Raw genomic sequence first — 252140 nt, forward strand, 5'->3', positions numbered from 1 at the left:
AGGCCTCGACTACGCGGAAACCACTCTCGAGCACGAAGGAGAGTTACGAAGACCTCCTACGACCTCGTGTCTGCGAGTATGAGCCGAAGGCAAACTCGCCAGAACTCGCGGATTAGGTCGCCCAAGTGGGACAACCCCTTTGGTTTAACTTGGCATCATGTTGGGCGGGGACATTGTGGGCCGAAGGGCCTGTTCCTGTGCTATACTGTTCTATGTTCTATGAGATAGGAAGAGGATTGATGAAGTGATGGGAGTGGGAAATATCTGAGGGCTGGACAAAATCTATTCATGCAGGGCTAGCATGAAGTGTGATTGATCCATGTTTGAGAACCATGAGTTAAATTACATTTTCTGAACTAACTGTGAGAAACACAGTGCAAGATCCCACAGCGTCAAATAAGTCACTGTGGTATTACAGAATTATCATTTGCACCACGCAAGTTGTCACAGATAGTGATGTATCACAGAGAGGCCATTCCTGATGCTTAGATGGGCAGCACAGTGGCGCACGGTGGCGCAGCGGTAAAATTGTTGCCTCACAGCTCCAGGGACCCAGGTTCAATCCCGACTGCGGGTGCTGTCGGTACGGGGTTTGTACGTTCTCCTGGTGACCACGTTGGTTTTCTCCAGGTGCTCTGGTTTCCTCCCACACTCCAAAGACATGAAGGTTTGTAGGTCAATTGGCTTCCTTCCGTAAATTGTAAATTGTCCCCAGTGTGTAGTAGGATAGTGCTAGTGTACGGGGTGATTGCTGGCCGGCGTGGACTCGGTGGCCCGCTCTATCTCTGAAGTCTAAAGATGGGGCATCTTGGTTGGAATGGATGAGTTGGGCTGAAGGGCCTGTTTCCGTGCTGTATAACTACACTATCTTCTCTCCCTCTTCCTTCCACAATGGGTTTCTGCGGGCTAATCCGGTCTCTAACGTCACCGTGACTTGTCCCTGAGTTGAGGGCGAGTGGTAGAACCAGCGAGACGGTGGGGGGAGATGATGGGGGAAATAAAGGTCTAGTGTAAAAATGGGCAGCTGATCATCAGAGTGGTCTCAGTAGAACAATGGGTCGGTTTCCATGCTGTATCCTTCCATGACACTGTGAACGTAACCCTTCCCATTTCCGCCAACTATCTGCCTGTTCCACCAGCTCTTAACTCTAGCTAATGTTCAGATCAAATATTGATTGGGAAATATAAATGAGCTGGATTGATGGAGTTCACTCCCCTTTACATCTTTAAAATAGTGTCAAAATATCACATAGGATTATCACCTTTTTGTAATATTACATAGAAGACCGTAGTATTTCTAACAGTACAGTAACAGCACTGCACTGTAAAGGGCCTGTCCCACTTGGCTGTCATTTACGTGACAGGCCGGTAGTGACTGACACGTGATGGTCGCTCGCCTCATCATGTGTCCGCACAGCCGTCTGGAGCGCGTGACGTCATTTGAAGATAGACACAAAATGCAGGAGTAACTCAGCGGGACCGGCAGCATCTCTGGACAGAAGCAATGGGTGATGTTTCGGGTCAAGACTCTTCTTCAGTCTGAAACAAGGGTCTCAACCCGAAACGTCACCCATTGCTTCTCTCCAGAGATGCTGCCGGTCCCGCTGAGTTACTCCAGCATTTTGTGTCTTATCTCCAATCGTCTTGGCCCCGCTCTGGGAGTAGGAGTGGGGGTGGATCTGGATCCACAACAGCCGTGAGCCCCAGGCCGAGCTGGGCGATCGTTTGTCTGCTTCTGCTGCTGTTGGAGGTGCGACGTTGTGTCGCGCCAGGGTCTTGAGCCTGTCCCACTTTGGCCGTCAGTTACGCAACAGGCTGGTGGTGCGCGAAGATTTTGTGCAGGACGAAGTCCACACTCCTCCACACCACTCCATGCGCAGCGCTACCCACATGCTACCCACACGCTAGCAGGTCGTGTAAATGATACGCGAATGACGGCCAAGTGGGACAGGCCCTTTGATTCAATTGTAATCATGTATTGTCTTTCCAGTGACTGGAGAGCACGCAACAAAAAGTTTTTCACTGTACCTATATACCTGTGACAATAAACTATACTAAACTAATCTGGATTAAAACTAAACTGAGCAATGTTTATGTTGAACAAGAGCTTGGATAAGCTACAGACTTTTACCAGACTGCTACCTTGGACAGACTTGGATTGTTTTCTCTGGAATTCCAGATGTTGAGGGGAGACCTGATAGAGTTACATAAACTTATGTGAGGCATAGATGGGGTAGACAGTCAGGACCTTTTTTCCCAGGGTGGAGTTGTCAAATACTAGAGGGCATGGCTTTAAGGTGAGAGGGGCAAAGTTTAAAGGAGACGTGCGGGACAAGTTCTTTACACAGAGGGTGGTGGGTGCCCAGAACGTGCTGCCAGGAGTGGTGGTGGAGGCAGATGTAATTGTAGCATTTGAGAGGCCTTTGGATAGGTATGGAAGTACAGGGAATAGAGGGATATCAGATTCAGATTCAATTTTAATTGTCATTGTCAGTGTACAGTACAGAGACAACGAAATGCATATGGATCAGATGGGATCGGTTTGACTTGAAGACAATTATATAGAAACATATCAAAAACTAAAGGGCATAGCTTTAATGTCAGCGGGTCAAGTTTAAAGGAGATGTGCGTGGTAGGTTATTTACACAGAGGGTGGTGTGTGCCTGGAACGCGCTGCCAGGGGTGGTGGTGGAGGCAGATGGCAGAGAGTGTAGGCCTCAGGACATGCAAGGAGTGGTGGTGGATGGAGTCTAGGACCTGAGCTCCAGTTTGGGCCCCCACTGATTCAAATGAATGGGTTTTATTTGAATACAATCGCTCGCACTCCAAGACTCCCCAGGGAACCCGTGCCACAAGCAAACAACAAAATCAGGAAACGCGGACTCGTATTGTGAATTGTCTGATGAACGCTGGAACATTCAGGGTCAGTTCCTGTCTGTCTTGCCAGCCATGTGAACGCTGTGAATGCAGGGCTGCGGGCTCTGGAAGCAACACCTCACACCATAAACACACCCTCGCCCGCGGACCACCACGGTCCGGGAATGAGCTTCGCTGAGGTAACCTGACCTGCTGCTACTGGAGCAGCCTTCGCATGCCTGAAGGCCTGGCCACAGGGCTATTATAGGAAAGGCATTGGACTTACCTCATTTCTCGGAATGCGTCAGGATCACTTTCAGCACGGGTTCTTTTCCTAGAAAGCATGTGTTTAGAATATGTGTGTGACACTGTGTACTAAAGCCATGCAGACAGACACAACAATTATTAACAAGTTGGTGGGAACATTTTGTCTAGCGTTTCGCTCTGATGCACTGTAACACCGCGAATCTAAGCCTGTATTAATTGACTCCTAGTCTCATGATCATTTGTTTTGAATTCTTCGTAGTTTGGTGCAGATGGTAAAGCTATTTCACAGACAGCGCCGTAGAGTCATTAAGCTGTACAGCACGGAAACAGGCCATTCGGCCCACCTTGTCCATTCCGACCACGTTGGTATACTGGGCTAGTCCCATTTGCCTGTACTTGGCCCATATCCCTCTAAACCCTTCCTACATATCTATCTTTGAAAGTCATAATTGCATCCACTACCATCCGAGTGGAAAAGTTGCCCCTGAGGTCCCTCAAATTTCTCCCCTCTCACCTTATGCCTGCGCCCTCTAGTTTTAGGATCCTCTACCCTGGGGGAAAAGACTGTGAGTGTTCACTTTATCCGTGCCCCTCACGATCTTGTACACCTCAATAAGGTCACCCCTCAGCCTCCGACACTCTAAGGAAAAAAGTCCCAGCCTATCCAACCACCCCCTGTAACTCAAGCCCACAGGACCAGGTAACAAATGGGTCTAGGCCAGTGTGGACAAGGTGGACCGAAGGATCTCCCTTGATGCTGTACAGCTCCATGACTCTATAACAAGCTTGTCGTTAGTTTTAGTACATAAATGGGTTTAATGTTGAAGTTGGCTATGGCCACTGTTCTATAATGGCCACTGTCACTGTCACCTGAAGTAGCTGCAATATCCTGTGTACCACATCACCAGAGAGCTTTACTTTTGTTTTCATTCTGGTAGCTCCAACCGCATAGCAACATTTAATCTCTAAACCCCCCCCCCCCCCCCCCCCCCCCCCCCCCCCCCCCCCCCCCCCCTTGTTGCCCCTTGGGTTAATGTTAAATCTTTCCCCTTTCACCTTAATCATGTGTCCTCTGGTTCTCGATTCCCCTACTCTGGGTAAAAGACTGTGCATTCACCCTATCTATTCATTGGCTATATTTAAGAGGGAGTTAGATGTGGCCCTTGCGGCTAAGGGGATCAGGGGGTATGGAGAGAAGGCAGGTACAGGATACTCAGTTGGATGATCAGCCATGATCATATTGAATGGCGGTGCAGGCTCGAAGGGCCGAATGGCCTACTCCTGCACCTATTTTCTATGTTTCTATGTTTCTATGCCTCTCATGATTTTATACACCTCTATAAAATCACCCCACAGCCACCTGCGCTCCAGGGAATAAAGTCCCAGCCCTGCCCAACCTCTCCCTTATGCCTGCGCCCTCTAGTTTTAGGATCCTCTACCCTGGGGAAAAAGACTGTGAGTGTTCACTTTATCCGTGCCCCTCATGATCTTGTACACCTCAATAAGGTCACCCCTCAGCCTCCGACACTCTAAGGAAAATAGTCCCAGCCTATCCAACCACCCCCTGTAACTCAAGTCGGGCCCTTGAGTCCTGGCGACATCCTCGTAAATCTTCTCTGCACCCTCTCCAGCTTAATCACATCTTTCAGAACACAAATTTGAAATAGACATCATTGTCAGTGTTAATCAGGCTGACACGTGGTTCATTTGATGAATAGAAAGTTGTTGAATTGTGGAGCAAAGACAGGTTTAGTTTCAAAACAGCATGGAAACAGGCCCTTCGACCCACAGAGTCCAGGCCGACCATCGATCACCCGTCCACACTAGTTCTATGTTATCTCACTTTCTCATCCACTCCCTACACACTAGGTGTTTATGAAGGAGCTGCAGATGCTGGAAAATCGAAGGTAGACAAAATTGCTGGAGAAACTCAAAGCTAGTTTCCCCTACACACTAGGAGCAAGTTATGGAGGGATGATAAAAACATAGAAACATAGAAATTAGGTGCAGGAGTAGGCCATTCGGCCCTTCGAGCCTGCACCGCCATTCAATATGATCATGGCTGATCATCCAACTCAGTATCCCGTACCTGCCTTCTCTCCATACCCCCTGATCCCCTTAGCCACAAGGGCCACATCTAACTCCCTCTTAAATAAACTGGCTGCCTGATCCGTTGAATTACTCCAGCACTTTGTTTTTTTTAAATTATCCCTGTTTGTTAACAGTCAGCATGGACAAGGTGGGCTGAAGGGGCTTTTTCCACATCATATGACACACAATATCTGTTATAGAGAGTCATAGTAGTCTACAGCATGGGGGATAGGCCCTTTGGCCCACCTTGTTCATGCTGCCACATTAAAAGATATCTTTGACAGATATTAAGCAATTGCAATGATCCCATAATCTCTGGGTGTGGTTGAAGGAACACATCAAGTTGATGAAGCACCAAACAAGGCAGTGGTTGGAGGTAGATGTGATCAATGTGACCGGGCTAGGGACAGCACCATTCAGATCAACTCTCATGGTAAAAGTACGATTTAGTCATAGCTGAAACAGTGCTGCCACTCAGGCCCTCAATGCTCTTCCTACACAAACCTCCTCAAATGACTCATGTCAGTTGCTTTTGTCTTTGATTGTTAACTCTGAACGACGGAGAATGGAGAGAGTGTGGAGGAAGAGGGGGAGGATTATGCTGTGAGACTCTGAGCTGGGTATGGAGTTCAGAGCTGCTCTCTGTACCTGCTAGAGACAAGAAACTGCAGATGCTGCCTTACAAATAAAGACATACATACCTGCTGGAGTAACTCAGCGGGTCAGGAGCATCTCTGGAGAACACGGATGGGTGACGTTTCAGGTCGGAATCCTTCTTCAGACTGATAGTAGCGTAGAAGTGTGCGTTGTGGTGGCGCAGCGGTAAAGCTGCTGCCGTCCAGCGCCAGAGACCCGGGTTCCATCCTCATCTTGGCTGCTGTCTGTGCGGAGTTTCTACGTTCTCCCTGAGACCGCATGGGTTTCCTCTGGGTGCTCCGGTTTCCTCCCACATTCCAAAGGCGTGCAGGCTTGTAGGTCAATTGGCATCAGTAAGTTGTAAATTGCCCCTAGTGAGTAAGGCATTGCTAGTGTACGGGATGATCGCTGGTCGGCACGGACTCGGTGGGCCGAAGGGCCTGCTTCCATGCTGTATCTCTAAAGTAAATGAATTACGGGCATGAATGACGAATGTCAAAGGTCAAATATATCTCCACAATCTTTGCTGAACGAAAAATGTAACACTCCCAAGTTGCAGAAATGTTATCTGTTGTTGTACATCAGGAGATCTTGCAGTTGATTGTTCTGCCTTTAGTCAAAACACCCCCTTAATGTCATCTTTGATCACAATGATTAAATATTTTTTTGTCATGGTTACGGAAACTTGGTTCAAAGTGCGTGTTCGCCAGCTTCAAAAACAGACCAAGGCCACCATCATACAGCTGAACAGTCGGAAACAGGCCATTCGGCCCACCTAGCCCATGCTGGTTTAGAATCCTCTACCCTGTGGGAGAAAGACTGTGAGCGTTCACTTTATACACTTTTTCCACCAGTGGGTGAGTCTAGGACGCGAGGTCATAGCCTCAGAATTAAAGGACTTTCCTTTAGAAAGGAGATAAGAAGGGATTTATTCGTCAGATGGTGGGGAATCTGTGGAATTCACTGTCACAAAAGGCTGTTGATGCCAAGTCAATGGATCTCTTTAAAGCAGAGATAGATAGATTCTTGATTAGTATGGGTGTCAGAGGCTATGGGGAGAAGGCAGGAGAATGGGGTTAGGAGGGAGAGATAGATCAGCCATGTTTGAATGACAGAGTTGACTTGATAGGCCGAATGACCTAATTCTGCTCCTATCACTTATGACCTATGCCCCTTATGATCTTGTACACCTCATCCTCCTATGCTCCAAAGAAAAAAATTCCCAGCCAATCTAATCCCTCCCTGTAACTCAAGCCCCCCGCACCCACTAACATCCTGGTGACAGACACAAAATGTTGGAGAACTCAGCAGGACAGGCAGCATCCGTGCAGAAAAGGATGGGTGATGCTTGGGGTCCAGACTCTTCCTCAGACATCTCACATCCTCGTGAATCTCTTCTGCACCCTTTCCAACTTAATGTCATCCTTCCTGTAGCTGGGTGGCTGGAACTGCACACAGTGCTCCAAGTGTGGTCTCACTACCGTCTTGTACAGCTTGATGTCCTAACTTTCCTTAACTCTCAGTGGGGTTATTGGTTGTGGCCTTATTACTCATTCTCCTGTGCTTTCAAGTTAGACAGGAGAATAAGCGAGTTCGGTATTCCGACTGCGCATGCCCAGGTCATTGGTAACTCGCGATAAATGTTCTCGGTGGCAGTGGTCAGGTACGGGCTAGGGTCTCCGGCGCTGCAGGCGCTGTTGAGTTGCTGCTGGGCCATCCCCGTCCCTGTTCCCTCCCGGGTGTCCCGTCACTGTCCGGGAGCGGCTGGGGATGTCCGTATTAGCCCTGGACCGGCGGGGCGTCGGCACGTTGCGGTGGCGTCCCGGGCTTGCAGCCGGCGTGGAGAAGAAGCACTAGCTCCACTGCTCCGGGCCGGTGTCCCGATAGTCCAGGGCTGTCGGTTAACCCGTCGGTGCAGGCAGAGTTGAGCTGGAGTTGGCACTTCTTCTCCGCGCTGGCTGTGGGCCTGGGCTGCTGCTGCGGCGAGCCGCTGTCCCGTTGGTCCGGTGTTGCCCCGGGCGTCTCCAGTCGCCCCCGGTTGGGGATGGGGAGCTCGGGGGGGTGGGGACAGTCCAGTGGCGGTTCACTGGCACCAGAGGCCCACGTTTGATCCTGGATGTGGATGGAGCGGGTCTGTGAGCATGCAGCAGCACGGTTGCCGGGGGTGTTTATCGCGAGTGACCTTTGAGAAATCCCATGATACCTTGTGTTTTTCAGAATACCGAACTCGCTTATTGCTCCTCACCGATGTGGGCCGTTCCTCTTCGATACAAACAGTAAACTCCAGCTGGCCAAGCCAGACCCACAACAACAGTCATAGACCATTAGTGAGGTTTGCGAGAGAAGTTTTACATTCGTTTTGAAGATCAGGAAGGCCATCATTTGGGGGAGAAGGCATGAGAATGGGGTTGAGAGAGAGAGATAGATCAGCCATGATTGAATGGCGGACTCGATGGGCTGAATGGCCTCATTCTGCTCCTATGACTTACGAACATTTGTTGCCTATTCCTAATTCCTCTTGAGAAGGCCGTGTTTGAGTTGTTAACTTGAACTACGTTAGACCTTGGACTTTAGCAGGGCAAGTTTTTTATTCCAGAGATGGTGGCGGGTGCCTGAAACTCGCTGCCAGGGGTGGTGGTGGAGGCAGATACGATAGTGGTGTTTAAGAGATTTGTGGATAGGCACATGGATATGCAGGGAAACAGGCCACGTGCAGGCAGATGAGATCAGTTTAACTAGGCATCATATTCAGCACGCACATTGTGGACTGATGGGTCTGTTCCAATGCTGTACTGCTCCATGTTCTATGTTATCGGCATTGGGGAATGTCCGGGCTTTCTCTGTGTATATTTATAACCACTCACAGCTTTGAGCTAACCCATGACATGAAATAGTTCCATTAGGCGCAGTGCTATTTCATTTGATCTCTCAAGTAAGGGCAATGAAATTGATTTCTGTAAAATCCCTTCCCTTTGGAAGTCTAACGTTGGGGAAGGAGGGAGATTGCAATGAGTCACCAAGAATCATGTTCTCTCTACTGGTGATTCTGTTTTGCTCCTGCTACAGGAAAACCTCAAACCCCCGTGTGTGTGGTTCAATGGTGCTTTATTGTCACATGTGCAAAGTGTAGTAGAGTATTACCATATCATTCTCAATTAGCAATTGTACACAGATAGTCTACGGAACCCACATGCAAGAGGCGTCATATTTTGCCACCATTTTCAAAGTCCACTCTCCAGTTCCTATGAGCTCCAGGCAAGTCCCAGGCTTCCCCACGGCCTCCAGCCATCTCCTTCCTTGGACACCACATTAACTCTGCCTTACGGCGCCAGAGACCCAGGTACAATCCTGACTATGGGCCCTGTCTGTACAGAGTTTGCACGTTCTTTGTTAGGGAAGTCCAGGACAAGGGGTCACAGCTTAAGGATAAGAGGGAAATCCTTTAAAACCGGAGATGAGAAGAACTTTTTTCACACAGAGAGTGGTGAATCTCTGGAACTCTCTGCCACAGAGGGTAGGGTTCATTGGCTATATTTAAGAGGGAGTTAGATGGCCCTTGTGGCTAAGGGGATCAGGGGGTATGGAGAGAAGGCAGGTACGGGATACTGAGTTGGATGATCAGCCATGATCATATTGAATGGCGGTGCAGGCTCGAAGGGCCGAATGGCCTACTCCTGCACCTAATTTCTATGTTTCTATGTTACTATGTTCTCCTGGTGACCGCGTGGGTTTCATCCGGGTGCTCCGGTTTCCACCCACAGGTTTGAATTATGTGAGTTGTAAGTTGTTCCCACTGTGTAGGAAGGATAGTGCGAGTGTACAGGGTGGACGCTGGTCGGCGCGGACTCTATGTGTCGAAAGGTTTGTTTCCATGCTGTATCTCTAAAGCCTAAAGATTCTAAAACTAGAGGGCACTGGCTTAAGGTGAGAGGGGAGAGATTTAAGGGCCTGTCCCACTGTATGAGGTAATTCAAGAGTTCTCCCGTGTTTTCCCCTGATTCGAACTCGGAGAATGTCTATAGCGGGCCCGTAGGAGTTCGTGGATGTCTCGGAGCGGCTCGTACGAGTAAAAAGTAACAATTTAATTCATCACGAATATTTTGTTACGCGTGGACATTTTTCACAGTGTTGAAAAAAACGTCACGAGTTTCCGGATTTCGCGAGTACCTACCGTTACTTGTACGAGCCGCTAAGGGACATCCACAAACTCCTACGGACCCGCTACGGACATTCTCCGAGTTCGAATCAGGGGAAAACTCGGGAGAAATCTTGAATTACCTCGTACAGTGGGAGAGCCCCTTAAAGAGGGACCTCAGGAGCAACTTTTTCACTGAGGGTAGTACGTATCTAGAATGAGCTTCTATAATGACAACCTTCAAATGATATTTTGAGAGATTTTTTCCTAATTTGCAATGTTATCTTTAATGATACTACTTTTAACAAAGTCAGATTATCATTCCAAATTTTCTTTATATTCCAAGAGAATATAATGGTACCTCTCAGCGATATGAGGCTGCCCCAAAGCATATTTCCATTCCAACTGTTATGGTGATGTAACTGGCAGCCAATGTCTACACAGTAGGCACCCACTGATGAATATATGCTCACATTCAAACCATCTCACTTGACAACATTGGCCAGCAAATATTTTGGATCAGGATAATACGTAGAACTCCCCTAACTTTTGACATGAGCCCAGAACCTCAAGGCCTGGTTTGGTGATTCAAACGCCCAGGAACGAAGGAGATTGTAGAGAGTGGCCATGGTCCATCACATGTACTGACCTCCCCACCATCGAAGGTCCATCACAGGTACTGACCTCCGCACCATCGAACGAATCTACAGGAATCGCTGCCTCAAAGGCAGCCAGCATCATCAAAGGCCCACACCACCCTGGCCACGCTCTCATCTCGCTGCTACCATCGGGAAGAAGGTACAGGAGCTTGAAAACCGTGACCTCCAGGTTTAAGAACAACAGCTTCTTCCCAGCAACCATCAGGCTCTTAAACACAACACTAACCTCAGCAACTATGATCTTCCATGAACAGTGTCTGCGGTTGCACTATGGACCGCGATTTCCGCACTAGACTTTAGACTTTAGAGATACAGAATGGAAACAGGGCCTTCAGCCCACCGAGTCCGTGCCGACCAACGATCACCTCTTACACTAGCACCAACCCACACACTAGGGACAATTTACCATTTTTACAGAAGCCAATTAACCTACAAACCTGCCTTTGGAGAGTGGGAGGAAACCGGAGCACTCCGAGAAAACCCACTCAGGTCACGGGGAGAAGGTACAAACTCCGTACATAGTCAGCAACAAATGCGGGTCTCTGGTGCTGTAAGGCAGCAACTCTACCACTGCACCATAGTGACGCCCTTTTGTATTGGGGTTCTTAATTATTTATTTTTGTTGTTTATTATATATTTTCTATGAGTATTCCATTACAGGTTTGTTCTACTGCTGCAAATAAGACTGCTAGTGTTCCTTTGTCAGTACATCTGACAATTAAACATTCTTCACTCTCTGGTGAGTCTTGAGAACCTTTCAAATCCTGCCAAAGATCACGCAGTCTCACAACACTAATGCTGTGGGGATTGAATGTAGGATGACTAGATAATATGACATTAGACATCATTACACGACTGGATATTATTGAAAGAGCAGACTCGATGGGCCGAATGTCCTAATTCTGCTCCTTAAGTCTTATGATCTTATTGTGACATCTTGGGTCAGGTCCCTTCTTCAGATGGTCTGAAGAAGGGCCACAATCCAAAACATCACCCGCCCATCCCTCCACTGATGCTGCCTGACCTGCTGAGTTCCTCCAGCACTTTGTGTTTTGCTCAAGATTCCAATAGCTGCAATTCCTGCTGTCTCTTTGTGTCGTTATCTTGAGCTTTTACTGCTATTACATTGACTTTACATCCAAACAATTACTAATATTGCAAATTTATAATCTACTTAATTACACTTATTTATTTTTAGATAACATTCAGTAAGGTGAGAAGTGGTCTCTTGTACTTGCTATTTGCTTTGCTGTCACCCAGCAGATGTTAAACCAACAGCTGAAAGAATGCAGTTTCATAAATAGATTGTAGACACAAAATGCTGGAGTAACTCAGCGGGACAGGCAGCGTCTCTGGAGAGAAGGAATGGGTGACGTTTCGGGTCGAGACCCTTTTTCAGACTGATGCCAGGGTTGGGGGCAGGACAAAGATAGAATGTAGTCGGAGACAGTAAGACTGGTGGGAGAACTGGGAAGGGGAGGGGATGGAGAGACTATAGATTCTTCAGAAATAGATTGATCAGTTAAAATTGTTACATAGTGGTTAAGAAGGAACTGCAGATGCTGGAGAATTGAAGGTTACACAAAAAAGCTGGAGAAACTCAGCGGGTGCAGCAGCATCTATGGAGCGAAGGAAATAGGCAACGTTTCGGGCCGAAACTCTTCTTCAGAACCTGAAATTGTTACATGTTGAGTGGAACGGAGATATGGCAAAGTCAGAAGTCAAATATTTCATTGAAAAAGAAAACTGGCCGATGTAAGCGTTGAGAGCGTTTAACTGTCGTATGAACTGATATCGCAAAAATGATGATGTTCTTTATTTGCAACAGCGCAACAGGCCTATGGAATGTAATAATAAATATACAAATGCACAGAAAGAAGTCAAAAGCACTCTACATGCAGATGATCTATGTGTGAATGGTCATTTTAGGACTAGGTCTACAGGTCTAGCTCTATGGGTCCATGGGTCTATGGGTCTATGGGTTTAGGTATAGGACAACAGTCTGATGGATGGGTCTATGGGTCTATGGGTCTATGGGTCTATGGGTCTATGGGTCTATGGGTCTATGGGTCTATGGTCTATGGGTCTATGGGTCTATGGGTCTATGGGTCTATGGGGGTCTATGGGTCTATGGGTCTATGGGTCTATGGGTCTATGGGTCTATGGGTCTATGGGTCTATGGGTCTATGGGTCTATGGGTCTATGGGTCTATGGGTCTATGGGTCTATGGTCTATGGGTCTATGGTCTATGGGTCTATGGGTCTATGGGTTTATGGGTCTATGGGTCTATGGGTCTATGGTCTATGGGTCTATGGGTCTAGGTCTATGGGTCTATGGGTCTATGGGTCTATGGGTCTATGGGTCTATGGGTCTATGGGGTCTATGGTCTATGGTCTATGGGGTCTATGGGTCTATGGGTCTATGGGTCTATGTCTATGGGTCTATGGGTCTATGGGTCTATGGGTCTATGGGGGTCTATGGGTCTATGGGTCTATGGGTCTGGGTCTATGGTCTATGGTCTATGGGTCTATGGGTCTATGGGTCTATGGGTCTATGGTCTCTATGGTCTATGGGTCTATGGGTCTATGGGTCTATGGGGGTCTATGGGTCTATGGGTCTATGGGTCTATGGGTCTATGGGTCTATGGGTCTATGGGTCTATGGGGGTCTATGGGTCTATGGTCTATGGGTCTATGGGTCTATGGGTCTATGGGTGGGTCTATGGGTCTATGGGTCTATGGTCTATGGGTCTATGGGTCTATGGGGGTCTATGGGTCTATGGGTCTATGGGTCTATGGGTCTATGGGTCTATGGGGTCTATGGGTCTATGGGGTCTATATGGGTCTATGGGTCTATGGTCTATGGGTCTATGGTCTATGGGTCTATGGGTCTATGGGTCTATGGGTCTATGGGTCTATGGGTCTATGGGTCTGGGTCTATGGGTCTATGGGGGTCTATGGGGGTCTATGGGTCTATGGGGGTCTATGGGTCTATGGGTCTATGGGTCTATGGGGTCTATGGGTCTATGGGGGTCTATGGGTCTATGGGTCTATGGGTCTATGGGTCTATGGGTCTATGGGTCTATGGGTCTATGGTATGGGTCTATGGTCTGGGTCTATGGGTCTATGGGTCTATGGGTCTATGGGTCTATCTATGGTCTATGGGGTCTATGGGTCTATGGGTCTATGGGTCTATGGGTCTATGGGTCTATGGGTCTATGGGTCTATGGGTCTATGGGGGTCTATGGGTCTATGGGTCTATGGGTCTATGGGGTCTATGGGTCTATGGGTCTATGGGTCTATGGGTCTATGGGTCTATGGGTCTATGGGTCTATGGTCTATGGGTCTATGGGTCTATGGTCTATGGGTCTATGGGTCTATGGGTCTATGGGTCTATGGGTCTATGGGTCTATGGGTCTATGGGGGTCTATGGGTCTATGGGTCTATATGGGGGTCTATGGGTCTATGGGGGTCTATGGGTCTATGGGTCTATGGGTCTATGGGTCTATGGGTCTATGGGTCTATGGGGTCTATGGGTCTATGGGTCTATGGTCTATGGGGGTCTATGGGGTCTATGGGGGTCTATGGGGTCTATGGGTCTATGGGTCTATGGGTCTATGGGTCTATGGGTCTATGGGTCTATGGGTCTATGGGTCTATATGGGGTCTATGGGTCTATAGGGGTCTATGGGGGTCTATGGGTCTATGGGTCTATGGGTCTATGGGTCTATGGGTCTATGGGTCTATGGTCTATGGGTCTATGGGTCTATGGGTCTATGGGTCTATGGGTCTATGGGTCTATGGTCTATGGGGGTCTATGGGGTCTATGGTCTATGGTCTATGGGGTCTATGGGTCTATGGGGGTCTATGGGTCTATGGGTCTATGGGTCTATGGGTCTATGGGTCTATGGGGGTCTATGGGTCTCTGGGTCTATGGGTCTATGGGTCTATGGGTCTATGGGTCTATGGGGTCTATGGTCTATGGGTCTATGGGTCTATGGGGGTCTATGGGTCTATGGGTCTATGGGGTCTATGGGTCTATGGGTCTATGGGGTCTATGGGTCTATGGGTCTATGGGTCTATGGTCTATGGGTCTATGGGGGTCTATGGGTCTATGGGTCTATGGGTCTATGGGTCTATGGGTCTATGGGTCTATGGGTCTATGGGTCTATGGGGGTCTATGGGTCTATGGGGTCTATGGGTCTATGGGTCTATGGGTATGGTCTATGGGTCTATGGGTCTATGGGTCTATGGGTCTATGGGTCTATGGGTCTATGGGTCTATGGGTCTATGGGTCTATGGGTCTATGGGTCTATGGGTCTATGGGTCTATGGGGTCTATGGGTCTATGGGGTCTATGGGTCTATGGGTCTATGGGTCTATGGGTCTATGGGTATGGGTCTATGGGTCTATGGGTCTATGGGTCTATGGGGGTCTATGGGGGTCTATGGGTCTATGGGGGTCTATGGTCTATGGGTCTATGGGTCTATGGGTCTATGGGTCTATGGGTCTATGGTCTATGGGTCTATGGGTCTATGGGTCTATGGGTCTATGGGTCTATGGGTCTATGGGTCTATGGGTCTATGGGTCTATGGGTCTATGGGTCTATGGGGGTCTATGGGTCTATGGGTCTATGGGTCTATGGGTCTATGGGTCTATGGGTCTATGGGTCTATGGGTCTATGGGTCTATGGGTCTATGGGTCTATGGGTCTATGGGTCTATGGGTCTATGGGTCTATGGGTCTATGGGTCTATGGGGGTCTATGGGTCTATGGGTCTGGGTCTATGGGTCTAGGGGTCTATATGGGGGTCTATATGGTCTATGGTCTATGGGTCTATGGGTCTAGGTCTGTGGGTCTATGGGTCTATGGGTCTATGGATGGGTCTATGGGTCTATGGGTCTATGGGTCTATGGGTCTATGGGTCTATGAGTCTATGGGTCTATGGGTCTATGGGGGTCTATGGGTCTCTGGGTCTATGGGTCTATGGGTGGGTCTATGGGTCTATGGGTCTATAGGTCTATGGGTCTATGGGGTCTATGGGGGTCTATGGGGGTCTATGGGTCTATGGGTCTATGGGTCTATGGGGGTCTATGGGTCTATGGGGTCTATGGGTCTATGGGTCTATGGGTCTATGGGTCTATGGGTCTATGGGTCTATGGGTCTATGGTCTATGGGTCTATGGGTCTATGGGTCTATGGGTCTATGGGTCTATGGGTCTATGGGTCTATGGGTCTAGGTCTATGGGTCTATGGGTCTATGTGTCCAGATCTATAGGTCCAGGGGTCCATCTGTGATCTATGGGTCTAGGTGTATTGGTCCGTAGGTCTCTGTCTAAAAGTCTCACTATGTCTAGAGGCTTGGGTCTAATCGATAAGTCTATGGGTCTATAGGTATATCATTCTGTCTATATGTCATCTGTAGGTCTAGGTCTATAGGTCTATGGGTCTACAGGTATATAAGCATACCATACACCTCCTTTACCACTCTATCTGTTTTCCGAGAGCTATGGATTGGGACCCCAAGATCCCTCTGTACATCAATGTGTTAAGAATTCTGCCATTAATTGTATAATTTCCCCTTACATTTGACATTCCAAGGTGCAACACCTCACACTGGCTCGGATTAAACTCCATCGAGCATTTCTCCGCCTGTTTCCGTAGCTGGATGGTGGAGTTGGGTGTGGAGGGAGATGTAGATGATTTTTCTGGGCAACACTGGGGTGTTACATGGTTCTACAACTCCTTGGGTATTAACAGTACTTCAGCCCTGTTAGTAGAAATTGTAGAAACAGCCACTGCTTTGGATGGGTGTTGATGTAAGTGTGTTCAATACCGATTAGAACGGGTGTCAGGGGTTATGGGGAGAAGGCAGGAAAATGGGGTTGAGAGGGAGAGATGGATCAGACATGATTGAATGGCGGAGTTGACTTGATGGGCCGAATGGCCTAATTCTGCTCCTATCACATTAACTTATGAGCTTAAAATTTTAGGAAAACCATGCGTGGGGCCAATCCCATTCAATCAATGAGCTCCCTCAGACTCGAGCGGAGGGGAACAGTGAGGGAAGATAAACTCTGGAGCGACATCTAATCTCAGGCTGATTTTTAAGATCAGTGTTGAGGAGCGTTCGGTGTCGATTACAAGGTGTTCTCTCTCTCAAGTGGCTGACATTGGTCAGTGATACAGGGAGACTGTTCGGGCTCGTGTTTTTATAGATGACGTTCTGCAAAGCTGTGTTTTCAACAACAAAGCAGATGTGTACAAAAGGTCATGTACGCACTGTTTGTGACTGAGCCCAGCATCTATGATTCACTGCAAATCAGACATCAATGAGCGGCAGAGGAAAAACAGTGCATTCAATCCATTTAGAATAAATAAGAGCACCTTCACACTAAATGTTTGGATCTTTTATCCTGCAATTGGAATTACTGACGCAGCTTGGACCAATAACACCGAGCCTGTGCAGTAAAGAGGGACCCAGAGGAATGGGCAATGGAACCAAGCTCAGGGATTCTGGTGACTCTGGACTGAGCCATTTCCCCACTGATCTGACCCTGGGGCCGGAAGACCAGGAGGTGCTGGCAGTGTGCAGCAAAGAGGGAGGATTCACAGTGAATGGCAGGGCCCTGGGGAGTGTTGTAGAGCAGAGGGATTGAGGAGTGCGGGTATATAGTTCCCTGAAAGTGGCATCACAGGTAGATAGGGATTGTTGTTGGAAGAGCTGGGAGATCTAGGATAGACACAAAATGGTGCAGTAACTCAGCGGGTCAGGCAGCATCTCTGGAGAGAAGGAATAGGTGACGTTTCTGGTTGATAGCCTTCTTTAGACTGAGAGTCAGGGGAAAGGGAAACTGGACCTATACGAAGAGTACAAAGAGAATGTAAGGTGTGAAAAGGACAGATCAAAGCAGACGATGCTCAACAAAATGTAGAATGGTTTATGTAGAATGCTGGCTGGGGGGGAGGTGAGAACGAGGCATAAACGGTAAAATTAATCTGGAGGACTGTGAGACTAGTCGGAGAACTAGGGTGGGGAGGGACGGAGACAGAGGGAAAGCAAGGGTTACTTGAAGTCAGAGACGGAAACCGCTGTTAAAACATGGAGGGGTCGGTGGACACAATTTCTTGGCGGCAGCGCACGCATGCACACACTTACACACACACACACGCGCGAGGCATCGGAAGCTTTAGCCGTGCGCCCTGTGAATGGAAATTAGCTCGGGATTCTTCCAGTTTCCACTCCCGCGACGTAGATGCCTCTACTACGGAACCCGTTACCGTTAGAATGCGTCAATTACTGCAGATTTGTACCACAGATGTAAAAAACACTGGACAACATAATATAGGACTGGACACTTTCCAAGCAGCTTGTCCTGTCCTATATTATGTTATCCACTGTCCAGTGTTTTTATAAATCTGTGGTAGCTGTAGAATGGAAACTGCTACAAGTGGGATAGGGGCTTTAGCAACACTAGTCGGGAGAACAGAAGTCTCCAAGGCAACGTTTGAGGAATAGTGTGTCACCCAAGGTCATTATTAAACGGCTGAGAACCAACAAAGTGGTTAAATGCTGACCACTGGAAAAGGCAGCAACCAGCTTTTCACTGCTATTAATTCTCAAGTCCATTTGTCCCAACGCGAGCTAAGAAAACGGGGCCAAACTGCTTTCCTCAACCCGATCGTTTCTGGTTCAGTTAGTTTTTGTCCAGTTTTGTTTAATTCTGTCACTTGTTGCCTGTTAACATCTCGATTCCCCCACTTCGCTGCATCAATTTAACCCGGTTTTGCTCCACACTTTATTACGCAGCCCATCAAAGACGACCACACATCATCGCCCGAGTAAAGGAGAGCGATACAAAAATCAGCGACCCCTGCTCTGCCATATGTTGTTGGCTCCACAATAATAGGGAGAGCTGATAGTCAACAAATCACCTCAGTGCGATTTATATTTTAAGACGGGGAAGAGGAATTGTGGGAACCGATATCCGTGAGTTGTTTCAAAACGGGCTGCACAAATAAGCCTTATTATAAAGATATTTAGTAAAACCATACTTAGACTTTCCTTTGTGTCACTTTGTTCACCATTGGAAATTTCCGCCCACAAGTTCTGTCCTCGCATTTACATCAATATTTACAAGTGTGAATTGTTAGTTTACGATTGTGTCTGTGTTTAAATTGTCATGTCAACTTTTTTATTTCCCCCAAATTATTACAGAGGCGAATAAAAATACATTGGAAAACCTGAACATAATAGTTGCGCTTTCTTGCCAATTTTAAATTTAGTCAGCTATAGCTCAACTTCTTTACAACATCGATATTTCAGTTAGAAGTTAAAACTGGAAAGTTTGTGGTTTAAAGGTGGCTACATTACAAAGTTCAAATTGTGATCAGCACTTAAAACATACCTTTTGGAAAGTGGTACCCGCATGAAAAATGAATGTTTTTTGTCATTGAAAATTTGCCAGAAATTAAGTTTCAATTAGTAAATATGATTTCTGTTATTTTTTTGACAAGTTTATCTAATGCACTTAAAACGCCAAAGGGAACTTTGACCCTAAAATGTACATTGGAGTGAAGTTTGGTTCCTATCATTAATTGCAAACTGTAGAGCCGATGAATGTAGCAAACCTCTGTAATGATATAAGTGCAAGTCCCGGGTAAAGTGTATGATTAAGTAGCATTCTTTCATGGAGGGTATCACTGAATAAGAACGGGCTGCTCGCACATAATATGGCAGATTTTCTGCACTTTCTTCCACGCAATAATATTCATACAAAATATTAAAAAGTGAAATGAGAAAAGATAGGTAGTTGATCAGCACTTAAAATATACCTTTTGGAAAGTGGTACCCGCATGAAAAATGAATGTTTTTTGTCTCTCCTTTTGAGATGAAGTATGGCTGGATGCCTTCTCTTCAAACATCTCCAGATTTGACCGTGAGACATTTCGATGTTCACAAGGGGTCTGACGAAGGGTCTCGACCCGAAACGTCGCCTATTCCTTCTCTACGTAAATCAGCCTCCAAAATTCAAATAATAACTGTGCCGCGCCTGACAGTTTTAAATGCATCTCCCGTTAATTTTATTCAAAGGAACGCATCATACTTGGAGCAACGTCAGTTACACAATTATATTATTAGGATTAATGAATGGATTTCGATGCAGCAATTAATAGTGACAGTTAACACATCGTTTTCGTGAACTGACCTTATTTCAAGTATTTTGCGTTCCTTTGAATAAATTTAACGGGAGATAGACAATAGACAATGTAATTAAAACTCAGATGCGTCGAGGCATTTAACACTCCATTCCATTCCTCGGACTCACGAAAACAATGTCACAATTATAATTACTAAGGATGCACGAATGGGATATCGATAGCAGTTAACAGTCACATAGACACATCGTTTTTGTGAGTCAGAGGAATGCAGTGGTGAACGAACGACTCGAATCGAACGTCTCGATTCGAAACGAACGACTACTTATTAAACCCGGCATACCTTACAAAGCTTGTAACGTGAGGGGGACCATCCCCGACCTCTGAAAACATGGAAGGGACACGTCCCCCCTGGCCCCCCGGGTTTTCCGCCAATGCTTGAAGTTAGAGAAATCAATATTCATAAGCTGCCCAAGTGAAATATGAGGTGCTGTTCCTCCAATTTGCGTTGGGCCTCACTCTGACAGTGGAGGAGGCCCAGGACAGAAAGGTCAATGTGGGAATGGGAGGATGAGTTAGTGTTTAGCAACCGGGAGATCACGTTGGCCTAGGAGGACTGAGAGAAGGTGTTCAGCAAAACGATCGCCAAGCCTGCGCTTGGTCTGGTCAATATACAGGTGTCCACAGCAGATGCAGTAGATGAGGTTGGAGGAGGTGCAAGTGAACCTCTGCCTCACCTGAAAGGACTGTCAGGGTCCTTGGACAGAGTTAGGGGAGGATGTATAGGGACAGGTGTTGCATCTTTTACGATTGCAGGAGTACATAGTTCCCAGAAAGTGGTGTCGCAGGTAGATAGGGTGGTCAAATAGTGTTTTTCTACAGATTCACCACCCTCTGGCTAAAGAAATTCTTCCTCATCTCCTTTCTCAAGGTACGTCCTTTTATTCTGAGGCTGTGCCCTCTGGTCCTAGACTCCCCCACTAGTGGAAACATCCTCTCCACATCCACTCTATCCAGGCATTTTGGTATTCGGTATGTTTCAATGAGGTCCCCCCTCATTCTTCTAAACTCCAGCAAGTACAAGCCAAGTGCTGTCAAATGCTCATCCCCTGGATCATTCTTGGTAACTTCAATAGGGATGTAGCCACAATCGAGCCATTTACAGTGTATTTACATGGTAAGGCGTCATTGCTTTATCATGATTTCTATACATTGTAAATGGCTTGATTCTAGCATGCAACAAAAGCTTTTCACTGCACTTCGGTACACCTGACAATATACTAAACTGAACTCCTCCGAACCTCAGCATTACATCCCTGCTTTGATATTCGACTAGTCCTAAATTCATAAGACACAGGAGCAAAATTAGGTTGTTGGGGGCCTATCGAGTCCACTCTGCCATTCAATCTTATCGATCTTTCCCTCTCAACCCCATTCTCCTGCCTTATCCCCATAACCTTTGACACCCGAACTAATCAAGAATCCTCTCGAAATGGATGCTGCACGTTTAACTATATCATTAAACTAAAATGTTTAAACTGATCTCTGAATTAGGAATATTATTCGCACAACCAACATCGATTTTTTTTTCTTGAAAAGACAGATGTTAATGCAGCCTTGATGAAGAGCTGCTGACATTTTGAACGGTGACATGCAATATGTTCACGCAGGGATGTGGAGCTGCAGGTTTGAAGGTTGACAACATCCCGACATTGTTCGTCAATTGAGCAATCTCCATCAATTGAATAACAAGGCTTTAAAACTAAAGCGAGCGCAGTGCTCAGTACAGCCACTCCATTAGCCATTAAACATGTCACATTAGCAAGATGTAGCCGTGACACAGAAAAAACAATTTACCATGAGAGTGCATGCTTGATTTGATGCCATTTTGCAAAACCAAATGTACTACTCACATTCACAGTGGTGAGGAAGAGAAGGCTATTTGCCAAAAACAAGATGCAAAACTCATTTTACCTGCAGCTTTGTCTAAATGAATAGAGATTAGTGTTTTTATTGCTTCATTCAGAGGGTGATGGGTCGATGGAATGAGCAGCCAGAGGAAGTTATAAAGGTGGCTACAATTATAATGGTTACAAGTCATTTAGCAGTCTAAATGGCTGTTCATCTCTAGCCTTTGTCCATCCATCTGCCTTTCAAAATCCCGTCGCCTTATCCACTTTGTTCTGCTTCTCCTCTCTTCCAGTTTCTTCACCCCCCCTCCTCCCACGTCACAATCAAAGATCTTATAGCAGAGCTATAAAATCTTTGGTCACAATCAGTCTGAAGAAGGGCCCCATCCCAGAACATCACCTATCCATGTTCTCCAGGGGTGTTGCCTGACCTGCCGAGTTACTCCAGCACTTTGTGGGTTTTTTTTTGTAAACCAGCAACTGTTGTCCCTTGTGTCTTCCTTTCAACAAAGCTTCTGCATTAGTTTCAGTTTAGTTTAGAGATACAGCATGGAAACAGGCCCTATGGTCCACCAAGTCCAAGCCGACCATCGATCACCCGTTCACGCATGTTCTATGCTATCCCCCTTTCTGAAGAAAGGTCTCGACCCGAAACGTCGCCTATTTCCTTCAATCCATAGATGCTGCCTCACCCGTTGAGTTTCCCCAGCATTTTTGCCCCACTTTCTCATCCACTCTCTGCAGACTAGGGGGCAATTTACAGAAGCCAATTAACCTACAAACCCGCACGTCTTTGAAATATTGGAGGAAATCCTTTACTGGGACAAGCTTAGGGAGCTATCTTAAATATCATGGACGTGTTGGGCAGAAGGGCCTGTTTCCATGCTGTACAACCTGATGATTTGATTAATATACGCAATTATATTCTTCATCTAAAAGAGAACAACCCATATAAAGATGGTTGATTTTAATATTATTTCAAAATTGCCATACCTTTTGCATTTTCATGTTAATGAAAAATAAAATGAAAAATATTCACAAAATATGATTATTGAAACCTCCCTCAGAAACTAAAGCTGAATTTTCATCCTTTCTATGGTTGCCCATAAAAATATTGCTAGTTCATTTAGTCTACTTTGTGTTAATGGTGGTCTTGCCATGACATTGCATGTAGAGTTACAGGGTATTGGATCAACACAGATAGAGACAAGGAACAGTAAAGCACAAAAAGAGGCCCTTTGGCCGAACTTGTCCATGCTGACCAAGTTGGTATACTGGGCTATTCCCAGCCCGCACCACCATCAGACGCAGGAACAGCTTCTACCCCTCTGTTATCAGGCTTCTGAACGGTCCTTCCATAAGCTAGAGTACTGTCCGATTCACCTCTACCCCATTGCGAACATTGGACGTTGTCTGTGGAACTGATGCGCTACAATGCTGAGAACTATATTCTGCACTCTGTATCTTCTCCTTTGCTCTACCTGTTGTACTGGAGTTTGACTTGATTGTATTTATGTGTAGTGTTGTCTGATCTAATTGGATAACTGCAAAACAAAGCTTTTCACTCTACCTTGGTATACGTGGCCAAAGATCCTATAGCAAGCAAGATAGTGCACTCCTGCTAAAACCCTGCTAATGGGCTGACGTGTAGTACACTACGGAGCGGAACGTCAGCCTTTTCGTCGGCCATTTTAGTAAACCCGACCCGACCCGACTTTGTATATCCCTCTCGCAGTGTAATCAGCTTTGCGGGGGAACAGTTTGTGTGTGTGATATCGTGTTAGACCCATTATTCATAATTCTGTTCATTCATAATTCTGCTATTTTTTGTTAATGATTAATATGTCAATAAATTATAATTCTGTTAATTTTCTATTTCTAATGTATAACCATATAACCATATAACAATTACAGCACGGAAACAGGCCATCTCGGCCCTACAAGTCCATGCCGAACAAATTTTTTTTTCCCCTTAGTCCCACCTGCCTGCACTCGTACCATAACCCTCCATTCCCTTCTCATCCATATGCCTATCCAATTTATTTTTAAATGATACCAATGAACCTGCCTCCACCACTTCCACTGGGAGCTCATTCCACACCGCCACCACTCTCTGCGTAAAGAAGTTCCCCCTCATATTACCCCTAAACTTCTGTCCCTTAATTCTGAAGTCATGTCCTCTTGTTTGAATCTTCCCTATTCTCAAAGGGAAAAGCTTGTCCACATCAACTCTGTCTATCCCTCTCATCATTTTAAAGACCTCTATCAGGTCCCCCCTTAACCTTCTGCGCTCCAGAGAATAAAGACCTAACTTATTCAACCTATCTCTGTAACTTAGTTGTTGAAACCCAGGCAACATTCTAGTAAATCTCCTCTGTACTCTCTCTATTTTGTTGACATCCTTCCTATAATTTGGCGACCAAAATTGTACACCATACTCCAGATAAATGTTTTATTTTATTTTATTTTTTTTAAATGGCTCATGTGCTGTGTTTGAGTTGACGTGTGTATTAAACTTGCACTCTGTAATTCATTTGATGACACTGTGCACAAGTGCGGTATTTTGTAAAATAATAGCAATATGGAGATTCCAGTTGCTATAGGATCTTTGGATACACGTGCGGAGACGGAAGCCGGTTACGGATATGGGGCCGAAGATTACCCATGAATCTGCCCATGACCCTACTACGTCGAGTGGACTATCTTGCTTGCTATAGGATCTTTGCACGTGACAATAATAAACCGGGATATAAATAACAAACAGAGTAACTTTATTGAAGCATTTGAAAGAAAATGCATCCAAATCTGAAGAGGAGTCCAGACACGAAACGTCACCCATCCATGCTCTCCAGAGATGCTTCCTGACCCGCTGAGTTACTCCAGCACTTGGTGTATTACATTACATTACAAATATTACATTTGCTTCAACTCCTGCATCTCCATACCTCTCATGCCAGCATTGAAACATTCTTTATATACACTTACGGACACAGTGTGCTGGAGTAACTCAGCGGGTCAGGCAGCCTCTATGGAGAACATGGATAGATGATGTTTCGGGTCGGGACCCTTCTTCAGATTGATGGTCAGGGGGGAGAAAAAATCTGGACAAGGGGAGCGGCAGGACAAAAGTGTGGCAGGCAATAGGTTGACATTGGTGGGGGGGGGGGGGGGGGGGTTGATAGGCTGACGATTGGGAAAAAAGGCCAGAGGTCAGAGCAATAGGTGTGAGAGGTTTGAGGAGTTGTGGATTATGAAACTAGAGGGAGAAAAGTAGTGATGGGGAGGGGAGGGGGAGGGGGGGAATTGCTGGGAGTTCAGGTGAGGGAAGGGGAGGGGAAGAGAGAACAGGCAAGTTAGAATTCAATGTTCACACCGTTGGATTGTAAGCTACCTAGACAGAGTATGAGGTGCTGTTCCTCCGGCTTGCATGTGGCCTCACTCTGGCAATGGAGGAGGCCCAGGACAGAAAGGTCAGTGTAGGATGGGGAAGAGGAGATAATAAAATGGTTAGCAACTGGGAGATCCTTTTGAGCTCAGGCAGCATCTGTGGAGAACACGTATAGGTGATGTTTTGGACACTTGGAAAGGTACATACTGTATATTCACAAATGTTCAATTAATGTAAGACATAATCTAATTCAATTTAAAATTGTACATAGATTATATTATTCAAAAACAAGATTGAACAAATTTTATCCAAATATATCCGCCACTTGTGATAAATGTCTAGCCCAAAAAGCAACTATAACACACTCCTTAGTTTCCTGCATAAAACTTTATAAATTTTGGAATGATATTTTTGAAATACTCACAAAATTATTCAAGACAAGAATGGAACCTAATACTGAAATGATTATATTTGGTGTAATGGAAGTTGGGAATAAATTGAACACATCTCAAAATCTATTCCTTAACTATGGTTTAATAATATCAAAAAAATTAATACTTAAATTTTGGAAGGGTACATCAATACCAACGCTTCAAAATGTGGATTGCAAGTATGTTGGACACCGCTCATCTGAGGAAATGCGATTCCTCCTAATGGATAAATCAGACCAATTCATAACGAGTTGGTCTCCATTCGTACTTTTTTTTTGGAATCATATGAAGCAACACAATTGTAAAAAATAACTGTTTCAGGACTGGACGAGGGTTGGTCAAGATTATAAATAATGATCTTTTCTTTTCACTATTTTCTCTCTCAACTTTCTTCATTTACTCGTTCTCTTTCTTCACACACTATATATTTCACATCTTTCTATCCTTTACTATCTAACTTCTTATTCTTATTCTCATCTTTTTTCAATGTAACAAAAAAAAAAAGAAGTTGTACATAAAATGTATTATGAAAATATATATTAGGCACTTTGGTGCCATATGACTGTACTTCTAATAAAATAAAATATTTTAAAAAAAAGGAAAGGTACATACTGTAGATAGGAAAGGTTCAGAGGGAAATGGGCCAAACAAAAGCAGGTGGGACTAGCTTAGATGGGGCATTTGGTCGGCATGGGCGAGTTGGGTTGAAAGGCCTGTTTCCATGCTCATTAGTTCATACGTTCTACCATTCGGCCTGTCTAGTCTCATCTACCATTCACTCAAGGCTGATCTATCTTTCCCTCTCAACCCCATCTCCTGCCTTCTCCCCATAAACCTTGGTACTCTTACGAAACTTGAATGTCAATCTCTGCCTAAAAAAATACCCATTGACTTGGCCTCCACAGCCGCGTGTGATGGTGAATTCCACAGATTCAATCTTCCAAAGTGCGAGCGGGTTTCAGGTTGCTACTTCTGACCACAGCCCTGGCCGTTGGCGCGGGGCATAGGTTTGCCGTTTTGTTAAAGGGCTCAGAGCATTTGCATTCACCTAACTACCTGGGCTGATGGAGCAGGAGCGTCACTCTTAGCCCGCTCAATTGTTCACTGAGGCATCCATGACAATAAAACTCTCTTGGCTCCCCTTGTAGCTGTGACATGTTGGCCGGTGTGGGCAAGTTGGGTCGAAGGGCCTGTTTCCACACTGCATCACTCTATGACTCTATGTGGCCTGTCCAAACACATGCATGGTCACACCACTGTGAATCAGGCTGGAGTCTTTACTACGCTCGCGATTGTTACATAAGCACACGGTGTTATTTACTGATGATCCCTCTGCCCTGAGGGAACAACGTCACCACTGGCTGAATTCTCTCCCCGACACCTCTAGCTCCCTTTGTAAAGACATCATGGATGCCTCAGTGAACAATTGAGCGGGCTAAGAATGACACTCCTGCGTCATCACCCCAGGTAGTTAGGTGAATGCAAATGCTCTGAGCCCTTTAACAAAACAGCAAACCTTTGCCCTGTGGGAACGGACAGGGCTGTGGTCAGAAGTAGAAATCTGAAACACGCTCGCACTTTGGAAGATTGAATCACAACTCAGAGTGACAATGTCATACAGCATGGAAACAGGCCCTTCAGCCCAACTCGTCCATGCTGACCAACATGCCCCACTGCGCTAGTCCCACCTGCCTGTGTTCGGCCCATATCCCTCTAAATCTTTCCTCACCCATTTTCCTGTCTAAATGTCTTTTAAATGTTGTTATAGTGCCTGCCTCAACTACCTCCTCAATGTCAATCATAAACAAAACCTTGGCTTGCCACTCCACCCCCAATAACTCTTTTCAACTTTCCTTCCCCGCTCCTGCGATCAGTCTGAAGAAGGGTCCCGACTCAAAACATCACCTATCCATGTTCTCTACAGATGCTGCCTGACCCGCTGAGTCACTCCAGCACTTTGTGTCTTTCCATGGTAAACCAGCATCTGCAGTTCTTGTTTCTACCTTTCCTATCCATGCAGCTTAAGTACTGTTACAATGCGTGTCAACTACGGCCACTGGCAGCTCAGCTCGCTCCATGTACTTCCACCCTCTGTGTGAACAAGTTGCCCCTCAGATTCCTATTAAATCTTTCCCCTCTCACCTTGAACCTCTTACACCACGAGTCTTACACAACTGCGTCTATTTATACAAAATATATTCCACAATAGCTGAGGAACCCGGTCTCTGGTGTAGATAGGTACTGGTGTTGCTTTGTTAATGGCATGTGTACCGAGGTACATAGAAACATAGAAATTAGGTGCAGGAGTAGGCCATTCGGCCCTTCGAGCCTGCACCGCCATTTAATATGATCATGGCTGATCATCCAACTCAGTATCCCGTACCTGCCTTCTCTCCATACCCTCTGATCCCCTTAGCCACAAGGGCCACATCTAACTCCCTCTTAAATATAGCCAATGAACTGGCCTCGACTACCCTCTGTGGCAGAGAGTTCCAGAGATTCACCACTCTCTGTGTGAAAAAAGTTCTTCTCATCTCAGTTTTAAAGGATTTCCCCCTTATCCTTAAGCTGTGACCCCCTTGTCCTGGACTTCCCCAACATCGGGAGCAATCTTCCTGCATCTAGCCTGTCCAACCCCTTAAGAATTTTGTAAGTTTCTGTAAGATCCCCTCTCAGTCTCCTAGATTCTAGAGAGTATAAACCAAGTCTATCCAGTCTTTCTTCATAAGACAGTCCTGACATCCCAGGAATCAGTCTGGTGAACCTTCTCTGCACTCCCTCTATGGCAAGAATGTCCTTCCTCAGATTTGGAGACCAAAACTGTACGCAATACTCCAGGTGTGGTCTCACCAAGACCCTGTACAACTGCAGTAGAACCTCCCTGCTCCTATACTCAAATTATTTTGCTATGAAAGCTAACATACCATTCGCGTGATAAGCTTTTGTTTTGTGTGCTATCCAGTCAAATCAGAACTAAGGGTCTCGGCCCGAAACGGCACCCATTCCTTCTCTCCAGAGATGCTGAGTTACTTCAGCTTTTATCTATCTATCTTCGTTCTATAAATAAATAAATACATACAAGCCAAACGCAAGTATATCAGGTAGTGCAAAGAGAAAAATATCAACATTGTTTCTCAGCATTTGTAGCATTACAGTTCCAGAGCCCACTTCCGCCTGGCGCCTTGTCTCGCGGATGGCCAGCTTGGCCAGGCCCAGGAGCAACCCCACCAGGACATATTGGGCCCTACCCTCTCCCCTACGCACAGGGCGTCCAATGATGAGGATGGTGGGTGTGAAGTTCAACCAGAAAGCAAGGAGCAGCCCCATTAGATATTGGAATAGGGGCTGCAACCTCACACACTCCATATACATGTGGAACACAGACTCTTCCAGCCATGTGGATCCCTTAGATGGTGGGGAGGTCAGTACCTGTGATGGACCTTCGATGGTGGGGAGGTCAGTACCTGTGATGACTTTGTATTCCCCTTCGTTGAGTATCTGCATGTTCAGCATGACATACATTATTGTTGTATGGAAGCTATGACCTAATTAAGGGTAGTCCGTGATGACGTGACTTCTGATTTGCCTTCCTCCCTGGATGAGTCATGTTGTGGCAGCTCCTCACCTCCTTCCCTCCAGCATTTACTGACCTCTAGACAAACATCCATCGGAGTTGTTGGGAACACCCTGCCTCATGACCTCACTCCGGGAGTTGCCACTGCTAACATGTCAAGCCTTAAAGAGAATGACTCTCAACAAGGCAAACTCTTGCAAAATGCATCACGCTGTTTGGACAGCTTCTTCCCAGCAACCATCAGGCTCTTGAACACTGCACAACACTAACCTCAGCAACTATGATCTTCTATGGACTGTGTCTTTGGTTACACTATGGACTTCAGTTTTGCACTTTTATGCTTACCTAGTATTACTGATTATTAATTTATTGTATTATTCATTATTATAAAGTTATTTTGATTTATTATTGCATTTATGGGCCTGTTAAGCTGCCTTGACTATCCTGACTGCTGGACTTAACTCTCTTATTTTTAGTGTGTTTTAAAATAAAAAGTTTGTGTTAACATTCTCTGTTTTGTTTTATGTGGGGGGCGGGCGGGGGAAACTTTTTTTCAATCTCTTACCTTGCCGGAGATGCGATTGTTTTCCGGATTGTATCTCCGGTTGTTCTGCGGCCTAACATCATGGAGCTGGCGGCCTTCTTCGAGACTGACTTTGAGCACCGCAGGGCCGTGGACTTACCATTGGAGCCCATCTCAGTGAGGAATGTGGAGGAGTCACTGTGGTGGATGTTCATGGTAAAATGTATTTTGTGTGTTCTGTTGCTTTTTATTGGTATGACTGGATGGCAAATCAAATTCCTCGTATGTTGCAAAACATACTTGGCTATTAAAGTATTATGATTATGATTGACTCCCATCTCTAGACTCCCATCTCTAGACTCCCATCTCTAGACTCCCATCTCTAGACTGCCATCTCTAGACTCCCATCTCTAGACTCCCATCTCTAGACTCCCATCTCTAGACTCCCATCTCTAGACTCCCATCTCTAGACTCCCATCTCCTCCCATCTCTAGACTCCCATCTCTAGACTCCTATCTCTAGACTCCCATCTCTAGAGGTCCCCCGATTTCTAGACTCCCATCTCAAAGACTCCCATCTCTTGACTCCCACTCTAGACTTCCCATCTCTAGACTTCCATCTCAGTGACTCCTATCTGGAGACTCCCATCTCTGGACTCCCATCTCTAGACTCCCATTCTTGACTCCCATCTCTAGACTCCTATCTCTAGACTCCCATCTCTAGACTCCCATCTCTAGACTCCTATCTCTAGACTCCCATTTCTGGGCTCCCATCTCTAGACTCCTATCTCTAGACTCCCATGATTGACTCCCATCTCTAGACTCCCATCTCTAGACTCCCATCTCTAGACTGCCATCTCTAGACTCTAGACTCCCATCTCTAGACTCCCATCTCTAGACTCCCATCTCTTGACTCCCATCTCTAGATCTCTAGACTCCCATCTCTAGACTCCCATCTCTAGACTCCCATCTCTTGACTCCCATCTCTTGATTCTTGGCTCCTTGACTCTTGCCCCCATGACCCCTCCACTCCCCTGCCTCCTGGCCTGTGAAGATCCAAGCGCACCTGCTCATATTGGAGCAAGTATGCTGTCTGCCTGGAATGACTTCCAATGGAAAATCCCACAAGTGGTGGCAATGAGCGGGGAGCAGGTGGAGTGGTAATGAATAAATTCCCCGCTCCTCTCCGCTCTGCTCCACTGGAGGTATGCCGTCAAGCCAAGCAGAAAACCCGGGCCTTAATTCATAACACAATAAACAGGCAAATAACGATTCTCAGGAGAATTGCTATACATAGTCAGTATCGAATTCCCTGTCACTCTCTCTGCATTGACCAGCCAACTCCATGGTCTCTGGTGCTGCCAATCCCTTTTCATTTCATACTTTCTGGGTAACTGGTCAGTTTAACAGGCTCCACCTGTTTCTGCCGTTGAAGGCAAGTTAGCAGACTGCCATTTATTACCCCATGGCAATATTTTTTTTACCTTAGCCGAGCAAACCACAGTATTTGCATCGAGCCAAGATCAGGATTAGAGGTTGAGTTTATTTAAATCAGCATTCCGCATCAAGCTGTTTTAATAAATAAAGTACCAAGTGCATTAGCTGTTGGTGTTTAATCGACCAAGGTTGTTTAACTTAACCAACCCAGACCCTAGCAAGGAAGCCTTATAGTAGAATTGGTCGGCATGGGCAATTTGGGCCGAAGGGCCTGTTTCCGTGCTGTGTCTAATTCCAAGGAGTACATTAAAATGAAGATCATTTACTATTGGGTCTATCTATGACTATGCACTGGTTTTCAAGGACAAGGGGTCACAGCTTAAGGATAAGGGGGAAATCCTTTAAAACCTAGATGAGAAGAACTTTTTTCACACAGAGAGTGGTGAATCTCTGGAACTCTCTGCCACAGAGGGTAGTTGAGGCCAGTGCATTGGCTATATTTAAGAGGGAGTTAGATGTGGCCCTTGTGGCTAAGGGGATCAGGGGGTATGGAGAGAAGGCAGGTACGGGATACTGAGTTGGATGATCAGCCATGATCATATTGAATGGCGGTGCAGGCTCGAAGGGCCGAATGGCCTACTCCTGCACCTAATTTCTATGTTTCTATGTTTCAAGAAAGTGCGGGATGATTATATATGACTTATACAAATGCGAGTATAAGATCATGAGGGGTATAGATAGGGTGAATTCACAGTCATTTACCCTGAGTAGGGGGAATCAAGAACCAGAGAACATGGGTTTAAGGGGAGAGGGGAAAGATTTAATAGCATCCTGGGGGGCAACTTTTCCACAGAGGACCGAGGGTGTATGGAACGAGTTGCTGGACGAGGTAGTTGAAACATGTACTATAACAACATTCATAAAACATTTGGACAGGTACATGGATAGGCCACGTTGAGAGGGATATGGGCAAATGGGACTCATATAGAGGGGCATCTCAGTCAGCATTGACTAGTTGTGCCAAAGGGCCTGTTGTATCTCTATGAATTAATTAAATGAAGGTTATTTCTAACTGTGACTATGCAGTGCTACCAGTCTTATTGTCTCCGACTCCATTTTATCTCCGTTCCGCCCACTCCAGTGACATCAGGGTCTTGACCCGAAACGTCACCCATTCCTTCTGTCCCGCTGAGTTACTCAAGCATATTGTGTCTATCTTCTGACAGTCTACCCCATCTATGCCCCTCATAATTTTATATACTAATATCAGGTCTCCCCACGACCTCTGACGTTCCAGAGAAAACAATCCAAGTCTGTCCAACCTCTCCCTGTAGCTAATATCCTTGAATCCAGAGAGCATTCGGGTAAAGGGAGCATTGATTCTGAAGTAGGGTCCCGACCTGAAACGTCACCGATCCATGTTCTGCAGGGATGTTGCCTGACCCGCTGAGTTACTCCAGCAGATTGCATCTTTCCCTTGCATCCTGGTTAACCTCCTCTGTACCTCTCCAAAGCCTCCAGACCCATCCTGTACTGGGGTGACTAGATACAAGATGCATAATCTTTCCTTCCTTATCCTTCGACCTAAATCCTGGAACCCTCCACCCACAGCTCTGCTGGATTCTTTTCTTAAACCTCCCTGGTCAAATCCCTCCCTACCTATGTCCAAGACATCTCACACTTCGTCTCCTCCAGGACGTCCGTTTTCCAGACCCCATTCTGTCATCTTCGCCATGGATGACCAGTCCCTCGACACCTCCATCCCCCACCAGGAGGGTCTTAAAGCCCTCTGTTTCTTCCTCGACCGCAGAACCAACCAATCCCCATTTACTGAAACTCTCCTCCGCCTAGCGGAGCTGGTCCTTACCCTCAACAACTTTTCGTTTGACTCCTCCCATTTCCTCCAAAGCCAAGGCGTAGCTATGGGCACACGCATTGGCCCCAGCTATGCCTGCCTCTTTGTAGGGTATGTCGAAGAATCCTTGTTCGAGGCGTACCGTGACCCTATCCCCGAACTCTACCTCCACTACATCAATGACTGCATTGGTGCTACCTCCTGCACCCATGCAGAACTCACTGACTTCATCCATTTCACCACTAACTTCCATCCGGCACTCAAATTCACCTGAACTATTTCTGACATCTCCCTACCGTTTCTAGACCTCACTATCTCCATCGCAGGTAACAGACTTCTGACCGACATCTACTACCAACCCACTGACTCCCATGGCTATCTGAACTACACTTCTTCCCATCCTGCTTCCTGTAAGTATCAATGTTACAAAATTTTGAGATTTAAAAAATCAAGTCTGCAATTTATCCCATCAGATAAAGCATAAAAATAAGTTTAATTTGACACCTAATTCACTTTCATATCTCAAGTAATAAAAATGTTATGGCCATTTTCATACTCGGAAATTATCATCTTGTTCCCTATTGATTTTCTATGGACATAACAAAAAAGCTGTGATCATGGACAGTCAAAAGCCCATAACCTTCTTAAAAATTAAGAGAACTGAATGAAATTTTCAGTTATCATAGATTGAACCATTCTGAAACAAATATAAAATAATCTTACTTGGATGACCTGAAATTAAAGCATATAATTAGTTAGTTACCCAATTGTAGCTAATTTCAAACTTCAATTACTAGATCTAAACATCTATCCATTTCTTAATAAATGATTAACATTTTTAAATAGCCTAAGTGTCCAAATAATATTCACAAATAATTCACAATAAAACATGATTTTTAAATCTCATTTACATCAATTGATAGGCCAAATGGAAGGAATTTAGTGTTCAATTGCTGTAAATTAAAGTCCATTTTAAATCGGCTTTCTAGTGGGATCCTGTGAACGCGCTGGTTTAGAACGTTCACATTGCGCTGGATTTGTGCCCTCAAATGCCCAGAAAAATACTGCGGGATATAAAGAGCCCAAAATGAGCTACTCGCTATAGAAAACTTTATTTACAGGGTTCTTAAGAAGCCCCTTTTAATGTAAAAATAAGGTACATACCTTTAATTGTTTGCTTTATAAAACCCTGGGGCTGCGAGAGGTCGCGGGTTTAGAGAGTGATTTTTAAACTACTATAACTATTATACAAGGCCATAAAAACTAATAATACCTTTTGCGACGGGGTTTTTCAGCGATTTTTCGTTAATGATTTACTAGGCTGAACATTTTCGATTGCAACAGCCTAGTAAAAATCGCGTTTTAAACCCGCCCCCTCTAAACAGCGCCAAAATCGCGCACACGGCCTGGGGCAGATTCTCAACGACAATTCAGGTAGGTTTTGCAACATACCTACTGTAAGGACTCTATCCCCTACTCCCAATTCCTCCGTCTATGCCGCATCTGCACCCAGGATGAGGTGTTCCAAACCAGGGCATCAGAGATGTCCTCATTATTTAGGGAATATCAGTTCCCCTCTTCGACTATAGATGAGGCTCTCACCAGGGTCCCTTCTATATCCCGTAGCTCTGCTCTCACTCCCCATCTCCCCACTCGTAACAAGGGCAGAGTCCCTCTTGTCCTCACCTTCCACCCTACCAGCCTTCACGTTCAACACATAATCCTCCGACATTTTCGCCACCTCCACTGGATCCCACCACTGGCCACATCTTCCCATCTCCTCCCCTTTTGGCTTTCTGCAGAGACCACTCCCTCCATAACTCCCTGGTCAATTCGTCCCTTCCCACCCAAACCACCCCATCCCCTGGTACTTTCCCTTGAAACCGCAGGAAATGCTACACTTGTCGCTTTACCTCTCCCCTTGACTCCATCCAAGGACCTAAGCAGTCTTTCCAGGTGCGGCAGTCTTTCCACCTGCACCTCCTTCTATTAGTTCACCTGCACCTCCTTCTATTATCTTCTGCACATGAGTACAATCATGCCATGCACAAGTACAACAGGTAGTGCAAAGAGGAAATAGGCCAGAGTGCAGAAGATGGTGTTACAGCATTGTATGGTTACAGTTACGCCGAAAAACTACAAGAACTGCAACGAGGAAGTTTGGAAGATCGGGACTACACCCTGCCGTATGGAAGGACCATTCAGTATTTTCAGTGACCGTAGGTTCACGAGATTGATCCCTGGGAAGGCGGGACTGCCATATGAAGAAAGATTGAAAATACTAGGCTTGCATTCACTGGAGTTAAGAAGGATGAGGGGGATCTTATAGAAACATATAAAATTATAAAAGGACTGGACAAGCTAGATGCAGGAAAAATGTTCCCAATGTTGGGCGAGCCCAGAACCAGGGACCACTGTCTTAGAATAAAGGGGAGGCCATTTAAGACTGAGGTGAGAAAAAACTTTTTCACCCAGAGAGTTGTGAATTTGTGGAATTTCCTGCCACAGAGGGCAGTGGAGGCCAAATCACTGGATGGATTTAAGAGAGAATTAGATAGAGCTCTAGGGGCTAGTGGAATCAAGGGATATGGGGAGAAGGCAGGCACGGGTTATTGATTGGGGACGATCAGCCATGATCACAATGAATGACGGTGCTGGCTCAAAGGGCCGAATGGCCTCCTCCTGCACCTATTTTCTATGTTTCTATATTCTGATTAAGATGGGGGAAGAAGCTGTTCCTGAACCTGGTGGTAGGTGGCTTCAAACCTTTATATCTTCTGACTGACAGGAAAGGGAAGAAGAAGGAATGCCTGGGAATTACTTGTGTTGGCTGCTTCTCTGCAGCAGCGTGAAGTGTAGATGGAGTAGATGGTGGGGAGTCTGCACTGTGTGATGGACTGGGCTACACCTACAACTCTCTGCAATTTTTGGGGGTCTGGCAGAGCTGTTGCCAAATCAAATATTTAGACAAATCTCCAGAACTTGATACGTTACACCCAAGAAAATTAAAATAAATAGATGCATTACTCATCATCATCCCAAACTTTTTTTTCTATTCTTTAATCAAGCTTTATGGTTGGCCTATGTCAAATTTTGCCTATTAATTATGGAGACATAGTCATACAGCACGGAAACAGGCCCTTCGGCCCAACTCCTCCATGCCGGCCAACATTCTCCATCTAAGCTACTCGCCCCCATTTTCCCCATATTCCTTTAAACCGATCTTATCCATGTACCTGTCCAAATGTGTTTTAAATATACAGTAGTTGTGACAGTGCCTGCCTCAAGTACCTCCTCTGGCAGCTCGTTCCATATACCCACTCTCACTGTAAACGTATGCCCTCTAGTTCTTGAATCCCCCTACTCTGCGTAAAGAATTCTGTGCATTCACCCTATCCAATCCCCTCATGATTTAATACACCTCCATAAAACCACCCCTGATCCTCCTGCACTCCCAGGAATAAAGTCCTAACCTGCTCAATCTCTACCTGTTGCTCAGGCCCTTAAGTCCTTGTGAATCTTCTTTGTACACTTTCGAGCTTAGTTGCCTCACCAACGTCTTGTACAACTCAGATTCAGATTCAGATTCAATTTTAATTGTCATTATCAGTGTACAGTACAGAGACAACGAAATGCATTGTGCGAGATACAACTGTGCGTATTATCCCAACTTCTCTACTCAATACCCTGACATGTAAAGGCCAATGTACCAAAGGCCTACTTGACCACCCTATCTACCTGCGACGCCAATTTCAAGGAACTACGTACCTGCACTCCTAGATCCCTCTGCTCTACAACACTCGTCAGGACACTACCATTCACTATGGAGGTCCTGCCCATGATAAGACTTCCCAAAATGCAAGACGTTGTACATATCTGCATTAAACTCCAGGCAACATCCTCGCAAATCTTCTCCGCGGTCTTTCCAGTTAAGTGGCGTCTTTCAAAATTTGAGCGCCGTTGGATTTCTAGAGTAAAGGGGTGTTGTTAGATCAGTAGACAGTCTTTTAACACAGTGAATAACGAGAATATTTGAGTATGTTCTCTGGCTGCAGTGAATATCTCTCAGTATTGTTCAGGGTGCAACCCAGGAATGAATGAGTGAGATGATTTGTGTTGGTCCCAGGACAATGCTGCTCATTCGAGAACAGCAACAGGGATTGTGCTGAGTGTGCAGAACTATTACCGGTGGTTCAACTGCAGAGAGGGTGTATTCAGAATGATTCTGAAATAGCATTTGTTGTGGTGGTGACATCTATTTTGTTAAATGCAGAGAGCTGAGAGACAAGATGTAGAAACGAGGAACTGCAGATGCTGGCTTACAAAAAAAAAGACACAAAGTGCTGGAGTAAGTCAGCGAGTCTGGCAGCATCTCTGGAGAACATGGAGAGGTGACGTTTCAGGTCACCTATCCATGTAAACTTATTTAAGGTTGCTTTCATGTCTTTCCAGTAATGCAACAATGCAGAGAACTATATTCTGCACGCTGTGCCTTCCCCTTTGCTCTACCTATTGTACTTGACCAACTTGATTGATATTTCTCCGTGGATTGTCACCTTGTTATATGGAGAACTATTGGACAGATATGGAAACAGGCCATCTATGCCCTAGAGCCAAGGCCGAGGCCGAGGGGGAACAAATTGTTTTCCAACCAAGACCTAGTCCCACCTGCCTGCACTCACAACGGCTGGGAAGGCCATAACCCTGCGGCATTCCCTTCTCATCCATATGCCCTATCCATTTATCTTTTAAAGATACCGTGGGGTGGCTGCCTCCACCACTTCCCCACGGGAAGCATCATTCCACACCCGCATGGTACCACAAACTCTGATGTAAAGATTAGTTCCCCCTCAATTATTACCCTTTAAACTTCTGTCCCTTAAATGAAGTTGAACGATGTATGATTATTTAAACTGAGAGTAAAAGGCTGTAGTTAATTTTAACAATTCTGAATTGAAATAGCTGGTAGAGCTGCTCTCATCACCTCTAGCCTCTATCAAGTCCCCCCGGGTTTAATTCCTTCTGGGCGCTGTCAGAGAATGCACGTTCTCCCTGTAACTTATTCTCAACCTATCTCTGTCAAAACTTAGGTTGTTGAAACCCAGGCAACATGTGAATGGGTGAAATCTCCTCTGTGACTTGGTCTCCTCTATTTTGTTGACAGTATCTCTCTCAATCAATCATCAATTTCAATCAGTGGAGAAGCTTGTGTGGACACTGAGATGAAATGGACACCGATAGCCATCCGGAGCTACCACCCTGGTATCTCGCACCCATGGGAAGAAGGTACAGGAGCCTGAAAACTGTGACCCCCTAAGAACAGCTTCTTCCCAGCACCCATCAGGCTCAAGACCACAACACAGTGGAACATGCGGAAGTCGATGGCACTACCTTAGTTTTGAGCATTGCAACGGCTGGGAAGGCGGATGAAGTCTGCAGCAGGAAAGGGTCTCTGGTCGTCTTGGACTCCATGCCACTGGATCCTGACCCAGATCTGTCAAGGACCGTGGGGTGGCTGTCTGTGCACCAGTCTCCCCACGGACAAAGTCACGCACAGGCATCCTCCATATAGGGAATAGTACCCTGGAGACACCCATGGTCAGCCATGACCAAAGGAGGCCTAGGATTTATGTATAGTATTATCTGTACCTCTGTACACGTGACAATTATAAACCTAATCTTTAATCCAATTCTATGTTTAAATGTTGAACGATTATGATTATTTAACTGAGAGTAAAGGCGGTAGTTAATTTTAACAAATCTGAATTGAAATAGCTGGTAGAGCTGCTGCCTCAAGGCGCCAGAGACCCGGGTTTGATTCTAATCGTGGGCGCTGTCTGTGTGGAGTTTGCACGTTCTCCCTGTGACCACGTGGGTTTTCTCCGGGTGCTCTGGTTTTCTACTACACTCAAAGACATGCAGGTTGTTCGAGAGTTAACTGACTGTAAGTTGCCGCCTAGTGTGAATGGGTGATCGCTGGTCGGCGTTGACTTGGTCAGTTTCCATGCTGCATCTTTCTATCAATCAATCAATCAATCAATCAATCAATCAATCAATCAATCAATCAATCAATTCAATTCAATGCCACGATCATTTCACACTCAGAGACTGAGATGGTTTTCAAAATCAGCTGCAGCGCAGGATAGCTAAAGCCTGGATTGAATCACCATCCTGGCCACACTCTCATCTCGCTGCTACCATCGGGAAGAAGGTACAGGAGCCTGAAAACTGTGACCCCCTGGTTCAAGAACAGCTTCATCCCAGCAACCATCAGGCGCTTGAACACTGCACAACACTAACCTCAGCAACTATGATCTTCTGTGGACTGTGTCTTTGGTTGCACTACAGACTTCAGTTTTGCACTATTATGGTTACCTAGTATTAGGGTTATTAAGATTGCTCTATGATTAATATATCTTTATTGGTGTGTATTTTATTTGTGGGCCTGTAAAGCCCAGCTGTTCTTCCCACCTGTTATCAAGCAACTGAACCATCCTATCACCAACTATAGAGCGGTCCTGAGCTACTATCTACCTCATTGGAGACCATCTGACTATCTTTAATCAGACTTTACTGGACTTTATTTTGCAGTAAACGTTATTCTCTTTCTCCTGTATCTGTACACTGTGGACTGCTTGATTGTAATTATGTATAGTCTTTCCGCTGACTGGATAGCATGCAACAAAAAAAAACTTTTTGCTGTACCTCGGTACACGTGACAATAAACTAAACTTCCAACTTCATATATTCGGCAAATTATGCTTTCATCTCATTAATGAGAAAATAAGGTTCCATATAAATTTAAATCTGCCACAGACATTTTCTTCCAAATGTCTCAATAATGTATCTCCGTGACAGGGTAGACACAAAATGCTGGAGTAACTCAGCGGGTCAGGCTGCGTCTCTGGAGAGAAGGAATGGGTGACGTTTCGGGTCGAGACCCTTCTTCAGACTGATGTCAGGGGAGGGGGCGGGACAAAGATAGAATGTAGTCGGAGACAGTAAGACTGGTGGGAGAACTGGGAAGGGGGAGGGGATGGAGAGAGAAAGCAAGGGTTATCTGAAGTTAGAAAAGTCTATGGGGTGCAAAGCGAATATGAGGTCCTGTTCCTCCAATGTGTGCTGGGCCTCACTCTGTCAATGGGGGAGGTCCAGGACAGAAAGGTCAGATTGGGAATGGGAGGGGGAGTTGAAGTGCTGAGTCACTGGGAGATCAGGATGGTTAAGACGGACTGATCGGAGGTGTTCAGTGAAACGATCTCCGAGTCTGCGTTTGGTTTGAGTTTGGCAGCTGGTATGAAGTTGATACCTGGAACAGCGGATACATTAGATGGGGTTGGAGGAGGTGCAAGTGAACCTCTGCCTCACCTGGAAAGGCAGTTTGGGTCCTTGGAGTCGAGGGGGGAGGTAAAGGGACAGGTGTTGCATCTCCTGCGGTTGCAGGGGAAAGTACCTGGGGAGGGGGTGGTTTGGGTGGGAAGGGACGAGTTGACCAGGGAGTTTCGGAGGGAACGGTCTCTGCGGAAAGCAGAAAGGGATGGCGAGGGAAGATGTGGCCAGTAGTGGGATCCCGTTGGAGGTGGCAAAAATGTTGGAGGATTATATGTTGTATGCGACGGCTGATGGGGTGGAAGGTGAGGGCAAGGGGGACTCTGTCCTTGTTACAAATGGAGGGAGGGGAAGCAGAGTGGAGCATGGGATATCGAGGAGACCCTAGTGAGAGCCTCATCTATAATAGAGCCTAATCTATAAGAGGGGAACCTCCATTTCCTAAAGAATGAGGACATCTCCGATGCCCTGGTATGGAATCTCCCCTCTTCCATTCTAGATGAGGCTCTCACTAGGGTCTCCCCGATATCCCGCAGCTCCACTCTTGCTCCCCCTCCCCCCATTCGTAACAAGGACAGAGTCCCCCTTCCCAGTTCTCCCACTAGTCTTACTGTCTCCGACTACATCCTATCCTTGTCCTGCCCCCTCCCCTGGCATCAGTCTGAAGAAGGGTCTCGACCCAAAACGTCACCCGTTCCTTCTTTCCAAAAGGATAGTGAGAGAAAGGAAAGAATAGTTGCTGAACGTTTCTGTAACTGTCAACAGCCAACAACAGTATCGCCCACACAGATACAAATCAATATCATGTCTATTGCTTGTAATATATTTTAATGGTTAGAATTAAACACACAAAATTAAAATGCTTCCAGACGATACAAAGTTGGCGGTAGACAAAAATGCCGGAGAAAAACAGCGCGTCAGGCAGTCTCACCCGCTGAGTTTCTCCGGCATTTTTGTAGTTTAGTTTAAAGCGGCTGCCCCACTGTACGAGGTAATTCAAGAGCTCTCCTGAGAGTTAAAAAAAAAACCTAACTCATGAGAAGCACGTATAATGTACGTAGCGGGTACGACGGAGCTCGGACGTCTCTTAGCGGCTCGTAACGCTAACGGCAGGTACTCGGGAAATGCGGTAAGCCCGTGAAGACTCGTGAAGATTTTTCAACACGTTGAAAAATGTCCACGAGAGCCCCGAGTACTTGCGAGCGGCCATTACGGTAATTCTCCGAGTTCGAATCAGGGGAAACTCGGGAGAAACTCTTGAATTAGCTCGTACAGTTGGACAGCCGCTTAAAGATACAGCTCGAAAACAGGCTATTCGATCCCACCAAGTGATCACCCCGTCCACTAGCACTATCATATAACCATATAACAATTACAGCACAGAAACAGGCCATCTCGGCCCTACAAGTCCGTGCCGAACTATCCTACACACTTGGGACAATTTACAATTCTGACCGTTGCCAATTAACCTACAAACCTTTCATATGTGGGAGGAAGCCAGAGCACCACCAGAGAAAACCCTCACGGTCACAGGGAGAGTGTACAAACTCCACACAGACAGTAACCATGGTCAAGATCGAGCCCGGGTCTCTGGCACTGCAAGGCAGAAACCATAGCGATGTGCCACGGTGACGTCCTAAAGTAATAAAAAATCAGAAATGGGCTGGTCTGTGGGCAGATGACTGACAGGAGGAATATAAGCCCAGAGAGGTGTGAGGTATCTGCAGAGAGGCAACATCAAGAAAGTGGACAATAAATGGGGATACAGAGCTGTGGGTGGACTGAGGGACCTTGCAGTGTGTGACCACAAACACTGAAGAAAGGACAGTCAACAAGGAGTTAAACAAACCTTCAGGGTGTTTTCCTGAGGCTGCAATGTTGTGGAATTCAACAAGAAGATTATGCTAGAAGTGTATCTATCCATCCGCCACCCTCCCCCTCATCTGTATTTACTCAATACTCATCTCCCCCTCTCACCTGTATCCACCTCTCTGTTCCAGCTTTCTCCCCCCTACTCCATCAGTCTGAAGAAAGGCCTCGACTCAAAACATGTCTCAGTACACGTGACATTAATAAACCAAAACCAATTTCTTGCATCAGACCAGTTGCAGTGACAAGGGGAAGCTGAGGGAGATTTAATTGTGTTGTGTGCCCATATCAATAAGAAAAGCTCATTCCCCTTAGCAAAGGAGTGAAGAAACATGGGGCAGAGGTTTAATGTCACTGTTGAAGAAGGGTCCTGACCCGAAGTATCGCCTATCCATATTTTCCAGAGGAGCTACCCGACTCCCTTGAGTTACTCCAGCACTTTGTGTCTTTTTTTACATCAGAAAGGATGGCACATTTAAAGCTATACATAGAACGAACACCACGTTCTGAATTATGTTGTACAAAACAAGTTGTGTAAGAGTCAGAATGCATCTACCCAGTGCCCTCTAGTGACATACAGCCAGAAAAAGTGGTTGCAAAAGTCATCAAATGGCATCTATTTCATTTAAAGTACCGATAGTCGTATGGTACATTAAACATTACTTCAAGCACAGCTTATTAATCTATGATCCGTGATTATTAAGTCAGATGAATCTTTAGATTGTGCAGTACAATTAATGTATATTTATATATATATATATATATTCAGATCAGTATTTGTGTGTTTGTGTTCTTAAGTGCTACAGTTAACTAATGAATCAAGAGTGTTTAATTGACTTTCATATGAAGAAAGACTGGATAGACTCGGCTTGTGCTCACTATAATTTAGGAGATTGAGGGGGGATCTTATAGAAACTTACAAAATTCTTAAGGGGTTGGACAGGCTAGATGCAGGAAGATTGTTCCCGACGTTGGGGAAGTCCAGGACAAGAGGTCACAGCTTAAGGATAGAGGGGAAATCCTTTAGGACTGAGATGAGAAAAACATTTTTCACACAGAGAGTGGTGAATCTCTGGAACTCTCTGCCACAGAGGGTAGTTGAGGCCAGTTAATTTAAGAGGGAGTTAGATGTGGCCCTTGTGGCTAGGGGGATCAGGGGGTATGGAGAGAAGGCAGGTTATTGGATACTGAGTTGGATGATCAGCCATGATCATATTGAATGGCGGTGCAGGCTTGAGGGGCCGAATGGCCTACTCCTGCACCTATTTTCTATGTTTCTAAGTCATATGTATCAGTGTTGGAATCTTCCTGAGGTAGCGTCTCCTATAGATCCCATCAATGGTGGGGAGATCTACTTGTGTTAGACCAGGCAGTGTCCACCACGTCCCATCATTTCTGAAGCTCCATCTTGCCAGAGGTTCATCAACGATGAAGCTCACCACTGCCTTCAAGATGCCAGCACAGCCCCTGGGCACTGGTGGAAAAGGATGTTGGTAGATCAAAGCCTGAGAGCTGGGCCGATGGGCAACCAGTGAGTGACCCCTCTCTCCTATCGGCTCCTGAGACCAAAAACATCGCAGGCAATGGAAAGCTATCACCAACTCTGCCTTCCCTCAAATCGAATGGAGCAACACGCAAAGCGATGCCAGAACTCCCTCCCGGGCCAAAGTCCCCAAAGTTGAGGCGTCGTTACTGAGGCTGTTGTACTGACCATCCCCGACACTCACCTACCAATCAAGACATCCACTTTGATCTCTGATGCGGGAAGGGACTGCACAATGGACGGAGGAAAGGATTCATGGCGGCCACGGTGGCACGGCGGTAGAGTTGCTGCCTCACAGCGCCAGAGACCCGGGTTCCATCCTGACTACAGGTGCTGCCTGTACGAAGTTTGTACATTCTCCCCGTGACTGCTTGGTTTTCTGCAGGACCTCCGGTATCCTCCCACATGCCAAAAACATAGTTTTGCAGGTTAAGTGGCTTTGGTTACAATTGTAAATTGTCGCTCGTGTGCAGCATAGTGCTAGGTGCGGGATGATCGCTGGTCGGTGCAGACTCAGTGGCCCTGTCTCCATGCTGTATCATCTCCAAAATCTAAAGACTAAAGGCATGTACTCAAAGTATCTGTGAAGAAATGTCAACAACCCCATTGACATCCCCACCTAGTGGGCTTGAGTTATAGGGAGAGGTTTGATAGGCTGGGACTTTTTTGGTTAGTCAACAATACTTTAGTGTCACCTCGAAATGCAGTGAGATGCGTTTTCTTTGCCTACAATCCCGTAAGATCACACGGTACATAAGCACAATCATACATAACAAGAGTGCAACAACTGTAGGTAAAAAGAGTACACCTCACCGAGGCTGTACACAAGAGAAAATTTACAGAAGCCAATTAACCTACCAACCGCCCCGTCTTTAGAATGTGGGAGGAAACCAGTGCGTCATGAAAACCCACGTGGTCACAGGGAGAATGTACTAACTCCGTACAGACAGCACCCGTAGTCAGGATCGAACCCGGTTCTCTGGCGCTGTAAGGCAGCAACTCTACCACTGCATCACTGTGCTGCCCACTTGTATCCTTAATTTGAAATTCTTAAAAGAATATAATTTCCCCATTTCATTGTTGTTGGTCCCACTTTCAGCAGGCAGTGTTTATTGGGACACCTTCCTCTTTGCATCTTTCTTACCTTAATATAGGCAGCTTTGTGAGACATGTTGGAAGCTGAGGGTGAACAAGTCTGGAAGAAAATGCTGACATCAATTACTTCCTATCCTCCTCGCACCCTTGCAATCTAGATTTGCATGGAATAATTATATCAGCACCAACTTTACAAAATGATTGCAGAGATTAGCTGAATAAGATTGTTTTGGGCATGTAGAAAGGTTACCACACTCCTGAATGTCTCAGTACCTGCTTAGGGTTGGATTCCGATGAAACAAGTTCTATTGGGCAAACACCAAGTGCTGGAGGAACTCGGCAGGTCAGGCAGCATCTGTGGAGAGAATGGACAGATGATATTTCGGGTCGGGTTAGGATCCTTCTTCAGATTGTGGAGGGAATGAACAGAGGATAGACTGCCTGACCCGGTGAGTTCCTCCAGCACGTTGTGTCTTTCACCTGCAGTTTCTTCTGTCTCTGCTGCCATTAGGTGAATTTCTCCTGAATTTAAATTCCATCTTTAAATGATGATTATCACCTGATTCCAAAGAAGTGTGACCTGGCTGGTCAGGCGTGAAGCTGAAAATGAAGATACTGGTTGATGAATATCAAAGCTGCTGCTTCATAGATCCAGAGCCCAGGTTCGACATTGACCTTGGCCGCTGTCTGTGTGTGGGGTTTGCATGTTCTCCATGTGACCACGTGGGTTTCCTCCGGGTGCTCTGGTTCTGACCCACATCCCAAAGACGTGCGGGTTTGTTGGTTAATCGGCCCTCTGAAAATTGCCCCTCGTGTGTAGGGAGTGGATGAGAAGGTGGGATAACATAGAACTAGTGTGAATGGGTGATTGATGGTTGGTGTGGACTTGGTGGGCCGAAGGGCCTGTTTCCACTCTGAGTCTCTAAACTAACTTCTGCCAACCAAACTGTTGAATCCTACCGGTACTGGAGGATCCTAATGACAGTCCAGATTGATCTGTCCAGTTCTCTGCTCTTGTGCTGTGAAGCAGGGAAGTTGTACGTTGGATGTTTGCGGGAGGAGGGAGAGTGGAGAAGGGGTTCCGTTTCAGTTCAGTTTAGTTTATTGTCACGTGTACTGAGGTACAGTGAAAAGCTTTCGTTGCGTGCTGACCAGTCAGCAGAAAGACAACACATGAGTACAATTGTGGCATTCGCAGCGTATAGTTACAAGATAAGGAAATAACGTTTAGTGTAAAGCCAGTAAAGTCCGATTAAAGATAGTCCGAGGGTCAACCATGAGGTAGATAGTAGTTCTGGACTGGTCTCTAGTTATGGTAGGATGATTTAGTTGCCTAATAACAGCTGGGAAGAAACTTTCCTTGAATCTGGAGATGTGCGTTTTCACACTTCTATACCTTTTGCCGATGGGAGAGGAGAGATGAGGGAGTGGTCACGATGCGACTCGTCCTTGATTATGTTGCTAGCCTTGCCGAGGCAGTGCGAGGTATAAATGGAGTCAATGGAAGGGAGGTTGGTTTGTGTGATGGTCTGGGCTGCATCCACAATTCACTGCAATTTCTTGCGGTCTTGGATGGAGCTGTTCCCAAACCAAGCTGTGATGCATCCTGATAAAAGGCTTTCTATGGCGCATCAGTAGAAGTTGGTGAGAGTTGTGGGTGACATGTCGAAACATCAAGGAAGATTCATCAGTCCAGTGATACACAGTGCTACATGTTTTGCAAGCTCGGTAACCAATGAAAAGAAATGTCTACGACAAGACTATTATGGATCGCATTGGATATTATTTGCAATTTATTTTTTACAAACAGATTCTCTTACAATTTTCGACAGCAGACTTGGCGTAAGTGACAGAGGGGAAACAAAGGGCCCACTTCTTCCACCAGCATTACCAGGGCTGGCACTGCTTTTGGAAGGGAGGTTGCCCTGAACATTGGCTTTTGCCACAGCAGCAAACCTTCACGCGTTCGACAGCAATATACAACGTTCACTGCACAGATAAATAACTGCTAACTGTTAGCCTAGAGCTGATTTAACCCTCACCTGGTAGAACAATTATAGAAAATCAGCAGCAACATCACAAACCTTGTCTTTCAGATAATTATATCTCCATCTCCCTCTGAAGAGATGCAATATGATAATCACATCATGAAATGTTAAATCCTTTCCGCTGGCAGAGATACGGGCAAGGTGACAAGAGAGTGCTGGAGGAACTCAGTGGGTCAGACAGTATTTGTGGAGGGAACGGACAGACGAAGTTTCGTGTCTGGAAAAGAGAGGTTGGGGCGGGACAGAGTGATAGGTGGTTGCAGATGAGGAGGGGCCACAAGATTCTGCAGATGCTGGAATGCTGAGGAAAACACATAGTGCTGGAGGAACTCTGCTGGTCAGGCAGCAAGTGTAGAGGAAATGGACAGATGATGTTTTGGGTCGAGATCCTTGGTTCTGAAAAATATTTGATTCATTAATTATCTTTCCCTTTATTCTGTAAATAAATGGCATACAAAATAACTGCCTGATTGAAAATTGTGGAGTTAGTTTTTGATCAGAGCTAACATAGTTTAAGGCACAGATCGAATGAAAACAAAAATTCATAATCAAAGCAATAAACCAAAACCAAATGCAATGTTAATTTGAAAGGGAGAACTAAATAGCAAATGTATAGTGACGAGGAAAGGCAGGAGCAGCCTGGATTTGTTAGGACAGAAGTGTCTGCACTTGTTGTGGGGATCGTTGTAAAATTGCTGTTGGTTCTTTGTAATCGTTGGTGGGATTCAGAACTGCGGTGTGGATGTCACTGTAGGCTCCACAGACCAGCTCCGTGGACCGCTTGAATATCTTCTCCCTGGAGGACAAGAAAACTGGAATAAGAGGAGAAGTCCCACAGCCGAACACTGTATCACTGCCTGCACCGACTCAACAACAACAGGCTGATTTTACTAATCCAGGATGTTACCTGGGCTTGCGGGCTTGAGTTATGAGGAGAGGTCACCCGAGTGCTTAGGCAGTTTACAACCCAGTGGTGTGAATATTAAGTTATTTAACTTCAAGTGACCCTTGCACCCTCGCTCTCCGTCCCTTCCCCACCCAAGTCGTACCAGCTTCAAAGTCGTCTTGTTAAGTCTCATTGTTTGTAACACGTTTTCACCAAGGCCACAGCTACCAATGGTTTATTTCCTTTATCATTGTAACTTTTTTTTGCATGTCTTTCATTCATTTGTTCTATATCTCTCTGCAACCATCTATATCTCTTGTTTCCCTTTCCCGACTCTCAGGCTGAAGAAGGGTCTCGACCTGAAACGTCACCTATTCCTTTTCTCCAGAGATGCTGTCTGATCCGCGGAGTTACTCCAGCTTTTTGTGTCCATTTACCATTTTCACCTCAGTCATCTCCCCTCTCCCACTGGGCTGCAGGTACAAAATCTTGACAGCATATTCCACCAGATTCAGGAACAGCATCTCCCTGCTGATATCAGATCCTTCACATGCTAAAAAAGACACAAAGTGCTGGAGTAACTCAGCAGGTCAAGCAGCATCTCTGGAGAACATTGATATGCTTGACCCAAGACGTCACCTATCCATGTTCTCCAGAGATGCTGCCTGACCTGCTTAGTTTCTCCAGCACTTTGTGCCTTTTTTTGTAAACCAGCATCACCGGTTCACATTAGTTCTATGTTATCCCACTTTCTCATATACTCTATACATACTAGGGGTGAATTACAGAGGTCAATTAGCCTACAAACCTGCATGCCTTTGGGATGTGGGTATAGATGTTGGGAGGTCATGTTGCAGTTGTATAAGACGTTGGGTGAGGATGATAGCTTGACCCAAAACGTCACCTATCCATGTTCTCCAGAGATGCTGCCTGACCTGCTTAGTTTCTCCAGCACTTTGTGCCTTTTTTTGTAAACCAGCATAGAAACATAGAAATTAGGTGCAGGAGTAGGCCATTCGGCCCTTCGAGCCTGCACCGCCATTCAATATGATCAGATCATCAAATCTCAGTATCCCGTACCTGCCTTCTCTCCATACCCCTGACCCCCTGATCCATTAGCCACAAGTAACTCCCCACATATAAGACGTTGGTGAGGCCCGCATTTAGTGTATTGTGTTCAGTTCTGGGCACCATGTTATAGGAGAGATATTGTCAAGCTTGAAAGCTTTCAGAGAAGATTTACAAGGATATTGCCAGGACTAGGTCTGAGCTATAGGGAGAGGTTGAGTAGCCTGGGTTTCTTTTCCTTGCAGCGCAAGAGGGTGACGGGGTGATCTTCTAGAGGTGTATTAAATCATGGGAAGAATAGGTCGATCAGGTAGATGCACAGTATCTCTTGCGCTGAGTAGGGGAATCGGGGACCAGAGGACATACGCTCAAGGTGAAGGGGAAAAGATTTAATAGGAATCTGAGGGGTAACTTTTTCACACAAAGGGTGGTGGGTTATATGGAACAAGCTGCCAGAGGAGGTAGTTGAGACTGGGACTATCCCAACGTTTAAGAAACAGTTAGACAGGTACATTGATATGACAAGTTTGGAGGGATGTGGACCAAGCGCAGGCAGGTGGGACTAGTGTAGCTGGGACATGGTGACCAGTATGGGCAAGTTGGGCCGAAGGGCCTGTTTCACACACTGTATCACTCTATGACTCTGTAAAACTGTAGCATCAGGAGAAAACGCACTTTGTCCCAGGGAGAGCTTGTAAACTCCACACAGACAGCAACCAAGGTCAGGATTGAACCCGGAGGATTGATCTGTGAGGCAGTGGCTCTACCCGCTGTGCCACTGTGGTGCCTCAAACACATGCTGTACTAATGTATGGTGTGACCTGCATACAAGTTGAAGTTTCCTCCGCATCTCGGTACACGTGGCAATAACAAACCAATACTATCTACTTAAATCTGTCTCCACTTGGCCAATGCGTTTGCCAACAGCACTAAAAGTTTTCGGGTCATGAGCAGAATCACATTACAATTTTACTGCATCTTTCCACGTACACTTACTTTAGTGTTCCACTCAAAATGAAATTCAGTTGCGGCATTAATAGACTATCTGGTGAAGATAGGTACCTATCAAACTGCACCTACAAAACACAAGCGTGCAATTGTTAGTCATCACAGGATAAGACTCCACAAGTGTATAATCATTGCAACGAGGCACTAACATTTCTTCATTTAAGAGCAAGAGAGTGAACGAGGGATCTCACCTTCCGCGACCTCAAGGTCGGCTGCGGGAGGTGCCCCCCGGGGCATTAAGACTGAAGGTGGTCGGGCGAGGGGAGGGATGATGGCCCACTGGATGATCTGGATGGAGGTGACGGCTGGAGGCCCCGAAGCAGCCTGGGGCTCGCCTAGATCGGGCGACCGCTCCAGGAGACCAAGCGCATGGACCAGACTAGACTTTGGAAATGGCGCCAAACTCTTGCATGCGGTCTCAGGGCAATATTTGTATACACTTTGTACTAATCGAAGATTGTGCTTAGATGTGGCAACACTTTACTGATCTGTATGCCGAAAAAATTATTTCACTGTACGGCCTGCACATGTGATTAATAAAGAACCATTGACCATTAGAGTGCTGGCAATTACATTTTTATATCAGCACCAATATCAATACATTAGAGGCAAGATCCATATTCAGTGAGTGCTGCTGCCTTGTAGCTCCAGGTACCTCAGTTCAAACCTGACCTTGGGTGCCATCATTGGAAAGGGGGCAGAGATTTACAAGGATGTTGCCAGGACTCGAGGGCCTGAGCTCGAGGGAGTGGTTGCATAGGCTAAGGCATTATTTCGTGGAGCGCAGGAGGATGAGGGGTAATCTTATGGAGACGTATAAAATCATGAGGGGAATACATTGCATTTATTTTGTTTTTAGCTCGTATTTCTTGACCCTTGCGTAGAAACAGAGAAACATAGAAAATAGGTGCAGGAGGAGGCCATTCGGCCCTTCGAGCCAGCACCACCATTCATTGTGATCATGGCTGATCATCCCCTATCAATAACCCGTGCCTGCCTTCACCCCATATCCCTTGACTCCACTAGCCCCTGGAGCTCTATCTAACTCTCTCTTAAATCCATCCAGTGACTTGGCCTCCACTGCCCTCTGTGGCAGGGACTTCCATAAATTCACAACTCTCTGAGTGAAAAAGTTTTATCTCACCTCACTATTAAATGACCTTGCCTTTATTCTAAGACTGTGGCTCCTGGTTCTGGACTCGCCCAACATTGGGAACATTTTTCCTGCATCGAGCTTGTCCAGTCCTTTTATAATTTTATATGTTTCTATAAGATCCCTCCTCATCCTTCTAAACTCCAGTGAATACAAGCCTAGACTTTTCAATCTCTCCTCATATGATAGTCCCGCCATCCCAGGGATCAATCTCGTAGGGGTGAATGCAGAGCCTTTTACCCAGAGTAGAAGAATCAAGAACTAGAGGACATGGGTTTAAGGTGAGTCATGCACCATTGAACCCGCCGTCCCAACTCGTCAATGCTGACCAAGATGCCCCATCAACACGTCACATTTGTCCCCATTTGGCCTATATCCCTCTGTCTAAACCTTTCCTAACCACGTACTGTACCTGTCCACGGACCTGGACAATGGGCAAGTTGGGCCGATGGGCCTGTTTGCATGCCGTGTGACTCTATTTGTGGTAAGGTTTTATACATTTCATTCCAGTACTAATAAGCTAAGAATATGGGGTAGGCCATTTAGAACGGAGTTGAGGAAAAGCTTTTTCACACAGAGAGTTGTGAGTCTTTGGAATTCTCTGCCTCACAGACGGCGGTGGAGGTTCTCTGGATGCTTTCAAGAGAGAGCTGGACAGAGCTCTTAAAGATAGCGGAGTGAAGGGATATGGGGAGAAGGCAGGAACGGGGTACTGATTGGTGATGATCAGCCATGATCGAGGGGCTGAATGGCCTACTCCTGCACCTATTGTCTATTGACCCAAAACTTCCCATTCCCACGCTGACTCTCCTGGTCTGGGCCTCCTCCAATGCCAGACTGAGGTCCCGTGCAAGTTGGAGGAACAGCACCTCATATTCCACCTGGCTAGCTGATATCCCAAGGTATGAACATTGAATTCTCCAACTAGGTAAATTATCTACAAAAAAGCACCCCCTTCCCCTTTTCTCCCCCCTTCTTCCCCGTGTCCCATTTCTCTATGCCCTTAGGATCCACCCATTTCTCTGGGTGCCCTATTTCACCGATATTCCTCCTCGGGCTTCACGTTTCACGCTTCTTCTATCCTTACCTCACACTTATTGTCTTTTCATCTCTTTGTCCAGACATCTGACAATCAACCCCCCCCCCCACATCTGTATCCACCTATCACTTGCCAAGCTTTGTCCCACCTCCTCTGCCTCTTTCCCAGCTTTCTCCCCCCTACAAGAGTCAAGAGTCAAGAGTCAATTTAATTGTCATTTGGACCCCTTGAGGTCCAAACGAAATGCCGTTTCTGCAGCCATACATTACAAACAAATAGACCCCAGACACAACATAATTTACATTTTACATAAACATCCATCACATTGCTGTGATGGAAGGCCAAAAAAAAACTCAGTCTGAAGAAGGATCCTGACCCGAAATGTCATCTGTCCATTCTTTCCACATATGCTAACTGACCCGAAACTGAGTTACTCCAGCACATTGTGTTCTACGCAAGATCCCAGCATCTGCAGTTCCCTGTGACAACATCTTATGTTGCCCTTGACGGCATCCTTTGGCGGGCCGGCCAAATACTAGATTTAGTCTGATCTCAAAGTCAGGCTCTTGCAAGATATCAGAGTTTCTGACTCTTGCTTCACTTTAGCTCAAGAAGCCAGCTGACTGATGGGAAAAAACCTGAACCCTGCAAGAAAATGCCTGTGTGTTTCCAAACGGCAGAGAAAGATGAAAGAGACAATGTAGTCTATTTCGGGGCTCAGGGTTCACAAGTGTAACTCTGCCGTAGAAACACAGCAGAGACATGACCCGAGTTAACTCAGATTTCCCCTCAATGTTTTCATGTCGACGCTCTCAAATGGCAGGGCGTCAGGAAGGAAGCGGCCTCACATGGCATAACACAGTTGTTGAGGCCATTTCCTCCCCACAATGACTGGACAAGCGCTTTCTGTACACGCAGTGAGGCCAGGCTAGATTTATGATAGAAGTGAGAAGAGAAACATACTTTACACGCATCGTGCCAACATTCCCCTTTTAAACGTCAGTCGTGATTGCCAAAGAAAATGATTCATTGATTCTGTTTTCCCCGTGTTGCTCAAGAGTGGAAGAGATGGAAGATTGTCGCAACACAAAGGAAGCACATTCTCGTCACCTCACTGATACACGGACCCGGCTCACACAGGAAGGAATGTGCTTTGCTTCTTGTTTTTGGTCAGATTTCCTGCCGGGTTTTGTTTTCCAGGTGGAAATCGCTTTGTGTCTGAACTCCTTTCAGGAAATGGCAGAGAGTGGAAAAGATTGGAAGTCAAATCTACTGCAGTTGATGCACGATGAAGTGGCTCATCGAGAGAATTGGAAGCCGGCCATTTTGTGAACAGACTTGGAGTTGTGTTTTTAAATAGTAGTCACACAAGACTTCCAGTACTGACTGGAAACGTGCAAATAAAGCGGCTGACACATAATGATGTCAGATATGTTTCACAAGATATATCATGTTGGAGTATTAGAGATGGCAAGTGCATTTTTGTGCAGAAAAGGTGCGTGTACACATATCGATCTTTGTCTAGGGCGGATTGTCGTCCTATAAGCTGTTTCAGGGCTAGACCATCTAATATACTCAGTACTATATTTTAACTTTAGGGATCTTTTTGTTGTATTAAAAATTCTAAAGATTTAGTTTTTACATTTTCAGAGGTGCTAGTACACCGTACCCAACACGGACCCTTGCAAACAAGTGCTGGCAATGGGTAATAAATACGAACTCTTTTCATATCACGCAATCCCAGCTGTTCTCGGGCAACCAAACTGTCTTCTCACCAGCTGGCTCGCTTCATCCCTCCATCCCTCCCTCCCTCCATCCCTCCCTCCATCCCTCCCTCCCTCCATCTACCCCTTCCTCCATCCCTCCCAACCGCCATCCCTCCCAACCTCCATCCCTCCCTCCATCCCTCCCTCCATCCAACCCTCCATCCATCCTTCCCTCCATCCAACCCTCCATCTATCCCTCCCTCCCTCCATCCATCGCCACAACCATCTCACACTTCAGATTGAAACAGTTTACAAGAATCAACCAAGCTTGACTTAAATCAGTCCCATGACTCTCAACTCGTAACTACCATCGGTATGAAGGTACGCGAGCCTGAAAACCATGTTGTATCTTTCAATGAAAAATCCTCAGCTGCTGGAAATACAAAATCAAAGTTCTGGCCCCCACACGTCCCTCAATCAAGTGCACCAAACGATGGCTGGAGGATCTTAGCAGATAGAGCAGTCTTTGTGCGGGGAAAGGAATTGCCCCGTAGATGCTGCTCGGCACACTGAGTTCCTCCGCAGCCGCCCTCAATCACCTCATCAGTTTTGAGGAGACACAGGAAACTGCAGATGCTGGAACCTGAAGCAAAGGGAGGAACTCAGAGGGACAAGTGGCATCTGAGGAGGGAATGGACAGGCAATGCTCCATGCAACATCACCATGCAACCGATTTACAGCACAACACAAAAAATGCACTTCAGTCAATGGAGAATCAGGTAACTAAACCATCCTATCACAACTAGGACTATCTTTAATCGAACTGCACTGCATTTTATCGTGCACTAAACGTTATTCCCCTTTATCCTGTATCTGTACACTGTGGGTGGCTTGATTGTAATCATGTATAGCCTTTTCACTGACTGGATAGCACGCAACAAAAAGCTTTTCACTGTACCTCGATACACGTGACAATAAACTAAACTAAAATAATTAAATGAACTATAACACGAAGTCCCTACTTTGGAGACAAAAATCCCTAACTAAACTAAACTAAACTAAACTAAACTAAATCAAAATAGGTTGAGTATCAGAGTTGGTTACAATTATAGGCGCAAAGGAGACAACAGATTCTGGAATCTGGAGCAAACAAACAAAGTGCTGGAAGAACTCAACGGGTCAGGCAGTATCTGTGGAGGGAATGGACAGATGACGTATGAACCACGGAGTTCTTAAGCAGTTTGATTTTTTTGGTTGACACTATTATTTTGCAAAATGCAACATCATACTATTCATGAATGTTTAGAAGAGGTTTAGACACTTACCATGGCAGCTTTCAAGGATCCACCATCCATGTTGGCAAGGATGGACAACGGGCCCTACACATTGAACAAAAGAGGGGTGAGAGATATGACATACTTGGACCCCCTGACTAATACTCAACCCTGCGGTTAAATGTTTACCTGCTCGGGCTTGTGTTGCTGGACGTTGTTGTAAATGTAACTTAGCCCTGCCCTGGTTAGTACAAAGGAGGCCTGTTCATTTATTAGTGTATCTAGGTGGGCTTCAATCTGCAGAAGGAAACATAGAACACAGTAAAAATTTGTTTTATAGCATCCATAACACTGTGTAGAGTTTACTTCAGTTTAGTTAGTATAGTTGATAATTATTATTGGCGACATGTACAGAGGGGTACAGTGAAAAGCTATTTTGTTGTGTGGTATCCAGTCAGCATTAAGACTGTACATGATTACAATCGAGTCGTCCGCAGCGTACAATACAGGATAAAGGAAATAATGTAAAGTGCAAGATAAAGTCTAGTAAAGTCCGATTAAAAGAGCCCGAGGGTCTCCAATGAGGTCGATGGGAGGTCAGGGCCGCTCTCTAGTTGGTGAGAGGATGGTTCGGTTGCCTGATAACAGCTGGGAAGAAACTGTCCCTGAATCTGGAGGTGTGCGTTTTCACGCTTCTGTACCACTTGCCTGATGGGAGAGGTTGCTGACATTGGAATAGTCACCTTTTCTAACCGATCATGTAAAGAGCAGTGTAAAATTATCCCAAATAACACTTTGCAGCACAGTGATGTGGAACTAGACCATTTGGTAGACACAAGGAACTGCAGATGGTGGTGTAGCAAGGAAAGGCACACAGTGCTGGATTAACTCTGCATGTCAGGCAGCATCTCTGCAGAACATGGATAGGTAGGTGATGTTTCGGGTTGGGATCCTTCTTCAGACTGAACCATTCAGCTTTTGCACACAGGCATCCCTGGTGATGCACCACGTAGAGTTGCAACAGATTCTGTTTGTAATGTTGCTGATTGCACCCACAGCATCTCATGGTTTAGTACAGGAAGCCCAGCCAGCGGAGCATGTGCCAGATTCCCACAACCTGCACACCAGAGTCCACTGACTTCCTCGTTTTTATCCCAGCCATGGCTTGGTCCCTTTCACTTCAATGAAGTGGTTGACTTTCACTAGAGACTGGTGAAGTAACAGCGAAGGAGTCCGTGGACTCTGGTGTACAGGTTGTGGGAATCTGGGAATCGCTGCTACATTCTCCTGCTGGATGGGTTTTCTGTACCAAACCACGAGATGCTGTCAGTGCAATAACACTGACATTACAAACGGAGCCCGTTGTAACCCTACGCGGTGCATCGGCACAGAGGCCTGCTTGCAAAAACGGAATGGTTTTGTCTGAAGAAGGGTCCCGACCAAAAATGTCAACAATCCATGTTCTCCAACGATGCTGCCTGATCCGCTGAGTTACTACAGCACTTTGTGTCTTTCCTTGATATGCCAGAAAAACAAAGCTTTTCACAGGCAACAATAATAAACCTAAACCTAATCTTTTGTAAAATAGATATATTGTGAAGTAGACAGCAGGAAATGCTAATGGGAATAGGGGAACATTCCCTACACTTTTCAAAGTCGTCAGGCGTTTAGTTTAGAAAACGAATCGCAGAATAAGATCAAAACAGCAATCGCTTGAGACATAAATCACGTCAATCAATATTCACCAAAGAAAAAGGAAAAGCTGATGTTCAAAGCTTTGGATGTCCTTCTATATTACATTGACAGCATATTCTACAGGGCTGGTTCATTATATTACATTTAATAAAATAATATTATAAAAATATAATATAAATATCACATGCAATTAAATGTAATATTATGTAAATATAATATAATCAAATATAATGTAATATATCTAAATGTAACCTAAATATCATAATGTAACCATATAATATAATCTAAATAGAATATGTATGACTGAATGAATGAATGAATGAATTAATAAATACATGCATGGTTTATTTTGGTCATACATATTAAAAAGAACAAACCGTTACAATTTGTGTGAATATGAACCAACACTGTATCCATTTCACATAATCAATGACCAAAAAAGGAAGAGGCTGAAACCACAAAGCTTATTTTTGCCTATCCTATACAATCCATAAAATAACCCAGAATATCTGCATTACAAAGATATAATCTAAGAGGAACATAATACAACAATATAATAAAATATAACATAATGCAATTAATATAATATAATTTAATATAATATCTATATCTATCTATACATAACTAAAACTCTGATCTTGTGCTCTTCTGGTTTGTGCAGTTTTTCTATTTGCGCAAAAATGGTACGATAGTGTTACGATTTTTCGTCAGCTCATTCAGATTCAGATTCAGATTCAGATTCAATTTAATTGTCATTGTCAGTGTACAGTACAGAGACAACGAAATGCATTCACCGTTCTCCTGTGCTGCGAGTCCAACAGTTTTGTTCCGATCAGTAGTATATTGTAAAAGTTAGCGAGGTTTAAAAATCGTAAAAAACGCGAGTGCACAGATCGATCTACTCTCCTGCCAGTCAGCGCCACGTTGATTGGTCTCTTCTCCTGTCATTCCTGGACGGTCCGCCCCTTCCTGCGCCATCGCATCTTTACTGGAGCTGAGGGACGCTGCGGGTGGCTGGTGGTGTTCTCCAACCAAAACAATTTTCGGAGGGACCGGAAGGGGCCCGGAGTCGGAGATGTCGCCAAACGGAAGTCTGATCCTGGCGAAACGTCCAGCGTCCCAAACGCACCGCCATGGCAACGCCGCACAGATCCAGCCCCTTCCCCTTTGGTTCCCCTCCACTTGCTCCTGCCCCCTCCCCCGTGATACCCCTCTCTTCCCCATGGCTCTTCCCCCGTCTTTTCTCCAAGCTCTCCCCCCCACCCCCACACTCCCTCCGCCGGCACGGTTGTAGCGGCTGGTGCTTCCGAGCCGAGGATCCGAGGTCTGGCTCTAAGGGCGCCGACGGCTGATGCCCCTCTAGGGCACACAAGAAGTTAGAGGAGCGGCAACCTCGAGATCCTGGCGAGGTGAGGAGGGAATGTGGGGGAGGAGAGGGGATAGGAGAGGAGGGGAGTAGGGAAGGGAGAGGAGTTATGGAGGGAGGGAGGCAGTGACTGAGGGTAGGGGAAAGGAGATGGAGAGAGAGGTGAGGGAGGGATGAGGGGAGGCGGAGAGGGGAAAGAAGAGGGAGGGTGATGAGGAGGCGTGAGGGGAAAAGAGCTGCGCCTGTGCAGTTGGGGGCTATGGGTGAGTGGTGGAATATTGCGTTGGGGGACCAAGCACCCAATGGGTCCCACTCAGTCTACTACATAATGAAAATAATATAAATATAATATAAACATAATATAATACCATATATTTTGCAGCTACTATAGAGCAAGCATAGTTGTGAGCACTGAGTACCTGAAACTGCAGCATCTCCAGACGTTTATCAGTAAACTCAAAGAGAGCTAAAGTTGTCTTCATCAAGTGCAGCGAGTTCACCATGTAGGTCGCCATGTCTGCTGTGTCAAGGTTGCTGGCAGAGACAGTGCACAACTGCAACAGTGGGTCCATTATGCACGACAGCACCTGGTAGTGGAGAGTAAAGTATTTCACTATGGCTTGAATCAACAGCCACGGTCTTTGTTTCACAGTTTGAGCAATACTTGCAGCATCCCCAGCGTTCAATGTGTTCAAAGTCCTTTGGACATTGTCACCAACCCAGCCCCCATGCAATGTAACATTCGCCTAAGCTTAGACACACAGCATGGAAACAGGCCCTTCGGCCCACCGAGTCACGCTGGCCATCGATAGCCCGTTCACACTAGTTCTATGTTATCCTACTTTCACATCAGCTCCCTACACACTAAGGACAATTTACAAAAGTCAATTAAACTACAAACCCGCATGTCTTTGGGGTGTGGGAGGAAACCCGAGGACCTGGTGAAAACCCACGCGGTCACAGGGTGACATGCAATCTCCACACAGACAGCACCCGAGGTCCAGATCTCCATTTCTCACATTGTGGGGCAGCAGCTCAGGTAGCTCTGACACTGTACCATCCAGCTTTAGAAACATTGTGAATAGTTTGTTTTATAAATTCATCCACTGCAGATAACAGACATTCCACTTGGAATGGTCCTGAGTTGTTCCAAGAGGAAGGATTTGAGGAAGGACATCCTTGTGATTGAGGCAGTGCATCGTAGGTTCACGAGATTGATCCCTGGGATGGCGGGACTGTCATATGAGGAAAGGTTGAAAAGACTAGTCTTGTATTCACTGGAGTATAGAAGGATGAGGGGGATCTTAGAGAAACATATAACATTATAAAAGGACTGGACAAGCTAGATGCAGGAAAAATGTTCCCAATGTTGGATAAGTCCAGAATGTAAGTCCAGTACCAGGGGCCACAGTCTTAGAATAAAGGGGAGGTCATTTAAAACTGAGGTGAGGAAAAACATTTTCACCCAGAGAGTTGTGAATTTATGAAATTCCCTGCCACAGAGGGCAGTGGAGGCCAAGTCACTGGATGGATTTAAGAGAGAGTTAGAAATAGCTCTAGGGGCTAGTGGAATCAAGGTATATGGGGAGAAGGCAGGCACGGGTTATTGATTGGGGAGGGTCAGCCATGATCACAATGAATGGCGGTGCTGGCTCGAAGGGCAGAATATCCTCCTCCTGCGCCTATTTTCTATGTTTCTATGTTCTAGGAATGTCCTTGCTTTCCGTGGAAGGAAGCAAGTGAGGAAAGCACAATCATTACCATTCAGTTTGATACCTTCAAACTAAGTTAAGCCAGCAAGCAGATTGCACATGAAATCACCCTATGAAATGATTGGTGTCCGCAATATAATCTGCATATTTGGGAATTATTACAGTCAGTGTCCTTGTGATGGTTTACCAGAATGATCCCAGGTATGATTGGGTTAACACATGATGTGCGTTTGTCGGCACTGGGTCTGTACTCGTTGAAGTTTAGCAAGATGAGGAGGGACCTTAATGTAACTTACCGAATCGTGAAAGGCCCGGGTAAGGTGAATATGGAGAGGATGTTTCCACTTGTGGGAGAGTCTAGGGCCAGACACCATAGCCACAGGAATTTCTTTAGTCTGAGGGTGGTGAATCGGTGGAATTCATTGCCACAGACAGCTGTGGAGGCCAAGTCAATGGATATTTTTAAGGCAGAGATTGACAGATTCTTGATTAGTTAAAGCCTTGTCCCACTGTACGAGTTCATTCAAAGAGCTCTCCCAAGTTTACCCTGATTCGAACTCGGAGATTTACGGTAATGGTTGCTCGTCGGTCCTCGGGGCTCTCGTGGACATTTTTCAACGTTGAAAAATCTTCACGAGTCTTCCCGAGCTTACCTGCCATTAGCGAGTCTTCCCGATTACCTGCCGTTAGCGTTACGAGCCGCTAAGAGACATCCCCGAACTCCGACGTACCCGCTACATTTATTCTCCGTGCTTACCACGAGTTTGATTTTTTTTAAAACTCGGGAGTGCTCTTGAATTAGCTCGTACAGTGGGACAGGGCCATAAGAGTGTCAGGAGTTATGAGGTGAAGGCAGGAGAATGGGGTTGAGAGGGAAAGATGGATCAGCCACATTGAATGCCGGAATAGACTTGATGGGCTGAATGGCCTAATTCTACTCCTACAACTTATGAACATGATGGTGACCATTCTCAGTTTTGTTCGGGTGCTACCGTACCATCATAAATATTCAGGATAGACTGCAGATACCGATAAATTGTTGAAAGTTAAAAAAGTAAAAAGTTAAAAACTAATTTCACATTCTTTCAATTATTTTAGTGAATAATTGTATATTATTTTAATAACTTTTCAATTTTTGATGTTAGTTTTAAACCTTTATACAGGGGGCACAATGATGGAAAAAGATTGTAGATAAATGTAGTTTTTTAATTTATATGCATGCCTGCAGTTTTATATCTATAAAATAAATACTGATGGAAAAGATCGTAGAATTGTAAATTGTCTGTGCGTTGAATTGAATTTAAATGACTTTAATACTTCCTTTTGCAATTTTGATTTTAATTCTCCTGAGCAAAGTTAATTGTACGCTAACTTGAAATATAAGATTTTATATTTAAAGTCTTGAAGTTTCAAACAGTTTGGAACTGACAAACAGAAGCAGTGAATCAGAACAAAAAATGAATACCAACTTGTTTCTCTAGGTTTACAGATTTAAATGAAATACCGAGATGTAATGTCAGCTACACCATCAATCATGTAGTGGACCAAAGGTTTAAAGCATGAGAATGGTTTAACGAAGATAGGTCTCGACCCGAAACGTCGCCAATTCCTTCTCTCCATTGATGTTGCCTTACCCGCTGAGTTTCTCCAGCATTTTGTGTCTACCTTCGATTTTACCAGCATCTGCAGTTCTTTCTTAAACAGAGTAAAGGGCCTGTCCTACTTTCACGACCTAATTCACAACTTTTTTTACTCGTGGACATATTTCATCATGCTAGAAAAACGCCCTGACCTACTTGATGCCATAAGTACCTACGACTAGCATCATGGCCTGCTACGACCTACCTATGACTTCCTACGACCTCGTGACGACCATGCTGCGAGTATGTCCAGGGCAAACTTGGCGAATTAGATCGTGAAAGTGGGACTGGCCCTTAAAGCTTTTGATCTAATACAGTGATAGAGCTGTACAGCATAGAAACAGGCCCTTTGGCCCATCTTGTCCAAGTTGGCACACTGGGCTAGCCCAGGGTTTAGCAGACACAGATCCCTCTGAACCCTTCCTATCCATATACCTGTCCTAATCTATATAACTAAAAATCTCATCTTGACCACTTCCTGTCTGCGCTGTATATTGATTTTAGAAAAAAATACTACCATATATCGCTATAATTTTGCCCATCTTATCCACGGTCCTCCTCTGCTGAGGCAGCCCCTAGGATTTTTCCGATCGATGAACAATAAAAAAGTTATGAGTGATTAAAAAATCGTGAGATCCACTGATTGGTCCTCTCGCCTCTGTCAATCACCACGATGAAGGTGACGCCCCTTCCGGGGGGGGGGGGGGGGGGGGGGCAGGACTATAAAACCCCGGATGCCAGGACGTGAGTCAGTCACTCAGAAGGATCGTGCGGGAGAGTCCACAACTGTGATTCTAAGTTGTGAATCAACTGAACTGTGAGTCTGCAATGTACTTGCAAAAAATGATTTGTTAGCCCTTAATAACAATGTAATGAGTTGTTTGGCAATTTGGTGGCCTGCACTCTGCTTGAAGTGCTATGAAATTGAATTTGATGGCCTGCACTCTGACTGAAATGGAATTTCAAGGAATCACCGTGAGTGAATCTGCCAGTCCACCACACCTGAGTGACTGAGCTGCCAGCACAATAATCCATTCGGCCCACAATGTCCATACTAGCCATCTGGAATCCAGTCCCTTTGATCCACAACACCCATACTGGCGCTCCAGAACCCCCCCCACTGGCCACCAATATTGGAACTGGTGGAGAGGTAGAATATTGCGTTGGGGGACCAGCCCTCCCAGTTGTTCAAACTAATGAAAGAGCTTTGATATTTTTCAAACCAAGGACTTGGCATTCAGCCAAGCAGGAAAACAGACCACAAATATGACTGGCATATGACCAAGAGCCAACGGCCAAAGGAATTAAACTTCAGAGTAAGTTTCAGATTACCTGGACAAAATCTGCTTGCCTTGCATCCATGGGCACGACAGATGAGTCGTGAGAGGAAAGCACTTCACGCAAGAGGGACAGTGTGTGGGTCAGGGCCGAGGTAGGTCCCAGGTCCGGAGGAGGCAGTTCAACCTAAGGGATTAAAACCCAACCATTAGTTCTTACCTTCACCATCATCAATGACCCACACCTTTCCTTCCCCCTGAATGGCCTCCACTTCTACTCTGACTGGATCTGAATCTAGGATGTTCCAACATAGACATTTTGGACTGTGGGCAAGGGGGGAATACCCAGAAGCAAAGTAAATAACAAATGGAACTGATAAAGCACCACAAACCCTGCTATGCCACCTAGAGTCAGTGTCTGGGACCGTGTAGACTTATGAGCGTCCATTAAAATATTTGTATTAGCACAACCAGCCGACAATAAATTGTGTTATGTATTGAACATATTATAATATAGAACAAGGTCCATCACATTGTACTGACCTCCCCACCATCGAAGGTCCATCACAGGTACTGACCTCCCCACCATCGAAGGGATCTACAGGAGGCGGTACCTCAAAAATGCAGCCAACATCATCAAAGACCCACACCACCCTGGCCACGCTCTCATCTCGCTGCTACCATCAGGAGCCTGAAAACCGTGACCTCCGGGCTCAAGAACAGCTTCGTCCCAGCAACCAGCAGGCTCTTGAACACTGCACAACACTAAACACAACCCTCACCCCAGCAGCTGTAATTTAGTATGGACGGTTTTAGTTGCACTACGGACTTCGGTTTTAGACTATTACGGTCTGGTTACCTAGTATTACTGATTATTAATTTATTGTAACTCTAACATCAACTGCAATCATCCATGGATCATGTCTTTATGATTATTAATAAATTGTATTACTAATTATTATTTATTTAGCAGTATGTTATTGTGCTAATGAACCTTTTAAGCAGCAGTGCATAATAATTTAATTGTTCTGTAGCCAGTATGTATGACAATTAAACACTCTTGACGTGCTGTAACTGATTAATATTCTATCCGTTTGAGTTCACAAAAAAAAGTGGCTCATCCAGATTTATCTTTACATTCATATTGTAAATATGATAAATGTAAACATTAAATAAAAACATTTAGCATTTCAGAATCACATCTTTAATAATACAGAAGTGTGAAAACGCACACCTCCAGATTCAGGGACAGTTTCTTCCCAGCTGTTATCAGGCAACTGAACCGTCCTGCTAAGGTTCTGAGCTACTATCTACGTCATTGAAGACCCTTGGACTACCTTCACTGGACTTTATCTTGCACTAAATGTTATTCCCTTTATCCAGTATCTGTACGCTGTGGATGGCTTGATTGTAATCCTGTGTGGCCTGATTGGATAGCACTCAACAAGAAACTTTTCACTTTACCTTGGTACACGTGACAATAAACTCAACTGAACTTTTGTACAATTCAGCTCATTAGTTGGAGCCAATGACTTGGATTCCAAGCAGCGGTTCAGAATGTCAGCGTGTGTTGGCTCAAACGTGTGTGGCCCATTATTATTGGTGCGGTGTGTTCAAGAATATGGCATGAATACATTGGAGTCATTTCAAAATGAAAAAAAGAGAAATGAAAACTAGTCATTGTCCAAAACACACTTCAGACCTCTCGGTGAATCATGATTATGTCTACTGTGCGTGCAGCTGAGATTGCTGCAGGTTGTTTTTAAAGCACCGCTTGCAGCTTCTTCTCTTTGACTGGATAGCAAGCAAACAAATGCTTTTCACTGTACCTCGGTACAAGTGACAATAATAAACTAAACTCAACTAAACCAGTCTTCCAGCAGCTCCATTTACAAAAAAATGTGTGTTTTGGCAACAGGAGTAAAAAGAATGGTTTAAAAAAAAAATCAGAAAATATTCCAAGGTGCAATACGGTTAGTTATTTTCGTTCACCGTCAGTTAATTTATACTGGACGAAGATCTACAAAGGTAGCAGCAAGGATTGATGTTAGGTCAACAAATCACCTTATCCATTAATTTACTGGCGTGAATCCCCAGGCTGTTGAAGAACATTTTCTTGCTTAGAACATGCATTTCTTCGATCGTGGTCAGCAGAGTGGCGGCACAGTTTCCTACAATTCCACTGTGGGAAGAGGAAAGGAAAAGATTACCAGCATGGCAAGTGTAACGTGCCTCACTGTGGACTTTGGACATATTCTCTGTGACTGTAACGCCACAACACTGTAACACTATACTATGCACTCTGGGATGTTCTCTTTGTTCTACCTGCTGTACTCGCATCTGGCTTGATTGTACCCATGTGTCGTATGATCCGATTTAATAGGATAGCACGCAAGCAAAAGGCTTTTCACTGTTAGAAGACATTTGGGCAGGTACATGGATACAGACGGTTTCGAGGGACATGAGCTAAACTCAGGCAAACGGTACCGGCAGAGACACAAGAAGCTCCAGTAACTCAGCGGGTCAGGCAGCACCTCTGGAGAAAAGGAACAGGTAAGGTTTTGGATCGAGATCCTTCTTCAGACTGAGAGTCAGGGGAATGGGAAATTAGAGATATATAAACGGTGATTATAGAGAGATATAGAACTGTTTCCATGCTCAAATGTTCGAGGAGTAGCAGTAGGCCATTCGGCCCAACAAGTCTACTCCACCATTCCATCATGGATGATCCATCTATCCCTCTCAACCTGGCTTCACCCCATTGGTTTATACTCTCTAGAATTTAGAAGATTGAGAGGGGATCTTATAGAAACTTACAAAATTCTTAAGGGGTTGGACAGGCTAAATGCAGGAAGATTGTTCCCGATGTTAGGGAAGTCCAGGATAAGGGGTCACAGCTTAAGGAGAAGGGGAAATCCTTTAAAACCGAGATGAGAAGAACTTTTTTCACACAGAGAGTGGTGAATCTCTGGAACTCTCTGCCACAGAGGGTAGTTGAGGCCACTTCATTGGCTATATTTAAGAGGGAGTTAGATGTGGCCCTTGTGGCTAAGGGGATCAGGGGGTATGGAGAGAAGGCAGGTACGGGATACTGAGTTGGATGATCAGCCATGATCATATTGAATGGCGGTGCAGGCTCGAAGGGCCGAATGGCCTACTCCTGCACCTAATTTCTATGTTTCTATGTTTCTATAACCCGACAGCCTAACTAATAAAGCGTCTGACTCTTGAGATATCAATAAAACGATGGTGTATTAATAACTGAATAACTTTTGCCTTACCAGATGGTGTGGTGATAAAACTTGAGCAGATTGGAGAGCTTGTATAACAACACGGCACCCGGCTCTGCCACTATCACCTGTTCAATGCGGACCTGAAACAACACCAACGCTCAACACAGTCACTTCCCAGCACATCAGTAAGCTTTCTGTAACTTCAACCATTCAGTCATACTTTATTGTCACATGTACCTAGGTACAGTCAAAAATCTTTGTACAGTGTAAAGGTGTACCTAACGATGATTATGAACTCATTTCCAAACATGGCACATTATTTATCTTTGCTCCATAAACAAAAGATTTGAAATTAAAATAAATGGGAGGACTGAGAATGGGTTACTGATTTTTTTATGCCTCATCTTTTATGCCTCAGTGTAACATAATGATTTAGTAGACAAATATTGATTCAATGCACTACCACAAAATGTAAGTAAAATTACAAAAATCAAGTAGCCCTTGCTCTCCCTCTCTCTCAATTCCCTCCCCCTTCCTAGTTCTCCGACCAGACTTACTATCTCCGACTACATTTTATCTCTGTTTTGTTGTTACCTTCCACCAACTGACAACGATCTATACTACATTTTCATTGATCTCCATTCCCTTTGTCCTGTTTTCACACCTTACACATCCTTCTCTATACACTTCCTTATCTATGTACTGCCCACTCCCCTGACATCAGCCTGTATAAGGGTCTCTACCCGATAAGTCATCCATTCCTTCTCTCCACAGATGCCGCCTGTCCCGCTGAGTTACTCCAGCATTTTGTATCTAACCACGGAATGTAAGACGCCCAAACCACACTCCACAAGATTTTGCAGATGGGGTAAATTCAGATGGGATAAGATCCTAGTCAGCATGGACAAGTTGGGTTGATTGGCCTGTTCCCATGCTTTATGACTCTATGAGGTCTTTGTAAGTACGTAAAATGCACGGGCAAACAGTGGCACAGCTGGTAGAGCCACTGCCTCGCAGCACCAGAGACCAGGGTTTGATCCTGACCTCGGGTGCTGTCGGTGTGGAGTTGCCCGAAACGTTATTCCATTTATCCTGTATCTGGGCACTGTGGACGGCTCAATTGTAATCATACAATTAGGAGCAATTAGGAGGGAAATAGGAGCAACAGAGGGAATTAGGAGCAGCACTAGCAAGTTTGCGGATGACACAAAGTTGGGTGGCAGTATGAGCAGTGAAGAGGATGTTAGGAGGTTGCAGGGTGGCCTGGACAGGTTGAGTGAGTGGACAGATGTGTGGCAGATGCAGTATAATATAGATAAATGTGAGGTTATCTACTTTGGTGGCAAAAACAAGGGGGCAGATTATTATCTCAATGGGGTTAGGTTAGGTAAGGGGGAGGTGCAGCGAGACCTGGGCGTCCTTGTACACCGGTCACTGAAAGTTGGCTTACAGGTACAGCAGGCTGTGAAGAAAGCTCATGGAATGTTGGCCTTCATAACAAGATGATTTCAGTATAGGAGTAAAGAGGTTCTTCTGCAGTTGTATAGGGCTCTGGTGAGACCACATCTGGAGTATTGTGTACAGTTTTGGTCTCCTAATTTGAGGAAGGACATCCTTGTGATTGAAGCAGTGCAGCGTAGGTTCACGAGATTGATCCCTGGGATGGTGGGACTGTCATATGAGGAAAGATTGAAAAGACTAGGCTTGTATTCACTGGAGTTTAGAAGGTTGAGGGGGGATCTTATAGAAACATATAAAATTATAAAAGAACTGGACAAGCTAGATGCAGGAAAAATGTTCCCAATGTTGGGCGAGTCAAGAACCAGGGGCCACAGTCTTAGAATAAAGGGGAGGCCATTTAAAACTGAGGTGAGAAAAAAAACGTTTTCACCCAGAGAGTTGTGAATTTATGGAATTCCCTGCCACAGAGGGCAGTGGAGGCCAAGTCACTGGATGGATTTAAGAGAGAGTTAGATAGAGCTCTAGGAGCTAGTGGAGTCAAGGGATATGGGGACGATCAGCCATGATCACAATGAATGGCGGTGCTGGCTCGAAGGGCCGAATGGCCTCCTCCTGCACCTTTTTTCTATGTTTCATACATTGTCTATCCGCTGACTGGTTAGCAAACAACAAAAGTTTTTCACTGCACCTCGGTACACGTGACAATAAACTAAACTAAACTAAGACATTCTCTCTGTGACTTCCATGGCTTTCCTCCTGTTTTTATAATATTAAAAAAATCTAAAAATGTGAAAATATAGTCAGAAAGCACTGCCTTTAATATCTCTAGTCTCCCTCTCCCTGACACACAGTCTGAAGAAGGGTCTCAACCCGAAACACCACTGATTCCTTCGCTCCAGAGATGCTGCCTGTCTCGCTGAGTTACTCCAGCATTGTGTGTCTATCTTTGGTGTAAACCCGCATCGGCAGTTCCTTCCTTCCACAAATATTCTAATCATAAAGAAAACTAAACTAACCAGCTGGGCAGTCAGCAAGAGCAAAACAAAACTATTAAACAATCACATTAAAAATGTGGAACCAAATTGAATGCAACTATTTTTAGCTCTGCCAACCACTGACAATTCACAAAAGGATTCCAGTGGGAACAGCAAGTAGTTAGGAAGGCTGTATTTTTGATGGTCTTGATTGCAACTGAGCCAAAGTAATTCAATTTTTGCTGCAATTCAATAGAAGTTTCCCCTCTCACCTTAAACCTATGCCCTCTGGTTCTTGATTCACTTACCCTGGGTAAATGACCTATCTTTACCCCATGATTATATATGCCTCGATAAGATCACCCCTCATCTGCGTGCGCACCAAGGAATAAAGTCCTTGCCTGCCAAACCTCCCCTTGTAGCTCAAGTCCTCGAGTCCTGGCAACATCCTCATAAATCCCTGTACTCGTGTCAGGGAATTCTGCAGATTTCCCACACTTTGACTATAGCTGACCCACACATAGACAATTTCTCCTCAGCTCATCCATAACTAGCTGACAAATTAGCCTGAAATTATGCTCAGGTTCCTAGCTAGAGTCAAAGTCATATGTTATGGAAATGGGCCCTTTGGCCCAACTCATCCATACCGACCAAGATGCTCCATCTACACTAGTCTTATTTGCCTGCCCATCTATATTACTAAAACTCTTCTCTTGTTTTGTGTGTGTGTGTGTGTGTGTGTGTGTGTGTGTGTGTGTGTGTGTGTGTGTGTGTGTGTGTGTGTGTGTGTGTGTGTGTGTGTGTGTGTGTGTGTGTGTGTGTGTGTGTGTGTGTGTGTGTGTGTGTGTGTGTGTGTGTGTGTGTGTCAGAGTTGTGTGTCATCTGGGCACAATCTGGTTAATTTCTATTTTCTTCCAAACGCTAGGCCAAAGCCTTCCCATTTTCACACATTCGACTCACATTTTTCCTGTCGATGCGATAAACATCTTCCCGTCGCATTCTCACCTATATTTCCGAACTTTTTAATCGTTTAAAGTTTTAAAAACAGCCCAAAAACTCACCCATTTCGGGAAAAACAACCCAAGTGACGTCACAATGGACTCGCAAGGGAGGATGGAACACTCCGGGAGGGAGGGGCACCCCAGCGCTCGCTCACGGTGGCGGCCACTGCCGATGCCCGACGGGGAGGGTGGTGCTGGATCTGGAGTGAGGGCCGGGCCCGGGGCTTGGGATGGGCCGTGACCAGGGCCAAAAAAGTAGCTGCCGCTGGAACCAAGGACGAGCCTGAGACTGTGGTCGAGCCTGAGACTGTGGTCAGGGACGAGCCCAGAGTCTACAGCCAGGGCCCGGCCGGGCCTGCACTATAGCCCAGGTGGAGGCCCAGCTGACGGCTGGAGTCTACAGCCAGGGCCCGGCCGGGCCGAGTACAAGAACCAGGCCGAGTTCCAGGCGCTGGTGCTGCTCCACGACCCTCTCTACCCCCTCCCCTCTCTACCCCCTCCCTTGGGTAGGTCCTGGGTCCCTCTCGATCCCCCCACCCTCTCTATCCCCCTCCCTCTCTACCACCCCCCCCCCTCCCTTCCTAGGGGAAATGAAGAGGAGGGGAGGGATTTATGAGGATAAGTGACCGGGCCTGACAATTACCCTACATGAATCAATGTATGTCTTTGGGGGAGTGTGGGAGTGGAATCGTACCAGAGCTGCCTGTCCAAGTATCTTTTAAATGTTGTTAACCTGCCCACTACAGGTCACTGGGACAACGTACAAACTCTGTGAAAGGGTTGCCCCTCAGGTTCCAGCAGCCAGAGTACTGCGGGTCAGGCCCATCGGCCCAACTCCGCGCCGACCAGTCTCTTAGCTAGGGCTGTACCAAGCAATTACAAATCTGTATGTCTTTAGAGTGCTGGGAGTAAACCAGAGCTCCCGGAGAAAACCCACACAGGTCACGGGGACAACGTACAAACTCTGTACAGATAGCAGCCGTAGTCAGGATCGAACTCGGGTCTCTAGCGCTGTAAGGCAACAACTCTACCGCTATGTCACCGTGCTGCCCTTCTAACCTTAAACATATGTCCTCTTCTTTTGATTCCTCTGCCTTCTGTAAAAGCCTATCTATTCCATTCATGATTTTATACACCTCTGTAAGATCACCCCTCAGCCTCTTGCGCTCCAAGGAATAAGGTCCCAGCCTGCTCAGCCTCCCCCTTTAGCTCAAGCCCTTGAGTCCTGGTAACATCCTCGTAAATCTCCTTTATTGAAGCATAACTTTGTCTACACGGACAGAGTGACAAATGGAAAATAAGTGAAATCTTTCCTATCCAATTGTCACGGTCGGCGTGCATGTGCGCACACTGGATGGCCACTGGTTGCTGGACGTTTGGCCTCAGTCCCATTGTCCCAAACACCGTCATGATACCAACACGTGTGGAGACAGCATGACCATATCAACATGTGAGTCTGTGGAATTCTCTGCCTATGCTTTCAAGAGAGAGCTAGATAGGGCTCTTAAAAAATAGCGGAGTCAGGGGACATGGGGAGAAGGCAGGAATGGGGTACTGATTGGGGATGATCAGCCATGATCACATTGAATGGCGGTGCTGGCTCGAAGGGCCGAATGGCCTACTCCTGCGCCTATTGTCTATTGAGACACCGTGAAGATACCAACATGTGTTTCAACCATAAACGTAGCAGGATCTGTGTGGATAAACTGAAAGTCGTCACAAAGCCAATAGCCTCACTAAATGTTATGTCCGCGGGCGTAGTTCTACTTAATGTCAGATCAAACTCTTCTACCTCTGGCCGTTACCTTTAAAGGTCTGCACACTCCTTCAGTGACGTGTCCCACTATTTGCTGGATATTCTCTTCCACACCTGCAATCATAACATTGTGCTTTACATAAAAGTACAGCTTAACAAAGCTGTTGCAATACTTTCACAACAATGCACGTTTTAGTTTAGTTTAGAGACACAGCATGGAAACGGGGCCCTTGGCCTGCCAAGTCCACGTCGACCATCGATCACCCGTTCACACTGTTATCCCACTTTCTCATCCACTCCCGACAATTTGCAGAGGGCCAATTTATGATTTTTTCATAATGTCTTTGGGAAGTGCAGTTAACATTGTAATTGGAAAGAGTACTGGACCGAGTGTATGCTGATGTGAATGGTTGAATTTAGTTCATTTAGTTGCAGCTCTGGTTAAAACTAACAGTATTACTTAAAATTAAAACAAGAGTTAGTGATGTCACAGAGTGTCTTGCGGGGAGATTAACCATTTCATAAATGTTATAAAAATACATTTCTGAGCCAAACATTTTTAGATACCTGCAGCAGAATTATATAAAAAGCTGTAAGAAAAAACTGTTCCAGTCTGATGAAGGGCCCGGCATGAAACGTCACCTATTCCTTTTCTCCTGAGATGCTGCCTGACCCTCTGAGTTACTCCAGCACTGTGTGTCTATATTATATTAAAAGCTGTTCTGAGCTTTTATCACTTTTAAAAGTGGATTTGCTAATGCTTCCGTACTTAAGAAAAGTACATACATGTACTACTGAGGGTCTTAACATGTTTAAATCCAGTTTCCATTGGTGTAATTCTCTAGTTCCGGACATTCCAGACAAAATTTACCCGTCCTTACTCGGTTATAGCGGACAACAGCAATAACGGACACCACCCCCCCCCCCCCCCCCCCCGCCCCCCCCCCCCCCCCCCCCCCCCCCCCATGGTCTATTACAGCAAGGGTTGATTCCGAGATAATGCCTGAATATAGAGCAGTGACTTGGACTTCACGGCCAGGCTTGTTGTAATGGACATTTCTATTCACACCCGGAGAGACTACGTATAGACTGCCACCTGGTGTACTGAGTTTGACTGTTCCATCATCAAAAGGGAGCAGGATGAACCAGATTCAGACGAGGAATTGGAGCATGTAATTGTAATTCTGCGTAATTATAGAATTACGAAATAATGTTCTGAAGCCAATTAACCTGCAAAACCCACAAGTCCTTGGAGTGTGGGAGGAGACCAGATCACCCGGGGAAAACCCACACAGTCTCAGGGAGAACATACAAACTCCATCCTGACAGAACACGATGGCAGGCTCGAGCCCGGGCCTCTGGAGCTGTAAAGGGAGCAGCACAAGCGCCACTGCGCCGCCACAAACTGTAACATTGTAGAGATTCCAATCGTATGACGTTGCTGCCAAACCCCAAGAGGGGGCCGTCCACTGCAATGTGTGAACAATTACCTTGCAAAGTTACGAGCTTCAGCAGAGCCTCAAGATGTTCTTTCTCGGAAGCAGCTGCCTGGTGCAACCACGCCAACATGTCTCCAACATATCTGTTAGCACAAGGTTTCGCAGAGTTAGGATTAACAAACACAATGAAATATGTTCAATACAATTGACAATACAAGTGGCATACAAATTTCATAAGTTATAGGAGCAGAATTAGATCATTCGGCCCATCAAGTCTACTCCGCCATTCAATCATGGCTGATCTATCTCTCCCTCTAATAAGGAGTAAGCCATTTAGAATGGAGATGCGGAAATACATTTCCACACAGATGGTTGTGAATCTGTGGAATTTTCTGCCTCAGAGGGCGGTGGAGGCTGGTTCTCTGGATGCTTTCAAGAGAGAGTTAGATAGAGCTCTTAAAGATAGCGGACTCAAGGAATATGGGGAAAAGGCAGGAACGGGGTACTGATTGGGGATGATCAGCCATGATCACATTGAATGGCGGTGCTGATTACTCCTGCACCTATTGTCTATTGTCCTAATCCCATTCACCTTTTCCCCATAACCCCTGACCCCCCGTACTAACCACAAATCTGTCAATCTCTGCTTTAAAAATGTCCATTGACGTCCTCAACAGCCGGCTGTGACAATGAATTCCACTAATTCACCACCCTCAGACTAAAGAAATTCCTCCATACAATTTGAATTGTTTTCTCTGGAATGTTGGAAAATGAGCAGGAAGACAGGAGCGAAATTTATAAAATGATGAGGGATCCAGGTCTCCCGGTTGGAAATGTCAAAGACTAGAGTGCTAAACTTTAAGGTGAAAGAGGCAAAGTTTAAAGGAAATGTACGGAGCAAGGTTTTTATTTTACACACAGAATGGTGGGCGCCTGGAACGGGCAGCCAGGGGTGGTGGAGGAGGCAAATACGATAAGAAACTTTTAGACAGGCATATGGATATGCAGGGGAGCGGTGAGATATGGATCACGTGCATGTGAATGAGATTAGTTTCACTGGGCTTCACATTGGGCTTGGACATTGTGAGCCGAAGGGCCTGCTCCTGTGCTGTACTGCGCTGAGTTCCGTACCGTAGAGGGTCGTGGGAGTGCATTTCAATGGGCCGTGGGGTCCCGCCAGGCCCACCTCTGGTGAGAGCGTCTATGAAACCCCGCACCACTGCGCTTCTCCTCGCCGTTCCAAACTCATCCAGTGTGTAGCTGGAGCAGGAAACACACACAAAATGGGAAAATGGAAAAGGCAGAAATGAATTTGCATTAACGTTAAATGAGTAGTTATTTCACAACAGATTAGCTTCCTGAATTATCCCATTTACAGAGTTACTTTGTGGTATCATATATTTTTCAAAATGTTAACGTCTGGAATAATTGTTTTCACTTTAAACACAAAGTTTATCTGTGAGACCCTCTCTCACGGCTCCCCATTGGCCATTGCTTGTGCTCTTCTGCTCTCCCACCATGTTCTGACCCAGACACTACCACGGGCACGTGTGTTTATATGTGTTCTGCACTGAGGATGCCTAACCCGCTGAGTTACTGCAGCAGTTTGTGCCTTTCTCTGTAAGCCGGCATCTGTTGTGTCTCTATTTTACTGCTTCACTGCTAAATCTCCCTGAGGTAAGCCTACTTTGAAAAGTTCTCCTCCTCTCTCTGACGGGAGTTCTTAGTTTAGAGACGCAGCACGGAAACGGGCCTTTCAGCCCACCGAGTCTCTGACCAGCGATACCGGAGCACCCGGAGAAAACCCGTGCGAGTACAAACTCTGTACAGGCAGCAGGATCGAACCAAGGTCTCTGGCGCTGTAAGGCAGCAGCTCCTCCGTTGCGCCACCGTGCTGCCCCTCTGTGAGACCCTCGCTCACAGCTCCCCCTCTTGAGATTCCTGCTGCTGTCCTGCTCTATGACCATGTTCTGACCTTGACTCGCTACCACAGCCATGTGTGTTTCCTCAACACTTGCCTGCGCCTCCTTCAAGCCCCGTGTGGCTTCCATCCCCAGTCCCAGGCCTCCCAGTTCACCCCCAACCACCACCTACGGTACTTCCTCTCTATCCAACACAAAAATACTCTGCAGAAGGGTAGTCCCCTCCATTCCATTCCCTCCACAGATACTGCCTGACCTGCTGAGTCTTTTTCCCCAATTGCTACTCTTCACATCTTTTATTGCACAAGTACTGTTATAAACTTAGTCACTCATGGTCAGCTGAAGTCAAAGGTGAAACGTCACCCATTCCTTTTCTCCAGAGATGCTGCCTGGCCCGCTAAGTTACTCTAGCATTTTGTGTGGAGCTTGCTCGCTGGTCAGTGCGTAAACACTGGGACCGGCCGTGAGGTAATGATGCTCGCTAACAATTTGAAGAAAGCTGCACTCAAACTTCAGTAAATCCCATAGCATGGACGTCCTCTTCCCACTGTAACTCCCCACTAGTTAGTAAGATCCCTGGTGTCAGGCAAACTAGATCAGCACTTAATCACCTTGAGGGATTCTGACAGAGAGCAAATTTAAGAAAAAAACATTACTGATATTTAAAATATCTTATGATTATACACATCATATTCTAACAACAGTTTAAACATTCATGAATCATTTTGAAATCCACAGTACTTTGAAATATATTTGAATTATAAGTCACATTCATAAAGTATAGGAAAGGTGCCATTGAGTTGCAAAGAGCGCAGAGAAGATTTACAAGGATGTTGCCAGGACTGAGCTCCTGAACTACAAGGAGAGGTTGGTCAGGTTAGGACTTTAATCCTTGGAGTGCAGGAAGTTGAGGGTTGAGCTTATAGAGGTGTATAATATCTCGATGGGAAAAGATAGGGTGAATGCACAGTCTTTTACACAGGGGAGGGGAATCAAGAACCAGAGAGCATAGGTTTAAGGTAATCGGAACCTGAGGGGCAACCTTTTCACACAGAGGGTGGTGGGTGTATGGAACGAGCTGCCAGGGGAGGTATAGAGGCAGGTACTATAACAACAGTTAGAAGACATTACCCAGGTACATGGATAAGATAGGATTTGCAGATAATGGGCCAAATGCAAAGCATCTAGCCAAGATGGGACATCTAGGTCTAGATGAGTTGGGCCAAAGAGCCTATTACAATTACTCTATCATTCTAGACTCTCTAAGAAGCTAACAGTATATTGTCAAAATGTTACCACTCGTTGCATTGAACAGGTGGCACAGCGGCAGAGTTGCTGCCTTACAACACCAGAGACCCAGATGTGATCCTGACCTCAGGTGCTATCTGTACAGAGTTTGTACGTTCGCCTGAGTGGGTTTTCCCCGGGTGCTCTGGTTTCCTCCCGCACTCCAAAGACGTGCATGTTTGTAGGTTAATTGGATTCGGTAAAGAAAACATTTAAATTGTCCCTAGTGTGTGTGTAGGATGGTGTTAGTGTACGGGAATCGCTGGTCAGCGCGGACTCGGTGGGCCAAAGGGCCTGTGTCCGCACTGTATCTCTGTAATTAAACTAAACGATAAATGCTATTCTTATCTCAGAAGGACCCAAGAATCTGACTTGAATTAGAATCAGAAGTCATTACGCTACTGGTGTGGTATAATTAGTGGTTAAGATTTAGACTACCCAATATGCCAACTTGGTCAGCATGGAGAAGGTGGGCCGAAGGGCCTGTTTCCATGCTGTACAGCTCTATGACTTTATCCAGAAGGAAATAGTGAATTGGAGAGTGAAATTGAGAGATTGATAAAGATAAAAGAAGAGACAATATAATTCTAGGTTCATGCCTAGACCAATGGATGAAAACCTAAAATGTTATTAAACACGGTGCAATTATATAATGAGCGTTCTTGTTTAGAAAGCCTCGATGCTGAGTCATGTGCTGAAGATAACATTGACTTAGATAGACACAAAATGCTGGAGTAACTTAGCGTGACAGGCAGCGTCTCTGGAGAGAAGACATGGGTGACGTTTCGGGTCGAGACCCTTCTTCTGACTGCCTGTCCTGCTGAGTTACTAAAGCAATTTGCATCTATCTTCGGTGTAAGCCAGCATCTGGGGTTTCCTTCCTGCACACTGACTTGTAGAGTATAGGTCTGTCCTGGAGAGCCTCCATTGCTCGTGTTTGTGCTGGAGAAATATCACAGGTCTCCTGTGTCAGAGTTCTGCATTCAGCTGGAACAAAAAAACAAAAGGAATATTCCCAGTGTTATTACCCAGGCTTATGTTTTCAGCATTTATGGATACATTTTGAATGCACAAAGATTTTCTCTCTCGGGATAAGAGAATCAAGAATTAGAGAGCAGTGATTTAGGGATTTATAGGGAGAGGTTGGGCAGGGTACGACTTTACTCTTGGAATGCAGGAGGCTGAAGGGTGATCTTAGGGAGGTGCATAATACCACAAGGGGAATAGATAGGGTGAATGCACCTAGAGGAGGGGAATCAGAACCAGAGAACAAAGGTTTAAGGTGAGAGGAACCTGAGGAGCAGTTTTCACACAGAGGGTGCGGGGTTTTTGGAACGAGTTGCCAAAGGCGGTCGTTGAGGCATGCACATACAGAACAACATGTAAAATACATTTAGACAGACGCACTAAAGATAGACACAAAGTGCAGGAGTACGGGTCAGGTAGCATATCTGGAGAAAAAGGATGGGTGAAGTTTCGGGTCAGGAGTCAGAAGAAGGATCCCGACCCAAAGCTTCATTATCCTTTGTCTTTAGAGATGCTACCTGGCCTGCTGAGTTAGGCAGCACTTTGTGTCAATCTTTGGTATAAACCCAGCATCTGCAGTTCTTTGTTTCTACATTTTGAACAGGTATTGGGGGTAGGGTGTTGACATGGATAGAAAATTGGTTGGCAGACCAGAAGCAAAGAGTAGAAGAATGGCAGGCAGTGGCGAGTGGAGTGCCGCAAGGCTCGGTCGGTGTTGGGGACGCAACTGTTTACCATATATATTAATGATTTGGAAGAGGGAATTAGGAGCAACACTAGCAAGTTTGCGGATGACACAAAGCTGGGTGGCAGTGTGAACTGTGAAGAGGATGTTAGGAGGTTGCAGGGTGACCTGGGCAGGTTGAGTGAGTGGGCAGATGTGTGGCAGATGCAGTATAATATAGATAAATGTGAGGTTATCCACTTTGGCGGCAAAAACAAGAGGGCAGATTATTATCTCAATGGAGTTAGGTTAGGTAAGAGTGAGGTACAGCGAGACCTGGGTGTCCTTGTACACCAGTCACTGAAAGTTGGCGTGCAGGTACAGCAGGCAGTGAAGAAAGCTAATGGAATGTTGGCCTTCATAACAAGAGGCTTTCAGTATAGGAGTAAAGAGATTCTTCTGCAGTTGTATAGGGCTCTGGTGAGACCACATCTGGAGTATTGTGTTCCGTTTTGGTCTCCTAATTTGAGGAAGGACATCCTTGTGATTGAAGCAGTGCTAAGTAGGTTCACGAGATTGATCCCTGGGAGGCGGGACTGTCATATGAGGAAAGATTGAAAAGACTAGGCTTGTATTCACTGGAGCTTAGAAGGATAAGGGGGGGATCTTATAGAAACATATAAAATTATAAAAGGACTGGATAAGCTAGATGCAGGAAAAATGTTCCCAATGTTGGGCGAGTCCAGAACCAGGGGCCACAGTCTAGAATAAAGGGGAGGTCATTTAAGACTGAGGTGAGAAAAAACGTTTTCTCCCAGATAGTTGTGAATTTGTGGAATTCCCTGCCACAGAGGGCAATGGAGGCCAAATCACTGGATGGGTTTAAGAGAGAGTTAGATAGAGCTCTAGGGGCTAGTGGAGTCAAAGGATATGGGGGAGAAGGCAGGCACGGGTTATTGATAGGGGACGATCAGCCATGATCACAATGAATGGCGGTGCTGGCTTGAAGGGCCGAATGGCCTCCTCCTGCACCTATTTTCTATGTTTCTATGTGTAGTGATAGGAAAGGTTCAGAGGGATAGGGTCAAAGTGTCTAGCCTAGATGGGGTACCTTGGTCAGCATGGACGGGTTGGGCTAAAAGTCTCGTTTCCATGCTGTCTTGCTCTATATCTGTATGCTTTCCAAGGGCCCCTCCCACTTACGCGACTTTTTTGGCGACTGCCGGCACCCGTCATAGGTCACCGAAAATGTTCAACATGTTGAAAATTCAGCGGCGACCACAAAGATGCTATGTGGGTGACTAGGAGACTTCTCACGACCATAGAGGCGACTCCCTGGCGACATGTCGTGGGTTTCGCGGTGTAACACCCGCGGCATGTCGCCAGTAGGTCGCCTGTATGGCTGCTGAGTGCCACATAAACAATTATCCCAAACTTAATCCAAAAAAAGGCCAGCTGGAATAAAACAATTTAATTAAAGCAGTACCAGAAATGGAAAAAAAAGCCTTTAATACAAAAATATTTTTTATATGTTCCAGTTCATATTTATGTCAAAGCACTAAATAGCAATCACTTTACAAATCTCTGACAACAATGTTCTTGATGAATTGTGTTTACTTCAATCAAAAGCCATCCTTCACTTCAGAAATACCTTCTAACAGCAGACATACCTTGTGCCCATCTGTAGAGTTTTTCATATGATGTCTCTTGGAGAAGGGCCATCTGTTCCATAATTTCCAAACTTTAAAACACAGAAAGGAATTCACAATCATTGATATTGTGTTTTTAACTTTGTCTATTCTGCAGACACAGTACTGCCGGAGAAGCACGACATTGTCATGCAAAAACATTCACTGCATGATAACTCAAACGCCCAGGGGCAAAGGAGACTACAGAGAGTGGTGGACACTGCCCGGTCCATCACAGGTACTGACCTCCCGAAGGTCCATCACAGGTACTGACCTCCCCACCATCGAAGGTCCAACACAGGTACTGACCTCCCCACCATCGAAGGTCCAACACGGGTACTGACCTCCCCACCATCGAAGGTCCATCACAGGTACTGACCTCCCCGCCATCAAAGGGATCCACATGGCTGGAAGTGTCTGTGTTCCACATGTATATGGATTGTGTGAGGTTGCAGCCCCTATTCCAATATCTAATGGGGCTGCTCCTGGTTGAACTCCACAGCCCCCATCCTCATCTTTGGACACCCTGTGTGTAGGAGAGGGTAGGGCCGAACATGTCCTGGTTGGGTTGCTCCTGGGCCTGGCCAATCTGGACATCCGCGGGTCACGGCACCAGGCGGAAGAGGGCTTTATCCAAGCCGACTGCCGGCCCCTTTTCCAGGGTTACGTTCGTGCCCGGGTGGTACTTGAGAGGTACAACGCACTGTCCACGGGCGCCTCTGGGGATTTCAGGGACCACTGGGCACCGTGTGGGGTGGAAGTCATCCTCAATAAGGATTGTAATATGGTTGTATAGTAGTTTATTTAATATATTTGTTTGTATTATATTATGGTGGTGTTGATTTTGTTTTGAGTTATTTTGTACTGTAAATATTATTATTAATAATTGATTAAATTATATTTGAGCCAGCACCGCCATTCAATATGATCATGGCTGGTCATCCAAAATCACTACCCCATTCCTGCTTTTTCCCCATATCCCTTGATTCCGTTAGCCCTAAGAGCTAAATCTAACAGCTATATTACAATCCTAAGAGCTATATCTAACTCTTTCTTGAAAACATCCAATGAATTGACCTTCACTGCCTTCTGAGGCAAAGAATTCCACAGATTCACAACTCGCTGTGTGATAACGTTTTTCCTCATCTCAGTCCTAAATGGCCGACCCCTAAACTGTGACTCCCAACATCCGGAACATTTTTCCTGCATCTAGTCTGTCCAATCACTTAAGAATTTTATATGAATGATGGGCAATCTGTATCTCCCCCTACGCACTACCTATCGTACTTGAATTTAGTTCATATATGATAATATCTGTTCTGATTGGATAGCATGCTAAACAAAACTTTTCACTACTTTGGTACACGTAAAGCACTCGACAATTTTCACGATGACTAAAATGGACAAATTGTGAAATTCAAAGAATAAAACTTCAATATTGTCAGATATTTCTCATATTGCATTATTCAGAGGTGAAATACCTTGAATATCCTTTTTGAAAATTCATCTGTGGTGTTTGATTGTTTAGTGGGAAAGTGGTTAATATTATTAAAACTTTCTGTTCATGAACCAGAGATTGTATTCTGCCCACCCTCCCCCCCCGTTATCTTCCACCCACATCCCTCCCTCCAGCTTTACATTCCACTCCTCCTCTTCTCGCCTTATCTGACACCCCTTTGTCACTTCAAGGGCTGTCCCACTGCGGCGACCTAATTGGCGAGTTTAGAAGAGTTTAGGAGAGTTTGAAAAAGTGTCATGTTGAAGACCTCCTTCGACTATGTAGAAGACCTCCTTCGACTACGTTGAAGACTATCTACGGTTACCTTTGATTACCTTCAACTACCCTCGATTACCTACAAATAACATGCCGACCTACTTCGACTAAACCTACGAGTAAAAAAATCATCGATTTTTTCCATACCGACCTTTTTTTACTCGCGGGCATTTTTCATTGCGACCTAGCTGAGGCTTCGAGTACGCGGGGACTACTCTCGAGCATGAAGGAGAGTTACAAAGACCTCCTAGGACCTCGTGTCGACCATGTTGCGAGTATGGGTCGAGGGCAAACTCTTCTAAACTCGCCAATTAGGTCGCCGCAGTGGGACAGCCCCTTTACTTCACCCTTCTGCTAATCATGCCTTCACCTGTATCCACCAATCACTTGCCAGACTCTGTCCCGCCCCCCCTCCTGTTTTCCATCTTTCATTTCCCCACCCCATCAGTCTGAAGAATGGTCCTAACCCCAAATATTATCTGTCCCTCCACAGATGATGCCTGACCCGCTGAGTTTCTCCAGCATTTTATGTTTTGCCCTCTGGCCATTTTGTCTCTTGTCTCCTCCATCCACGTATCCTTTATTTCTCTCACTTCGCTCCACAGTTTGTAAGCGGGATTTACATCTCTCAAAGGTTCCCAGTTCAGATGCAATGTCGTGCAACTGCACCAAGTCATTTGGCAATTCAAGATTCCCGTGGGGGAATGGTGAAGAATACTCCTTACCCTGCAGTTTGTTGGTTTGTTCGTAACAGAACCTTCACATCGTTGTGTATTAGCTTCACTTTTCCCAGTGCTTTGAAGAAGTTCTAAAATATAAAAATAAACGGAGCACAATTTTGTACGTGTCGTCATTCATTCATTCACTCATCATCGTTGAAAACATTAGCGACGCAGTGGTGCTGGTTTCCGACTGGAACGGTGACGGACGCACCACACATCTCTGCCCTCCAGTTCCTGCAGACTTCCGCCGTTGGAGGTACAGGATTTTGGTGTGTGTGCTTTATCATCATTCCTTACAATGCTATGTACGACAGTGATCGCAAATACTACTGAAGTGTGAATGGCCGTTGGCTCGCTAGAAGCTTGTCCGCCCTTTGACAGGTCTTGTTTTTGGTCCTGCTGGGGGTCCACAGCCCCCTCCTCACCTGGCAAACCAGGTGGGGGAGACGGTTTAGTCACCGACTATCCGACCATGGAGCAGGTAGCACGGGATTACATGGTACCCGTGGCGGTGGGAACTCCCCCCGACCTGTAGGTGTTGTGTAGTGTACATGTAGTGCTTCTGCTAAATATCAGGATGCTTATGGCATCTAGGTTACCTCTGTTAAGGGACCCTCTCTTGGGCCTCGAAGAATGTTCAGCTCATCTGCATTTAGTTGAAACTTGGACAAGAAAGCATCCACCACCTCAGACCGGATCTCCAAACGCTGACTGCAAATTAAAATTAAAAGCCCGATCAGACGACACGACCTCTGATTTCCTAGAGATTAGGCATACTATGTAGGGGGGCGGCACGGTGGCGCAGCAGTAGAGCCTCTGCTTCACAGCGCCAGAAACCCGGGTTCGATCCTGACAACGGGTGCCGCATGTAGAGTTTGCTCATTCTCCCTGTGACGGAGCAGTTTTCTCCAGGGTGTTCTGGTTTGCTCCCCCACTCCAAATGCGTGGAGGTTTGTAGGTTAATTGGCTCCTGAAAATTATCTCAAATATGTGCCTGTGATTGTTGGTCGGTGCAGACTCGGTGGGCCAAAGGGCCTGTTTCCACACTGTATCTCTAAACAAAGCTGAACTAAACTTTAGATAGAGCTCTTGGGACTAGCGGAATCAAGGATTATGGGGAGAAGGCAGGCACGGTTTACTGATTGTGGATGATCAGCCATGATCACAATGAATGGCAGTGCTGGCCCGAAGGGCCGAATGACCTCCTCCTGCATCTATTTTCTGTTTCTGTTTCTATATAATATCAAGCCTTCAGCACAATTGCCATACAAATAAACACCAGTTTACCTAGACTCGAGGGCCTGAGCAACTTGAAGGGAATAGAAAGGGTAAATGCAGATTTCTTAGCCCAGGGTTGTGGCATCAACAACTATAGGGCATAGGTATAAGGTGAGAGGAGAAAGACATATGGCTCTTGTGAGAAGATCTAAATATATTTTGAAGGATTAATTAAAACAAAGAACAATAACGTGGAAATTATGGCAGCAAACGGTAAATACGATGGATAGTTTATCTATTTTTAATATTGACAGAATATGAATACTGAAGGACAGAATATGAATACTGAAGGCAGCCATTACCGAGTCATAGAGTGACACAGTGTGGAAACAGGCCCTTCAGCCCAACTCACCCACACCGGCCAAAAATGTCCCAGCTACACTAGTCCCACCTGCCTGCGCTTGGTCCATATCCCTCCAAACCTGTCCTATCCATGTACCTGTCCAACTGTTTCTTAAACGATGGGATAGTCCCAGCCTCAACTACCTCCTCTGGCAGTTTGTTCCATACCCCAGCACCCTCTGTGTGAAAAAGTTACCCCTCGGATTCCTATTAAATCTTTTCCCCTTCACCTTGAACCTATGTCCTCTGGTCCTCGATTCCCCTACTATGGGTAAAAGAGTGCATCTACCCGATCTATTCCTCTCATGATTTTGTACACCTCTACAAGATCTCCCCTCATCCTCCTACGCTCCATGGAATAGAGACCCAGCCTACTCAACCTCTCCCTTTAGCTCACACCCTCAAGTACTGGCAACATCCTCGTAAATCGTTTCTGAACCCTTTCAAGCTTGACAATATATTTCCTATAACATGGTGCCCAGAACTGAACACAATATTCTAATTGTGGTCTCACCAACGTCTTATACTGTCTGACTGTAAACGACTGTAGAGCACTGGGAATAGCCAGCATTGTGTACAGCAGAATATCAGTCTGCTTTGGCTTGAGTGTTGATTTATAACATGTATGGGCATAAAGATTCCAAAAGGTGGCAGCAACAATCAGCGCATCACCATTAATTCTCCTATACAAAACATCGATTGAGCAGATTCGGCATGTCGACAAATACTCGATTGAACTTCTCCAAGTGTACGGTAGAGAGCACACTGACTGGTTGCATCACGGCCTGGTTCAGTAACTCAAACGCCCAGGAACAAAGGAGACTATAGAGAGTGGTGGACACTGCCCGGTCCATCACAGGTACTGACCTCCCCACCATCGAAGGTCCATCACAGGTACTGACCTCCCCACCATCGAAGGGATCTACAGGAGGCGCTGCCTCAAAAAGGCAGCCAGCATCATCAAAGACCCACACCACCCTGGCCACGCTCTCATCTCGCTGCCACCATCAGGAAGAAGCGAATCTTCCATCAGGAGCCTGAAAACCGTGCCCTCCAGGTTCAAGAACAGCTTCTTCAGATTCAGATTCAGATTCAATTTTAATTGTCATTGTCAGTGTACAGTACAGAGACAACGAAATGCATTTAGCATCTCCCTGGAAGAGCGACATAGCAAACGATTTGAATAAAAATAATAAGTGTCCGGGGGGGGGGGGGGGGGGGGGGGGGTGGTGGTGATTGGCAGTCACCGAGGTACGTTGTTGAGTAGAGTGACAGCCGCTGGAAAGAAGCTGTTCCTCGACTGCTGGTTCGGCAATGGAGAGACCTGTAGAGCCTCCCGGATGGTAGGAGGGTAAACAGTAAAAGGGCGATGCTGAGCGCCCTCCGCAGACAGCGCTTGCTTTGGACAGACTCAATGGAGGGGAGCGAGGAACCGGTGATGCGTTCTTCCCAACAACCTTCAGGTTCTTGAACACTGCACAACACTCAGCAAATATGATCTTCTGTGTCGTTGGTTGCACTACGGGCTTCAGTTTGCACTATTATGTTTACCTAGTATATCATGATTATTTATTTATTCTGCTATTGTTACTTATATATTTATCTGTATGTTATTTTGTTGACGGGCCTGTTTGGCTACAGCAAGTAGGAATTTAATTGTTTTAGTGGCAGTACATACTAAACACTCTTAATAATTTGTCCAAAATATCACATACAAAATTGAATTTTCACCGAGAGAAGCCTTCAATTCTTAAATCTCTATTTTCTTCATATCCTCCTCTCTTCTTCTAATGGCAATTGTGTAGATGTATATCAAACACTAGAGGGCAGAGCTTTAAGATGAAAGGGACAAAGTTTAAAGGAGATGAGTGGGGCAAGTTTTTTTGTTACAGAGAGGGTCGTGTGTACCTGGAACCTGATGCAGGGGATTGATGTGGATACTTCAGTGGCATTTAAGAAACATTTGGACAAGCACATGGATATACAGGGAACGGAGGGATATGGATTAATCTGCAGGTAGATAAGTCGGTCTTGGCACCATGATCGGTGCGGACATTGTGGGCCTGAGAGGCCTGTACTGTTCTATGGACACAAAATGCTAGAGTAATTCAGCATAAAGTCTGAAGAAGGGTCTCAACCCGAAATGTCGCCTATGTCTTCGCTCCATAGATGCTGCCTCACCCGCCGAGTTACTCCAGCATTTTTATCTACCTTTTCCAGCATCTGCAGTTCCTTCCTAAACAGAGTAATTCAGCAGGTCAGGCAACATCTTTGGAGAAAATAGGTGATATTTCGGGTCAGAACCCATCTTCAGACCTAAAGATAGAGATGGTCAGAACAAATGAGTCCCGGAACAAAACACATAACCTCAGGAAGGGTGGAGCCCACAATGGTCCATTGTTGGTTGGGAAAGATGCGATAACGACAGCGATACAAGGATGCAAACAGTGGAACTAGGGCTGATCTTTTGAGGTGCATCACATCTGAGTGGGAGAGATGGGTGAATGCACAGAGTATTTTACCCAGGGTCGGAGAATCATGAACCAGAGGACATAGGTTTGAGGTGAGAGAGGGGAACCAGAGGATGATGGGATATGGGCCATACGTGGGACTGGTGTAGACGGGGCATCTTGGTCAGCATGGGCAAGTGGGACCGGACGGCCTATTTCTGTGCTGTATTATTCTATGACTCTGTAGTAAGGACATATTAGTCGGGCCACTACACCTTTCCGAACGTTACACATGATGTTCTTACACAATTGCTTGCACCTTTAAGCATGGGTACCATGTAATCCCGTGCTACCTGCTCCTTGGTCGGATAGTCGGCAACTAAACCGTCTCCTCCACCTGGTTTGCCAGGTGAGGAAGGGGCTATGGACCAAAAACAAGACCTGTCAAAGGGAGGATGAGCTCCTCACACTTCAGTAGGAGTCTCAATCACTGTCGTACAAATCATTGTAAGGAGTGAAGAAAAACATGAAATGTAATTCTCCCTCTCCTTGCTTCTCAAAAGAGAAGTTACTTCTTTAAGCAGGATTAACACATTGAATATGCTGGTAATTTAAAAAAAAGATCACCAAAATATTCCCACAATTCTCCAATGCTCTTTCAATAAATTCAAAGCTGAGACAGAAGTTTTCAGTGAGAGAATATTAGCGGCAATGGGGAATGGACAGGGAGGAGTAGTTGAGGCCGACGATCAGATTTAGTATTATCTCAACTAGGTTTAGGTTTATTATTGTCAAGTGTACCAAAGTACAGTGAAAAGCTTTGTGTTGCATGCTGTCAATATAGAACAGTACAGAAAAGGAACAGGCCCTCCAGCCCGCTATGACTGCAGGTTATGTGTTGGCTGAACGAGATGTCAAGTTAAATTAATCTCCACTATGTTCTGACGTATGTTTAGGTTTACTATTGTCACGTGTACTGAGGTACAGTGAAAATCATTGTTTTGAATGCTATCCAAACAGATCAGATACTATACATAAATACATTGAAGTTAAACTCAAGTACTATAGGTAGAGCAAAGGGGAAGATACAGAGTGCAGAATATAGTTTTCAGCATTGTAGCGCATCAGTTCCAGAGACAAAGTCCAATGTCCACAATGGGGTAGAGGTGAATCGGACAGGTTTGAAGTGCTGTGTCGGAAGGAACTGCAGATGTTGATTTACACTAAAGATAGATACAAAATGCTGGAGTAACTTGGTGGGTCAGGCACCATCTCTGGATAGAGATGTCCTCAGTCCTTCGTCACCCATTCCTTCTCTCCAGAGATGCTGCCTGTCCTGCTGAGTATCTCCAGGTTTGAAGAGCCTTTTGTCCCTATTTATTATGTTACAGCATGTTCATCCAACTGAATTCAATTAAACATCAGTTCTCAGAAATATGACATTCTCATACTCATTTTGTGCTCATAAAAGTGTGAGGACCTTTGATTTATACACAGATGATGCAACAGACAAGTACATACTTCTTGAGAGTTGAGTCTTTGATTTCATCAGCTGGGATTGAACTCTTAACCCAAAGCTATGGCGGAATGGACTGAAGTATAGTGACCTATTAAACCATCATCTCCTCGCTTCTGCTTGTTTGTAACCAAATGATATAGTGATAATGTCAAATCTAATGGGTTGGATTCCAATATTGCATGGCTTCCAATCATAAACACACTGATTGGATTTCATGAACATGACTGCCCTTGCATATATTGTGTCACTAACTCACATTCCCGTCTTTTGTGATGCACTCAGATCAGCAGGAGACAAAAGCCTGACGGACTGCTCTTTAATTCACACCGTGCTGTTTGCACAGAGCATCGGCACTGGCAATCCCTCACAGCTGTCAGTGATAATGAAGGGCTATTAAACCAACACTTGTTATCTGACAGGACTATGGTTCACCCTGACAACTACGCATACTGCAATTAATTTGGCCTCAAACAGCCTTCTGCACTTTTGCTAATACAGTACTCAACAACTCTCACTAATGCACTATCAGAAGGTATCGAAGATATGCCATGGAAATATAAACCTTTTCATTTAGATTTTAGTTGTAAATTCTATTTCTTCCGCTAAATACCAATTGCGTCATTACATTGCTGAATTTATTTACAGTGATAGGATTTGTGACACGTCTCTATCGGTCAAGAGAACTATGCATTCAATGCACAGAAGGTTGTTGACCGGGCTTGAGTTACAGGGAGAGATTGGATAGGCTGGGACATTTGGGGGGGAATCCAGGGGGCTGAGGTGACCTTATTGAGGTGTACAAGATCACGAGGGCAATGGATAAAGTGAACACTCAGTCTTTTTCAAAGGGTGGAATATTCTAAAACTAGAGGGCACAGGCTAGAGGTGAGAGGGGATAGATTTAAGAGGGGCCTCAGGGGCAACGTTTTCACTCCGAGGGTAGTCCGTATCTGGAGTGAGCTGCGAGGAAGCTATAGAAGCGGATACAATACTGACTTACCAAAGATATATGGATAGGCAGGCATACGAACTTTAATACAAATTATTCCTCCCATCATTATCTCTTCCTGAATCTTATTCAACGTCACCCATACCGGATTTTAGCAAGACCTTGCAGTGGGTAGATATGTTTCCTAGTTTGCCATAAATGCCATGTGCCTTTTTTGATGATTTCACCAGGATAATGCCTTTTTCACAATTGAGTGCCTAAATCAGCCTCTTTTTGCCATTTTGTTAAAAGGTTGTGCTATTTTCTCTAGTTGTACCGTGATTACAATGACATTTTCAATGTTAACACGTTAATATTAATGTTATTATTAACGTGTTAACATAGTACAACTTACAAGAAAACTTCCATCACCGGGGCAAAACCGGGGGTGCCACCGTCGATTGTTCATTCGTTCGTGCCGCTGCCCGTTGGTTCAGCTTTCTCCAAGATCTAATTAAGAAAGAACTGCAGATGCTCGAAAAATCGAAGGTCGACAAAAAATGCTGGAGTAACTCAGCGGATGAGGCAGCATCTACAGAGGGAAGGAATAGGCGACGTTTCGGGTCGAGATCCTTCTTCAGACTGATATGGAGGGGCGGGAAAAATAATGGAAGAGGTGGAAACAGTAGGTCTAGAAGGAGAGCTGGGGAGGGAATGGGGAGGAGGGAGACGACAAGGGCTATCTAAAATTAGAGAAGTCAATGTTGATATCGCTGGGGTGTAGACTACCAAAGCAAATCACTCAAGCTTGTCTCATCACTACATTTACTGCTGGCTCTAAGTTTTCGAGTGATCTGTGCAAGGCATTCATTGATGCTGGAATTCCACTGTGGAAATTGGAAAACAAATCTCTCAGAGGTCTTTTAGAGAAATACACAGAGGAACATATACCAAGCGAGTCATCATTATGGAAAAATTATGTTGACAGCAACTTCAACGTTGTTGTGCAGAAAATTAGAGAAGAAGTTGCATGCAACAAAATATGGATCTCAATAGACGAGACAACCGATGCTGTGGGGAGATATGTTGCCAATGTGGTCATCAGTACGCTGGAGCAGGTCAACCATCAAAGGAGTATTTGTTGAAATGCTGTACTTTGGTCAGAAGGTATAAAACACGAGAATGTTCTTCTGTTTGTGACAAAGTTTTATTCCCCAAAATGTTGCATTTGACATGCTTAGCTCAAGGATTTCATAGAATTGCCAAGCACATAGGTAGCTCGTTTCCAAATGTTGATCGTCTAGTTTCCAATGTCAAGAAAATCTTTCTCAAAGCACTGTCACGTGTGCAGTTGTTCAAGGAAATGGCACCCGAGATTCCGCTACCTCCTCAGCCCATTTTGACCAGGTGAGGTACATGGCTCGCTGCTGTACTCGACTATGCTGCAAATTTTGAAAAGATAAATGAAATCGTCAACTGTTTTGAAGAAGAATCTGCTGCAGTCAGGATCGTCAGTGAAGTCATGCAAAAAAAGTCCCTCCACCACGATCTTGTGTTTATTGCTTCCAATTTTGCAAACTTCCCACAAGCTATCACTTCCCTTGAGAAACGTGGCAAAACATTAGTGAATAGCTTGCAGGTTTTAAACAAAGTAACTGAAGATATTCGTAAAGTTCCTGGTGAAGTCGGTAAAGACATACAAGCAAAATGTGAGTGATTTTAGCTAACAAAGATCTTGAAGAAATACAAAACATAGCTAAAGTTCTCGAAGGTAGTTGTAATATAACAAAATATTGACATGAATATAGAGTCTGTAGCTTGTTTCGGGTATGCACCAGTGACCTCAGCTGAGGTAGAAATAAGTTTTTCACAACTGAAGCATATTCTGTCTGACAGACGGCATAGTTTAACACCAGATAATTTGAAAATAATGCTGGTAATTATGTGCAACCAGGCAACTTTGGTCATTTAATGTCGTATACCCGTATATTATCATTTTTACCCATATTTTGGTGGTGAAAATACATGCCTTTTTATGGTATTTTCGGTCAATAAATGCCTGTTCCGTGCCTTTTTTGTAATTTTATTTTGCCTTTCTTGTGTTCGACAAAAAATTCTTCAAGAACTCTCTGCAACTTCTTGCGTTCTTGGGCAGAGCTGTTCCCAAAGCAAGGTGTGATGCAACCCAACAGTATGCTTTCTGTGGTGCATCCATAGACGTTTGTAAGCGGCATTGGAGACATGCTGAATTTCCTCAGTTCCGAAGGAATTAGAGGTGATCTGCCTTCTTGGCTAATGTTTCTATATGGTTGGTCTACGACAGATCATTGGTAACATTAATGTCAAGGAATCCCAGCTATTTCAACTTCTGCACCATTGCTGTGCCTCCTGAATTGTCGACTTCAGGAGGCACAGCACCGACTTAGTTCCCCTACATATCAACGGCGAGTGTGTGGAGAGGGTCAACACCTTCCGGTTTCTCGGCGTCCTTATCTCTGCTGATATCTCCTGGAAAGACAACACGACAGCGGTCATCAAGAAGGCTCAGCAGCGGCTGCACTTCCTGAGGGTTCTCAGGAAGCACAACCTGGACTCTAACCTGCTGCTGACCTTCTACCGCTCGTCCATCGAGAGCCTGCTGACATACTGCATTACAGCATGGTACGGCAGCTGCACCATGGCAGACAGGGAGAGGCTTCAGAGGGTAACTAGGACAGCACAGAAGATCATTGGTTGCCCTCTCCCCTCCCTGATGGATATTTACACCTCCCGCTGCCTTAGCAGGGCAAAGAATATCATCAAAGACAGCTCCCATCCTGCGTTTGGACTGTTCGACCTGCTGCCCTCTGGAAGGCGCTATAGGTGCATCAAATCCAGGACAAATAGACTCAGGAATAGTTGTTTTCCGAAAGTCATAACTACTCTTAATTCACACATGCACTGACTTCACAGCCCAACACCCGGACTTCCATCTATTCTATCCACGTACTGAAATTTGGAACTGTAATGTGTATTGTAACTGTAATTTTTAATATTTTTTAAAAACATTTTTAATATTTAATATAATCTTTAAACATCTGCCTAAGAATACTACCTATTCATCCTTCACCATTTTGCCTTTATAGATATGTATATAGCGCCGCAGAATTGTGCACCTATCCCCCCCCCCTCTCCCTTTTGTTTTTGTTTTCTGTTTCTTGTTTTTTGTACTAAATTATATGTATGCACTGAGTACGAGCTGCTTTTAATCTCATTGTACATGTATAGTGACAATAAATGGCATATCTATATCTATATATCTATTGATGCTGACTTGCGCATGTACTCCACCACGCTTCATGAAGTCAGTAACTGGCTCCTTCATTATGCTGACATAGTGAGAGAGAGGTTGTTGTCCTCTCCCTTCCTCAACATTGATAACATTGCCACAAACGTTGATTGTGGGACGGTTTCAGCAATGGTACTGCAACTGGCTAACTTGACATTAGGTCTCCTGCGTTGAAGTTGACCATAGTCCAACGCTGGGGTAGCAGGGATGTCACTACCTTATAACCACAAGCTCTGACATTAGATAGCTGTGGCGGCTGTAAGTGCTGCGTTAAATGAGATGCATTGAATGTCATACGACACTGATGATGAGATTGCCAAACAAACTCATGGTGGAGGAAGTCTGAAGAACCCCAGTGAAGTCTGCAGCTACAGTGTTTAGTTTAGTTTATAGATACAGCGCGGAAACAGGCCCTTCAGCCCACCGAATCCGCACCAACCAGCGATCCCCACACACTAACACTACCCTACACACACTAGGGGAAAAGTATAATTTTACCAAGCCAATTGACCTACAAATCTGTACGTCTTTAGAGTGTGGGTGGAAACCGGAGCTCCCGGAGAAAACCCACACAGGTCACGGGGAGAACATACAGATTCCGTACAGACAGCACCCGAGGTCAGGATCGAGCCCAGGTCTCTGACATTGTAAGGCGGCAACTCTACAGCTGCGCCACCATGCTGCCCAAGTTCTGCAGAGAAATTAAAAATTGCAAAAATATTCTGCCCTGGGATCCAGTCACAGCAAACTGCAGACGTAGGGAAACATTCAGGTGGGTGGATTAGTATTCAGTGTATCCAAGGGTATACTGGAAAAGGTTGTAGGAATGAACTGGGACACTGGTTTATAACGAAAATCGACACAAAATGCTGGTGTAACTCAGCTGGTCCAGCAGCATCTCTGGAGAAAAGGTATAGGTGATGTTTCAGGTCGGGACCCTTCTTCAGACGGCTATATTGGAAAAGATTAGATTTAATCTGAAGATGGGTCCTGACCAGAAACAGCACCTATTCCTTTTCTCCAGAGATGCTGCCTGACCGGTGAGTTACTTCAGCACTTTGTGTCTTTTTGTGTAAACCAGCAACTGCAGTTCCTGTATCTCCATCACCAATGGTTCAACGGTGCTTTTTATTGTCACATGTGCAATGTGCATACGTACAATGAAATTATTTTCTTACAAACAGTCCAGTGCAGGGGTGGGGAACCTGAGGCCTTAAGGCCACATGCGGCCTTCTAAGGCATTAAGTGCAGCCTTTTGAATGAATCCAAATTTTGTAGAACAAATCATACATGTTTTTGTTCGACTTATTATTTTAATTTTAATCTTAAAATGAACGTACTTAAAATACCAAAGAGTAAAAGAAGATTCAACTAAATAATCCTCCCCGACTGACGGCCACAGTTAAAACATTAGTAAGTCATAAGGGCTATTTTAACAAAATAATGTACATTTTGAAGTATAACTAATTGAAGTTTCTTGGATGTGGCCTTATTAGATTACAAGTAACGATGCGGCATTCCAACATGAAAAGGTTCCCCACTCCTGGTCCAGTATATTATTATACCCAAGCACACCCCCAATTAGCAAAGTATACAGAAATAATCTACTGATCCTGCATGCAAGATGCGCCATGTTTTGCCACTATTTTCAAAGTCCATCCGTGCTCTAGGTATTATAGAAACATAGAAATTAGGTGCAGGAGTAGGCCATTCGGCCCTTCGAGCCTGCACCGCCATTCAATATGATCATGGCTGATCATCCAACTCAGTATCCCGTACCTGCCTTCTCTCCATATGAGCAGTTAATAATTTCACAGATTGCAGATTTCCGGGAGTCAAGGGATCACCGGAGGCAGGAGAAATGGGGAGAAGGCAGGAACGGGGTACTGATTGTAGATGATCAGCCATGATCACAGTGAATGGCTCGAAGGGCCTAATGCTGCACCTATTGTCTATTGTCTATTGTACAACTCGCAAGAAAATGGGACAGCCAAACCGCAACAAATATGGCTTTGTGAAGTTCGATCATGTCACGGTGAGTTCAAGTAGCAGGTTGAAGTATTGTACCTTACTGCTTGCAAATTTACATGACAAAATCCAGCCTGAAGAAATGATTGGAAAGTCCCTGATAACCTCCAAAGGAGGGGAATTATTATAGGAATTCAGACAATGAAGGAAAGGAAATTTGTTTTACATTCTGATGATAATTTGAGCTGGAATAAAATATCTGTCTGGATCTGATAACATTGTGACAAAGGTATATCATATGTTGAATACTCATGGTTCCGAATATCACCTGGACCACCACAAAAACTGAATATGACGTGTTATTTCTAAGCCGTGCCTTTTTGTGGGCAGAAAGGTTCCAGTGTGCATGTTGATCTTGTGTTGATGTCTATGGCATTGATGTCCTATAAGCTGTTTAGGTTTAGGTTTATAATTGTCACGTGTACCGAGATACAGTGAAAAGATTTGCTTTGCATGCTTCCAATCAGGTCAGATAATACTGAATACAATCAAGTCAAACTCAAGTACAATAGGTAGAGCAAAGGGGAAGATACAGAGTGCAGAATATAGTTCTCAGCATTGTAGCGCATCAGCTCCAGAGACAACGTCCAATGTCCGCAATGGGATAGAGGTGAAATCGGACAGTACCCCAGCTTATGGAGGGACCGTTCAGAAGCCTGATAACAGAGGGGTTGGACAGGCTAGATGCAGGAAGATTGTTCCCGATGTTAGGGAAGTCCAGGACAAGGGGTCACAGCTTAAGGATAAAGGGGAAATCCTTTAAAACCGAGATGAGAAGAACTTTTTTCACGCAGAGAGTGGTGAATCTCTGGAACTCTCTGCCACAGAGGGTAGTTGAGGCCAGTTCATTGGCTATATTTAAGAGGGAGTTAGATGTGGCCCTTGTGGCTAAGGGGATCAGGGGGTATGGAGAGAAGGCAGGTACGGGATTCTGAGTTGGATGATCAGCCATGATCATATTGAATGGCGGTGCAGGCTCGAAGGGCCGAATGGCCTACTCCTGCACCTAATTTCTATGTTTCTATAAGTTGTTTAAGCAGTGCATGGTTCAGTGGTGCTTAATTATCGCATGCACCACAGTGCAGTGAAATTCTTTTTTTGCATACAGATCCGTAAGAGTATTTCCATACATAAGCACATTCCCAGATTAAGAGCATATTTCGTGGGAACCGCCCACTGAGTCCGTATGCAAGTTACCAAGTATTGGTGACATTTCCACAGCCATGTAGTTGGCCACAAATGTCCATGGCAGCCGTCGCCTGCGTCTGGATCGTCCTGAGAACCATCGTTCCTCTCCTCGCCCACCCACCTTCAGCCTATGTCCCCCAGGCGGCTCCTCCCTCAGCTAACCTTGGGTCGCGGGAGGTAAGGCCCCTGGTTCCTTCTAACCGGCCCCTTGTCTTGTATCTGGCCGCTATAGTTGACTCCCTCCACCCTCCTCTCTGTATCTCCGGTCCTCGGGGAAAAGCAGGAGACGAGCCTCAGACAAGGATCCCACTCCAGGCCAGTCCCCAGTCCTGCAGCCGCCCGACCGGCCTGAAATGTCGCCTGTCTGTTCCCTCCACACACGCTGCCTGATCTCCAGTGTGTCCCTTTCACACTTTTGAATTATCTGCAACTCTCCAGCCTGCCTCATTAATACACACAGGATTGGTGTTCGACCACTCAACTTTCAGCTATTCAACCAAGAAGGCAAATGAGCTTTCCAATGCTTGGTGATTCAATACCACTCTTCCAATTAGTTACTGACTGCAAGATTCTTTGAAGCCAAGTGGAAAAATATATCAAATAAATTCCTTTAAATCCACACGCTAACCGAGTAATCACAGTGATGCAAGCCTGCTGGCAAATCTGCCAGAATCTTATGGAAACAAAAAATTGACTCCCCTCCCCCCCTTCTCCCCCCACCATCTTCTCACATCCCCAATCCTTTCCACTCGTCACTTTAATTTAATATATCATGTATTTTGTGTTTTATCATTGTTGGCAGATCAATTTCCCTCCTGGGATAAATAAAGTTCTATCGTATCGTAAAAGGTTTCGTAGGATGTAATCCAAATATGGGCAAATGGGGCTTGCTTTAGATGGGGCATTTTGGTCATCATGGATGGGTTAGACTGAAGGGGATTGTTTCCTACACATTCCTGCATGTTAAACATTGTCAGTTAAGCAAAGTATCAGAGAGTATCATCCGAGGAACATGGCACACAAGGAAGCAACTTAAAGTCGGAATAAATTTTCCAAAATTACAAAGATATTCATCCCGTGTACAGAAAAAGACAGCAAGTTTGTATGTTCTCTGCGTCATCTCTAGTGTGAAATATCACGCCACCCAGTCCTTGCAATATGAACAAGCGGTTTGCTCTATTTTATTGGCAGAACTGGAAGGAAATGGTTTTAGGAAAACTGTTCTTTAATTATAACCATACTCAGCTAAAATACTTGAAACTAGCCTCCACGTTATGAGAAATACGCCCTGATTCTTAGAATATAGAACAGTGTACAGCTCAGGAACAGGCCCTTCAGCCGACAATGTCTATGCTGAATATGATGCCAAGACCATCTCATATCTACCTGCGAGTGATCCGTATCCTACCATTCCCTGCGCCTATCCCAAAAACTCTTCAATGCCTCCACAACCACCTCTGGCAGAGTATCCCAGGCACCCACCACCTACTGTATAAACATATACTCACTCAAGCTCCTTTAACCGTTACCCCTCTCGCCTTAAAGCAACACCCTCTGGACTTTAGCATTACCAAGCTGCCAAAAATCCTTCTGTCTGTCTATCTTCTAACTTTCTGAATGCCTCTCATAATTTTACATACGTCTATCAGGTCTCCCACGACCTCTGACGTTCCAGAGAAAGAAATCCACGTCTGTCCAACCTCTCCCTGTGGCTAATACACCCTAATCCAGGCATCATTCTGTTAAACTTCCTATGCACCCTCTCCAAAGCCTCCACATCCTTACATTAATGGGTCGCCCAGAACTGCACGCAATACTGCAAATGCAGCCTGGCCAAAGTCCTATAAAGTTGCATCATGACCTCCTGACTTTTATACTCAATGCCCCGACTAATGAAGGCAAGCATACCATCTTGTGTGTTGCCACTTTCTGGAAGTTGTGGACTTGGACCCCAAGATTCCTCTTTATATCAATGCTGTTGAGAGACTTGCCATTAATTGTATATTTTCCCCTTGCATTCGACCTTCCAAAGTGCAACACCTCCCGGTTGCTTGGATTAAACTCCATCTGCCATTTCTCCACCCATTTCGGCAGCTGATCTCTCTCCCTGCGTATGCTCTGACAGCCTTCCTCAGTCTGTGGCCCCAATAATCTTGGTGCCATCTGCACACCTATTCACCAGCCCATCGATGTTTATATAAAAGTGATTTCTACATATCACAACCAGCAGAGGTCCCAGCACTGATCACTGCTGGTCACCTCCAGCCTGACTATCGTTCTTCCAGCACAACCCACATAGGCCAGTTATGAATCCACACAACCAAGTCACTGTTAATCCTGTGCATCTTAATCTTCTGGATCAGCCTACCATGGGAGACTTACCAAACGCCTTTCTAAAATCCATGTAGATTCCAAAATGAAAAGTAATAAGGTCATGAGGAACATGAGCAGAATTAGGCCATTCGGCCCATCAAGTCTACTCCGCCATTCAATCATGGCAAATCTATCTCCCTCTCCTAACCACATTCTCCTGCCTTCTCCCCATAACGTCTGACACCTGTACTAATCACGAATCTATCTATCTCTGCCTTAAATATATCCACTGACTTTTCCTCCACAGCCTTCTGTGGCAAAGAATTCCACAGATTCACCACCCTCTGATTAAATACATTTCTCTTCATCTCCTGCCTAAAAGAACGTCCTTTAATTCTGAGGCTATGATCTCTAGTTCTAGACTCTCCCAGTAATGAAAAGTCACTATTGGATGCAATAACAATTAGTGTGAAGCCGGAATGCATTGGGTTTTGTCAGCCAGAATGCAAATTGAAGCACATAACTACTTACGACATTTTCTAGGCAATCAGAAAAAAAAATTAGTTCTGTTGAGTTTCATTGTCATAATTTGAGATCATAATACTTTTAATTTTACTCCATATTTAGACTTTGGAGATACAGTGTGGAAACAGGCCCTTTGGCCCACCAAGCCTATGCTGACCATCGACTCCCCCCCCCCATACACTAGCACCATCCTACACACAAAGGACCATTTACAGAAGCCAATTAAACTAGAAACTTTAATGATTAAATGATACTTCACTGTCACATGTACCAAGGTGCAATGAAATGCTTTGTTTTGCATCCAACTCAGTAAAATCATGTAGCAGACCTCACCTACATGTTTTGGTACTGACAAAACTACAAAAGTCAGCCGAACATTCCTATCTCCTGCCTGTCGCCACACGCAGGCAGGAAAATCCGCACCCTCGTTGGAGTGTGGGAGGAAACTGGAGCACCCGGAGAAAACCCACGCAGTCACAGGGAGAAGGTACAAACTCCACACAGACAGCACCCGAAGTCAGGATTGAACCCCGGTCTCTGGCAGTGTAAGGCAACAATTCTACCGCTGCACCACTATGCTGCAATCTACAGTGCTGACAATTTGTTTTCACATTTTTCAAATGGAAATAATACCACGTCTCCTTCATCTGCCAGCTGCTGTCTAAATACAACTGGTGGAGGGAGGCCTTTTTAGTTCTTCACAATCCAATCACAGCCCAGGCCATCCACTTTGTTCTCCTGTGTTTAAATGCATTGCCCATTAATCTGCTGATTGCAGGCACCATGCTAATTAAACCCCTTGGATCCTAACATTCACTTAACCAAAGCCATTACACCAAAAGCTAATGCACCCTTAAGGAAAATTAAAGCATAATCACAATATATTTCAAAGCGTGGGTAGGCTGATTGTTTACTCCCAATTATTGGTTTTTGTGATTTGATCTTATGTGCCTTTATGCAGAGATATGACTGCGTTCTCAGTCCCCTGCTATACTCTCTTTCCACTCACGACTGTGCATGTAAATTTAACTCCATCTAGAAGTTTTTAGATGACGTGGGCCAGATCATGACCAATGACATTAAGGAAATAGAGAACTTGGTGACAGAACGACAACTTCTCCCCCAAGGTCAACAAGATGAAGGAGCTTGTTGTCGACTTATTTTGTGTTCAGTTCCGGGCACCATGTTATAGGAAAGATGTTGTCAAGCTGGGAAGGGTACAGAGAAGATTTATGAGGATGTTGCCAGGACTAGAGGGTGTGAGCTATAGGAAGAGGTTGAGCAGGCTGGGACTCTATTCCTTGGAGTGCAGGAGGATGAGGGGTGATTTTATAGAGGTGGACAAAATCATGAGAGGAATAGATCGGGTAGATGCACAGAATCTCTTGCCCAGAGTAGGGGAATTGAGGACCAGAGGACATGGGTTGAAGGTGAAGGGGAAAAGATTTAATAGGAATCCGAGGGGTAACTTTTTCACACAAAGGGTGGTGGGTGCATGGAACAAGCTGCCAGAGGAGGTAGTTGAGGCTGGGACTATCCCAACGTTTAAGAAACAGTTTGACAGGTACATGGATAGGACAGGTTTGGGGATATGGACTAAATGCAGGCAGGTGAGACTAGTGTAGCTGGGACATGTTGGCCGATGTGGGCAAGTTGGGCCGAAGGGCCTGTTTCCACACTGTATCACTATGACTTCAGACAGCGTTGTGGAGTACATGTCTCAATCAGCATCTATGGTGCGGAAGTGGAGATGGACGAGTTTCAAGTTCCTTGTCGCTAATATTACCAGCAATCTGCTATGGACCAACCAACATTGATACCACAGCCAAGACTCACCAACGCCTCTACTTCCTCAGGAGACTGAGGATATTCGGCATGTCTCCAGTAACTCTTATGCGCCTGTCCCACTTAGGTGCTTTATCAGGCGACTGCCAAGTTGCTGGCAGTCCTTCACCAGCCCGTTATGTAGGCGGGGGACAGGGCAAGTTGGGGAGCTCTGTCTGAGTGCAAAGCCAAGGTGATACAGACACACACCGCGATGAACAGGAAGGTTGGTGCTGTAATTAAGACGGCTAAAGCACAGTGCAAGTCCTTTAAAAGGGGGCGGGAGAAGGAGTAGAGACAACTTTTAAGAAGCCAGATATACACAAACCTTCGACCTCCTGGCAACACGCTGGGATCTCCTGGCGACCCACCTACGGCACGAGAATTCTCGCTACTCTCCATGGAGGCTTCATTCTAATCGCCACTAATTTTTCAACATGTTGAACAATTTGCTGCGGCCATAATGAGGCCGCGACTAGTTCCCAGAACGCAGGAACTCCTCACGATCATGGAGGCAACTCCCCGGCAACCACCCGCGAACATGTGGCGAACATGTGGCGACTGCATAGTCTCTTGGAGAAATTGGAGAATTCAGTGATCATACCGTGAGGTTGTACACAAGGTGGAATATGAAATGCTGTTCCTCCAGTTTGCGTGTGGCCTCACTCTGGCAGTAGAGACAGGACAGGACAGTGCGGGAATGGGAAGGGGATGTAAATGGTTAGCAACCAGGATATCCAGCAGGCCTTGGCAGATCGAGTCTTTGGAGGAACCAAATTACATAGTTGGGCAGTCACGGTGGTGCAGTGGTAGAGTTGCTGCCTTACAGCGAACGCAGTGCCGGAAATCCGGGTTCGATCCCGACTACGGGTGCTGTCTGTACGGAGTTTGTATGTTCTCCCCGTTACCTGCGTGGGTTTTCTCCGAGATCTTCGGTTTCCTCCCACATTCCAAAGACGTACAGGTTTTGTAGGTTAATTGGCTTGGTAAATGTAAAAATTGTCCCTAGTGGGTGTAGGATAGTGTTAACGTGCGGGGATCGCTGGTTGGCGCGGACCCGGCGGGTCAAAGGGCCTATTTCCGTGCTGTATCTCTAAACTAAACTAAACGTTAATGAACATGGTGACCTCTGGGATTCAGCTGACGGATCTTTCATAATCAATTTAAAATATCATATTTTAAATTTTGAACTTATTGTATGCAATACAAATTCCAAAAGAACTACCATACTGATTAGCAAGTTAAATGTCAATTATTCAGATACGGTTGGTAAAATAGTGCTAATCATAGTCATGTATCACAGAAACAAACTCTTCAGCCCACAATGTCCATGCCATAGATAATGCCAAGTTAAACTAATCTCTGCCTGCACGTGATCCTTATCCCTCCATTCCGTGCATATCCATGTGCCTGTCCAAAAGCCTCTTAAATACAACTATTGTATCTGCCTCCACCACCACTCCGGCAGCAGGTTCAAGGCACCATCAGTCCCAGTGTGAAAACCTTGCCCCGCTCATCGCCATTAAACTTTGCCCCTCCCACCCTAAGGCTATGCCTTCTCGTCTTTGACATTTCCATCTGGGGGGAAAAGGTTCTGACTGTCTACCCTATCTATGCCTCTCAAAATTTTATATACTTTTTTTTTTGCAGCAGCAGCAGCAGCAGAGAACATACTTTATTAATAGTAGCAATGTTATGGATGTAAGTTCTGATAGGATAAGCAGGAATGACTGATATTTTTAGCCTTAGCATTAAATTTGAATGCAAATGGTTTTAAGAAGTCCATTTTGAATGTGCAACCAGCATCGACAATACTAATCTTCAGAGACTGGAGGTGGTGACAGTCGCAATTGAAAGTTCTCATTTTGGAATACGCTATTTGCCATTGAACAAGGATGGAGCAAACCATGCTTGTCACTGCTTCCATTACGAGAGAGTTCCGTGAGAATTGCAAGCCCGGATGGTCCTCTGTAGAGCCGCCGGAGCTGGTCAAAAGCCTGGATCTGTTGTGGCTCCAATGTTGCTTCAGCTGGCTTTCTGTTGTCAGAATCCCTGTTGGCTGAGTAACTGGCTGACATTACTTTAATCTGTGCCAAGGAAGTGCTACGACCCCTGGTGACATCTGATCCCAAATCTCGGCGTCTTCCTGCTTTATTACCAGAGTTGCATTTGCAGCAAGTCCATCTTGTCTATCCTTCAATGTGAACCCCGCAGTCTTTACTTTGGAGACAATGTGCGTGGTAGATGTGGCCACAACTGAACACGATTACTTCTTCTGTGCCTTCTTGTCTCCTCTTGTATTGCTGCAAGCAGATACTACAAAACTCCTGCTTTGGGTTCAGTCCCCTACTTACAGCTCCACGAAGGTTGCAGAGTGACCAGTGGAGATCATGGTTCAGGAGGTTTGTTGTAGTTTCCAGCAATGTCAGCTCGTAATTGAATGTGTCTATCATTCCCAGTATAAGGGTTTGAATTTCTCCAAGTTTTCCTTTCCCATACATTGGATCCTGCAAAATTTGTTGTAAAACAGATGGAAGTGCTATGAATCCTGTCATACTGTTCAATACTTGTTTTGTCAAGTGCTTCAGAGAATCTAAGGCTTGGCTGGATGATCCATCTTTTAATTGTTTCTGGGTTGACATTACAGCTTCAAGTAATGGAAACCATAATGCCTCCCGTTGCTGTTGGTTCAGGCTGTGCGAATTACGCTGACATAATGCAACCGTCTCCTCTAATATGGTTTCTGCGGCCCGCACTGTCTCTTCATTTTCCTCCCTTGCACCATCTGTGAACAAGGACAGCTTGAGCTTTAAAATCTCGAGCAGGACTAGAAAGGCACCATGTATGTCACCCTCCTTCTCCAGCAAGTAGGCTGAGGCTTCATGGAGCTTGTGCTTCTTAGTAATCTGAATAGCTTCTTCAAGCCTATAATGTTCCGACACCCTCAGAAAATCAGTTACATGCCTTGGATCATGCTGGCAAAGCAAGTTGAGGTACTGCTCATGAATGTCAGGATTCAACTGTAGCAACTCCGAATTCACCTGCACGCCATCAGAAGAATCCAATAGACTTTGTAATAACTGAAATAGTAAGTATTCATCCGGTAGGTCTGCCTAGGTTCTCTTTACTCAGAGAGTGGTAGCGGTGTGGAATGAGCTTCCAGTGGAAGTGGTGGAGGCAGGCTCGTTGGTATCATTTAAAAATAAATTGGATAGGAGGGTTATGGTATGAGTGCAGGCAGGTGGAACTAAGGGAAAAAAAGTTGTTCGGCACGAACTTGTAGGGCCGAGATGGCCTGTTTCCGTGCTGTGATTGTTATATGGTTAGGTCGTGAATTTCCATTTTATATACTTTTAACAGGCCTCCCCTCAACCTCCGACGTTCCAGAAAAAACACAATCCAAGTCTGTCCAACCTCTCCTTATAGCTAATAGCCTCTAATCTAGGCAGTATTCTGGTAAACCAGTAATATTGTACAATAGTGAAAGAAAGGAATAGCACCGACCATTTGCCTTTCTCAATAAACCCTACATTCAGTTGCTACAGCAGGCGATACCAGCTGCTCTTCACACATGTCCCATGCTTGCATTGCAGGACCATGCTGTGTTTGACATTGACACTAGCAAATCAGCTGAAGCAGAACCTTTCCTTAAATACAAATAATCTCAGCACACTGTGGTCAGCTTCACCAACTATGTTTGCTGAGAGGAAAAATGAAGGATCTTTATTTAACGCAGAAATGTCACAGGGCGGACTATTTCTGGAGAGGAAGATTGCGGAGAATCTACGCATTTCAATAAGGCAATTCTAAAATTGGAACTTTACTTAATCCAAAACAGTAAACAAATTATTTAGTTATCCGGTGGTAGAAGTGATTTTAGAAAAAACACAAATAATCGGGGTCAACTATTATTAGGATATACATGGAACTACAGATGTTGGTTTACAAAAGAAGAGCCGAAACGTCACCTATTCCTTCGCTCCATAGATGCTGCCTCACCCACTGAGTTTCTCCAGCATTTTTGTCTACCTTCGATTTTTCCAGCATCTGCAGTTCTTTCTTAAACACTGGAGTGTGGAGTGCTGGAGTAACTCAGCGGGTCAGGCAGCATCTCTGGGGAACATGGATATGTGATGTTCCGGGCCAGGACTCTTTTTAGTTTCGTTTAGTTTAGAGATACAGCGCGGAAACAGGCCCTTCGGCCTACCGGGTCCGCACCGACCAGCGATCCCCACACATTAACACTATCCTACACCCACTAGATACAATGTTTACATTTACCAAGCCAATTAACCTACAAACCTGTACGTCTTTGGAGTGTGGGAGGAAACCGAAGATCTCGGAGAAAACCCACGCAGGTCACGGGGAGAACTTACAAACTCCGTACAGACAGCACCCGTAGTCGGGATTGAATCTGGGTCTCCAGTGCTGCATTCGCTATAAGGCAGCAACTCTACCGCTGCACCACCATGACTCTTCTTCAGACTGATTGGGGGGGGGGGGGGGGGGGGATGAGCAGGACAAAGCATGGTATGTAAAACGAGGATGCAGGTGAGAGTGGGTAGGCAGATTGTTGGACAAAGGCCAGAGATAAAAGGCTGAAAGTTTGAGATAAAAATATTGAAGAGTTGTGAAGCTGTGACATCATGTTACGGTTGCACAGTTGTCATTGGTGAGGCCACACTTTGGAGTATTGTGTTCAGTTTTGGACGCCCTGCTATAGGAAGGATGTCATGAGTGCTGGTGTAACTCAGCGGGTCAGGCAGAGTATCTGTGGACGACATGGATAGGCGACATATCGGGTTGGGACCCTTCTACCGACTGACAACTAACATTAGGTTTTCACTCTGCATCGCACCCAATACATTTCAGGGGTGGAGATGTGAAATTCACCATGGCCAGGTTTGGCAGCCGATAGATACACTTGTGAGAGTGATTGCTGAGGAGCAACGTTTGTTGGATAAGCATAGGAAGTCGAAGCTACCTAATCAGCACTCAAATCAATCTAGTCTGTCAACAGCAAGTTTAAGTTCAAGAGAGTTCATTGTCATGTGTCCCTGATTGGACAATGAAATTCTTACTTTGCTTTAGCACACCAGAACATAGCAGGCATGAATACAGAACAGATCAGTGTGTCTATATACCATTGTATAAATATATACACACATGAATAAATAAACTGTTAAAGTGCAAATAAACAGATTATGGGCTATTAATGTTCAGAGTTTTGTCCGAGCCGAGTTTAATAGCCTGTGGCTGTGGGGAAGTAGCTATTCCTGAACCTGGTCATTGCAGTCTTCAGGCTCCTGTACCTTCTACCTGAAGGTAGTGGGGAGATGATTGTATGGCCCAGATGGTGCGAGTCCTTGATGATGCTGCCAGCCTTTTTGAGGCAGCGCCTGTGATAGATCCTCTCGACGGACGGGAGGTCAGAAAAGCAATCCAAAATCACACTAGGACCATTTCTTCTTTACAATTACACATAACCAACTCAGTGGTGCTGAGTTAAGGTTCTGCAGGCCACTCTCTTCCTGGTCTCATGGCAAATTTGATCAAAATGTTGGCTAATGAGTTGAGTTCCCGAGGTCAAGTGGCAGTGGAAGGCCAAAACAATGCTCAGAAAATGGCTACGATAGACATAAAGTGCTGCAGTAACTCAGCGGGTTAGGCAGCATCTCTGGAGAAAATCTCTGGAGACCGGTGATATTTCAGGTCGGGATCCTTCTTCAGACTAGAAGAAATCTTGTCCAGAGTAAAGAAGGGTCCACACCCAAAATGTCACCTGTCCATTTTCTCCAGAGATGCTGCCTGACCCATTAAGTTACTCCAGCATTTTGTGTCTATCTTTGGTATAAACTAGCACCTGCAGTTCCTTTTTATTACATCTCAGATACTGGCCGATAAGTAGTGGTAAGATTTGTTCCCTTTGAGTGAAAAAGTTGCCTCTGAGGTCCCTCTTAAATCTCTCCCACCTTAAGCCTGTGCCCTCTAGTTTTAGAATCCTCTACCCTGGGAAAAAGACTGCGAGCGTTCACTTTATCTGTGCCCCTCATGGTCTTGTACACCTCAATAAGACAGCCTCCTACGCTCCAAAGAAAAAAAGTCCCAGCCTATCCAAGCTCACCCTGTAACTCAAGCCCGCAAGCCCAGGTGACATCCTGGTGAACCTCTCTCCTTTCCAACCTGGTGCCATCCATTTAAAAGCATGATGACGCTAGTTCCTAACATTATAATTTTCTAAACGCCTGTTCGCTCATCCTCCATGGTGTATTCCTACATTTTGTTAACACCACGTGAAATTAACTGGTGTATAACTCCCTCCATTTTAAACCCCTTCCTTCATTTCATAAACAGCATTGCTACATTAGCTACGTACAAACCTGCCAGAACTGTTGGTTCTTGATCATAGTCATGGAACCAATGAGCAATCTGCAAGGCAGTCTAAACAAAACATCGATATCTTCTTGCCCAAAATAGACCAGTACAGCACAGGAACAGGTCCTTCGACCCACGATGTCCGTGCTGAACATGAAGCCAGGTTAAACTATTCTCCTCTGCCTGCGTATCATCTGTAGTCCTCCATTCCCTGCATGTTACCAAAGTATTAATCATAATCTTACTTTAATAGCCAAGTATGTTTTGCAACATACGAGGAATTTTATTTGCCATACAGTCATACCAATAAAAAGCAACAGAACACACAAAATATATTTTACCATGAACATCCACCACAGTGACTCCTCCACATTCCGCACTGTGATGGAAGGCAAAAAAATAGTTCAATCTCTCCCTTCTTCGTCCTCCAGCAGCCGGGGGCCTCTAACCTTCCGTTGACGGGACAATCTTACTCCTGTAGCCAGCGGCGGGCCTCCTCGTCGGGGTGATCAAGCTCCTGCATCGGGAGGGAACCTCAGCTCCCCGCGCCGGGTCGATCTACCCCGGTTCAGGGCTAGTCGAACGTGGTGCAGCTTTTGGAACTTCCTGACGTCGGTCTCAACCCAAGACTGCGAGCTCCTTGATGTTTAAGTCCGCAGGCGCAGTCCGTTGGTGCGTCGATCCCAAGAAAGGAATCGGCTCCGATGGTAGGTCCACGCCCCGCGATGGGGCTCAAAGTCAGTCCCAAGCAAGGCCTCCGGCTCCACGATGTTAGGCCGCAGAGCGACAGGAGATACGATCCGGAAAACAATCGCATCTCTGGCAAAGTAAGAGATGTAACATTCTATTTTCCGTCTCATTGTACAACTGTTTCAGATACAAGCTCAAAGAATATGGACCAAAAGCATATACCAACGGTGGGACTAGTGTAGCTGGGACATGTTGGCCATGTGGGCAAGTTGGGCCAAAGGGCCTGTTTCCACACTTTATCACTCTATGACTATAAGAAGTGAAGATGCTCGTTCACAGAAAGACACAAAATGCTGGAGTAACTCAGCCGGTCAGACAGGATCTCTGGAGGACATGGATAGGTGACGTTTCAGGTTGGGGCCTTTCTTTAGACTGTAGAGTCTGAAGAAGGCTTTGTATCAAGTTTCCGATACAAGTTTTACTGTTTATCTGGGTCATTCATATTTCATGAACTAAAGAGCAGAGCCAGGAACACAATTGCAGCAGATGGTAGTTTATGGTGATACTGCTGTGCTACTGCTCATACTTCCAGAGACATGAATCATTTCTACCCAAAGTTAGGACAATTGCCAGCATGTCATTTAATCTGCAGAACTACCGCCCTTCAAGACTGCCATCTCCAATAGCACTGATGTGACCACAATTAATCATCTCTAACATGTTCATTGCTGAAGGTGACCAACATCCAAGATTCAGAGATTGAAAGAAATTAAGATGGACTTAGGTATTTACTGGATGCTCAGATCAATCCAGTCAGGCAATGCAGACCATATAAAATTATGAGAGGCATAACAGTCATGGGGCAGACAGTCAGAACCTTTTTCCCAGGGTGATTAAAGACACAACATGGAAACAGGCCCTTCAGCCCACCGCACCGACCATCCATTATCTGTTCACCTAGATCGATGTTATCCCACTTTCTCATCCACTCCAGACACACTATTTAAAAAGGGCCAATTAATATACAAAAACGCACGTTTGGGATGTGGGAAGAAACCAGAGCACCCGGAGGAAACCCACGCGGTCACGGAGAACGTGCAAATTCTACACACGGACAGCACCTGAGGCCAGGATCAAACCCGGATCGAACACACATTGTGTGTTTAAGAGTTTGTTCCTGTGCACTATTTTACATCTTTAAAGTGGCTAGACCAAATACAAGAGGTTCAATAGCCTGCATGATATGAAATAAGGCACAACAGACCATATAAAAAATAAGGCACAACACTTACTTTTCAGATTGAAGTTTAGTAGTTTTGGTAATCAGGTCCTGTGTCTGATCCTTTGCGAGCTGGAAAGAGAGAAAGATCAAAACGATCACGCTGTGGAATTTACAGATCCCACAGCTTTAAAGCCCATCTCCCTCTGAGTCCATCCCTGGAATCATTCTATCCAGAGTCACTTGCAATAAACTCCACATTACCCATCGCTGGCCTTTAGGCTGCAAAAGGACACAAAATGCTGGAGAAACTCAGCGGGTCAGGCAGCATCTCTGGAGAACATGGATAGATGACGTCTCGGGTCGGGACTATTCTTCAGACCAATCAGGTTGAAGAATGGTCCGAGCCTGAAACATCACCTAGCCATGTTCTTCGATTTAAACCTTTGATTTAAACCAGCATCTGCAGCTCTTTCTCACACATCCCATATCCATGTGTAGGAAAGAACTGCAGATGCTGGTTTAAATCGAAGATAGACACAAAATGCTGGAGTCACTCAGCGGGACAGGCAGCATCTCTGGAGAGAATGGATGGGCCGAGACCCTTCCTCAGACTATCAGACATCACCTATCCATGTTCTCGAGAGATGCTGCCTGACCTGCTGAGTTACTTCAGCACTCTGTGTCATTGGTGTATTAACAAACATTTGCAGTGCTTCTACCCTCCATTTCTGATATGTTTATCGCAAGCTCATCTCAATCTTTGGTATTTCTGTCTTGATAAATATTACCCTCTTTCATACTCTTTATTCCTCTGGTATATCCCTCAGCCCTTCTCCTGTAAGTCGAAGACGGTCTTGAATGTCAAATAGCTTAGCCATTTACTGCCCACTCAGTATGAGTAACAGTCACGTCAAGGCATTAACAGGTCTTGCTCTCGTCAACAAGGCAACTTTGCTCCTATTTCTACCTGAAAGCACAGTCTTTTACCCAGAGTAGGGGAAGCAAGAATCAGAGGGTGTCGGATTAAGGTAAGGGAGGAAAGGGATAGGATCCACACAGAGGGTATAATGAACAGGCTGCCAGAGGAGATAGTTGAGGCAGAATCAGAATCACACTTTATTCGGCAAGTATGTTTTGCAAAATACGAGGAATACGAGCATGTACAATAACAAGATTTCAAAGACACTTGAGCAGAATTAGGCCATTCGGCCTATCAAGTCTTCACCACCACGGCTGATCAATCTTTCCCTCTCAACCCCATTCCCCTGCCTTCACCCCATAACCCTTGACACCTGTACTAATAAACAATCAAGTATAGGAAAGGTTTAGAGGGATATGGGCCAGACGTGGGCAAATGGGACAAGATAAGTTGGGCTGAAGGGCCTGTTTCCGTGCTGAATTTTTCCATGAGATTTTATGCATCTCAGTTCCTTCATCCTGTACTGACAATTCTGCCTTTGGACATTAAAGGCACCAAGCTCTGGAATATTCTCTCCAAATGTTTCTTCCCATCACTTCCTTTATGATGCGAATTCCCAGTTTTCTTCTTCAAATTGACATTTACCAACACTTCTACTAAGAAACCGAACACTTTAAAAGCGCTGTTTAAAATCAAGTGGGAATGAATCTTAAGTCAATGTGAACTCACTAAGCCCAATAATGCTCTGAATCTGTTTGCTTCTGAAGTTGAGATTAGTTTTCAGATGTAAAAAGCTGCAGAGAGGGTCTTTATTATTCTTTAGGTCTTATTATTAATGTATCTGTCATGTTCATGGGATAAGGTCTAGCATCTTCCAGTCCCATTTGGCTGCATTTGGCCCATAACCCACTAAACCCTTCTTATCCACAAATCTGCCGAATGTCTTTTGAAAGTCGTAATTGTATCCACTTGTAGCTTCCTCTGGCAGCTCATTCCAGATACGGACGATCCTCTGAGTGGAAAAAAAATGCCGCTGAAGCCGTTCAAATCTGCCCCCTCTGACCTTAAGCCCGTGCCCTCTAATTTTAGAATCCTCTATCCTGGGCAAAAAAGACTGTGAGCGTTCATTTCATCCATTCCCCTCATGATCTTGTACACCTCAATATGGTCACCTCAGCCTCCTACGCTCCAAAGAAAAAAAGTCCCAGCCTATCCATCCTCTCACTATAACACAAGCCCACACGACCAGGTAACATTCTTCTACACCCTTTCCAACTTAATGGCATATTTCCTGTAGCTGGGCGACCAGAACTGGCCACGGTGCTCGTGTGGCTGCACAACATGACAGCACAGTCAAACATCTCCACATCTATCCACTCTAATCTTCCGTGGAAGGTACAGTTTCTTGCTCTTTACCTTTAAACGGCTGGTCATATCCTGACAGCACGCACTCATTGCTTGGACATCTTCATGAACACTCTCCAGATCCTGCGAGAGAGAAAAATCAACGCGCCATTTTATATCGTTGTTGCAAAGCAAAATGCAATGTGCAATTTTACAATTAGTTGTTGCATTACGAAAAGGACAAATCCAGGTTTTTCAACATAACATTTACAGCACAGAAGGAGGCCATTCTGCCCAACCAGCTCATGCTGTCGTTAATGCCCCACTCAAGTCTCCTCCAATCCTGCCTCCAGGCACAAGGAATTGCAGATGCTGGAATCTTGAGCAAAACACAAAGTGCTGGAGGAACTCAAGCGGGGCAGGCAGTATCTGTGGAGGAAATGGACAGACAATGTTTCAGATTGCGACCCTTTTTCACACTGATTTACACCCCTGCAGATCTACAGACTGAATCAGTCTGAAGAAGGGTCCCGACCCGAAATGGCACCTATCCATGTTCTCCGGAAGTGCTGCCTGACCCACTGAGTTACTCCAGCACTCTGTGCCTTTTTTTTGTAAGTTCTTCATTATAATCATCAGGCTGAAAACTGAAAGATCAGACCTGGTCAACTCCCTCCATCAATTCATCAATCGATCAATCAATCAGTTTTTATTAATCACATACACAATAAAGTGCAGTGAAATGAACTTTTATAGGTGAACTCCAACACCAGCACAGGCTCCGTTAGTCAGCCTTGCTAAAAATGAGTGCAATTTCCTAACATTGGTAAATCCAATTTCTGCTGATAAAATGTAACCTTGTATTCACCATCAGCTTGTTGTATTTTTGTTGCTTAACAAAATCTTAATTCACAATTACCCAACAATCTGACAACATCCACATTTCAGATCATAGCTTAGTTCTAACAATATTAAAACAACAGACGATATAATGATAGGGTACGTACCTCTTTGACTTCTTTGAACACACGTACAAATTCCTCATTAATGAACAGGCTACGTCTCTCTATATCACCTCGCAAGTTTCTTCGGGTACGAAGGCTATTTTCGGTGAAGAACACGGACAAGGCTTTAAGAGCCTCCAGCATGTCCTGTTGGTGATAGAGGTGTGTTTTGAATCTTCAGGTTTCATAGCAAATTGATTGTTTTATTCATAGAACATGCAACAGTACAACAGCACAAGAACAGGCCCTTCGGCCCACAATTTCTATGCCAAACATGATGCTAAGTTCAACTGATCTCCTCTGCCTGCTCGTGACCTACATCCCTTCATTCCCTGTATATCCTTGTGTCTTTCCAAATTGCACTCAAATGCCACCACTGTATCTGCCTCCACCACTGTCAGTGTCAAAAAACATGCCCCGCCACATCTACTTTCAACTTTGCCCCTCTCACCTTAAAAGCACGCCCTTTAGTCTTGGATATCTCCACTGGGAAAAAAGTTCTTATTGTCTACCCTATTTATGTCCCCCGTAAATTCTAGAAATGTTAAATAATAAGCTGATGAGCTAAATTTCTTGATTAATGTTTGATGAGCCTAAGGACGAGTTGACTGTGTAATAAAGACAAGAGATTGTTAAGAAACTACCGCAAATCAATGAGATAATGCAATCTGATGTTCCAAATTTGCACTGAAAAGCAAGGAACATAATAAATCATAAATATATTGCAGAGCGGCATCCCATTCATATTTGAACGGTCTGAAATTCCTAAAGACCCAATACTGTAAATGTTTAAGAAGGAACTGCAGATGCTGGAAAATCAAAGGTAGACAAAAATTCTGGAGAAACTCAGTGGGTGAGGCAGCATCTATGGAGCAAAGATTTTTGGTTTGGTTAGATATTAAGGTTCAATACGAGAGGCGTTAAATGAAGAACTTGAATCTTCAGTCTCCAAGATTTGAGCACCTTTATGTGAATCAAGAGCAATATGATTTAGTTCAGAGATACAGCATGGAATCTGGCCCTTTGGCCGACCAAGCTCGCACACACCAATGATCACCCATTTTCTCACCCACTCCCGACGCGCTAGGGACAATTTACGAGGCCAATTAACCTACAAACCTGCGCCTCTTTGGGATGGAGGAGAAAAGCAGAACACCCGGAACAAATCTCCGCAGTCACAGGCAGAACGTGCAAACTCCACGCTGACAGCACCCGAGGTCAGGTTCGAACCCGGGTCTCTGGTGCTGTGAGGCGGTGGATCTACCCGCTGTGCTACAGTGCTGCCCATTCCTGAGACTCTACAGCAGCTTAGTCGCAATCAACTGCGCCACATCGCTAAGAACCTGACGTGAGTAGCTATGGTCAAAATTTAGGCCGTTTGGGAAAAGAGAGTGGGAAAATCTAATCAGAAAATCCATCAAGGATTATGACAATGTGTTATTTTTTGGGAAATGCCGACCAGAAATGGAATTGCTGTGAATCAATCTAATAAACGAAAGCGTGACAGATTCCACTTATTTAGTTGGAAACAAGCAATAGGGATTCCACTGGCTGCACTTCAGTGTTTATTTTTTTCTAGATAACTTTATATCTGAATTTGATAACTGGAGCATCCTCGTGGTTGAATCAAGAACTTAACTCCATAGTGTAAGGTGGCTTTGAAACAGGCCTCTGGACTGGTTTGAGTTGACAAACGCTGTAGATGAGCTATATACGCCAAAAGATGGACTTCTAAGCTAAACATGAGCTGGGGGAAGGTACTAGTCATAGAAATCATCTTCTACAACTATTCATTCAAGTTAGAGCAACATTTCTTGGAAGAATTTCCCAAAAAATAATAATAACTAGTGACTGTCATCAACTATGCAGTGTGTCTGTGGCTTATTTTTGGACTCTACTGGTCACTAATTCATTGTATTATCGGCTATTCCAGGGATGGGGAACCAGCAGCCTTAAGGCCACATGCGGCCTTCCAGGCCATTAAGTGCGGCCTTTTGAATGAATCCAAATTTTGTAGAACAAATCCTTTTATCTTTATTAGTATGTTTTCGTTTGTCTTTTATTATTTTCCTTTTAATCTTAAAATTAACATATTTAAAATACTAAAGAGTAAACGAAGATTCAAGAAAATAATCCTCCCCGACTGACGGCCACAATTAAAACATTAGTAAGTCATGAGGGCTATTTTAACAAAATAATGTACATTTTGAAGTATATCTAATTGAAGTTTCTTGGATGCGGCCTTATTAGATTACAGTCGCCCCTTACTCCCGTTGGAATCTTTCTGCCACTTCCTTAAGCACCCTGGGATGCAGACCATCAGGCCCTGGGGATTTATTAGCCTTCAGTCCCATCAGTCTACCCAATACCATTTCCTGCCTAATGTGGATTTCCTTCAGTTCCTCCGTCACCCCAGATCCTCTGGCCACTAGTACATCAGGAAGATTGTTTGTATCCTCCTTAGTGAAGATGGTGAAACTAGTCAGAGAATTAGGAAGGGGGAGGACGGAGAGAGAGGGAAAGCAGGGTCACTTGAAGTAAGATAAAACAATATTTTTGGCCGAAGGGCCGAATGGCCTCCTCCTGCACCTATTTTCTATGTTTAATATTCATACCACTGGGTTGTAAGCTGCCCAAGCAAAATATGAGGTGGTGTTCCTCCAATATGTATTAGGTCTTACTCTGACAGTGGAGGAGGCCCAGTACAGAAAGGTCAATATGAGAATGGGAGGGGGAGTTAAAGTGATTAGCAAAATGGAAATTAGGTAGGCCTCGGCGGACTGAGCGGAGGTGTTCAGCAAAACAATCGCTGAGCCTGCGCTTGGGCTTGCTGATATGTAGGATGTTTGATTTTGTTTGAATAATGTTTTGATTGAATTAAAACTGCTGAGAACGTGAAAAAAATTGCCAATCTGGCCTAGAGGTGCACAAATTTTTTCGAAGACAACAAACAGCTTTAAAAAAGTACAAATTGAATTTGATTGACTGATTTGGAACTACCAATGCGCAACCAATTAACACAGAATGTTCTCTGGGTTGTAGCGTGTGGAGGGGGCACACCCTACTCTCAGTGCCCCCTTCCATTAGTGTGTGTCACACTCTCCTCTCAGTGTATCCTTCCACTAGCGTGTCACACTCTCCTCTCAGTGTATCCTTCCACTAGCGTGTCACACACCCTCCTCTAAGTGTATCCTTCCACTAGCATCACACACTCTCCTCTCAGTGTCCCCTCCACTAGCGTTCACACACTCTGCTCTCAGTGCCACCTTCCATCTGTCGTGTCTCTCCATGAGCTGTCACTTCCCATATCTCCGCTCCACCCATCACATCCTTCCATCTGGTCTTCTATCCGCACACCACGCAGCTCCTCACTTTAAGCACGGCTGTTCTCAATGTCATCCAAGTTTCACGTCAAGTGTCTACTTATTTGGCAATAGCAACATTTCATAGGCATTTGGACAGGTGCATGGATGGGAAAGGTTTAAAGGGATATTGGCCAAATGCAGGCAGGTAGGACTAGTGTAGATGGGGCATCTTGATCGGCATGGGCAAGTTGGGCTGAAGGGCCTGTTTCCACGCTGTATGGCTCCAAGTTTAGGTTTATTAATGTCACGTGCACAATGAAAAACTTTTGATTTGGATGCTATCCAATTAAATATTATACATAAATATAAATATAATCAAGCCAAACCCAAGTACAATAGGCAGAGCAAAGGGAAAGTTACAGAGTGCAGAACATAGTTCTCTGTACAGTAGCGCACTAGTTCCAAACTCCAATATCTGCAATGGGGTCGTTGACCAACGTGAAAATGCCTTGCATTCCCGCTGAAACCAACATATTTTCAATTTTTTGTAAAATACCAAACATCTGTTATCCAACTATTTGGCAATCCTAACAATCTGATTATCCAGTTCACTCGGTGATGTTTCATAAGTGATAGGAGTAGAATTAGGCCATACGGCCCATCAAGGCTACTCCGCCATTAAATCATGGCTGATCTATCTCTCCCTCCTAACCCCATTCTCCTGCCTTCTCCCCATAATCCCTGCATCCGTACTAATCAACATTACATCACTTTCCATGCTCTTTTTAATCACCAGGAACCAACTGGGACCCCATTTCATGCTCACCGAAAAACCACCAGGATCCCATTTCCCTGCATGTCTTTACATTCCGTGTGTACTGGTAAATTTATTATACAGGTACTACGCAAACGTGAGAATAAGTGAAATAAATGTATTTTCAGCTATTAATCAGAATAGTATTCAACATTCCAGAATATCAGACAGTCCAGCATGACCACATCGCAAGCATTAACAAAAACACACCTAAAAAAAACAAACTGAGCATTGAACCCAATGGATATAGAAAGACTTCTTAATGACCCTGTTCCTGCTGCCAATTTCGGATATAGTTTGCCACTTAATCTTCAACTTTATGTATCCTTGCTGTTTTGACCGGCTTGTAATGCAGAAACGTCCGTCTTGCAAAAATCCAAGTCAAGTCAAGTCAAGAGAGTTTATTGTCATGTGTCCCAGATAGGACAATTAAATTCTTACTTGCTGCAGCACAACAGAATATTGTAAACAAAAATACAGAACAGTTCAGTTCATATACAAATAAATAAGCAGATAAAGTGCAATAGGCTGTTACAGTTCAATCTGTTTGTTGAATAGTTTAATAGCCTGATGGCTGTGGGGAAGTGGCTGTTCATGAACCTGGATGTAACAGATTTCAGGCTCCTGTACCTCTGCCCGATGGTAGCGGAGAGATGAGTGTGTCAGGATGGTGTAGGTCCTTGATGATGTTGGCTGCCTTTTTGAGGCAGCAACTGCGATAGATCCCTTCAATGGTGGGGAGGTCAGAGCCGATGATGGACTGGGCAATGGTTACAACTTTCTGCATCCTTTTCCGCTCCTGGACGCTCAGATTGCCGAACCAAGCCACGATGCAACCGGTCACATGCTCTCTACTGTGCACCTGTAGAAGTTCGAGAGAGTCCTCTTTGACATACCGACTCTCCGCAGTCTTCTCAGGAAGTAGAGGCACTGATGTGCTTTCTTTATAATTGCATCAGTGTGCTGGGACCAGGAATTATCTTCAGAATTGTGCACGCCCAGGAATTTGAAGTTATTGACCCTTTCCACCATCGTAAACGGGATCCATGTAGACTATGTCATCATTTACAGGTGAGAGTAACTGCAATGGTCACCACAACTTTCAAACATGCACTCAATGGCCTTGTTTTATACCTACGCAAAAAAAAACCAATCAGCTAACCAAAGTTGTTACCTATATCGTGCTGGAGGTACTCAGCAGATCTGTCAGTCTGACCCGCCGTGAGGAGTGGGGGATGGGAAGACCAATTGAGGACCCGGCATGGGGGAACCGCTGGGGGGAGGAGGAAAGAGAACAAAAGGGGACCTGGTGTGAGATAGTTTGTAACTTTGTCCGCACCATTTATGTGGTGAGTTGTGAGTTTGTGGAATTCTCTGCCTCACAGGGCGGTGGAGGCCGGTTCTCTGGATGCTTTCAAGAGAGAGCTAGATAGGGCTCTTAAAGATAGCGGAGTCAGGGGATATGGGGAGAAGGCAGGAACGGGGGTGGGGGGTACTGATTGGGGATGATCAGCCATGATTACATCGAATGGCGGTGCTGGCTCGAAGCGCTGAATGGCCTACTCCTGCACCTATTGTCTATTGACTATTTTCATACTTTGGGTATGCAAAATAAAGAACTTTACACGTGACAATTAAGTATCACTCGTGAGTTACTTCAGCATTTTTGGCATAAACCAGCATTTACCATTCCTTTTCACACAAACAGTTACCCAGTTACTGTCTCAGAGGCTGTACGACAGAGAGGGGTAGGGCAGGCTTAAAGTATCCTTCTGTGCTCCAATGAATAACGTCCTTGCCTGCCCAGCCCTCAAGTCTTGGCAACATCCTCATAAATCCTCTCTGCACTTTTCCAGCTTAATGCCTACTCTCCTATAGCAGGGTGACCAAAACTGAACACAATACTCCAAAAGCGGCCTCATCCTTGCCTTAACGTCCAACTTCTCTGGCGACACTAGGGACTGCAAGTGCTGGAATCCTCAGTAAAACACAAAGTGCTGGAAGAACTCAATGGGCCAGGCAGCATGTAAGGACTAAAAATTCTGAAGAAGGTTCTTGAACCAAAATGTTCCCCGACTGATTAAAGCCAGTGAGCCAAAAGCCTTTGTTACCATCTTGATAAAACCTTGGCTCAGTGAGTTATTGCTGTTTGTCCGCGATAACCGAGTAAGGGATTGTCATTGTATAAGTAAGACAGAGTGCTGGAGTAACTCAGCGGGTCAGACAGTATCTCTGGTACACCTGGATCGGTGACTTTTTTGGTCGAGACTCTCGGTTCAGAACTGGGCCTGGAATGCAGGTGAGCTGGCGGCCCTGGTCTGCTGAGTTTGAGGCGAGGATCGGCAGAGTCGATGGTCAAAGGTGGCCAGAAGGGTTAGCGGTGTGGGCGACAGGAACAGCCTGGAAGCGGCCAGGGAGGCGATGCCGGCCTGGTGTTATGTCGGCTGCCTGGCCTGGCGATTAAGGGCAAGGCTGCTTTATCAAAGGGAGCTGAGGGAATGCTCCGAGTTCTGTTTCACAGAGACATGGCTCACCCCCAGCTCCCCAGACTCAGCGGTCCAGCCTGAAGGGTTCTCCATCCACCGTATCGACCGTACACTGGCATCTCGGAAAGGGAGAGGAGGGGGCGTCTGCCTCATGGTCAACTCTGCGTGGTGCTCAGACGTGGCAGTCCTGTCCAACTCCTGCTCTCCACACCTCGAACATCTGGCGGTGAAGTGCCGTCCCTTCTACCTTCCGAGGGAATTCACCTCCATCATCCTGACCACGGTCTACATCCCACCCCAGGCAGATGTCCGCCTGGCACTGGAGGAGCTGCACTCCGTGGTCAACAAACACCAGACGTCCTACTCCGAGGCATTTACCACCATTGCTGGGGACTTCAATAAGACAAACCTAAAGAAATTCCGCCCTAACTTCCACCAAAATATCTTCTGCTGCACCAGAGGACCAAACACCCTCGACCACTGCTACACCACCATCAAGAATGCCTATCGCTCTATCCATTTCGATAAATCCGACTATACCGCGGTGCTGCTTCTTCCTGCCAACAGGCAATTGAAGAGCGCACCCCCAGAGGTGAGGATAGTACAGAGCTGGTCGGGGGGAGGAACAACTCCAGGACTGTTTGGAGTCTGTAGACTGGGCAATGTTCAAGGACTCGGCAACGGACTTGAACGAATACGCCAGTCGTTACAGACTTCATTAAGAAATGTGTGGAGGACTGCATCCCTACAAAAACCTTCCGAGTGTTTCCCAATCAGAAACCTTGGATGAACTTTGAGATCCGCACTCTTCTGAAGACCAGACACCGGGCATTCATGTCTGATGATACAGTGGTCTACAAGAAGTTCAGATACAACCTTGGTAAGGCCATCAAAAAGGCCAAGGGACCTGCTCCAAACTGGAGGATGAGACAGATGTTTGGCAACTGTGGCGGGGCCTGAATGATATCACCTCCTACAAGGCGAAACCAGGAGGCAGCTCGAATGACAGCAAAACATCACTCCCTGATGAGCTCAATGCATTTTACGCACGCTTTGATAGGGAGAACCTTCCCGAGCCCCCATTCGCTGTGATGGTATTTCAGTCTCAGTCACAGAGGCCGACGTCAGGAAATCCTTCAGAGGGGTGAACCCTTGAAAAGCGCCTGGACCTGATGGTATACCTGGTCGTGTTCTAAAAACCTGTGTGGACCAACTGGCTGGAGTTTTACGGACATTTTCAACCTCTCACTTCTGAGGTCTGAGGTCCCCACCTGCTTTAAAAGGGCATCAATTATACCAGTGCCCAAGAAGTGTAAGGTGACGTGCCTTAATGACTATCGACCAGTGGCACTAACGCCTGTGGTGATGAAGTGCTTTGAGAGGTTGATCATGGAGTAAATCAACTCCTACCTCAACAAAAACCTGGACGCACTGCAGTTCGCTTACCGCCACAACAGATCAATGGTGGATGCGATCTCGCTGGTCCTCCACTCCACTCTGGACCACTTGGACAACAAAAACTCATATGTCAGGCTGTTAATCATCGATTACAGCTCGGCATTTAATGCAATCATCCCCTCCAAGCTGGTTATCAAACTCGCAGAACTGGGTCTCTGCGCATCCCTCTGCAATTGGATCCTCGACTTCCACAGTCTGTTCGTATTGGTGGAAATGTGTCAGACTCGATAACAATCAACCCCTCAAGGCTGCATGCTCAGCCCCCTGCTGTACTCACTCTATACTCATAGAAACATAGAAAATAGGTGCAGGAGTAGGCCATTCGGCCCTTCGAGCCTGCACCGCCATTCAATATGATCATTGCTGATCATCCAACTCAGTATCCTGTACCTGCCTTCTCTCCATACCCCCTGATCCCTTTAGCCACATGGGCCACATCTAACTCCCTCTTAAATATAGCCAATGAACTGGCCTCAGCTACCTTCTGTGGCAGAGAATTCCAGAGATTCACCACTCTCTGTGTGAAAAATGTTTTCCTCATCTCGGTCCTAAAAGATTTCCCCCTTATCCTTAAACTGTGACCCCTTGTTCTGGACTTCGGGACAACATCGGGAACAATCTTCCTGCATCTAGCCTGTCCAACCCCTTAAGAATTTTGTAAGTTTCTATAAGATCCCCCTCAATCTTCTAAATTCTAGCGAGTACAACCCGAGTCTATCCAGTCTTTCTTCATATGAAAGTCATGACATTCCAGGAATCAGTCTGGTGAACCTTCTCTGCACTCCCTCTATGACAAGAATGTCTTTCCTCAGATTAGGAGACCAAAACTGTACGCAATACTCCAGGTGTGGTCTCACCAAAACCCTGTACAACTGCAGTAGAACCTCCCTGCTCCTATACTCAAATCCTTTTGCTATGAATGCTAACATGCCATTCGCCTTCTTCACTGCCTGCTGCACCTGCATGCCTACTTTTAATGACTGGTGTACCATGACACCCAGGTCTCGTTGCATCTCCCCCTTTCCTAATCGGCCACCATTCAAATAATAGTCTACTTTCCTGTTTTTGCCACCAAAGTGGATAACCTCACATAACCTCATGACTGCGTAGCTGGTCATAGTGCGAACTCCATTATCAAGTTCGCTGACGACACCACTGTTGTGGGACTTAACACTGATGTGGATGAGTCAGAGTATAGAAGAAAGATCGAGCGACTGTCCATATGGTGCCAGCACAATAACCTGGCCCTCAACACCAGCAAAACCAAGGAACTGATTGTGGACTTTGGAAGGAGTAGGATGGGGATCCACAGTCACGTTTATATCAATGGGTCGATGGTTGAAAGGGTCAAGAGCTTCAAATTCCTGGACGTGCACATCTCTGAAGATCTTTCCTGGTCCGAGAACAGTGATGTAATTATAAAGAAAGCACATCAGTGCCTCTACTTCCTGAGAAGATTACGGAGAGTCGGTTTGTCAAGGAGGCCTCTCTCTAACTTCTACAGGTGCACAGTAGAGAGCATGCTGACCGGTTGCATCGTGGCTTGGTTCGGCAACTTGAGCGCCCTGGAGAGGAAAAGACTACAAAAAGTAGTAAACACTGCCCAGTCCATCATCAGCTCTGACCTCCCTTCCATCAAGGGGATCTATCGCAGTCGCTGCCTCAAAAAGGCTGGCAGTATCATCAAGGACCCACACCATCTCCCTGCCACCTTCAGGTAGAAGGTACAGGAGCCTGAAGATTGCAACAACCAGGTTCAGGAATAGCTACTTCCCCACAGCCATCAGGCTATTAAACTTGGCTCGGAAAAAACTCTGAACATTAATAGCCCATTATCAGTTATTTGCACTTTATCAGTTTATTTATTCAAGTGTGTATTTACGTATATAATGGTATATGGACACACTGATCTGTTTTGTAGTCAATGCCTACTACGTTCTGTTGTGCTGAAGCAAAGCAAGAATTTCATTGTCCTGTCAGGGACACATGACAATAAACTCTCTTGACTTGACTAGGTCTGTTCGCTATAACCAAAATCCATTATAAAGAGGTCCATAATAACAAGGGTTTACTCGACTTTGTCAGTTTTCCCTTAACCTCCGACGTTACAGGGAAAGTGTCTACTCAAATAAGGGAATATTAATGCTAATTAATGCGTTGAAAGAGGTGATGAAAGGAGGCATCTGTGGAGGGGAGAGATGAGGAAGGGGAGTGTGGATGGGAGGGAGGGGGGGCAGAGATGGGACTGGGCCAGTATAGGGGGGGGGGGGGATGGGGCCCAATGGAGGGGATGGGCTGGTGTGGAGAGGACGGGTCGAATAGATGGGATGGGGGGGGATGGGGCCGAATGGTTGGGACAGGTCAGTATGGGGGGGATGGGCCGAATGGGGGGTGGGCCAGTATGGGCCGAACGGAGGGGATCCGAAGGGCTAGTGTGGAGAGGATGGGTACTTCCGAGAAGATTACGGAGATAGGAGGGATGGGGGGATGGGCCGAATGGATGGGCCAGTATGGAGGGGGGGGATGGGCCGAATGGACGGGACAGGTCAGTATGGGGGGGATGGGCCGAATGGATGGGCCAGTATGGAGGGGGGGGATGAAGATTGCAACAACCGAATGGACGGGACAGGTCAGTATGGGGGGATGGGCCGAATGGATGCACTTCACAGGTCAGTATACGGGGGGGAATGGGCCAGTATGGAGTGGACGGGCCGAATGGATGGGACAGGTCAGTATGGGGGGATGCTATAACCGAATGGATGGGACAGGTCAGTATGGGGGGGGACGGGCCGAATGGTTGGGACAGGTCAGTAAAGTGGGGGGGACGGGGCCGAATGGTTGGGACAGGTCAGTATGGGGGGATGGGCCAGTATGGAGTGGACGGGCCGAATGTGGCATGGGCCAGTATGGGGGGGGGGGGACGGGCCGAATGGTTGGCACAGGTCAGTATGGGGGGACGGGCCGAATGTCCGGCCTCGCACCTTGTCGCTGTCCAGCCGCGTCTCCAGGATCTTGTGCAGTTTCCTGGCCAGTGGGTTGTGGGTGTGGGGACCGCCTCCCCCCGTCTCCGTGCCGCCCGCCGCCACTGCCACCGCCGCCGTCGCCGCCATCGCCGCCATCGCCCAAGATACTAGATGATCTCTGCTCGATAATCTTCCGCCGTCACCGCCGCCATCGGCCGGAACCCACGCCCCGCACAATACGTCACGTCCGCCCCGCACAACACGTCACGTCACGTCCGGGAGCAGAGCGGACACGCGAACACTCACACTCTCTCTCTCACAGACACACTCCACACCAAAGATCCTAGAGCCGAGCAAGATGGGCCACTCCTGCGCCTGCGCAATACAATAGGCTGACGTGTAGTAGCTACGGAGGGGATCCTGGGCATTTTTCACCGCCCATTTTAGTAACCGGAGCCAACCTGACCCGACTCGCAGTGTAATCCTTTAAAACCGAGATGATAAGAACTTTTTTCACACAGAGAGTGGTGAATCTCTGGAACTCTCTGCCACAGAGGGTAGTCGAGGCCAGTTCATTGGTTATATTTAAGAGGGAGTTAGATGTGGCCCTTGTGGCTAAAGGGATCAGGGGGTATGGAGAGAAGGCAGGTACAGGATACTGAGTTGGATGATCAGCCATGATCATATTGAATGGCGGTGCAGGCTCGAAGGGCCGAATGGCCTACTCCTGCACCTAATTTCTATGTTTCTATGTTAATCAGCGTTGCGGGGTAACAGTTTGTGTGTGTGATATAGGGTTAGATTCATAATTCTGCCAGTTCATACTTCTTGTCAAGAATACGATTTGACTCTGGTAATTGTCTTTTTTAATGTTTTTTTTAAATCATTTCTTTTTAAATGTCTCACAAGCAGTGTTTGAGTTGATTTTGTAGTAACCGGAACCTACCGGACCCGACCCGATTCGCAGGGTGATTAACATTGCGGGGGAAGTTTATGTGTGTGATATAGGGTTAGATTCATAATTCTGTTAGTTCATAATTCTGTTAATTCTTGTTATAGAATAAAATGTTTATAAACACACATACATGAATGTGATATAAATGTATATAAGATCTTTGCTCCACACGCAACCCCCACACACACCCCCTCCCACATTCACACAAAGACATTCACTCACAGTCACACACACACACACTCGCACACCCACACAAACACCCCACACACAGACACACTCACACACACACTCACACACACACACATACACTCACACACATACACTCACACACATTCGCACAGACACTCACTCACAGCCACTCAAAGAGACACATAGATATAACACACACACACACAGACACATTCACACAGACATACACACATTAACACATACACAGAGACACACTCACATAGATATAAAACTCAGAGACACACATCGATATAACACACATACACATGCTCACACACTCACACACACAAATTCAGAGACACACTTTCGGTGACACACACAGAGACACACACACACACACATAGTCACATTCACATAAAGACACTCACTCACACAGATACACTCACACATATATAACACACATACACAGACATTCGTATGTAGATATAACACACACACTCAGAGACACACACATAGATATAACACTCAGACACACATAGATTTAACACTGAGACACACTCGCATAGATATAACACACTCAGAGAGAGACACACACACATAGATATAACACTCACACATAGATACATGCACATCCACATAGATACACACACATAGATATAACACTCACACATAGATACACACTAGACTAAGTGGGACCCGTTGGGTCTTAGCTTCACACAAGAGGGCTGGTCTCCCAACGCAATATTCCACCTCTCCACCAATTCCAATATTGCTGGCAAGTGAGGGGTGGGGGGCTTTCTGGAGCACTAGCATGGGTGTTGTGGGCTGAAGGGACTGGTTTCCAGAGGGCTAGTATGGACATTGTGGGCCGAATGGATTATTGGGCTGGCAGTTCAGTCTCTGGGCCTCGCAGCTCAGTCACTTAGGCCAGGCAGCTCAGTCACTCAGGCCAGGCAGCTCAGTCACTCAGCCCAGGCAGCTCAGACATGGCAGGCTGGCAGCTCAGTAACTCAGGCGTCGCGGAATGGCAGTTGAGAAACTGCCAGAAATTCTGCCGAAAACAGGTGACAGACTCTGTGAGAGAGAAGGGGGAGAGGGTGGACAATCAATTTGAGACATTTTCATCCTTTTTTACAGATCACAGCAATGAAGGAGGAAAGTCTATCCTTGTGTGGTTCTCTGTAGCGCTAGTATGGGTGTTGTGCGCTGAAGGGCCTGGTTTCCAGAGGGCTAGTATGGACATTGTGGATTGAATGGATTCTTGGGCTTGCAGTTCAGTGAGTCATGGATGGTGGGCTGGCAGTTCACTAAGTCATGGCTGGTGGGCTGGCACTTAAGTCACTTACAGCTGGTGGGCTGGCAGTTCACTTACTCATGGCTGGTGGGCTGGCAATCCAGTCACTCACGGCTGGTGTGGTGGCAGTTCACTCAGTCACCCCTCCTCCCTTCACCCCCACCCCCCCACTATGCTCCTTGCCATTCCCCTCCCTCAAACGGATTCAGTCCATCTCCCCTCAATGCATTCAGTGGCTCTCCGACAGCATAGCCATTCCTGCCTATTAGGTTCCCATTGTGATGAAGAACACACAGGCATGGCAAGTGGAAAAAGGATTTATTAAAGTTTAAAATGTGAATGACTTAAAATATAACAACAATTTAAATGTTAAAGATGAGATTTATTAAGTTCTTTCTTGTTGTGTCTCTTGTTGTGTTCTGCTGCTCACTGCCTCTTGATGTCTCTTTGCTGTTGATTAAAAAAAAGATAATTTTAATATAGAGAGATTGAGCGGTCAAATTTTAACAAAGAAAATCTGAGAATTTACCTCAAAAGTCATCATTCAGTGCAGGCCTGCAAATCCAATCTCACAGCACTCGAAGCGGAGTGCAGGCCACAAATCCAACCTCACAGCACCACGCAGAGTGCAGGCAGCAAATCCAACCTCACGGCACTCCAAGCAGAGTGCAGGCAGCAAAGATTCATCCTCACAGCACACCAATCAGCGGAGGAGGACTGTGAGTAAGATGGCCAAAAATCACAGCCATACGTGGTAGCGTTTTTTCTAAAAATCAAAAAACAACACAAACAGGAAGTGGTCAAGTTGACGCTTTTCATTATATAGATACACACAAATTCACATAGATACACAGACACATACACACATAGATATAACACTCACACTTACAGATACACAGAGACACATATACATTCAGAGACAAGCGCACATTGATATAGAGAGACACACACACATATAACATCACACATACAGATATATAGATACACAGAGACACACACATTCAGAGACACAGACACATAGATACACAGAGACACGCATATTCAGAGACACACACACACATATAACACTCATATATACAGATACATAGATACACAGGGACCCACGCACACATAAATACACAAACACACATTCAGATACAAACACATAGATACACAGACACCAAATACGCACTCACACTGAGATGCACTCACACATAAAATCACACACAGAGCATTCACCAAACACACACAAACACAGTCACATAGATGCACAGACATATACATAGATACATAGAGAAACAAATGAATTCACACTCACAGACACAAACATACACACTCATAGATACTCTGCCACACACTTACAGTCACATAAATACACAAACACATACACACTCACATAGATACACAGACACGCTCACACAATGTAGTATATGGATTATACTTTTGTAAACCAGCATCTGCTGTTCCTTGCATCTCCTGCCTCAGCAACACTGACTTGGACTTTGTTTTGGCTGCACTGTGTATTTTGGATTTGTATTGTTATAGTCTGATAACCTAGTATTACTGATGACTAATTGATTGTATTATTGCCCATTGTATATTTATCAGTGTGTTATTGTGTTTATGGGCCTGTTAAGCTGCAGCAAGTAAGAATACCACTGTTCTGTTGCCGGTACATCTAACAATTGAACACTCTTGACTCAATTTCACACTTTCACCGACCCTCCAAGACATAATTGGCCTGGTTATTTTGTAAAAAAAGACACAAAGTGATGGAGCAACAGGGCAGCACAGCAGGTAGAGTTGCTGCCTCACAGCACTAGAGACCCAGGTTCCATCCTGACCTCGGGTACTGTCTGTGTGGAGTTTGCACGTTTGCCCTGTGACCATGAGGTTTCTTGCAGGTGCTCCAGTTTCATCCCACATCTCAAATCCGTGCAGGTTTTGTAAGTTAATTGGGTTCTGTAAATTGTCCCTGGTCCTCATAAGCTGTATAAGGAAAGAGGAGGAGTGAAATGTAAAACTGAAGGGAGGAATGTGGATTGACTAATCGGTGTGTGGTGGAGTCCTCTTATCACCTCCAGCCTTTGTCACTTACTCCACTCATCTGACAATCACCCCCCTCACCTGTATCCACCTATCACTCCCCAGGCTTTGTCCGTCTCTTTCCCAGCTTTCCTCCCCTCTACTCCATCAGTCTGAAGAAGGGTCCCGACCCGAAACATCGTCTGTCCATTCCCTCCACAGATGCTGCATGACCTGCTGAGTTCTTCCAGCACTTTGTATTTTGCTCAGGATTCCAGCGTCTGCAGTTTGTTTGTGTCGCCAAGTGAAACCACAGACTCAGCCTCACAGCTTGTAACTGTACAATTTACCACCCAAAGCACTGGTAGATGTTAGAATGCAGAAACAAGGAACTGCAGGCAGGTTTGCAACTAAAGACACAAAGTGCTGGAGTAACTCAGCGGGTTGGGCATCACGTGTGGAGGAAATGGCCAGGCGATGTTTCGGGTCGGGCCCCTTAAGAGTCATAGAGCCATAGAGTGATACAGTGTGGAAACAGGCCCTTCGGACCAACTCGCCCACACTGGCCAACAATGTCCCAGCTACACGTGTCCCACCTGCCTGCGCTTGGTCCATATCGCTCCAAACCTGTCCTATCCACGTACCTGTCCAACTGTTTCTTAAATGATGGAATAGTCCCAGCCTCAACTACCTTCTCTGGCAGCTTGTTCCATACACCCACCACTCTCTTGTATGAAAAAGTTGCCCCTCAAATTCCTATTAAATAATTTCCCCTTCAATTTGAACCTCTTCTGGTCCTCTATTCCCCTACTCTAGGCAAAATACTCTGCATCTACCCGATCTATTCCTTTCATGATTTTGTACACCTCTATAAGATCTCCCCTCATCCTCCTATGCTCCATCGAATAGAGACCCAGCCTACTCAACCTCTCCCTATAGCTCACACCCGCTAGTCCTGGCAACATCCTCGTAAATATTTTCTGAACCCTTTCAAGCTTGACAATATCTTTCCTATAACATGGTGCCCAGAACTGAACACAATATTCTAAATGCGGCCTCACCAACGTCTTATACAACTGCAACATGACCCAACTTCTATACAATACTCTTAACTGATGAAGGCCAAAGTGCCAAAAGCCTTTTTGACCACCTTATCTACCTGCGACTTGACCTTCAAGGAAACATGCACCTGTTCTCCTAGATCCCTCTGCTCTATAACACTCCCCAGAGGCCTACCATTTACTGTGTAGGTCCTGCCCTTGTTCGATGTCCCAAAATGCAACACCTCATACTTCTCTGTATTAAATTCCATCAACCATTCCTCCGCCCACCTGGCCAATCTATGCAGATCCTGCTGCAATCGTTCACAACCATCTTCACTGTCTGCAAAACCACTGACTTTTGTATCATCAGCAAACTTGCTAATCTTGCTCTGTATGTTCTCATCCAAATCATTGATGTAGATGACAAACAGTAACGGGCCCAACACTGAACCCTGAGGCACACCACTAGTCACAGGCATCCAGTCTGAGAAGCAACCTTCCACCATCACCCTCTGCTTCCTTCCATGAAGCCAATTTGCTATCCATTCAGCTATCTCTCCTTGGATCCCATGCAAAACAACCTTCCAGAGCAGCCTACCACGTGGAACCTTGTCGAACACCTTATGTTGTGTCCATGTACACAACATCTACAGCTCTGCCCTCATCAACCTTTTTGGTCATGTCTTCAAAAAATTCAATCAGATTTGTGACACACGACCTCCTACGTACAAAACCATGCTGGCCATCCCTAATCGGCCCTTAAAAGTAAAAAAGTAAAGTAAAAGTAAACTTTATTGTCAATTCAAATAATGCAACAAGTAGTTACACAGAGGATTGAAATTGCGTTTCCCCATACTCCAAATGTGCAAGTAATGCCCATCCAAATGCCTGTATAACCTATCCCTGAATGAATACGTCACCGTCGTTACAGACTTCATAAGGAAATGTGTGGAGGACTACCTCCCAACAAAAACCTACCGAGTGTTTCCTAACCAGAAGCCTAGGATGAACCATGAGATCCGCATTCTTCTGAAGACCAGATCCCGGGCATTCTGATCTGGCAGAGGTCTACAAGAAGTCCAGATACGACCTTGGTAAGGCCATCAAAAAGGCCTAAAGGGATTTCTGCTCCAAGCTGGCGGATGAGACGGATGTTCGGCAACTGTGGCGGGGCTTGAATGCCATCATACAAGGCGAAATCAGGAGGCAGCTCAATTGATAGCGAAGCATCACTCCCTGACGAGCTCAACGCGTTTTACGCACGATTTGATAGGGAGAATACAGATGTGCCTTCTCGATCACCCATTCGCCGTGATGGTATTTCAGTCACAGTTACAGAGGCCGATGTCAGAAGATCCTTCAGAGGGGTTAACCCTCGGAAAACCCCTGGACCTGATGGTATACCAGGTCGCGTTCTCAAAACCTGTGCAGACCAACTGGCGGGTGTTTTTGCGGACATATTCAACCTCTCACTTCTGAGGTCCCCACCTGCTTTAAAAGGGCATCAATAATACCGGTGCCCAAGAAGAGCAAGGTGATGTGCCTCAATGACTATCGACCAGTGGCACTAACGCCTGTGGTGATGAGGTGCTTTGAGAGGTTGATTATGGCGCATATCAACTCATACCTCGACAACAACCTCGACCCACTACAGTTCGCTTACCGCCACAACTGGTCAACAGTGGATGCGATCTCACTGGCTCTCCACTCTACTCTGGACCACTTGGACAACAAAAACTCATATGTCAGGCTGTGGTTCATAGACTACAGCTCGGCGTTTAATACCATCATCCCCTCCAAGCTGGTTACCAAGCTCTCAGATCTGGATCTCTGCGCATCCCTCTGCAATTGGAACCTCGACTTCCTCATCCACAGGCCACAGTCTGTCCGTATTGGTGGAAATGTCATCCTCGATAACAATCAGCATGGGAGCACCTCAAGGCTGCGTGCTCAGCCCCCTGCTGTACTCACTCTATACTCATGACTGTATAGCCGGTCATAGTGCGAACTCTATCATCATGTTTGCCGACGACACCACTGTTGTGGGACGTATCACTGATGGGGACGAGTCAGAGTATAGAAGTGAGATCGACCGATTGACCAAAAAGTGCCAGCACAACAACCTGGCTCTCAACACCAAAAAAACTAAGGAACTGATTGTGGACTTTAGAAGGGGTAGGATAGGGACCCACAGTCCTGTTTATATCAACGTGGTGGAAAGGGTAAAAAACTTCAAATTCCTGGGCGTGCATATTTCCGAAGCTCTTTCCTGGTCCCAGCATACAGATGCAATTATAAAGAATCTGCATCTACATCAGCGCCTGTACTTCCTGAGAAGATTACGGAGAGTCGGAATGTCAAGGAGGACTCTCTCAGACTCCACAGGTGCACAGTAGAGAGGATGCTGATTGGTTGCCCCAGGCCCACCACCAGCGCGGAGAAGCACCAACCCCAGCTCACCTCTCCCTCTCCCGCCGGGCCAACCGACAGCCCTGGACCGACAGCGGCCCCAAGCCCACAGTCAGCGCGGGAACCCACACTCCCATAGCCAACAACTAACTCCAGCCCAATCCGGCTCCAACTCCAGAGGAACCCGCTCCCCGATGGGCCGCTACGGCAACATGCCAGTTCACCCACGGCCTGACGAGCTGCGCTCCCTCAGCCGCCCCCCCAAGTACAAGACTGGGCCATGCCGCACCTTCCCCACCACTGGCTTCTGCCCCTACAGTACCCGCTGCCACTTCATGCACAACCACGAGGAGGAGCGAGGGCCCCGGCCTCGCCAGCGCCAGCCTGGGCTCAGCCTCCTCCAGCCCAGTGCTCGACTGGGTCACAGTGCGGGCGGCCTTCAGGCCCGACCTGGAGTTGGAGGTGGCCCGGACTCTGGGTTTGGGGTTGAGCAAAGGGGGAGGAGATTGCTGCTGCCGCCAGCACCACCATCACCAACAGCATCAGCGGGCGAGCGGCCTGCCCATGGCCGCCAGGACAGGACGACTCCAGCAGCAGTGGCTCCGAGTCATCCGTCTTCGAGCAGGGCCGGCAGCTGCCCATCTCGGTGTCGGACTGAGGGGACGGGGGAGGAGTGGAGGGCTGCCGGCCAACCCGGCGGGACAGGAAGAGCCAAGCTGGAGTCAGCGGCTGCAGTGCCGGCTGCAATTCGGGGGCCACCTCACCAGCCCAGGGCCACCCCGGACACATCCGGACAGGGACAGGATGGGGATGGCCCAGCAGCAACGCCACAGCAGCCGCAGCAACAGAGTGCCGACCCCGACCATGGACGAAACGCAAGCCTACACACAACGCAGCACCACCATTGCCGTTTATAGCTGTGACCTATGACCTGGGCATGTGCAGTCTGAATACTGAACTCGCTTATTTCAACCAGGGCTCCCCAATTTGCTCTAGTTTCCCACAATGTCCTCGGATATATCTGATACTAGACTAAGTGGGACCCGTTGGGTCCCAGTCACACGGGAGGCCTGGTCCCCCCCAAGCAACCCGTTCCCCTATGCAACCCGTTCGCCCAAAGCAATGTTCCGCCACTCTGGGGATGGGGTGTGGGGGAGGGGTTTGTGTGGGGGAGGGGGGGGTGTGGGGGAGGGGAAACCTTCAAAACCTTCATAACTTTTGTACTATTTGATCAAACAAACTTATTTGCCTTGCAGCAGAGTGGAGAATGGTGAGTAAGGTGGCGAAAAATCATAGCGCTATAGGGGATCGTTATTGCGCAAATTTAATTACAACACAGACAGGAAGTGGTGAAGATGAGAGTTTTAGTTTTATATATATAATCTATATTACTAAAAGTCTGTTCTTGACCGGTTTTGGCCATCTGTGCTGCGATTTCCGAGAGAACGCCGCCACCTATGGCCGTCATTTTTGGCCACCTTGCTCAGACCCCCCCCCCCCCCCCCGTCGTATGTGTGCCAAGGATTTTTCCCGTTGATGAAAAATGACGGAGATATTAATGATTTTGCAAAATTCACCATTCTCTCTGCTGCCCCTGCTGGTGGCAGGGGGGAGGGACTATAAAACCAGGAAGTGGTGTGCCTTAATCAGCAAAGATCTTATAGCGAAGCTATAAGATCTTTGTTAATCAGTGTCTGCAAGCTGGAGGAAGGCAGAGGGTCACGTTTCTCTGAGCTGTGAATAACACTGAACACATGTCTACTCAAATGTAAGTGTCCTTAGTGGTTCTAAAACGCTTGCAGATGTGTCTATTGGTTCTAAAATGTTTGCAAAAAGTGTTTATTGGTTCTAAAATGTTTGCAAAAAGTGTCTCTCTTGGTTTTACAAGGCTTGCAGAATGTGTCTTTTTTAGTTCTAAAATGTTTTTTAGGTTCTTTCCCCCCCCCCTTCTTCTCTCTCCCTCTCCCCCCCCCCCCCCCCTCCTCTCCTCTCTCGCCTCTCCACCCCTCCCCCCCCCGTCTCACCCTCCCCTTCTCTCTCCCCTCTCTCCCCTGTCTCCCCTAACTCTCTCTCCCCCCTCTCTCTCCTCTCCCCCCCCCTCTCCTCTCCCCCCTCTCCTCTCCCATCCCCTCTTCCCCCTCTCCCTCGCTCGCTTCTCCCCCCCTCTCCTCTCCCTTCTCCCCCTCTCCTCTCCCCTCTCCTGAAGAAGGGTCTCGATCCGAAACGTCCATGCTCCCCAGAGATGCTGCCCGACCCGCTGAGTTAGTCCAGCACTCTGCGATTTTTTCTGTAAACCAGCATGTGCAGTTCCTTCTTTCCAGAAGAGAGGTTATGGGCGGGACAAAACTCGGCAAGGTTTGTATCTCTAAATGCATGTTGCAGATGCGTTCACTGCAAGGGCGGGGAGCTTGTCTGGTAGTTTCAGTGGGTAGGAAGGGTGGGCAATCTCTCTGGCAGCTGCCCGACCTGCGGTGTAGTTAGACGGCTAGCACAGACAGTCTAACTACACATCAGCCGTCTATCTGTCTGTCCGGAGCTGCACACTGCATATTGGATGCGCTCTCTCCCTCCTGATTTCAGGCACACGTGAGTAAACATCTCTGAAGTCGATTTAACGTTTGGAACCGGATTTAACCTCAGTGCAAACCCCGGCTAAAAGTCTGACAGAACTGTTGCAGATGGGTAAATATGTAGGAAGGAATGTTTAAACCGAAGATAGACACAAAGAGCTGGAGTAAGTCAGCGGGTTAGGCAGCATCTCTGGAGAGAATGAATGGGTGACGTTTCGGGTCGAGACCCTACTTCAGACCAAAATAATTAGTCTGGAAAATAATTGCAGATTAACTTTTTTTTTTTAATCGAGACGTGCCCCAGAATGAGATGATGACAAAGAGCAGCGTGAAACAAAGCAGCGGATCGCTGCATCTGAACCAGGGGAGCCAGGCGGGGGGAGAGATGGCTCTATAAGCGAGAGAAGGGGTTCTGTTGTCAAAAAACGTAATTATGCCAGCGCCCGGGTTAAACCGTCTCCCCGCCAATGGTGGGAGGAGAGGGGAGAAGGGGGGAGAGGAGAGAAGATGATGGAATAGAGGGGAGAGGAGAAGAGGGGAAGGGAGAACCGGGGAGGGGAGAAGCATTTCTCGCCTCGCTGTCCACGCAACGGGGCAGTGGCCCGCCCGAGGAGTGTGTCGGACCTAACCCCCTAATCCTGCCCCCTCTCCTCCCCCCTCTGCAGGCATTCACAGACAGGCGCCGCGCCAGCGAGGAGTCGGCTCGAATTAATCCCGGAATAACATCCACCCAGGAATCATTACAGACCAGAGGGAGTGAGGATTTGTACAAGGGAAGCGGGGGGAGGGAGTGGGAGAGAGGGCGGGGGGTGGAAGGAGGGACCAGGAGTGACAAGAAGGGACCAGGGCTGAGCGAGGGGGACTACGAGTGTTCAGCAGCGGCGAGGGAGGACTGTGAGAGACGGGGAGTGAGTGGGGAGGCAGAGTGTGGGCCGGGGGCGCTGGGAGGGTCAGGAGTAGCGGGGAGTGTTGGAAGCAGAGGGGTGTGAGGTGGAAGTCCGGGGAGGGAGAGGGTAAGGTCCCTGTTGGGATCGGAGCGGGGGGATAGAGGGTACTGGGATCGGAGGAGAGCGGGGAGAGAGGGAGAGGAGAGGGGCGGGTAGTGAAAGTCCGAGGAGGGGAGTGGAAAGAGCACCCGAGGAGAGGGGAAGAGTGTGAGAGTCCGGGGAAAGAGAGGGGAGGGGGTGTGTGAGTCGGGGGAAAGAAAGGAGCAGTGGGGGAGTGAGAGAGGAGAGGGGAGTGTGAGAGTGTGAGAGAGAGGGAATAGAGAGAGGGGAGTGAGGAAGGGAGGGGGGGAGAGAGGAGAGGGGGTGTGCGAGAGTCCGAGGATAGAGAGAGGGGGAGTGAGTGAGGAGGAGGAGGAGAGTGAGAGTCCGGGGAGGAGAGAGAGGGAGTGTGAGAGTCCATAGAAAGAAAGGAGAGAGAGAGGAGAGGGGGAGTGTGAAAGTCCGGGGAAAGAGAGGGGAAGGGAGTGAGTGGGGAATAGGCGGGCAGGCAGGTAGAGGGGAAGGGAGTGAGTGGGGAATAGGCGGGCAGGCAGGTAGAGGGGAAGGGAGTGAGTGGTGGGCAGGCAGGGAGGGAGGGATGGCGTCGAGCCTGGGCTGGGTGGGCAAGCTGTGGGCTGCCGCGTCGCTGGTGTCGGCGCTGGCGTGCTGTGCCGGCTTCTTCCTGCCATACTGGCTGCTCGGCCGCCAGCTGGACACGCCGGTGAGTTTCGGTGTGTTCCGCCGCTGCTCCTACCCCGCTCCGCTCGCCCCCCGCGGGCTGCGCATGGTGCAACAGTGTGGTCGCTATGCCTCCTTCTTCGGCATCCCCAGCCTCGCCTGGCGTCTCTGCTGCCTCCTCACCGGCATCGGCTGTGCCCTGCTCCTCCTCGTCGCCCTCACCGCCCTCATGGGTTGCTGCATTTCACACCTCCTCTCCCGCACCCTGGCCAGGGTCGCCGGCGCCATCCAGTTCATCGGAGGTAGGAACACTCTCTGTCCCCCACCCCTCCCCCCTTAATCTCTCCCCTCTCCCCCCCCCTCCCTCCCCCCAACCTCCCCCCCTTCCCCCTCCCTTCCCCCCTCTCTCCCCCTCTCTCCCCCCCCCCCCCCCCCTCCCCTCCCCCCCCCTCCTCCTCCCCCCCCCCCCCCTCCTCTCTCCCCCCCCCTCTCCCCCCCCCTCTCTCCCCCCCCCCTCTCTCCCCCCCTCTCCCCCCTCTCTCCCCCTCCTCCCCCCCTCTCCCCCCCCCTCTCTCCCCCCCCCCCCCCCCCCCCCCCCCCCCCCCCTCCCCCCCCCTCTCCCCCCCCCCTCTCTCCCCCCCCCCCCCCCTCCCCCCCCCCTCTCCCCCCCCCTCTCTCCCCCTCCCCCCTCTCCTCTCCCCCCCCCTCCCCCCCCCCTCCCCCCCCCCCCCTCTCTCTCCCCCCCCCCTCCCTCCCCCCCCCCCCCCCCCCCCCCCCCCCCCCCCCCTCGCCCCCCTCTCTCTCTCCCCTCCCTCTCTCCCCCCCTCTCTCCCCCCCCCCCTCTCTCCCCCCCCTCCCCCTCTCCCCCCCCCCACCCCTCTCTCTCTCCTCCCTCTCTCCCCCCCTCCCCCCCCCTCTCTCCCTCTCCCCCCCTCTCTCCCCCCCTCTCTCCCCCCCTCTCTCTCTCCCTCTCCCCCCCTCTCTCTCTCTCTCTCTCTCTCTCCCTCTCTCTTCCCCTCTCTCTCTCCCCCCCCCTCTCTCCCCCCCCCCCCCCCCTCCCCCCCCCCACCCCCTCCCCCTCCCCCCCTCCCCCCCCCCCCCCCCTCCCCCCCTCCTCTCCCCCCCCCCCCCCTCTCCCCCCCTAATGTCCGGTCATGGTTGTGTGTGTCCGAGTCCTAGAGTCAACCTCTCCATGCTGGCCAGCAGAGCTAGTCCTGTTTGCCCCATCAAAGATTGTTACATTTCCCCCATATTCTCCGCCCCATTCAATCTAGTTCTATTTCCATCACAGTCCCGTTGCCCAAAATCCAATAGCCGTCGCCATCAAAGATGGCTATTGAGGGAGTGCAGAGTAGGTTCAGGAGGGTAATTTCCGGGATGGCGGAACTGTCGTATGTTGATAGAATGGAGCGGCTGGGCTTGAATGTACTGGAATGTAGAAGGATGTGAGGGGATCTTATTGAAACATGTAAGATTATTAAGGGTTTGGACACGCTAGAGGCTGGAAACATGTTCCCGATGTTGGGGGAGTCGAGAACCAGGGGCCGCAGTTTAAAAATAAGGGGTAAGCCATTTAGAACGGAGATGAGGAGTCGGGAGAGTCAGCCCATGAAGGAACTGCATGCCACACTGAACTTCAAAGTTAGTTCCGTTTGGCTCGTATCCAACGCCCTATCTAAGCCTGTGCAGGAAGGAACTGCAAATGCTGCTTTACACCGACGATAGACACAAAATACTGGAGTAACTCAGCAGATCAGGCAGCAGAAAGGATGGGTGACGTTTCAGGTCGAGACTCTTCTTCACCCTATCTAAACTAGTCTGATTTTTCCCAGCGTGGATAATTCAAAGACAAGGGAGCATAACTTTAAGGTGAGTGGGTCAATTTCTAAAGGAGATGTGCAGGGCAAGTTTTTTCACACACAGTGGAGACAGATATGATAGCAGTACCCAGAACCTCACCGACGTCTTGTGCAACTGCAACATGACATCCCAACATCTATGCTTGGTCAGGTGGAATCAGGAAGGAGTTAGTTCCAGGCAGTGAGAGTTTCCCATGCAGAGTGCAGCCCCGGACAGATAGGCAGCTGATGTGCCGGCATCACCGAGCTGTCAGCCTGCCGATCTAACTACGCCACGGGTCGGGCAGCTGCCAGAGAGAGTGCCCACCCTCCTTGCCCACTGAAACTCCCAGAGAACTGCCCTGCCCACCCAGAGCCTGCAGTGAATGCATTTGTTACGTGCATTTATTACATGGGGGATGATCACATTGAATGGTGGTGCTGGCTCGAAGGGCCGAATGGCTGGTGCTGGCTCGAAGGGCCGAATGGCCAACTCCTGCACCTATTGTCTATTTAGAGGTACAAAGGCTTTGTCCCGCCCACAACCTCTCTTCTGGAAGCAAGGAACTGCACATGCTGCCCTACAGAAAAGGGCCCAAAGTCCTGGAATAACTCGACGGGTCGGGCAGCATCTCTGGAGAACATGGATAGGTGACGGGCCCCTTCTTCAGACTCGGTCCCGACCTGAAACGTCACCTATCCATGTTTGCCAGCTGGGCTGCCTGGGCTGCTGACTTACTCCAGCACTCTGTCTTTTTATTAATCTCTTGCCAGGTTTACATGAAAGACGCTATCACAGAAATGTACAGTGTCTTGGCCAACAGTTAGCCTTGCCCACACTATTAAAACAAGCTTTCCCTGATTAGCTATCGCCCTAATGTTTAACTTCACTATGTACACATTTTCTCTCCCGCCTTTTGGCCACAGTCTACAAGTCATTATATTCCACAATTAATTCAACAGCTATTGGAGCAGTCCATGGCAGCCTGAAAGGGTGGTGCATTTTATAAATATGTTTTCCTTAATTTGAGAGGGGAGAGACTTCAGAAGGACCCTGTTTAACAAACTACTAGAGGAAGTTTTGAAGCAGATACAATTTATGACTATTAAATGGACAGATATTTAAATAGGAAGAGTTTAAAGGGATATGGGCCAAATGCAGGCAAGTAGGACTATATGTAGGTTATTGTCATGTGTAATAAGGTACAGTGAAAATCTTTTGTCAGCTGCTATCCAGTCAGCAGAAAGACTTTTACAATGAAGCCGTCCACAGTGTGCAGATACAGGATAACATTTAGTGCAAAATAAAGTCTGATTGGAGATAGTCTGAGGGTCTTCAAGGAGTTAGTTGGCAGCTCTGGATTGCTATCTAGTTGGTGATAGGATGGTTCAGTTGCCTGATAACAGCTGTGAAGACTAGCCCAGAATGCCAAATTGGTCAGCATGGACAAGGTGGGCTGAAGGGTCTGTTTCCCGGCTCTGCACCTCTATGGCTCTAACTTAATTGAGAATGATTTTGGAAGATACAAGCAGCAACTTTCTATTGTGTTAAGCATGCCTGCTTTGGCAGCTGGAAATAATGGCATGAAAGGTTACGAGGCATGACCTGATGTGGTCAGACTGAGTATTAGATTGTTAACTGGTTCTGAGAGTTGCTACTGGGCAACTGAGTCGCAATTGGGAAAACATGCGCGTTGACCTTTGGGCATTGGGTGATGTTGGATGTTGGAAAGCATTCTCATTCTGTAATCAATGGAGCACGCGACTGTTTTGTTTTTGTCGTAACATTTGAAAGCAACTTTCATTATGTTGGATTTCATCGGCATTTTAAGGGAAGACAAGTGTGTGATTAATGATGACATTGTACAACCTATTGAAGTTTATGCACCAGTCACAACAAACTGTGGCAGAGTTTGTTTATGGGCATATCTATCGCTATCTGCGGCCAAGATAGGCTAAACAGTGGCATAGATAGGGTAAACAGTCAGAGCTTTTATCCCAGGGTGGAAATGTCAAATGACTAGAGGGCATATAACTTTAAGGTGAGAGGGGCAAAGTTTAAAAGCAATGTGCTGGGCAAGTTTTTTTTACACAGCTGCCTGGAACGCGCTGCCAGGGGTGGTGGTGGAGGCAGATACGATAGTGGTGTTTAAGAGGCTTTTGGATAGGCACGGAATGGAGAGGGGTATGGATCTTGTACAGGTGGAGATTAGTTTCAGCATTATGTTCAGCACAGATATTTAAGGCCTGTTCCTGTGCTGTACTCTACCACGTTTTGTGTATTTTTTTCTGTTGGGCAGACTGTCAAATATTTGGAAAGATCAGGATTAATATTAATGTAAGTGTTGAATATTTTTCCATTCTTTCTTCACACACTATATATTTCACATCTTTCTATCCTTTACTATCTAACTTTTTCTTATTCTCATCTTTTTTCAATGTAACAAAAAAAAACGAAGTTGTACATAAAATGTATTATGAAAATATATATTAGGCACTTTGGTGCCATATGACTGTACTTACTTCTAATAAAATAAAATATTAAAAAAAAAAGAATATTTTTCCAAAACAATAGTGACAGCTTCTCCTTGGGTGTTGAATGAAGGATTTGATAGGCATTACCACACGGCAAGCTGACTACAAAGCACAGAAGTGACAAAGGCGTGGGATAATTACAAATAATCTAATATAATTAAAGCATTGATAAGATTAGCCTTAACTTTTTCACACCGAGGGTGGTGGGTGCCAGAGGAAGTTGATGAGGAGGTACTAGTATTTAAAAGACATTTGGACAGGTACAATGTTTAGGCAAGGTTTAGAGGGATGTCGGTAGTAGGTTTGATTGCTCTTTCGTTGTTGGTACGGTGGTCTGAAGATGGTCTCAACTCGATACATCACCTATCCATGTTCTCCAGAGATGCTGCCTGACCCGCTGAGATACTCCAGCATTTTTGTGAACTTCCGTTGTAGTGATATGAGCCAAACGCAGGCAGATGGCACCAGTGTAGATGATGCATCTTGGTCGTCATGGGCTAGTTGGGCCGAAGGGCCTGTTTCTGTGCTGTGTGACGCTATGAGACTGTTGTCGATATGATTGTCAGTAAATGTTTAACTGGGTTTAATGAACTTGCCAGGAATGACCACACAAGCAGTTGTACGGTTCAGTAAGGGAGACAAAAATGCTGGAGAAACTCAGCGGGTGAGGCAGCATCTACGGAGCAAAGGAAATAGGCGACGTTTCGCGTTGAGACCCTTCTTCAGACCTGTACGATTACCTCCCTGTATGATTCAGTAATATCATTTTCCGATCCTGTTATTGTTATTTTCTGGTGATTTCACACAAAATTTAGCGTACAATGCAGAATAAAGAGAAATAATTGTGATTTATAGCGGAATTAAGATTTGGGAACATTACATGAAATCTAAAGAAGGTGTACATTAAAATAATATCAAGTGATGTTCCTTAACCTTTCAATAACGTTGGGCTACAAATAAATGTTAAATCTTTTTGAACCAATGTTTGAGTTTGTTATGATTTAGTGCTAATTATTTTCAATAATTTAGTTAGTTTTGACAGCTAATATGTATTATTGTAGATTGTGTTCATGCAATAACAGTAATCCTCTGTTTATTGTGAAAATGTACTTACTAAATGTAGTGTGTGAAATATAACATTACTTATTGCTATTACTGGGCAGCTCAGTCACAGTGACAGAGACCCAGGTTCGATCATGACCTTGGCTGCTCTCTGTGTGGAGTTTGTACGTTCTCCCTGTGACTGTGTAGGTTTTTTCTGGGTGCTCCGGTTTGCTCCCATATTCGAAAGACGTGTGGGCTTTGGCTTCTGTAAATTGTCCCCAGTGTGTGGGATAGAACTCGTGTAAAGAAGATCGATGGTGGGCACGGACTCGGTGGGCCAAAGGGCCTGTTTCCACGCAGTATCTCTAAACAAACCTTCCACATAAACCATGTGGGGAATGTCACATTCAGTTTGCACAATGCTATGGGGCTGGAAGTCTGAGCGGGATTTGACCAAAGATCCTATAGCGGAGCAAGATAGACCACTCCTGCTAAATAGAAACAGAAACATGGAAATTAGGTGCAGGAGTAGGCCATTCGGCCCTTCGAGCCTGCACCGCCATTCAATATGATCATGGCTGATCATCCAAACTCAGTAGCCTGTACCTGCCTTCTCTCCATACCCTCTGATCCCCTTAGCCACAAGGGCCACATCTAACTCCCTCTTAAATATAGCCAATCAACTGGCCTCGACTACCCTCTGCGGCAGAGAGTTCCAGAGATTCACCACTCTCTGTGTGAAAAAAGTCCTATTCTTCTCATCTCGGTTTTAAAGGATTTCCCCCTTATCCTTAAGCTGTGACCCCTTGTCTTGGACTTCCCCAACATCGGGAACAATCTTCCTGCATCTAGCCTGTCCAACCCCTTAAGAATTTTGTAAGTTTCTATAAGATCCCCTCTCAATCTCCTAAATTCTAGAGAGTATGAACCAAGTCTATCCAGCCTTTCTTCATAAGACAGTCCTGACATCCCAGGAATCAGTCTGGTGAACCGTCTCTGCACTCCCTCTATGGCAATGGGCTGCCGTGTAGTACACAGCGGAGCGGAACTAGAGCATTTTTTTCATCCATTTCAGCAACCCAACCCGACTCACAACGTTGTGGGGGAACAGTTTGTGTTCATAAATTATAATTCTGAAAATGAGGAGAAGATTTTTACCAAAGAACTTTGATTTTTACGAGGATGTTTCCGTAACCGGCTTCCGTCTCCGCACTAGTTATCTTTGCTCCGCTATGGGATCTTTGGCGCGGGGCCGGTTACGGAAATGGGGCCGAAAATTACCCATGATTCTGCCCATGACCGTACCACGTCTTTTTCGTCGAGTGATCTATCTTGCTTGCTATAGGGTCTTTGGATTTGACTGCAGTAGGCAGTACAATAGGATGAATCGGCAGCAATGCACGTTTGTTCCCATGTATTTATAGCCAGTGTTAGGGACAGCTGCAGCCTGGAGACATCTACCCCAGATTAAAGAAGCTCAGGAACTCTGCTGCTAAACGAGCAAAATACCAACCACATGTGAGTTATTTATAAATGACTTGCACATGTCTTTGCTCAGACCCTCCCTGTCTTAATTACACATGCTTTGCAAGTATTAGGCATGCATTTGTTTTACCCCACAGCCCATTGTACCACATTGTCGGTGGCAACAGAGTCAAAGAGTCGCCCTGCACGGAAACACTGACCAAGATGCCCCATCTACACTAGTCCCACTGCCTGCGTTTGGCTTGTACCCTTCTAAACCTTTCCTATCCATGTACCTGCCATAGTGTCTTGCAGTATCTGCCTCAACTACCTCCTCTGGCTGCTCGTTCCATACACCCATTGTGCAGAAAAAGTTTATTCTCGAGTTCCTATTCAATCTTTCCCCTGTCACCTTAAAGCCATGTGCTCCGGTTCTAGCCTGGGAAAAAAAACTCTGAGCGTTGACCTTGTTTATTCCCTTCATCGTTTTATACACCTTCTGTAAGATCACCCCTCATCCTTCGATGAATAGAGCCCTAGCCTGCCCAACCTCTCCCGATAGCTCGGGTCCTGGCAACATTCTTTGTTAATCTTCCCTGCACTCTTTCCAGCTTAATGGCATCCTTCCTATAGTAGTGAGACAACTCTCCAGACCACCTGGACTCTCATCTATTCTTTCACCTCCATCTGCTACTTTCCACCCGCTGGCTTCACAATCCACAACCTGTCTCACGCCTTCCTTTCTTGTCTCTGGCCTTTGTTCCAGCCATCTGCCTACCCAAACCACCCCCCCTCGCCTGTGTCGACCTATTACCTGCCCGGTTTTGTACTGTCTCTCTCTTTTTTCCAGTTTCCTCCCCCTACCCCCCAAATCGGCCTTAAGAAGGGTCCTGGTCAGAAATGTCACCTATCCATGCTGCCTGACCTGCTGAGTTACTCCAGCACCCTGAGTCCTTTGTGTAGGAAGGAAACACAGATGTTGATTTAAACCAAAGATAGACACAAAGTGCTGGACTAACTCAGTAGGTCAGACATCTCTGGTTTTGTGTCGAGACCCTTCCTCAGACGTTCTTCTAGTCTGAAGAAGGTCCTCGACGTGAAACGTCACCTATTCCTTTTCTCCAGAGATACTCGATTGTAATCACGTATAGTCTTTCCGCTGACTGGTGAGCATGCAACAAAAGCTTTTCACGATACCTGAGAATAAACTAAACTCAAACGAAACTTAAAATGTTGCTGCGTACTGTGGCTCTTGATCTGTGATGGAGGATATCAGGAGGTTTTCATTTGGACAACTTGCACCTGCTCTGTGTGAAGTCTGACTTCAAAGAAGGGAAGGTATTACACAGATATATTCGCAACAGTGAGTGATTTGTTGCCGGGTGCACTGCTGAGTTTCAGTCTGTTTCCATTCCTGCTTCCTGCATGTTTACCTCGGCCAGCAGTTTAACAGCTGTTGTTAGCTTTGAACGTATATCTGCATGAATCATCTCGGCTGGGTCGGTGTGATTCCTGGTTGTTTGTGCTTTTGATTTCTCCCACACTACAGCAATATCTGTCTTGCTCATATTAGGAAAATTGCAACCTCATGCACTGCAGTGGTAGATTGAGTCGAGTGTGTTTAATTGTCATGTGTGCCAACAGAACAACCATGTTCTTCCAGGCAGCGGGGTGGCGCAGCGGGTAGATCTGCTGCCTTACAGCGCCAGAGACCCGGGTTTAATCTTGACTACGGGCGCTGTCTGTGAAGTTTACACGTTCTCCCTGTGGGTTTTCTCCGGCTGCTCCGGTTTCCTCCCAGAGACGTACAGGTTTGTAGGTTAATTGGCTTCTGTAAATTGCCGCTAGTGTGTAGGATAGTGCCAGTGTGGGGTGATCACTGGTCGGCGCTGACTCGGTGGCCAAAGGGCCTGTTTCCGTGCTGTATCTCTAAACTAAACAAAAATAACAGGCCCATTAACCTAATAATGCACAGATAAATATATAATACGCAAAAAAGTAAATAAATGAATGAATAACCACAACACGAGTGCAAACTACAACCTCAAATTCCTTAGTGCAATCTCTGCAATAGAAATTCACAAAATGCTGGAGTAACTCAGCGGGCCAGGCAGCATCTCTGGAGAACATGGATAGGTGACGTTTTGGGTTTTGACCATTCTTTAGACCATCCTACCAGCAACTTGTGAGCAGTCTGATCTACTACCTACCTCATTGAAGACCCTCGGACAAACCTTGATTGGACTTTACTGGCTTTGTTTCGTACTAAATGCTATTCACGTTATTCCTTTTACCATGTATCTGTACACAGTGAATGGCTCGATTGTAATCATGTTTAGTCTTTCCGCTGACTGGTTAGCGCGCAGCTAGAGATTTTCACTGTATCTCTGTACACATGACAATAAACTAATGACTAAATAACCTTAAACAAAACCTATCCATGTTCTCCAGAGATGCTGCCTGACCCGCTGAGTTACTCCAGCACTTTTTTTCTTGTAAACTAGCATCTGCAGTTCCTTGTGTCTACATAGTTCGGAGTCATGGTCAGTGTTGTGCAGTGTTCAAGAGCCTGATGGTTGCTGGGAAGAAGTTGTTCTTGAACCTGGAGGTCACGGTTTTCAGGCTCCTGTACCTTCTTCCCGATGGTAGCAGTGAGATGAGAGCGTGGCCAGGGTGGTGTGGGTCTTTGATGATGCTGGCTGCCCTTTTGAGGCAGAGTCTCCTGTAGTTCCTTCGATGGTGGGGAGGTCAGTACCTGTGATGGACCTTCGATGGTGGGGAGGTTGATCCATTCAAACTCTGTACTGTGAAGATATAGAGCAAGGTCAATAGTGCTCACCAGTCCACTTCTGCTCCTGTGGTTTTTATTATTCGTTCTCTATGCCATCGGGGCAAAAGATGAATGCAGTGTGCTTAAGGAGGTTTTTGCCACCTTGATATTTTGCCAGATGATCTATTTTGATAATGGTGCTTTTAATCTAATTAAATAATGGTGTGTGGTTTTGTGGGCTTACTGTGTCTGTGTGTGTGTGTGGTAATATCCAGTGTTTTTCGTGTGTGTGTGTGTTGATATGAGCAGTAATATCCAGCTTTTTTCGTGTGTGTGTGTGTGTTGATATGAGCAGTAATATCCAGCTGTTTTTCGTGTGTGTGTGAGTTTTTCTATAAGCAGTAATATTCAGTGTTCTCCCTGCTGCATCCCTCAAGTTGTTCCATTGCAAACGCTGGTGAATGCTGGCCGCCTCATTTATTTTCAGCTAAGCTGCGTTCAGGAATGTTTGAAAGAACTGAGAGCGCGGGGACGGGACAGATCTTGTGTTGCGAAGGGAGATTCTTGTCAGCGCTCGGTAACAAAGGTCACATATCAGCAGGGGATTTACTGGAGAAACAGGATATGTGCAGATTGGAGGCCTGATCTCTGGCATGAAAGTCTGGGGCTGAGCTGGAAGCCGCAGCATGTGCCCTTGACTTCACTCTCTTATTGTTCATCCACAAAGTGATGTCCTGCTAACTTAACAGCCCCCTCCTGCGCTGTTGCCTTGTCTTTAATTCAAGTTGGCAGACCGTGATCTCGGAGCTTGGCAGGACTCATTAGATTTGATTGGAGTTAGCTCTCACTTCTCAGCGCCCTGATGCTACTTCAGCCTTTGTGACCCGTGTGTTTGTATTCCTTCAGGGAATCTCATTTGGTAAAGCACTCGGGCAAATCTGACAATAGACGCAAAGTCTCTGGAGAAAAGGAATAGTTGATGTTTCAGGTCGAGACCCTTCACAATCTTCTGAAGAAGGGTCTCGACTCGAAAGTCACCTATTCATAGTTTAGGTGCAGGAGTAGGATTCGGCCCTTCGAGCCTGCACCGCCATTCTTATGATCATGGCTGGTCATCCAACTCAGTATCCCGTACCTGCCTTCTCTCCATACCCCCTGAACCCCTTAGCCACAAGGGCCACATCTAACTCCCTCTTAAATATAGCCAATGAAGTGGCCTCAACTACCCTCTGTGGCAGAGAGTTCCAGAGATTCACCACTCTCTGCGTGAAAAAAGTTCTTCTCATCTCGGTTTTAAAGGAATTCCCCTTTATCCTTAAGCTGTGTCCCCTTGTCCTTGACTTCCCTAACATCGGGAACCATCTTCCTGCATCTAGCCTGTCCAACCCCTTAAGAATTTTGTAAGTTTCTATATAAGATCCCCTCTCTCTTATTCCTTTTCTCCAGAGATGCTGCCTGATCCGCTGAATTACTCCAGCTTTTTGTGTCTATCTTCAGCTTAAACCAGCATCTGCAGTTCCTTCCTGTATGATCGACACAAAGGGCTGGAGTAACGCAGCAGGTCAGGCAGCATCCCTGGAGAACATGTACAGGCGACATTTCAGTTCAGGGCCCTTTTGAAGAATGTGTTCAACATTTAACAGAAAGTCCCCCAAGATTACAACTTTTGCCGCACGGATTTATCTTTCCCCTGTCATTAAAAGCAACTTTCAATATATTTAGGCTTTTCCAGATAATTATGAAGCTTCTTTTTTTGGACTACATTGTCTGCTGCAGCAGACAAAATGTGCAGGAAGGAACTACAGATGCTGGTTTACACCGAAGGTATACAGAATTCAGGATCAACTCAGCCGTTCAGGCAGCATCTCTGGACCGCCTTCTCCAGAGATACAGAGGTGACCCAAAACTTCACCTGTTCCTTCTCTCCAGCGATGCTGCCTGACCCGCTGAATTACTCCAGCATTTTGTGTCTAGCCTGCTCCAGCAGACAGTTGGGCAGTGGGGTTTTTTCTGATTACACAAAGTCAAGTCAAGTCACTTTTATTTCTATAGCACATTTAAAAAAACAACTCTCGTTGGCCAAAGTGTTTTACATTGGTGGAGGTACTAACGTTATACAACAGTGGTTCATAGATTAATTACATAAATACATATATATATCCCTCACTCAGAGGACATCAAGAAAGGCTTGGGAGTAGAGATGAGTTTTTAGTCTCGACTTAAAGGAGTCGATGGAGGGGGCAGTTCTGATGGGAAAGGGGATGCTGTTCCCCAGTCTAGGAGCTGCAACCGCAAAGGCGCGGTTGCCTCTGGGCTTATTCCTAGACCGCGGGATGTTCAGTAACCCCAGGTCGTCCGATCTGAGGGACCTGGAGGTGGTGTGGTGGGTAAGCAGACTTTTGATGTAGGTGGGGGCAACCCCGTTAAGGGCTTTGTAAACATAAATGAGGATCTGGAAATTTATTCGGAACCACACAGGGAGCCAGTGGAGAGAGGCCAGGATCGCGGTGATGTGGTCCCTTTTTCAGGTGCCCGTCAGGAGTCCTGCTGCGGCGTTTTGGACCAGTTGCAGGCGAGACAGGGAAGATTGGCTGATGCCAGTGTAGACTGAGTGCTGGAGTGACTCAGCGGGTCAGGCAGCATCTCTGGTGAAAAGGTGATGCTTCGGGTCGGGACCCTTCTTCAGACATGTTTGTGTGATAGTGTAGATGTTCAGGATGCCGTGCCCAGGGATTTCTTCGTTCTACAGTGAATGTGGAGGGACTAGATTGGCTAAGTGTTTTAGAGTGACTACCGTCAGGCAGCGGTGGTGAAAAGGGTAGAGTTCGGGTCGGGACCTTCTTCAGTACAGTGTAGATAAGGAGACCGGCGGGTTCGTAGATGCCCGACGGAGACCCAGGTTCGATCCCGACTGCGGACACTGTCTGTACGGAGTTTGCACGTTCTCCCCGTGACCTGCGTGGGTTTTATCCGAGATCTTCTGTTTCCTCCCACACTCTAAAGACGTACAGGTATGCAGGTTAATTGGCTTGGTAAATGTAAAAATTGTTCCTAGTTGGTGAAGGATAGTGTTAATGTGCGGGGATCGCTGGTCGGCGCGGACCCGGTGTGCTGAGTGGGCCTGTTTTCCACGCTGTATCTCTAAACTAAAACTAAATTAAAAAAATTTTAGTATCTTTTATTATTGTTAAAAGATAACTAAAGATACAACACAAAAATTCTTAATTAAATTGAGCGATGAAACCATAACAGCGTTAACAGCTTATTGGATAATGATCCACCATGGACACCAACATCAAGGGACTGCCGCTTGTTTGTCTATAGGGTAAGTCCTGGAATTTGTCTCTGAAGTTTATTATAAAGTAACTTCAGAGACAGATTCTTTGCCTCTGACTTTCCTCATTGGCAACATTCAGAATAAAGCACAGCCTCCAAATGAAAGGACGTACCTTTAGAAAGGAGATGAGGAGGAATTCATTTCCACTGACTGCGATGGCGACCAAGGCTTTATTTAGGTTAGACAGACACAAAAGGCTGCAGTACCTCAGCTGGTCAGGCAGGATCTTTGGAAAAAAGGAATGGGGGACGTTTCGGAACGAGAGCTTAGTTTAGTTCATTGTCATGTGTACCGAGGTACAGTGGAAAAGTTTGGGTGTTTTTAAAGCCGATACGATTAGTACGGGTGTCAGGGTTTGTGGGGAGAAGGCAGGAGAATGGGGTTGAGAGGGAAAGATAGATCAACCATGATTGAATGGCACGTGGGCCGAATGGCCTAATTCTGCTCCTAGACGTATGAGGTGAAGTCCAAACCTACCTCACTTGTACAACCACAGGAGCACCCAAATGCTGCCTCACAGAGGTTGTGCTCGGGTGATCATTTGGCCCAGTGAAGTGTACAAACCACAAATGTGTCCTCTGTAAATTGTCCACTAGTGTGTAGGGAGTGGATGAGAAAGTGGAATAACACAGAACTAGTGTGAACGGGTGATCGATGGTCGGCATGGACACGGTGGGCCGAAAGGCCTGTTCCACGGTGTATTTTTAAACTTAATCGAACTACTTTATATCCCCAGTTGCTGGTTTAAAGAGATTTGTTGTATATAATTGTAATTGGTGCCAATGGATTTAGTTTTAGCACGAATCACAGATACTCATTTAAAAGCACCGGTCCAGAAACCATCACCTGTTTTATTAACGTTTTGGACTCATTATGTTTGGATGAGGTTTTTTAATGGGATGTTTTAATGGGATGAAGTACACCGCTTAAAGTAAATGGTGCATAATTCTACTTAAAGTATAGGTAAAGGCTTATCATCACATAAGCAGTTTCAGCGTTCAGAGGCTAACTGAGTGAAAATAATTATTTCTAGGCTTGGTGGTTGTAAAAATAAAAGATAATTGGTTTTCAATGAGGGTGTTACCTGACTGGGAGTGGAGTATCTCAAGGGAGATGGGAAGCAGAGTGCAGCTGTGATCTGGACAACCTCTCGCATAATGCATGGCAGGGAGACGAGATGTGAGACTTCATTATCACATCTGTTGCAACAGCTGAACAGGGTAAAAAAGCTGGAACAGTGTAGTGCCAAATTATCTGAAGTGCCAGCTGAATGCTGACTTGTGTTCAATCAGCCAGGGTATAAGACATAGGAACTGAATGTCAAGTCCAAAGATCCTATAGCAAGCAAGATAGTCCACTTGACGAAAAAGACGTGGTACGGTCATGGGTAGATTCATGCGTAATTTTTGGCCCCATTTCCGTCTCCCTGCACCAAAGATCCCATAGCGGAGCAAAGATAACTAGTGCGGAGACGGAAGCCAGTTTCGGAAACATCCTCGTAAAAATCAAATTTCCTTGGTAAAAATCTTCTCCTCATTTTCAGAATTATAATTTATTAACACAAACTGTCCCCCCCGCAACGTTGATTACACTGCGAGAGGGATACCCAAAGTCGGGTCGGGTTACTGAAATGGATGGAAAAAAAGGCCCACGTTCCGCTCCGTTGCGTACTACACGTCAGCCCATTGCATTTAGCAGCTATAGGATCTTTGGACAAAAGTGCTGGAGAAACTCAGCGGGAGCGGCAGCATCTATGGAGCGAAGGAAATAGGCAACATTTCAGGCCGAAACCCTTCTTCGGACTTCAAGACATAGGAGCTGAACATCGAGTCTGAGCCATGATCACAATGAATGGCGGTGCAGGGCCAAATGGCCTCCTCCTGAACCTATTTTCTATGTTTCTATGGCTGATCTATTTACGTATCCCTCTCCAGTTTAGTTTTGCTGATTGTCACGTGCCCCGAGGTACAATGACAATATTTTGTTGTGTGCTAACCAGTCAGCGGAAAAACTATACATGATTGCAATTGAGCCGTCCACAGTGTACAGATACAGGATAAATGGGATACCATTTAGTGCAAGGTAATGTTCGATTAATGGTAATCCTAAGGTAGATGGTACCTCAAGACCACTCTCTAGTTGGTGATAGGATGGTTCAGTTGCCTGATAACAGCTGGGAAGACACAGTCCCTGAATCTGGTAGTGTGTTTTCATGCTTCTGTACCTCTTGCCTGATGGGAGAGGGGAGGAGAGGGAGTGACCGGGGTGAGACTGGTCCTTGATTATGCTGGTGGCCTTTCTGAGGCAGCGTGAGGTGTAGAAGGAGTCGATGGGAAGAAGGTTGGCTTGCCCCATTCTCCTGCCTACTCTCCATAACCTTTTGGCGCCCTTACTAATCAAGACCTTGTCAATCACTGCTTTAAAACTATTCAATGACCTGGCCTCCATTGTGTCTGTGGCAATGAATTCCACAGATTCACCACCCTCTGGCTAAAGACATTCCTCCTCGTCTCCTTTCTAAAGGTACGTTCTTTTACCCTGAGGCTGTACCCTCTGGTCCTAAACTCTCCCACTAGTGGAAACGTACGCTCTGAGACCAAGCGCCAGAGACCCCGGGTTCGATCCCGACTATAACGGGTGCGTATCTAAATGTGTCTGTACAGTGAAGAAAGCGAATGGTACTATTCATCTCCCCATGACCTGCGAGACCTGGGTGTCATGAAGTAGTCATGGGATGAAAGTACTGATGATGTGGATAAATGTGAGGTTATCCATTTTGGTGGCAAAAACAGGAAAGCAGACTATTATCTAAATGGTGGCCGACTAGGAAAAGGGGAGATGCAGCGAGACCTGGGTGTGTCATGGTACACCAGTCATTGAAAGTAGGCATGCAGGTGCAGCAGGCAGTGAAGAAAGCGAAATGGTATGTTCTCCAGTTGTACAGGGTCTTGGTGAGACCACACCTGGAGTATTGCGTACAGTTTTGGTCTCCAAATCTGAGGAAGGACATTATTGCCATAGAGGGAGTGCAGAGAAGGTTCACCAGACTGATTCCTGGGATGTCTGCGGGGATCTTATAGAAACTCAAAATTCTTAAGGGGTTCTTGCGAAGTTTGCTCCCGACAGTCCAGGACAAGGGGTCACAGCTTAAGATAAGGGGGAAATCCTTTACGAGATGAGAAGAACTTTTTTGCAGAGTTGAATTGGAACTCTTGCCACAGAGGGTAGTTGTATTGGCTATATTTAAAAGTTAGATGTGGCTCCTAAGGGATCAGGGGGTATGTATGGGATACTAGTGTGATTGATCAAAATGCAGGCTGAGAACTACTTGCACCATTTCTATGTTTCTACCTAAATGTAAAAAATTGTCCCCAACTTTGCACATGACCTTGCCAATGTATGCGACAACCAGTGATGGTGATTGTATGTCAAGAGACAGATACAGAGTTGGGAAGTCGTGATGCAGCTTTATAGCGCGTTGGACAGGCGGCATTTGGTGTATTGTGTGCAGTCATGGTTGCCCCCATTACAGGAAGGATGTGAAGGATTTGACGAGTTTTTTCCAGCATATTGCAAAGTGCTGCAGTAACTCAGCGGGTCAGGCAGCATCTCTGGAGAACACGGATAGGTGATATTTTCGGGTCGGGACCTTTCTTCGGACTCGCCAATGCCTGGAATAGGGGCATTAGCTACAGGGAGAGGTTGCTTGGACTTGGATTGTTTTCCCTGGAATGATGGATGTTGCGTGGAGACATGATAAAACCATGTAAAATTATGAGAGGCATAGATAGGGTAGAGAGTCAGAACCTTTATCTCAGATGGAAAAATCAAAGACGGGAGGGTAGATATGCCATTTATTGTCACTATACATGTACAGTGAAACTGAAAGGAGGTGTGCGGGGCAAATTCCTATTTGCAGAGGGTGGTGGGGGCCTGGGGACTGTGCTGTCGGGGGCATGGTGGTGGTAGATACAATAGTGAGGTTTAGGAGGCTTTCAGATAGGCAATGGATATACAAGGAATGGAGGGATATGGATCATGTCTAGGCAGACGGGAGTTGATAATGGCATCGTGTTCAGCACAGACATTGTGGGCTGAAGGGCCTGTTCCTGTGCTGTTCTACTCTGTGTGCTAATGAACATGGAGGGAATTGCATTAGGCGGATATATTCCCAGGGCCTGTTGTGCTGTTCTACTCTGTGTGCTAGATGAAACCTGATTGCATTACAATATTTTGGGCGAAACCCAATGCACAGACAATGGGCTGAAGGGCCTGTTCCTGTGCTGTTCTACTCTGTGTGCTGAACAGAATTGCATTACAATATTCCCAATAGGCAAAAACCAATGTGGTGTGTGCCCCACTCTCAGTCATTTTGCATTGGGTATACAAGGGGTTAATTAGGTTTTTTTTTTAACTTAAAGAGCAGACACTGCTTTGTGGTTAATTGATTTTTTTTCAATGGGCCCTAATGTTGTGTAGAGCTTGGAAAGGGAGGGCATGCATTGTATCTGGGCATTCAATGCCTCTCTAGCTGTATATTCATCACCTACACACATACATGCTCTGGCTGAGAAATCTTTAAAGTGTTTTTTTGGATGAAATAAATATTAAATGAGAACAATCCCTGATCAGTTGCTAATTCATTCAACATTAGAAGTAGAATTGAAACTATGATGATTTATCTGAAGATTGTAGAATATGTTAGGTTGACTGGATTTTTCTTGTGGTCCGTGGCTGTAAAACTGCAGCTTCTTTATTGACAATTCACAACACTTCAATCCCTTTGAAGGGTCTTTTCATCTCTGGCCAACCATCTGCCTATCAAACCCCCCCTCTCCCCCCCCCCCCCCCCCCCCCCCCCCACCCACCCACCAAAATAAGACTTGAAGAAAACGTCACCTATCCATGTTCTCCAGAGAGACACTCCCAGATGCAGGTAGACAAAAATGCTGGAGAAACTCTGCGGGTCAGGCAGCATCTATGGAACGAAGGAATAGGCGACGTTTTGGGTCGAGACCCTTCTTCAGACTGATGTCGGGCGGGGGGGCGGGATAAATGGGAAGAGGAGGAGAGAGGGGGCTGTTAAACTGTCTTTGGAGAGAGGAGGAGCACCTCTTCAATGTAGACATACCTTGAGGAGATTTTGCAATGGAGTAGACGAAATGTTTAAGAAGGAACTGCAGATGCTGGAAAAATCGGAGGTAGACAAAAAAGCTGGAGAAACTCAGCGGGTGAGGCAGCATCAATGGAGCGAAGGAATAGGCAACGTTTCGGATCGACACCCTTCTTCAGACTGATGTCGTGGGGGGGGCGGAAAAAAGGAAGAGAGTGGTTGCTAAACTGTCTTCGGAGAGAGGAGTAACTCATCGGGACAAGCAGCTTCTCTGGAGAGAAGGAATGGGTGACGTTTTGGGTCGAGACCCTTCTTCAGACTGTCAGTGGAGAGGGTGACATAGACATATGGAAGGGTAAAGTGTTAAAATGCAGATTAAAGGGGAAGATGATCAAGGAATAATGTAGAGCGGTTCATTCTCCAGAGATGCTGCCTGATTCGCTGAGTTACTCTGGCAATTTGTGTCATTTTGTAAACCAGCAGCTGCAGTTCCTTGTGTCTGTGGTTTCTTTAATGTCTGGCGTGCATGCACCTGGCCAATGGCATCATACAGCTGAATCACTCGATGCAGTTAAACAAAGGGTTTAACATAATGATTCGCATCATCATTTGAGATACTTTCTGCAAGGGATGGGCAAATTAAGCAGGTCAGTCATATTTATCCCGACAAAGGAGACTACAGAGAGGATATGTTCTCTCAGAAAGACAGCTCATTGACACCTTTACTTTAGTTATAGTTTAGAGATACAATGCGGAAACAGGCCCTTCGACCCACCCGATCGAAGTGCGCCGCCCAGCAATCCCCACACATTAACACTATCCTACGCCCAATTTTTACATTTACCAAGCCAATTAACCTACAAACTTGTACGTCTTTGGAGTGTGGGAGGAAACCGAAGATCTCGGAGAAAACCCATGCAGGTCACGGGGAGAATGTACAAGCTCCGTACAGACAGCACCCGTAGTCGGGATCGAACCCGGGTCTCCGGAGCTGCATTCCCGGTAGGGCAGCAACTCTACCGCTGCGCCACCGTGACCGCCCTGACTGTTCCTGATGGTGGATAATTAAATTGCTTACAAATTAGATCCATCTTGTGCTCCCATAAATGGGTGATGGCCATTGTGAGAGTTCACAGCCACAAATTTATAAAAGAGGCCTCTTGTTTTGTTTGTTCTAAAATCACTGTGAATTACAGAAACACATGGTGTTGATTATAGTTCTTTGTCTGTACCGAGTCCCTCGGTCACCACGGGATGATTAGTGAAGGGGAGGAGGGCCAGGATGTGTGGGCTTTGATGTCTGACTGATCACAGAGTGGAGCTGAGATTGCAGTTTAGTTTATTATGGTCAAGTGTACTGAGGTACAGCGAGAAGCTTTCATGCGGCCTGCTATCCAGTCACTGGAAAGACTATACATGATTATGATTACAATACAGCTATCCACAGTGTACAGATAGAGGATAAAGGAACATACACAAAAAGCTGGAGTAACTCAGCGGGACAGGCAGCATCTCTGGAGAGAAGGAATGGGTGACGTTTCGGGTCGAGACCCTTCTTCATACTGTTCCACTCCTCTTATCTACTCTAACCTCTCCCCCTCTGAACGTACAGCCATTCACTCACTCTGCAGCAATGCTGCCTGTCCCGCTGAGTTACTCCAGCATTTTGTGGTTTAAACCAGCATCTGCAGTTCCTTCCTACACAGGATAAAGGGAGCTGTCTGATCTAACTTTTTACCTAGTGTGAAGTAGGGTTCCAACCCAAAACGTCACCTATCCATGTTCTCAAGAGATGCTGCCTGACCCACTGAGTTACTCCAGCACTCTGTGTCCATCTTCGGTATAAACTAGCACCTGCAGTTCCTCCCTGCCTGGGATAAAGGGAGCTTAGTTAAAGTAAGAAAAGCTGCTGTTGGAGTAGAGGTATAAAAGGGTGGAGCGATAGTAATGAGTGATTGCAGAACCAACTGGGACCAGCACACAGAGAGTCATCTTGTTTGGGTGCCATCTTGCTTTGTGCTGGCTTACAAAATAAAAGTGTCGAATGCTGGAGTAACTCAGTGCATCAGGCAGCATCTCTGGAGAACATGAATTGGTGACGTTTTGGGTTAGGGCCTTTGCGCAGACTATTTGCTAAGACAATACAGGAAAGAGAGAAGAGAGAAAGCTGGAAGAGAGGCAATGACAATTCCGTCGTCTTGCTCCTCCCTTTCCATAACCCTCCCCCTAGCTTCACATTATGGATCTCTTAGCTCCCGTATCCCACCCTTTTTGTCTTTTTATCTCTGGCCTTTGTCCAACCATCTGTCTATCAGCCCCCCCCCCCCTACCTGTATCCACCTATCACTTACCAGATTTTGTTCCTCCCCCTCAACTCCCTTTTCCAGCTTTGTCTCCCTCCCGCCCTACTCCATCAGTCTGACGACCCTTCCCTTGCCCGTCCATTCCCTCCACAGATGCTGCCTGACCCGCTGAGTTTGTGTTTTAAAACATTGGCACGGACTCGTAGGGCCGAGATGGCCTGTTTCCGTGCTGTAATTGTTATATGGTTATATGTTATATGGTTATTGTGTTATTGCTCAAGATTACAGCATCCTTGTGTCCCCATTGTCAGTCAGAAATTGATTTTGTCGACAGCCAACATTTGACATTTTACTAAAATACTGAATCGCCAATTTATCAGGAGAAGGGAGGAAAAAGGGGAATCCCGCCCTTGAGATTTTTAAATTGGTTTGTTTGTCAAAAGCAAAAATGCTCTTGTCCAAAGCACTTATTCAATTCTTTTCCCCCTAAAAAGAAACTTTATTCAGAATAAAAAAATGTATACAAAAGAACTGTGCTAAAACTTCTGACATTCTCAGTGTCTATACATTTGTGTCGTATTCGTTAGTGTTTGCAGCTTTCAACAGACAATAGACAGTATGTGCTGGTTGGCCATGCGGCCCTTTGAGCCAGCACCGCCATACACTGTGATTGTGGCTGATCATCCACAATCAATACCCCGTTCCTGCCTTCTCCCTATATCCTGAAACCAAGTATCCTTGCCACCCATGTGGCTGCTTGAGGTGATATCCCTTCCCTTGTTTGAGGTGTGAGCCCACAATGTCCCTCAATATCCAGCAGTGGAAGGTCCAGAGACTGTGGTTCTCCCCCACAGAGCCTTGGCATTAGCTTTGTCTGCACCGAGTTTCAGCGAGTCATTGAGGATGATCCAGCATCGCCACTTATCTCCTGGCCAGTGACTCGCAGAGACCAGTATGTATAGCAAGGAACTGCAGATGCCGCTGGTTTGACGAAGGGTCTCCACCCGAAATATCACCCTTTCCTTCTCTCCAAGGAAGTGCAAATGCTGGTTTCAACTGAACATAGACACAAAAAGCTGGAGTAACTAAGCTAGTCCGGCAGCATCTCTGGAGAGAAGGAATGGGTGACGTTTCGGCTCGAGACCCTTCAGACTGAGAGTCCAGGGAAAGGGAAACGAGGGATGTAGACAGTGAAAGATATGCAAAAAAGTAACGATGATCTAGGAATAGGTCCATCGTTGGCTGTGGGCTCGGTGTTATACAGAGAACTAGGACAGACTCGCCTTTGATCAGTGATCCTTGAGGGTCTGTGTGTGGGTGTGTGGTGAAGGAGACTGGGAAGAGATTCTTCCACTGCACCAGGGTGAGGGAGGGAAAGGCCAGTCCTGTTCATTGCGATTGTGGATGGCTGCTTGCCTGGTGAATCATTGTGAAAATATGCATGGGAATCCGGCAAGGACAGAGCTGGCTTAACTGACGTCATGAATAACGAGAGCGTTTAATTGTCATATGTCCTGCAATGGAACAATTAAATTATTACTTGCTGCAGCTTATCACGTCCGTAAACACAATAACGCACGGGTAAATGTACAGTACAAAATAGAACTTTTAATTATTAATCCGTAATACCTGGTAAACGTAATAGTACAAAACTGCAGTCCGTAGTGCAACCAAAGACACTGTCCGTAGAAGATCATAGTTGCTGAGGTTAGTGTTGTGTTCAAGAGCCTGATGGTTGTTGGGAAGAAGCTGTTCTTGAACCTGGATGTCATGGTTTTCAGGCTCCTGTACCTTCTTCCCGATGGTAGCAGCGAGATGAGAGCGTGGCCAGGGTGGTGTGGGTCTTTGATGATAGAAACATAGAAATTGGGTGCAGGAGTAGGCCATTCGGCCCTTAGAGCCTGCACCGCCATTCAATATGATCATGGCTGATCATTCCAACTCAGTATCCCGTACCTGCCTTCTCTCCATACCCCCTGATCCCCTTAGCCACAAGGGCTACATCTAACTCCCTCTTAAATATAGCCAATGAACTGGCCTCAACAACCCTCTGTGGCAGAGAGTTCCAGAGATTCACCACTCTCTGTGTGAAAAAAGTTCTTCTCATCTCGGTTTTAAAGGATTTCCCCCTTATCCTTAAGCTGTGACCCCTTGTCCTGGACTTCCCTAACATCGGGAACAATCTTCCTGCATCTAGCCTGTCCAACCCCTTAAGAATTTTGTAAGTTTCTATAGGATCCCCTCTCAATCTCCTAAATTCTAGAGAGTATAAACCAAGTCTATCCAGTCTTTTTTCATAAGACAGTCCTGACATCCCATGATACTGGCTGCCCTCCTGTAGATCCCTGCGATGGTGGGGAGGTCAGTACCTGTGACAAACACCTTCTCTGTTTATATACATACCTGTCGCTGCGCACTGTCTGATCGCATGCACACGCTGGGCTCTTGGACAATTTGGTGAGAATTTATTAAAATGGGAGCAAATTGAACCAAGGTTCTCATGATCTCCAGCTGTCAAATTCCAATACAGTCTGTAAACAGCAAAAGTGATTTGTGTAGAATAATGTGAACCCATATGACTTGGAATGTCCTGAGTTTCAAGCACAGAGATATCTACTCTGTCACATTGTCGGTTTTGGGAATGCTCTCTGCAACTTCAGAAGTCACGGTGGCGCAGTGGTAGAGTTGCTGTCTTACAGCGGATGCAGCGCCGGAGACCCGGGTTCGATCCCGACTGCAGATTCTGTCTGTACGGAGTTTGTACGTTCACCCTGTGACCTGCTTGGGTTTTCTCCCAGATCTTCGGTTTCCTCCCACACTCCAAAGACGTACAGGTTTGTAGGTTAATTGGCTTGGTAAAATGTAAAAATTGTCCCTAGTGGGTGTAGGATAGTGTTAATGTGCGGGGATCGCTGGTCGGCACGTACCCGTTGGGCCGAAGGGCCTGTTTCTGCACTGTATCTCTAAACCAAATGCCCTTCCCAAACAAAGTTATTTTAAAAAACTCTCCTTCAGTAACACGTTACAAAATAGTTGCTCACGTTGATAAATTTCTCAAGTTTGCAAATGACACCTGCATTTTTTGGAGTTCATTGTAACATTATTATGGGTCGAGATCCCTGTTAGCCAGCTCGATCCCTCTTCCATTGGCAGGAGGTGTCTGGTGGAGGCAGATATGATAGTGACTTTAAGCTTTAGAGATACAATGTTGAAACAGGCCCGGTGAGCCTGCACCGATCAGCCATCACCCCGTACACTAGCACTATCCCACACACTAGGGACAATTTACAATTTTACCAAAGCCAATTAACTTCAAAACCTGTACGTCTTTGTTGTGTGGGAGGAAACCGGAGCGCCTGGAGATAACCCACGTGGTCACAGGGAGAACATACAAACTCTGTGCAGACAGCGCCCGTGGTCAGGATCAAACCCGGGTCTCTGGCCTTGGGAGGCAGCAAATGGCGTTTAAGAGTTTTTTGGAAAGGCACATGGAAACACAGGGAATGGAGGTACTGTATATGGATCACGTGCAGGCAGAGGACATTAGTTTATCTTGGCAATGTGTTGGGCACAGACATTGTGAGCTGAAGGGCCCGTTCCTGTGCTGCCCTGCTCTTTGTTCCAACATTCTAACATACTCGTCTGAAGGAGCACTATTTATTCTGCAGCTCTGACAAACAGGACAGACAAACCATTATTTGTTGTGTTCTTTGCTTCTCGTGCTAACAGATTATTCTCACCCCATGCCAGTGTCTGACCCGCTGAGCTCGATTTGTTACTAACACCTATGTGAGAGAGAGAAGCGAGTGTCACCAAACTTCTGAATTCTCTGGTCGGGGTGGAACCCTCTCCAAGACAGACGTGAAGCTCACCGTTTGACCTGTTTTTACAAAATGCTAAATGGTCAGCTCGACATAGATTACAAGACCTACACCAAACCCAAACCAATTAGGAGCAGACGAGGGCATTCTATGCAATTTGTGATCCCAGCTACAAAGACAGATGTATACAGCAATTCGTTCTTCCCCCGCACAATTAAAGCATGGAATAATCTCCACCCAACTATAGTTACCCGACCAGATGCAACTAAATTTAAAGTCGCTCTTTCTTCCCAATAACCCTTTCTGGCTTAAGTTCTCCCTTCACCACCTCCAGTGTAAATTCCATTTGGAATATTTTGGAGGACCAAGAACCAAGAACCAAGTTCCTCCAGCACTTTTAATTTTGTCCAATATTCCAATATTTTAGGCAGCACAGTGACACAGAGACCCGGATTTTGTCATTTTTTGTTGCGTGCTATCCAGCCAGCCGAAAGACTACACATGATTACATTCGAGCCGTCCACTATGTACAGATTTGGTGTAGACATTTGGAAGAGACGAGCGATTGTAATGAGTGATTTCTGTTCCGTTTCTGGGATCAGCACGCAGACAGTCACCTTGCTTGAATAGTGTGAACGATAGTACTAGAGTATGCTGTGATTGCAGGTCGGTACGGACTTGGTGGGCCGAAGGGCCTGTTTCCGCACTGTATCTCCACAGCCTAAAGTCCAATATCTGCAGTTTCTATAGCCTCCATCTAAGTTATCAATGTGGTGAGATCTCAGAGCTTAACATGCACCCAGGCGAGGTGTTCCTGGGATGGCGGGACTGTCATATGAGGAAAGATTCAAAAGTCTAGGCTTGTATTCACTGGAGTTTAGAAGGATGAGGGGGACTCTTATGGAAACATATAAAATTGTAAAAGGACTGGACAAGCTAGATGTAGGAAAAATGTTCCCAATGTTGGGCGAGTCCAGAACCAGGGGCCACAGTCTTAGAATAAAGGGGAGGCTATTTAAGACTGAGGTGAGAAAAAATGTTTTCACCCAGAGAGTTGTGAATTTGTGGAATTCCCTGCCACAGAGGGCAGTGGAGGCCAAATCACTAGATGGATTTAAGAGAGAGTTAGACAGAGCTTTATGGGCTAGTGGAATCAAGGGACACGGGGAGAAGGCAGGCATGGGTTATTGATTGGGGACGATCAGCCATGATCACAATGAATGGCGGTGCTGGCTCGAAGGGCTGAATGGCCTCCTCCTGCACCTATTTTCTATGTTTCCCTTACAGAAGGAAGTACATGTGAGTTAATTGACAACATGCTGTACTAGCATCATTGATTTCTTGTCCAAAACTATTTCCTGCAAGATCTATGTCTTATTCAGGGAGAGAAATCAATGGCATTAATATGGCCCACGACCTCATTTGCAGCGTGCCAGTACATAAAACAAGCCGTTTCATGTTCTACTGGAGCCCTACACTGGCAATTCATCTTCTTTTGTTTTTCATGACTGGACTTGGCTCGGTGAGATGTGAAACTGAGACTTGTATATACAGAGCACCTTTCATGACCAATTGCAGGACATTCCAAAAAGCTGTCCCGCTAATGAAGTTAGTTGGAAGTGTATTCACTGTTGACGGGGTGGCACGGTGCTGCTACAGCACCAGAAACCCAGGTTCGATCCTGACTACCGGTGCTGTTTGTGTGGAGTTTGCACGTACTACCCGCGACCGTGAGGGTTTCCTCTGGGTGCTCTGGGATACAAGATACAAGATACAATTTAATTGTCATTTGGACCCCTTGAGGTCCAAACGAAATGACGTTTCTGCAGCCATACATTACAAACAAATAGACCCAAGACGCAACATAATTTACATAAACATCCATCACATTGCTGTGATGGAAGGCCAAAAAAAATTATCTCTCCACTGCACTCTGTCCCCCCCCCCCCCCCCGTCAGAGTCAAATCAAAGCCCCACGCTGGCGATTATTGTCCCGCGGCCATTAAAGCCACGCCGGGTGGTGCGAGGGTCTTGGTGTGAGCCCCCGGCGTGAGCTCGCAGAGTCCCGCGGCCATTCCAAGCCGCGCGGGGCGGTGATGTCGGGCCCCGCTCCTGGAGCTCTTCGACCCCGCAACTCGGGCGGGAGAAGTCGCCATTGCGAGAGCCCTGAAAAGCGGTCTCCCTCCAGGGACCCGCGGGCTCCCGGGGCCGCCGTCCCCCAGACCTGCAGTTGAAGCCTCCGAATTTCCGGAGGTCGGGCCGCAGCAGCAGCAGCGCTCCTCCCCGCTCCACCCGCTCTGGACTCGGCCAGCCCGGTGACGGTGAGTCATCAGCACCAGAGTCCCCGGCTTCATCCTGTTGGAGGCCGCTCCTCGTTGCAGCCCCAACGATAACGGAGACCCGACAAGAAAAGGTTGTCTCCCGTGCAGGGAGAGATTTAAAAGTTTCCCCCTCCCTCCCACCCCCCCCCCCCCCCCCCCCACACACTTCCCAACAAAAAATAACAAAAACTACATAAAAACATAGACAGAAAATAATAAAAAATGCGGACGGGCTGCAGAGGCCGCTGCTGACGAGAGTCGCGCCGCCTACTGGGGGATCCACCCACATTCCAAAGACATGCAGGCTTGTTGGTTAATTGGCTTCTGCAACATTGTAAATTGTCCCCAGTGTGTAGGATAGCGCTAGTGTGTGGGATAATGGCCAGTCAACATGGACTCGGTGGGCCGAACGGCCCGTTCTCGCGCTGTATCTCAAAAGTCTAAAGTAAATGTAGCGTGCGACTTGCGAGTTCCCACTAAGTGGCGTCTTGGAGTTCCAGTCATAGCGGAGGCACACATGTCCTTCAGCCCACTGGTTCTCTGTTCTCCTTCCTGTACTCCGTCTCGTCACCCGCTGAGTCGCACACTGGTGTCATCGGCAAACTTGTCGATGGAGTTGGAGCTGAATTTGACCGCACAGGCATGAGTGTGGGGGGGAGTGTAGCAAGGGGGTTGAGAACGCATCCCTGCGGGGGATGGGTGTAGAGAGTTACGGGTCTGTCCCACTTGGCTGTCCTACGCACGCCATTTACGCGACCTGCTAGCGTGTGGGTAACACGTGGGTAATGCGGGACGGGCGCATGGAGTGGCGCGGAGCAGTGTGGACTTCGTCCTGCGCGAAAGCTTCGCCCGCCACCGGCCTGTCGCGTAACTGACGGCCAAAGTGGGACAGGCCCAAGACCCTGGCACGGCGCAACGTCTCACCTCCAACAGCAACAGAAGCAGGCAAACGATCGCCGAGCTCGGCCTGGGGCTCACGGCCGTGGCGGAACCGGATCTGCCCCCTTGGTTCTTGGTTCTTGGTTTCTTGGTCCTCCAAAATATTTCAAATGGAATTTAAACTGGAGGTGGTGGAGGGAGGGCTTAAGCCAGAAAGGGTTATTGGGAAGAAAGAGCTACTTTAAATTTAGTTGCATCTGGTTGGGTAACTATAGTTGGGTGGAGATTATTCCATGCTTTAATTGTGCGGGGGAGGAACGAATTGCTGTACACATCTCTTTGTAGCTGGGATCACAAATTGCATCGAATGCCCTCGTCTGCTCCTAATTGGTTTGGGTTTGGTGTAGGTCTTGTAGTCTATGTCGAGCTGACCATTTAACATTTTGTAAAAACAGGTCAAACGGTGAGCTTCACGTCTGTCTTGGAGAGGGTTCCACCCCAGAGAATTCAGAAGTTTGGTGACACTCGCTTCTCTCTCCCCCACTCCTACTCCCAGAGCGGACCCAAGATGATTGGAGATAAGACACAAAATGCTGGAGTAACTCAGTGGGACCGGCAGCATCTCTGGAGAGAAGCAATGGGTGACGTTTCAGGTCAAGACCCTTCTTTCAGACTGAAGAAGAGTCTCGACCCGAAACATCACCCATCCATTAATTTTGTGTCTATCTGCAAATGATGTCACGCTGCAGACAGCTGTGCCGACTCATGATGACGAGCGTGACTCTCGCGGGACCATCACACGTCAGTCACTACCGGCCTGTCACGTAAGTGATGGCCCAAGTGGGACAGGCCCTTTATTGTGGAGGAGGTGTTGTCACCTGTCCTCACTGATTGAGATCTGTGGGTCAGAGGTCACGATCCAGCGGCAGAGTAGGGAGCTGATCCCCAGCTCTAGGATTTTGTCGATAGACACAAAAAGCTGGAGTAACTCAGCGGGACAGGCAGCATCTCTGGATAATGCCCAGTCCTTCTCTCCACAGATGCTGCCTGACCCACTGAGTTACTCCAGCTTTTTGTGTCTACCTTTGATGTAAACCAGCATCTGCTGTTCCTTCCTAAACATGTTATCTAGGATTTTGACATTGGATTATGATGGTGAAGGCTGAGCTATAGTCAATGAATAGGAATCTAATGTAGAAGTTCTTGTTGTCTAAGTGTTCCAGAAAGTTTGAGGCCGGGGAGATGGTGTCTACTAAAGATGGCAGGGTGGCACAGTGGCAGAGTTGCTGCCTTGCAGCGCCAGGGACCCGGGTTCGATCCCGACTATGGGTGCTGTCTGCACAGAGTCTGTACGTTTTTCCCCTTGACCTCCCACACTCCAAAGATGTACAGTTTTGTAAGTTAAATGGCTTGGTATAAATGTAAAATTGTCCCTCGCGAGTAAAGGGTAGTGTTAATGTGCGGGGATCGCTGGTCGGTGCAGACTCGGTAAGCCGAAGGGCCTGTTTCCATGCGGTATCTCTAAACTGAACTATCACAGTCCACGTCACATCTCCCATTGTTGAAGGGTGCCTGGATAGTCCACAGACAAACGTTCCCTGCATCACGGAACATGTGACAATGCTATAAAAACCAATAATAAAAAAGGTGACACGAGTGTTTAATTGTCATATATAATTGTCACCTGGCCCTTAACTCCAAGAAGACCAAGGAGCTCTTTGTAGACTTCAGGAAGTCCAGGGGCGGCACGCACACCCCCATCCACATTAACGGGACGGAGGTGGAACGTGTTTCCAGCTTCAGGTTCCTGGGGGTCAACATCTCCGATGACCTCTCTTGGACCCACAATACCTCAACTCTGGTCAAGAAGGCTCACCAGCGTCTCTTCTTCCTGAGGAGACTGAAGAAGGTCCATCTGTCTCCTCAGATCCTGGTGAACTTCTACCGCTGCACCTTCGAGAGCATCCTTACCAACTGCATCACAGTATGGTATGGCAAATGCTCTGTCTCCGACCGGAAGGCCTTGCAGAGGGTGGTGAAAATTGCCCAACGCATCACTGGTTCCTCGCTCCCCTCCATTGAGTCTGTCCAAAGCAAGCGTTGTCTGCGGAGGGCGTTCAGCATCGCCAAGGACTGTTCTCACCCCAACCATGGACTGTTTACCCTCCTACCATCCGGGAGGCGCTACAGGTCTCTCCGTTGCCGGACCAGCAGGTCGAGGAACAGCTTCTTCCCGGCGGCTGTCACTCTACTCAACAACGTACCTCGGTGATGTCGCTCTTCCAGGAAGATGCTAACTGCATCTCGTTGTCTCTGTACTGTTTACACTGACAATGACAATTAAAGTTGAAACGGAATCTGAATCTGATATACTGGCAAAGGAACAATGAAATTCTTACTTGTTACAGCTTAACAGGCCCATAAACACACGATAATACATAACAATCGATAATATAATAAATTAATAATCATAATATTAGGAAACCATAATAGTTCAAACCCATAGTGTAACCAAAGACACAGACCACAGAAGATAATAGTTGCTGAGGTTAGTGTTGTGCAGTGTTCAAGAGCCTGATGGCTGCTGGGAAGAAGCTGTTCTTGAACCTGGAGGTCACGGTTTTCAGGCTCCTGTACCTTCTCCCCGATGGTAGCAGCGAGATGAGAGTGTGGCCAGGATGGTGTCAAGTCAAGTCAAGTTTATTTGTCACATACACATACGAGATGTGCAGTGAAATGAAAGTGGCAATGCTCGCGGACTTTTGTGCAAAAAGACAAACAACCAAACAAACTATAAACACAATCATAACACACATATTCTTTTACATAATAAATAATGGAAGGAAAAACGTTCAGTAGAGTTAGTCCCTGGTGAGAAAGGCGTTTACAGTCCGAATGGCCTCTGGTTAGAAACTTCTTCTCAACCTCTCCGTTCTCACCGCATGGCAACGGAGGCGTTTGCCTGATGATACAAGGAGTTTGATGATGATGATGATTCTTTGATGATACAGGGAGTTAGTTTTTAATAGATATTGCCAAAGCATGTGGTGCCAATTCTGAAGCCAGGGTGGGAAAGGTTTTCCAACGGTCTTAATCTCTATGTCGGAATGAAAGGAATTTCTCACTTGTCTGCAGAAGTTTGTGCCATCGTTAAACCACAAAACCATGGGAAGTTCAAACATTCTGATCTCATGGGAGGGGGGAAACTCTGTCTCGAAGACAAGCTTTCTTCTCGCAGTGAAACAACTATTGTTGCGGTTATGAGCGTTTGACGGCACTGGGCCTGCACTCAGGCTTCAGAAGGATGAATTCGCTGTTAGGCAGCAACTCTACCGCTGTGCTACCGTGACCGCCCACTTATCATTATCAATTATGAATTTATGACCCTCTCATAGTATTGCTTTTTAAGAATTAAAAACCAGGTCATTGACTCCTTGGTGTATTGTGTCGGTAACTAGAGAGCCCAATTCTTAACTTTGGTCACCCCATTACTGGAAGGATGTGGAGATCTTGGAGAGGGTGCAGGGGAGGTTCACCAGAATGATGCCTGGATTAGAGGGGTTCAGTTAGAAGGAGAAGTTGGACAGACTTGGATTGTTTTCTCTGGCGCGTCGGAGGTTGTGGGGAGAACCGATAGATGTATATAAAGTTATGAGAGGCATAAGGAAGGTAGACAGCCAGAACCTTTTTCCAGGATGGAAATATCAAATATACCAGAGGGCGTAGTTTTAAGATAAGAGGGGCAAAGTTTACATGAGATGTGCAGGGCAAGGTTTTTTTTTGCCCAGGGTGGTGGGTGCCTGGAACACGTTGCCAGAGGTGGTGGTGGAGGCAGATTGGACAGTGTCGTTTAAGGGACATGGATATACAGGGAATGGGGAGATGTGGACTTTGTGGAGGCAAATATGTCAACATAGACATTGTGTGCCAAAGAGCCTGTTTCTCTGCTGTACTGTTCTATGTTAGACACAATGTGCTGGAGTAACTCAGCGGGTCAGGCAGCATCTGTGGAGAACCTGGAAAGGTGATGTTTGGCAGACTGGTGCTGCCTGACCCGCTGGGTTACTCCAGCACTTTGTGTGTCTTTCTTTGGTTAAACAGCATCTGCGAGTCCTTGTATTTCTGTGTGTTTCCACCTGTTAAGGTTTTTCCCAAGCCTGATTCCAATGGCAGCCTGCCTTTATGTTGTGAGCGAGCTGTGATTTATTTATTCTGCAGACGTTTAGCTGAGTCGCAGCTTGAATGAGCAGGCTGCTGTCTTTGCTGTTTGACACATCTTCCTCAAGCACCTGGGGAAAGAATAATGGGATCGCATTCACTGGCTTCCCGAGTCAATGCGTGAGACATGCCCGTCTCTGTAATTGGAGATAATGCAACCGTCGCAGGCAGCGGCTGCTTCTCCTGCTTCATTAAAAATACATCACAGTCACAATTTTGCATCATTAAATTTGTGTTGAGACAGATGAAAGGAATTTTTTTTTTTTTTTTATTAAGAGGCAAAATCTTCCCAGGATTGAAAAATCAAATACTACAGGGCATAGCTTTAAAGAGGCAAAGTTCATATATTTTTTGTAAGCCAGCATTCCTGTGTCGACATCTTCATGCTACATGGCTTCTGATCCATATTCCCGTCCTTGAATGGATTCTTTGTGGGAAATGGCAGGGACCAACTTACTCTCTGGGCTAAACTCAACAGGGAACTGACGATAGAAGATAGACATAAAACGCTGGAAGGTAAACAAAACTGGTCAGACAGCATTTCCGAGAAAAGGAATGACCCTCTGAGTTACTCCAGCTTTTTATGTTTAAGAAAGAACTGCAGATGCTGGAAAAATTGAATGTGGACAAAAATGCTGGAGAAACTCAGCTGGTGAGGCAGCATCTATGGGTCTCAACCCAAAACATCGCCTATTCCTTCTCTCCGTAGATGCTGTCTCACCCTGTGAGTTTCTCCAGCATTTTTGTCCACATTCAATTTTTCCAGCATCTGCAGTTCTTTCTTAAACATAAAAAGCTGGAGTAACTCAGAGGGTCATTCCTTTTTTCGGAGGTGCTGTCTGACCAGTTGAGTTACTCCAGCCTTTTGTGTAAATCTTCGGTTTAAACCAGCATCTGCAGTTCCTTCCCACACCGCGAACTGATCATGTCATTTCAAAGACACAGTGCTGGAGGAACTCAGCGGCTCAGGCAGCATCTCTGGAGAAAGGGAATGGGTGACGTTTCGGGGCAGGACACTTCTTCAGGCAAAGTGGGGACGGCTGCATACTCAGCGTCACGCCAGCGAGCCGGTAAACCTCTGATTGTCGCCGCTCCTTCAAGGATGGGGTCTGGAGTTAGGAAACATCTGCTCTCAGTGTGACTCTGTCGTGGAGCCCCTGCCTTGGCCCCTTGCTCACCGATGGGAAATATTAAAACGTATGCTTTTCATGGGAAGCATGTGTGGATGTTTAAGATGGTATTCCAAGATTTCCCCTCCCCCTCCTAGACTGTAACATCTGGAAGCAATGTACTTGTGGTGATTTCCATCGCTCCGTACAACTCCTTTCAACATTAAGTGTGTTAAGTTTTGAGAGGCGTAGATAGGGTAGACAGTCACAACCTTTTTTCCCCAGGAAACATCAAAGTAATAATAATAATAATACATTTTATTTGTGGGCGCCTTTCAAAAGTCTCAAGGACACCTTACAGAATTTAACAAGAGTAAAAAACATATAATCGGAGTAAAATAAATAATAAGGACATCACCAATACACAAATTAAAGACAGAATTCGATCCAAAGACAAAAAAAAAATCAAAAACACAATGTGAAGAGAGAGCAGCGGCAGCTAAACCGCGCTAGCGTCCACTCTCCCTTCCGACAGCCATCTTGGACACAAACTAAAATAATCACTTACACACAAAAATCATCCGCCCACAATGATTGCCACTGTGGGGGAAGGCACAATGTCCAGTCCCCATCCCCAGTTCTCCCAAAGTCAGGCCTATTGAGGCCTCCGCTATTGCCTCTACGGAGGCCCGATGTTCCTGGCCGTTCTCGCCGGGTGGTGTTGCCCCGGAGTCGGGAGAGTCCTCACAGCGGCTGGGCCACCTGGAACGGCCGCTTCCTTACCGGAGACCGCGGCTTCCGAAGCCGACAAGGCCGCGCCGGTTTGGAGCTCGCAGGTTCCCGATGTTGAGGTTGGAGCCGCCCACTCCGCTCCGCAGACCTGCAGCCCGGAGTTGTTGAACTCGGTCACAGCTCACCGGAGCTCCAGCGCAGCGACCCAGGCAAGGCATCGCCCGCTCCGCTCCGCGATAGCGCTCCAGCGCTGTGCCGCCACTGAAGCCGAGGTGCTGGGCGGTCCCCGCCAGGAAACAGCGCTCCACGCCCGCTGGTAGGCCACGAGGACAGGTCGACGGGGCAGCCCGGAGAAAAAGCTGCCTCACCAACCAGGTAGGGACCTAGAAATATTGTTACCCCCTTCCCCCCAACATTAAAAAGTAGAGAGCATGGCTTTAAGGTGGGAGGGGCAAAGTTTAAAGGAGATATGCAGGACAAGTTTTTTTTACAAACTTGGTGGGTGCCTGGAACGAAGTGGTGGTGGAGGCAGATACGATAGTGGTGTTTAAGGAACTTCTGGATAGGCAACATTGATCTGTAGGGAATGGAGGGATATGGATCATATACAGGCAGATAAGAGTTGGTCTTGACATCAGGTTCAACACGGACATTGTGGGCCAAAGGGTCTTTTATTGTCCTGTACTGTTCGATTAAGGAGTAATTTTCTTTCGACATGCAGTGTTTAGCAACATTTAGTATAGGTCCAGTCACGTAAACACCCATGTATTGTATACTGACATTTTTAAGCTGATGGCTTTGTGGAATTATCATCATCTAGCAGTAATCTATACTGAGCCGAGCATGTATGTGGGGTAGATAAAAAAATGACATGAAATATGATCTTGGAGAATGCTGAGTGTATGGTTCAGTAAGTCGAACGCCCAGGAACAAAGGAGACTACAAAGAGGTGTGGACACTGCCCGGTCCATCACAGGTACTGACCTCCCCACCATCGAAGGTCCATCACACGTACTGACCTCCCCACCATCGAAGGGATCTACAGGAGGCACTGCCTCAAAGGCAGCCAGCATCATCAAAGACCCACACAACCCTGGCCACGCTCTCATCTCGCTGCTACCATCGGGAAGAAGGTACAGGAGCCTGAAAACCGTGAACTCCAGGTTCAAGAACAGCTTCTTCCCAGCAACCATCAGCTTCTTGAACACTGCACAACACTAACCTCAGTGGGTACAGCTGCTGCCTCATGGCACTAGAGACCCTGGTTCAATCCTGACCTCGGCTGCTGTCTGTGTGAAGTTTGCAAGTTATCCCTACGACCGTGTGGATTTATTCCAGGTGTTCCAGTTTCCTCCCACTTCCCAAAGACACGAGGGTTTGTAGGTTATTTGGCCCTCTGTAAATTGCCCCTAGTGTGTAGAATGTGGATGAGAAAGTGGGATAACATAGAACGGGTGGGCAGTAGGTAGACCGATGGTCGGCATGGGCTGAAGGGCCTGTTTCCATACTGTGTCTTTCAATTGATCAAAATGATGATGATCTATAGACTGTGTCTTTGGTTGCACTACAGACTTCGATTTTGCACTATATGGTTATGGCAGATATTAATTTATTGTGTAATTGTATATTTATCTGTATGTTATAGCATTAACAGGCCTGTTAAGCAGCAGCAAGTAAGAATTTCTTTGGTCCATTGATGGTACATGTGACAATTAAACGCTCTTGACTGTTGAAGTTATCATCAAAGTGTGGCAGCATGATGGCATCGTGGTAGAGCTCCTGCCTTACAGCTCCAGAGTGCTGTCTGTACAGAGTTTGCACGTTCTCCCCGTGACCTGCGTGGGTTTTCTACGAGATCTTCGGTTTCCTCCCACACTCTAATGACGGACAGCTTTGTAGGTTAACTGGCTTGGTTATAAATGTAAAATTGTCCCTCTCATGTGATTAGGATAGTGTTAATGTGCGGGGATCGCTGGTCGGTGTGGACTCGGTATCACTAAACCAAACTGAACAACATAGAATGAGCTTAGCATGCCAGACTTATGTAAAACACACTGTGTGAGACTCCTTTGTGTATGAGGGTTACATTTGCAATTGCAAATGGGCAGTTTATATCTTCAATTATCACAGATTGAACATGAACATCTGTACACAGCTGGGCAAAGACAACAGTTCCACGAGCTGGCAGAAGAATCTCCAAACGGCCTTGAATAACCTGATGGGTTCAAGCAGCATCGGGGGGGGGGGGGGGGGGGGGGGGGGGGGGGGGTTGTGTGTGTTGGGTAAAGGAAGAATTGGCTGCCACAGTGCTAGACTTAATACTTGGCGACAGCCCGAGAGGTTCAGACTGGGGAGTTTCAGTGTTTAGTTTAGAGACACAGCACGGAAACAGGCCCTTCAGCTCATTGAGTCTGCATCGATCAGTGATCCCCATACGTGAGCACTATCCTACACACAGTAGGGACAATTTACAATTATACCAAGCCAGTTAACCTACAAACCTGTATGTTAGAATCACCACCTTCTGACGAAATAAATTCCTCCTCGTCTCCTTTCTAAAGGTACATCCTTTTATTCTGAGGCTGTGCCCTCTGGTCCTAGACTCTCCCACTAGTGGAAACATCCTCTCCACCTTCCCTCTATCCAGGCCTTTCACTATTCGTTAAGTTTCAATGAGGTCCACCTCACCTTTCTAAACACCAGCGAGTACAAGCCCAGTGCTATCAAGCGCCCATCTTATGTTAACCCAGGCATTCTTGAGATCATTCTCGTAAACCTCTGGACCCTCTCCAGAGCCAGCGCATCCTTCTTCTGATATGGGGCCCATAACTGCTCGCAATGCTCCAAATGCGGTCTGACCAGCGCCTTGTGGAGCCTCGGCATTGTATCCCTGTTTTTTATATTGTAGCCCTCTTGATATGAATGCCAGCATTGCATTTGCCGTCCTTGCAACTGATTCGATGTGCAAATTAACCGTTTGGGAATCCTGCATCAGCATTCCCAAGTCCCTTTCCCAATGGCCTCGTGCCAAGTGCTGGCACAACCCGGGAACGATTTACGTCGTGGGTTTACGGTGCAGGTGAGGACACGGGAGGGCTCCCTCTTTGGCCAACACCCCGAGAACAGGCGCTCGCTCGCTCACTCACTCCACTTCCAGAGCTCTCTCTGCCTGTCCACTGAAGATGTCCAGGTGGCTTTTGTGAGAGTTAAATAGGGGGCTTGGAGAATGGCTTCAGAGTCGACAGGCTTCAGCCAACACTGGAGATTAGCAGAGAATGGTCCCTGGCAGTGATAAACGCATGCCTGTGGAAGCCAGCAAACGATAGTCATAGTCACACAACACGGAGACAGGCCCTTCGGCCCAACTCATCCATGCCGACCATGATGCCCCATCTACACTAGTCCCACCTGCCCGCTTTCGGTCAAAAATCCCTCTAAACCTATCCTATCCAAGCACCTGTCCAAATGTCTTTTCAATGTTTTTTCAAGTCCCCGCCTCAACTACCTCCTCTGGCAGCTCGTTCCATATACCCACCACCCTCTGTGTGAAAAAAGTTGTCCCTCGGGTTCCTATTTAAATCTTTCCCCCTCTCAGCTTAAACCTATGCCCTCTGGTTCTGGATTCTGGGTAAAAGAGTGTGCATTCACCCTGTCTATTCCCCTCATGATTGTATACACTACTAGACCAAGTGCAGACCCGTTGGGTCTGTTCCCCCAATGTGCGGTTGTGGGGGGGGGGGGGGGGGGGAAGGCGGCTTGCAACGTCACACACTAACTACCCCCCTCCCGCACTCACGCTAATGGGGGGGGGAGAGAGAGGGGGGAGAGAGAGGGGGGGGAGAGAGAGAGAGGGGGGGAGAGAGAGGGAGAGAGAGAGAGGGAGAGGGAGAGAGGGAGAGAGGGGGGGGAGGGGGGGGGAGAGAGAGGGGGGGGGAATGGGGGGAGAGGGGTGAGTGCTGAGAGGGGGGGGGATAAGGGGCGGGGGAGAGGAGGGGAGCAGGGAGGGGGTAGGGGGTGTGTGGGAGGGAGGGGGGTTTAGGGGAGGGAGGGACGGTCGGGGGGAGGGGATCGGGGGGGGGGGGGGAGGGAGAAGGGGGGGGGGAGGAGGAGGAGGGAGGAGGGGGGGAGGACAGGGAAGGGGGGGAGAGGAGAGGGAAGGGAGAGGAGAGGGAGGAGAGGGATGGGGGGGAGAGAGAGTGCCTTTTTACTTCAACCCAAACCCAAACAACCATTTGCAGGCAGTGCTTTTTTACCTCTAACCATATTTTCATTTTCAAACCAAATTAAGGGTACTCACAGTGCTGTAGACATTTGTCAGTCATTCAAAGCTCTGATTGAGGCACACCACTTGCAGAGACTGATTCAGGCACACCACTTGCAGAGACTGATTCAGGCACACCACTTCCTGGTTTTATTGTCCCTCCACCTCCCTCCAGCAGGGGCAGCAGAGAGAATGGGGATTGTTGTAAAAACATTAATATCTCTGTCAATTTTCATCGACGGGAAAAATCCTCGGCACACGTGCGCCGGAGGGGGGCTCTGAGCGAGGTGGCCAAAAATGACGGCCGTAGGTGGCGGCGTTCTCTCGGAAACCGCAGCACAGAAAGCCAAAACCGGTCAAGAACAGAGTTTTAGTAATACATGGACAAGATCACCCCTCGGCCTCCTGCACTACAAAGAATAACGTCCCAGCCAGACCAATCAAAGAACATGGATAGGTAAAGTTTTGAGGGATATTGGTCAAAAGCGGGCAGGTGGGACGTGTAGATGGGGCACCTTGGTTGGCATGGACGAGTTGGGCCGAAGGGCCTGTTTCCGTGCTGTGCGACTATGATTTTATTATTTGCTGGCTCCACCAGGTGCATTTACAACTGGAAGGGAGAATCATTTTCCAGTTTAGTTTATTGCCACGTGTGTACCAATGTACAGTGAAAAGCTATTGTTGCGTGTTAACCAGTCAGTGGAAAGACTATATACGTGATTACATTCGAGCCGTCCGCAATGTACAGATAGATGGTAACATGAATAATGTTCACCGCAAGATAACGTCTGATTAAAAATAGGCCGAGGGTCTCCGATGAGATAGACGGGAGGTCAGGACTGCTCTCTAGTTGGTGAGAGGACGGTTCAGTTGCCTGATAACAGCTGGGAAGAAACTGGCCCTGAATCTGGAGGTGTCTAATCTCCGGTGTGGTTTGAAGCCTGTCTATGACTATGGCTCTGTGACACTGAAAGAGCAGGAAGGAATGTGAGGTCACCCAGTTAGAAACACTTTAACTCCCCCTCCCATTCTGACCTTTGTGGCCTGGGCCTCCTCCATTGTCAGAGTGAGGCCCAGGACAAATTGGAGGAACAGCACCTCATATTTCACTTGGGCAGCTTACAATCCAGCGGTATAAATATTGATTTCCCTAACTTCAAATAACCCTTGCATTCCCTCTCTCTCCACTCCCACTCCCACCCCCACTCCCACCCCCACTCCCACTCCCACTCCCCACTCCCACTCCCACCCCCCCACTCCCCACCCCACTCCCACTCCCCACCCCCATTCCCACCCCATTCCAACTCCCATCCCCTCCCACCCCCCACTCCCCACCCCCACCCCCACTCCCATCCCCCTCTCCCATCCCCACTCCCACTCCCACTCCCACTCCCATCCCCACTCCCCACTCCCACCCCAATCCCACTCCCACCCACTCCACTCCCCACTCCCACTCCCCACTCCCACTCCCCCACTCCCACTCCCACCCCCCCACCCCCCCCCCACTCCCATCCCCACTCCCATCCCCACTCCCCACCCCCACTCCCACTCCCACTCCCATCCCCACTCCCACTCCGGCCTTCTTGCTAATTTCACCCATTGTATTCCTTCGTTCTCGCCTCGTCCCCAGCCAACAATGGACCATTGTGGGCTCCACCTTTCTAGAGTGATTGATGCAGGCTCTGCTTTAGTCTGCACCTTCCCATACCTCTGGTGTTCCAGTTCCCTGACTCTCGGTCTGATGAAGGGTCTCGACCCAAAACATCACCTATTCCTTTCCTCCAGAGATGCTGCCTGTCCTGCTGAGTTCCTCCAGCATTTTGTGTCTATCTTGGGTGTAAACCATCACCTGCAGTTCCTTCTTACACGGGGATGTGAGGTGAACGTGTTAAGTGTTTGCATGAGGACTGCCCTGACAGTAATTTCTTCTCTGCAGTGAGCGTAATGGATTAAACCCTGCAATAAGCTTGTCCTGCAGGATGCTCTGTTTCCTATATACACCTTCCACAGCGAGCCCCGCTCTCTGATCAATGTGACAGAGAGGCTCATGAAAATCAACCACATTCAGCACCTTCCAAAGAATTAAAAAAATTAGTTGGCAATTAAATTGCTTGTAACTAATTAGAGTCATAGAGTCTTACAGCACGGAAACTGGCCCTTCGGCCCAACTGGTCCATGCCGACCTAGATGTCTCAATCTACACCTGTCCCATTTGCCCATATCCCTGGCTGGTCTCCGCGACAAGGTCCTGGCACGTAGCGGCCTCATCCGACGCCCGGCAGGAACAAGTTGGGGAGCAAGCCCATCAACTCTTTGCATCTCTGCCTTAGCCCTTGTGTATGCCCCAGCTGAGTACTGCGCACCCGTATGTAGTAGTAGACATACTAGCCTGGTAGACACAAGCCTGAACAGCACCTTGCAAACCATCACTGGGTGCCTTCAACCTACTCCAGTTGAGCAACTCCCTATACTTGCAGGCATTCCGCCTGCAGGGATCCAAAGGCAAGCAGCAACTCTGGCACTATCTCCGGATCACCTCCTCCATCAGGCTATCAGCAGAGAGCTCTGGTTTTCTTCTACACTCCAGAGATGTGTGGTTTTGTAGGTTAATTGTAGGTCAATTGCCCCTCGAGTGTCGGGAATGGATGGGGAAGTGGGATATGGGCCAAACGCAGGCAGGTGGGACTGGTGTAGATGGGCAATGTTGGTCGGCAGGGGCAAGTTGGGCCGAAGGGCCTGTTTCCACGTTGTGTGACTCTGTGACTCTAAAGCAATATAGATGGAACCTGAAGCAAGGGCTTCAGGGACCTCTGCCTGCAGTATTGTAGAGCTCTGTCTATACAAAGCCCTGCCGCACCTGCCATTAGTTAGTAGCTCTCCACAGCGATTGTATTCGATGTTTAAGCAGGCCAGTGTCAGCATACAACACACCCAGGTCTGTTGTTCCCAGTCTAAACGCCTCAGTTTGTAGCTCGTTTCCTCCACCCACCCCCTAGAGATTTTGCTCCACGTCAAACAATCCGGCCAGAGGGTTTAGCGGGGAATAAAAGAACATTCCTTTGGTTCTTGAGCTGAAATATTAACAACGGCATTAGGTTGACGTTGAGGTTGAGGTTAGGTATTAAGAGTTAATGTTGTAAAAAATGACCCAGAGGGACATTACCCCCCCCCCCCCCCCCCCCCCCCCCACCTGAGATGTCACCTGTCCATGGTTGACGTTTTGGGGTCGAGACCCTTCCTCAGACTGGCTCCGACCCGAAAACTCACCCATTATTTTTTGTCTCCAGTGATGCTGCCTAATCCACTGAGTGCCTTACTCCAGCACTTTGTGTCCTTTTGTGTAAACTAGCATCAGCTGTTCTTTGTTTGTTGTAAATATGTCCATAAGTTATAGGAGCAGAATTAGGCCATTCGGCCCATCAAGTCTACTCCACCATTCAATCATGGCTGATAGAAACATAGACAATAGGTGCAGGAGGAGGCCATTGAGCCCTTCGAGCCAGCACCGCCATTCAATGTGATCATGGCTGATCATCCAAAATCAGTACCCTATTTCTGCTTATTCCCCATATCCTTTGATTCCATTAGCCCTAAGAACTCTCTTCTCTCTTGAAAACAACCAGTGAATTGACCTCCACTGCCTTCTGTGGCAGAGAATTCCACAAATTCACAACGCCCTGGGTGAAAAAGCTTTTCCTCATCTCTGTCCTAAATGGCCCACCCCTTATTCTTAAACTGTAACCCCCGATTCTGGAGTCCCCCAACATCGGGAAAAATGTTCCTGCATCTAACCTGTCCAATCCTGTAAGAAATGTATATGTTTCTATAAGATCCCCTCTCATCCTAAATTCCAGTGAATGCAAGCCCAGTCGACGACCATCTATCTTTCTCTCAAACCCATTCTCCTCCCTCTCCCCATAACCCCATGACACCCTTACTAATTAACATCATCAATCTTTGCCTTGAAAATATCCATTGACCTGGGCTCCACAGCCGCCTGTGGCAATGAATTCCATAGATGACAGTGAAGCAAAGGAAAATAGACGAAAGCACAAACTATTTGAAGGTGTTTAGGAAAGAGTTGCATGTGCTGGAAAAATCGAAGGTAGACAAAAATGCTGGAGAAACTCAGTGGGTGAGGCAGCATCTATGGAGCGAAGGAAATAGGTGACGTTTCGGGTCGAGACCCTTCTTCAGTCTGAACCCGACCCGAAACGTCACCTATTCCTTCGCTCCATAGATGCTGCCTCACCCGCTGAGTTTCTCCAGCATTTTTGTCTACAAAAAATTGAAGATGTTCCCTTCTGGTGTACGACGTGCCAAAGTGCTTTCCCGTGCTGTTACGATGGAATATAGATGAAGTGGCTTTAATGATTTGATGAGCAATTTTGACTTCTCTCCTGGAGCCAGAGGCTTTTGTGAGGCTCACATAATCATAAAACATTTAAGTACTAACAAGAGCGGTAATGTGATCACTCGTGTGAATGTGCCGTCTCCATTGAGATTATTGTCGATTAGCATGCTCATTTCAAAGATTAGATTATCTCATTTATATCCGAAAGGCTTTCGCCCGACTGAAATAAAAATTAGTCAACATGTAAATCACAGCTTAGTTTAGTTTTTTGTAACGTGTTCCGAGGTGCAGTGAAAAGCATTTTATTGTGTGATATCCAGTCAGTGGAAAAACCATACATCATTACATAGGTTTGGCACAGTAGCGCAGCGGTAGAATTGCTGCCTCACAGCGCCAGGGACCTGGGTTTGTTTCTGACTATGGGTGCTGTCTGTATGGAGTTTGTACGTTCACCCTGTGACCGTGTGGGTTTTCCCCGGGTGCTCCGGTTTCTTACGACATCCCAATGACGTGCAGGTTCGTTGGTTAATTGGCTTATGTACATTGTCCCCAGTGAAACTAGTTGCATTTGGCCCACAGGCCGCCAAGCCCTTCCTGTCAATATATCTGTCCAAATATCTTCATAGGACATAGAAACAGAATTGGGCCATTTGGCCTATTTAGTCTGCAATGTATGTCATAATTGTATCAGCTATAGCATGCTCTGGCAGCTCGTTCCAGATCTGGACTAACCTCTGAGTGGATAAAATTGCCTCCGAGATCCCTCTTAAATTTCTCCCCTTTCACCATAGCTTTCGATTCCTCCGCCCCGGGGGAAAAAGACTGAGCATTCACTTTAATCCAGGCCGTGCGTTTGATTGATTGATTAAAAGATACAGCATGGAAACAGTTTTAGTTTAGTTTATTGTCACGTGTACAGTGAAAAGCTTTTGTTGCGTGCTATCCAGTCAGCAGAAAGACAATACATGACTAATCTGTGGAAAGACATTCTTGCCATAGAGGGAGTACAGAGAAGGTTCACCAGACTGATTCCTGGGATGGCTGGACTTTCATATGAAGAAAGACTGGATAGACTCGGTTTGTACTCGCTAGAATTCAGAAGATTGAGGGAGGATCTTATAGAAACTTACAAAATTCTTAAGGGGTTGGACAGGCTAGATGCAGGAAGATTATTCCCGATGTTGGGGAAGTCCAGAATTAGGGGCACAGTTTAAGGATAAGAAGGAAGTCTTTTAGGACCGAGATGAGAAAATCATTTTTTACACAGAGAGTGGTGAATCTGTGGAATTCTCTGCCACAGAAGGTAGTTGAGGTCAATTCATTGGATATATTTAAGAGGGAGTTAGATGTGGCCCTTGTGGCTAAAGGGATCAGGCGGTATGGAGAGAAGGCAGGGATGGGATACTGAGTTGGATGATCAGCCATGATCATATTGAATGGCGGTGCAGGCTCGAAGGGCCGAATGGCCTACTCCTGCACCTATTTTCTATGTTTCTATGATTACAATCAACCCATTTACAGTGTACAGATACATACATGGTAAGGGAATAACGTTTAGTGCAAGGTAAAGACAGCAAAGTCCGATCAAGGATAGTCGGAGGGCCATCAATGAGGTAGATAGTAGTTCAGCACTGCTCTCTGGTTGTGGTAGGATGATTCAGCTGCCTCATAACAGCCGGGAAGAAACAGTCCCACCGGCCTACTGCACAGTCACAGTCCGTTTCCTCCGATCTCCTAAACCTTCTGTACTTCCAAACTGCTGCTCACAATTACCCCTCAGAGAGCGTGGTTGAAAACTCAAGTGCTCACTTTATTGCGTGAAGTGTTAAGTTTAGTTTAGAGAAACAGTTTAGAGAGGAAAGAGGCCCTTCGGCCCATCGAGTCCCCGCCGACCAGCGATCACCCCGCACGCTAGCCTATCCTACACACCAAGAACAATTTACAATTTTACCTAACCAATGAGCCTACAAACCTGCATGCCTTAGGAATGTGGGAGGAAACTGGAGAACTTGGGGAAAATCCACACGGTCACAAGGAGAATGTACAAAGTCAATACACACAGCAGGATCTGACTGATCTCTGGTGCTGTCGGGCAGTTATAGTCATACAGCATGGAAACAGGCCCTTCGGCCCAACTCTTCAATGCCGACCAATATGTCCCATCTAAGGCAGCCCCATTTGCCTGTGATTGGCCCATGTCCCTCCAAACCTTTCCGATCCACATATCTTTTATCCAAACTGGGCAAACTTTTCCAAAATTCCACGCCGACCATCATACACCCGTCCACAGTAGTTCTACATTACCCCACTCTGCGTGCACACACAAGGGACAATTGACCTACAAACCCGCACGTCTTTGGGATGTGGGAGGAAACCGGAGCACCCACAAATGTTGTTCAAACACTTCCTGCAGCCAATACCCTCTAACCCAGTCAGCAATTGGTAAAATGTAGACACAAGGACCTGTTGATGCTGGCTTACAAAAGCTGGACTCAAAGTGCTGGAGTAACTTAGCGGGTCAGGCAGCATCTCTGGAAAATATGGATAGGTGACGTTTCAGGTCAGAACCCGCCAAATCTCTTTGAATGTTATCTACCTCACTGGAGACCTTTGAATTATCTTTAATCGTACTCTATCAGACTTTAATGTTATATCTTTGCACTAAATGCTGTTCCCTTTATCCTGTATCTGTGTACTGTAAACAGTTTGATTGTAATCATGTAGAGTCTTTCCACTGATGGGAGAGCACGGAAAGAAAATATTTTCACTGTACCTCGGACACGTGACAATAATAAGCTTTTCACACACCCCGTGTCTACATTTTAAAACACACAGTGAAGCGGTTATCACTGAAGCGAAGAGTATTGCTCCAACATGTGGGGTGGACGGGCAGAATTAATATCCTGTTGGTTCTGTCAGTGCTGCTGTGGGATGATAGGCTGGGGTTTACAGTTCTCTGCAGCTTTTGCCAATGGCTGCATCTCATCTGGACCCCATGAAGTATTTAAACAGAGGCTGGGGACGGGATGCCATGTTGAGAAATATATTTTCATCTTTACTACCCTCATTATGATCAAAGTGACGGAACAACACAGTGGTGCAGCGGGTAGAGCTGCTGCCTCTCAGCGCCAGAGACCCGAGTTAGATCCTGACCTCAGACCAGGATGAGATGGGAGTTCCCTCCCACCCCGGGTACCATGTAATCCTGTGCTACCTGCTCCATGGTTGGATAGTCGGCGACTAAACCGTCTCCCCCACCTGGTTTGCCAGGTGAGGAGGGGGCTGTAGACCCCCAGCAGAACCACAAACAAGACCTGACAAAGGGAGGATGAGCCTCTAGAGAGCCAACAGCCATCCACACTTCAGTAGAAGTTGCGATCACTGTCGTACATAGCATTGTAAGGAACGATAATAAAGCACACACACCAAAATCCTATACTTCCAGCGGCGGAAGTCCGCAGGAACTGGAGGACAGCGTCCGTCACCGTTCCCGTCGGAAACCAGCACCACTGCGTCGCTAATGTTTTCAACGATGATGAATGCATGAATCGGGTGCTGTCTGTGTGGAGTTTCCTGTGACAGTGTGGGTTTCCTCCGGGTGCTCCGGTTTCCTCCCACATCCTGCAAACATGTGGGTTTGTCGGTTAATTGGCCCTCTGTAAATTGCCCCTAGTGTGGAGGGAGTGGATGTGAAAAAATTACATGGAACTAGTATGAATGGGTGATCGTTAGTTCATACAAGCTCGATGGACCGAAGGGCCTGTTTCCTTGCTCTGGGCATCTTTAGTCTAAACTGAAGGGTGAGCGATGCTGCAAGCAAACCTACCAGAAATGTTCTGGCATCCTGTCCCAGAACTTTAGTTTAGTCATCGTGTCACACAGCACATCACCAGGCCTTTCAGCCCAACTTGTCCATTCCGACCAAGATGCCCCATCCAAGCTATTCCCATTTGCCTGCATGTGGCCCATATCCTTCCAAACCTTTCCTATCCGAGATGGCGGGACTGTCATATGCTGAGAGAATGGAGCGGCTGGGCTTGTACACTCTGGAGTTTAGAAGGATGAGAGGTGATCTTATTAAAACATAGGATTATTAAGGGTTTGGACACACTAGAGGCAGGAAACATGTTCCCGATGTTGGGGGAGTCCAGAACCAGGGGCCACAGTTTAAGAATAAGGGGTAAGTCATTTAGAACGGAGACGAGGAAACACTGATTCACACAGAGAGTTGTGAGTCTGTGGAATTCTCTGCCTCAGAGGGCGGTGGAGGCCGGTTCTCTGGATACTTTCAAGAGAGAGCTAGATAGGGCTCTTAACGATAGCGGAGTCAGGGGATATGGGGAGAAGGCAGGAGCGGGGTACTGATTGGGGATGATCAGCCATGATCACATTGAATGGCGGTGCTGGATCGAAGGGCTGAATGGCCTATTGTCTATTGTCTATCCATGAACCTGTCCAAATGCCTTTTAAATGCTGTTATAGTACCTGGCTCAACTACCTCCTCTGGCAGCACGTTCCACACACCCTCTGTGTAGAAAAAGTTACCCCTTGGGTTCCTAGTAAACCTCTCTCCTCTCACCTTAAACCTATGTCCTCTGGTTCTTGATTCCCCTCCTCTGGGTAAAAGGCTGTGCATTCACCCTATCTATTTCTCTCATGATTTTATACACCTCTATAAGATCAACCCTCATCCTCCTGCGCTCCAAGGAGTGAAGTCCTAGCTGTTCCAACCGTTCTCTATAGCTCAGGCTTTCGAGTCCTGGCAACATCCTCGAAGCTGCTGTAAATTGTTCATGCACACTTTGAATTGATTTAAGACTACAGGTCGTACTGCCATCCGATTACTTTGCTAGTGTGTTGCAGGGATAATGAGTCACAGAGCCTGAGTTGAAGGTTTTAGTCAGTAACCTGAAGATATTTATTGATTCAAAATGAGATGAACGTTCACAGGTGAACTTATTTTATTTCAAGGCTTAAAACAGCATAAAATATCGATCTACATCGGTGAAATCAAGCGTAGGCTTGGCGATCGCTTCGTCGAACACCTCTGCTTGGTTCGCAATAACCAGCCTGATCTCCCGGTGGCTCAGCAGTTCAACTCCCCCTCCCATTCCGAATCCGACCTTTCTGTCCTGGGCCTCCTCCATGGCCAGAGTGAGGCCCACCGTAAATTGGAGGAACAGCACCTCGTATTTCGCTTGGGCAGTTTACACCCCAGAGGTATGAACATTGACTTCTCTAATTTCTCCCCCCCCCCCCCACCCTCACATCAGTCTGAAGAAGGGTCTCGGCCCGAAATATTGCCTATTTCCTTCGCTCCATTGATGCTGCCTCACCCGCTGAGCTTCTCCAGCATTTTTGTCTTCCATAAAATATTTCTCAGCATTTTTATGCAAAAAGAATGATGTATTTCAGTGCTATCAGCAAGGAGATGTTACAAAAGCAGGAATGCCGAAAGAAGTCAAGTCAATGGAGCAGCATCTGTGGACAATGTCCGCAATGTGGTAGAGGTGAATCGGACAGTACCCCACCTGATGGATGGATTGTTCAGAACCCTGATAACAGAGGGGAAGAAGCTGTTCCTGAGTCTGGTGGTGCGTGCTTTTAAGCTTCTATACCTTCTGCTGGATGGAAGTGGGGAGGAGAAGGAATGACCGGGGTGGGGACCATTGTGGGCTCCTTCATGCCTTTAGTTTCCCTCTCCCCTGATTCTCAGTCTGAAGAAGGGCCTCAAACCAAAACGTCACCTATTCCTTCTCTCTGGAGATGCTGCCTGACCCACTGAGTTACTCCAGCACTTGGTGTCTATCTCTGATGATGTTGGCTGCTTTCTTGAGGCAGCGTGAAGTGTGGATGGAGTTGAGGGTGGGGAGTCTGGTCTGTGTGATGAACACACACACAAGACCAGACACCGAATGTTGTGTGGACCAGGATCACGTCTGGCTTTGAGACTCTTGGGGGAAAATGCAAGGAAACAGGAATTGAAGTACATGATTATTAAATAATTGATGATGTGCTCTGGGGTTCGCTGTGAATAAACCACTTCATTTATAAATGCACAACTTCACCAGCTTTGTCCCTGAATCGAACGGTTTGGATCTGACAGTGTTTGTGTGAGAGAGAGGACAAATGGGTCATGCATTTCATAAAGGCTGGCTTGGGAATTCATGAATCAATCCAGCAGGAATGTAACCTTAGCTGTTGGCGCAGAGAACACTGATGTGTTTCACTGGATGTCACGTGCATGGTAAAATGAAGGAGCGCTGCAGTCTGTACAGTCAGTTTATCACTTTAGTTTATTGTCACGTGTACTGAGGTACAGTGAAACGCTTTTGTTGTGTTGTGCTATCCAGTTATCGGAGAGACAATACATGATTACAATCGAGCCATCCACAGTGTACACATGCAGAATAAGGAAATAACATTTAGTGCAAGATAATGCCAGCAAAGTCCGATCAAAGATAGTCCGAGTGTCACCAATGAGGTAGATAGCACTGCTCTCTGGTTGTGGTAGGATGATTCAGTTGCCTGATAACAGCTGGGAAGAAACTGACGCTGAATCTGGAGGTGTGCATTTTCACATTTCTATACCTTTTGCCTGATGGGAGAGGGAAGAAGAGGGAGTGGCCAGGGTGCGACTTGTCCTTGATTATGCTGCTGGCCTTGCCGAGGCAGCGCAAGGTACAAATGGAGTCGATGGAAGGGAGGTTGGTTTGTGCGATGGTCTGGGCTGCGTCCACAATTCGCTGCAATTTCTTGCGGTCTTGGGTGGAGCAGTCAGTGAGTGCTGGGCACGGCATGATGTGTGGACTGACAGTCCCCAGGCCCTGCCGCATACTTTGGGCATTACGTCGACATTGTCAGCGATCCCAAACATTCCCACTCGCATCAGTGGGATTCACCTCCAAGATACAAGATACAAGATACAATTTAATTGTCATTTGGACCCCTTGAGGTCCAAACGAAATGCCGTTTCTGCAGCCATACATTACAAACAAATAGACCCAAGACACAACATCATTTACATAAACATCCATCACATCGCTGTGATGGAAGGCCAAAAAAACGTATCCGTCAAATGCTCATCATACGTTGACCTAATCATCCCTGGGATCATTCTCGTAACCCTCCTCTGGACCCTCTCCAATGCCAGCACATCCTTCCTCCGATATGGGGCTCAAAACTACTCACAATACTCCAAATCCAGCCAGGCCAGTGGTTTAGTTTAGATTAGATTAGAGAAACAGCGGGTAACAGGCCCTTCGACCCACCGAGTCTGCACCGACCAGCGATCCTCACACATTAACACTATCCTACACACACTGGGGATAATTTTTCCAAGCCAATTAACCTACAAACCTGTACTTCTTTGTAGTGTGGGAGGAAAATCCCATGTTTGCCTCGTATCCTTTTCCTATCCATGGATCTGTCGAAATGTCTTTCAGATGCTATTGTAGTGCCTGCCTCCTCTGGTCTTATAAAGTATCTTACAAAGTTTCAGTCCGTAAAGTGTCTAAGAAGTGTCTTATAAGGCCTCAGCATTACATTCCTGCTTTTATATTCTCTCTTGACTTAAACAAAATCAGGAAACCAGAAGTAAGGAAGTAATTTTTATTTTGAAGTATTGTGTCTCTGGGCTAACTTGTTTACGGCAGTGGGTCCAGAGATGAACTCATGGACAATGAGAGTGCTAGTGAGCTGCCCGTCTGCATTTGACGGCCACCACTGCCTTCCTCAGGCAAGCAACACATTGTGGGTTTTGGAATTGTTGCCAGAGCAAGGACACAAAGCTGGCTGGAGTCAAACACAAAGTGCTGGAGGAACTCAGCGGGTCAGGCAGCATCTGTGGAGGGAATGGACACACGATGTTTCATGTCAGGACCCTTCTTCCGTCTGATGGAGTAGGGGGGGAGATAGCTGGGAAAGAGAGGTGAGGGCGGGGCACAGCCCGGCAAGTGATAGAATGGTGAGTATACACACAGTGCTGGAGTAACTCAGTGGGTCAAGCAGCATCTGTGGAGAAAAAGGATGGATAACATTATGGGTCAGAATGAAGAAGGGTCCCAAACTGAAACAGCACCCTAACATATTCTCCAGAGTTGCTGCCTGACCCGCTGAGTTACTCTATCTTCGGTATAAACCAGCACCTGCAGTTCCTTTCTACACAAGTCACGGCGGCGCAGCGGAGACCCAGGTTCGATCCCGACCACGGGTGCTGACTACGGAGTTTGGACGTTCTCCCCATGACCGCGTGGGTTTTTTCCCGAGATCTACGGTTTTCTCCCACTCTCCAAAGGCGTACAGGTTTGCAGATTAATTGGCTTGGTGTATGTGTAAATTGTTCCTGGTGTTCGTGTGCGGGGATCGCTGGTCGGTGCGGACTCGGTGGGCCGAAGGGCCTGTTTCTGCACTGTATCTCTAAACTAAACTAAACTAATAGGTGGATACAGGTGAGGGGGGCAATTGGCAGATGTTTAGTTTAGTTTTTCACACAGAGAGTGGTGAATCTCTGGAACTCTCTGCCACAGAGGGTAGTTGAGGCCTCATTGGCTATATTTAAGAGGGAGTTAGATGTGGCCCTTGTGGCTAAAGGGATCAGGGGGTATGGAGAGAGGCAGGTACGGGATACTGAGTTGGATGATCAGCCATGATCATATTGAATGGAAAAGCCAGGCCGAAGTGCCGAGTGACAAACTGCTGGAGGTGAAAAGGAGACAAAAGTGAAAAAGCCTTGTCAGATAAGGAGAGAAGAGGAGGGGTGAGACAAAATGTAAAGCTGGAGGGGAGGGATGGGGGGGGGGGGGGGGGGGGGGGGTAAGGGGTAAAGAGGCAAGAGGCTGAGGGGTGATCTTATAGAGGTGTAGAAAATCATAAGGGAAATAGTTAGGGTAAATGCACACAGTCTTTTACCCAGTGTAGGGGAATCAAGAACCAGAGGACATAGTTTTAAGGTGAGAGGAGAAAAATTTAATAGGGCAGCGTTTCCTTACAGAGGGGGTGGAATTAGCTGCTGGAGGTGGTAGTTGAGGCAGGTACCATAACAGCATTTAAAAGACATTTGGACAGATCCATGGAGAGGAAAGGGATATGTGTCAAACATGGACAGGTGGGACTAGTGTAGATGGAGCATCTTGGTCAGCATGGACGAGTTGGGCCGAAGGGCCTGTTTCTGTGCTCTGTGCCTCTGTGACACTTTGGCGGGTTCTGATGTGAGGGCAGCCATGTTACGATCACTGCATTATTTGCAGCCGGTGACAAGTTGACGAACAGTGAAAGGCCTGGATAGAGTGGATGTGGAGAGGATGTTTCCACCAGTGGGAGAGTCTAGGACCAGAGGGCACAGCCTCAGAATAAAAGGACGTGCCTTTAGAGAGGAGATGAGGAGGAATTTCTTTAATCAGAGGGTGGTGAATCTGTGGAATTCATTGCTACGGACGGTTGCGGAGGCCGTCATTGGATATTTTTAAGGCGGAGAAAAGACAGATTCTTGATTAGTACGGGTGTCAGTGGTCACGGGGAGAAGAAAAGAGAATGGGGTTGAGAGGGAGAGATAGATCAGTCATGATTAAAGGGCGGAGTAGACTCGTTCGGCCGAATGGCCAAATTCTGCTTCTATGAATGATGTGCTTGTGACAGGGGTCCTGGCTTGTCTCTACAATTTCCCTTTGAAGGGTTTCAGTGGCTGACTGGTTAACACCAGCGCTCCATTGTACCAGAAAATGCTTTAACTCTGCTATGGTTCTTGGCAGGGTGGCACGGCAGGGATGGTGCCAAGTGGACAGAAGGTTACCCAGCACTGCTGTTGCTGTGCTTGCTTTAGTGTTTGTTTAACATGCGCTAACAACTACCCCTGTTTGTAGCTTGGAATGACTTGAACATGTTTCCTCTGCACAACCAAGCACGGAGCCAGAACGTGTGGTCAGTCAGCACGGGAGACTTTAATCTTTGGAGACTAGTCTTTTGGCCCTTCAGCCTACCGACTCGGTGCCGACCAGCGATCACCCCGTACACTAGCACTATCCTCCAAGCTGGGGACAATTTGAACTTGAACTTGACTTGAATCCTTTATTTGTCATTCAGACCTTTCGGTCTGAACGAAATGTTGTTGCCTGCAGCCATACATGTAATAATAACACAACACAATAAACACAAATTAACATCCACCACAGTGAATTCAACAAGCACCTCCTCACTGTGATGGAGGCAAAAGTCTTAGGGTCTACTGTCTCTTCCCTCCTCTTCTCCCTCTGCGCTGAGGTGATACCCCACCGGGCGATGGTAAGTCAGTCCCGCGGTTCAAGCTCCGCGGCCCGGGGGTGGTCGAAGCTGCCACCCTCCAGTCCAACGGACGCAGCTGTTGCCATGGGAGCTCCGGAAAACAGGCACCAGCTTGTGACCTGCGAGCTCCCGACGGTGTCGTCCACTGGCCCCGGATTCAGGTCGCCGCCGCCAGAACGCCGCCTCAACCACCGGAGCACCGTCTCCGCCCCGCAACGGGCTGCCCCCATGGGAGCACCTTCCAGCCGGGAGCCGGTCCACCCACACGGGAGCGCCTTCCAGCCGGGAGCCGGTCCACCCACACGGGAGCGCCTTCCAGCCGGTAGCCGCGCCGTCCGCCCTCACTGGAGCGCCGAGTCGTGCCGCTGCCCGAACGTCGCCGCAGCTCGAAGACGGCCAGCCTCGCGTTGGTAAGTCCTGGCTGGCTCTACCTCCGGAGCCTCGAGGTCAGTCGCAGGTTGGAGGCCGCCAGCTCCGCCATCAGGCCTCTGCTCAGGCGGGGGAAGAGAAGGGGGATACGACAAAAAAAGTCGCATTCCCCCGAAGGGAGAGACAGAAAGCCCTGTTTCATCCCCCCCCCCACAACACACATAACACCACCTAACAACCAAAAATTTAACTGAACTAGACCAAAAAAACAACAACACAAAAAAGTAAAAACAGACAGACTGCAGGCGAACCGCAGCCGTTTCACAGCGCCGCCACTTCCGGAAAACTAACAATTTACAATCTTACAGAGGGCAATTAACCTACAAACCCGTATGTCTTTGGAATGTGGGAGGAAACCGGAGTGCGTGGAGAAAACCCACGCAGTCACAGGGAGAACATGCAAACTCCATACAGACAGCACCAGTAGTTGGGATTTTACTTACTTCACCCCTCTCCCCCCGTCACCTGTATCCATCTATCACTTGCCAGGCGTTGACCCGCCCCCAACTCTCTATTCTAGCTTTCTCCCCCCTACTCCATCAGTCTGAAGAAAGGTCCCGACCCGAAACATCGTCTGTCCATTCCCTCCACAGATGCTGCCTGACCCGCTGAGTACATCCAGCACTTTGTGTTTTGCGTTATGTCTCGTTGAGGAGGGTTAGGCTCGAGTTAATATTTTTTTAGTTTAGTTTAGCCATACAGTGCGTTAATAGGCCCTTCGGCCCATTGAGTCCATGCTGACCAGTGATCACCCCATGCACCAGCACTATACTACACACGAGGGACAATTTACAGGAGACAATTAACCTACAAACCTGCACGTCTTTGGAGTGTGGGAGGAAACCGGAGCACCAGGGAAAAACCCATGTGATCACGGGGAGAGCGTACAAACTCCGTACAGACAGCACCCGATTGAACCCGGGTCTCTGGCGCTGAGAGGCAGCAACTCTACCGCTGCGCCACCGTGCCAATCCTAGTCCCTTCCAACAGCAGCTTTGGGAAATGACTGCTCCAGACCACACTGTAAATCTTGCCCTCATTAGAAAACGGCGACTGTTCTGACAGGCTGCCTTGTCAAGGTGAGAAATAGAAGGGCCTTCAGGGAATAATTCAGGCCAGTCAGACTAGTTCCAAAGAGCGAGCACCAGAGGATCAGCGGTGCTTTATTGTGGTTTAATTAAGCGTTGGATCGGCACATTCACTTGCACAGCATTAATATTGTGTTGCAGGACCTGCTTCCGGTTTGTACAGTAAAACCATTCATTGTCAGACCTCGTTACAGACCAATTAATCACCGTCCCAACTCCGATTCAGAACGGCTTATTCTTCCATAGCTGCGGAAACTGTTATAAACTGTTATTGACAGCCCCACAACTAAAGCAAATCTAAATATTTGCTCTGCTAATTCCAGGGCCATTCTAACACTGAGATCTCTACAGACTGTCTCCCAGCCTCTCATTAGACCTTAACGGTGGACACCCAGTGCTGCAGTAAAGGGCTTGTCCCACCGCACGAGGTAATTCAAGAGTTCTCCCGAGTTTCCCCCCCGATTCGAACTCGGAGAATTACGGTAATAGCCGCTTGTAGGTACTCGGGGCTCTCGTGGACATTTTTCAACATGTTGGAAAAAACTTCACGAGCTTACCGCGTTTCCCGAGTACCTGCCGTTAGCGTTACGAGCCCCTAAGAGACGTCACGAGCTCTGACGTACCCGCTACGTACGTTCCATGTACTTACCCCAAGTTTTTTTTTGTTTTTTAACTCGGGAGAGCTCTTGGGTATACTCGAATAGTGGGACAGGCCCTTTACTCAGCAGGTCAGGCAGCATCTCTGGAGATTTCTAAAGAACGGTCTCGACCCAAATCGTCACCCATCCATGTTCTCCAGAGATGCCGCCTGACCCGCTGGGATACTCCAGCACTTTGTGTCTTTTTTTTTTGTCAACCAGCATCTGCAGTTCCTCGTTTTCCGACTTCTATGTCTGGACAACATGGATAGGTGACATCTCTGGTCGGGACCCTTCTTCGGAATGATTGTGGTGGAAGAAATCTGGAAGAGATGTGGGGTAAATATGCAGGTTGACGAAGGTGGATACTGGCGAGGGGGGGTTTTGATGGTCAGATGGTTGGAGAAAGGCCAGGGATGAAAAGACACAAAGTGTGAGATAGGATAGGTGTACAAAATCATGAGAGGAATAGATTGGGTCAACGGACAGGGTCTCTTGCCTAGAGTAGGGGAATCGAGAACCATGTGTTTAAAGTGAGGGGAGGGATAGTTTTAACAGGAATTGGAGAGGCAACTTTTTTACACAATAGTTATACACAGGATAGTGTTAATGTGTGGGTCAACGCGGACACGGTGGGCCAAAGGGGCCTGTTTCCGCGCGCGCTGCATCTCTAAACTAAACTAAACTAAACCAAGTTGGCATACTGGTTTGTGTACGAAAGAACTGCTGATGGTGGTTTAAACCAGATCGATACAAAAAGCTGGAATAACTCAGCGGGTCAGACAGCATCTCTGGAGAAAAGGAATAGGTGACATTTTGGATCAAAGACTTTTCTTCAGACTAGGCTAGTCCCATTTGCCTGCATTTAGCCCCATATCACTGCAAACCCTTCCCATCTATATACTGTATCTGTCCAAATCTATTTAAAAAGTCTTAATTGTATCCACTTCTATAGCTTCCCCTGGCAGCTCGTTCCAGATACAGACTACCCTCTGAGTGGAAAAAGTTGCACCGAGGTCCCTCTTCAACCTCTCCCCTCTCACCTTAAGCCTGTGCCCTCTAGTTTTAGAATCCTCTACCCTGGGGTAGAGTGTTCAGACTGTGCGTGTTCATTTTATCTGTGCCCTCATGATCTTGTACGCCTCAATAAAGTCACCCCTCATCCTCCATGTCCCAAAGTAAAAAGTCCCAGCCTATCCAACCTCTCCCTGTAACTCGAGCCCGCAAACCCAATGCAGGGAGCAGATTCTTTAAAGTTTTGATTTTTCACCTTGTGTGGCTGTGTCTCTGGGAACTCGCAAACATCAAGGGGGAATGAGTGGCTGTTGGCCCATCGCTCTTCTTGAAGCTGAGGGCAGGGAGAAATGTGACGGAGGATGTTAAGGGTGAGAGGATGAATTGCATTCAGCAGTCCACGTGCATAATGTAGTCAAGCATACATAATGTAGTCAAGCATACATCCCTGGCAGATGCAGGACTAACAGCCTAGCTAAAGGCTGACCGGGCAGAGCCATCGTGGAATGTGCTTGTTGGAGTAACCCAGCAGCTCAGTGACACTGCGTTACCACTCACACTTTACTTTCATGTTTCATATATTTTGTGTTTTTTACGACTGTTGGCAAATTAATTTCCTTCCTGGGACAAATAAGGTTCTATCGCATGGTGCAAGGACACACAGTGCTGGAGTAACTCCACAGGTCAGGCAGCATCTCTGGGGAACGTGGATAGGTGACGTTTCGGTTCGGGACCCTTCTTCAGACTTGCAAGCAGACGGTATTAAGTTGTAGAGTCAGGATGTAATGATGCAGCTTTGTAGAACTTTGGTTTGGTTACATTTGGAGTATTACATCAAGTTCTGGTCAACCCGTTACAGGATGATGCGGAGGCTTCAGAGAGGGTGCCGAGGAGTTTATTAGGATGATGCCTGGATTTTTCACACAGAGAGTGGTGAATCTCTGGAACTCTCTGCCGCAGAGGGTAGTCGAGGCCAGTTCATTGGCTATATTTAAGAGGGAGTTAGATGTGGCCCTTGTGGCTAAGGGGATCAGAGGGTATGGAGAGAAGGCAGGTACGGGATACTGAGTTGGATGATCAGCCATGATCATATTGAATGGCGGTGCGGGCTCGAAGGGCCGAATGGCCTACTCCTGCACCTAATTTCTATGTTTCTATGTTTCTATTAGAGGATATTAGCTACAGGAAGTTGGACATACTTGGATTGTTTTCTCTGGAATGCCAGAGAATTGCGGGGAGACTTGATACGTATATAAAATTATGAATGGCTTAGATATGGTAGACAGTCAGAACCTTTTTCGCAGGATGTAAAAATCAAAGACTCGAGGGCATAGGTTTAACGTGAGAGGGGCAAAGTTTAAAGGAGTTCCGAGGGACAAGTTTTTTACACAGAGGATGGTGAGTAGGGTTGCCAGCTTTCTCACTCCCAAATAAGGGACAAAAGGTCAAAATAAGGGACAAATTCCCGACGGCAATTTGTTGACCGGCTCGGTCGTGGCTGGGTGAATGATGAGTTGGCCCGGTTGCTGGACCGCACACAAAGCCCAGACGGCGTTTTGGCCTGGGCGCCGGACTTGCGAGCGATGTCGCGCATCCGGGCCAGAACTCCTCAGCTGGCCAGCCGGCTGGGCTCTGTGTTCTGCTGCACGCAAAATTCGGCACCCCATCCAACTCATGAACCGATGATCAGCCATGAGAAGGAGGGGTGGTGGTGTCGGCGGTAAGCGAAGGTCAGACCGACCGACGGGGCCACGGGCGAGGCGCTGCTGCTGCTGCTGCACTACGTCGGGACGGGTGCGGCGGGGCCGGGCGCGAAGCTATGACCCAACAGTCCCCTCGACCCGAGCAGTAGCAGTCACATATGGGACAAGGGCGGAGATTTAGCCCAGGATTTGAGTATAGGAGCAGAGAGGTTCTACTGCAGTTGTACAGGGTCTTGGTGAGACCACACCTGGAGTATTGCGTACAGTTTTGGTCTCCAAATCTGAGGAAGGACATTATTGCCATAGAGGGAGTGCAGAGACGGTTCACCAGACTGATTCCTGGGATGTCAGGACTGTCATGAAGAAAGACTGGATAGACTTGGTTTATACTCTCTAGAATTTAGAAGATTGAGAGGGGATCTTATAGAAACTTACAAAATTCTTAAGGGGTTGGACAGGCTAGATGCAGGAAGGTTGTTCCCGATGTTGGGGAAGTCCAGGACAAGGGGTCACAGCTTAAGGATAAAGGGGAAATCCTTTAAAACCGAGATGAGAAGAACTTTTTTCACGCAGAGAGTGGTGAATCTCTGGAACTCTCTCCAACAGAGGGTAGTTGAGGCCAGTTCATTGGCTATATTTAAGAGGGAGTTAGATGTGGCCCTTGTGGCTAAGGGGATCAGGGGGTATGGAGAGAAGGCAGGTACGGGATACTGAGTTGGATGATCAGCCATGATCATATTGAATGGCGGTGCAGGCTCGAAGGGCCGAATGGCCTACTCCTGCACCTAATTTCTATGTTTCTATGTTTCTATATACGGGATGTCCCGGCTAATAACGGACAGTTGGCAACACTAGTGGTGAGTGCCTGGAACGCGTTGTGGAGGCAGATACGATAGTAGTGTTTAAGAAGCTTTTAGGTAGGCACATGGATCACGTGCAGACAGAGGCATCATGTTGGGCACGGACAATGTGGGCCGAAGGGCCTGTTCTTGTGCTGTACTGCTCTCCGTTCTCTGCCTGAGAATCCTGCAAGATGTTTTTATTCACAATCTGTGAAGAAAAGAAAGTCAAGAGTGTTGAATTGTCGTATGTACCGGCAACAGAACAATGACATTCTTGTTGCAGCTCGACATGCTGTAAACACAATAACACACAGATAAATATATAGTCATAAATAATAGGATGCATTCATGACTTTAATACTAGGTAACAATGATAGTGCAAAACTAAAGGGTGAAGTGCAACCAAAGACACATAGAAGATCGCAGCTGCTGAGATTAGTCGACTTAAGGAACTGCAGATGTTGGTCTACAAAAAAAAAGTGCTGGAGTAACTCAGTGGGCCAGGCAGGTGACCCAAAACGTCACCTATCCATATTCTCCAGAGATGCTGCCTGACCTGCTGAGTTACTCCAGCACTTGGTGTTGTTTGTGTGTTAACCAGCACCTGCAGTTCCTGTGTCTATATTTTACTCCTCCATTGCTATCTGCTTTGAAGAACTTCTCCTCCTCTCTCCGATGTGAGTTCTGTGAGACCCTCTCTCACTGCTGCCCCTCTGTGAGCCTGAAGAAGAGTCCCGACCTGAAACATCGCCTATCCATGTTCTCCAGGGATGCTGCTTGATCCGCTGAGTTACTCCAGCAGTTTGTGTCTTTCTTTGGTATAAACCAGCATCTACAGTTCCTTGTTTCCACCTGTCACTCGGCAGGCTTTGTCCCACCCCCGCGCCTCTCTTTTCCAACTTTCTCCCTCCTACCCCCTCAGTCTGAAGAAGGGTCCCAATCCGAAACATCACCTGCCCATTCCCTCCACAGATGCTGCCTGAACCACTGAGTTCCTCCAGCACTTTGTACTCTGCTCATGATTCCAGCACCTGCAGTTCATTGTGTTTGATCTCCTGATTTCTGCAACGGATAGCTACAGATACAAGACTTTCCCACAGAATGGAAATAATACAGAAGAGAGGAAGACATGGATGATAAATAGTTAACAAATTAAGCATCATCATCTTAACAATCGATTCAGTCTGCCATAATCTTTCCTATTTTAAATTATGCATGGTATTGATTTATGAAGCCTTAGACTTTAATTTGCAATTGCAAATATATCAGTGGCTGCTGCAGTACGTGGCTTCACATTAATTATCTCTGCCGCACTAACGCCCATAAAATTAGAGGCAGCCAGTTGATCACATTCCAGTATTGACCATGTCTTATTTGTGGCCAAAATGTACGTGGACAGGGATGTAATGCGGAGGCTCTATAAGGCATTAATCAGACCACATTTGCAGTATTGTGAGCAATTTTGGGCCCCAAATCTGAGGAAGGATGTGCTGGTTCTGGACAGGGTCCAGAGGAGGTTTACAAGAATGATCCCTGGAAAGAGTGGCTAACATATGATGAGCGTCTGTTGGCACTGGGCCTGTACTCGCTGGAGTTTAGAAGGATGAGGGGACACCTCATTGAAACTTACCGAATAGTGTAAGGCCTGGATAGAGTGGATGTGGAGTGGATGTTTCCACTAGTGGGAGAGTCTAGGGCCAGAAGTCATACTCAGAATTAAAGGACATTCCTTTAGTAAGGAGATGAGGAAGATTTCTTTAGTCAGAGGGTGGTGAATCTGTGGAATGCATGGCCACAGAAGGCTGTGGAGGCCATCAATTGATCTTTATTAATGCAGAGATAGATCGATTATTGATTAGTATGGGTGTCAGGGGTTATGGGGAGAAGGCATGAGAATGGCGTTAGGAGGGAGAGATAGATCAGCCATGATTGATTGGCAGAGTAGACTTATTGGGTCGAATGGCCTAATTCTGCTCCCATCACATGAACTTATGAAATGATAGTCACCCTTGTACCAGATGTAGGAATCTCAGATCTATCAAGCTTTAAATTATAACTTCATATAAACCACCCCAAATTGTGCTCAGATCCTTATTCCAGCTGGCAATTGGAAAGTGTTCTCAAGTAATCTCCTCATAGAATCATACAGCAATGAAACAGGCCCTTCGACCCAAATCAGCCATGATGGCCAAGATGCCCCATCTAAGTAAGTACCATATCCCTCTAAACCTATCCTATATCTATCCCCCTCATGATTTTATTCACCTCTATAATAATCACCCTTCAGCCTGCACCACAAACGTCCCAGCCTGCCTATTCAATGTACATTCAACTGCTGCTCTGTTGTCTTGTTGGGATTAGATGATTTATTTTTAAGCATTTAATGAGGCCACAGAATAGTTGAAAAAATATATATGCGCATGTACTGAACTTTTTTTGTTAAAGATAGACACAAAGTGCTGGAGTAACTTAGCGGGTCAGGCAGCATCTATGGAGAACGTGGATAGGGTAATATTTTGGGTTGGGACCCTTCTTCAGACCTGAAACGTCACTCAGTTGTTTTCTCCAGAGATGCTGCTTGACCCGCTGAGTTACTCCAGCACCTTGCGTCTGCCTTTGGCATAAACCAGCATCTGCAGTTCCTTGCTTCGACACTTGAACGATTTTTGTTGTTGTTTATTATGGGCTTTACAGAGTATTACGTGTACACATGTGTTGTGCTGCTGCAAGTAAGAATGCCATTGTTCCACTTCAGGACACATGACAAAATAAAACACAGGACTCGTGAGGTTGGATCCTGTGAATTGTAGCGAGCTGACATGGAATGAACTCTTTACAGCGAGTCTAGACAGTAACTGTCCTGTGCTGGAACTAATTATCTCAACGTGTCAACACGGCTGCCAGCTCATTCCTGCTGATGACTTATTGCCTGCGCAGTGTCTCAGTGTAGAAGCCATTTTCTCACTCGCTCCCACAAAGAGGCTTTGTATTGGATGGAATTGATTAAAAGATACAACGTGGAAACAATCCCTCTGGCCCACCGAGTCCACGCCGACCATCCATCACCCGTTCGCACTAGTTCTATGTTATCCCACTTTCTCATCCACTCGTAAATCTTCTCCGCACTCTTTCCAGCTTGACGACGTCCTTCCTACAGCAGGGTGACCAAAACTGAACGCGGTACTCCCAAGTGTAGCCTTGCCAACACCTTGTACATCTGTAACATTAGGTCACAACACAACACAACACAAATACTTCCTCACTGTAAGAGAAAGGGTTAACGTATGATGAGTGTTTGGCAGCACTGGGCCTGTGCTCGCATTAACAACATTTAAAATACGTTTAGACACGTACGTGGATAAGAAAGGTTTAGAGGGGTATGGACCAGAATATAGCAGCGCATCAGTTCTGGAGACAAAGTCCAACGTCCGCAATGGGTAAAGGTGAATCGGACAGTACCCTAGCTTAGGAGAGTTAGATACAGCTGCTCCTCGACCTACGATGGGGTTACATTCCGATAGACCCATCGTAAATCGAAAATATCGTAAGTCTGAAACGCATTTGATACAATTTGATCACGTGCTCGCTGCCGTTGCCCAGGGTATGCACCATCGTAACGTTGAAACAGCGTAAATCGAAGCATCGTAAGTCGAGGAAGTGTCTGTACAGCTGTTAGGGCTAACGGAATCAAGGGATATGGGGAGAAAGTAGGAATGGTACTGATTCTGGATGATCAGCCATGACCATATTGAATGGCGGTGCTGGCTCAAAGGGCCGAATGGCCTACTACTGCACCTATTTTCTATGTTTATGGAAGGACCGTTCAGAAGCCTGATAACAGAGGGGAAGAAGCTGTTCCTGAGTCTGGTGGTGCGGGCTTTCAAGCTTCTGTACCTTCTGCCGGACGGGAGCAGGGAGAAGACGGAATGACCGGGGGTGGGACAGGGACAAGTGTTTGATTATGTTGGCTGCGTTTCCAAGGCAGCATGAAGTGTAGATGGAGTCAATGGTGGGGGAGTCAGGTCTGTGTGATGGACTGGGCTACATCCACAACTCCGCAACTTCTTGCGGTCCTGGGAAGAGCTGTTCCCAAACCAAGCTGTGATGTAACCGATCAGTGTGCTTGCTGTGGCCCGTCTGTGGAACAGGGAAGTAGTTTGGATGTATCCCCGGAGACCCATTCCTTATATGTGGGTGGCATTGGGACAAAGTTCAAAAGAGGTCATCCAAACAATCTCTGGGAAGGAGAGCTGATGAGAAGCCCAGGGTTGCTGCACAAGTTGCTGGCAAGCTGAGCAATACACAGTGGGAATCAGTAGCTGGAACATTGCTCATCTTAATCCAAAACGATGTCTGTGCTGAGAGCCTCCATCCAGAAAACAGAAAATGCCTTTCCGATATGATTCCTCTATTCATAACATCCTCAGGATTAACAATCATAATGATCTTCCGGTTGAGTCGTAGAGTGATACACCGTGGAAACAGGCCCTTCGGCCCAACGTACCCACACCGACCGAGATACCCATCTACACTGGACCCACCTGCCTGCGCTTGGCCCATATACCTCTAAACCTTTCCTGTCCATGCACCGGTCCAAGTGTCTTTTAAATGTTGTTATTATAGTCCCTGCCTCAACTACCTCCTCTGGCAGCTCGTTCCATACACCCACCACCCTCTGCACGCAAAAGATGCCCTTTATGTCCCTATTCAATCTTTCCCCTGTCACTTTAAACCTATGTCCTCTGATTCTAGATTCCCCTACTCGGGGTGAATGCACAGAGTCTTTTACCCAATCTATGGTTTTATACACTCGGCATGTTTTTCATTTTGTTTGGCCGCTTGGATCCTGGCCAGTGGATGGTAGATTTGCTTATGCACTCAATTTATTTATCTATTTATTTATTTATTTGTCTATTGATTTATTCATTTATTTATTTTTTTATTTATCTACACATTTATTTATTTATTTATTTATTAATTCATTTATTTATTTCTGTTTGTTTATTACATTATCTCCCCGTTCACTCCGGTTCCCAGTATGACCCCAGTCACTCCTCCTTCTCCCCTCTCCCATGAGACAAGAGGCACAGAAATATGAGAACTCACAACTCCAGATTCACGGACGGTTCTTCCTGGCTGTTATCGGGCAACTGAACCGTCCTCTCATCAACTAGAGAGCAGTGATGATCTCTCAACTACCTCATTGTACACCACCCAGTCTATCTTTACTTGGATTTTACTGGGCCTTATCTTACACTAAAAGCCCTGCCCCACTGTACGAGTTCATTCAAGAGTTTCTCCCGAGTTTCCCCTGATTCAAACTTGGAGATTTACGGTAATGGAAGCTCGTGGGTACTCGGGGCTCTCGTGGACATGTTTCAACATGTTGAAAAATCTTCACGAGCTTACCGCATTTCCTGAGTACCTGCCGTTAGTGTTACGAGCAGCTAAGAGACGTCCCGAGCTCCGACGTACCCGCTACGTTCATTCTACGTGCTTCCCACGAGTTTGATTTTTTTTTTTAAACTAGGGAGAGCTCTTGAATGAACTCGTACAGTGGGACAGGGCTTTAAACGTTATTCCCTTTATCCTTGTCTATACATTGTGGACGGCTCAATTGTGATCATGTATCATCTTTCCGCTGACTGGATAGCACGCGACAAAACGTTTCTCACTGTACCTCGGTACGTGTGACAATAACAAACTAAACTAAAACAAGACAATCTCTTGAGTGGTGCATCTACAAATTTGCTGCACGGTAAGAATTTCTTTGCTCTGTTTTTGGTACATTTGACAATAATTAACACTGCAGACTGTTGAGGGTAGGAGGGGTTAGTGTCTGGGACAATGGGCGCCATTCGACCTCCCCGTCAGTGAGGGAGAGAGCGAGCTCCCTCTCCTGCTTGGCCGCTGGGCCCAGGGCAGCGAAGGCTGCCAACTGCATTGTTTGCAAATAACTTGCCCATTTATGGTCTCCACTTGCAGCACTGCCTTGTGGGGGACGGCTCCACATGGAAAAGCAGACTGGCTTTAGTTTAGAGATACAGTGTTGGGACAGGCCCTTCTGCCCACCGAGACCGCACCCATCAAAGATCACCCCGCACACTAACACTATCCTACACACATTAGGGACAATTTAAGCCCCTGGTCCACAGGCAATTTTTTTTTCGGTGACTACAGGCGACTAGGCACCACATGGTCGCGGGGTGACGCCTGTATGGTCGTGAGTTGTCTCCTCAAGTCGCCTAAGGAGTCGTAATGTTTTTCTGATCACCGCTGGATTTTGAAATGTTCGAAACTTCTCGGCGTCTGTGGGCTTGACGTAGCTTGTCTTCTCCTGTCGTGGGTGCTGTCGCTGGTTGTCACCAGGATGATGCAGGTTGTTGCCAGGTGACGTTGGTTGTCGCTGGGTGCTGGCTGGTGAATTCCATTGGCGACTACCTATGTCAACCGGCGACGGAATTGTCTTCAGTTGTCGCCGACAGGGTCGTTGCTTGTCGCGGGTGGACGTAGGTTGGTTTTGGTTGGCGTAAGTTGTCGCCTGTGTGGTCGTAAGGTGGCTTCATAATGGATTGTCGGTAGCTTACATAGAAACATAGAAATTAAGTGCAGGAGTAGGCCATTCGGCCCTTCAAGCCTGCAACGCCATTCAATATGATCATGGCTGATCATCCAACTCAGTATCCCGTACCTGCCTTCTCTCCATACCCCCTGATCCCCTTAGCCACAAGGGCCACATCTAACTCCCTCTTAAATATAGCCAATGAACTACCCTCTGTGGCAGAGAATTCCAGAGATTCACCACTCTCTGTGTGAAAAAAGTTCTTCTCATCTCGGTTTTAAAGGATTTTCCCCTTATCCTTAAGCTGTGACCCCTTGTCCTGGACTTCCCCAACATCGGGAACAATCTTCCTGCATCTAGCCTGTCCAACCCCTTAAGAATTTTGTAAGTTTCTATAAGCTTGCCGTAGCTAGTAGATTGTCGACTAGGTGGTATCTTGTTGTAGACATTGTTGTAGGGGGTCCAGTCGCCGCTATGACTGTGACAGTCACCAGCAGTCGCCGAAAAAATCGTCTAAGTGGGACAGGCCCTTTACAATTTTTACTGAAGCCATTTAACCTACAAACGTGTACGTCTTTGGAGTGTTGGAGGAAACCAGAGCACCCGGAGGGAAGTGACGCGGTCAAAGGGAGAACGTACAAACTCCGCACGTATACAGCACCCGTAGTCATGATCGAACCCGGGTCTGGCACTCGCTGTGAGGCAGCAACTCTACCTCTGTTCCACTGCGTGCTGCTATGACAGGTGTCACGGTTGTATAACGCCAGGGCACGGCCTCTCTCTCTCTCTCTCTCTCTCTCTCTCTCACTGACAACACATCCCAATGTTCCCTCTGGGAGTGAATACAGACAACTCCAACATCGGCAAAGGACATACAATGGATTTGTTCTGTATTCTATTAGGAGTTGCCATTAAAGTCGCAAGGCAGTTCAGACATTGTTATGTATTAGTGCTGTAACTGGGTCCCATTATAGAACGCAGGACAGCAGGACAGGAACAGGCCATTCGACCCACAACATCTGTCCCAGTAGAGGTTTTTATTTTCCGTCAAATAACAATGAGGTGCTTTTAAACGTAGAGCTTAGAATAATACAGCACAGGAACAGGCCCTTCGGTCCACAATGTCTGTGCTGCACATGATGCCAGGACAACCTAATCTCAGCCTGCACATGATCCATATCCCTGCCTATCCATGTACCTATCCAAAAGCCTCTTAAACACCACTATTGTATCGGCCTCCACCACCACCCCAGGCAGCACGTTCCAGGCACTCACTATTTTCTATGTGAAAAACTTGCCCCACGCATCTCCCTTAAGCATTACCCTTCAATTTAAAGCTATGCTCTCGAATCCTTGACACTTCCACCCTGGAAAAACGTTCTGACTACCCCTGGTAATCATTATCGGATACAAAATACAATCGCTGCTGTTATCTTAAGACATTGATGACTAGAATGTATAGAATATTGTATTGGGTATAAGGAGATGAGATAGAAATATGTACAATTATGAGACAGATTGGGTGCCTATCATAGATAGGGTACATACTGGTAAGTTATTTTCAGAAGTAAAATGAGAAAAAGTCATTATTCCATTCAAAGAAAACGTGGTACAATTCTATATATAGTGTATAAATTGTTGGTGAGACCACACTTGGAGTATTGTGTGTAGTTGTGGTCGCCCAGCTACAGGAAGGATGTCATTAAGTTGTAAAAGGCGTAGAAGAGATTCACCAGGATGTTACCTGGGTTTGTGGGCTTGAGTTACAGGGAGAGGTTGGATAGGCTGGGACTTTTGTCTTTGGAGTGTAGGAGGCTGAGGGGTGACCTCATTGAGGTGGACAAGATCATGAGGGGCACGGATAAAGTGAACGCTCGCAGTCTTTTCTCCTAGGGGAGGGGATTCTAAAACTAGAGGGCGCAGGCTTAAGATGAGAGGGGAGAGATTTAAGAGGAACCTCAGGGGCAACTTTTTAACTCAGAAGGTGGTCGGTATCTGGAACGAGCTGCCAGAGGAAGCTATAGAAGCGGATACAAATATGACTTTTAAAATACATTTGGACAGATATAATGATAGGAAGGGTTTAGAGGGATATATGGGTCAAATGCAGGCAAATGGGGACTAGCCCAGTATACCAACTTGGTCAGCATGGACAAGTGGGCTGAAGGGTCTGTTTCCGTGCTGTACAGCTTTGTGGTCAGGTAACTGGTTAGGAATTACACACCAGATTCCCAGGGTTCATTATAGCAACTTTATTCATTATATTCAGGAGAGTATTTACTATATGGATGGATAGCAGTAAACTCTTGTTAAATATTCTGACACAAGGAACTGCTGGAATCTTGAGCAAAGCACAGAGTGCTGGAGTAACTCAGCGGGTCAGGCAGCATCTATGGAGGGAAACTATAGATAACATTTCGATTGGGACCCTTCTTTAGACTGACTGTAGTGGGGAGAGAAAGCTGGAAGGGGCTCGATAAACCCCATCTGTCATGTACTCACTTCCCCTGTGTGATATTCAACATGATATTTAATGTAGAACAGGTGGGAACGGGTGATCAATGGTTTAGTTTATTGTCACGTGTACTGAGGTACAGTGAATAGTTTGATGGGCTGAAGGGCCTGTTCCATGTTGTGTCTCTAAAGGTAAACTCAATCCCCAGTCTAGAATAGTGCATAAGAGATCCATGTTCATGCGTAAATATGGAGCTGTGAGCAGGGTTGATGGTAGTTAAACGTGTTGGATGGCAGAGTAGGGGGGTCTGTGCTGACTCACAAACATCTATCTGCGGCGTTCTGTTAGCTCAGCTGGACAGAACTCCAAGGACACGGGTAACTCTGCCAGCGCTGCCACATGCAGAGATTCCTCCCAAAGGCGTCCATGCTGGGAGTTTGGGAACGTGCCGACGTGCTGATCCCCATCTGGATACGGATCATACGAAAGATCGACTCAAAAGTCAAGATGTTTAATTGTCATATAATAATAATAATAATAATAATATTATTAATAATAATACACTTTATCTTTATTACATACAACAAAATTTCAGGCGCACTGCCCGAGCGGAGCTCCAACGTATCAGATAAACAATAACGAATAACAAAAACGGCAAGAAAACGTCGTCAAGTCAGAATGTGCAATGTGTAATATTCACAGTATAGTGTTGTGGCAGTACAAAATATTGGCCATGGGGACTGGGTGTTCAGTGCAGGGTTCAGAGTGTTGATGGCCTTGGGGTAGAAACTGTTCGTTAATGTTGTGGTGTGTGATTTGATGGACCGGAAACGCTTTCCTGAGGGCAGAAGGGCAAACAATTGATGTGCGGGATGAGATGTGTACCGACAATGGAACAATTAAACCCTTACTGCAGCCTAACAGGCCCCACAAACACAATAACACACAGATACATGTATCTGTCAGAATGAACTGCAGATGCTGGTTTAAATTGAAGATAGACACAAAAGGACACAGAGTGCTGGAGTAACTCAGTGGGTCATGCAGCATCTCTGGAGAACACGGATAGGTGATGCTTTGGGTCGGGACTTTTCTTCAGATTGTGTTCCTCCAGCACTTTGTGTTCTACCCCTTAATGTGTCAGAGGCTTCAGGAGAGAACAACAGGAGGAGAAGATACACAATAACATAGAAACATAGAAAATAGTGCAGGAGGAGGCCATTCGGCCCTTCGAGCCAGCACCGCCATTCATTGTGATCATGGCTGATCGTCCCCTATCAATAACCCGTGCCTGCCTTCTCCCCATATCCCTTGACTCCACTAGCCCCCAGAGCTCTATCTAACTCTCTTGAATCCATCCAGTGATTTGGCCTCCACTGCCCTCTGTGGCAGGGAATTTCACAAATTCACAACTCTCTGGGTGAAAAAGTTTTTTCTCACCTCCGTCTTAAATGACCTCCCCTTTATTCTAAGACTGTGGCCCCTGGTTCTGGACTCGCCCAACATTGGGAAAATTTTTCCTGCATCTAGCTTGTCCAGTCCTTTTATAAATTTATATGTTTCTATAAGATCCCCGCTCATCCTTCTAAACTCCAGTGAATACAAGCCTAGTCTTTTCAATCTTTCCTCAAATGACAGTCCCGCCTCCCAGGGATCAGTCTCGTGAACCTACGCTGCACTGCCTCAATCACAAGGATGTTCTTCCTCAAATTAGGAGACCAAAACTGTACATAATACTCCAGATGTGGTCTCACCAGAGCCCTATACAACTGCAGAAGAACCTCTTTACTCCTATACTGCAATCCTCTTGTTATGAAGGCCAACATTCCATTAGCTTTCTTCACTGCCTGCTGTACCTGTAAGCCAACTTTCAGTGTAAAAGGACGCCCAGGTTAGATTAGATTAGATTAGATTTGTTTATTGTCATTCAGACCTTTCGGTCTGAACGAAATTTCATTTCCCTGCAGTCATACATATAATTAAAAAATGGGAAAAACACACAATCAACACAAATTTAACATCCACCACAGTGAGTTCGCCAAACGCCTCCTCACTGTGGTGGAAGGCAAAATCTTAAAGTCTCTGTCTCTTCCCTCTGTGTTCTCCCTCTGCGCTGAGGCGACGGTTCAAACTCCGCGGGTGGTCGCTGCCGCTGCCACTGTTCCGGGGCCGAGTCGGGTCTCCGCTGCCACTGTCGCCGCTACAGCTCCGATGCCGAGTCGGGTCTCCACTGCCGACGCTGCTGCCATAGCACTGAGGCCGTCAGCTCCACCATTAGGCCTCGGTGCAGATGGAGACGGGGACGGGGAATACGACAGAAAAAAAAGTCACATCCCCCGAAGGAAGAGACCAAAACATGTTTCTCCCACCCCACCCACACACATACACAACTTAATTTAAAAAAATTAACTAAAACATGACAAGGAACAAAAAGAAAGAAAAAAAACAGACCGACTGCAGGTGGGCCACAGTTGTTAAGCCAGCGCCGCCATCTTGGATAAGGTCTCGCTGCATCTACCCCTTACCTAACCTAACACCATTGAGATAATAATCTGCCCTCTTGTTTTTGCCGCCAAAGTGGATAACCTCACATTTATCTATATTATACTGCATCTGCCACGCACCTGCCCACTCACTCAACCTGTCCAGGTCACCCTGCAACCTCCTAATATCCTCTTCACAGTTCACACTGCCACCCAGCTTTGTGTCATCCGCAAACTTGCTAGTGTTGCTCCTAATTCCCTCTTCCAAATCATTAATATATATGGTAAACAGTTGCGGCACTCCACTCGCCACTGCCTGCCATTCTGAAAAGGACCCGTTCACTCCTACTCTTTGCTTCCGGTATGCCAACCAATTTTCTATCCATGTCAACACCCTACCCCCAATACCATGTGCTCAAATTTTAGTCACCAGTCTCCCGTGCGGGACCTTATTAAAAGCTTTCTGAAAGTCTAGATACACTACATCCACTGGCTCCCCTTCATCCATTTTACTTGTCACATCCTCGAAAAATTCCAGAAGATTAGTCAAGCACACAGATAAATAGATATAATTAATAATACAATAATTGAATAACTGTAACACTGGGTAACAATAACAGCGCCGCTTGGATTGTGTGAGACCCAGGAGAGGTGGCAATAATGTGTTAAGATAGTTCATGTTCTCAGAGTAGAATTAGGCCATGCAGCCCATTGAGTCTTCTCCGCCATTCAATCATGGCTGGTCTGTCACTCCCTCTCAACCCCATTCTCCTGCCTTCTCCCCATAACCCCTGACACCCGTTCTAATCAAGGATCTATCAATCCCTGCCTTAAAGACATCCATTGACATGGCCTCCACAGCCTTCTGTGGCAATGAATTCCACAGATTCACCACCCTCTGACTAAAGAAATTCCTCCTCCTCTCCTTTGTAAAGGAATGACCTTTTATTCTGAGGTTGTGGCCCCTGCTCCTTGACTCTCCCACTAGTGGAAACATCCTCTCCACATCCACTCTTGCCCAGGCCTTTCACTATGCACGTGTTGCTTCCCGCTGCTGCCCGGTCTTCATGGCTGGTGCACGCCGGATGGAGTGAACCATAAAATGTCCATGGCAAAGCACTGACGAGTTGTCTCGTTGGGAACAGAAGGCTTCTCCCCGCTTCCCCACTCCTCACGCATCCTCTCCCAGCACAACCTGGGCAGCGTTGTCCTGCCTGAAGGTCAAGGGACAATCCTGGATCACCAGCCTGTCCAACCCGGCCATGACCCACAAAGCATCGTTACAGGAGGTCGCAGGCCTTGTGAACGCCATTTGAGATCATCAATGACTTTAAACAAGCGTTGGTGAAAATATATACAATACATTCAATTGTTGGAGAGTGCAAAAGAGGGTCACCGACCAACCAGCCAAATTTGTAATTAATTCCCCATTTACTGGTGCCTCCCCCCTGTCCCCAGTTCCCACTTTAATGGCATTCTCCCCTGATTCCCCACTACCCCCCCCCCCCCCCCCCCACGACACAATAATATAATGGGAATAACATTGGATTAGTCCAAATGCCCTAATTCTCCTATTTATGAACATGCCTGCACGTGATCCATATCCTTCCATTCCCTGCATAATCCACATGCCTATCCAAAGTCCCTTAAATGGAGGGCGTTGGTAGGGATGGGCTCAGTAGGCCTCAGGGCCTGTTTTGTGCTGTGTGACTCTCTGACCAATGGACAGTTTGGATAAACTCTAACGTGGGGACAGCAGAGGGTTACTGATGTTAATCAACCTTGTCTCTGAGCCAAGTTCACTAGCGGTCGAGATAGGGTGGATAGAGGCCCTCTCTCTCCCGTCCAAATTTAAAATCTGTTTTACCATTGTCCTTTGTTCATTACTAATGCTCAGAATTGGCCAGTTCCCTCGGCGGCTAGTTCACAAGCAGCCATTTCCTCAAATTTATGAATAGTCAATTATTTAACATGACCCCCTGCAGGTCCAAATGATGCCGTTTCTGCAGCCATACATACACACAAATAGACCTTCACATTACATTTTACCTGCATACATAGCTGTGATGGAAGGCCACATGCCTATCCAAAGTCCCTTAAATGGAGGTCGTTGGCAGGGATGGGCTCAGTGGGCCTCAGGGCCTGTTTTGTGCTGTGTGACTCTCTGACTAATGGACAGTTTGGATAAACTCTAACGTGGGGACAGCAGAGGGTTACTGATGTTAATCAACCTTGTCTCTGAGCCAAGTTCACTAGCGGTCGAGATGGGGTGGATAGAGGCCCTCTCTCTCTCCCGTCCAAATTTAAAATCTGTTTTACCATTGTCCTTTGTTCATTACTAATGTTCAGAATTGGCCAGTTCCCTTGGCGGCTAGTTCACAAACAGCCATTTCCTGTAATCTTCAAAGTTAAGCGGCTGTCCCACTGTGCGGGCTAATTCAAGAGTTCTCCCGAGTTTCCCCTGATTCGAACTCGGAGAATTACGGTAATGGCCGCTCGTAGGTACCCGGGGCTCTCGGGGACTTTTTTCAACATGTTGAAAAATCTTCACGAGTCTTCACGAGCTTACCGAGTTTCCCGAGTACCTGCCGTTAGCGTTACGAGCCGCTAAGAGACATCCCGAGCTCCGACGTACCCGCTACGTACATTCTACGCGCTTACCACGAGTTTGATTTTTTTTTAAACTCGGGAGAGCTCTTGAGTTAGCTCGTACAGTGGGACAGGCCCTTTATTTGGTGATGGTATTCACTCAGGGAATCACAGGGCAGATCCTAACAGTAGCCCGCAACTCATTACTCACACAGGGCTTGTGTGGCCAGCAATTGAAGTGGTGTACTCCATAAACATGTTAGCAAGAATGTTATAAAAGGATCGAGACTTTCTAAATGAGTCAGTTAACTAGGTTTACAGGGCGTTGAAAAGATGAATGAACAATGTACTTTTTGTTCACTCAAAGAAACTTTGCTTGAATTACCAAATAATTCCACAAGTCATTGTAGATGTTGGTGAGCCCAACACTTGGAGTATTGTGTTCAGTTCTGGTCACCCTGAAAAGACCCCATTAAGCTGGAAAGAGTGCAGAGAAGATTCACAAGATTGTTGCCATGACCCAAGGGTCTAAGCTACATGGAGAGATGGGGGCAGGCTAGGACTTTGGACCACAGGAGATTGAGGGGTGATCTTATAGAGGTGTATAAAAATCACGAGCTGAATAGACAAGAGTGAATGCACAGAGTCTGTTACCCAGAGTAGGGGAATCAAGAACCAGAGAACATAGATTTAAGGTGAGAGGGGAAAGATTTAATAGGAACCTGCGGGGCAATCTTTTGGGTGTATGGAACGAGCTGCCAGAGGAGGTAGTTGAGGCTTTTAGATAGGCACGTGGATATGCTGGGAATGGACAAATGTGGATTATGTTTAGGCAAAGGAGATTAGTCTATCTTGGCATCATGTACAACACAGACGTTGTGGGCCGAAGGGCCTATGCTGTTCTATGTTGTATGTTCCTACACAACTGCTATATGGATCGGAAAGGTTTAGAGGGATGTGGGCTAGTGGGACTAATGTAGATGGGGCATCTTGTTTTGCATGGGCAAGTTGGGCCGAAGGGCCTGTTTCCATGCAGTGTGGAGTTTGCACGTTCTCCCCGTGACCGCGCGGGTTTCCTCTGGGTGCTCCAGTTTCCTCCCACATTCCAAAGATGCGCAGGTTTGCAGATGAATAATTTGGCTTCGGTAAAAATTGTAAATTATTCCCAGTGTGTGGGATAGTGCTAGAGTTCAGGGATCGCTGGTCAGCATGGACCTTGTGGGCAGAAGGGCCTGTTTCCGCGCTGTGACTCCAAAGTCTAAGATAAAGTAAAGTCTAAAATGTGAACTGAAATTGAGATGCTTTTCTCAGCTGGTCCGAGTGCTTTAATAAAACATGTTTCAGCTCACGGAGTGTGCCCTCACTATCAGGGATGAAATAAAAATGTCATTGCTTCCTTCAACTGGTGATCTTTCAGTCATTTTTCCCCTGCAGCTATGGATAGTTTTGATTTCGAGCCGTTTATGCTGTCATCACAGCAAGAATAAATCGAGTTAAAGTGAAAATGTTAAGTCAAGTCTGTGAAAAGCATTAGCTCTTCCCAGCTCACTGCTCATCGAGGGTTTGTTAGTGGCTAATAGACAGCAGTACAGGCAGAACGATGGCGCAGAGATTGAGTTGCTGCCCTTACAGCTACGGCAGTTCGATACTCACTACGGGCACTGTCTGTACGGAGTTTGTACGTTCTGTCTGCGTGGCTTTTCTCCGAGATCTTCCACCCTCCAAAGACGTACAGGTTTGTAGGTTAATTGGCTTGGTGCAAAATGTAAAAAAAATTGTCCCTGGTGTGTGTAGGTTGGTGTTAATGTGCGGGGATCGCTGGTCAGTGGGAGGAAGGGCCTGTTTCCGCGCTGTATCTCTAAACTAAACTAAACTGGGATTTGTACATGGAAGCATAAAAAGAAAATAAAGGGAGTAAGAAGTTCTATATAGAATTTTGTGCATAGAGTCACACAGCTCGGAAACAGGCCCTTCGGCCCAACTCGTTCATGCTGACCAAGATGCCCCATCTATGGTAATCCCATTTGACCGCGTTTGGCCCATATCCCTCTAAACCTTCCATATCCATGTACCTGTCAGGAAGGCCGTCAGCATCCATAAAGACTCCTCACACCCTTGTAATGGACTGTTCGAACTACTTCCCTCCGGCAGACGTTACAAGGCCTTCTACGCCCGAACATCCAGACTCAGGAACAGCTTCATTTCCAGAGCTATAGCGGCTCTGAACCGGCCCTGCTGAGTTGCCCCCCCATCCCCCCTGGACTGTCTCCCTCGGATGGTCACGACACACAGACACATCTGCACTTTTGTCTGTTTGAACTGTTTTGACTATTTTACTGTTGTAATGTTCTTCTTACAAACCATGTTCTCGGGGTATCTAAATCTAAATTTTATTAGTTATTTAAGTTATGGCATCGGATGGAAGCTGCATACCAAATCTCGTTGCGGTTATTTGCAATGACAATAAAATATATTATTATTATTTTAAATGTATTGTACCTGCCTCAACGACCTCCTCTGGCAGCTTGTTCCATATTCACACCATCCTCTGTGTGGAACAAAGTCCCCCTTAGGTTCCTTCTACATCTTTCCTATCCATGTACCTGTCCAAGTGTACCTGGGGGAAAGACTCTGAACCTGTTCCCCTCATGGATTTATAATCCTCTATACTCTCTATACAGGTTCTACTGCAGTTGTACAGGGTCTTGGTGAGACCACACCTGGAGTATTGCGTACAGTTTTGGTCTCCAAATCTGAGGAAGGACATTATTGCCATAGAGGGAGTGCAGAGACGGTTCACCAGACTGATTCCTGGGATGTCAGGACTGTCTTAGGAAGAAAGACTGGATAGACTTGGTTTATACTCTCTAGAATTTAGGAGATTGAGGGGGGATCTTATAGAAACTTACAAAATTCTTAAGGGGTTGGACAGGCTAGATGCAGGAAGATTGTTCCCGATGTTAGGGAGGTCCAGGACAAGGGGTCACAGCTTAAGGATAAAGGGGAAATCCTTTAAAACCGAGATGAGAAGAACTTTTTTCACACAGAGAGTGGCGAATCTCTGGAATTCTCTGCCACAGAGGGTAGTTGAGGCCAGTTCATTGGCTATATTTAAGAGGGAGTTAGATGTGGCCCTTGTGGCTAAGGGGATCAGGGGGTATGGAGAGAAGGCAGGTACGGGATACTGAGTTGGATGATCAGCCATGATCATATTGAATGGCGGTGCAGGCTCGAAGGGCCGAATGGCCTACTCCTGCACCTAATTTCTATGTTTCTATGTTTCTATAAGATCGCCCCTCAGCTTCCTACCTACCTCAACTACCTCCTCTGGCAGCTCATTCCATATACCGATCACATTCTGTGCGGAAAATGTTTCCTGTTCAATCTTTCCCCTCTCACATTGACATAGACTGGAATTATTCACGGAGGAAGCCGGTGCATTCCTGAGTGGGTCTCGGGAGATTACTGCTGGAGTTACTACCCCACATTAGTACCGGCTGATCCCTGGAGGGGGGGCGCTGAGAGAGAGCTGGTGTGAACGGCCAAGAATAATGCTGGGGCAATTTCCTAGTGTCTGCATGATAGATGGCGGCCTTTGTAATGAGGAACTTTACAGGGATTTAAAATATGAGCTGTCAGACATTGAAGTGGGCTGTGCAGAGAGCGGGGGAACAAACAGCCGGGGGTCGGAGGGCTTGTCGTTACACGGTGTTCCCTTCCCCCCCCCCTCCAACAGCCCTGGCTCCTGCCTCACCACTAATCCTCCACATTGCCATTGGGGATTACCTCGCTTGCTCCGAGAAGCATCAATTTAACACAGCCCCGTGAGGGATGTCTCCACGGCCACAGGGTCATTGCTCACGGTTTTTGTTGTGGCTTGACACGCACGGCTTGCCGCCCACCCCAGTCTCACAAAACACGGAAACAGGCCCTTCGGCCCCACTTGTCCATGCCGACCAACATGCCCCACCTCCACTCCACCCACCTACCTGCAATTGGCCCATATCCTTCTAACCCTTTCCTATCCATGTACTTGTTCAAATGTAAAAGACTGCATTTACCTGATCTAATCCCCTCTTGAATTTATACACCTCTATAAGATCACCCTTCCTCCACCTGCCTCAATTACCCCCTCTGCTAGCTCATTCCATACATCCGTACACCCACTGCCCTCTTTGTGAAAAGTTGCCCCTCAGGTTCCCATTAAACCTTTTCCCTCTCACCTTAAACCCATGCCCTCTGGTTCTTGATTTCCTCACTCTGGGTAAAAGGCTGTGCATTCATCCCATCTATTCCCCTCATGATTTTGTACACCTCTATAAGATTATCCCTCATCCTCCTGAGTTCCAAGGAATACAGTCCAAGCCTGCCCAACCTCTCCCTGTAGCTCAGGCCCTCGAGCCCAGGCAATATCCTTGTGAATCTTCCCTGCACTCTTCAGACTGTCTGAAGAAGGGTCTCCACCCGAAACGTCACCCATTCCTTTTCTCCAGTGATGCTGCCTGTCCCGCTGAGTTACTCCAGCATTTTGTGTCTACCTTCAGTGTAAACCAGCATCTGCAGTTCCTTCCTACACATTTCTACTGCACTCTGTCTCTCTGATTCATGGGTCTCATTGACACCATTGGGTCATATTACAAAAGATGCGAGATTAGTGTTGGAGGTGGCGATGAATAGCCGTAAGCACACAGCAAATGCTCTCCACATACTTAAGCAGATATTTAAACACTTAAAACACAAAGTACAGAATCTTGAAAGCACTCACCACCAGACTCAGGAACAGCTTCTTCCCCTCTGTTATCAGGCTTGTGAACGGTCCTTCCATAAACTGCGGTACTGTCCGATTCACCTCGACCCCATTGCGGACATTGGACTTGAAGCGCTACAATGCTGAGAACTATATTCTGCACTCTGTATTTCCTCCCTTGTTCTACCTATAAATGTCTGGAGTCAGGAGAAACGGGGTTGAGAGGGAAAGATAGATCAGCCATGATTGAATGGTGGAGTAGGCCCGATGGGCCGAATGGCCTAATTCTGCTCCAATTTACAATCTTTTACCAAGCCGATTAACCTGCGGTGGGCGGAAACCGGAGCACCCGGAGAAAACCCACGCGGTCACGGGGGGAGCGTACAAACTCCGTACAGACAGCACCCATCGCCAGGATCGAACCCTGGTCTCTGGCGCTGTGAGGCAGTGCTCCACCATTATGCCGCCCCTTGGACTTAATCTCAAACAATACAAATAAAGAGGCTGAATGCAGGAGGTGTGACTGAACCCATTCACCCTTTCAGAGACAACTCTTGTTCCCCACCCTGAAGTGATTCCACACTCCATGACCCGTCATTGACTGAGTCCCCCCCACTGTTGCAGAAGGCAATACCCTCGCTCCACTCCCTCGTAAAAATGCATTCATATAACGACGTTTCCTTCAAGAAATATGAATTGCTATTGTGGAATTGCTATTCAGAAAATTGGCAGATATTCAATTTAGTCTGGAGCTGCACAATGCTAGGGGCCAGAGTTAGGGCTGGGAGACTCCAGCAAAAAGCCAGCTCTATAGTCAGTTCCTCATTCCCCTACTCTGGTTAAAAGACTGTGCATTCACCCTGCCTATTGAATAGACAATAGACAATAGATCATAGGTGCAGGAGTAGGCCATTCGGCCCTTCGAGCAAGCACCGCCATTCAATGTGATCATGGCTGATCATCCCCAATCAGTACCCCGTTCCTGCCTTTTCCCCATATCCCCTGACTCCAATATCTTTAAGAGCCCTCTCTCTTGAAAGTATCCAGAGAATCGGCCTCCACCGTCCTCTGAGGCAGAGAATTCCACACTCACGCTCTCTGTGAGAAAAAATGTTTCCTCGTGTCCGTTCTAAATGGTTACCCCTTATTCATAAACTGTGGCCCCTGTTCTGAACTCCCCCAACATCTGGAACATGTTTCCTGCCTCTAGCGTGTCCAAACCCTTAACAATCTTATATGTTTCGATAAGACCCCCTCTCAACCTTCTAAACTCCAGAGTGTACAAGCCCAGCCGCTCCATTCTCTCAGTATATGACAGTCCCGCCATCCCGGGAATTAACCTTGTAAACCTACGCTGCACTCCCTCAATAGCAAGAATGTCCTTCCTCAAATTAGGGGACCAGAACTGCACACAATACTCCAGGTGTGGTCTCTCTAGGGCTCTGTACAACTGCAGAAGAACCTCTTTGCTCTTATACTCGACTCCTCTTGTTACCAAGGCCAATTCCCCTCGTGATTTTATACACCTCTATAAGATCACCCCTCAGCCTCCTGCGCTCCAAGGAAAAAAGTACCAGACTGCCCAACCTCTCCCTGTAGCTCAGGCCCTCGAGACCTGGCAACGTCTCTCTAAATCTTCTCTGCACTTTTTCCAGTTTCTTTTGTTATGGTAGTTATAGACAGAGAGCTGTGCAGCACAGAAGCAGGCCCTTCGGCCCAACTTCTCCGTGCTATTTTCAGCCGAGATGACCATTGCCACAACGGTCATGGCCCTCAAAAGTGGAGATTGGTACAGGGGTCAGGGGTTATGCGGCGAAGGCAGGAGAATGGGGTTGAGGGAGAGATAGATCAGCCGTGATTGAATGGTAGAGTAGACTCGAGGGACCCAATGGCCTATCACATGTGAACTTATGAGAAATAATGATCTTGTCTCCTGTTTGAGTTTTAGTTTAATTTATTGTCATATGTACTGAAACACAAAGAAAAGCTTTTGTTGCTTGAGATAAAACCCCTGATCCGAACTTTGTTCAGTTCCCTCTGTTTGAGAGAACGTAGCAACTAGGAACTGCAGACGTTCATGCACCAAAGGACACAAAGTGCTGGAGTATTGTATTGTATTCAATTTATTGTCATTGTCTCAATTTGAGACAACGAAATGAATTTTCCTTACAGGCAGTATCATTAAAAAAAAATCACAAAGAAATTATAAAAATAAATAATAAATAAATAATAAAACATATTAAAAATAAAATTGAAATTGAATTAAAATTTAAAAAAAGCACAAATACAGAAGTCCACGACACAACATGACATAAATGGCACCCAGGTCTCAGCGGCCCGGACCTTCTGATCAGCCGCCTCCCGCAGCCGGAGTCCGCAGCTCCCGAATCCGCAGGCCGAGCTGGGCAGAGTCACAGGACCCCCGCGTTGATTAGTCAGCGCCGCCCGCGTGGGAAGCTCTGCAAAACCGCAGCTCCGTGATGTTGGTGCAGCAGGTCCTCACTCCGGGCTCCAGACGGCCGACCCCCTCAGCATTGCCCGAACCGCGATGTTCCAGCGCTGTCCCGCCGCTGCTGATTTGAGAGAACGTAGCAACTAGGAACTGCAGACGCTGGTTCATGCACCAAAGGACACAAAGTGCTGGAGTAACTCAGCGTGTTTGGAGAACATGGATGGGCATCTCTGGTGTACATGGATAGGTGACGTTTCGGGTTGGGACCTTCTTCAAACTATCGGAATGGATACTGGTTTGGACTTAGTAGGCCCAAGATCAACTTTAAAACTCTCTGCTGAATCAGATGGTCCATACGGTTATAGGTGCCAGATGTTAGGCCATTCAGGAAAGGCCCGCCCATCAAGTCTACTCGAATAATGCCGTCCTCAATCAGGAACTGAGGACTAACTCTTCCCTCCCAACCCCACTTTAACATAACTAAATCAAAAAGATCCTGTAGGTTCTGCTGGCACCACGGAAACAATACCCTGGAGAACAGCGTGTTACCTCAGCGTGTTTGGAGAACTGGATGGGCATCTCTGGTGTACTGGATAGGTGACGTTTCAATGAACTTCAAACATCAGATTAGTAGGCCCAGATCAACTTTATTGATCTGTCATTATAGGTGCAGATTTAGGGGCTCATCAATTACTCTGCCATTCAATCAAACTGATCTAACTTTCCCTCCCAAATTCTCCTGCCTGACACCCAGGCTAAGGTACTGTGGATGAACGCCACAGATTCACCACCCTTATTGACTGTTATAAAGGGAATTAAAAACACATTAAAGCGAGACAAGGCAGGTTGAGTAAAGTCGGTTTTATTTACAGAAAAAACGGAACTAAAACTCGTGAAAACCGTGCGCCTGGCTTAGCTAACAAACACAGCTCCTGTCGCTGGGAGGAGCGCTGCATAACCGGCTGAAAGCGCCGCGAGCGAACCCCCGCGGTCACGTGACCGTGCTGATCAATGACGAGGGTTCTGTCTTCCCCATCCCACCACTAGGTGCCGCTACAACATCCCATTTGTTTAGGAAGGGACCAAAGAGGACCCGCCGTGGGGGAGGGGAAACATAGAAACATAGAAACTAGGTGCAGGAGTAGGCCATTCGGCCCTTCGAGCCTGCACCGCCATTCAATATGATCATGGCTGATCATCCAACTCAGTATCCCATCCCTGCCTTCTCTCCATACCCCCTGATCCCTTTAGCCACAAGGGCCACATCTAACTCCCTTTTAAATATAGCCAATGAACTGGCCTCAACTACCTTCTGTGGCAGAGAGTTCCACAGATTCACCACTCTCTGTGTGAAAAAATGTTTTTCTCATCTCGGTCCTAAAAGACTTCCCCCTTATCCTTAAACTGCGACCCCTAGTTCTGGACTTCCCCAACATCGGGAATAATCTTCCTGCATCTAGCCTGTCCAACCCCTTAAGAATTTTGTAAGTTTCTAAAAGATCCCCCCTCAATCTTCTGAATTCTAGCGAGTACAAACCGAGTCTATCCAGTCTTTCTTCATATGAAAGTCCTGCCATCCCAGGAATCAGTCTGGTGAACCTTCTCTGTACTCCCTCTATGGCAAGAATGTATAGGTCTCCTTTCCTCAGATTAGGAGACCAAAACTGTATGCAATACTCCAGGTGTGGTCTCACCAAGACCCTGTACAACTGCAGTAGAACCTCCCTGCTCCTATACTCAAATCCTTTTGCTATGAAAGAACCATGGGGACTCGCCGTGGGGGGGGCCCGTCGTGAGGAGGGGGAGAACAAAGGGGGACATGGCACGTATATTCTGTACCTTGGCAAGCGCCCTTTATGGGCGGCTATTTGTATACCTCGGGAATGCAAGCAAAGAATTTCACTGTGACTTGTCACATGTGACAACAACGTATTGGATGCAATTGAATTCACTGGCAGGGAGCTGCCCATGAAACATACACTTAGTCTCGTTCTGGGAGAGTTAGACTGGAACCAGGTGGTGTAGCACCTCTCCTGGAGCAGTAATAGAACAATGTGTTGAAGGTATTCTGGGAGATGGCGGGTCTGTTTCTCACAGAGGAACAAAGCTTACGCACCAAAGTCCGAGCCATTCCCTTTCTCCCTCTTCTGGTAATGGTCATGAGTACCGAGGTGCAGTGAAAAGCTTTTGTTGCGTGCTAACCCGTCAGCGAAAAGACAATACAAGATTACAATCGAGCCACTCAAAGTGTACAGATACAGGATAAAGGAATAATGTTTAGCGCAAGATAAAGTTCAGTAAGGTCTGATTAAAGATAGTCCAAGGGTCTCCAATGAGGTGGCCAGGACGGCTCTGTAGCTGTTGATAGATTGTTGTTGAAATGTCAAAAACTAGAGGGCATAGCGTTAAGTCACCTCACTCACTTCCTCTTCTCCCTTGGAATACAGTACGCTAGGGATTTCTGAAAGAAGACACTTGTTGAATTGAAGTTTCCCTTGGATCAGCCGTGATATTACTGAACGGCAGGACGAGCTCAGGAACACCAATGGTCTACTCCTGTTCTAACTCTTGTGGCCATTGTCATCAAGCTGCTGGAAGGTGTTAACCTTCTCAACCTTGCCTACTTTACTTAGAAGGCTTAGGAGGTTCAGCATGTTCCCAACAACTCTCACCAACATCTACACATGCGCCAGAGAAAGCATGTTATTGGGGTGCATCACAGCACGGTTTGGGAACAGCTCCATCCAAGACCGCAAGAAATTACAGAGAATTGTGGATGCAGCCCAGATCACCACACAAACCAGCCTCCCTTCCATTGACTCCATCTCCACTTCAAGCTGCCTCGGCAAGGCCAGCAGCATAATCAGGGACGAGTCTCACCCAGTCAATCCCTCTTCTCCCCTCTCCCGTCAGGAAAGAGGTACAGAAGTGTGAAAACGCACACCTCCAGATTCAGGGACAGTTTCTTCCCACCTGCTATCAGGCAACTGAGCCATCCTCTCACCAACTAGAGAGAGGTCCTGACCTCCCATTTACCTCATTGGAAACTATCTTTAACCGGACTTTACTGGACTTTATCTTGCACTAAACTTTATTCCCTTTATCCTGTATCTGTACACTGTGGATGGCTTGATTGTAATCATAGATATCACTTGGTGATTTTCCATCATTCGAATACCTTTGTGTTGTATTGAAATGTTCCCCCCGAGTTCTCCTATTAATTATTTACAGGCCTCCTAAATATTATGCTAATTTTTTCGATGACTTTACAGAATTATTGTCTAGCATCTCCACTGACTTTGACTTTGTCTAGTTATAACTGGTGATTTTAATTTTCATACTGTTGATTTGAATGACAAGGGTGCAAAATAATTTTTTACTATTTTAGACACATTTGAACTGTCTCAACATGTGAAAGGGGCTACTCATTGTAAGGGGCACACTCTGGACTTGATTATCACAAAGGGTCTCAATGTTTCTGATATTTTCGTGACTGATCCTTCATTGTCTGACCACTTCTGTGTTTTCTTTAATATATCTTTTATTCCCGACATACAGACAAAATCAAATATAGATATAGATATGCCATTTATTGTCACTATACATGTACAGTGAAACTGAAAGCTGCTCGTACTCAGTGCATACATACAATTTAGCACAAAAAACAAGAAACAGAAAAACAAAAACAGAAGGGAGAAGGGGGGGGGGGGGGGATAGGTGCACAATTCTGCGGCACTACATACATATATACATATATACAGATGGAAGTCCGGGTGTTGGGCAGTGAAGTCAGTGCATGTGTGAATTTGAATTAAGAGTAGTTATAATTCTCGGAAAGCAACTCTTTCTGAGTCTATTTGTCCTGGATTTGATGCACCTATAGCGCCTTCCAGAGGGCAGCAGGTTGAACAGTCCAAACGCAGGATGGGAGCTGTCTTTGATGATCTTCTTTGCCCTGCTAAGGCAGCGGGAGGTGTAGATGTCCATCAGGGAGGGGAGAGGGCAACCAATGATCTTCTGCGCTGTCCTAGTTACCCTCTGAAGCCTTTCCCTGTCTGCCATGGTGCAGCTGCCATACCATGCTGTAATGCAGTATGTCAGCAGGCTCTCTGTCAAAAAACGGTATATAAAACTGTCAAAAATACTGTCAAAAAACGGTATATAAATGAACATTCTAATGTAATCTTTAAAAATGCCATCTCCTTGTTACCACCTCTAAACCCATGTTCTGCTGATGATCTTGTAGATAACTTTAACTCCAAAATTGTGAAAGTTATAGATGTCATTGCATCTATTACGGTTAAAACGATTTCTGGTAAGCAAAAGGCACCCTGGAGAAAAGCTGCTTTTGTAACGGCCCAGAAAAGAGAATGCCGGAAAGCTGAGCGCTTCTGGCGGAAAACAAAACTTCATATTCACCATGACATCTATAAAAGAGTCTCCGTGCCTACAATTTAGACTTACAAAGTGCCAGAGAAACATTTTTCTCCAATATCATTAACAACAACACTAATAAGGCAAAAACCCTATTTGCAACTGTTGACAGACTGACTAACCCCCCCAACACAAATACCACCTGAACTCCATTCCACGCAGAAATGCAATGAGTTTGCATTCTTTTATACAGAAAAAATTGAAGGCATCAGACGTGCCATCAATATCACCGCTTCAAATAAAAATGTTGGATCGTGCCCGATACTCACAGATGTCCAATCGGAATGGCCGATGCTCGTAGATGTCCAATCGGAATGGACCCATTTGCATGTACGGCTGCCGGCTGCATTTCTTCCTTTGATTCATTGCCACGCCCAATCCAGACGCTCAATCTCCGAGATCTTTTCCATTTCGGTAGAGATTTCGCTTTTCTTTCTAAGTATCCGCTCCTCATTACATTTCGTCATGTTGAAGTACACGTTTTTAATCAAATCCTTCTTCCCCACCCCCAAGTATTTCAAAAATAAACTGGCTTCTCCATTTACATGTCAGCTTCCAACACACTTCGAAACAAAGTTTCAAGACAGGAACACTCTGAACTTTTCACTGCTGCAGCAGGCAGGGAGGTGCCATTGGATTTTTTTTTTAATCCACTGCTGACGGAGGCAGAGCAATGCTGGAATCTTACTTTTGAGAACGGCTTCAGTTCCATTGGAGGAGACGGGTGCATGGTGGAATATTTGGTTGGGGGATCACACCATTGGGGGAGCAACTTCTTTAAGAATGTTTTTGACTGCCTAGCAATAGACATACTGCAAATAGTTAACAGCTCTCTTCAATCAGGCAATTTCCCAAAAGCCTTGAAAACTGCAGTTATTAAACCTCTTTAAAAAAAGCGGAGCCTAGATGCCTCTATTATTAACAACTATAGACCAATATCAAACCTATCTTTCATAAGTAAAATCATTGAGAAAGTTGTCCTCCAGCAACTTAATCACTCCCTGGCTTCAACTGGCTGCTACGACAACTTCCAGTCAGGATTTCAACCTCTTCGTAGCACCGAGACCGCCCTTATTAAAGTTGTAAACGACATTCGTCTTAACACAGACTCTGGCAAAGTTTCAATATTAATGCTATTAGACCTCAGTGCTGCATTCGACACTGTTGATCACTCAATACTTTGGACAGGTTGGAAAAATGGGTGGGGCTTTCAGGCACAGTCTTAAATTGGTTCAGGTCATATTTACAAGATAGGAACTATTTTGTTTCCATTGGTGACTTTGTATCAGAACCAACCAACGTGACGTGTGGAGTCCCGCAAGGTTCGGTCTTAGGGCCCTCTTTATTCAACATCTACATGCTCCCACTAGGGCAAATCATGCAAAATAATAATATTGGCCTCCACTGCTATGCCGATGACACTCAAATCTATGTAGCGCTATCACCAAATGACTATCGCCCCATAGATCTGCTGTGCCAGTGCATTGAGCAAGTCAAAGACTGGATGTGCCAAAATTTTCTCCAACTAAATAAGGACAAAACGGAGATAATTGTTTTTGGTGCTAAAAAAGAAAGGCTTAGAGTAACCCAACACATTCACTCTCTGACCCTGAAAACGTCAAACAAAGCCAGAAATCTTGGGGTCATTATGGATTCAGATTTAAATTTCGACAGTCACATCAAATCAGTAACAAAATCGGCCTACTATCACCTCAAAAACGTAGCAAGATTAAGAGGACTCATGTCAGCTCAAGACTTAGAAAAACTTGTACATGCCTTTATTAATAGCAGGCTAGATTATTGTAACGGTCTCCTTGCAGGTCTTCCGAAAAAACTGTCAGGCAGCTACAGCTTGTTCAGAACGCTGTTGCTAGAGTTCTAACAAAGACCAAAAAATTTGAACACATTACACCAATCCTTAAATCCTTACATTAGCTCCCTGTATGTCAGAGAATTGATTTTAAAATCCTGCTGCTCACCTATAAATCACTACATGGTTTAGGACCAAAGTATATCACTGACATGCTTCCACTATATAAGCCTTCTAGACCGCTAAGATCTTCTGAAACCAATCTGTTAGTGATTCCCAGAGTAAATACAAAACATGGGAAAGCAGGATTTAGTTACTATGCAACAAATAGCTGGAATAAACCTCCTGAAGATTTAAGACTTGCCTCAACTTTGACCACTTTTAAAACAAGACTGAAAACTTTTATGTTTACTTTAGCTTTCAGCTAAATCTTAACTACATTGCACTTTTAACTTTTGCACTTTTTATAATGCATTTTTAATTTTGCTTTTCTTTTCTTTTAATTCTATTTTATTTCATTTTATTATTTCATTTTATTGTATGACATGTTTTTATGTGAAGCACTTTGAGCCTGCCTCGTGTATGAAATGTGCTATATAAATAAAGTTGCCTTGCCTTGCCTTGCCTAGATAGCCTTTCCTCTGACTGGATAGCTCGCAACTAAAAAGCTTTTCACTGTACCTCTGTACACGTGACGATAGACTAAACGAAACACTCAGTCTGTTCTGCCCCTCAGTCACTGAGAGGTCAGGATAAAGCAGATTAGCTGTGATATCACCTCCTCACCTGTATCCACCTATCCACCTATTATCTAAATGGTGGCCGATTGGGAAAGGGGGAGATGCAGCGAGACCTGGGTGTCATGGTACACCAGTCATTGAAGGTAGGCATGCAGGTGCAGCAGGCAGTAAAGAAAGTGAATGGTATGTTAGCTTTCATTGCAAAAGGATTTGAGTATAGGAGCAGAGAGGTTCTACTGCAGTTGTACGGGGTCTTGGTGAGACCACACCTGGAGTATTGCGTACAGTTTTGGTCTCCAAATCTGAGGAAGGACATTATTGCCATAGAGGGAGTGCAGAGACGGTTCACCAGACTGATTCCTGGGATGTCAGGACTGTCTTATGAAGAAAGACTGGATAGACTTGGTTTATACTCTCTAGAATTTAGAAGATTGAGAGGGGATCTTATAGAAACTTACAAAATTCTTAAGGGGTTGGACAGGCTAGATGCAGGAAGATTGTTCCCGATGTTAGGGAAGTCCAGGACAAGGGGTCACAGCTTAAGGATAAAGGGGAAATCCTTTAAAACCGAGATGAGAAGAACTTTTTTCACGCAGAGAGTGGTGAATCTCTGGAACTCTCTACCACAGAGGGTAGTTGAGGCCAGTTCATTGGCTATATTTAAGAGGGAGTTAGATGTGGCCCTTGTGGCCAAGGGGATCAGGGGGTATGGAGAGAAGGCAGGTACGGGATACTGAGTTGGATGATCAGCCATGATCATATTGAATGGCGGTGCAGGCTCGAAGGGCCGAATGGCCTACTCCTGCACCTAATTTCTATGTTTCTATCATATCACAGCTTTCTTCCCTCCCCCTCCCCCTCCCCCACTACGTCAGTCTGAAGGGTCCTGACCCGAAACGTCATCTGTCCATTCCCTCCACAGATGCTGCCCGACCCACTGAGTTACTCCAGCGCTTTATGTTTTGCTGAAGATTCCAGCATCTGCAGTTCCTTGTATCTGTCAATAAAAGGATTCATTGAGTTCCATGTCTATGCCTATTATTGTCACGTGTACCGAGGTACAGTGAACAGCTTTGCGTTGCATGCTATCCCATCAGATCAGATAATACCATACAGAAATACAATCAAGTCACAGTGCCTTGAGTGCAATAGGTGGAGCAAAGGGGAAGATACAGAGTGCAGAATATAGTTCTCAGCATTGTAGCACATTGTTTCCCTTTCACCAAACAGCCAGGCTGGTGACAGTGAGAGTCTCCCAGCAGGGTGTGGAGCAGCTCGATAGGTTGGCAATGTACCAGTTTAATAAATGTGAGGGGGCGTTAACATACCAGGAGGAACATCCCTCCCTCCCTGGCCTCGCTCTGTGCCACCTGTGAGGCCGGCTGATCACTGCTGTGATACCAGCTTTACACGGCAGCTGCTCATGCAGGCGTGGAGCCAGTGGGAGGGCACATAGGCCTGTCCCACTTAGGCAACTTTTTAGGTGAGTGCAGGAGACTCTGCACTCACCACATGATCGCCACATGGTCACCACATGTTCGCTGGTGGTCTCTGGTGAGCCTCGTGCATGGTCACGAGGAGTTCCCGCATTCTGGGAGCTAGTCGCTGTCGAGTTATGCTTGTAATAAGGCTCGTACGACGACGTAAACAGAGTATACCTTTAATCTGTATAACAGCAGCAACTGCAACAACAGCCTCCTGTGTAAGCCCAGGCAACTCCCTAACTGCCCACACCCTGGGTTCCAGTCACATCCGGTTACTGGAGCCTGGCTTCTGGCACACAGGGTCCTAGTGCCCCTCTGCTCAGCCTTACACTATTATTGCATAATACCACATCTCCCTTTCTTTGAGAACAAAGGGTGGACTACCTTTGTCTCTGTCAGCCTTACTCTATTATTGCATAATACCACAGTCGCGGCCTCAGTATGGTCGCCGCAAATTTGTCTACATGTTGAAAAACGTTGGTCACCATGGAGAAAATCGATAGCATTGTAGTCGTAGGTTGCAGTTGTAGTGGGGTCGCCATGTAGTTATAGGTAGTCGAGATAGTCGTGGGTAGTTTTAATTCATCGCCTTTGCTGACTGGTCATTTTAATTGGCTCATTGGGGGGAAAAAAACGTAAGCAAGAGTTTTCAGAACCAAGGATATCCGGTAATAAGGTAATAAGGGGATATTATAGAAACTTACAAAATTCTTAAGGGGTTGGACAGGCTAGATGCAGGAAGATTGTTCCCGATGTTAGGGAAGTCCAGGACAAGGGGTCACAGCTTAAGGATAAGGGGGGAATCCTTTAAAACCGAGATGAGAAGAACTTTTTTCACACAGAGAGTGGTGAATCTCTGGAACTCTCTGCCACAGAGGGTAGTTGAGGCCAGTTCATTGGCTATATTTAAGAGGGAGTTAGATGTGGCCCTTGTGGCTAAGGGGATCAGGGGGTATGGAGAGAAGGCAGGTACGGGATACTGAGTTGGATGATCAGCCATGATCATATTGAATGACGGTGCAGGCTCGAAGGGCCGAATGGCCTACTCCTGCACCTAATTTCTATGTTTCTATGTTACTATGTAATGTTAAATGCCCGCCGAACTTCACAGCTGTGTATCTCTGGCTTATTAAAAATTGGCTGACTTTTTAAAAGTGTCTCCACTCCTTCTCCCTCCCCCCCCTCCCCTCCCGCTCTTTTAAAGGACTTACCGTACACTGTGCTAGCCGTCTTAACCTTCCTGTTCATCGCGGTGTGTGTCTGTATCACCTTTTATTTATTTATTTATTTTTTATATTACAACAAAATTTATTCAATTATTAAAAATAATATTTACACTACAATAAAACAAGCCAGAACCCACCACCATAATACAATACAAACATGTATCCATAATAAACTACTATACAACTATGATACAATCCTTATTGAGGATACATTCAACACCCTGCGGAGCCCAGCGGTCCCGGAACTCCCTCAGGGTGCCCGTAGACAGGGCGTATTCCCTTTCTAATCCCACCCGGGCACGGACGTAACCCCGGAATCTGTATCACCTTGGTTTTGCACCGTGTGAATTTCAGACAGCGCTCCCCCGCTTTTCCTGGCCCCCATCTTTGCGGTGTGTGTGTGTGTGTCTGACGGTCGCCGTTCCAGTTTGCGGTTCTTCAGGCGACTGCCGTGAGCTTGAAGGTTGCAGGCAGTCCACTGAAAAATCTCTCTCTCTCTCTCTCTCTCCTCTCCCTCTCTCTATCGCTCAGTCTCTCTGCCTGTCTGTCTCTGTCCCTCTGTGTTACTCTCTGTCTCTCACATACTGATATACACTCTCACATGGACTGATGCACACTGACACACACACACGCTCACACAGTGACACACACATACGCTCACACACTGACACACATACGCTCACACACACCCTCACCCACATTCACAAACACACACTGACATGCACACACTGACATGCACACACTGACACGCTCACACACACACACACACACACTCTGACTCTCAGACACTCACAAACTGACACGCTCACACACATTGACTCAGACACACTCACACTGCCACACACTGCTCACACACACACACACACACACACACACACACACACACACACACACACACACACACACACCCACATTCACACACACACACTGACATGCATACACTGACATGCTCACACACACACACACACACACACACACACACACACACACACACACCCACATTCACACACACACACACACACGCACACACACACATGCTCACACACACACACACACACACACACACACACACACACACACACACACACATTCTCTCTCACACTTGGACAAGCAGGGTTGAAGGACTTGTTTCCGTGCTGTACAGATCTGCAGTTGTTCAACTTGCAATTCCTCTAACATTTAGGGAGAAATAGACTAAACTAGAAATAGACTGTTTAACCATTGGCCTGTCATCAGTTATATCTGAAGCACATCACTAAACAAAGCCCTCCATCTTTGCTCCGTCACCAACAAGTGACCAGAGAGTCATTGAACGCTAATTGTCCACAAGGAGTGCTCACAGTTCCCCCTCTTCTCACCTTGGTGTCCAGAACCAGGCAGCACACTGGCGCAGCAGGTAGGACTGCTGCCTTACAGCGCCAGAGACCCGGGTTCATTCCTGACTACTGGTGCGGAGTAAATTCGTTCTCCCTGTGACCGCGTGTGTTTTCTCCGGGTGCTCCGGTTTCCTCCCACACTCCAAAGACGTACAGGTTTGTAGGTTAATTGGCTTCTGTACATTGTAAATTGTCCCTAGTGTGTAGGATCGTGCTAGTGTACGGGATGATCATTTGTCAGCGCGGACACGGTGGGGTGAAGGGCCCGTTTCCACGCTGTAAGTCTAAAATGTAAACTGCCCATTAATCTAAACCTTTTACCGATGGTTTTAAAGATTGGGACAGATACAAAAAAAATCTAAACTGAAACCCAAAGTATCATCAACATTTATTTTAAAATCCATCTCATTTTGAAATATTTCTCTGAGCAAATTCGATCCATGTGCAGACACAAGGAACTGCAGAGGCTGGAACATTGAGCAAAACGCAAAGTGCTGGAGGAACTCAGCGGGTCAGGCAGCATCTGTGGAGGGAATGGACAGATGAGATTTGGATTCAGGACCCTTTTTAAGACCAAATGCTGCCTGACCCCGTGAGTTCCCCCAGCACTTTGTGTTTTGTTCAATCCATGTACATAGAGAGCCAATAGTGTTTTATTGTGGTAAGTCCCAGATAAAACAATGACATTCTTACCTGCAGCAGCACAACAGAATATTTGAACAGAGTACATTGTAAACAATATAATAAATGAGGAAAAAAAATCTTTGTGTGTATATATATATACATGTATATTATGTAAAAGAATATGTGTGTTATGATTGTGTTTATAATTTGTTTGGTTGTTTTGTTGTTTGTCTTTTGCACAAAATTGCCACTTTCATTTCACTGCACATCTCGTATGAGTATGTGACAAATAAACTTGACTTGACTTGACTTGACTTGACACTCACACATAGTCACTTACATGCATATATTATAGATATATATATACTAGACCAAGTGCAGACCCATTGGGTCTGCTCTCCCAATGCACCCGTCCCCTACCCCCCCACTGGACGCGTGGTCCTCCAACTCAACCCGTTGCCGAATGTAAGATTCCAGCGCTTCCCAGCCTCCCCCAGCACTGGACTTGAAAAATAAATCTCAATTGCACTTCCCCAATTGCAATACCAATTGACCCTTTGTATCGAAATTGCAACTTTGTATCGAAATGTGTTGGAAGCTGTGAGGAATGATTTTAACAGAAAAAATTGTTTAAATTCAGTCTTTTGCATTTTTAAACTTTAATCAGTAATAAGTCGATAAATATAAAAGGTGATCCCGGCCTCGACGGGAAAAATGTCAACCGGAATATGTAAAAATGTCATCGTTACCGCATAGTTTTTTTCGCAAAGATGTAAAGACAACCACATATACACACACAAACATGTACAAGATCAGAGTTTTTAATTACGGGACCAAGTGGGACCTGTTGGGGGGTCGGCGTGCGGGTAGGGGGGTGGGGGTGGGCGGACTGCGGCGTTACACACACACTAACCACCCCCCCTTGATATTATATTAATATTATTAATTCGCACCTTTTACGCCATCCCCGCCTTATCCACACGCATAGCCCCCAATTGTGCAGGTGTGGCTAGAGAAGGAGGGGGTAGAGAGGGTGAGGATGATGTGGTAGAGAGGGAGTGGGAGGGGGGTAGAGAAGGAGAGGGAGGGGGGTTAAGATTGGGGGTGGGTGGGGGCTTGTGGCGTCACAGGGGAGGGCTGGTTCCCGAACGCAACACTCCACCACTCACCCATAGGTCCCAATACTCACCACTCCCGAGAGAGGGAGGGGGTAGAGGCAACACCTACCCAGGTCGTAGAGCAGCAGCCTCCCCACCAGGTGCTGGACCCGAGCGAGGCTGCGGGCGGGCATTGACCCGAGGACCCCGAACGAGGCGGCAGGTGGACGTCGACCTGAGGACTGTGAGCTAGGCGGCAGGCGACCGTCGACACGAGGGAGGCTGCGAGCTGACGAGGACCCGAGGGAGGCCGTGGGCAGGCGTCGACTCGAGAACCCCAAGTGAGGCGGCGGCCGGGTGTCAAGTCGGGCTCGGCCCGTGGCAGCAGCCTCCCTACCAGCAGGGGGTAGTAGAGGCAACGCCTACCCAGGTCGTAGAGCAGCAGCCTCCCCACTGGACCCAAACGAGGCTGCGGGCGGGTGTGGACCCGAGCGAGGCGGCAGGCGGGCGTCGACCCAAGGACCGTGAGTTCGGCCGCCGCAGTCTCCCGTCTAGGGCTCAACTTCATCTCCGGGCTCGTCCTTTCTCATTGTGACGTAATCAGTGAAAGCTCATCGTTTAAAATTCAAAGCGGCGTCTTTTGAATAACCAGAGGGACGGGGGGGGGGCGGAGAAGGAGGGGGGCACATCACTCGAAGCGCATGGAAGATTCTGTGTGCGAGACGGCACTGAGCAGAGCCATTGTGATGTCATCAGTGAAAGCTCATCGTTTAAAATTCAAAGTCTTTACATATTTTTAAATATTTTCAGTAATAATTTGAGAAGTAAAGCATAAAATGTTCAGATAAGGTGATCCCGGCCTCGACAGGAAAAATGTCACATCCCGGAATCAATGTAAAAATGTTATCACGTGAACCCACTAGAAAGCCGATTTAAATGGGCATTTATTTACAGCAATTGAAACCTAAAATCCTTCCATTTGGCCTATAAATTAATCGTTTTTATTTGTGAATAATCTTTGGACACTTAGGCTATTTAAAAATGTTCGCGAAGATGTAAAGCCACACACGCATATACACACATAGACACGTACAAGATCTAATAAAGAGTTTTAATGAGTAAAAATGTGATATATATCACAATCACAATCATAATAATACCTTATGAGTCAAGTATGTTTTGCAACATCTGAGGAATTTCATTTGCCAAGTCAGTCATACAAATAAAAAGCAACAGAACACACAAAACACATTTGAACATAAACATCCACCACAGTGACTCCTCCACATTCCTCACTGTGATGGATGGCAAAAGAAAGTTTAATTTCTTCCCTTCTTTGTTCTCCCGCGATCTGGGGCCTCGAGCCCTCCACATCGGGGGGGATGTCAGCTCCCCCACGCCGGCAATCGAACCCCCAGGTTGGGGCTGGTCGAACCTCTACGCACACATATGTACACATAATATACGAACAAACAATAATAGTGCAATAATTATAATAACAGTCTATGTAATTCAGAACTTATTTGAGGTTGTAGTGTTAAATAGTCTAATGGCGGTAGGGAAGAAGCTGTTCGTGAACCTGGATGTTACCTGAATATACAATCAGTTCTTCCCTCAACCTCTGCCGTTCCAAGTTTATACCATTTCTCCTTATACGTTATACAACTGTCTGATAATAACAGTTGTCTGTGGGATTAGGAGAAGTTGAACAGAATTGGATTGTTTTGACTGGAACGCTGGAGTTTGAAGTGAGACCTGAATGTACAAGGATCAGGTCGGGAAACCCTGAACCAATGGCGTCAGATGCAAGGTGAGAGGGAACAGAATTAATAGCAACCGGAGGGGCAACATTTTCACATGGGTGTATGGAACGTGCTGCCAGAAGAGGTAGTTGATGCAAATACTATAACAGCATTTCAAAGATACTTGGACAGGTACATGGATAGGAAAGGTTTAGAGGGATATGCGCCAAATGCAGGGAGGTGGGACTAGTGTAGATGGGGCACCTTGGTCTGCATGGATGAAGGGGCTGTTTTATTTGTGGTGTGACTCCTCCATGACTTGGGCGTCATTTGCGCGTCACGAAGATTTTGTGAATCCCAAAATCCTGGGTGCCGTGTGCGACCACACGTCACTGCCTACGCCACCACGCCTCACCACCCGCGCATCGTGGCGCGTAAATGATGTCGCGTAAATAACGCCCAAGTGGGACAGGCCCTTAACTCTTTAATACTCATGGATATTTGATATACTATTGATACACTGGGTGGCACAGTGGTGCAGTGGTAGAGTTGTGCCAGAGACTCGGGTTCAATCCTGACTACGTGCTGGCATGTACAGAGTTTTGTACGTTCTCCCTGTGACCGCATGGGTTTTCTCCGGGTGCTCCGGTTTCCTCCTACTTCCCAAAGGCGTGCGGGTTTGTAGGTTAATTGGCTATGGTAAATTTGTAAATTGTCCTTGGAGTGTCGGATAGTGCTAGTGTACAGGGTGATCGCTGGTCAGCACGGACTCGGTGAGATGAAGGGCCTTGTTTCCTTGCTGCAACTTGAACGTCTAAAGTCTAATTGATGTTATAAGGAATATTTCTTGTTCGTCCCAGTGTAATCATGTAATGTTGGTTTTCATCCTTGCATTGGGCAGGTCTGCTGATCGGATCAGGATGTGCCCTTTACCCACTGGGCTGGAACAGTGAGGAGGTGCGACAGACCTGCAGCAATCTCTCTGACCAATTTGAGCTCGGTAAGGGTCTAAACATCCAGCCAGTACCTCTCTCGCACCGATGCACCATCCATTAAAATGTTCTCTCATGTCATAGCTCATAAGTTAATGTGATAGGAGTAGAATTAGGCCATTCGGCCCATCGCGCCAACTCCACCATTCAATCGTGGCTGATCTATCTTTGCCTCTCAACCCCATTCTCCAGCCTTCTCCCCATAACCCCTGACACCCGTACTAATCAAAAATCTGTTTATAGAGCCAGTCCCACTTTCACAGCAAAATGATTTGAGTATAGGAGCAGGGAGGTTCTACTGCAGTTGTACAGGGTCTTGGTGAGACCACACCTGGAGTATTGCGTACAGTTTTGGTCTCCAAATCTGAGGAAGGACATTATTGCCATAGAGGGAGTGCAGAGAAGGTTCACCAGACTGATTCCTGGGATTTCAGGACTGTCTTATGAAGAAAGACTGGATAGACTTGGTTTATACTCTCTAGAATTTAGGAGATTGAGAGGGGATCTTATAGAAACTTACAAAATTCTTAAGGGGTTGGACAGGCTAGATGCAGGAAGATTGCTCCCGATGTTGAGGAAGTCCAGGGCAAGGGGTCACAGCTTAAGGATAAGGGGGAAATCCTTTAAAACCGAGATGAGAAGAACTTTTTTCACACAGAGAGTGGTGAATCTCTGGAACTCTCTGCCGCAGAGGGTAGTTGAGGCCAGTTCATTGGCTATATTTAAGAGGGAGTTAGATGTGGCCCTTGTGGCTAAGAGGATCAGAGGGTGTGGAGAGAAGGCAGGCATGGGATACTGTGTTGGATGATCAGCCATGATCATATTGAATGGCGGTGCAGGCTCGAAGGGCCGAATGGCCTACTCCTGCACCTAATTTCTATGTTTCTATGTTTCACGACCCAATGCACGACCTCTGCCGAGTTTTCCCTCGAGTCATACTCGCAGCATGGTCGTCATGAGGTGGTAGGTGGGTCGTAGGTAGATTGTGATGCTAGTCGTAGGTACTCGTGGCATCAAGTAGGTCGGGGCATTTTACTAGCCCGATGAAAAATGTCCACGAGTAAAAAAGGTCATGAATTAGGTCGTGAAAGTGGGACAGGCCCTTAAGCCTACCTTAAAAACACCCACATATTTTCTGCGGCCTCCACAGCCGTCTGTGGCAGTGAACTCCACAGATTCACCGCCCTCTGACTAAAGAAATCTCTCCTCATCTCCTTTGTAAAGTTATGTCCTTTTATTCTGAGGCTGTGACTTTTAGTCCAGGGACTTCCTCTCGTGGAAACATCCTCTCCACTTTTGCTCTGTCCAGGCCTTTCACTATTCCGGAAGTGGCGGCGCTGCCCTGGCAGCAGCAGCTCACCTGCAGTCCGTTTGTTTTTGCTTTTTTGTGTTGTTTTTTTTCATTTTGGTCTAGATTTTGGTTTTTAGTTTGTGTTTTGGGGGTGGGGGGGGGTTGAAACAGGGCTTGCAGTCTCTCCCTGTGGGGGAATGCGACTTTTTTGTCGTATTCCCCTTCTCTGCCTCCGTCTGCACTGAGGCCTAATGGCGGAGCTGGCGACCTCGAGGCTCAGGAGGCAGAGCCCGCCAGGACTCGCCCTGAGCTCGCTGACCGTGAGGACGGTCCGGCTCGGGGCTGGAACAGGGCTTCCGTGAGGGGCTGTGACGATCCCGTGAGGGCGGCCAGCACGAGGGAGGAACGGTGCTCCCGTCGGAGTGGCCGAGCTCGGGGAGGTACGGCGCTCCCAGCCCGAGGGAGGAGCGGCGCCCATGTCGGGGCGGCCCAGCCCGAGGGAGGAGCGGCGCCCATGTGCCCATGTCGGGCGCGACCTGGCGCGAGGCTGAACGGTACTTACATGAGGGCGATCTGGCTCGGGGCTGGAACGGTGCTCCGGTGGCTGGGACGGCGTTGTGGTGGCGGTGACCTGAGTCCGGGGTTCGGCCGCGAGCCAGCGGCTGCGTCAGCAGGACTGGTGGACGGCAGCTTCGACCACCCCGGGCCGCGGTGATTGAGCCGCGGGACTGTTTTAACATCGCCCGGTGGGGTATCGCCTCAGCGCAGAGGGAGAAGAGGAGGGAAGAGACTGCAGACCTAAGACTTTTTGCCTCCATCACAGTGAGGAGGTGCTATGCGGACTCACTGTGGTGGATGTTAATGAGTGTTTATTGTTGTTTTTTATTGTAATGTATGTATGTATGACTGCAGGCACGAAATTTCGTTCAGACTTCGGTCTGAATGACAATAAAGGAAACCCTGTAACCCTGTATTCAGTAAGCTCAGAGTGCAGAGCGTGTAGGTAAAACACTAAACCGCTCCCTTCATGACATTTCTATCCCAAGGTCTCCCTTCCATGCTGAGCTCTCGCAGGACCCCTGAAGATGGGGTCTGAGGTGGTGGAGACTGGCCGGGAAGTGTCTTGGAGTGACAATAGACAATAGGTGCAGGAGTAGGCCATTCGGCCCTTCGAGCCAGCACCGCCATTCAATGTGATCATGGCTGATCATCCCCAATCAGTACCCAGTTCCTGCCTTCTCCTCAGGAGAAGGTAGGAACGGCAGAAGGATGAGGATTGATTTTACAGAGGTGTACAAAATCATGAAAGGAATAGATCAGATAAATCCACAGAATCTTTTACCCAGAGTAGGGCAGTCGAGAAGCAGAGGACATAGGTTTAAGGTGAGGGGAGGAAAGATTTAATAGAAACCTGAAGGGTAACATTTTCACACAGGGTGATCGCTGGTCAGCACGGACTCGGTGAGACTCGGCGGGTGTGTGGAATGACCTGCCAGAGAAGTTAGTTGAGGGAGGTACTATCGCAACATTTAAGAAACATTTAGACAGGTTTAGAGGGATATGGACCAAGCGCTGGCAGGTTGTACTATTGTAGATGGGACATGTTGGTCAGTGTGGGCAAGTTGTGCCGAAGGGCCTGTTTCCACGCCGTGAGACTATGATTCGGACCCTCGAGCCCTGGCAAGATTGTTGTGCAATGTCGCGGCGTGTGTGTGATGCATTTGTGTTTTGTTGCAGGTACGTGTCAGCTGGGATGGGCGTTCTACTGCACTGCAGGAGGTGCGGCCGTTACCATGCTTCTCTGCACTTGGCTAGCTTGCTTCGCTGGCAAGAAACAGAAACAGTATCCATACTAAAACCCCCAAATAAGGGCAGAGAAACAGTTCTGGGCAAGAGAACTGCGGAGGAGTAATGTTACAAGCAAAATACCTTCTGGGAACTTTTCCAAAGTCTCTTCACCGAACTTGCTCCATATCGGACTTGAAATGAGAAAATTCCCAGCTGAACATGAGACTTCAGGCCAACGTTTTTGATATTTCTTTCTTCTGTGTTTGTTTCGATGAAGGTCTTTCAAGTCTTCGAGGAGGAAGATAAGTCTGGGATGAACTTTTTTGTTCAAAGTGCTTCGAGTAGGAACCTCCCCCAACATTTGTGAAGTAGGGAGCCCAGCGTCAATGTCACAATTGAGCTGTCATAAGGCAAACATTGCGAAGGAAGGAACTGCAGGTGCTGGTTTATACCGAAAATAGGTGCAAAATGCTGGAGTAACTCAGCGGGGACAGGCAGCATCTCTGGAAAAAAAAAGAATAGGTGACATTTCGGGTCGAAGAATGTCATTGGTCCCATGTTCTAATCAGAGATGCTGCCTGACCCACTGAGTTACTCCTGCACTTTGTATCTATCATGTGGAAAACGCCCCTGCTTGGATAGGGAATATCGCGAGCTGGCTCCATTATAAAGCAGATCGGAGGGAGTGTTTACAAAACAGCCGGGCCCCTGTTCTGTGGAGAAACAACCAAATGTGTTCAGTCATATTCACACGCACACCCTCCCTCAACAGAAAGCATCCCCTCAATCATCACACAAGCAATAACGTGATGAGTATTTCATTACATCTCACTCATCATGGAGCATTTGAACAAAATGTATTCCCCTTAGAGTTTCATTTGCTTTTTATAAAGTGTTTCACGGACCAATTTAACTAGAAAAGACATTTTTTTTAAAGTACGTGTATATACTTTTATATGTGTAATATATATTCGTACACACAAACACACACTTTACACACATCCACTTTAGGAAAAAAATCAAACACTAGTTAATGTACGTAATAACAAAGTTATTGCCTCCAGCTAGATTGTATTCAAGGCTAACTTAATCCAATTCTGAATATATTTCTGTAAGCTATGATTGTCAGTGTTATTGCTGTTTCGTTATACAGGTTAAGGCCCTGTTTTATTGTAGACAAAACGGGGCCGATACGCACTTCAATTAAACATTAAGCTGCATTTATGAATAATTAATTTTTTTCCATCAATATACCCAACATTGGGAAAACTAAGTTGTAATGTAATAACAGAGCTCGAAGTCTCAACAGCTAATATTTCTGCTTAATCCACGTACATTACCACTTTCCACCATCGACCCCATCTACACTTCACGCTGCCTTAGAAAAGCAGCCAACATCATCAAAGACTTGTCCCACGGTCATTCCTTCTTCTCCCCGCTCCCATCCTGCTGAAGGTACAGAAGCTTGAAAGCGCGCACCACCTGACTCAGGAACAGCTTCTTCCCCTGTTATCATAAGTTGGGTATTGTCCCATGGGGTAAAGGGGATAACAGGGACAAATAGATCAGCCATGATTCATGGCAGAACAGACTAGACATACCGAATGGCCAAATTCTGCTCCTTTGTCTTATGAACGTGTCAGATCCACCTCTAGCTCATTGCGGACATTGGACTTTGCCTCTAGTAGAACCAAGCCAGTTCATAGTTTGTATTCAGTTGGAGTTAGCGTAGTGTTCCAGAGCCTGATGGTTGCTGGGAAGAAGCTGTTCTTGAACCTGGAGGTCACGGTTTTCAGGCTCCTGTACCTTCTTCCCGATGGTAGCAGCGAGATGAGAGCGTGGCCCGGGGTGGTGTGGGTCTTTGCTGCCTTTTTGAGGCAGTGTCTCCTGGGCGGTCACGGTGGCGCAGCGGTAGAGTTGCTGGCTTACAGCGAAAGCGACGCTGAAGACGCCGGTTCGATCCTGACTAGGGACGCTGTCTGTACGGAGTTTGTGGGTTTTCTCCAAGATATGCGGTTTCCTCCCACACTCCAAAGACATACGTTTGTAGATAGATTGGCTTGGTAAATGTAAAAATTGTCCCTAGTGGGTGTAGGATGGTGTTAATGTGCGGGGATCGCTGGTCGGCACTGACCTGGTGGGCCGAAGGGCCTGTTTCCATGCTGTATCTCTAAACTAGATTCCCTCGACAGTGGGGAGGTCAGTACCTGTGATGGACCTTCGATGGTGGGGAGGTCAGTACCTGTGATGGACCGGGCAGTGTCCACCAACTCTCTGCAGTCTCCTTCGTTCCTGGGCGTTTGAGTTACTGAACCAGGCCGTGATGCAACCAGTCAGTGTGCTCTCTACGTTACACCTGGAGAATGTTGATGGAGTGTTTGTTGAGATTCTTCAGTCTTAATAGTTTCATGCCTCAGTGTGTGCATGGCCAGTGGAAGCAGCATCCACTCAAGGGCCACTTCATTCATCAATGATCTGGAGCTTGGGGCAGCTCAGTGTGCCACTGTTATCAGAATCTGTTGATCACCAGTCTTCTAAAGCTGTCCCGGCCCATCTAACATACAACAGTGCAGCACTGCAACAGGCCCTTCGGCCCACAATGCGAGTGCTGAGCATGAAACTCGAAATGTCGTCTGTCCATTCTCTTCACAGGTTCTGCCTGACCCGCTGAATTCCTCCAGCACTTTGTGTTTTGCTCAAGATTCCAGCATCTGCCATCTCTTGTCCCCCCCCCCCCCCCCCCCCCTCCTCACCTGTACCCACCTATCACTCGTCAGGCTTTGTCCTGCCCCCCAACTCTCTTTTCCAGCTTTCTTTCCCCCCTACTCCAGCAGTCTGAAGAAAGGTCCTGACCCAAAACTTTGTCTGTCCATTCCCTCTCCAGATGCTGCCTGACCCACTGAGTTCCTCCGGCACTTTGTGTTTTACATCTTTATAGAATATCTTCGCCATTAGTAAACGTTTCAAACTACTCTTTAAGGGAACCTGCAATTCAGTACGTATGTTCCAATCTACCTGCTGGCTTTGTGGTTATTTCCAATCTGTGTCTCTTCCAATTACAATCTTTTGTATATTAATATTCCACAACATCAGTGTACGGATTTTATTAAACGATGAATTTGTGATAAGCATCATCCACATTCACTCAGATTTATTAAAATTGCTTTGATTTGTGTGTAAAAGTGGCATTTATGACTGAATCTTTTCTTTATGACATAATTTAGGGATTGCAATTAATCTTTTGATTGATTGACTGATACAACATGGAAACAGGCCCTTCAGCCCAACGAGTCACCAAATCAGCCCATCGATCACCCATTCACACTAGTTCTATGTTATCCCACTTTTCAGATTTTACAGATGCACCAGGGATTACAGCCTTGTGTTATAGGAGGAGGTTGGATAGGCTAGGACTTTTCTCTTGGAGCGTAGGAGGCTGAGGGGTGACCTTATTGAGGTGTACAAGATCATGAGGGGCACGGATAAAGTGAACACTCACAGTCTTTCTCGCAAGGTAAAGGATTCTCAAACTAGAGGGCACAGGCTTAAGGTGAGAGGGGAGAGATTTAAGAGGAACCTCAGAGGGTAACGTTTTCATTCAGAGGGTAGTCCGTATCTGGAACATGTCAGAGGAAGGTATAGCAGATACAATTATGACTTCAAAAGACATTTGGACAGATATATGAATAGGAAGGTTTCAGAGGAATATTGTCCAAGTGCAGGCAAATGGGGCTATATTATATCTACTTGGTTGGCACGGATAAGGTGGGCCGAAGGGCCAGTTGTCGTGTTGTACATTTCCATGACATTTGGACAGGTACATGGATAGGAAAGGTTTAGAGGGATGTGGGCAGGTGGGACTAGTATAGATGTGACATGTTGGTTGGCATGGGTGAGTTGGGCCGAAGGGCCTGTGCCATGCTGTACGACTCGATGGCTCTAGAAGTGAAGCAAACTATTTAATTCACCACCATCTGTATATAAATCACCAGCATCTTTACACCTGAACTTCTATCCTTTGTTATTGCGGTAGCTCCCACTGTTATGCCACTTGTAACTTGATTTGAACTTGTTACTAAAACCTCTCATCTGTGGCAGTGGTTGGCATGGTGCAAGCATTGTGACATGAAAGCGGCTATAATCAGGGCTGTGCCGAGCTTGTTCCATGGTCCTCCAAGCATCTAGCTGTTGCCTCTGGTCAGCACACAGTGGCCATTGTGAGAGAGCTTCTGCTGTGATCCACAAAGTTTCCTCCTGCGTCAGTAAAGCCTTGAACTGCAGCCAACTCAACGCCCCATCGAAAACCGTGGTGGGAACAAGGAACTGCAGGTGCTGGCTCACTAAAGAAGACACAGAGTGCTGGAGTAACTGGAAAAGAGAGGTGGGGGCCAGCCAAAGCCTGGCAAATGGTAGACATGAGGAACCACAGCAGCTGGAACCTTGTGTCAAACACACACCCACGCGCTGGAGTAACTCAGCACTTTGTGTCCTTCTGTTCATTCATCATTTATATTTCCCTCATGGTCTTATAAACGTCTACAGAGAAAGGTTGAACAAGTTAGGGCTTTATTCTTTGGAGCGCAGAAGGTTAAGGGGGGACTTGATAGAGGTTTTTAAAATGATGAGAGGGATAGACAGAGTTGACGTGGAAAAGCTTTTCCCACTGAGAGGAGGGAAGATGCAAACAAGGGGACATGACTTGAGAATTAAGGGACAGAAGTTTAGGGGTAACATGAGGGGGAACTTCTTTACTCAGAGAGTGGTGGCTGTGTGGAATGAGCTTCCAGTGAAGGTGGTGGAGGCAGGTTCGTTTTTATCATTTAAAAATAAATTGGATAGTTATATGGACGAGAAAGGAATGGAGGGTTATGGTCTGAGCGCAGGTATATGGGACTAGGGGAGTGAAGTGGGCGCATGTGCTGTTTGCCAGACGTTTCTGAGTTTGTGTATTGCAGAAATAAGTTGCTTAAAGCTTAAATAAAGTTAAGTTAATTACAAGTAGTGAAAGTTTCATTTATCTCACAACAGGGAGAATATGTGTTCGGCACGGACTAGAAGGGTCGAGATGGCCTGTTTCCGTGCTGTAATTGTTATATGGTTATACTGTAGAGATTAATATGATCATAATGGTGCCCATAATGGCCGCCTCGCCAGCAGTCTGTCTTGTCCCTTCTCTTTTTATTATTTTAAGTATGTTTTGAATGTTTGTTTTAATGTCTCTTGGTATGTTTTATGTGGGGAGTTCGGGGGGGGATCAGAGGAAACTTTTTCCAGTCATTTACCTCGACGGAGATACGATTTACCGTGTCGCATCTCCGTCCTCCCTGCGGCCTACAACGTGGAGCGGTGCGGCCTTTCCTGGAGACCGGCCCGGAGCTTCAAGCCGCGGACGGGGCCGCGGACTTACCATCGCGGTGCCTGGGATCTTTTGCCGAGGATCGCCTGTGTTGGAGCTCCGGCCGCAGGGCCTGTGGACTTTAACATGGTGAAGCCTGCGGTCTCCGGTAAGAAGCGGCCGAGCTCCGGGTGTTCCGATCCGATCCGTACCGATCCGTCCCGGCACCGGAGTTCCGATCATCCCGATGAGAAGGTCTGGACATCGGACCGTCGGCAACGGCAAGTGCGGAGGGTTCAAAGGCCCCAGACCACGGTAAACAAAGTGGAAGATGACTGAACTTTATTGCCTTCCATCACAGTGAGGAACGTGGATTCCACTGTGGTGGATGTTTATGTTAACATTTATTTTATGTGCTGTGTGTATTTTTGCTTTTTAATTAGTATGGCTGTATGGGTAACTCAAATTTCACTGTACCTTATGTCGAGTTATGCTTGTAATAAGGCTCGTACCACGACGTAAACAGAGTATATCTTTAATCTGTACAACAGCAGCAACAGCAACAGCCTCGTGTGTAAGCCCAGGCAACTCCCTAACTGCCCACACCCTGGGTTCCAGTCACATCCGGTTACTGGAGCCTGGCTTCTGGCACACAGGGTCCTAGTGCCCCTCTGCTCAGCCTTACACTATTATTGCATAATACCACACCTTATTTGGTACATGTGACAATTAAATTGAATCTTGAATCTTGAAGGCAATAGATGTGGTGAAGCTCTATAACATGAGTTTATAAACCTGTGAATGGGGGGAGGGGGGGTGGTATATGGATCACATGCAGGCAGAGGAGATTAGTTTAACTTGGTAAGATGCTCAGTACGTACATTGTGGGCCGAAGGGCCTGGTCCTATGCTGCACTGCTCTGTGTTCTATGGGCCACGTGGTTCTGACACTCAAGCAGGTTTGAGACTCACGTCAGGTGTGGGGCTGTAGGGACAGGTCAATGATCAGAGGTTGGGGAGTTTCGAAACCAATGGGTTAGGTACACAAAGAAATACTTTCTGTTTACCCAAAACCAAACCAAACCGTGGGATGCGTGAAAGCCAGCAGGCTGTCAAAGCCCGCAGACAGTACGAGCTTTGTTGTTGAACAAACAGGTAGCAATGTGGGCAGCTTACAACCAAGCAGGATGAATATTGAAGATAGACACAAAATGCTGGAGTAACTCAGCGGGTCAGGCAGCATCTCTGGAGAGAAGGAATGGGTCCTTTCTCTAATTTCAAGTAACCCTTGCTTTCCCTCTCTCTATCCCTTCCCTAACCTCGTTATCCAACTAGTTTCTCTGTCCTCATGATAAATTTAACTGCATGCCTCGTCACTTTCCCCTCAGCCAACAATGAAGCATTCTACATTTCCCTGATCATCGACTGCTTTGATCTGTCGTTTTCACACCTTACCCTTCCATATCTCTAATTTCCCTCTCCCCTGACTTTGAGGAAGGGTCTCAACCCGAAACATCACCTATTCCTTGTATCCAGAGATGCTGCCTGTCCCGCTGAGTTACTCCAGCTTTGAAGAGCTGCATGGACTTTTGTTCCTATTATTTATGGCACGTTCTTATAACTGAATTCTGTTAAACATCAGTTCTCAGAAATATGACATTCTCATACATCCTTTTGTGCTCAGACTTAAAGTGTGAATCATTTTGTGTCTATGTTAGGAATGTAACATGCGTGGCCAGTCCCATCGATAATGCAGGTGGAAGTCACTGTTGCATGGGGGGAACTTCCAAATCTCGGGCACTTTCTCCCCTTTAAGTTTATCTTTTCAGGCTGTTTCAGTTAGCATGGGAACAAGATTCCTTCCTTTGATATATTCCACTTGCTTGCGGTGGTTTTAATGTTTTAACAGAACAGATTTTTTGAAGTGTTCAGTGATGTGAACCACAAGACACGGTGTGCTTGAGTAACTCAGCGGGTCAGGCATCAACTCCGGAGAACATGGATAGGTGACGTTTCGGGTCGAGACACTTTACCGACCCTCGCTGTGGGACGCTGGCATAACGGTGGTTGCAAAGATACAAAGATAAATATCACGACCTTTCAGAAACATTTGAACAGGTACATGGATTGGACAGGTTTACTGCAAGTAAGAATTTAATTGTTCTATCTGGGTCATATGACAATAAAACACTCTTGACTCTTGACTAGAAGAATATAGGCCAAACATAGGCAAGTGGGACTCGTGTAGATGGGACATGCTGGTCGGTGTGGTCAATGGGCTGAAGGGCCTGTTTCCACAATTTATGACTATAAAGAATTTTCCAGTATGTTGACCTGTGAGGAATTGTATGCTATGGTTATGAGCACTATTAAATTTAGTTTTGGTAATCTTGTTGCTATTTATTTTATATTCAGCAAGAATTGCAGGTCAAGTCAACAAAATAGAGAGAGTACAGAGGAGAGTTACTAGAATGTTGCCTGGGTTTCAACAACTAAGTTACAGAGAAAGGTTGAACAAGTTAGGGCTTTATTCTTTGGAGCGCAGAAGGTTAAGGGGGGACTTGATAGAGGTTTTTAAAATGATGAGAGGGATAGACAGAGTTGACGTGGAAAAGCTTTTCCCACTGAGAGTAGGGAAGATTCAAACAAGGGGACATGACGAGAATTAAGGGACTGAAGTTTAGGGGTAACATGAGGGGGAACTTCTTTACTCAGAGAGTGGTAGTGGTGTGGAATGAGCTTCCAGTGAAGGTGGTGGAGGCAGGTTCGTTTTTATCATTTAAAAATAAATTGGATAGTTATATGGATGGGAAGGGAATGGAGGGTTATGGTCTGAGCGCAGGTAGATGGGACTAGGGGAGATTATGTGTTTGGCACGGACTAGAAGGGTCGAGATGGCCTGTTTCCGTGCTGTAATTGTTATATGGTTATATGATCAAGTGGCTTTGTCAAATGTCAAGTCTACTTTGCTAGAGTAACAGCGGGTCAGGCAACATCTCTGGAGATAAGGAATGGGTGATGTTTTGGGTCGAGACCTTCAGTCAGGGGAGAGGGAAACCGGGGTGATGGAAGGGTACAAAGAACATGCAAGGTATGAAAACAACAGATCAAATCAACCGCTGGAGATGCAACACCTGTCCCTATATCTCCTCCATCAACTCCATCTAAGGACTTCGACAGCCCTCTCAGGTGAGGCAGAGGTTCACGCACCAACTCCAACCTCATCTACTGTATCCGTTTTTCCAGGTGTGGACTCCTATATATCGGCGAGAACAAGCGCAGGCTCGGTGATAGTTTCACTTCTGCTCAGTCCGTCTAGGCCAGTGGTTCCCAACGTGGGGCGTACACCCCACAGGGGGGCAATTTGATTTTTAAGGGGGGCAATTGAAGAAATGTTATTCTGCAAATCGTTAGAGACCACCACTACCGCCACTGATATATATAATAAACTAAAACACTACTTAGATGTCAACAATATACCAATGGAAAACAACATCTTGTGCAGCTGATGGTGCTCCTGTTATGATGGGCAAGAAAAATGGCTGCTTAAAATTGATGAAAGATGAGAATCCGGAAATGCTTCTTGTGCACTGTGTTATTCATAGAGAGAACTTAGTGTCGAAAAATAATTCTCCTGTACTTAATGAGGTACTGAAATCTATCAATGCTATCAAAATTACATATCACCACATGGGGGGGGGGGGGGGGCATCAGGATTTTAGAGGTGATTAGGTGGGGCATGGCCAAAAAAAGGTTGGGAACCACTGGTCTAGGCCTAGGTGATTTCCTGGATGCTAAACACTTTAACTCCCCCTCCCATTCCCGTACTGACCTTTCTGTCCTGGGCAGAATTGGAGGAAAACACCTCATATTTCACTTGGGCAGCTTACATCCCAGTGGTATGAATATTGATTTCTCTAACTTCAAGTAACCCCTGCTTTCCCTCTGTCTCCGCCCCTCCCCCATCCTCGTTCTTCGACTAGTTTCACTGTCCTCCTGTTTAATTTTGCCGTTTATGCCTCGTTCCCACCTTCCCCCAGCCAGCAATAAACCATTCTAGGTTTCCTTGACCATTGTCTGCTTTAATCTGTCCTTTCCACACCTTACATTCTCTTTGTACACTTCCATATCTCCTGCTTCTTCTCCCGTGACTCTCAGTCTAAAGAAGGTTACCGACCCGAAACATCACCCACGCCTCTCTCCAGAGATGCTGCCTATCCCGCTGTTACTCCAGCATTTTGTGTCTATCCTCAATGTAAACCAGCATCTGCAGTCCCTTCCTGCATGTCATCTACCTTCTTGAAGGAGATTTGGGGTGTCTAGGAATATTCTACCAAACTGCTCCAGGTGTAATCACTAACTGGTTGCATCACGGCCTGGTTCAGTAACTCAAACGCCCAGGAACAAAGGAGACTACAGAGAGTGGTGGACACTGCCCGGTCCATCACAGGTACTGACCTCCGCACCATCGAAGTGAACTACAGGAGGCGCTGCCTCAAAAAGGCAGCCAGCATCATCAAAGCAGCTCAGGTTTTCAGGCTCATGTACATTCTTCCCAGCAGCAGGAGTAAAATGAGAGTGTGGCCAGGGTGGAGGGTCTTTGATAATATTGGCTGCCTTTTTCATCCCACTGCTCTACAACACTCCCCAGGCCCCTGTCATTTACTGTGAAGGTCCTGCCCGGGTTTGACTTCCCAGAATGCAACATCTCACACTTCGCTGCATGAAATGCTATTAACCGCTCCTCAGCCCTCTTGGCCAGCTGATCAAGATCCTGCTAATCACCATCTTCACAATCTACGATACCACACACTTTGGTGCCATCATCAAACTTACTAATCCCGCCTCGTAGATTCTCATCTAAATCGTTGATATAAACCACAAACAGCAATGGGCCCAGCACCAACCCTTGAGGCACGCCACTGGCCACAGGCCTCCAGTGCGAAAAGCAATCTTCCACCACCACCCTCTGCTTCCTTCCATGAATTCTGTGCGGGACAAGTTTTTTTTGCACAGAGGGTGGTGGGTGCCTGGAACGTGCTGCCAGGGGTGGTGGTGGAGGCAGATACGATAGTGGTGTTTAAGAGGCTTTCAGATAGGCACGTGGGTATGCAGGGAAAGGATGGATGTGGATCACGTTCTGGCAGAGGAGATTTGTTTAACTTAGCATTTTGTTCAGCACAAACATTGTGAGCCAAAGGGCCAGTTCCTGTGCTCTTCTGTATTCTATGTTCCAGTGCAGTGGTGAACAATCTACAATGCTAACGCTACTTTCTCTATTAATAATTAACAAGGAAGTAATTTAAAATATGAAAATGAAACATTCCATTACTTCCTCTCGATGGGAATTAATGTTAGTACTAATGTTTAATAATATAATAAAGTGAAACATGGGTTCCTTGTTTACAGACTGCTGGAGTTTCATTTTCCTCATAATTACATCTTTCAGCCGAGTGGCTGCAAATGTATTCTTTGACACAGAACATAAACGTACTAAGTGGTTGTACAAGTGGCTGATGGATGTGGGCACCGACTCAATACTGATCACTCGAATAGATCATACAGTTATAGAGTCACACAGCACAGAAACAGGCCCGTCGGCCTAACTTGCCCGCGCCTACCAACATGCCCAATCTCCACTAGTTCCCACCTGCCTGCGTTTGGCCCACATCCCTCTAAACCTTTCCTATCCATGTATTTTTCCAAATGTTTTTTAAATGTTGTGATAGTACTTGCCTCAACTACCTCCTCTGGTAGCTTGTTCCATTTCCCAGTGTGAAAAGGTTACCCCTCAGGTTCCTGTTAAATCTTTTAAAAAACCTTCACTTTAAATCTATCTCCTCTAGTTCTTGATTCCCCTACTCTGGGTAAAAGACTCGGTGCATTCACCCTATCCATTCCCCTCATGATTTTGTACACCTCTATAAGATCACCCCTCGGCTTCCTGCGCTCCAAGGAATAAAGTCCCAGCCTGTATGAAAGTCAGGGAGACCAACTCGAAAGGCAATGAGCAACTAAGAGAATATTGAACCTTTGGAGGAGATATGGTGAGCAGAACATTAAGGCAGCCACCCATTCACAGGCATTGCTTACGCAACTCCCCGAAGCATTCATGAGTTAAGTAGTCCACCACACCTCCTGGAATAGTTGCTGCAAACTATAGTCTTTGATAAAATATACTGCCCTTATTCGGAGAAAATGCTATGAATAAATTAAATGTTTTATCCTAATGTAATCCATCACAGGTACTGACCTCCCCACCATCAAAGGGATCTACAGGAAGCGCTGCCACAAAAAGGACAGCCAGCATCATCAAAGACCCACACCACCCTGGCCACGCTCTCATCTCGCTGCTACCATCGGGAAGAAGGTACAGGAGCCTGAAAACCGTGACCTCCAGGTTCAAGAACAGCTTCTTCCCAGCAACCATCAGGCTCTTGAACCCCGCACAACACTAACCTCAGCAACTATGATATTCTTAACGCGGGCAGGTGGGGCATCTTGGTCGGCATGAGCTAGTTGGGCCGAAGGGCCTGTTTCCGTGCTGTTGATTCATCGAGTTCTTCCAGCAGGTTTAGCAGTGCTGCCTGGATCAGAGAGTTTCAGCTATAGGGAGAGGTAGGACTGACTGAGATTATTTTCTCTGGAACATCAGAGGTTGAGGGGAGACCTGATGGAAGAGTATAACATTATGACAGGCATAGATAGGGTGGACAGACAGAGTTTAGTTTAGTTTATTTACACAGAGAGTGCTGGGTGTGTGGTGCGAGCTGTCAGAGGTGGTGGTGGAGGCAGATACGATAGTGGTGTCTGGGGCTGTTAGATAGGCAGGTGGATATGCAGGGAATGGAGGGATATGGATCACGAGCAGGCAGAGGGGATCATTGTAAGTTGGCATCATGTTCGGCTCAGATGATGCGGGCTGAAGGGCCCGTGCTGCACTGTTCTATGTAGTATTGTCTTTAACGGAAACATGTTTGGTGTCGGGGAGGATTTTCCTCGTGGGGGTCAGTGTCGCTGAAGCTCAGTGAATCGCCGGAGCCAGCTGGTCCTACTGATGTGGTGCTTCTTCCCGAGTGCCCTGGGACGCAAGGAGGAGGCCTGCAGCTGATCGCAGAGGCCCTGCACAGCCTGCGGACTCTCCCACTCTCCACACTCGGCCCAACTGGGGACATGACTGCAGGACGTGCAGGGAATGAACAAGCAAGCAAGTGGAAGAGGAGATGAAAGTTCTCGGGGGAACAGGGGAATAATCTGCTTCCCACAGCAGGCAGAACTTTAATTATGAAGCATAAATTAAAGGAATTAGTGTGATTCTGCTTGGGTATGGCAATGCTGGGTTGTACGCATGGAAGGATCCCTGTGTGTGTTTGCACGTGACAATAATGCACCAGGTCCATGACCCTCCCCACCATCGAAGGTCCATCACATGTACTCACCTCCCCACCATCGAAGGTCCATCACAGGTACTCACCTCCCCACCATCGAAGAGATCTACAGGTGGCGCTGCGGTAGTGTTGCTGCCTTACAGCGCCTTGAGACTCGGGTTCGATCCCGACTACAGGTGCTGTTGGGTTTTCTCCACGTGATCCGGTTTCCTCCCACACTCCCAAAGACATGCAGGTTGTAGGTTAATTGGCTTTGGTATGGAGGATAAATTGTCCCTAGCATGTGTTGGATAGTACTGGATAGCTGGTCAGCGCAGACTCAGTGGGCCGAGTGGCCTGTTTCCACGCTGTATCTCTAAATTGCAAAGTTTAAAGTCAGAGAGGAGAAGATTGTGTATCCAAGTCTCTCCCGTTCCCTGAGCCCTCATAACCACGTCGGTGTAAGTCTAGAAGCTTACCAGCTACACATCAAGGAGTAAAGGGGTTTATGCTTGTGCCTAAGGAGGTGTAAGGCAGCCTGGAGATAATTAGCCATGCCAAGTCCGCCTGATAAAGACACAAGTGCCGGAGTAACTCAGCGGGTCAGGCAGCGTCTCTGGAGAACATGGATAGGTGACGGTTTTGTGTAGGGACTCTTCTTCCGACATTGTCATGGGAATTGACATTGAACAGCATGCAGGAGCATGGGAACAGCATGCACAGCTGTACCTGCCTCAACTACCTCCTCTGGCAGCTCGTTCCATACACCCACGTAGTGAAAAACTTGCCCCTCAAGTTCCTATTAAATCTTTCCCCTCTCACCTTAAACCTCGGCTCTCTGGTTTTTGATTTTGCTTACTCTGGGTAAAGGCTGTGTGTGTTCATCCTATCTACTCGCCTCATGATTTTATACACCTCTATAATATCACCCCTCATCCTCCTGCACTCCAAGGATTAAAGCCCACCCTCTCCCTGTAGCTCAGGCCCTTGGGTCCTGGCAACATCGTCACGATTTTGAATTTCATGGCGTTTGTGGACGTGCGATGTATGGAATTTGCCCAATTGCTACATCCTGGAAGCGATGACATCTCTTTGGAATTCCCTGAAAGAATCTTGGAATGGTTTAAAATCACCAATCATTCTGCCTTTTCCCAGTGGGATTTCTGGCCCGTGATTATTATTCGAAGAATGTCATCATTTTAAATGAAGGTAATACATTCAATCAAATGATAGTTTTATGTGATCAATTAAACCCCACCATTGTAATTAGTGACATCTATAAATAATGCTGTGGCAATATGGAGCTCTGGAAAGGAGCAGAAAAGAATGAAGTACAACTAAAGTTATGGCACATCTGAACATTATAAACAATATTTCCATTGATGACAAATGTACAAGGCTTTGAGTGCGAGTGCTGGAGTCTTGATAACAGACCAACTATCCAACCACAATGAGATTTCGCTAGAGGATCTACATTGATGACTGAATCAGGGCTGCGGCCTGCACCCATGCAGAACTCACAGACTTCAACTTCACTACTAATTTCCATCCTGCAATAAGCCACTTGGACCATCTCTGTAGCGTTTCTCCCTAGCGTTTCTTGATCTCACTGTCTCCCTCAGAAGACAGACTATTAACTGGCATCTATTATAAATTCACTGACTCCCACAGCTATCTAGACTACACTTCTTCCCCCCCCTGCCTCCTGCAAAGACTCGGAGTCCCTGGGGCCCTTTGCCGAGGGCTGCCAGCATGAATCTCCGCCCGGCGTGGCCTGGGGACGTCGGGAGCAGCGGACTCCAGTGGGAAGCAGCCGATTTGGAGGTCCAAGCCGCTGAGGTTGGCCTCCCGTTCCGACGTCGGATGTTCCAACATCTCGGCGAGCGGGCCTGAGCAGCGGGCTGCCCGTAGCGGCGACTGCGGACGGCTCGGGAGGCCCCGACCACGGGTGAACATCAAAAACATCAGAGAAAGATGACTGACTTTGGTGCCTTCGCTCATAGTGGGAAACATATGATTCTACTGTGTGGGGATGTTTCATGTTGGACTCTATTGTGTGTTGTGTACTTTATTTTTATTGTATGGCTGTACGGTGAACACACATTTCATTGTGCCAAGTGGCACATGTGACAAATAAATGTATCTTGTATCCCCCTACTCAAAATTCATCCGTCTACGCTTCATCTGTGCCCAAGATGAGATGTTTCATACCAGGTTATCCGAGATGTCCTCATTCTTTAGGGAATGGGGGTTCCCCTCTTCCATCATAGATGTGGCCCTCACTGGAGCCAATTAACCGACAAACCTGCACGTCTTTGCAGTGTGGGAAGAAACCGGAGCACCTGGAGAAAACCTACACAGCTACAGGGAGAACGTGCAAACTCCGTACAGACAGCACCCGTAGTCAGGATTGAACCGGGGTCTCTGGCGCTATGAGACAGGAACTCTACCGCTGCACCACCGTGCTGCCGAAATTGTCGGAATATAGACGTTGGAAATCCAACGCAAAATGTACTCTGGTAGCACACTGGTGGTGGGAGAAACACAGGTTGTAGCTCAAGGAACCTTCCACAAAGCTGGACATTTGATAGTGATGCATAGAACAGTGTGCAGCACAGGAACAGACAATGTTCATGCTGAACATGATGCCAAGTTTAACTAATCTCCTCTACCGGCTCGTAATCCATATCCTTCCACCCCCTGTATATTTAGATAAAAACCTCTTAAACACCACTATCGTATCTGCCTCCACTGCCACCACCGGCACCGCATCCCAGGTACCCACCACCCTCTGTGTACAAAAACTTGCCCCGTACATCTCCTTTACACATTGCCCTTCTCACCTTAAACTCATGGCCTCTAGTCTTTGACATTTCCAGCATTTTTTAAATACAATGTACTTATTTTTTGGGAATGTTTTTTTTTGTTTTTTAAGGTTAAGACTCATTCAAAAACTCTTTGAACACTTTGCCAACCTCCTCAATAGACCCTCTGCCGTTGGCCCAGCCGCTCTCGACCAGATCGCAGAGAAACCAACACTTGACGACCTTGACTTCCATCCATCTTTGGAAGAGATCAAGAAGGCCATCAGTCACACCAGCACAGGCGAGGCATCAGGCATGGCCGCAATCCCTGTTGAACTCTACAAGGCAGCAGGTCCTGAGACACAAGACGCCATCCGCAACATAGAAATTAGGTGCAGGAGTAGGCCATTCGGCCCTTCGAGCCTGCACCGCCATTCAATATGATCATGGCTGATCATCCAACTCAGTATCCCGTACCTGCCTTCTCTCCATCCCCCCTGATCCCCTTAGCCACAAGGGCCACATCTAACTCCCTCTTAAATATAGCCAATGAACTGGCCTCAACTACCCTCTGCGGCAGAGAGTTCCAGAGATTCACCACTCTCTGTGTACAAAAAAAAGTTCTTCTCATCTCGGTTTTAAAGGATTTCCCCTTTTATCCTTAAGCTGTGACCCCTTGTCCTGGACTTCCCACCATCGAGAACAATCTTCCTGCATCTAGCCTGTCCAAACCCTTAAGAATTTTGTAAAGGTTAAGAGATCCCCCCTCAATCTTCTAAATTCTAGAGAGTATAAACCAAGTCTATCCAGTCTTTCTTCATAAGACAGTCCTGACAGATCCCAGGAATCAGTCTGGTGAACCGTCTCTGCACTCCCTCTATGGAGATCAATAGGCCATCAGTCCTTCCTCAGGATTTGGAGCCACAAAAACTGTTGCAATACTCCAGGTGTGGTCTCACCAAGACCCTGTGCAACATCTTGTTCAGCATCTGGGAGACAGAAAGTATGCCCGATGATTTTAGGGACTCCTTGTTCAAAAACAAAGATAGCAAAGCTGACTGAGGCAGCTACCGGGTCATCTCCTTGTGGATCCGTGTCATCCTCAACCGTCTAATCAATAAGGTCGCGGAAGCAAGCTTGCCGCAATCTCAGTGTGGTTTTAGACCTGGTCACGGCACTGCGGATATGATCTTCACGGTGAGACAGATACAGGAAAAATGCATCAACCTCTACGCCAGTGGTTCCCAACGTGGGGCGTACGCCCCACAGGGGGGCAATTGAGCTGAGGATGTCTTGGTCCAAATTTTCGATTTTTATTTTTTTGGATTTTCCATCAGGTAAACATATGTAGTTTATGTTTCAGATGTTATTTTGAGTAAATAATTTTTTTTGGGTAAAAAAAGTATTTATTGTGTAGTTATTACATAATCACCGCGCCATCGCTCTTCATGCACGTCGCACGAAGCGCGCGAGGTCATGGGAGAACCTTATTTATTGAATTGGATTTAGAAATACGATTCAAAGAGCTTTTGCTAAGTTACCCTTATAATATCTATTTCCTCCGTTTTCTCTCAAGGGAAAGCAGGGGGGGGGGGGGGGGGGCATCAGGATTTTAGAGGTGATTAGGTGGGGCATGGCCAAAAAAAGGTTGGGAACCACTGCTCTACGCAGTCTTCATCAACTTGACAAAGGCCTTTGACATGGTCAACTGGGAGGCTTTGTGGTTGATACTTTATAAGCTCGGCTGCCCATGAAAGTTCATCCAGATCATCCGCCTCTTCCATGATGGCATGACAGGAACAGTTCTGGTCAACGGCGAAACCTTTGCACCTTTCAACGTCTCCAATGGAGTGAAGCAAGGTTGTGTTCTGCACCCTGTACTCTTCAACCCCTTCATCGGCAGCGTCCTGAGTCACGCATTCCAGGACCTCGACCGTGGCGTGTACCTGAAGTACCGTCTGGACCGATCTCTCTTTGACCTTCGACGACTGAACGCCAAAACCAGGACGCACGAACGGCTCATTGTCGAAGCCCTTTTTGCGGACGACTGCGTCCTCACAGCTCACGAGGGGTCTGATCTCCAGTTCACTGTGACCACATTTGCGGGGCCAGCACAGGCTTATGGTTTCACAATCAGCCTCAGCAAAACGGAAGTCATCCACCAGCCGGCTCCAGACTATGCAGCACTGCCCCCAAGTGTGCACATTGACAGCACACAGCTGAAAGCCATCGCCTGCTTCAAATACTTGGGAAGTGTAATATCATCTGATGGCTCCCTGGACAAGGAAATCTCAACGAGAATCAGCAAAGCCAGTCAAGCACTTGGACGACTGTGTACACGAGTGTTGAACCACCACAACATCAAGCTGTCAACTAAACTCAAAGTCTACAAAGCAGTTGTGCTTTCCAGCCTGCTCTCCGGCTGTGAGACGTGGACCTTGTATAGGAACCACATCCGTCAACTTGAGAAGTTCCATATGCGCTCGTTACGGTCCATCATGGGCATTCGCTGGCAGGACAAAGTGCCCAACCTAGAAGTATTGGACTGATCCAGCTTCACAAGCATCGAGGGAATGATCATCAAAGCACAGCTCCGATGGACTTGGCAGGTCATCAGGATGGATGACCTGCCCACGCATGCCTCGACAGGTCTCCTACGGCGTGCTCTCCCAGGGACAAAGGAAATGTGGGCGTCCCAGGAAACGGTACAAAGATTGCGTCAAGGTCCATCTCCACTATTGTGGTCTCGCGCCCAGAGTCAGGGAGAGGAGGAAGGGTGCAGCCCAGAGCCCGCCAGCGATGCCCTGTCATCTGCCCCCACTGCCCTCAACTGTACGCTTCACGGATTGGACTTGTGAGCCATGTCAGAACTCATCAGTATTGAGACTGCCCAACCCGCCATCGTCGTTACCGACGGGCCACCACTTATTTTATGGGAATGTTTTATCATTTTTTAAGATTAAAACATTCAAAAACTCTTTGAATACTCTATTAGACTTCTCCAGGTGTACGGTAGAGAGCACACTGACTGGTTGCATCACGGCCTGGTTCAGTAAATCAAACGCCCAGGAACGAAGGAGACTATAGAGAGTGGTGGACACTGCCCAGTCCATCACAGGTACTGACCTCCCCACCATCAAAGGTCCATCACAGGTACTGACCTCCCCACCATCGAAGGTCCATCACAGGTACTGACCTCCCCACCATCGAAGGTCCATCACAGGTACTCACCTCCCCTCTAATGAAGGAATCTACAGGACACGCTGCCTCAAAAAGGCAGCCAGCATCATCAAAGACCCATTCGCTGCTACCATCAGGAAGAAGGTACAGGAGCCTGAAAACCGTGACCTCCAGGTTCAAGGACAGCTTCTTCCCAGCACTAGATCTAAGGAATAGATGTAGGTTTACAAAAAAGACACAAAGTGCTGGAGTAACTCACAGAGTGTCAGGCAGCATCTCCGGAGAACATGGACAGGCAACCTTTCAGCTCAGGAGTTTTGAGTCTGTAGAACATTCCCAACTGTTGGAAGAACATTCCTTCTCTCCAGAGATGCTGCATGACCCGCTGAGTTACTCCAGCATTTTGTGTCTATCTTCCATTTAAACCAGCAACTGCAGTTCTTTCCTACACATTCCAAACACGGTCTGTTTTTCGATTTCAGAAGTTTCCAACCCGAAATGTCACCTATCCATGATGCTGCCTGACCCGGAGTATAAACCAGAATTTGCAGTTCTTTGTTTCCACATTATTAGATTGCTACCTTGTGGATGAGATGCAAAACTGCACTTTGGTTTTCACGTATTATTCTCACGGGTTTGCCAGAATCTTGATCACCGCCCCCAGCATGAATCGTAAGTTGTGGGGGGATAGTTGTATCAGACACCTCAACTCAACTCAAGTTTGCGGATGACACTAAGCTGGGTGGCAGTGTTAGCTGTGAGGAGGATGCTAGGAGACTGCAGGGTGACTTGGATAGGCTGGGTGAGTGGGCAAATGTTTGGCAGATGCAGTATAATGTGGATAAATGTGAGGTTATCCATTTTGGTGGCAAAAACAGGAAAGCAGACTATTATCTAAATGGTGGCCAATTGGGAAAGGGGGAGATGCAGCGAGACCTGGGTGTCATGGTACACCAGTCATTGAAGGTAGGCATGCAGGTGCAGCAGGCAGTAAAGAAAGCGAATGGTATGTTAGCTTTCATTGCAAAAGGATTTGAGTATAGGAGCAGAGAGGTTCTACTGCAGTTGTACAGGGTCTTGGTGAGACCACACCTGGAGTATTGCGTACAGTTTTGGTCTCCAAATCTGAGGAAGGACATTATTGCCATAGAGGGAGTGCAGAGACGGTTCACCAGACTGATTCCTGGGATGTCAGGACTGTCTTATGAAGAAAGACTGGATAGACTTGGTTTATACTCTCTAGAATTTAGAAGATTGAGAGGGGATCTTATAGAAACTTACAAAATTCTTAAGGGGTTGGACAGGCTAGATGCAGGAAGATTGTTCCCGATGTTGGGGAAGTCCAGGACAAGGGGTCATAGCTTAAGGATAAAGGGGAAATCCTTTAAAACCGAGATGAGAAGAACTTTTTTCACACAGAGAGTGGTGAATCTCTGGAACTCTCTGCCACAGAGGGTAGTTGAGGCCACTTCATTGGCTATATTTAAGAGGGA

At 46.7% G+C, this 252140-nt stretch overlaps 2 protein-coding genes, 1 long non-coding RNA gene and 1 pseudogene across 4 annotated transcripts; 1 reads left to right on the forward strand and 3 right to left on the reverse strand.

Annotated features, from left to right (window-relative positions):
* Positions 1-47268: 47268 nt before the first annotated feature.
* cog6 (component of oligomeric golgi complex 6) lies at positions 47269-122090 on the reverse strand. Its single transcript, XM_055637490.1, has 19 exons — positions 121891-122090; positions 110850-110993; positions 109915-109986; positions 107650-107708; positions 82169-82280; positions 81573-81655; positions 79056-79126; positions 76589-76682; positions 73618-73746; positions 72538-72629; positions 71097-71161; positions 65904-65995; positions 64687-64804; positions 62678-62809; positions 58413-58580; positions 55122-55229; positions 54984-55037; positions 49749-49828; positions 47269-47594 (listed from the first exon to the last, which is right to left on the reverse strand). The coding sequence occupies exons 1-19, from the start codon at positions 122026-122028 to the stop codon at positions 47447-47449; spliced, it is 1959 nt and encodes a 652-aa protein (XP_055493465.1). The 5' UTR covers positions 122029-122090; the 3' UTR covers positions 47269-47446.
* On the reverse strand, positions 101043-102424 carry LOC129698374 (vacuolar protein sorting-associated protein 8 homolog; annotated as a pseudogene).
* A 2460-nt stretch (positions 122091-124550) lies between the features above and the next one.
* LOC129698380 (uncharacterized) lies at positions 124551-134283 on the reverse strand. 2 transcript variants are annotated; one of them, XR_008723670.1, is made up of 3 exons: positions 134163-134283; positions 124819-125055; positions 124551-124739 (listed from the first exon to the last, which is right to left on the reverse strand). It is a non-coding gene; the product is annotated as an uncharacterized LOC129698380 (long non-coding RNA). The 2 variants fall into 2 exon arrangements; XR_008723669.1 differs by having other exon boundaries at positions 134056-134211.
* Positions 133878-233182, forward strand: LOC129698378 (LHFPL tetraspan subfamily member 6 protein). Its single transcript, XM_055637495.1, has 3 exons — positions 133878-134281; positions 228793-228891; positions 231912-233182. Exons 1-3 carry the CDS (start codon positions 133900-133902, stop codon positions 232028-232030), a joined length of 600 nt encoding a protein of 199 aa, XP_055493470.1. The 5' UTR covers positions 133878-133899; the 3' UTR covers positions 232031-233182.
* Positions 233183-252140: the final 18958 nt, after the last annotated feature.

This window comes from Leucoraja erinacea, chromosome 6 (assembly GCF_028641065.1).
Source record: "Leucoraja erinacea ecotype New England chromosome 6, Leri_hhj_1, whole genome shotgun sequence".
Classification (NCBI taxonomy): domain Eukaryota; kingdom Metazoa; phylum Chordata; class Chondrichthyes; order Rajiformes; family Rajidae; genus Leucoraja; species Leucoraja erinaceus.

What these genes read in the sequence shown, in the direction of transcription:
- cog6 (XM_055637490.1), bottom strand. Translation starts at nt 122,028, where the DNA reads ATGGCGGCGATGGCGGCGACGGCGGCGGTGGCAGTGGCGGCGGGCGGC. An exon ending in ATATGACCAGCCGTTTAAAG is followed by an intron (nt 107,709 to 109,914) that starts GTAAAGAGCAAG and finishes CTCTCTTTCCAG; the next exon opens with CTCGCAAAGGATCAGACACA. An exon ending in GACAGACCTATACTCTACAA is followed by an intron (nt 73,747 to 76,588) that starts GTCAGTGTGCAG and finishes TTCCTGCTCCAG; the next exon opens with CTACACACTGGATGAGTTTG.
- LOC129698378 (XM_055637495.1), top strand. Translation starts at nt 133,900, where the DNA reads ATGGCGTCGAGCCTGGGCTGGGTGGGCAAGCTGTGGGCTGCCGCGTCG. An exon ending in CGCCATCCAGTTCATCGGAG is followed by an intron (nt 134,282 to 228,792) that starts GTAGGAACACTC and finishes TGCATTGGGCAG; the next exon opens with GTCTGCTGATCGGATCAGGA. An exon ending in CTCTGACCAATTTGAGCTCG is followed by an intron (nt 228,892 to 231,911) that starts GTAAGGGTCTAA and finishes GTTTTGTTGCAG; the next exon opens with GTACGTGTCAGCTGGGATGG.